The 288358-nt window shown below is 43.1% G+C and overlaps 1 protein-coding gene across 1 annotated transcript; it reads left to right on the top strand.

The window, feature by feature from the left end:
- The first annotated feature begins 141414 nt into the window (after window positions 1–141414).
- LOC144773901 (uncharacterized) lies at window positions 141415–287581 on the top strand. The gene is made up of 8 exons (XM_078658969.1): window positions 141415–142074; window positions 151661–151707; window positions 159755–159795; window positions 178660–178746; window positions 183271–183350; window positions 212384–212443; window positions 256444–256570; window positions 287133–287581. Exons 1-8 carry the CDS (start codon window positions 141415–141417, stop codon window positions 287579–287581), a joined length of 1551 nt encoding a protein of 516 aa, XP_078515095.1.
- Window positions 287582–288358: the final 777 nt, after the last annotated feature.

Raw genomic sequence — 288358 nt, 5'->3', positions numbered from 1 at the left:
ATTTGTAAACAGGAAAAAATCATACACCTGCCCATTCATAGGAGTACTTTTACGGGCACATTTAGGAGCCCCTTTGTGGACCGGGCCCAGAGTGTTCATAAAGAGCAGCAGTTCTTACAATTAAATATTATTTCTATCTGTTCTGCAAGCAGGTGTTAGTTGTGGTCTGCGAGAAAAAGAGACGGATGCAGGGTTACGGTATACCAGACAGGGAACAAATGATACACTTTGTGAAGCGCGTAGGAATGCACTGTCCCTTTTATCTAAGCAGTAACCAGTTTCGTCCGGGATGCCGGCCTCATTTAATAATGGCCTCTGAATCCAGTGGATTATTGCGGGGATTTCAGCTTGCTGTAATCTCCAGGCAGAAACATATAAACAGCTGGCAGACAGGAGGCGGCGCGCGCTCAACTCCCGGGACCCGCATTTCCTATGGCCGGGGACCGCGCTACACATCAAAATGAACCTTTTCTGTTTTTCTTTGGTGAGTGGCTTTATATTTTTATTTCTGGCATGAATCTGAGTGTGTTAAGTGTGTGTAAAGTTTATGGGCACCGAAATAGATCACTCGATATGAGCTTTAGAGTGAGGGACAGACTTCACCATTATATATGTAGTTTCAGATTGACTTGCACTGTGCATCAACGTGACAACTATCAAAGAATGTAATGCTTACATCTCTGTAAATGATGTGTATACAACGTGTTGTTTTAATATGTGGTAAACCAGTGTGTCTGTCAGGAGAAGTACATCCATAGATAATGTCACTTTGTAATAGCACTGCTCAGCCTCAAGTATTGTAAAACAGTAAAATCCACAATATGTGTGAAAACTGCAAGACAGTAGAAAACGTGATTTTGCCTTCTAGAGCTGCAAAATAGAGTTTCGCAAATTACTTAATACCCCAGTACCTCGTAAAAAAAATGTGTAACAATCTGGTGCACATCCAAAGCGCGCAAAGGCCATCCTTATGCCAGACTGGCACTATATAAAAACTATAAAAATCGTGAACAAGACTTTGTAGTCGAAACGCGTTGGTGATGGTGTGTTGTGTGGCAGTGGATGGTCACTAAATACACATTGCTGTATAATGAACTCCTGGAGTGCTGTATAAACTTTATGGTGAAAAATAATTGTTGTGCATGGTTCCGCCCTGAATGCGCCACCAACAGTGAAAGGAGCCGACTTGGTGGAACATATATATATTCGTTTTTAAATAGTATGGACAGTGCTTAAAGATACAGGACCATCCTGCCTCGTACTGATCAGACTTGGAATGGACTAGTAATGGCTAAGTTTGCCTGCCTTCCATGTGCTTCTGCAAGAGAGGCATTGCTAGTGTGCTGGAGCAATGATACAAGATACTGAGCATGGGTCCCTCCTTCCCAAAGAGAATAACTGGGGGAGAAAGTATAGGCGAATGTGAGGATAAGGGAGTGGCAAACAAAATAACTGATTGTTAAGGGTACATGCCAAAGGGCCAATGTCCGACTGCAAACTGGTTGTGTGTGGTACATGTACAGCTTGGCATGGAAATAATTAAGGTGTTCTACGAACTCTTTAGCCAATATAACAATCATGGGGGCTGAGAATGCATGTGTGGATACATGGTAGGGTCTAGACTAATTGAATAGGACATCTAGGGATGAGTGATAAGGTATGCTTGGAGTTTTCCTAATGTTCATTTTGATTTTTAATATGACTGATTACATTATTATAATAATTACAAGCATTCTGGCACATTCTAAATAACTGTATGTTGTAAAATGCCAGGTCTAGGTTTCAGGGTGGAGATCCATATGTAAATACAACCCCCACACACAGATGAGGGTTTCTGTGACAGTGTTGTCAGACTCCTAACACTCCTTATCTGAATGAGCAAAACTCAATGAGAATAACACATTGTTGAGAGGAGTGAGAGACACTTTCCATCTATCATTTACTCTGAAGAGGGAACAGTATGTATTATTCTTCCAAGGACTTAGGAAATCTACTACCCTGGTGTTCCCTGCAAGAAGCGGAGTTCTTGACAACATTTTACATAAGGTGTTTTTTTTTCTTTCTTCCATTTACATACGCTGCAAGCCACTTTGCAAGCGAAATGTGTTTGCTATAATCGTCTTGAAGAATACTTGCTGAAGTATTGGGGATTTGGCGGTTAAACCAGCGTAGAAAACACATCCATGGTATTTACGAGAGTGAAAAAGAATGTAAAGTATAAAAACAGTTGAAAAGGATACCTTTTCAAACTGTGTTTAGTGATGCTTAACGTATTGCAACACGCATAAGCATGCTTATCAATATACTGGCATGTACTGCTATCTTTTGCCAATTGTTTCCCCCCTCAAAGATACTTCCTTCCTGTTTATTAGCTCAAAAAAGTTTCTGACTTCCTGTTTATAAGCTCACTTGCCACGTCCAACTCCCTCACTTACTGCCAGCTCTAAAGACACCACAGGTCAAACTAGGTCACTCCAGCTCCAAAATATACAAACAAAGCTCCCTCACGTGTGTAGCTGAAATAAAAAAGTAATTGTCAATATTTGTAATATGTATAAAGATGACACAATCTCTGCACAAATACGCTATAACAGGAGATAACTATCAATGCCGGACTCCAAACCTGGCCTTACGCAGCCTGACTCATTTCGAGTCAGCAGCTATCTTACACTATTTTAATTGTTAAGAGTGTTATTCAGCTACTTAAAGTTGCCACATGAGGAGATAAGTGTCAGAGAATTGCCCCATAGCTTGGCATCATTAACATTGACAGACTCAGTGATTGATCCTCGTGCATTGCAATGCATAGCGGGAAGGCTGCCTCCCTCTCTTATTCGAAATTCCACTGAGTAATTGCAAGTAAGTGAACAAGATCTAGTGCGCTGTACATTACTCGTAGATGGAGACATGCATTTCATCACTAGGCATTACTCATTCCCTTGTATGAAAATCAAATTAACTTTCACACGTTGTCTGCTAGAAGTGAGAGTCTGTGAGCTAAAGAGGTTTTAGGAAGGTAGTGCATAAGCAAAAACATAATGGGCTGATTCACAAAAGTGTGGGAGGCGGCACAGAAATTCTCCTTAAGGAATCTTATAGGCCTTTGTGAATCTGCCACGACACACCACTCATTATTATTTAAAGTGCATAGGGGACACCTTCTTTCAATTTGCACTAACTGTACATGAATAATCCCTTTTAATTCCCATTTTATTTGTTTTGGGGACAATTCTCAAGGCATGCAAGAGAATGTAAAAGGGTTTACTATTTTACATAGTCCAAAATGCCTTTCTGAAGAGGCATTAAAACAATTAGCCACTTTGTTTTGTACAACGTCGGCACACATAAAAGTGATTAACAATTAAACAACTGTGTTTCAGCATGCAGTGATAGTATAAAGGAAAAAACCATGGCCACATTTGGAGTTTGCCAGAGATGGAATATTCCCTCTAAGCATGAGAGCTAACCTGTACACCGAATACTATCAATTATAATGCGCTAGTAGCACAGCCAATGAGATGTAAACTGTGTTTGTGATGGAGTATTCTATCAGCCAAACTATAAATAAACCCTGTGGTGTAGTCGGTGTAAAGTTATGATAGGATCTGGAAAATTTGAGTCTGATTTCAGGAAAAATGCAGGAGTGCTCCAGACTTACTTCTGTAACTTTAGAATACACGAGGAAGTCACAGTAAAATATTTGTGCATAGGGCCCTTTGTGCTATACAATTGTTTGGAAAGTTAAATCACAATTTCCACTTTAAAGTGCTTATGGCCAATCCAAGCGATGCTGTTTACTGCTGTGCATGAGTAAGCTTTTTAGTGATATCCTACCATCCTTGATCATATAATATATATAAATGCTAACAATCCAGTCACTTCATGAAGAACCGGAAACCAGCACTCCAAGGTTCACTATTCAGTACTTTTATTACAAGTTGCCCATGGCGCGTTTCAGCCTGTGACGGCCTTGATTACATCAGAGGATCCACCATTTTAGTTTCGGATTCATGTGCTTAGCGTGCCACATTACTCTATAGACATAATAAAAATACTTCACCTGTATATTGCCCGTTCGGCATTTCTAATGTCATCATAATCAACACACTTTTTATTATGAATTAATTCATTCAATTGAAGTGCAGAAATAAATAAAAGAAGATTTAGATGATAATGTAATCATTGCATATTCAATCACACGACCTTGATATAAAGTGCATGAGTGCCAATTCGCTCTCTGTTATTCATACACAATGTATGCATTCACACAGCTTGCGAGTAAAGTGCAGAGTGCCAGTTAGCTCCCTCAATGGGGAATTAGCCAAGCTTAAGTACCGCTTAAAACATTCTGGAACATAAATGCCCTGCCAGGTTTCATCATAAAGTGTAATTACTGATCAGATATTGGTTCTGTTGTGGTTGCCCTGATGTAATAAAGCTCAAGGGGGCATACACATTGTTGCACACAGATTACATTGTACTGTGTACACCAGGCTTGCTGGAAGCCACTCTACAAAGATATGTGTGACCATGTGAAAGCATGAATCTCCGCCACGGACAATCACTCTGGCCGCCTCCCAATCCATCGTTATTTTGCACATCATGCCACCTCAGTCTTGCACCTGGCTTGGCAGTTTGGGCTGGACTATATCTTTTGGAGCGGGGTCAAGACTGATTTGCATATAGCTGGGTCCAAACTGAGGTGACCTGGTGTGCAATATAGCGATGGATTGGAATGCGGCCCTAATAATTACCAGTTGCTGCGATTAATTCAAGCATTCTATCCATCAGCGTTTTGTATACTTATTGTGTCTCCCTAAGTGGAACGGGTATGCCCAAATGTGGGTCCTGTGTACACTGGGCTACTAGAATCAAGCAATCTCTGGATAATGATCACATAACAAGGGCAAGTATTCCATCCATCACTGTTTAGTATGCTCTAAATGATGGGTCTGTCATTTAATTAACAGAACAGATCTGATGTTTTGTAATTTATAAACCACACTTCACATACTAAATGTCTTCTATGAGCTTTCATCATAAGACAAAATATGACTCTACCAAAAGAGTCTACAGTAGATGAGTGAACTGCTCCATAGATCTACATAGTGGAATTTTGAATTTAGACAGGATAAATTCAACATTTCAAAATTTGGATGTGATTGCGATGAGCACCATTGAAGAGGGAGTGCATTGGTGTGATTCCGTTTGCTTTCATGACAGGATTGCACCTCTGTGGGTCTGTGGCAGTTGCATGTCAGAAAGGGATGTTGCAACCTTTCCTTCCTCTTTGGCTGCTAAAGCGAGCAACCTCTGAAGTGTGTAATGTAAAGGCCAAGCAGCCCAGATCAGTCTTTTTAACATTATTTACCCTGTAAACAGGAAACGAGCGAGGAATTATTCATATAAATGAAGTAAAGAACATAAGTGAGAAACAAAAAGCGTATACTGGGACCTATACAATCAGGAAAAATAGAAGACATTTAATGATACAGTCTCTAACTCGAGCTACAAGCAACCCAGAACCCTAACAACACCCATGAGAAAGAGTAAAGTGTTATAGCCTAGACATAGTACCTGGAGAATGACCACACCCTGTCTGACTAAGACTATCCCACCTCTTGGGCATAAGCGTCTAAAGTACATAAAAAAGCTTTATGGAATGGCATTGGCAAAATATGTAAAGTAATTCTTATAATGATTTGAAAGCGAAGCTAATATTTAAGTTGTGTTTTTTATTATTAAATTCAGAATTAATGGGATTTTTCTATGCATGTAGAGGAAAATAATACCTACATCGTTATACTGTTTAAATGTAAAAGTCAGTTTACATGTTAACTAAATAAAACCAAAGTAACAGTGGGTCTCTAACCCTTTCTGTAGTGAGAGCTATTTCTGATCAGTAAAAAATTACTGTGAGCTACTGAAGGCTAAGCAACTCACGCGTTGTTACCAGACACTCCCACACTTCATCAACTTTAAGTGTAATGTCCACAGAGCCAGATAGTATGATTTAAACAAAATATTTTGACTAGGGGCACTATGACAGGGCTGCCACGTGCGTGAGAGCGTGGTGTTTGGGTGATGTATGAACATGTGTGTGTATGAAAGTGATATATGCGTATGGGTGACTAAGAACCTGTGTGGTATGTACTTGCGACACAGGACATACCTTTCGCCATAAGTGGCACAGTTACATGTATAACACAAGCATGCAGCTATTGTTTTTTGAATGGGAGAAATTTAAAGGGCGGAAAATGTTCTGTAAAAATGTTCATAATATGAAAAACATTGTTCTGCACTCTAAATTTCCCCCACTAAAATAATAGCTGTATTTTTCAGTTATAAATATGGCACCCTGCACACCAGCCTCTGGGAGCAAGATGCCTACTGTGTGTGTAGGTGGCATTTTGAAATGGATGAAAATTAAACTGAAGAGTTAAGTTTGTTTATATGGATTCCCTTAAAACTCATGGTTTAAATTTTCTCTCATTTCCAAATGTCATTTACAAACAGCAGGTGTCATGTTCTAAGTGGCACGCAGGCATGATGCCATATGTATAACAGAAAAATACTTTTATATAGTACAAGGGATACCCAAAGGAGCAATAGGCGAGGGACCTTGGGTGCAAGTATTACTTCAAAAAACAGTGGTCCCTGACATTCAGAGAGTATTGAAAAAAATCCATATAGACCAAAATTGGAATCTATAGCGTCTGTCCAGCCGGACAGGGTTTAATTACACAATTTGTATAGATAGTCAGTATTTACAGTAAAATATCAAAGTGGAACACAGCCGTGTCCTACAACTGTACAAAGACATCTGTGACATACATAGACAAGTGAGGCAAGAGTAGGCTGTCTGCATCTATTCGGGATGTAACAGACAATATTTTCAAGAAATACACTGTTGTGATTTAGTAAGTAATAAAATCAAATCATCCAGTGTAAGGTGTCGACGGCGTTTCGATCCCTTAAAGTAATGGGATCATCATCAGGACATTTAAGTATTCATGCCTTTAAACACTATGAACCATAATCCAGCCCGAACACAAGAGTGACCAATTTGAACAAATCACATTATAACAAAAAACATTTAACAATAAACAATAATATACAGAATTGAAAAAAACGGGGTAGGTAATGGGAAGGAAAAAGACACAGGGATTAAGTTAAATAACCAATCCTGGTAGGTCTGACAATTACACTGGTCCTTACATGCAACAGTTAGCCAAACAAGCCCGCTATCGGGCGGAGGTGCATAACTATAAAGTGAAAGAGTGAAAGTGGCAGTGACTATGAAAAGCCATCCAAGCCATAAAAAGTGATTGAGTGATTAAGTGATTAAAATAATGGGCCCGAGTGTTCGAGTAACCACAAGGAGAGGAAGGGCCTGCTAAGTGATTTACAGATAATCGAGTAGTGTGAGCATGAGGAGTAGTGACACCGCTTACCACAGAATTACGTGGTTCTAATTTGAATCGATGGCTACTTGAAATTGGACCTAGAGAACCAGGAATGAGGATTTGTGAGACAGCTTATTGCGTGCATATAACCATATTAACACGTCCAAATTTGTGAGAAGTCGGGTTCGGGTACCCGAACGCTTACCAGGAATTGACGGTCATTTTAAAGTGGGGATTCCAATCATAGCCCCTGAAAAGTAAGGTAAGGAGAGTCTTAGATGCGACCAACAACTAATGGCCGGAAGGAGCTATACGGTGGGGCCGGTTGAAGGGGTGCTTACCGTGGAAGTCGCCGCAATGGGTTTCCACTTGCCAAGAAGCCGATGCTTGTTTGGTCGGTGAGGCGTTGCAGGGAGCGACGTTACGTAAAGTGCGCTGATCACATGACCAATACCATGTGACACGAGACTCTAGGGACGGCGTCTAGTCAAAAGTCCCGAAGTTAGAGCGGCCATATTGGAATGTGCAATTATATACAGTGAAAGTGGTCCTAAGCGTGACAGGGTGCCGGTCAAAAGTGAATTAATCGTGACTATAAGGTGAACAGTCTAAGCACTGTGCATATAAGTTAAAACCACCACTAGGCGACATTGTTTAAAACCATGAATTTTCATATTGGAATTTTAATAGGTAAAGCTCAGCGTTCATATTCAATAGAGTCTACTCCCAAAGGGATTATAGGAGAGAGGTCCAGTCCTCCAATCGATTCAATCCAGTGTGGATACTTTTAGTGCGAAGTATCCATTTCAGCTCTTCTTTATTCAAAAGTCCACTCAGATCACCTCCTCTCGGTGGGCTTTTCACCATGTCAATGATTGTCCATCTCAAGTCCATTTCAGTATGTTTTTTCTCCTCAAAGTGATCCACTAGTGGTGCGTTAGGTGTTTTGCAGCGGATACGGCTCTTATGCTGGCCTATCCGCAGGCGTGCCTTTTGGGTAGTTTGTCATATATATTTCAATTCACAAGGACAAAAAATGGCATAGATTATGTTTGCACTATTACAGTTGGTGAAATGTTGTCTTCGAAAAGAAATTGAACCAAACATAAATTCTTTTCCTTCAATTGTACACTCACAGACACTACAGGAACCACATTTCACATGCCCAGTTAATAGTGGGAGCCCCCACAATTCATTAATTGTACCCTTATTATTCTCTGATGGAATGGCAGCTCTCACTAGGTGTTCCTTTATATTCTTAGCTTTCTTGAATGCAAAGAGAGGGCGTTCCAGATTCAGGCACCCAGCATTAAGCGTGGGCCAATGGTTGGTAATACTCTTTTTTACAGCATTAGAAACTGGATTGAAGGTGGTAACACAGACTAACCTAGTCTGTGTTTTCATTTCCTTTGGTTCCAACAAAGTCTCCCTTGGGCAGTACCAGGCACATTTTAATGCACGACGCACAAGTTTCCTTGGGTAACCTATGGTCAGGAGCTTACTACTGAGAGTCTCTGCTTCTTTAAAATAATCTTTTTTGTGGTAGCAATTTCTTCGAATACGGAGAAACTGTGAGTACGGAAGGGAGTCTCTCAAGGCCCTAGGGTGATGGCTGTGGTAGCTCAGCAGCGGCCATTACAATTATTATTCAGCCAGTGCTGGAATTGTAGCAAATTGTCATGCAAGTTCACCTGCATCCGGACCTTCCCTGCACCCGCCAAGCCGAACTCCAGCAGCACCCACCTCAAGTGTATCCTGCTCAACACCCGCTCCGTCCACAGACACGCCGTAGAACTCTGGAACCTGCTCGACACCACCGCCCCCGACGTTGCCTTCATCACCGAGACCTGGATGAACGCCTCCTCAGCCCCAGACATCGCCATCGCCATCCCAGAGGGCTACAAGATCACCCGGAGGGACCGCGACAACCAGACCGGAGGAGGCATCGCCATCATCCACAGAGACACCATCCGCATCACGACCAACACCGACGACACCCTCACCACCGCTGAACACCTGCACTTCCAGATCCACACCAACCCGAAGACCACCCTCAGAGGCACCCTGATCTACCGACCCCCGGGACCACGCACACGATTCAGCGAGGACATCGCCGACTTCGTCAGCCCGCACGCTCTCCCCTCCGCCGACTACATCCTCCTGGGGGACCTCAACTTCCACCTGGAGAACAACAACGACCGCAACACCACCACCCTGCTCGACAACCTCGACAACCTCGGACTCAAGCAACTGGTGACCACCCCCACCCACCTCGCCGGACACACACTCGACGCCGTCTTCTCTTCCAGCAAAGACGTCACCTTCAGCCACGCAACAGGACTCCACTGGACGGACCACAGCTGCGTCCACTTCACCTTCAGAAGAACGACGATCCACCACCTCCAGCAACAGGTTGCTCGAAGAAGCTGGAACAAGATCACAGCCGACCAGCTCACCGCCTCCCTGAGCCAGCACCCTCCCGCCAACTCAGCGAACCCCAGCCAGGCCGCCGACAACCTCACGAAGTGGATCAGCAACTGCGCGGACGAACTCGCCCCTCTGAGGACCCCGCCCAGCAGATCCTGCAGCAGAAAAACACCATGGTTCACCGACGAACTCAAGTGCTCCAAGAAGAACTGTCGAGCCCTCGAGAAAGCCTGGAGAAGGGAACCAACGACGGACAACATGGCCACCCTCAAGCTCGCCACCCGGAAACACCACCAACTGATCCGCGCCACCAAGAAAAATGCATACAAGGACCGGCTGGACAACAACGCACACAACTGCAAGGAACTCTTCAACATCGTGAAAGAGCTCTCCAACCCCAACGCCGGAAACAACGACATCACCCCGTCGCAAGACCTCTGCAACTCCCTCGCGTCCTACTTCCACAACAAGATCGCGGACATACACAACAGCTTCAACAACCAACCAACGCAAGCCACAACCGCAACGACGCCACCATCCACCACCCTCCGCACCTGGACCCCGATCAGCACCGAAGACACCATCCGCACCATGAACTCCATCCATTCCGGATCTCCGACTGACCCCTGCCCTCACCACGTCTTCAACAAGGCCGACGCTGTCCTCGCACCCCACCTGCGGGACATCATCAACACCTCCTTCGACTCCGCCACCTTCCCTGAGAGCTGGAAGCACGCCGAAATCAGCGCTCTCCTCAAGAAACCCACAGCAGACCCCACCGACCTCAAGAACTACCGTCCCATCTCGCTCCTCCCGTTCCCGGCCAAAGTCATCGAGAAGACCGTCAACAAACAGCTGGCCGCCTTCCTCGAGACGAATGGATCCCTCGACCCCTCACAGTCCGGCTTCCGAGCGAACCACAGCACGGAGACCGCCCTCATCGCCGCCACCGACGACCTTCGAACTCTGATGGACAACGGAGAAACAGCGGCCCTCATCCTCCTGGACCTCTCCGCGGCTTTCGACACTGTCTGCCACCGCACCCTAGTACAGCGCCTCAGCAACATCGGAATCCAGGAGAAGGCACTGGAATGGATCACCTCCTTCCTCGACGGAAGAACACAAAGAGTCCGCCTACCACCGTACAAGTCAGAGGCCACCAAAGTCATCTGCGGCGTACCCCAAGGATCCTCGCTGAGCCCAACCCTCTTCAACGTCTACATGAGCCCCCTCGCGGCCATCGCACGCCAACACAACCTGAACATCATCTCCTACGCCGACGACACCCAGCTGATCCTCTCCCTGACCAACGACCCCGCCACCGCCAGAGCCAACCTGCACGAAGGGATGAGAGACGTAGCCGAATGGATGACGACCAGCCGCCTGAAACTGAACTCAGACAAGACGGAGGTCCTCATCCTGGGCTCCACGCCCTCCGCCTGGGACGACTCCTGGTGGCCCCCCGCCCTGGGCACCGCACCCAAACCGACGGACCACGCACGCAACCTGGGCTTCATCCTGGACTCCTCCCTCTCCATGACCAGACAAGTCAACGCCGTCTCCTCGTCATGCTTCAACATCCTGCGCATGCTACGTAAGATCTTCCGGTGGATCCCCACCGAGACGAGGAAGACGGTCACCCAAGCCCTCGTCACCAGCCGACTGGACTACGGCAACGCCCTCTACGCCGGAACCACGGCCAAACTCCAGAAGAGACTCCAGCGGATCCAGAACGCCTCGGCGAGACTCATCCTCGACATCCCCCGACGCAGCCACATCACCGGACACCTGAGAGATCTGCACTGGCTCCCGGTCAACAAGAGAATCACCTTCCGGCTCCTCACCCACGCGCACAAAGCACTACACGACCAAGGCCCGAGCTACCTCAACAACCGGATCAGCTTCTACACTCCCAAGCGCCTCCTCAGATCAACCAACCACGCCCTCGCCGCCGTCCCCCGCATCCGAAGAGCGACAACAGGAGGAAGATCCTTCTCCTACCTGGCCGCCAAGACCTGGAACTCACTTCCGACCAATCTGCGCCTGACCCAAGACCACCTCTCCTTCAGGAAGAAGCTCAAGACCTGGCTGTTCGAGCAGTAGCGGCACCCCCCCCCCTCCCAGCGCCTTGAGACCCTACGGGTGAGTAGTGCGCTCTACAAATGACCTGATTGATTGATTGATTGATTGATTGATTGATTGATTGAGTCACGCCAGATGAGAAAAATGTCATCTATGTATCTCTTCCACAGGGCAATGCCACTGTGGAAGGGATTCATAGAATACAGGATGCGATGACATTCGAGATGGTCCATGTAGAGGATCGCTAAGTTCGGGGCAAAAATAATCCCATTAGGCTTGCAAGTTCGCAATATACGGGGGGTCTTTACTGACAATCCCAAGTATACTACAGGATTTAGTTACATCAGTACTACGTGTTCCAGGCACTGGATGGTGCTTGGAATAGATATTGCAACTGATGAACTCAAACAAACCATAATCGAAATAAAAGATCTGGAAAAACAGATAGGAGAACAAGTCCCCCCAGTAGAAGGAAAGAAACTCCTAGAGGAGGTCCAAAAAACAGTTGACGAATGTAACCGTATTGAACAAAACAAAAAAACAACAAAAGTTAAAAAGGATATAAAAGCCTTTACCTTGGAAAGGGCTTATCCTTACCTTTCCAAGGATTTCTACAAAAATAGATCATACAGTGGCCCCCAAAACCAATGCCCCTGGGGTCGCTTTAACAGAAGACAGAATATTGTTGGTTTCTCTGATAGCTCGGCTGAGTCTACAGATAGTTCTGATCAGAGTGAGGGACAACATACTCCCTGCAGGCAGCCTTTTTTAGAACGGGGCCCAACAGAACAACCCAAAAAGGGAAGAGGCAAACAGCCCCAACGATGGCCCAATCAACCAGGGGAGCGGTCCACACGCCGCCAGCACTACCAGTGGTGACACCTATTGAAACCATTGAATCTATATCATCTGCCAACACCATAGAAAATCGTATTGGTGCCTTACAGGACAACACTATATCCACTATGTCTGACACCAATGTGCTGCCTATTTTCAATCTAAAAAAACATGGTCTATCCCCTTTTGAACTATCAATTCTAAATAAAGGACTTTCTTTTGTTCCTACTACTCGCCCCAATTTTCTGGAACTACAAACGGAACTTTTACGTTTTTTCAGAAAGATTAGATTACATAGTTTTTTCCTACAGAATCCACCTACTTCCTATCTTAGTTCTAACACCCCATTTAGACCTCCCTCCACTTTCTCCCCAACCGGGAATATGGTACCCAGTGAGGTTCTCACCTTCGAGAAACTGGTGTTGAAGGACTTGACCATACTAGAAAATAGTAGAGTTTTTATTCCGTATAACATTTCCTTAGCTGAGAAACAAGCATTAGCTGATCTGAAAAACAACAATGCAATAATCATCAAGCCTGCTGACAAGGGGGGTGGCATTGTTATACAAGAAAAAGGTAAATACCAGGATGAAATTCTGCGCCAATTAGGCAATGCTGCCCATTACTGTAAGCTCCCTAAAAATCCCACCAAGGAAATACAGGAACTTATAGTAAAAGTAACTCCTGATGGTCTGAATTCTGGATATCTTTCTAAAAAGGAATTTCAATATCTCAATATAAAAGCACCGAGAACACCAGTAATCTATACCTTACCTAAAGTACATAAAAACATCGAAAGCCCACCTGGTAGACCTATTGTCTCCGGGTGTGGATCTGTTCTAGAACCCCTTGGAGAATATGTCGATTATTTTATAAAGGAGTTTGTCCCCTGCACCAAATGCTATATACAGGATAGCAGGGCTATGATCAACATGATTGAGGAACATCCTTTTGACTCCACATCTGAGATGCTCTGCACCTTGGATGTGGAGTCTCTTCACACCAATATTCCCCAGCTGGACTCTCTGTTGATCATAGAAAAAATTCTGGACACACGCCCTCGTCCACATGCAGTCCCCACACTGTTTATTTTGCAATTGCTTGAGATCTGTCTCACCAAAAATTTCTTTGTGTTCAATGACCAGTACTACGGCCAAGTGAGAGGTACTGCGATGGGAGCTATTTTTGCCCCGAACTTAGCTATCCTCTACATGGCCATCTCGAATGTCATCGCATCCTGTCTTCTATGAATCCCTTCCACAGTGGCATTGCCCTGTGGAAGAGATACATAGATGACATTTTTCTCATCTGGCGTGACTCGCATGACAATTTGCTACAATTCCAGCACTGGCTGAATAATAATTGTAATGGCCTCCAGTTCACAGTCACTACTGATCAACATCAAATTCCCTTTCTCGATCTTAACATTAGTGACAATGAAGGTAAATTGGTTACCAGCCTTCACCGTAAACCAACGGAACGGAATACGCTGCTGAGCTACCACAGCCATCACCCTAGGGCCTTGAGAGACTCCCTTCCGTACTCACAGTTTCTCCGTATTCGAAGAAATTGCTACCACAAAAAAGATTATTTTAAAGAAGCAGAGACTCTCAGTAGTAAGCTCCTGACCAGAGGTTACCCTAGGAAACTTGTGCGTCGTGCATTAAAACGTGCCTGGTACTGCCCTAGGGAGACTTTGTTTGAACCAAAGGAAATGAAAACACAGACTAGGTTAGTCTGTGTTACCACCTTCAGTCCAGTTTCTAATGCTATAAAAAAGAGTATTACCAACCATTGGCCCACGCTTAATGCTGGGTGCCTGAATCTGGAACGCCCTCTCTTTGCATTCAAGAAAGCTAAGAATATAAAGGAACACCTAGTGAGAGCTGCCATTCCATCGAAGAATAATAAGGGCACAATTAATGAATTGTGGGGGCTCCCACCATTAACTGGGCATGTGAAATGTGGTTCCTGTAGTGTCTGTGAGTGTACAATTGAAGGAAAAGAATTTATGTTTGGTTCAATTTCTTTTCGAAGACAACATTTCACCAACTGTAATAGTGCAAACATAATCTATGCCATTTTTTGTCCTTGTGAATTGATATATATAGGACAAACTACCCAAAAGGCACGCCTGCAGATAGGCCAGCATAAGAGCCGTATCCGCTGCAAAACACCTAACGCACCACTAGTGGATCACTTTGAGGAGAAAAAACATACTGAAATGGACTTGAGATGGACAATCATTGACATGGTGAAAAGCCCACCGAGAGGAGGTGATCTGAGTGGACTTTTGAATAAAGAAGAGCTGAAATGGATACTTCGCACTAAAAGTATCCACACTGGATTGAATCGATTGGAGGACTGGACCTCTCTCCTATAATCCCTTTGGGAGTAGACTCTATTGAATATGAACGCTGAGCTTTACCTATTAAAATTCCAATATGAAAATTCATGGTTTTAAACAATGTCGCCTAGTGGTGGTTTTAACTTATATGCACAGTGCTTAGACTGTTCACCTTATAGTCACGATTAATTCACTTTTGACCGGCACCCTGTCACGCTTAGGACCACTTTCACTGTATATAATTGCACATTCCAATATGGCCGCTCTAACTTCGCGACTTTTGACTAGACGCCGTCCCTAGAGTCTCGTGTCACATGGTATTGGTCATGTGATCGGCGCACATTACGTAACGTCGCTCCCTGCAACGCCTCACCGACCAAACAAGCATCGGCTTCTTGGCAAGTGGAAACCCATTGCGGCGACTTCCACGGTAAGCACCCCTTCAACCGGCCCCACCGTATAGCTCCTTCCGGCCATTAGTTGTTGGTCGCATCTAAGACTCTCCTTACCTTACTTTTCAGGGGCTATGATTGGAATCCCCACTTTAAAATGACCGTCAATTCCTGGTAAGCGTTTGGGTACCCGAACCCGACTTCTCACAAATTTGAACGTGTTAATATGGTTATATGCACGCAATAAGCTGTCTCACAAATCCTCATTCCTGGTTCTCTAGGTCCAATTTCAAGTAGACATCGATTCAAATTAGAACCACGCAATTCTGTGGTAAGCGGTGTCACTACTCCTCATGCTCACACTACTCGATTATCTGTAAATCACTTAGTGGGCCCTTCCTCTCCTTGTGGTTACTCGAACACTCGGGCCCATTATTTTAATCACTTAATCACTCGATCACTTTTTATGGCTTGGATGGCTTTTCATAGTCACTGCCACTTTCACCCTTTCACTTTATAGTTATGCACCTCCGCCCGATAGCGGGCTTGTTTGGCTAACTGTTGCATGTAAGGACCAGTGTAATTGTCAGACCTACCAGGATTGGTTATTTAACTTAATCCCTGTGTCTTTTTCCTTCCCATTACCTACCCCGTTTTTTTCAATTCTGTATATTATTGTTTATTGTTAAATGTTTTTTGTTATAATGTGATTTGTTCAAATTGGTCACTCTTGTGTTCGGGCTGGATTATGGTTCATAGTGTTTAAAGGCATGAATACTTAAATGTCCTGATGATGATCCCATTACTTTAAGGGATTGAAACGCCGTCGACACCTTACACTGGATGATTTGATTTTATTACTTACTAAATCAAAACAGTGTATTTCTTGAAAATATTGTCTGTTACATCCCGAATAGATGCAGACAGCCTACTCTTGCCTCACTTGTCTATGTATGTCACAGATGTCTTTGTACAGTAGTAGGACACGGCTGTGTTCCACTTTGATATTTTACTGTAAATACTGACTATCTATACAAATTGTGTAATTAAACCCTGTCCGGCTGGACAGACGCTATAGATTCCAATTTTGGTCTATATGGATTTTTTTCAATACTCTCTGAATGTCAGGGACCACTGTTTTTTGAAGTAATAACAGAAAAATACAGCCTCTTGTTTAAATGGGGAGGAATTTAAAGTGAAGAAACACAATTCATAAAAATATGAGATGGAATTGGCTTAATTGAAAGTGGAGAAAAACATTAAGACTTTTTAATAAAAAAAGTCCACTTTAAATTACTCCCATTTAAAAAATAAATTAACATTTTTCAGTTATAAATATGGCTCAGTGTCTACTGGGAGCAAGAACCCTGCTGTTTCTAAACGTGACACTTTGAAATGGGAGAAAATCAGTAGCGGTCGGCAGTAGGTGTTTCTGTAGGGCGGTGATGTGGGCAGGGGGAGGGGCAGGGTGGGGGGTAGTAATGTATGGATTACAGAGTTTTACAGGTAAGTAAACATTTAAATAAATAAAACGAATTTCGTTTCGCTCACTGCATCACAAAAGACAGGAATGAGCCATTTTGGATAAATAAGGCGCATTCTTGCACTTTGCCTGTGACGCAGGGCAGTGCAGCAAAGTGACTTGCTGCGCTGCCCTGGGCCACAACATTTATAAATATGGCCGTTGGTTTAAAAATATTACCTAAAAAGATCTGAAGTTTAATAAAAACACATTTGGAACCATTTGGAGTGATAGAGCATATTATCAATAGTCCTTTGACAAAACCTATTAATAGTAAAGTAAACTGATAAAGCTAATTAAACAATATAGATGATAACACTCATGGTGTGTACAAGGGTAGACAGAATGGATATGTAATGACATTCCCTATGCCTGGTTTAAACTGAACACTAGTTATAGCGGGAAAGAGCTGGGTACTGTAAACAAATTGAAGGCACAGGTGTATCCCTACACCAGTTCGAGCATCACTTGTTAGGCAAATAAATGTTCAGTTGATATTAAGCTGACTGAGCTGCCGACTGATATCCCGCTACCTGAACATGTATCTCAAGTCAGATAACCACTGATGTATATGTGCGCTATTTTTAGTTGACCCCAAATGAGCAACCCTACTGGCTTTGAAAATTAATTGAGGGAAAAACTTCTTAAATATTTAGCACCATTCTGGGTTCGAAGACCAGAGTCCGCATTAAAGATGTGGTGCACTGTTCATACCTGCGCAATGTTGCTCTGCGTCTGGAATAAACTTCGTGTAGCATTCAGGCCTGGCCGGACGCAATCTTTCCCAAATCGTGCGCGGCGCCCCTGGCTCCTCATAATGGCGCACCAGGGAGCCGCGGCGCACAGTTTGGGAACCACTGGCTGTACACTTACGTCTATACACCGGACGTTGCATGGGACAGTGTACCATTTCACAGCAAATACACCATTTTCTGTGCAGCCCACACCTGTGCCAGCTCTAGGAATAGCGAAAGATAGACTTTCTATTTGAAGCTGATAGTCTACCTTTCATTATGCAGGTGTCAACCTGGCCTGTTCGCAGAGATCCCTTTGTAAGCGGGTGCAATGATTGACGGCACCTGCATAAAGGAAGATGGTTATGGTTCCTGAAACCCCCTTTGCTCCCTTTCAGGGGGCACCGTCAAGAGACGCACTGACTATGTACCACTTCTATGTGGTGAAAAGAAAGTGCGCCACCTAACAGCATCAGGGCGTGTGCACTCACATCTGCAATATGGTGCGGGAACAAAGGTAAAGAATTTCCTCAATTTCATAGGGCCACACCACCATGCAAATGAAGAAACGCCACCTTGAGACGAGTGCCAGTGCACATTTAACACACGCTCACTTCATAATACCGAAGGGCTTGCACAAATATATACAACTCCACCTGTAATACCAAAGTGTCTCAGAGTTGAAAAATGCGGGGTGAAATGCATGTTGTACTCGAGGTGCACTTTCTTTAATATGCCCCCAGGATTCTTGATGCAATAGCCTAGCATAGACTGCTTAAATATTGATTGCTTGAGTTTTACCCCAGATGTTGTATTTGCACTCTTATGCAGATTGCCATATATATCTTTCAGTGAGTACACTGTGGCAACAATAATCTGTCATTATTTTTACTTTATGAATTGCACTGACGAATCTAATAAAAATATAGAAATTACTTTGAACAAGCGATATTTCTTTTTTTAGTAACCCATTTGCACTTGATTATTTAATTTAACACATTTTACATAAGTCTGTGCTTCATGAAGAGAATGTGCGTCACAAAATGTCTGAAACAAATCATAGGCACCACAATGATTGCCTTCTGCAATAATTTCCACTTCATCATAACACATCAAAAATAAATTCGTTATCTTCTTATAAGCACCAAAATGTTTTAAATACCAGGGAAATTATAATGTTTAGATGGATGCAAGAGATAGTTCTTGTATCAAATGCACATAGGCTATTGATGTACTGCAACTTGGGATAAATAATCAAAGAAATAAATAAACAAACTGATCAAACTACAATGATTTAATTAAAAAATTATATATATATATATATATATATATATATATATATATATATATATATATATATATATTACCTACTGGCGGTCGCCAGTTGGTATATATAGTTAGGATTTTTTCTCTATGGGATTTTTGAAAATTCTATGTCTAATAACTTTGGCGTTTGTGGACGGAATTGGCTGAAATGTTCAGGAAAATGGAACATTTTGTTTCTGAGCAGCCACTGAAAATTTGGGGGGGGGTTTGTCAAGGGGGGCTGAGAAAAAAGGGGGGTCCCAAAACATGTTTTTAACATTGAGTTTTCTATAGGGCGGTTGGCCTCACTTTTAGCCCGAACGGCTGAATGGATTTGCACGAAACTTGGCAAAATTGTAGGGACTGGTAGCCCGATGTGCCTTTGCTAGGTCTCAATATATGTGCTGCAGTGGATTTTGAGAAATTAACGTTCAAAAAAAGATATATATCTGTAACAGCGGACCGGGCAGCGCTCCAGTTCGCGTACTTTTCGTGTTACGGAGCTTTGTGAAGCGAAGCTGATTGGTTCTCTGGCGTCTGTAAACATTCCAAACAGTCCGTAGCGGCCGCCATCTTGTCTCTCGGTAGGATCGAGAGACAAGAGGAGGCCAAAGCGAAGGGGCAAATGACCATAAGGGGGCATAGTAGATCCTCCCTGACCCCCTAGGTTTGATGTGGAGGTTTTAAAAGGGCCCCGCGGGGCAAAAAAAAAAAAAAATAATAATAATCGAACGGCTGAATGGATTTGCACGAAACTTGGCAAAATATTAGGGACTGGTAGCCCGATGTGCCTTTGCTAGGTCTCAATATATGTGCTCCAGTGGATTTTGAGAAATTAACGTTCAAAAAAAGATATATATCTGTAACAGCGCTCCGCTTCGCGTACTTTTCGCGTTACGGAGCTTTGCGAAGCTGATTGGTTCTCCGGCGTCTGTAAACATTCCAAACAGTCCGTAGCGGCCGCCATCTTGTCTCTCGGTAGGATCGAGAGACAAGAGGAGGCCAAAGCGAAGGGGCAAATGACCATAAGGGGGCATAGTAGATCCTCCCTGACCTCTTAGGTTTGATGTACCATTTTGCCAAGTTTGGTGTAATTCCGTTCAGCCATTCAGGCTGTAGACGTATCTAAATGTCCTATGGAAAATTGCATGGGGAAAACACATTTGAAAGTGTTGAAATTTAGAACCAATTAAAATGTTACTTTGGTTTTGTATTTGTGTGTGATGAAAGTTAATTGGTTATGTATATATCTAAAATGAGAGGAAACCACAGCCATTTTGTGATACTACTGTCTGAGGTATATTTGTGAGGAATTTTTGGTGCTCAATATCTGGTGTTTGATTTACACAGTACTAACACTTCTCCTACTTTTAAAAAGGTGAGTTGTTAATTTGTAAGGGGAACTATGTTGTACACTTTAAGATAATTTGAAAAATGTTTTCTGTTATTTATTTACAGTCCTTCTGTTATACTAAATACTTGATAAAGTTAGTTTTATATTATGTATTACTAAAAACGATAAATGAAAGTGATTATTTTTTTCTGCAATTTACAGCAAGCAATTTCAAAATAAAATGGCTCACAATGTAGAGACCGTGGCAATTTCTTTTGAATTATCCACTACATTTATTGAAATTGACAGCACCAATAATGAAATATTCTCACAAGGAGGAGATGACTTGATTGATTTTTTTGATCAATCTCTTGATGGCGAATTTATCGAATGTTTGGAGACCATAGAGTCACAAGAATCATCATTGCAGACTTTTCATGAGGAGATTCCTGATGAGATGATTGAAGAGGAAATTCCTGATGAGGACATGTTACTAGTTCTTTCAAATTATGAAAATTCAGAAGATGTTGCCTGGGTGCCGCACTGATTTGGGTATCCGGCGTGGGGCGTCCCGGGGGGTGGGTTGTCAGTAGCGGTCTGTTGTGCGAATAGTTCCAAGGCAGCAGAACGCGCTGAAATCTGGATGGCACGAAGGTGATGTCTAGTAAGTTGCCGCCCAGCAAATAACGGCGTGGGGCGCCGCGGGGGGGGGTGGGAGGCAGTCCAAAGTTCCGTTAAAAGGGCAAAGGAAACGATCGGTGGTTTGAACCATCAGTCAAAAAGGGGAGGGGGTGCAACAATTTTTCCTACCGGGTCACACTGTGCTTTCACCGGAACTGAGGTCTGCAGGTTTCTAGTCATTCAAACTGAGGCTGGCGCCAGCATGGGAGCGCCGACGTCCCGCGGCTACAGTTTCGTCACTCCACGGGCGATCATGGCAGTCATTCCCCATCGGGGGTGTCTGCGGGGGTCGGGGACTCCCGCGGCTCCTCTAGAATCTTCAAGGTCGTGGAGGACTACGGTGGTGGAGTCAACCAGTGACCGGGCCATTTCTTCATGCTGGGCCCGCTCTTGCCAGGTCGACCGCCATTTTGAGAGTTCGGTAGCTACTGGCGATCGCGGGGTCAAATGAGCGGACGGGCTCCACCCTGCCGGGCGAGACGTTGCAGCATCGCCACAGTGGAAGAACCCTTTTCCGGGCGCCTGGAGCGCTGAGGGTGCAGCTGGGAAGCCTCCACCTGGGGAGGCGGGAGAGGCCTGTTCGCACCGTCTCTCCCACCCAGTGCACCCCACGGCGTCTTGCTTGACATTTGTTATGGCCGGACCAGGTGATGAGGACGAAGGGGGGGGGGTCGGAGGCATGTGCAAGACATCCCCCCCCAGTGTTGTCGCAGCCATTATAAAAGAAAGAAGAAATGTCCCGTCCGTCTTTGGGCCGGACCTCCGGTGGATGGCGGCCGGACGCCCTTTGCTCTGGCCCCATGAACGGGTTCCTTGGCTCATCCGGTGGGGCAGGCCTTGGCGTGTGGTGTCTCTCCTGGGCCTTTCGTGCAGTGGCCTCTCCACTCCCAGGCCCTCCATGGATGCTGGCCCAGACTGGGAGAGAGAGGGTCTAACCTGCAATTCTCCAGGGTTACCGCCACCGCGGCCGGATCCCGTCGGCCTCGGCCTCTGGTTGATGGTGGCCGGACTGGGAGAGAGAGGGGAGGGTCGAGGACACGGACATTCCCCCCCCTGCAACTCTCCAGGGTGGTCGTAGCAATCCCCCTGGCCGGGTCCCGCTGGCCTCGGCCTCTCCTCCGGCTACACCCTACGTGATGATCTCCTGGCCGACGGTTGGCAGCAGGACCCGCCTTATATGTGTTGCTTCCGGCTGGGCGTAGCCGGAAACCTGTTTCTCAAACAAAGGATATTGAGGCAAATGTGGCTCATACTCTCTTCTTAACCTATTGTATTCCTTAACACAATCTAGATCCGCACAAATGTTTGTGACATCACACCCAATCAAGTACAATCCCGATAAAGTTTCCAGAATGGGGCGGATGTCTGCTGACTTGTATCTTTCCCAGTTTGCCGTTATTTGGGCGTGGCAGGCGGTGGGACAAACACGTTTTGGGGCAGTGAGGGGCGATGAAGCCTCGTTGCCTTGTGGCCGTTGCAATGTCACACTTGGTTTCTCTTACTGTTTTCAGGTTTCTTATTACGGGCTTACTTCTAACGTTTCTTGTTTCTAGGACAATAATAGGTTTTATCATTACGTATTGTTATCGTTTCTTTGTTTGTTATTTAATAAAAAGTTCATCAGTGGCCTACTGATTTTCGTTTTCCTATTCCTTTCTTTCCAGGTTGTTTCATGCTAAAGTTTCTGTTAACAGGATACAGTGATCACTTCGTTATTATTGCATATGTCCTTTTCACTAGGGGTGCTCTCTGGTCGGGCCAGATGACCTATCTCTAGTAAATGGTCCGGGTGAAACAGGTGCATCAATCAGTGGGGAGTAGATAGGCATGACAGATTACAACGGGGGACAAAGGTCCGCATTACCTACCCTTTCACTACTTGCAAAGATTTTCCTACGTTTATTTGCAAACAGGGAATACCTCCAAAAAGAACCAATTCCCAAACAGTCAATGTTCGGGCAAACAATCAATCAATGAGGAACGAAATAGGCACGACGTGTTAAAGGTTTGCGTTACCTACCTTTCACTATCTGCAAAGGGAGAGAGAATATTCCTATTCTTCCTCGTTTGCAGGCAGAGAAGATCCTTAAGAGAACCAACTTCGAACACTTCAATGCTCGATTCAAACAATCAACAAGGGGTACTGTGAACACAAATGAACGCCGCTTATGTACATACACATTGCTATTTTCAACAGGTTGTTCCTAATGTTTCTATTTTAGCCAGGTCAAAAAGAGATCCCATTAGTGGCCTACTGATTTTGCTCGATTCCTTTTGTTTTTTTACACGATTTTTCGCTATCTGCAAAGACTAAACAGAGTATTGCGACTCTGTGCTTGTTTGTAAATAGAGAATGAACCAAAGAGAACAATCAATGAAATGGAGAGAGAAGCAGGCACGACGGATTACAACGGGGGCAAAGGCCTGCGTTAACTACCCTTCACTATCTGCAAAGAGAGAGTACTCCTAATAGAAATGAGGGGGGGGGCAGCATTCAAAGCAGATCAGTGTGCATAAACACGAAAATGTTTTTACTTACCACGTACTTGACATTCGACAGCTTATGATATTTGCTATTAAAAAACCATTGAAATTCACTGAAAAAACCATAGGTTATAGACCATATATAGTTAGGAATTAACATTTACAAAACCCTGAAAATTCACTGAAAAAACCATAGGTTATAGACCATATATAGTTAGGAATTAGCATTTAAAAAACCTTATTTTACTCACACAAAACCATTGAAATTCCATATATAGTTAGTTGTACTAACTATATATCGCGCACCCGCAATCCACTGCTGATCATGTCACATATTACATCATTCATGACATGGTCAGTGACATCACTGATGACATCACTGATGACATATCAAATGACATCACTGATGACATCACTGATGGCATCTCAAATGACATCACTGATGACATCACGGATAACATCTCAAATGACATCACTGATGACATCACTGATGACATCTCATTTGACATTACTGATCACATCACTGATGACATCATTCATGTGATAATACGATGAACCTCTTCAGACTCTAATATAACCTTAGATACACTCAGTGTAAACACAGACTCACAGATTGTCATTCATCCATGAAGTTACACACACACCTAGTCAGTCATGCAAACAATCAATCACACCTCCATTTTCCCAACTATACAGTTATACACACCTTACTTATTCAAACATATACTAAAACATATTTACTCTCTTATACAATCCCGGATACAAGTTCACAATGATGCATACAGCCACTCACACATTCACTGGCTCTTATGCACAGTTATTTATATATGTCAAGTCTCACATGTACTGTGTTTTACATATGTACTTACTTTGACATGTAGCACTGAGATATCCATTCACTCACCAATACACTGATGCACACAGTCAACCGCCCATACAGCTGTTTCCACATGCACTTTTGAACCCATACATCTAGTGAATCAACTGCTCACACATCTATGCACAGAGTCATACACCTCCCAGCCACCCACACACACACTCAGTCTCCCATACAAATACTTGGGCAACCAATCAATAACCCATATAGTTACTCATATAGCTACTGAACAACACATGCAGCAGTTTTCAGAACAACAGACATAATGATGCACAAATTAAGACAGTTTAGTCACTAACCCATGCACTCAGTGAGACACATTTAATCACTCACTCATACAGTCAGTCATGCACCTACTAAATCCTTCATCCAGACACTTATACATCCACTCAAGACATATTTTAACTTTACAGAAAAATACAGTCACTGGATGTTGTCATCAGTGATGTCATCAGTGATGTCATTTGAGATGTCATCAGTGATGTCATCAGTGATGTCATTTGAGATGTCATCAGTGATGTCATCGACCATGTCATGAATGATGTAATATGTGACATGGTCAGCAGTGGATTGCGGGTGTGCGATATATAGTTAGTACAACTAACTATATATGGAATTTCAATGGTTTTGTGTGAGTAAAATAAGGTTTTTTAAATGCTAATTCCTAACTATATATGGTCTATAACCTATTGTTTTTTCAGTGAATATATATATATATATATATATATATATATATATATATATATATATATATATATATTCACTGAAAAAACCATAGGTTTCAGGCATTATATAGTTAGGAATTAGCATTTAAAAAACCTTTGAAATTCACTGAAAAAACCATAGGTTTCAGGAGTTATATAGTTAGGAATTAGCTTTTAAAAAAAACTTTGAAATTCACTCAAAAAACTATAAGTTTTAGTGGTGTTATAGTTAGCTGGACATTTTACTCATACAAAACCATTGAAATTGCTCCTATATAGTTAGTTGTACTAACTATATTTCACGCACCCGCAATCCACTGCTGATGATGTCACATATTCGATCATTCATGACATGGTCAGTGACATCACTGATGACATTTCAAATGACATCACTGATGACATCATCCAGTGAATGTGGTTTGCTTCGTTATTTAAATATGCATTATATATATAGCAATTTGCATTGAAGAATAAGTGGATATATATAAATAAATATTTGGATGGAGGATTTAGTAGCAGTGTAATTGACTGTTTACTTGACCAATTTATAATGTCTCACTAAATATAGTGGATAGTGACTAAACTGTGTGAATATTTGTATCACTTTGTCAGTTGTTGTGTAAACTGATTCTACAGTTGGTTACTAGCTATGTGAAAGTCTATATTAGTTATTGATTAGTTAACTGAGTATTTGTATGGGAGTGTGAAAGTGTGTGTGGTTCGGTGGGAGGTGTGTGACTGTCCAAAGATGTGTGAATAGTTGATTCAGTAGATATATGAAGTTAAAACTACATGTTCTAACAGTTGTTTGGGTGAGTGAATATCTTTATGGGTGTGGTGATGAGCAAATATATTTCTCAATGGTACAGGTCCAACAAACTAGACAAATAAAAGGCAGTGTATGTGTCAGTTGTTGTATATAAATAAGTATACATAGGACACAATGATTGTGTGAGTGACTGTATGGATAACTGTATACTTGTAATAATGATTTTATAATTCACTAAGTATGACTTACTATCTAAATGAATAGAAGAAGTGGTGTTTGTATAAGTGTTTTGCTAAGTAAATATGTAAGTATGATCCATTGTTTGCATAAGTGAGTAGGATGACTTCATATGTGAATAGGATGCGTGCTGTTGTTTAATGTCGATATAGATGTATAAGTATTTTTGATAGTGTTCTATTATTCATTGACAGCATGTATGAGTGAATCCATAGGTAAGTGATTAGATGTGTGTATACATCTATGAATCACTGAGTGGATTTTTAGATACTTGTATTGCTGTGACAATGGATTTAAATATGATACTCTGTATTTTACAAAGAGTGATGAAAAATTGTAATAGTGTATGAAAAGGTGTATGTGATTGTCACGTGGATGATGTCATCAGTGATGTCATTTGAGATGTCATCAGTGATGTCACTGACCATGTCATGAATGATCTAATATGTGACATCATCAGCAGTGGATTGCGGGTGCGCGAAATATAGTTAGTACAACTAACTATATAGGAGCAATTTCAATGGTTTTGTATGAGTAAAATGTCCAGCTAACTATAACACCACTAAAACTTATAGTTTTTTGAGTGAATTTCAAAGGTTTTTTAAAAGCTAATTCCTAACTATATAACTCCTGAAACCTATGGTTTTTTCAGTGAATTTCAAAGGTTTTTTAAATGCTAATTCCTAACTATATAATGCCTGAAACCTATGGTTTTTTCAGTGAATTTGCAAGGTTTTTTAAATGCTAATTCCTAACTATATAAGGCCTGAAACCTATGGTTTTTTCAGTGAATTTCAAAGGTTTTTTAAATGCTAATTCTATTAGCGGATAACGTTTTTATATATTAAAACGTTTTTGAAATCTCAAATGCCTGCTTTGCTAACAGAGTTTTTAAGCACAGGCTCTTTTGTCTCTGGTGGCCATCTACCTCTCTACCTCTACACCTCTACCTCTCTACCTCTCTCTACACGCACCCATATACACATATATATATATGCATATATATGCATATGCATTTATATATATGTATGTGTATATATATATATATATACATGCATATATAAACGTATAATCTGCATATCCATATAAATACAAATATAAATGTATGCATACATATACATATATGAATACATATGCATGTTATTTACATGAAAGTTTTAAAAACACTAATAAAAGCAAAGCTAAAAAGCCACCTCATTACAAACAGAATGGCTTTAACTTAAATGAGGGCGAGATCTATTGCATTTTCAATGCTTGTTTGGTTCCATCAAGAAGGCATTCAGATGTGTCACACATTTGCCATAAATTCTGAATGTTAGCACTCTAGTTGCTCATTAGATCACTGTAGTAAAGCTACTGCTCACCAGGGAAGTCTGCTGCTGGTATTCAAAGTGCATGTTTCAGTCTGCATGTCAGAATTTCTTTAATGAAATAGAAGAGGATTTGAGGAGTCACTCAAAATGTGCCCTAATTTTTCTTTCTTCAGCACTAATCATAATTTCTATGGCAAAATGAACCCCCTCATTTTGTTCATTTGCAAATTAAATGTTTTAAGTGTTAACACTTTATTCCAATCAAGATGACTTGAGGTGTGCCATACTTTTGTCATAAGTAAGACTGTTAGCGCTCTAGTTGTTCTTTAGAACACTCTGGGACATTCTGTCATTGGGCTATAGTTGGGCTACATCTGGCTGATATTTGGGCTACATTTGTTTTTTTTTGTCTCTGGTGGCCATCTTTGGGCTACATTGGGCTACATTGGGCTACATTTGGGCTCTAACATATATATAGCCCAATGTAGCCCAATATATATTTTTTCAAAGTTAATTTTCGTAAAAACCACTGGAGCACATATCTTGAGACATAGCAAAGGCACATCGGGCTACCAGTCCCTACAATTTTGCCAAGTTTGGTGGAAAACCATTCAGCCGTTCGGGCTAAAAGTGAGTCCAACCGCCCTATGGAAATTAACATGGGGAAAACACGTTTTGGGACCCCCCTTTTATCTCGGCCCCCGCTTGACGAATCCCCCCCAAACTTTCAGGGAAGGACCGGAGCGCTGCGAGGCAAAGTTAAGAAAAATTTCAGGAAGATTCCTCAACCGGCGCCAAAGTTATTCCTAATAGAATGTTGCGATTTCCCTATGGAAAACAATCCTAACTATATATACCTACTGGCTATCGCCAGTAGATAATATATATATCCAAACAAAAGGTTGCCCACAAAGGAAGGGCCCACACAGGTAAGTTTAGCACCAATTCTTTAACGGAGGTTGCAATGCGAGAGCAAGACACTGCAAACGCTGAAATTACAGTCTTAGCCTGACGCGTTTCGGGCTGCCAAGCACTTCCTCATGGGCTATGAACATCAGTACAATGGTAGGCAATGGCCATTTTCCAGCACCTGTATATCCTCTACATCCCGCCTTAGTGTGCGTGGCCACCCGCGTGGCCTGTTGGTTAATGTAGTGCTCTCTTTATTCTCAAGTGAGTCGCCATGCCATTCCTTTAATAAAAGTCTCAATGAATATCCCAAGTGGGTTGCGGTGCACAATCCAGCCACCTCTCATGCACCTTCATACCTCCATAAACAGCCTCCTGTCCCAAGCAATCACGCCGACTGGCTTCACAGTGGGGCTGCTCAGACGCAGCGGGGCTCCTTCCACGGCTTTAGACTTTAGGTAATGTACCCCTAGACATAAATAATAAATTCATCAATTCAATCATAGTAAATGAAAATGCACAACCAATTCCTGGCTAATTATACAACTATAGTGCAAGCATAATACACTTTGGGAAAAGACTGCTATCATACTTCTGGTTATATCCGATATTCCTGATTATATGTATGAGTGCATAGATTAATTATGGTATGATTCATTAGAGTTGAAGAGTCCTACAATTATCTCAGTTTCAATGTTAACATGGGTATAGGCCCGCTGCTGTTTGTGAATTTATTTAAAGTGGTGAATAAAGAAAAAAGAGAAGAAATACAGGGGTGGGGATAGGTCAACTAAATATTATTAAACCCTGACCATGACTGTATGATTCACTCACCTAAGCCTAGCAGTGTGTGGAGGAACATGCGCAGATTGCATGTGCAGAATATATTATTGTAATACTATCACTTCCCCCAATCATTCCTGGTTGATCATATCAATAACATCCCCCTATAAAAAGTGAATAATTAAAACAGTAATGCTGAACAACAATTAACAAGACTCTGAAGTATATTGATTTCCAACCATATAATTTGTAGCCTATGTGTGTGGCTAGCTCCTCACCATAATTCTCCCCATTTGGGATTTTGGTCTTAAGCTCGATGATATATTTGGATTTTGTAACCCACAACAATTTTTCTCGATCTCCACCCCAAGGGTGCAGCAACATTCTGTCAATGCCAAAGAATTTGATCAGATTGGCATTGCTGTGATGCTTTTCTTGAAAATGTCTGGTGACAGGATAATTGCAGTCAACAATATTTACTGACCTCATATGTTGCAATATGCCGGTTTCAAGCTGCAGTTTGGTACTGCCCACGTAGTTTAACCCACATGGGCATTTCAAGACATACATTGTATAGTCACTGGTGCATGTTATGAATTTGTTCATCTCTTTTTTTTTTTTTCTGTCCCGTCCCACAAAATAACTGTCATGACTGTTGCTATGTCTGCAAGCTTTAGAGGAATTGCATTTCCTGAATCCCTTTTCAGTTCCTAAGCATGTAGTAGTGGTTGGCGTATTATAACAGCTATGGACTAAATGGTCTTTGAGTGACCTGAACTTTCTGTAGGTTATTGATGGTGTTTTCCCTACACTTGATCCAATTATTGGGTCAGATTCTAGAAGCCCCCAATGTTGTCTCATAATATAGCTAAGATGATTCGACCTCGTATTAAAGGTTGTAATTAATCTTGGTGATCTGTGCTGATAGAGCGCGCAGGTCACCCGACTATAAATTTTGCCATATGCACATTTGGGCCCATAAATTCAATTCACCATATTTATTAATCGGGTAACCTTACACTCTACTACCAGCAACCCCGTTCCTTCCTATTTGTTACCAATGTACCCATCTTACCAATCCATGTTATGGGTACCTATGATCACAATGGATCAGGGAGCTAGCTGTAAAAGAAAGGCAGACACCAAAATACAAACACTATTTACTCTATTTGCACTCATATAATAACCACAGACTCAGGAAGTTTTAAAACCTTTATCTAGTTTTCATCAGATTCAGAAAGCATAAGGTTTACAGCAAGTAAACTGTCAATAACTAAGATAATAAAGAGCACATATCCATATAGGAAGTAAATAAGACCAACCATTTAGGAGTCAAAATGGAAGGTAAAGAAGGGTACATGCGAGTAAGAAATTTTTAGAGCTTAGACTCAGTATGATTTCTAAAGGACGGGAAAGATAAGGAACATGCTAGAATGTCACAGATGGTATACCCCTCAAGGTGGGCAAAGCAAAAGAACTTTTAATCAGTCTATCAAAAATCGAAGGTAACATGTAGCTATAGGGAAGGTAAAAAGTGGAACACGCTATATACTTCAGATGTACCAAAAAATAAATCAACTAAAGGAATGGGTAAAGAAAAGGAACATCTATATTTCATGAATTGTATGTAAGAATGTACTAATAGGATGGGTAAGAATGGAACATGCTAGTATAATAACTATAATGTAGGACTTTATCATTTGTCAGAAAAAGGAGGGTAAGAGAAAAAGGACAATGTGCAAGTACGATTTTATTAGAAGCAAGAAAAATAGAGAATGCGAAATGGGTTCCCTCAGATTTATATTTACCTAGACCGGTGTGGATATCAACCCTGGCCACGGGTCAGTTAAGGACAGGAATAAGAACCCCAAGGAAGGACAGTCACCAGTAGGACAACAGGTGCAGAATGGACACCCAGGACAGGTAAACCAGATAAGGATCAGGACAGGACCACCAAGGTAAGACCAGCACCTGCAGTTCAGTTGCAACGCCTGCGCTACACCCTCTCTGCAGCTATCAGTCAAAACCCCAATTGGGATATCGAATTCCCCAGCAAAGTGCTTCGCCAGCACTTAAAGCTCTCAAAACCCCCAATGGGTCTGGGAGACAGTCGGACAGAGTGCTCCGCAGCACCTCTGTTTCTGGATTAGCTATTGAGTGCGTTGGGTCAGTGACAGGTCAGCTATTCGGACAAGTCAGACAATTTCTCTAGCTAAACCTAGGCTAGTTATACTGTTTTCGGGTCAGTGTACCACCCCCCAAATGTTGCAAGTGTAAGAATCCCCAATTTCGATTGGTCCACAGGTAGGACAGGTCATCACACCAACCAGGATTTGACATTCTCAAGCCCTAATTTACATCTTTTGGGACCGCCTATTGATGTTGGGGTTCCCCTGACATGTGCTTTTCACCTAACAATGGCTAATACAAATTTCATATACAATTGTTACAAATGCAGTAGGGTTCAGCTTCGTCTTGCTGGGTCACATGTCGGTTCCCAGGAGCATCTTGGCTGTGGCTGCCAGCTGGCTGGGTTCCACTGGTACAAGGTTTTCTTCCCTCTGCCAGGGTGACATGCACAGTAGGGACTTCTAAGATGGAGTAATAAGCACCTCCCAGGCCCAGAAGATTCGCCACATGAAAAGTAAAGGAAGACAATTTAGAACACAGAAATAAAAGAGTACACTGTATACCAGGAATCCCTATATGACTCCCCTTACTTTATATTAACTATAGCATGAAGATTAGTGCAAGACGAACAGCATAACAAAAGCTGCAGGGCAAGCATCGGACATGTGAGAACACAGAGCGGCCATTTTAGAGCTAGTGCGCAAGTGCAAAGTTTTCCCACCAGAACTTCGAGTACGTCACGTCATGTGAGTGTGACTGACGCATGCGCAGAAGAAATTCCCGCGTAGCAGCAGCCATTTTAATCTGCGAGCTTATTACTATTAGTAAACACATATGCAAGCTTCGCTGGGACACCCCGTGTAATGTAAAATGTGCAATATTAGTAACACAATCAGGTTGATTATACTTATTAACATTATTTCAGGTTATTGATACGAGCAAGTTGCTGTACGTGCGAATCCTTGCTCCATCAGTGCCACCTCTGATTTTCTTTCTAGATGAGAAAAGTGCTTCATTTCGTGTAATGTCTTTGGCCTTTTTGCTAGCTGCTGCAATGACCTTGTACTTATAGCCTTGTTGTCTAAATCTCTTGGTCATGATTTGTTGCTCTTTAACAAAACTGCTTTCCACGCTGCAGTTCCTTCGTGCCCGAAGGAATTCGCCAAAGGGAATGCTATTACGCAGGGGAGCGGGTGATTGTTGTTTGAGTGAAGCAAGGTGTTTCTAGCCGTGTCCTTACAAAAGAGGCTAGTTGCTATTTTGCCTTCTTCTATCTGGATTGCAACATCAAGGAACACGCAATATGAGGGGCTGATAAAGTGGGTAAAGTGAGATTTAAATCATTCTTTCCCAGTTCTTTAATAAACTCCTGTGCTAGATCCATGGGACCATCCCATATCAGGAACAGGTCATCAATATACCTGATCCAGATAGGGATGTGCTCCGTGAACCTGTCATTTACTTCCACCCACACAATTTGTTCCTCCCACCAGCCTAGGAAAAGATTCGCCAGGCTGGGGTCAGAACATATGCCCATGGCTGTCCCTGATCTTTGGCGGTACAGGGTCCTGTCAAAAATAAAGATGTTTTCATTTAGACAATAAAGCATCATTGTCTTTAAGGTTTGTGGGTGATCCCAAAGGGAAATATGTATTTCCTAGAGAAAATACATGCACGCTTCCACACCCTTCTGTTGATTAATACAGGTATACAATGAGCACATGTCTAGTGCTATCATATGGTAATTAGCCTCCCAAGTGATGTCTTGTACATGACGTACAAAATCAGTGCTATCCCTGCAATAAGATCTTAATTTGGTCACAAAGGGTGAAAGGAATAAATCCAAGAAGCTGGAGGTATTTTCTAGTAATCCTCAATTAGAGAATACTATGGGCCTCCCTGGTGGTCTAGTAGGGTGTTTGTGAATTTTCAGGGTGTAGGTAAAAACAGGGAATGCAGGGATTCTCTGTCTTCAGAAATTAATATTCCGCTGTATCCAACATGCCCTTCTCCCACCAACCTCTCAGTAGATTGTGATATTGAGTAATAGATGTTCTGTACATGTCCCAACTAATCTCTTCATAACAGGAGGTATCTCTTAATTGTCTCAATGCCTCTTGATTGTACTGTGACACATCCATAATGATGACATTTCCGCCCTTATCTGAGGGTTTTTATAATGATGGTCTCATCATCCATTAAAAGGCTTCAGGGCGTTCCTTTGTGGCATAGTCGGATTATCTGAATGAGATCCTTGGTGCCGTTCTTTCAACTTGTTGATTTCTCTATCATGATGATCATATTGAATGCCTCAATGTTGTCATATGGGACATTAGGGTTACATGTACATTTGGATCTTAACTCTGTGTGATAGGTGGCATCTGATCGGAAACCTAAGTCAATCAACATCTTGCTTTTCTCTTTCGTGGAGAAATCTGCCATATCTTCCTCCATTTGATGTAAGTCTAAGATGACATTGGCATCCTCTATATTAAGGTCCGGGGCATCCTCTGCGATACAACGACCAATCCTTGATGTTTTAGATTTGGTAGCCATTTTGTATATTTTCACCAACTTTAATTTCCGTATATATAGAAACAGATCAATACGTGTGCTCACGAAGTCCATGTCATTGGTGGGGCAAAAAGACAGTCCCAATTGCAACAATGATTCCTCTTACGCTATGATGTTGATGATGATTTATTCGTAATAGGTGTTGAATCTACCAGTGTGGGTATTGAGGCAGTTCTGCCACCCCGTCTATTTCTTATTTTGCGTCTTTCTTTTTGTTCCTGCCCCTCTTCCTCTTTATGCACCTCTTCCTCTTCTCCTCTTTGCTTGTGGTTTCTCCTCCTGTCCTTCTTTTGTTTCAGGATTTGGAATTCGTGGAGAAAGGTGAGGGGACATGCGCCTAAAGTGACACTACAAGCCTCTGTATCCGAGCTTAGATCTGAGCTTGAGTCAGTTGATGCAATATCCTGTTGTCTTTGTTTTTGGAAGATGTGCAGATTCCTTTGCGCCCAATCAAATCTTTTCACATATGCCAAACTGGAACCTTCAGCATATCTTTTTTGTCCCTTAAGAATTTACATTGTTTTATTGCCTTAGTAGTATCCTCGTAATTTGTTAGTTTGGTTTCCAATTGTTTTTCAAAGTCTATTACTGATTTCTCACTTTTGGATTTGCTTAATTCTTGTCTTAATTCTGCCAGTTATTTTCTAGTAGTATCTAGGTCGATTAGTGCATATTTAACCAACATTTCTAACATGCCCTTGCATGTTTTCGCCATAAACAATGCCCACTCCTTCAATAGCTCCGGGTTAGGATTTTCATATGTGGGAATGATCTAAATTCTCAATCCTCGCAGAACTCTGTTAAATTCAATGTAATAGGTGAGCGAGGTGATTACCCACCACTTGTTTATCTCTCTTTTGGTCAGTCTTTCCAAAAGAAATAATTTCTGTTTCAGAGATGGCTCAGACACATTGCTGCCAGTGCTAGATGCGGATACAGTTTTTTTGGTTTCCAGACTTTCGTCAAAGCGCGAGAGGGCTTCTGCCTTCCTCGTAGTCTCCCATTCACTCATACTCTTTAAAATTATTGTTATATTAGAAACGTGTCCATAGACGCCGTGCTTGAATTACATCATAGGCGTTGCGTCTGCTCCAATCTGGCTTGTGATTTCGACAGCCTGCGCAACTGTGTGGGCAAGACAGGAGTCGTATCTGAAAAAAACCACCCTCCGGGGTGATCTTTCGATCAGCCCCCGCTAGCCCCACAGTGCCTGCTTACCCTTAATCAACCAATGAGGATCGCTGGAGCGGTGGGAGCAGCTTCAGTTACTGTCCAGAGAAACTTGTTGTGAACAGCCCCTCACCCTCCTATCGACGCCACTGCCAGCAGCGGTCACAACACCGCTAAATGTATTTCCCACGAGGAAGCATCATCCGAGACCTCCCAAATAACTTCCAGGGGCACACCAAAGGACGAGAACAATAAAGATTTATTGTGTCACAAAACAGAACAACGTGTTTCCGGGAAGCCTTTGTCAAGTTGGTGACCTGTGCCCAACTGCCCGTAGAGATAAAGGTCAGTGTTCATAGACGGAGGATAGATCTGTGGACTGGGTGTGAGTGCTTGATTGGTTCAGATGCTCCGTCCATCACCACCCCCTTTTGTACCGCTTTGTTCGCCATAAGTTGGCATGGTATGCCCAGACGTAAGTCCCTTACTCACTTTGTCACTGGATTCAAACAAGCCTGGCTGAAGACGGCTGAAATGCCAGAAACCGGTCCTAGGTAGCCTTTTTCCGGTCCCGGGAAGGCATGGCTTGGCAGTTCGGGCTGGACTGTTCCCATGAGGCACAGGGTCAGACTGATTTGCATATGGCCATGTCTGAACTGGGGTGGCAGAGTGGGCTAAAGAACAGTGATGGATTAAACCCAGATCTGTTGACTGGGTGTGAGTGTTTGATTGGTTCCGATGCTCCGTCCATCCCCACCCCCTTTTGTACCGCCTTGTTCGCCATAAGTTGGCAGGGTATGCTCAGACGTGAGTCCCTTGCTCACTTTGCCACTGGATTCAAGCAAGCCTGGCTGAAGACGGCTGAAATGCCAGAAACCGGTCCTAGGTAGCTTGTTTCCGGTCCAGGGAATGCATGGCTTGGCAGTTCGGGCTGGACTGTTCCCATGAGGCACAGGGTCAGACTGATTTGCATATGGCCATGTCTGAACTGGGGTGGCAGAGTGGTCTAAAGAACCGTGATGGATTAAACCCAGATCTCTTGACTGGGTGTGAGTGTTTGATTGGTTCAGATGCTCCATCCATCACCACCCCCTTTAGTACCGGACATACAATCAAAACATGGTCCAAAGTCTGTGTGCTCAGCGTACACAAATTACACATTTTCCCAGTATTCGGATTCTGAGGCCAGTTCGCTGTAAGGTCATTTAAGGGCAGAAGATTCATGCGAGCTAAAATAAGTAAGCGTTGAATGCCATGTTCTAAATTCCAAAATAAATATTTGTGTGCAGTTCTCAGAGACTTTGTCCTAATTATTAGTTTTAATCTTTCTTTAGAGTTACAGGATTGAATGTCTTTACCGAAACAAATTCTGCAACTCAGAGTTTTTAGGAGAGACTTAAATCCTAGTGATGGAAGGGTAAGCAAAGATTTCGTGGCACAGGACATCACTTAGTGAATCAGGCTCACTATGTTTTAGCTGATAACCCCAGCGTAAAACCCTGGATAAGCTTTGAGTATAAGAGCTAATCAAACCAAATTCCAATCTGATTGCATCCGTTGAAACTAAGGTGTTAAAATTACATATTTTTCGTAGTATCTGACCTTCAACCTTTTCCAAGAAACTCCAATCCTTAACAGGGATTAATTCTATCGCATAAAGCAGGGTTGGGGGAATTTTTGCCTTAAAAACCGTCAATAAGTGTAAAAAATGTCTTCTACACATGGCGCTGTAAAAAAATGCGCAAGTCATTGGCGTGCAAATTAGCTTTACTAGAGCAGTGTGAAATGTGAGGGTTTTTTTTCAGGCTGCTTGTTAAAAGTTTCCCTAAATAGATGTATGAATCTACTACCTCTAGCCTTTCAGGCCCGATTTGCCATTTAAAATTATAAGATTTTCTACTTTTAGAACTTTTCATAATTAAAATTTTACTTTTGGATACGTTTATTTTCAAAAAGTGGGCCACAGTATATTTTTGTAGGGAAGTCAACTTTCTATTCAACCTAATAGGGGTCAAGTCCAATACTACTATATCATCAGCATATAGTAGACATGCAAAAAGACAGTTACTAATCTTCGGGCATTTCCATCAACTTGAGCAAAACAGTCAGGTAAATCTGCTATATATAGGGAGAATAGCAGCGGAGCTAACAAGCAGCCCTGTTTGAGACCATTTTCAGTGGGGATTACTTTTGATAATCCTTGATTACCACCCATTAATATCTTGCACCAAGTTTGCGAGTGGAGTGCTGTAATCAAGGATAACAGGGAAGAAGGCAAACCCATTTTTTGCAATTTTCTCCATAATAAAGGTCGATCTACCTTATCGAAGGCTGTAGACAAGTCAATAAAAGCCATAAATACATTTGAATTATGATAGATTGTGTATTTTTCCTCTATTAGTTTCAACATAAAAATATTATCTAGCTTAGAGTGGTTTTTCCTAAAGCCTCCTTGCTCAATGGGGAGTACTTTCTTCTCTACCACCCATTCCGTAAGGTGATCGAGAATTCTACGTGTGAATATTTTCCCCGTCGCATCCAGTAAGGCTATTTGTCGATAGTTACCTGGATGCGATCTAAGGCCCTTTTTGTATAGAGGAATTAAAATACTCCCTCACCAAGATGGTGCCATTTTCCCATTAGAATAGCAAAAATTAAATAATGGAGCTAAATAGGTACCCCACAGAAGAGGCTCCTTTTTGATTAGCGTCATGGGAATTTCATCCGGGCCCATTGCTCCTGAGGATCTCATTTTTTTAATGGCCAGACCACTTCAACAATAGAATGGGCATAGTTGGGTACTGACATTAAAGACTGATCCAAAGCCCCAATATCAAATCTGCAAGAATCGAGATTCCTAGAATACAATTCCAGCAGATAATGTTTCCAATCCTCTTCTCTTATGGGTATCGGAAGTGATTTCACCCTAGTGCCGCAGCAGTCGGCGATTATTTCCCAGAACCTTTTTGAGTTATTTTTTGAAGCTGCCTCTTTTAACTGTGTCCATACAACATCTTCCTTTATTTGACTTAGGGAGCGTTTTTTCCTTTGTCTATTTCTCTTCAACAGATTTATTAAATTGCTTCGCTCATACGAAAAATAAAAAAACTGAGCCCTCACTAGTTTATTTATTTCCCTATTTAAAATGAGCAATGGGTTAAAGTATGGTCTCCGTTGTGCAGGAACATGCTTTGGTTTGCCTGATTCAGCCAAAAGGCCAATGTTGTGGGAAAAGACTTCAAGAAAATCAGGTTGAGTACGATCGCCCTCATTTGATTCTAAGTGCTGCTGATCTCTTAATAGTAATGATAGGTGCGCTTTTAGTTTAGTGGTCGCTTCGGTGTTCCGGTGGCTTCTACAATTTGTTACATTAAACCCTACAGAAGCACCTTTAAAATTCCAGGAGCCTACCTTATCACAGAAGAAGTCGATTTTAAAACAAATCAGCATGTGATCACTAAAAACATTTCTCAAGACGTACATATGTGTAAATTTGTGAAAAAAATCTGCAGAGACAATTAGATAATCAAGAATTGATCTCCCCGTAGGAGACTTATGGGTATAATTTGCTGAAATATCTTTCCCCAACCTCCCCTTAGCAATTATAAGATCTAAGCTTCTTAGACCTTCTAGAAGTAAAACTCCTCTTTTGTCTGTCCTGCTATTGTTCAGGAATTGAGCGAAGGGAATATTTAGGGCTTCATTTTTTTCGGTGTTAGAAAATACCCTTAGACTATGCGTAGAGACTTTGGAGTTCAGATCCCCCACTAATATTGTAGACCTACAGTCTTCAGGTACCAAGATAGAGGAGATAATGGAAAAAAGATCTTTTAATAAGTGTGAAGAGAATGTGTCAGGAGGTAAGTATACGTTTATTATCAACAACGAGTCCAGCAGAACCTGGCCGGCCTTATAATCTAACTTAACCGCCTGAATTAAGTTAGAGGCATGAGGGAATTCTTTATAAGACCAACTGAGGCTTGTACTTAACAAGATTGCAATACCTCCTTTAGCATGACCTCTGTTTACATGAAGCCCCGGTCGGCTTAGCACTATATAAGCTTCTGTGGACCAGCTCTTGGTTATCCAAGTCTCTTGGAGACAGATTATATCGGGTTTCTGCTCTTTCAAGAATATAAGTTTGTTTTTATTTGAGCTAAGGCTGACTATGTTCCAGGATATCACATTAATAACCTAGCTAGGAAGAATTCCCGCATTTTAGGCCTAAGGGTCTATTTGAATTATGAGCACCTGCAACCCAGCTCCATTTCTTATCCTCCTCCTCTGTGGGGAGCGCTTGTTGGATAATTTTTACGGTATAGAGCGAAACCCTCCTACCATTTTTCCCAAGAAAGACCTGCAAAGTACTTTCTTTCTCCGGAAATGATGTTCCTCGTCCGGAGGATTCTACAGCAATATTAGGCAGCTTAATCTGGGACACTTGTTTTTAAAGATAGCTCCACCTCAGGAATTATAACGTCAATGCCGCTACAGCGGAGTTTATCGCTATGTGCCAAAATCAGGTGGGAGATTGCTTTGGATGAGAATGTAACTCTTGTACTCCTGAGATTATTATATTTTTGTACCTCCACCAGAGCTAAGTCTTTACTTTCAATCATCCACAGGCCCTCTATTTCGGCAAAGCAACCCAACAAAAAAGATCTGTTCATATATAATTCATAATCAAAGATAAACTAAAAATCCAAGCTATATGGGGCAGGTTGAAAGTTATTGTCATGGCTGGATGCCTCAGAGATGGTGTTATTGGAGCTATAAATTACATTGGTACTTAGAGAGGAAGCAAACAGAGAAGCATTTGGGTTCAATGAACTCTGAACCATAGGAGAAACATTTGTATCTAATGATACCACATCTTTGGTCCATTTGATAGATTTAATAGGAACACATCAGTTCAGAGAGGGAGAGCAAGAACCCAAAGGATTGCGCTCTTCTGGACCATCTTCTGTCTTCGGGACATTTAAATCCAGCTTTGCGGATGTAATATGGATAAGTTTGGGATCAAAGCGTAACTGTTTGGATCTTTTTTTGTTTATCCTTCATCGTTTTTCCCTTTTTTCCTTCTTTTTTGACTGGCGTGTGATGCTACTTTTGTTCTTAAACACTTTTTCCTTACTCGGAGAGCATCCAACTTTAAAGTCTTCCGCTATAAGCTGCTTTGTGGAATTAGAACCAGGTTTTAGAAAGATATGGAAAATCTTTTGAATTATATTTGTAATTGTATTTTCCCTTGTAGTTTGCGGGCAGGACGAAGAGTTGGCAGCCATAGCTAAAGGTTCGAAGTCGAAAAGCTGCCGTAAGGAAGAAGAGAGTGACTTATCGAAAATATCACTGTTTTCTTTCATTTTAGAATTGGTGTTTCTACTAGAGAAAGGCTCACCGGCCTGAGTGCTGAAGTCCCGCCCTTTAACATGTGGAAAAGAGTCTGTTTTGGTGGAATGAGACTTGTCAGAGTCAACCTTCAAACAAAGGGGAATGGAAGATCCTTTCTCTAGGTTAGGTATACTAGGGGGAAATACACAAGCTTTTCCTGACAAATGATTATGTTCAGAGGCAATAGGCTAAGACGGCGTCCAAAATAACATCGGAATTATTCACTGATTTTTCCATTAGGGCTAAGATGGAAACCAACACTCTTTCTAAACAAAGCAGTGATTCCGACATTGGCCTTTGTGATTCTAGATTATGAATTTAAGGGAGAAAATCCTGGGAGAGATCAGGAGTGATAGAACCCTGTGAGTCTAATAAGCTTGTTCCGCTGGGTGTACTACTGAACAGTTGCAGTTTCACAGGATGATCCTTAGAGGACGGTAGGGTGGTGGGAGTGAAAACCCTAGATGATTCTTGATTATGTGCATGGAACATTTTTAATCGCTGATCTAAATTTATATCAGGTATAGTGGAATCGTCCATTATATATTCTCCCGCTTTTATTACAAGTTGCGAAACTCCTTCCATTTCAGAGACCCCATTCACAGAAGGGTGGATAGTTAGATTTGCCAGCAGAGAGTCAGCCGCCCCAGATTCTGAATATTGAAGATCGGAAGGCCTTGACCCCCTAATTGTAGACGGTAAAGTGGAGGGTACTACTGGTGGAGATACTACTGGGAATGGATTTCCAGGACTTACATTGATCTCTACTTGATCAGCATATTCTTTTTGGAGAAACTCCGTCATCCCTACAAACTTAGAACTTATTTCTTTTTTAGGAAAAAAGGAAGGGATCGTATTAAAGCACTTCAGGGAGTTTATTTGCAGTGAGTTATCCTTAAAGGGTTGGCTCTGGTTTTTGTCCAAGCTCTTGTATACACTAATCTACCAGAGCGTAATTTTTTTGCAGTCATAACTTTGTTTGGGAATAACTCCCAAGGCTTGATGCGCCGGAGCGCCGATGTACTGTGCGCCGCTTATGGTACACCGTGCACCAGGTTCTGTTTGGCGCTACTTAATTAGCGACCCCCAACTGGGAGGCCAAAATGAACAAAGTCTTGAGAGCCTTTAGAGAATAATTGAGGAGTTTGCGTCTCAACAGTACAAGCACAAGGAATGACAGACCAGATGCCCACACGCACGGTGGAACGCTATATCCATTACTGCTCTAGATACATGCTATGCTTCATCCAAATATGAGTATCCAACATACAGGATGGGGACGCAGGGCAGAGAATGGGTTTAAACTTTCTCCCACAGATCCAGGAATCCAGAAAGCACCACTCCGCTTTGCTCTGCTCTGCAGCGCTTAGATTACACGACCGCTGACCTGCGCGGGGGTCCTCCTTGTCCTGACGAGGAAACTCACTTGACAAGGCAGGCAGTTGAGTCCAATGTAAATCTGTGGTAAAATACACAACTACAAGTCCCAGAATACACCGGGACAAAAATCAGGATAGTGCTAAGAAAGGAGCTGCGACGTCCGCGGGGGCCACGGGTTGCAGGTCTCAGGTTGCTCCACACGAGGCTTCTCACGATGCCTCCGGAGCCCCAATGCCTCGGCTGTTATGCTGCGCCCTGCTCCGTCTGAGCAACTGAGCCCACAGCTCCAACACTCTTCTCAGCTTCTCTTCCGTATTGCCGCTTGCTGCTCTCTGAAATTGTCTTAGCAGCACAGGGAGGGGGGCCAAGACTCAACACTCTTAGCTCCACTTGGAAGTCCAGCTGCTTGCTGCCCGCAATCCACGGCTGGATCCCAACCTTCCAAGGCTCGGCGACTTCCCACCTGCTCCGCTCACTCAGCCCCATTTTGCTGCCCGCCACCACAGAAAAATAGGCAGCCGTAGTCACTGGTGTCAGCGGGGGAGCCGCGGCTCGATGGATTCAATGGAGCCGCGGTACAGCATCTTCCCGTCTTCCCGCTTACTCTGCTCTGGCTCTGATTGCTGCTCACTCGGTAATGAAATGTCATTTTTACGTATGTGCGCTCATGCTTTTATACTCTCGATTCCAGCCGAGTATGTACATTCAGGGTCTTTCTTTGCATGGAGTCATATTATGTGAAGTAGCTTGTTTATCAATCAATCAATCAATCATGTCATTTGTAAAGCACACTACTCACCCGGGAGGGTCTCAAGGCGCTGGGGGGAGGGGAAATTTACTGCTCGAACAGCCAGGTCTTGAGCTGCTTCCTGAAGGCGAGATGGTCTTGGGTTCGCCGGAGGTGGGTGGGGAGGGAGTTCCATGTCTTGGCTGCCATGTAGGAGAAGGATCTTCCTCCGGCGGTGGCTCTGCGGATACGTGGTACGGTGGCGAGTGTGTGGCCGGTCGATCTCAGCTGGCGGGTGGGCGTGTAGAAGGTCATGCGGTCATTGAGGTACTTGGGGCCCAGGTCGTGGAGAGCCTTGTGTGCGTGAGTGAGGAGTCTGAACGTGATTCTCTTGCTGACGGGGAGCCAGTCAGGTGTCCGGTGATGTGGCTGTGTCGGGGGATGTCGAGGATGAGTCGGGCGGAGGCGTTCTGGATGCATTGGAGTCTTTTTTGAAGTTTCGCTGTGGTTCCGGCGTAGAGGGTGTTCCCGTAGTCAAGTCGGCTGGTGACGAGTGCCTGGGTGACGGTCTTCCTGGTTTCCGTGGGGATCCATCTGAAGATCTTGCGGAGCATGCGCAGGGTGTTGAAGCACGCGGATGAGACGGCGTTGACTTGTCTGGTCATTGACAGGGAGGAGTCCAGGATGAAGCCCAGTTTGCGTCCGTGGTCCGTCGGTTTAGGAGCGGTGCCCAGGGCCGGGGGCCACCAGGAGTCGTCCCAGGCGGAGGGTGATGATCCCAGGATGTGGACTTCCGTCTTGTCCGAGTTCAGTTTAAGGCGGCTGTTCCTCATCCATTCGGTGACGTTTTTCATCCCTTCGTGTAGGTTTGCTCTGGCGGTGGTGGGGTCGCTGGTGAGGGAGAGGATGAGCTGGGTGTCGTCGGCGTATGAGATGATGTTGAGGTTGTGCTGGCGTGCGATGGCTGCGAGGGGGCTCATGTAGACGTTGAAGAGGGTTGGGCTGAGTGAAGATCCTTGTGGTACGCCGCAGGTGACTTCGGTGGCCTCGGATCTGAACGGAGGGAGGCGGACTCTCTGGGTTCATCCGGTGAGGAACGAGATGATCCATTCCAGCGCTTTTTCTCGGATTCCGATGTTGCTGAGGCGCTTCACTAGAGTTCGGTGGCAGACGGTGTCGAATGTCGCAGAGAGGTCCAGGAGGATGAGGGCCGCTGTTTCCCCGTTGTCGATCAGGGTTCTGATGTCGTCGGTGGCTGCGATCAGAGCGGTCTCGGTGCTGTGATTGGCTCGAAACCCGGACTGCGAGGGGTCGAGGGATCCGTTCGTCTCGAGGAAGGCGGCCAGCTGTTTGTTGACAGTCTTCTCGATGACTTTGGCCGGAAAAGGGAGGAGCGAGATGGGACGGTAGTTCTTGAGGTCGGTGGGGTCCGCGGTTGGTTTCTTCAGGAGGGCGGTCAGCTCGGCGTGCTTCCAGCCCTCCGGGAAGGTGGCGGTGTGGAAGGAGGAGTTGATGGTGTCTCGGAGGTGGAGTGCGATGGTGGCGTCGGCTTTGTTGAAGACGTGGTGTGGGAATGGGTCGGTTGGTGATCCGGAGTGGATGGAGTTCATCGTGCAGGTGGTGTCTTCGGTGCTGATCGGGGTCCAGTTGCAGAGGGTGGTGGTGGCGGGCGTTGGTTCGGTGGTAGGGTGCGTGGTCTGTGCGTCGAAGCTGTTGTGTATGTCGGCGATCTTGCGATGGAAGAACGAGGCGAGTCAGTTGCAGAGGTCTTGCGAGGGAGTGATGTCGTTGTTTCCGGCGCTGGGGTCGGAGAACTCTTTGACGATGCTGAAGAGTTCCTTGCTGTCGAGGGTGTTGTTGTCCAGTCGTTCTTTGAGTACCGTCTTCTTGGTGGCGCGGATCAGCTGATGGTGTTTGCGAGTGGCGTGCTTGAGGGCGGTCCTGTTGTCTGTGGTGTGGTTGAGCCGCCAGGCTTTCTCGAGGGTGCAGCAGTTCTTCTTGGATTCCTTGAGTTCATTGGTGTACCAGGGGGTTTTCTTGCTGCCATGTCTGCTTGGAGGGTTCTTTAGTGGTGCGAGGTCATCGGCGCAGGCGATCAGCCACTTGGTGAGGTTGTTGGCTGCTTCATTGGGGTCCGTCGTGCTGGTGGGAATGTTCTGGCTGAGGGAGGGGGTGAGCTGCTTGGCGGTGATCTTGCTCCAGCATCGGCGGGGGACCTGTTGCGGATGGTGGTGGGTTGTAGTTTTTTTGAAGCTGAAGTGGACGCAGCTGTGGTCGGTCCAGTGGAGTCCGGTGGTGTGGCTGAAGGAGATGTGCTTGCTGGATGAGAAGACTGGGTCAAGCGTGTGGCCGGTGTAGTGGGTGGGGGTGTTCACCAGTTGCTTGAGTATGAGGTTGGCGAGGTTGTCCAGCAGGGCTGTGGTGTTTCTGTCGTTGTTGTTCTCCAGGTGAAAGTTGAGGTCTCCTAGGAGGACGTAGTCGGCGGAGGGAAGGGCGTGCGGGCTGATGAAGTCTGCGATGTCATCGCTGAATTGTGTGCGTGGTCCCGGTGGTCTGTAGATGAGGGTGCCGCGGAGGGTGGTCTTGGGGTCAGTGAATATCTGGAAGTGCAGGTGAAGGATTCGTCGGAGTTAGTTGAGATGCGGATGGTGTTCTTGTGTACGATGGCGATGCCTCCTCCCGTCTGGTTGACGCAGTCCTTCCGGGTGATCTTGTATCCGTCCGGGATGGCTATGGCGATGTCGGGCGCTGAAGAGGCGTTCATCCAGGTTTCGGTGAGGAAGGCAACGTCCGGTGCTGACTTGTCGAGCAGGTCCCAGAGTTCCACGGCGTGCCTGTGGACGGAGCGGGTGTTGATCAGGATGCACTTCAAGTGGTTGCTGCTGGTGCAGGGTTTGGCGGGGGCCGTACAAGTCCGGTAGCAGGAGAAACGGCAGGCTTGGCAGGCGAAGGGTCCGTGGGTACGTCTCGGGGTGGCTTGGTAGCAGGCAGGGTTCCGGCCGGTGTTGAGTGCGTTGAGTGTTGCGGCGTCGTAGGTCCGTCGGGTCGTCTTGCTTCGGCGGGGGCCAGGGGTCCTGGCACTGGGCGCCGTCCAGACGCGGACGGGCGAAGACGGGCTTGCCTTTGGCGCGCCTTCGGTGCAGAATCGGCGCTCCCGCTGCGTGTGACCGCTGCGCGTTCGAGCGGTCGCCATTTAAGGGCAAGTGGGGAGGGCGGAGCAGCTGGGAGCGGGGAGGGCACAGAACACAAAGGAGGCGTGGCCTCGTGGGCGGCGGCAGGAAGCGGGGAGCGGGGCGGTACAATACTAACAACACAGGCAATCCAAAATCACAAGGCTATGACAAATCCTGAAAAGAAACCGGCGGAGCTGCATGGGCAACGTGCAGCGCGGCAGGCACACGGAGCAGCGAGGCTGCGAGCAGGGGACACACACACAGCTGGTGGCCGTGCGGCGCGGGGGTGTCCTGGGACAGGTCACACTCACCTGCGCCGCGCGGTCGCCATTTAAGGGCAAGTGGGGAGGGCGGAGCAGCTGGGAGCGGGGAGGGCACAGAACACAAAGGGGGCGTGGCCTCGTGGCCGGCAGCGGGAAGCGGGGAGCGGGGCGGGAAGGCACAGGGGGGAGAGAACAATCACGAGTACAGAAAGGTACACTACTAACAACACAGGCAATCCAAAATCACAAGGCTATGACAAATCCTGAAAAGAAACCGGCGGAGCTGCAGGGGGAACGTGCAGCGCGGCAGGCACACGGAGCAGCGAGGCTGCGAGCAGGGGACACACACACAGCTGGTGGCCGTGCGGCGCGGGGGTGTCCTGGGACAGGTCATATGTCTATCTATGTGCCGATCATGTGAACCGGAAGTGCTTTGGTGTTTATATTTCCCGGTTTTGTAATGTGTCTCCAAGTGAACAAGGACACTGTCTGTGTCCGAAACGCGTCTGGAGACTGCACCTTCGTTGATTAAAATAAAGCACTCAGCATTGGTAACAGCAACAATTGTGTCTGTGGTCCTGCTTGTGCACGCTCGCACTTGGGCATTGCTAGTTTATATATATATATATATATATATATATATATATATATATATATATATATATATATATATATATATATATATATATATATATATATATATATATATATATATATTCACTGAAAAAACCATAGGTTATAGACCATATATAGTTAGGAATTAGCATTTAAAAAACCTTATTTTACTCACACAAAACCATTGAAATTCCATATATAGTTAGTTGCACTAACTATATATCGCGCACCCGCAATCCACTGCTGATGATGTCACATATTACATCATTCATGACATGGTCAGTGACATCACTGATGACATCACTGATGACATCTCAAATGACATCACTGATGACATCACTGATGACATCTCAAATGACATCACTGATGACATCATGACACACCAATACCAGTTACTACATACGCACTCACTGATTCCTATGTCTACACACACATTCACTCATTCACCCATACAATCACTCATACATACAGTCACTCATTATTACAACACTATCATATGCACTCATACACCTATGCAGACAGTCACACACTGCCACTCATCCATGGAGTTACTCACACACCAAGTCAGTCCTGTAAAGAATCAATCACACTTCCATTTCCTCATCTATACAGTTAAACACAGAACACCATACTTCAGTGACATCACTGATGACATCACTAATGACATCTCAAATGACATCACTGATGACATCTCAAATGACATCACTGATGACATCATGACACACCAATACCAGTTACTACATACGCACTCACTGATTCCTACGTCTACACACACATTCACTCATTCACCCATACAATCACTCATACATACAGTCACTCATTATTACAACACTATAATATGCACTCATACACCTAGTCAGTCCTGTGAAGAATCAATCACACTTCGATTTCCTCATCTATAGTTAAACACAGAACACCATACTTTTCACACATATACTAACACATACCTACTCTCTTATACAATCACTGATACAAGTACACATTGATATGCACAGAGTCACACACATCCAAGCCAGCCACACACACACTCAGTCTTCCATACATCCACTCATTCTTCAATATGTAAAACGTATTTAAACTTTACAAAAACACACAGACACTAGATGATGTCATCAGTGATGTCATTTGAGATGTCATCAGTGATGTCATTTGAGATGTTATCAGTGATGTCATTTGAGATGTCATCAGTGATGTCATCAGTGATGTCACTGACCATGTCATGAATGATGTAATATGTGACATCATCAGCAGTGGATTGCGGGTGCGCGATATATAGTTAGTGCAACTAACTATATATGGAATTTCAATGGTTTTGTGTGAGTAAAATAAGGTTTTTTTAAATGCTAATTCCTAACTATATATGGTCTATAACCTATGGTTTTTTCAGTGAATTTTCAAGGTTTTGTAAATGCTAATTCCTAACTATATATGGTCTATAACCTATGGTTTTTTCAGTGAATTTCATTGGTTTTTTAACAGCTAATATCTGTAGCTGTAAAATGTATTCTTCTTTAAATCCAAAAATATATTTTATATGTTTATTAATAATTTTTTTTTTTAATATTTTTTTTTCTTCGTTCCCGCTTCGCGAATCGGGAAGCTTCCCGTTAGCTGACCTTGATGCCGCGAAATAGACCGCGAGCCGGTAAACGTTCCTTTACCGCAACTGCCGCGTTAGAAAACAACATCGTGACACCTCCCGTCCGCATGACGTTTCGCGTTGTCGCGTGATACGTCATATGACGTGCTACGTTAGCGAACTGGTACGCTTACCGAGGCGCAAAGCGCAGGTTTCTGGAAGCAAACCGGGAGGCCCTGCAAAGCGCGTAACGTAAACACAGCAGGTCATGTAACTTGGTAATAACACTTTTCATTGTTTCATTTCACTTTTGGTTTCCTAATGATGTAAGACTAGGTCATATAATCTAAAATGAACACTTTTCATTGGTTGAGAACTATTGTTTTTCCCAAATGATGAAAATCCCTCCTTCTTTCCTCACTCTGACTTTCATCATTGTGAGAGAAAGACCCTTTGTTACCAGTGAGCAATGGCTTCTTTAGTAGCTTCAGCTGGTGCTTCCCCACCACCTCCACCACATCCAAGGAAGAGTGGACCACCTGCTGAAGTTATAATTCAGCAAGAAGAGGAAGAAGAGGAACAGGAGGAAGAGCACGAAGAGAGGCACTTTTTGCCTGAGGAGCCCAGGACGTCTCACCAGAAAGAAAACTTCATTTGGCAATTTTTTTAAATTCCCAAAGGTCAGAAAAAAGTAAATGCAAGATACGTAACTTGCCTTATATGTCAAGATAGACTGTCCAGAGGGACGACAAAAAATACAGTTTCGGAAACTACACAATGCATCGCCATATGACTAGGTGGCATCCTAACAACTACAGTGCTGCACAGTTTCGTAACGACCTAGATAATCTCCCTATTATGGCCAGAAGATCTGTTGTACCGGAAGTAACGGGACCAGAGGGCAGGGAGATGGTGCCAAATATACAAACGAGATTTCGTGAAGTAAAACAAGTCTGCGTACATTGCAGTGGATTCATTTGCTACGGAGAAAGTAGCATCACTCTGATCAACAGAGCTATTGACTATCATATGCAAGTTTGTACGAAACGCCCCAAATAATAAATTCTTTTTTTTTGTTTTGTTGCTCCTGTTGAGCCCTTTACAATGAATCGTTTTCGTTGCCCCCTCCGAAAAAAAACCCCAAAAAATATAAAACTGTTCAGAAAAATTCAAAAAAAGTAAAAAAATGTTCAGAAAAATTATAAAAAAAATATAAAACAACAAAAACAATAAAAAAAAAGTTATTTTCAGAACTACCTCCCCGTTATTAAAAAATTGGTACAATATTTGGAACTGTGCCAACCTCTATTTCTCTTAGTTCGCTTCCCAGTTCGCGCCCCGGTACGCGAACCGGAAGCGAACCCCCAAAATTTTTTTTTTAAAAAGAACAGTAAGTATAAGGGAAGGAAACAGACAGTTATGTTAAAAGAAAGACAGCTATAGGGGAGTAAACTAGAGATACTATTACCCGTAATCCACTGCTGATGATGTCACATATTACATCATTCATGACATGCTCAGTGACATCATCAGCAGAGGATTGCGGGTAACAGTATCCCTAGTTTATTCCCTATAGCTGTCTTTCTTTTAACATAACTGTCTGTTTCCTTCCCTTATACTTACTGTTCTTTTTAAAAAAAATTTTTTAGATCAGTCGGAAACAGTGAAAGTAATGAAATATAAAAGACTACGTAGAATATGAGCACTGTATGCAACAACTTTGACACTTACAGAAGCCTCACCTTCTCCATGCCTCCTACACAGTTCTACATGTACATCATAAATGCAAACAGAACAGAATTAATTATACATGTTAAATGGTTTATTTTTGCTGTTCTCAGAATGTATCAAATTTCACTAAAACAGTGACTTGAAGGTATTCATCATATAACAGCGGGGAAAAAAAAACACAATCAAAATGATTGTGTTTAAAAAACCCATACAACATAACAAATCAGAATTCAGAACTCCTTAAAGTTAACTTACTTTCCATGACGGCCAAGGATGTCCTATGAACAGCTTACACTCTGTTGTGCTGTTATTACTTTCAACCCGCCACTTTCTGAAAGAAAACCTCCATCGTTTTCAAAAACATGTTACATACAATAAATGACTTCTCGCTCTCTACCACACGTTTCCACAAGGCCAAATCGTGTCTGAGCCATTTATAACTCTTAGAATTCTTTTAAGCCAATCCCGTCATGTTGTATTTCCGCAACTTTCACAATTAAAATGTTGAAGATCATTTTCACAATCCTGGACTACTAATATCTTCCCCTTCTTGCTCAATCATGTTCTACATTTCCTATCACACTGATACTGCTTACTATGAAGCAGACTTACACTACCTTTATGACTAGTACAATTATTTAATTCTCTACATCACTTTTAATCACAAAGCAATGTAAAACAGTAGACAGCATTGCAGACTTACATTCCCTCTACTCCATGTTTTGATTGGCTGCTTCAATTAGCTTATAAAAAGAAACAGTTTTTCTGAACTCATTCAAAGTGCACGTATTTCTCCATGACGTCCAGTGTTATGGTAAGAAGTTATGTCTCTGTACTACACTTATCCTCAAGGCCAAATCGTGTAGGAGCCATTAGAACTTCTTGAAATTCCTCAGAGCACATCCTGAGATTCTTTCCCTAAAATGTTGGTTTTAAAAACACCAGGTAAGAGTTTTTAACGTCATACGGCAATTTTTTTTTGAAAATTAAAACAGAATCATTGCAGAATGACCAGCCATTTCTACACTTTAAATAAGCTGTATAATGTCCTGATGTTATTGAAGGACCATCATGATATATAATTGCTACAGTTACAAAAGTCCTTCCTGATATTGACAACTGTGAAGCCACAAAATTTTTAATTAAAGTTGTCAATTTTGTTCAATCAGGCCTACATCGTTGGAACATTAAAATGACATACTGGCCATATGTTCGTATAAATAATGTGGACATCATTTCAGATTTACATTGGCTACACTCCATGTTGTGATCAGCTGCTTTTACTAGCTTATTAAAAGAGACTGATTTACTGTCTGGCAAAGTTAAATATATAAATCTTTCTGAGTCTACACTAGTACTACTTGATACCCTACAGTTCTCGCAGTCATGCTGCCATTGATAAGAAAGCCCAAACAGGTGATCTACATCTACACCTTCATCATGCAATACATCAAGCATATACATTAAAAACTCCTGACAATCTTGCTGACTATTTTGAGAGAATTGTGTTTGGCCTGAACATCTGTCTAACAAATTTCGAATTTCAGACACACTTTCTATGTTTCTTCTATCAGTGCTACATTTCTCTAACACAGAATTTAACAAACTGCAAAATCTTTGATCAGAATTGACCACAATCTCTTCTTTTACATTTTCTAGAGAAAACAAAACATTAACCACTACATTAGCATAGCAGTTGACACCAGAACTGTTTTCAAATTGAAAACCAACAACATCTTCAACAGAATCCTTTTTGTTTCTGCTTATAATTTCAGGTTCATCGACTTTTCGTCTTTTTGCTACAACCTCCCCAGTATTGGTCACATTTCTTCGTTTCCGGCCTACCACACGTTTCTCAAACAAAGGATACTGAGGCAAATGTGGAGCATACTCTCTTCTTAACCTATTGTATTCCTTAACACAATCTAGATCCGCACAAATGTTTGTGACATCACACTCAATCAAGTACAATCCCGATAAAGTTCTAACTCGTGACAATGCCACATATGCCATACCCTCCTTGAACACAGAACTGCCAATATTCACCAATGCACAGTCTACACTTAAACCTTGCGATTTATGGATTGCCACCGCATCTGCCAAGCAAACAGGAAACTGCTTACGACGAACATATAAGTCTTTTACAAGCAAAAATCTAGCAGAACAACGACCAATTAGCTGTACTTCCTCAATGCCATCAAATTTAATTTTTAAAAATTCAATTCCATCTCTATTTCTGTATTTCACAAAATCAACAACATTACCCATTGATCCATTTACCAGACCTCTTTCAACATGTAAATTCCTTCTTAAAATTATACGGCAGTTCAAGCACACATTCAGAGTCTTTTCAAAACCCGCAGTTTTAGATATACTCTTCTCTAATGAATCCAATTTTGTTTTCAGATTCTCAGACAAAATAATTGTTGATCCCATATGCTCTACTCTGTCAATAGCTTCCAGTTTCACAATCTCTTGCTTTTCTAAATGCAACATTTTGTTGTTGAATTTGGCACATTCTGCAAGAGTTGGCATCAAACATATTCCAGATTTTTTCTCAGTAACTTTCTGAAAAATATTCTCAGGCACAACATCTTCGTCTGGATATAAATTTGTCAGTAATCGTGCATGTAAAGCTTCTTTCCCATGCTCGGTCACTTTTCCAATTCTACCATCTTGTAGAATAGTCTTGTAAACTTCATCCTTTGCCTGACGCATATTTTCATGCAGTTCAGCATAATTGAAGTTTAACCATATATTGACGTTGCCAATGCTCCCTAAGCACTTCCTGGTATCTTCATGCGTGAGCATTTTGAACACAGGTTGCCCTTTCACTGGTGTCAGCTGCAGAAGATCTCCGAAAACAATGATGTGTTTGCCACCAAATAACACATCATACTCTGTTTTGAGAACTTCTTGCATTCTCAAATGCACAAAGGCAAGCATGACATTGGAAACCATGCTTACTTCGTCAATGATAAGAAGTTTCATTTTCCTCAAGACTCTTGAAACTTCAAAACAAGCATCTCCAGATAGCTTGTGATATTCTAATTTGTTGTCATGCTCCACTGGCAGCATCAGTAAATGATGTAAAGTAATCCCTTTAATGTTATGTGCTGCCAGTCCAGTTGGAGCGGTGACAACACAAGACAGCGATGACTCTGTCCTTTCCTGCAAATAACATGAAATTGCTTTAATAAGGAAACTTTTTCCAGTTCCCGCTTCTCCACTCACGTACAGTCGGACAGGCTTCAACGACGTACATGAGCACTCTTTCTTGTCATGACTTAATCCATGATCAATTTGCATGGTAAGTTCGTCATATATTTTCCTCTGCTCAACGTTGAGTTGTCTTTCCAACTCTTCTAAGTTAACCGCATCCTCCTGAGCATGTGCCATGGCTCTTTCCACTTCATTCATAGCAGTGGCAGCTTCATTTTCGATAAGAGGTCCTCCTAGTGGATCCTGACTCAATGAAGCAGAACTCTGACTGTCCTGAGAACTGTCTCTGGCAATCTCGGCTGCAATCGTTGCTTCCTGCTCGATTTCCACATTCAACATTTCTACATATTTGGGAAAAGCAGGACATTCTATGGTCTCCTTGGCAGCATTGAATGAGTCTTCGTAACAAAGGAAATCTCCAAGCAGTTCCTCTTCTGCACGCCAAGGCTTAAAAAGTTGCAAAAGTGCTAAATAGAAAAACTCCTTTTTTTCAGGAGATTCGCCACTCAATTTTCGATGGTTTATCAAGTGGCATTTTCTTTGCTTGACCAGACATCCCTCACTTCCTATTACAACATACACTCCTTTCTCAGTATCTTCTTTCATGTTCCTCTTGAATATGTAATTTTGCAGAACCTCATACAGACAAACATTCTCGAGGTGACTGCTTCGATTTGGATAATATGTATCCAACATGTTGCTCTTCAAAATGTCGGTACTGTTTGGCTCCTTTTCCGCCAAATACTCAATTTCCCGCACAGGTTTGAGAACTCGATTACGCGTTGCAGCAAGACCAACACTCGCCCAAACGATACTCCTGGACTTGGCATAGAGACTTGCTGAAGACAACCGGTCAGAACATTCGTAAGCTCCAATTTCTCGATGCGACAACATCTTCAGACTGAAACTGTACAACTTCTTGCTGAGGCTCTTTTCATGGGAAATGTCCTCCCACATATCCTTCAATTCTGTCTTCTCTTTTTTGGTGATGTAAGATGTCACATACCGAGCCACAGCCATACAGTTATCAGCCACAAACTGTATATCCATGTTAGCATTCCACATGGACAAAATCACCGGGTTGTAGTCGTTGATGTACTTAGACTCTTCGTTCCTCTTCAAATTGTATGTGTTTTTAGGTGATTTCTTCATCACATTATGTCGCAGCGAAGACATCAAACTGTTCACTCTTCCTTTAGAAATCACCGGTCGTGGAAAGCCGAAACGACATTTGGTGTAGAACTTGTCTTTGTTCCGGAATTTACGACGACAGTACTTTCCACATCGATGGCTTTGGAAACGTAGAACTTTTTCTCTTAGGCTTTTTTTCTCCTTTGCGTTTGGAACAGCACACGTAGAATACTGTTCTATGAAACTCATCACTGAGTCTTCTGCATCCGTTCCAAATTTAGGTGCATCCTTGATCCACAGCAACATATGTATATGAGGAGCACCTCTTGCTTGGTACTCCTTCCTCCAGAAAAAATCCAACACCTCTCCAAGAGGTGGATTCTTCTTATTCATGATGAAAGACATCATACCTTCAAATCTATGATTGAAGTACCTACATACATTGACTGGATCCAAAGAGCACAGTTCTCCGGGTGTCTTGAATTCGATGTTTTCTACGTTAGCATTTGCCTCTCGTAGAAATTCAAGTAAGTCTTCCCAGCCATACTCAGCACAGCTCAAAGTGAGGAACCATGTGGGAGTTCCTACGTTCCTCAGCATACATTTTAAATCACCATGACGACGGTACCAGTACTCATTAGTACCACGCTGACACGCCATGAGATTAATCAGGTGAGAATCCAAAATACTGTCTTGGACATTGACTTTATCCATAAAGTCACTTGCCGAGATGTTTTGCATGTGTATACCACTTTTCAAGATGTGGTTCACTGCATATGACAGTCCAGACAGATCGCTTTCAAACAGGAGATGAAACAAATAAGGAATGCATTGTCGAAACCTAGGATCTCCTGCATACAATCGCAAAGTCCGGTATTCAGAAGCAGGAATTTGATGAGGTCGCTCATCATATCTTCCTCCCTGACCTGTTGGAAAAAGCTGTGGGAAACACCGAGCTTCCAAACTTTCCTCCCAAACACTAATGGGACTCCCTTTCGCTTGTTTCATTTGAAACAACTCAATAGCATTCCCCATGACTTCCTTGGAATGCAAAGGATGAACACTATAATGTTCATATATTTCTTCACTAGTACAGGGTTCTACTTTCTCAATTTGACCAGCACACAAATCGCTATCCTCTTCCTCACTTACTTCCTCTTCTGCAACATATACATTTTTATAGTATTTATTATATTTTTTCAAATACAATGTTGCCCTTTTGACTTTCCTAACATCTACTAAATCTTGCCATATTTTCTTATTCTTTGTCGGAACCCCATTAACTAAGATAACAAGAGGTTCCTCTTCCACTTTTTCTACTCCAATTGTGTTAATGTTTTTCTTCAAATCTAGAGGCAAATAAACAACTCTTCCCTTTAATCCTCTCTGTAAATCTGATGGAGGCAATTTCCCTGTCTTTGGCTCCATTCTTACAATAGCCTGAAAGGGATGGATACTTTGAATCAAAATAGATTCATAAGTATTTAAATCCTTTAATTCAGAAGGAATCTCAACCAATTCCAGATTATTATGAACTGCTCTAGCAGGCATCTGGTTTTGATTTAATTTGTTACAACAATAAGTACACACACGTTGATCCAATCCCAAATCAAAACAATTTTCTACCATCAAGTATGTTGTAAAATCCTTCCATTCACTATTATTTTCCCTTTCACTTTTTCCATATAAATCCACTAACTTAGTCTGATTCTTATAATAAGTGCGTCGACAACACACACAAGTGAAATTTGGCCTCTCACTTGATTTCACCTCAAACGTCGCAATTTCCCTCTGGAAATTATCTGTACTGGAAACCTGTACACTATCTTCCACATTACTCTCTTCTTCTTGGTCAATTTCAACATTCTCCTCTTTACTTCCAAAGTAACAAAACTCAATTTCTTCACATATATTCTTCACATCTATTTCAGAACCATGCAAAAGAGCAGCGCATAATTGTTTAAGCATAATTGCTGGACTCTTAGCATAATACAACATTCTAACTAATTTCCTCACTTTTTTATGATGCACTGCTAGCATCCTGAAATGATGAAAAACACTCTGGCATACTCTCCTGGAAAGACAAGCCAGTGAATGACCATGCAAACCTATCACTTCTCTCACTCTGCAAGGATCTAATTCTTGCAACAACTTCATTTTCTGCTTCAAACTTTTCTTATTAAACGACCGTATAAAATCACAAAGCAAATTGATGGAATCCTGTCGTACACTGCAAATACTACTACACTTCCAGGTGTACACAGGACCCTTAGGACGTCTCCCTAAAACCTCATTACCTAACACCTCTTCTATCTCTGTTGTCACAAGTTTTTCTTTTTCAACTGGACAACCATCTTTCACTTCATAAGCTCGACCACTGGTGTCAACTGCATGCACCAAATCATTATCCTGGAAATAACTCTCCTCATTAAAAAATGCCTCAGAGCTTGAACTATGCATCCATTCTCCAGAAAAAACTTCACAAAAATTACTACGATTAACTATTCTCTTCCATCTACTATTTCTTTTGAAATCATAAATTGCCTTGTTTAGCTTCCTAATTCTATTGATTGTCAAAATAAATAACTTACGTTTAATTTCAAATGCCTGATCAATAACTTTCTCAACTATTTTTTTTCTCTTATAAAAAACCACTTTCTGTTGACCTTTCTTAATATTTTTTAACAAATTGCCAATTATCCTGTTACGGAACATTCGTTTACGAATGTCCCTAAACTGTTGTTTCCTTCTACTTTCATGCATAGAGTTATCTCTTACTCTAGCAGTAACATTTTTCATTGGCCTTTCCTTACCGTTTGAATTGCTTCTCCTTTTCTGGACTGAAACATTTTCTGTAGTAATATTTTTTTTACTACAGATATTTCTTATGAATGTTTTTGTACTCTTACCCGGTGCTTTCTTGGTGACTTGACAAATCTTTTTGTTAGAGGACTGCTGCTTTTTTTCATTCACCTGCTGTCTTTGACGTTTTGCAGCCTTTCTCACTCTTTCTTTGCTTGGCATCCTAAAATCTTGAAATAATCTGCAGTTGAATCTGTGGTAAAATATAATAAAAAATGTTATTAACCACTATTACCCAACAGTAAATTAATAACAGTCATCAAAAACTTAACACATTACTTAACATTTTTACATAGAACATTTTTTTGTACATGGCAAATTTAGAATACAGAAATAGCAGAAAAGAAATGGAATTTATATTCATTTTACCTGTGCTGTTTTATATATGAATCTGATCTAATTTTATGACCATATTTTAATATTTTATTGAAGACACTACACATAACCTGTTTTTGAAGGTGTCTTTATTTTTAAATTAAACGGTTTAAATATTTAGTTTTTATTTATTATAAATTTATAAAATAAATGTTTATAGTTCCATAGGCTCAAGCACGTCAGCTTCCCATCCTATGTCATACAATTCTGACAAATCTGCATCCTCATCACGTTCTTCTTCATCCTCAGGATTGAAATCATCCAAGGGATCAACAGCCACTGATGTTTCAATTACGAGTTCAATGATGAGGTCGAAATCAACTGATTGCTGATTGTCGCTCATGTTGATGTTGTCTTTATCTTTAAAGAAAGATAACAACAATGAGATGTTGCACAGTAAGAGACAAATCTCAGAGATTATAATAGTAAAATTGTTTAACAAGAGTAACATTTTGCAGCTATTATTTAACCATGTCCAACGATGCTGAGGAGGCAGCCGCGGGCCGTGGAGGGAGTTACGGTGGGGCAGGGAGGCGGGGAGGGGGAGGGGCAGGGTGGAGGGACCTAAAAACTGGCATATGAATAATTGCAGGTAAGTACACAATTTAATTATTCAAACGAATTTCGTAGCGCGCACAGCATCGCAAAATGCGATGCTGTGCGCGCTACGAATTTCGTTTAAATAATTAAATTGTGTACTTACCTGCAATTATCCATATGCCAGTTTTTAGGTCCCTCCACCCTGCCCCTCCCCCTCCCCGCCTCCCTGCCCCACCGTAACTCCCTCCACGGCCCGCGGCTGTGAGGAGGTGAAGCCTATCTCCAATTTTTCACTGAACAGGACTCATCTCTTCTTAACCTTGGATAAACCTCACCGACTCTGTGTCCCCTGCACATAATTAAATGTAAAGGGGCAGATTTATATTAACTAGCACATCCCCAGGGATGCACCAGTTAACGTGCACCGCTGCTCTGCCACCCACGGTGTGCCGCATTTACAATCAGATAGGACAAAGCTGCATCAAAACCCTGCGCCTGCTTGAAGCAGGCATAGATCTTGACGCAGGTAGGCTGAAAGCTAAAGCAACAACTAAGTGTCGTGTGCAGAAGTTGCAAAAAAGGAAAAATGGCGTTTAAACCAGTAATGAGCCCATGCTAACTTAACACAGTGTAAAGATATCCAGGATCTACATCAGTTTGGGGTTCACGAACCTGGCAGGTACAAGGCACTGAGGCTTTGCACCGTGCATGTCTCATCCCAAATCATATGTTGTTTGTGAATGAAACAATTTCCCAGACCAAATGCTTTGGATTGGCTACTTCTAAAAAATTAAACACCCCTACTATCCCGGAGTTAGAGGAATATGATGGTTGGAGTAATTTTACTCGGTTGTCCATTAAAGATTTACAGGCCCTACTCCGTAATTCTTCCTTTAACATTTCCAGTATAAATCCAAAAGGTTGGCTGCTTTGGCAACGTGCCTTATCCACGGTTTAATAACGCTGCCTTTTGCTTTATATAAGTTTTCAAATTGTATGAAATATATACCAATAGGTCGTTATGAACCTTTAGGTAGTGGTTTTCTTCATGAGGTCTGGTCGCTTCCATACACATACAGATTTTCAAAGATGATCAAGAAGTTTATCTGAATGGAGAGGAATGCACTGAGACGCCAGATCATTCACTAATGTGTAGGCACATACAGTTACACGGTTCATGCAACAAACACCGACCAAATATGGCTTGCGTGTTGCAAGGCACGCCAGTTCCTGCTATCATCCCCACGTTCAAGTTGTTGGAAAATGGTAGTTATTTGATGCTCAATAATGAAGATTGTTCTGGGTTAATTAAAAGTATTCCTTTTATCGTAACAGTAAGTGAACGGGTTATTTGCTGCAGAAATGTTCTATTTCCTCCCACACATGAACATAGGGAGTTTTCAATCTGGCCACAAATACCAACCTTGGGAGCACATTTCAACGGCATGGCAAGAATAAGAGCTCTTTTGTCTCAGAGAGAGGTGGCCTTGAGTTCGGCCCGTGAAACTTTCGTGCTTCACATAGCGAACACCCGTACAGAGGTGCAGACCCTTTTAAATACTGATTCGCCTTTGCATTTCAGCGACATGGTTCGGACTATCTTTAACGCGTCCTCCACAAAGGGCCTGGCGCACTTTTTTAAAGTTGTTACCAGTGGTCTCGTGACTTCATTTGAGAAAATCTTTGGAGTCATCCCTGCTTTCTTTCATTCTATTTTTTCCACTGTGCTTGGTGGATTCCCATTTTTACTTGCATTACCAATGGACGCTCTTGTGCTTTTTTACATTTTTAAATATGGATGTCCCTCCTGTGCAAGCTCCCGCCCTGCAGCTGCTGACGCTGTTCCGCAATCGCATGCTTGAATATTATGGCACAATGCCGTTGGCGATATTAAGCACGGCATATGGATTATCTTTTCGATTCTCCTACTTCACCTGTGTCCAGCCTGTATTTCACTGCCTGACCTGTGATTTCGATTGGGCCATTGATTTGTGTCTCTGCGGACCGGTTTCTCCTGACGTCGACTTTAATCAGCTGATGACTCCTATCATTACTCACGAGTTGGTTTGTCCTGGCGAAAGGATTATGGCTGTGGCATTGATGCATGGACTAATTGGTCCCTGGAATTTACTGGCGGCAACACAGTCTTTCTTGGAACAGAGCTTTCTTGAAAACCCACCGAGCTGTCCTCTGATGGTGATAGAGAATCCGGTGCTGGGAGAGCACGTATGTTCTTTTCCGCTTTTAAATTGGATGGCTGAACTCTTTTCGGATGAAGACGGTGACTTCCTATTAGAGGCTGTTGCAGCTTATTTTGCATACACAGTTATGTCATAGACCTTTTTCATGTTTGATATGCTGAGTACTAGCATTCCATTGACAATTCATTGACTTATTTGTCAAGTTTTTATTATTTAGCTTGCCTATTGGCTTAAGCCTCGATAAAGTAGTTGGCTGTTTTATTTTTCTTTAGCATTAAATTTTCCTAGTTTTTAATGTTTTACCTTGCGGACCGTCCACATATAAAGTTGCAATCTGCTCTCATGAGATGGCACTTCTATTATCTTATTCAGTTCGTTTCCGGATCATGGGGAGGTGTCATCTAGATCCTGGATATCTTTACACCGTGTTAAGTTAGCATGGGCTCATTACCGGTTTAAACGCCATTTTTCCTTTTTTGCAACTTCTGCACACGACACTTAGTTGTTGCTTTAGCTTTCAACCTAATAGTTCATCGTGATTTACATGAGAATAATATGTTATTGCTCTACTATCTGCTTTACTTGTTCAACTATATCTGTACAGCGAGTGCTGAAGTTTCAAGAACAACACGATACAGAATTGTTATGAGGTCTGATCTCCACGACTTCATACTCATAACATAAGTGCAGCTTCTGCCAATTCTGGGCATGAGGCGGGTTTTATATTGCTTTGCCGAACACACATACACAACACTTGATGCGGTTCACATGAAGAGAGAGCTGGTGTATGCTGATGTGATTCCTTCAAATCTAAGACACTAAAGTATGGGCACGCCCTAAACCAACACAAAGAGACCTTCTTAGCAAATAATATAATATGTGTATTAGGGAGGGTGAGATATAAGAAGCCGCGGGCCGTGGAGGGAGTTACGGTGGGGCAGGGAGGCGGGGAGGGGGAGGGGCAGGGTGGAGCCCTCTCCACCCTGCCCCTCCCCCTCCCCGCCTCCCTGCCCCACCGTAACTCCCTCCACGGCCCGCGGCTGCTTATAAGTGTTGCTAACTCTTATTCATTTACAGCATGTTAACATACTGTCACCATTCGCTTTTTATGTACTAGTAACTATGCTGGAAATTTTGCTACTGATAATATGTGTACTTGTATTATCTAAGATACTACGCCTGATAAGACGGCATTAGTAAATAAACATTTCAAATACACATGTGTTCTTCTTAACTCCATGTTCTGGTTTCTAAGAAATATATAACGACCGACTGTTCATGAGTTCCACGTATCCTGAGGTACTATAAGTTCATATTCTGGATTGTCTAAACATTGAGAGTTTGTTATATCCAATGTGACACTGTACCTAGCTTGCTAAGGGGTTTTTGATTACTAAGGTGAGTTTTGGGGCACCCTAATTCGCCGAGGTTCCAATCCTCTGTCCACAGTTCTGTGTGAGAACAGAAACCCTGCGACAGGGGCACCCCTGAGCCTTGCTGGAGCTTCATCACACTTGCGATACAACTCCAGCAATGCGCCACCTTTACGGCACAGATACGTCACGCATCTGTGCTGTTTTTGCCCCATGATGCGCCGCATTGTAAATGCAGCACACCATAGGTGACGGAACAGCGGCACAGAATGACTAACACATCCCTGGTGATGCGCCAGTCATCATAAATCTATCCCTATGCTTCTTATCTTGTTAGAGATGAACCGCCATATGTATAATCAAAGTTTTTTGCATTTCCTAAATAGCGAACTTTAAGGAATAAATAGCGATTCTTTACCATTCCTAGTTTGCGATGAGCTATTTGCTAATTACAAATTACCCATTCATTTCCATGCAGCAGGAGGCCCATAGGAATGAAGGTGCAATTTGCGATTAGCAATTACCTCATCGCAAATTACGAATTTTTCCGAGGGTGCAGGGGTGTCTCAAGAACACCCTGCTGCACCCCTGAAAAAGAAATTTGGGGGCATATGGCGCACATAAATTTTGAAAACATTCCTTTACCTCAAAAACGATTTTCAACTCATAATTTGAAAACACTGCACATGGGGAAATGACTTAAAATGTCCTTAAGACACATAAAAGCGTTTTTTGATTGCCTTTGCAGCATGTTTCAGTCACCTTTAACATGCCTATGTAACGCAAACATTCAAAATCTAAATTTGCCATGCACAGGTGGGAGCATATTTACAAGCAATTTGCTCCACAGACAAACTTCTTACATTGAAATGGGAAAAATAACATCAGAGACTCTCAATTACCTTATAAAGAAGCAGACACCATTATGTCCTTGTCATCAATATTAAAACCATTGCTTTTTCTCAAAAACGATTTACAAGTCATAATTTGAAAACACTCCACAGCTCCTATGCACATAAAAACCCTGTCAGTACTAATACTTCACATTTTCTCCAATTACAATTTCTCAAAGAAACAAAATCTATTTGTAAAACACTTGAGACAAAGCAACATTTGAAAAACACAACTTTCTTCATAATTTTCTCCTTAAAGCACACTATTTTCTATCTAAATTAAAGAAATCTTTTCTCACCTTAGCAAATACTTTGAGTTTCAAAACAGTCTCAGAAACACACCAATTTGTCTTCAGCAGAGCAAAAGGTATGCACTCCAGAGTCTGCAGCTATCAAAAGCACAGAAATGCTGTAATTCTTCACACATATCTCTCATGTCACCCAATCAAAACTCTTCCCTCACTTTTTTTCAAATCAAAACCCTTCCCCCCTCTGCCCCCTCTCTGCTTTTTCTGCATAGCAACCACCTCTTGCAAGACCTCTGGTGTTTCCAAGTTCACACAACAATGTTGCAATTGAACTCTGAACTCTCAGTGCACCTGCATATCCAGTGCAATCTTTCATTTAATGATTTTTTCTTCGCCACTCAAAATACATCTTTCAACGAACTCATCCATGCACCCTAACTTTCTGTTTTCAGCAATCAAAATCCACCAATCACTCTTACTGCTTCATTAACACAGAAACTCCTCAGTTTTTTTCATTTTACACTCTCATTTTTTCAACTGCCATTTCATTGCCACACTTCATCTGACTGCAGGAGAACCTTCTCTCGCCATGTTTTCTGTCTGGATTGTTGGACATAGTTACATCTATTGGGCTCAGAGGTACGCTGAAAACAGGAATTTACCTAACCTCAATTTACAAGATGTGGAAATTAAGTGGTTTGGCCACAGAGGATTAAAATGTCACCAATTGATACCATTGGTGAAAACCTTTATGCATTTGCCAAAACCTGACCTGTTAATTGTGCACTGTGGAGGTAATGATTTGGGCACTTTGACTGGGGTAGGTCTGGAAATGCTTTTAAAGGACACCTTTGAGCAATTGATGGCACTTTTTCCTCAGACTGCCTTGGTATATTCAAATATATGCCAAAGACAGAAATGGAGGTGGTCGAACCAATTTTGTCCACAAATTGAGAAATCGAGGAAGCATGTAAACAAATCTGTTTCAGCTTACATGAGAGACCATGGAATGGGCTCCCTGTACAACAATAACTTGCGTTACTACATGCAAGATATCTACAGAGGAGATGGAGTTCACTTCTCAGATGAGGGCAACAGAATTTTCACTCTGAATTTAAGACTGTGCATTGGTACCTACTTATAAGTACCTAAATGTACCATAAACCCAAAAGCTCTTCTCAGAGCTACCCTACATCTGATCACTCACAATTATTATTTTACTCTAACTTTTTTCACTAATTTTCAAGAAAGTACGCTCCCCAGAACGCTTCCCGGTTCGCGAACCGGGCGCACTCCACGCAAAAAAACTAAAAAAACGATATTTTTTTTTTTTGCCCTGCGAGACCCTTTTAAAGCCTCCACATCAAACCTAGGGGGTCAGGGAGGATCTACTATGCCCCCTTATGGTCATTTGCCCCTTCGCTTTGGCCTCCTCTTGTCTCTCGATCCTACCGAGAGACAAGATGGCGGCCGCTACGGACTGTTTGGAATGTTTACAGACGCCGAAGAACCAATCAGCTTCGCAAAGCTCCGTAACGCGAAAAGTACGCGAAGCGGAGCGCTGTTACAGATATATATCTTTTTTTGAACATTAATTTCTCAAAATCCACTGGAGCACATATATTGAGACCTAGCAAAGGCACATCGGGCTACCAGTCCCTACAATTTTGCCAATTTCGTGCAAATCCATTCAGCCGTTCCATTATTATAATTTTTTTTTTTGTTGCCCCGCGGGGCCCTTTTAAAACCTCCACATCAAACCTAGAGGGTCAGGGAGGATCTACTATGCCCCCTTATGGTCATTTGCCCCTTCGGTTTGGCCTCCGCTTGTCTCTCGAACCTACCGAGAGACAAGATGGCGGCCGCTACGGACTGTTTGGAATGTTGACAGACGCCGGAGAACCAATCAGCTTCGCTTCACAAAGCTCCGTTGCGCGAAAAGTACGCGAACTGGAGCGCTGCCCGGTCCGCTGTTACAGATATATATCTTTTTTTAAACGTTAATTTCTCAAAATCCACTGGAGCACATATATTGAGACCTACAAAAGGCACATCGGGCTACCAGTCCCTACAATTTTGCCAAGTTTCGTGCAAATCCATTCAGCCGTTCGGGCTAAAAGTGAGGCCAACCGCCCTATGGAAAACTCAATGTTAAAAACACGTTTTGGGACCCCCCTTTTTTCTCGACCCCCCCTGGACGAACCCCCCCCAATTTTCAGGGGCTGCTCAGAAACAAAATGTGCCATTTTCCAGAAAATTTCAGCCAATTCCGTCCACAAACGCCAAAGTTATTAGACATAGAATTTTCAAAAATCCCATAGAGAAAAAATCCTAACTATATATACCTACTGGCGACCGCCAGTAGGTAATATATATATATATATATATATATATATATATATATATATATATATGTATATATATATATATATATATATATATATATATATATATATATATATATATATATATATATTCCACTCCTTCCTGCTTCTCCAGGCACGGCACGCAGAACACAAAGACCACTACACAGCTCATCCAGTACAACAGGTCAGTTTATTATCGCCTTAGTTCTCCCTATGGCATGACGCGTTTCGGGTATGGACTACCCTTGAGCACATAACGGTACAATGGTTTAAGAGACCTTTAAGTACTCATTTTTTTCTTCCTCTTTGCTAAGCACACCACGTGGTTCATGAAAAGTGAAGATATACTTTAAACATATAAGTCGAGTGGCTCTTTCATTTTTGTGAAAACAGCACATATGGATAATTAAATTTTGTGATCAATATACACTGGTTATTTGCATACAATATAACTGCATAAATGCATATGCAGTAAACATGGACTGGATTTGTGCAAATTTGCAAGAATAAATTATTGTGGCATGTGTTCTTTCATTATATACAATTTAAATAATTTAAATAATATACAATAAATTATTCATTATCTACACATAACATAATTGTACAAAAATATCTATGTACATATATATATATATGTATAGACGCTCCAATTTCCTCTCATTTGAAGATAATACAGCACTCGCGGGTTTACTAGGCAGTCAGCCAAAGGTTTTATTGCAAGACAAACGCGTTTCGGGACCAAATCCCTTCGTCAGTGTTCATGTTTTGAAAGCGCGATGCAGCTCTTTTTACTACGTTTGTTGGGTCATTATAACAAACAAAGGACTAAAGCAAGTGTGAATTTTTTGCGCGCCATCTTTGAGTGTTTACAATGTTACATTTCGAAGCTATGAAGTAACAAAGAGGCTACTCAACAATTAAAGCCGTGTATCGGCACATGCATAGGAAAACAAAACGAAACGATATTTACAACTATAATTCATCTTGTGGTAACTATATCGCGTCGTACCTTTGCAAACTGGTTTCCTGAGACATAAGCGCTATGAAACCACAGCGCCACTGACCATATGTGTATCGTATATTCATCATTTCATACATAATCTTGCCGTGTATCGGCATAGGCAGCCACCGGCTGCCATACAGTCTCAGCGAATTTATGGACAAATAAGAGAAGCCTCAAACATATCTAATGCCCAACAAAATTACAGATATGTGCATCAACAAAATTAATTAAGACCTTTTAAACTCATGTTTACAATGGTCTGACATTATATTCACAGAACATATCAACATTATCAATACAGTCATTGCTCACATCAGCCCAAATGGGATGCCAATTCCTCTCCCATATTGAGGCCTCCTGGGGTTCTACTCTCCAAATCTATAATATATCTGGACTCTAACCTCCTAAGTGTCTGTAACTTATTTCCACCTCTAGGGTTGTCCACTACACAGTCCAAACAGAAGTATCTCAACAGGTCCCTGTTGCCGTTGTGTTTAATCGCAAAATGTCGGGCAACCGGATAAGAAAAGTCTTTCTCCAACACCTTCCATTGAACTGGATTCATGGTGCTGCCAATGTATCTCAATTGGCAAGGACACATTAAGCAATAGACCGCATGATCTGTATGGCAGGACATAAATTTGTTAATTCTCCTGCCACCCTTACATCCTGGCACGTCAAATGTCAATGTTCTCTTACTGGCTGGGCATGCTTTGCATTTCCCACAGGGGAAAAAACCCTTTGCCTCTTTCAGCGTGCCTTTCTGTTTTTCAATTGGCATCAGATGGCTGTATACCATCTGATCACGAAGCGATCTAGCTCTTCTGAAAGTGATCAGGGGAGTGACAGGTATATCAGATCCCACAATTTGATCTGCCCTCAAAAGATGCCAGTGCTTAGTCATGATGGATCTCAATTTGAAAGAGTTGGATGAATAGGGGGTTATCATACGGTACTTACCGTCCACACTCAGACGTTTTTTTTTTAGAAAAGAGTGTACTTTGTGGTCGTTTTTAAACTCTATTTAGGGCATCCTGTAGGAGATTAGGGTAGTAACCTCTGTTGGTGAATCTTTCCACACTTTCAGTGGCTGCATGTTCGAAGTCTACATTTAGGGTGCAATTGCGCTTTAGTCTCAGAAATTCCCCGTAGGGGATATTACTGATGAGTTTCCGGGGATGACTGCTGGAAGCGTGTAACACGCTGTTGCCAGCAGTGGGTTAACGGTAAAGTTGAGTGCAGATTTTGCCATCTCTTACTCTAACTTGAAGATCTAGGTAATTCACCTTTTCATCGTTAACCTCACCCGTAAATCTCAGATTACACTGGTTATCATTAAGCACTGTGATGTACTCATTAGCCTCAGCTATTGACCCATTCCACACTAGGAACAGGTCATCGATATACCTGCTCCATGCCACCACTTTGTTGTTCCATGTGGCGTTTCTGGGGGCCCAGGCTACCTGCTCCTCCCACCAGCCTACAAATAAATTTGCATAGCTGGGGGCGAAGCAGGAGCCCATCGCCGTCCCAGAGAGCTGTTTGTATATCTCATCCTGAAAGAGAAAGATGTTATTATACAAACAAAATCTAATTAGTTCTAATAGCATTTTGTTGTGCATTGCATATTTCAATTCTCTTTTGTTTAGAAAATATTCTATAGCCGAGAGACCTTGTTCATGCTCTATACATGTGTATAGGCTTGTTATGTCTAAGGTTATGAGTACATAAGATGATTGCCAAACAAGATTCTCCACTTTTTGAATAAAGTCCGATGTATCTCTTATGTATGACTTCAAAGCAGACACAAAGTTAAACAAGTGATGGTCTAGAAATTTGGATAAATTCTCAGTTAGGCCTCCCATGGAGGAGATAATCGGTCTCCCTGGGGGATTAGTAGTGTTCTTATGAACCTTGGGCAGATGGTAAAAACACGGTAAGATAGGATGTACAGTTTTTAAGAAAAGATACTCTTCAAGGTCCAACATTAGTTTTTCATGCCATTTTTTAAGCAGAGCATGTAAAATGTCAATACTTGCCAAGTAGTCTTTTTTCTTTATCACTGCATAGCAAGTTGTGTCTTGTAATTGACGTTGTGCTTCCTGAATGTATTGTTGTCGTGACATGATGACAATATTTCCTCCTTTGTCGGAGGGTTTGCAGACAATTGTTTGATCCTCCATCAAATTTTTCATGGCCATTTTTTGTTCTTTGGTCAAATTAAAGTGTTGTTTTTGGTGACCCTGTTCCGTCCTCATGGTCATCAGATCCCTGGTGACTGCATCAGCGAAGATATCAATTGAATCCACCGCCGTTTGGGGGACGAACTTAGATGCGAGTTTGAAACCACTCTTTGGTGCTTCCTGGTCGATATTGACATGGGCTAGTTTTTGTGTAAGGGCACTACTCGCCATGCTTGTTTCTATGTCTCCCTCTGATCTAAGATTTTCCAAGACTTCACAGGCCGTTAAATCATTAACAGTTAATAGATCAGTGTCCTTTTTATTGCCTCTCAAATATTTGGACTCTTTGGTAGTTGGTTTAATTTTGTAAAACTTGTGAAGTTTGATCTTACGAATGAATCTATACAAATCGATCCTTGTTTGGGTATATTCCAAGTTGTTATTGGGACAGAAGGTGAGTCCAAGTTTTAAAACGGACTCCTGCATTGTTGTCAATTCTCTTTGAGATAAATTTATGATGGTTAATTGATCTGAGCCAGTTACCATCTGCCAATTGTCTGCAAACCCTCCGACAAAGGAGGAAATATTGTCATCATGTCACGACAACAATACATTGCGGAAGCACAACGTCAATTACAAGACACAACTTGCTATGCAGTGATAAAGAAAAAAGACTACTTGGCAAGTATTGACATTTTACATGCTCTGCTTAAAAAATGGCATGAAAAACTAATGTTGGACCTTGAAGAGTATCTTTTCTTAAAAACTGTACATCCTATCTTACCGTGTTTTTACCATCTGCCTAAGGTTCATAAGAACACTACTAATCCCCCAGGGAGACCGATTATCTCCTCCATGGGAGGCCTAACTGAGAATTTATCAAAATTTCTAGACCATAACTTGTTTAACTTTGTGTCTGCTTTGAAGTCATACATAAGAGATACATCGGACTTTATTCAAAAAGTGGAGAATCTTGTTTGGCAATCATCTTATGTAACCTTAGACATAACAAGCCTATACACATGTATAGAGCATGAACAAGGTCTCTCGGCTATAGAATGTTTTCTAAACAAAAGAGAATTGAAATATGCAATGCACAACAAAATGCTATTAGAACTAATTAGATTTTGTTTGTACAATAACATCTTTCTCTTTCAGGATGAGATATACAAACAGCTCTCTGGGACGGCGATAGGCTCCTGCTTCGCCCCCAGCTATGCAAATTTATTCGTAGGCTGGTGGGAGGAGCAGGTTGCCTGGGCCCCCAGAAACGCCACATGGAACAACAAAGTGGTGGCATGGAGCAGGTATATCAATGACCTGTTCCTAGTGTGGAATGGGTCAATAGCTGAGGCTAATGAGTACATCACAGTGCTTAAGGATAACCAGTGTAATCTGAGATTTACGGGCGAGGTTAACGATGAAAAGGTGAATTACCTAGATCTTCAAGTTATAGTAAGATATGGCAAAATCTGCACTCAACTTTACCGTAAACCCACTGCTGGCAACAGCGTGTTACATGCTTCCAGCAGTCATCCCCGGAAACTCATCAGTAATATCCCCTATGGGGAATTTCTGAGACCTAAGTGCAATTGCACCCTAAATGTAGACTTCGAACATGCAGCCACTGAAAGTGTGGAAAGATTCACCAACAGAGGTTACCACCCTAATCTCCTACAGGATGCCCTAAATAGAGTTAGAAAACTACCACGAAGTACACTCTTTTCTAAAAAAAAACGTCCGAGTGTGGACGGTAAGTTCCGTATGATAACCCCCTATTCATCCAACTCTTTCAAATTGAGATCCATCATGACTAAGCACTGGCATCTTTTGAGGGCAGATCAAATTGTGGGATCTGATATACCTGTCACTCCCCTGATCACTTTCAGAAGAGCTAGATCGCTTCGTGATCAGATTGTATACAGCCATCTGATGCCAATTGAAAAACAGAAAGGCACGCTGAAAGAGGCAAAGGGTTTTTTCCCCTGTGGGAAATGCAAAGCATGCCCAGCCAGTAAGAGAACATTGACATTTGACGTGCCAGGATGTAAGGGTGGCAGGAGAATTAACAAATGTATGTCCTGCCATACAGATCATGCGGTCTATTGCTTAATGTGTCCTTGCCAATTGAGATACATTGGCAGCACCATAAATCCAGTTAAACTGAGGGTGTTGGAGCACATGCGGGCAATCGCGAATAAAGACTTTTCTTATCCGGTTGCCCGACATTTTGCGATTAAACACAACAGCAACAGGGACCTGTTGAGATACTTCTGTTTGGACTGTGTAGTGGACAACCCTAGAGGTGGAAATAAGTTACAGACACTTAGGAGGTTAGAGTCCAGATATATTATAGATTTGGAGAGTAGAACCCCAGGAGGCCTCAATATGGGAGAGGAATTGGCATCCCATTTGGGCTGATGTGAGCAATGACTGTATTGATAATGTTGATATGTTCTGTGAATATAATGTCAGACCATTGTAAACATGAGTTTAAAAGGTCTTAATTAATTTTGTTGATGCACATATCTGTAATTTTGTTGGGCATTAGATATGTTTGAGGCTTCTCTTATTTGTCCATAAATTTGCTGAGACTGTATGGCAGCCGGTGGCTGCCTATGCCGATACACGGCAAGATTATGTATGAAATGATGAATATACGATACACGTATGGTCAGTGGCGCTGTGGTTTCATAGCGCTTATGTCTCAGGAAACCAGTTTGCAAAGGTACGAAGCTATATAGTTACCACAAGATGAATTATAGTTGTAAATATCGTTTCGTTTTGTTTTCCTTTGCATGTGCCGATACACGGCTTTAATTGTTGAGTAGCCTCTTTGTTACTTCATAGCTTCGAATTGTAACGTTGTAAACACTCAAAGATGGCACGCAAAAAATTCACACTTGCTTTAGTCCTTTGTTTGTTATAATGACCCAACAAACGTAGTAAAAAGAGCTGCATCGCGCTTTCAAAACATGAACACTGACGAAGGGATTTGGTCCCGAAACGCGTTTGTCTTGCAATAAAACCTTTTGCTGACTGCCTAGTAAACCCGCGAGTGCTGTATTTTCTTCAAATGAGAGGAAATTGGAGCGTCTATTTATCACGCGGGACACCACCGTGTTACAGCACCCACTGCAAGGAGTGACCCGTTACATTGGTGTACAGGAGCTTGGATATATATATGTATATACATCTCCATCATCCATTATTTGCAATATATATTTACATATAGTACAAAATAGAGAATAAAAAACATGTTCTTGTAGCTTGAATGCTGCTCATATGTTCAAAACTATGCCACTATGTAAACTTGAATACTCTCTCTTTACCAGCTCCCATGTTATTAAATACTTAGTTAAAAGCCATTGTGCAAATTATCTGCCTGAATGGAGACGCCTATGTGCAACTACGCTTATTGTGAAAAATTGATCTATTATCATTAATCCAAGTGCAATAAACTTTACTGAATAGAATTCATATTTAACTTATGACAACTGAGCCCAGTTGTCACAAAGAGCTCACTCAAGATTTTATATACAAAAAAAGTGCTAAGTGCTGTATAAAAAAATGAGCAAATGCAAAAAATAATGTGATAATATTTACAGTGAAGCTATATGCAAAGTTGTCAATGTCATTATAAGTAATAATGATCTGTCAATAAAACGGTATAAGACAATGTTATGGGTGGATCAGTTACATTATTCGCAGGGAGTATATTTCTGCTGTTCAATTTGCTCTCATGTGGACAATCTCATCATTCTATGTTGATCCACCCAATGCACAAAATTGCCAAGTTTGTCCATCCAATTGCAGGGCGCTGTGTAGGAGCTGAAAACCTACCCAAGCAGCAACAACATTCCTTGGCAGGGTGACGCACACACCAACCCTAAATTAACCTGTGCTCAGTCCTCTGGTAGCTAAAGCACAGATACATTAGCCTTAACTTAGAGGTCATGTGTAAAGTATTTGGGAAACCTTTCAAACAGTAATAAAATGAAAACAGCACACAAAAAGGTTGCTGCACCAAGTTAGAAATAAAGGGCAATTTATAATAGATAAAACAAGACCAAGAATGACAAAAATCGATTCAGTACAACCGGAGCTATGTAATATTTAAGGTATAAGTGAAAAAAGAGCTGAAAGCACAAAACAACTGTAGGTATCTGAGAGCGCCAGATCAGGACAAAGTCATAAGTTCAGGCTGACCGAAATGGCATGTGGGCTGGCTAAGGGCCCACTTAGGTACCTTAAATCCTGGTGCATGGTCTGTGCAGGATTGCTTTGCTAGACTCGGTCGATGTCAGTTCTGAGGACCTGTGCAATGAGGCTTTGCGTCGGTTATGGTGAGGTGTGTGGCGTTGCTTGGCATGGCTTTGGATCAGTTCCCATGGAGCTGCCAGCTGTGTTGCAAGGCTTTGGAGGGGGCATTACGTTGCTTTGTGTCAGTTCCTTTGGGGACCAAAGCTGGCCTGGCTGAAGCACCTTGAGTCCCACTTCTAATGGGCCAGTTCTGGGGTGACACCGTTGGGAGGGCAGGACTCACAGATGACAGAGTTGAGGTGCTCGGCTTAAGGCTGTTGGAGCCTTCCGTCACAGAGGCTCTAATCAGGAGGCCAGCCATCTAGCTCCTGGAGTCACACTGGTGGTCCTGGGTTCAACAGATGCAAGTCCAGTCCTTTCAGCAGCACAGCACTGCTTTTTCCTGACAGAGTATCCACAGGTCCAGAGGTGTATTGAAGAGTTGGTGTCTAAGGTCCTATATTTATTCCCAGTTCTGCCTTTGAAATGGGAGAAATTTCTTGAGGTTTCCCTTTGAAGTTCACAGGTGTGCTGCCTTCCTTCCCTGATTCCAGCCTATTCAAGTGTAAGTCGGGCTGGGCCCAGCTTCTCCCTCCCAACCTGCCAGTGATGGCCCATCCAGGCACAACTAAACACCCTGACTGTCTAAGGGGAGAACACAAAGCCCACATGTCAACTACTCCCACTCATGTGACCCAGAGATAGGTTGCATGCACCAAAAGGCTAAGGCAGGAAAATACCAACTTTCTAAAAGTGCCAATTTCAAAATTGTAACTCAAAATCCTACTTTATTATAAGAGAGGATTTTTCAGTACAATTCCAAAGACACTAAACATGATCTAGTTACGTTTTCCAATTTGGAAAATACAGTTTCATTTAAATGTAATAAGGTAACTCCAATATTAACCTATGGGAGAGGTAGGTCTTGCAATAGTGAAAAACTAAATTAAAAGTACATTGCACCCTGCCCTCTGGGCTGTCAGGGGCGTACCGTAGGGATGACCTGTATGTATTAAAAAGGAGGGTTTGGGCCTGGCAAAGGGTTTATTTTGCCAAGTCCAAAATGCAGTTTAAAACTGCCCACACGGGCTGCAATGGCAGGCCTAAAAAATGTTTAACAGGCTGCTCAGTCAGTGCTGCAGGCCCACTAGTAATACTTAATGTACAGGCTCTAGGCACAGGTAGTGCCACTTTACTAGGCACATACAAGTAAATTAGACATGACAATTGGGTATAAGTCAATTATACCATGTTTTAAGAAGAGAACACAAGCACTTTAGCCCTGGTTAGCAGTAGTAAAGTGAACAGAGACCTAACAGACAACAAAAATGGGTTCAGAAAACAGAATGGTGAAGGCAAAAAGTATGGGAAAGATGCTGCAGACAGGCCATGTCCAACACACAGTAGACATGAGCAAATTGTGAGAATTATTTTTTTATGTGTCTTTAATTTACCCCATGAGCATGTTTGTATTGGTGCATAAGATACACAAAATTACAAATATTTTGAGAATAAGGGATTACAGGAGCTGAGGATCAAAAGACTTCCCTTCACTGAAAGACTCATGGTTAACCGGCTAAGTTGTGATAGAAGGGAATCAGAAGCCAAGCAGTTAAAGGGAATACGTTCAGTGGAGGCCTGCAGTCAAAACCCCATCTAGGCCCCTCTCAGGACCAAATATACTATCCATAACGTGTTGTGAGAAGCCATATAGGATGGTCAACGAGGGCGGTAAAGAGCCACCTTCTATCACTTTGGACACCTTCTCCTTTAGAGGCTACTCTGGGCTTATCAGAGTGATGGAATGCTGTTGCCGTACCTGGCCCTGGAGCAATTGAAAGCTAGGACGCACTCTAGTTAAACATGCCGCATTAGGTTTACAGCCTTAGTGGCTCATTTAGACACTTGTGGATGCCTACCATATGTGGAGGTCTCTGTGGGCCTGGTTTGGGTCATTTCACCAGAACTGTCTCCACCAACAACCAAAAGCATTTGGGTGGAAAAGGACAATGCTGGCCTCCCTACTGGGCCACAATGGGATTACAGACCAGCCTGCATTTTTTACATATTCCAAAATGCAACCACCTAAAAACGCGAACACATTAAATGAGTATCTCTGACACACTGGGGGTTTATTCACAGTGCCTGGGGGACGTTGTAGCTTTTTACTATTCAAAACAGCCATGCTGTGCGTGGCTGACTCAGGCATGAAAAGACACCTTTTTAAAAACATTTCAGCTATCTATTGGCGCTGGAATTAGGACATTGGGTGCGAGGTCGGGGCGTGCGGCTGCAAGTTTTAATATCAAAAAGGAAGATCAGAACAATGGGACAAAATGCTGTCTTTGAAAGCATTATTTTAATAAACATGGAAAAACTTCTAACAAACTTCTGCAAATTATTATGTTATTCAAATATTGGCTTGACAGTAAATGTAAACTCTTTGTAATTTGAACCTAATGACTGTCTGGGTCACAGGAAAGGGTGAAACAAGGAAGTTATGTGCAATGTTTCTTAAAACAAGAAGATGTACGATATTGTTGCTCTTCCATTAGGCAATGTAAACATATTTTAAAAACGTGCAACCCTTAGTAAAAGTGCAGATGAAGGATGTTGCTTCTTGTTGCTGACCTGTCACGGCAGCCAAGGTGCACGTCTTTTATGAGTGATGCACACAGGGTTAATTAAGCACGTTTGACTTTGCAGTTCTCTTTCTTACACATTTTCATTTGCAGTGGGAAGTGTGTATTTCACAGGGTTATGTTTTACTGGTGTACTATCAGGAATAATGCAATAATGGTATAGCATATGTCATTGTTTATTAGTTATGTTGTGCACTGGTATGATATTTCAGCTGTCTGTCACTATAGTTACTGGTGTTTTACCTCTGTCTAATGTATTTATTGGAAGTGCCTAGTAAGTTATTGACCCCCACTGAACTGCCTCTCCATTTAAAATATCAACTGGTGTTTACCCATTGGCTTGGAGAACCCTTGTAGCCCATCCATTCAAAATTTAGAAACTGAAGTACTCTGTCTCTCATAGTGATGAAACAAGGTGCCTCTTAACTTCAGAACACATATAAATGCTACGAAAATATAACACAACTGCTTCCAGAAAAGGAAGCCAGGTCACGCAAGGGCTAGGTGACTACCTGCTCTGCAGTGTACTGAAAAATAATAAGTGCAGGGCAATCAGCATACATTTTTTTTTTACAAATGACTGGTGTAGGACTTGGTCCTTTTTGGCTAAAGTTCCCTAAACGTTTTGCTTCCCCCTAGACCTTTTTTGGGACATGGTGTTGCTAACTTAGATGCTTCGGATACTATGCCAATGCTAAACAGTGTCAAAGTGCAAGTGCTCCCTGTATAAAGTGTAATGGTCATTGGTTGTCCATGATTGGTATGTTTGCCTTACTAGTAAGGTCCCTAGTAAAGTGCACTATGTGTGCACGAATAATTGTATCTCAATGTGTCACGTCTGTAGCTCCATATCAAGCTTGTCGCATCATGTATAATTATGAACAAGCTATCCTTCTGTTTCGCCTGACTGTTTCGAATTTTGTTTTGTTTTCTTTATGATTTATGTGTTTAAATTGTCACCCTGTCACCTTGTCACACCTTTTATGTATTGCTTTGGATACAGGACTGTATCGTACTGGATATTGCAACGGTCCTTGGACAGATAACGTATTCATTTATATTAAACTGTCTATCCGGCTGAGTAGATTATATAGAATCAATTGTGTTCTATATTTACTCTCTGCATCATTTGCTTTAACAAGTACCACTGTTTAATGCAATCCACTGTTTTCCTAGTCAACTAGTTTCAAGGACTACCCCAAGGCTTTTCTTCATGTCCATATGGGATTGTGCCCACTCCTAGAGTCACTTTATTTCTAACTAATAGCAAAATTAAGGATCGACACAATAAGGAATTAAATTAAGGGAAAAGATATACAGCACCAAATTAGTCTGTTCTCAGTTTGTCAAGTTAATGTAAAAGATCATAATCAGGCCTCATGAGTTCAAATCGGGGAATACGGGATGCCTGTAGTCATACCTTTCACAAGGCTACTCCCTCACTGGGGAAAGATACTGTTCACCCGAGACTCCTCCAACATAGCACTCTGATGCTTTTGTCACCAGTATGTATATTTTACTAAAGTCCCAAATAAAAAAAACTAAGCAAAATGCTGGTGGCATATCTAAAACATTAGCCCAATGAATCTATCAGTGAACCAGACCATGCGCTAAAGTAGTCCTGCAAAATAAAAGGCAGAATAAAAATCTCAATCCCACTCCACAGAATAGTTGCCCAAAGGAAGCCCAGAGTGAGGCTAGGCAGGCCTCATTAATCTGAGAATCATCAAGTAAAAGATACATGTGTGCACTTATTCATTATCAAGGGCAGATCTCTGATTTCTTATTGATATTTTCAAAAATAGAATGTTGAGTGACTAAATATGTGTGTTTTCATGTGCAAAGTAGAGCATGTGTTTTGGATATTTTGAAAAGCAACACTGACTATGTCTGCATGTTATTAGAAGTAGTGCTCCGAGTGAATTTAGACTTTATCAGGAATAGAGCTGAGTGGTATTTTTACGGTCAAAACTGTAAGTCACTATGAGAGAGGCTGTGTATTTTCAAGATATGAGTTTTGCATAATCCAAACAAATGTCTTGGTGATTTTTGATATTATAGGTCCTAACATAATATATATATATAATCAAGAATAGCCCTCTCTCTCTCTCTGTTATCAAGAAAAGTATAATATCAAGAGATGTACAAGTTCATCTTAATATGATGAATAAGAAAATACCTGATGAATGAATCTGGTTTGAAAGTTTGTGGGTGTTCTAGGTTGTGCAATGAATACCCAGACCCACACATATGTATAATTCACAAACCTTTTCCCTGCACAAATCCTGTACTGCCCATAATGCAGGCACGTTTGCACCAGGGCACAGGGGTACCTGCATTGGAACTAGACAGCCACAAGTGCACCATCACAGGGAGAGAGCTGAACAGCATCATATCTTTGTAAATATTGTGCAGTCCAGGTTTCTCCCGTTTACACAACACGGTGCAGCACCTTGCCTTGCTGTGCTGCATGAACTGTTAGTAAATCGAGGCCCACATTTTTATAAAGTGATTAAGATCTAAATTTGAAATCGAGAATAGCTTTGTGGTTGTTTCTGCTAATATCCCAATTCAATTAGGCCATTAAGATGAAGAAATTACTTTTTCTAGATGGGACATGAGAAGATGGTGGGCTGAAGCCGCAGATGGGAGTGCCTCCTCCCCGCTGCTTCACTGAGTGCTGCCTCTTATCTACTGTGCTGCCCAGCATTAAACTGCATTGAAGGGTCTTTTTGCAGCTGACTTACCGGCAAGCTGTGCTTCTTTCCTTGGGCCGCATCTGTGGCAGCTCTGCGTCTGGGGTCGGTGTGGCCGAACAACATTGCTATGCAGACTACGGCGGTCTGTCCCCAGCAGCACCACCTGCTGTTTGAGGACCCACACCGGCAGAATGGCTCCACTGAGCTCTTCCGTGTTACATGGAGGGTAGAGTGCCCGCAACCTGGTGAAAAGCCAGAGTAGCACTTGAGGCTTCAGAAATGCTAAAGGAAAACATGGAGGGTAGGCCCAATGCACAAGAGAATGGCTACAAATGTCAGGTTGAGCGCCCAATTTTGAATCTGTTGCAAGCAAGTACAGCGGCAAGCCTGCTTCAGGCACAGGCATAGACCAAGGTGATTTCTGCTTCACTAGAAAAGCCTGGATTGGTGGAAGTATTAATGGCCCATGCTACCACTACACCCACTGAATGCAACATTGTAACTTCGGATATTGAATACATGGGTATGCTACATTCTTTGAATACATGAATTTGCTACATTCTGTCAATCCTCCTTCACTTTCTACCTCTCCTAACCATCATTTCAGCAGGTTCACAGGAGTGAATTGGAACTATTACTGGTGGCACCTCCAGGAGCAGTCCGGATGGCTGACCCCGTGAGTACTCTGGTGCCCACTACTGCTGGCAATGTGGGTGGGGTCTGTGCTACAGTGGAGGGGGTAGCTTTGGGCATCTCCTTGGGTCTAACGGCAGTGCCTCCAACTCCTGAACCTGTTAAATCTATCTATGGCTCCAGATTCATTTTAAGCCCCCATCTATATGGGTGATGCCAATGGGGGAGATGGTACTACAGAGGTCAGCCAAGAAACAACTGAGGACACCCCTAGGTCATATCTATTAAAGAAAGCCAGATGACCTTCTTGGCCAGGTGAATGCCAAAAAACGTAATGTATCTCTCAAGTTCTCTCAATCCAAACCTTTGGCCCCACGAATCCATTGCCAGACAGCCAGTAGCGGCACTAAAGGCAGTCCATTATGGGACTAGGTGATGTCCAAAGGTGAGGTTAAATCTTTAAGCTCTCGTCTGTCCACTACTAACACAGAGGATCAATCTTTGTCCAAGAGGGAGAAGCAGCACTGGGGGAGGCCATTTATTCCAGCTTCCCTCAGCTCTGAGGCTATCTCTCCTCTTGGGTCTAGTTCCGATTCGCCAGGTGGCTGTCTTTCTATATCTCCCATTCGGGGTCTGGCGAAGACACTTTAGCAGTGATTTACACACCGTAGTCGACTTGTCAGCAATCATGCAGCTGTTACAGGTACAGGGGGTGGAGGCAAAACAGCATTACGCACATATTAGAGCAGATATTGCAACAGATAATGCAACAATTCAATAGTCTTTAGCTGAAGTCACTGGCTAAGTATCTGCTCTTTCTAATGAGGTGGTTGAATTACAGCAGTGAGTGGCTGACACAGAGGAAGTGGGCACAGCCATGGTAATATCTTTTGAGAACCATGAACGTCTCTTGGATCTGAACCAGACTAAGCTTAAAGAACTAGAGAATCATTAAAGGAGGAACAATCTGCAGATGTTCGGTATACCTGAAGGGAAAGAATGGGAAGACCCCCGGGAATTCATCATGCTGATTTTTCCAAGGCTTTTCCTGACCTCATGGACTGGGACTTGGACTCACAAATCCAGCAGGTGCACCTCTCTCTCCTTAAATCGAAACAGCAACACAGCTTTTTCAAACACCCCCCTACACATCCTCGCTTAGTATATGTAACCAGCTTTTTACTATGGCATGCAATCTTGCTGAAAGCTCATCCTGCTTCACCCATTGTGGTTGATTACATGCTTATCTTTGTTCAATCTGACCTGTACAAGTCTACAATGGGTAGGCGCTGGAGACTACACCAGTTGATTAATCCTCTGAAGTTGGTTGGGGCTCAAGTTTTTCTGCAGGAGCCAGCAGGCTCAAGATTGTTAAATATGGTTGGGATCAATTCTTTTTTACTGCACAGGATGCTGCACAGGCCCTCAGTAGATTGAAGGGGTCTTCACTATAGAATGGGCTGCTATTGTTATAGGGCACTCATGCTTTAATGCTTTTTTGCCTTTAAGTCTACTTCATGGTTGATAATACTGATTTTGCTGATGTAAATATATCTATAATATTGCTAAGCTAGGTTGTTCCTTGGCCCATGTATCACTATGTTTTCTTTATTTCCCCCCATTTTTTGGGATGGTGGGTGAGGTGGGGTGGTGCTCGGTGGGGCAAGGAGTGGTAGTCTCTCAGGGCTGTCTAGTTCATCTACAACCTCAGGGCGGAGGTGATTCCCTTTGTAGAATATGGGGGGTGCCTCAGCAGCAGGGTGCGGATAGGTTTGTGGTAAGGGGTAAGTCACAAGGTTTTGCAATTAAAACTGCTATGGCTCAGAAGGGATGTTGTGGGGTGAAATATGTCAGAACGATCAAGCAATGCATTATGAATTGAGGTTTTAGGGTTGTACATGGATTTTGGTATTGGGTGGCTCACACAAGGTTAGGAGTAGCGCTAAAATTATCACATTTAAGTATATGTGTTGGAATGTATTCGCCTTGATTCATCTAACAATGACAGCTAGTATGGGAAGAGATTAAGATGTACAGTCCGCACTTGCTATCTATAACAGAGACCCATCTAGCTTATAAAGATCCATATTTACTTAAACAACTGGACTATAACACCGTTATAAGTACTTCTCAGTCTGTCTCCATACAGGGCTGGGATTGCTAATATGCCAGCTAAGAATTTAATTTAGAGATTGAGGTACTGAAAATGACTGCTGATCCGAGGGGGAGATAGGTGATTGTCCAGTTGGTAATGCACGGTCAGAAATTTGTTGTCTGTGCTATTTTCAGGGAGAATGTGGATGATCCTTGGATCTTTGACATGCTTTGTCTTGAACTGCTGGATTGGTCCGGGGAGGTGCTACTAATGGGGGATCTCAACTGTGTGATGGGTTACACCAATGACTACCAATCATCACTCTACCCCTCAAATGGCTGGAATTAAGGCATCTATCCAGGAACTTGTTCATTTGCATGGGTTGACAGATATTTGGAAGGCACTGCATCCTGTTACCTAAGGATACCATTTTTTTCATCCCCACATAAGCATTACTAGAGGATTAGCATGGTATTTTCTAATGGGTAACTGACACAAGATACTGAAATAGTAGTGTGTTCTAGATTCACTTCTGACTGCAACCCCATACTATTGTCAATCAAACTTTCTTCAGCAAAGGTAGAACATCATCAGTTCTCGTTTCCTCTACACTTTCTTACTAATCCTGATTACTGTAAACTCGTAGCAGGTTCTCTCATGGAATTACCAGGAGTTAATACAGGTACAGGTTTGGGAGTTAATACAGGTACAGGTTCACCACTGGTGGTGTGGTATTCAATGAAAGCATATATCCAGGGTGTCACAGCGCCGCTTTTCTTTGCCAGAAACCAAAGTATGCTAAATACGACCAGACAGCTGGGCCATGCAGTTTTACAGCGGGAAGCTGTAGATGCTAGGGCTAAAAGTACTCTCTGACCTGATGAAAGAGCTCTCTATCTTCAATTGATTAATAAATGGTCCCTTAGTGGCAAAACTTGAGGGAGAAAGCAGCCACTTGTTATGTTAAAAATATGGCCCTCCACTATAAATAAGGGAAACAGGTGGGGTGGGTCCTGGCACGACAAATTTCAGATAAAAGGGCTAAATGCTCAATTCAGTATATTGTGGGTAACAATGGATCTGTCTATACTAACCTTCGGGCCATTGCTGAGCAGTTTTCCCTTTTCTATCAGGGACTGTCTAGCCAATATCAAACACTGAATATGTCTGGGCTAGAAGTGTATATTCAGAACAGGAGGCTTCAACGTATAGGAGAATCTCATATGATGCCCCTTCAGAAAGATATTACTGTTGGGGATATATAGGCCACTGTAATGGCTTTGCCATTAGGTAAGGCTGCTGGGGAGGACTGTACACCTTTAGAATTTTATGCAGTTTTGTTTAAAGATCTAATAGCTGACCCCCTTCTTAGTGGTATACAGAGCATAGATAAGGGTGGTGAAGTACCCAGCACTTGGAACTTGACCAACACTGTTATATTCTTGAAGAAGGACAAACCATTTGAAGAAATGGGATCATATGCTCCCATCTCTTTGATTAACGCTGATGCTAAAATGTTTGCTAAAGTTGTAGCGACTGGCTTGCTCCCCTCCTTGCCTGTTTAGTCTCACAACAACAACATGGCTTCATTCCTGGCAGGGACACCATTAGCCACATTAAAACATCAATTGCTTCCTTCAATGTGGCAGAAAGATCAGGGAAAAGGTGGGCAATATATTATTGAATACCGAGAAGGCTTTTGACTGTGTGGTTTGGTACTGTCTTTGGGTCACGATGGGGCTGGTGACTGGTTTTGCAGATGGGTGCAGTCTTTATATAAAACTCCATGCACTAAGCTTTTTTTCTGGGATTCCTTTATCACCTTGTCAAATTCAGTGGGGCCCGCTTACCCCCCTTTTCTTTGCTCTTTATCTTGAACCTTATCTGGAATCCTTGCTGAAAAAGGAAGGAATTTGGCATATTGTCTCTGGGGACTGCAAACTCAAAGTGCTTATGCTGACTATGTCAGTATATATTCGATCAATCCATTTGATGCTATGAAATGCGTGATTGAAAAAGCTGACTGGTTTGGAATATATGCTGGTTATAAACTCGATGTAGTTAAAACTCAGCAATTGTTGAATTTCAGCCGGGTGACCAAATTACTGGGGTAGTTTCCTCAGCTACCAATCTGGGTATTAAACTGAGTGCACAGGTTGATGAGATTTTTAAACTAAACTATGAACCCCTGTTGCAATCGTTTGTCTCTAAACTGAGGATTTGCAATAGACTTCCAAAAAGTATAATTGGCCGCTGCAACATGATAAAAATGAATATACTGTCTACATTTCTATATTTATTTCGGGCGACACCACTCCCAAATTCATTTTTTGAATGACTAGAAGGAGCCAGAAGAAGTTTCATTTGGGGATACAAGTGGGCTTGGCAAGCTCCTCGATCACTAAAGCTGCAGTCCAGGAAGGGGGGTGTTGCAGCTACCAGATATTAGGTTGTACTACTGGGCAGTGTTTGCAGGCTGGCTAAGTAATTTGCTTACATTAATCAAGCCAGACTTGTCAATAGAGAGATATAGACTGGCATTGGGGTCAGATTGTAGGCTTTTCTTCTATAGGTTAGAGGATCCCAATTAGTATAAACGGGTTAGATTCAAGTTCAATAAGGATATCATTGTTATCTGGTGGGAGATATTTGCTAAATTTTCTCTACTGTTAATAAATTGCAACACGTCGAAATGGTATAACCATGCATTTTCCGAGGTATTTTATGACTCTATCTGCAGAGCATGGTTACGATTAGGGGTAGAAAATGTGGGCAGCTGTATGATCTTGATGGATTTCACTCATTTACTGGGCTTCAAATGTCATACTTTGTTCCCCACATTTGGTTTTTAAATACCAGCAGGAATTTCTTTCGGTCCAGATGCAAGGCTCTCATCAATTTGGTAGGATCTAACATTATGACATGCCTGCATATAGCTAGCAGGAAATCCGTAATTGGTACAATTTATCTTGGGTTCTGCAAGCTCAGGATGGATGATGGCCCACTTCTTGCTGCTAAGTGGAGCAGCAAGATGCTCTCCTGTGAGATAGTACCATTAGAATTATACAGCACTTTAGAGACAGTGCACTCTGTTAAGCTCAAGTTACAACAAATTAAGACCATTTATATTTTGTATTATACACCAGAGAAAACTTTGAGGTGGGGTACAAATTTTCACGCTGATTAAACTAACTGCCCTAAGTGCGACTGTCTTGCTGCTGAAATCCTCCATATGTTTGTTACATATCCTGCTGTACAGGAGTTTTGGACAGGGGTGAGACAACTGACAACAGCATGCTGTGGTTTTGAAACACAATTTACACCCAAGGAGATTATGATGGGGTACAGAATGGAATATGAATTTGGTCTTAAGTGGCTGTTGTCTTTAATTATTGTCTCAGCCAGACTTTGTAGCTAGATCCTTGGAGTCTTCAGTCCGGCTAAGGGCAACGGAGTGGTGGCTAAAACTTGGCAGATGTACAAGTCTGAACTCGCTCTTGACAAAGTAAGGGGTATTCCCTCTCTTAGGAAGCTTGACAGAATCTGGCCAGGGTTCCATTGGGATTTATTGAATAATCTGCATATTTAACTGCAATTAACTTATGGCAGACTTTAAGGGCCTTATCAACCTCTGTCCTTCTTTATATCCTTCCTTTTTCCCCTGTTTCTTGTCTTTTTTTCTTTATTTCTTTCTGGTATCACTCTCTCTAAGGTACGGACATTGTTCCATCTCTAAAGGGGTAGATTGATTGCTGCATTTGCATGTGTCTACCTTATTTTTCCAACTGGGTTACCCCCTCAAAGTATTACTTTTCTTAATTCGTTCTGGTTTTTTTACACACATAAAGACCAATTCTGACAAATTTAATAATATTTTTAATAAAAAAGAAAGAAATTACTTTCTATAAATCAGCAAACCATGCTATGTAGCCTTCATGTTTTAGGGAACATGTACTTTAAAAGACATGACCATACAGCATTTTCCAAAAATATTTGGAAAGGGTTTGGGGCAGGTGGCAAAGAGATGACCTCTGGAAGTGTTGGTATTTTTAACATTCTCTTGTTTGGTACGCCATGATGATTACAAACTAGTATTTGAGTGCAATACTGCCACTGTACACCACATCCACTGTGAAAATATTTCCAACAACCACTACAGTGATCAACTTAAGTAATGGCATGTATGGGTAGCTGTTAGACCTGGCATGCCCTGAGTGGTTTTCTCTCTAACGGTTTGCCTTCAGACTTCATGTTTTTGCTGACTTCAAATTTGATGGCTTTAAGACTCTGCACACTTTACCACTGCCAACCAATGCTAATTGCTTGTGCTCTCTCCTTAAAGCATTTTAGATTGACGTATACCACATTTGCATATTTAATTGATTTGTAAGTGCCTAGTAAATTGGCACTAGCTTTGCCCAGGGCCTGTAAATAAATGCTACTAGTGGGCCTGCAGCACTGATTGCACCACCCAATTTAGTAGCACTTTAAACATGTTTCAGGCCTGCCACCGAAGTGTGTGCGGTTTTAAACTGCCATCTCGTCCTGGCAAAGTAAAGCTTTTGCCAGAGAAAACCCTCCTTTTGAATACATGTAAGTCATTCCTGGGATAGGCCCGGGACAGCCAAGAGGGCAGATGTGCAATGTATTTAAAAGGTTGGACATGTACTTTTAAGTTTTACATGTCCTGGTAGTGAAAAACTCTTAAATTTGTTTTTCACTACCGCAAGGTCTACCTCCACCACAGGATAACATTGAAGTCACCTTTTAACATTTGATAAGCGTAATTTCCAAATGGGAACAGGAAACCTCTTCATGTTTGGTGTCTCTGGAATTGCTATTTAAAGGCAGGACACCTGTACACTTCAAAGGCATGGCTCTAGGAGTTTCTTCCTACTGCAAAAAGGCACAACAGGATATAAATACTGGATGTCAGACACCCGCACTTACCAGCAGAGTTACTCCAAGGGCTAGTTGGCTGGCCTCCTGATCTGAAATCTCAGGGACACAACAAACTTCCAACAACCTTGCACCTGGATTCAGCCATCTGAGTCCATTCTGCCAAATGGAGCCACCACAGTCCTGGACATTTGGAGGTTGGCCAAAGGTGCTTGTGGATGCAGCAGAACTGACTCATCTCCTCTGCTGCGCGGCGCAACACCAAGCAGAACCGGGCCATCACCTCTGCTGCAAGGATTGGGCCTGTCACAAAGGCATGCATCACCTCCACAGTCTCTGACGACTTTGGAATCTGCACTGCACAACACATCCTGGGCACAGACCATCACATCCCTCATAGCCGGCAGCCTCGACGACGACGACGACGCCAGACCCTGCATCGCAGCCTCACCGCTCCTTGAAGCCAACTCATCCTCTACGCTAAACTTAGCATCACAAGCCCCATCAAGGAGAACCTCAACAATGATACAGGCCCTAGCCTTGCTGCCTTACTGCATCTTGATACTGATGCATTGCTTTGGATGCGCAATGCATCTTTGACGCGGATCCCTGCAATGCTCCACAAACCACGATTTAAGGTACTTTGTTCAACAGGTCTAGCTGGGTCCCTGTAACCGGACCACTCTCCATCGTGGTTGGCCCAAACTTGTGACTTTGTCCTGGTCCGTTACGACCAGATATCCACAGTTGCCGCTTTGTGCTTTTTGGCACTATGTGCACTAAAATCCTTAAAATGCCATATCTCTTATTGTACTGATGGGATTTTGTCATTTTGGTCTTGATTTATTAATTAAAATGTACTCTATTTCTCTAACTTAGTGTGAGATCCTTTTTGAGTTGTGCTTTTCATTTTTGTACTGTTCTGAAGTGTTGCACAAATACTTTACACATTACCTCTAAGTTAAGCCTGTCTGTGCCAAGCTACCAGAGGTTTGAGCACAGGTTAATTTAGGGTTGGCGTCTGCCTCACACTCACAAGGACTGTGGTTGCTGCTTGACCAGGGCTTACACCATAGTCAACCAGTAACCTAATTTCTCACAGTAGCTATTCCAGCAGCACAGTTTATGTAAATAGCATAAATTATAAACTAGATATTTTCAGGGAGTAGGAACCCATTTACCTTGGAGTATTAGTTGATTGTACAAGTGCACACTGGTACCGATTCCAGCTAATTTTTCCTGCACCAAATCATACAACGCAAAAAAGAGAAAATAATATTCCGTGGCGCAGAACTCTCAAATAGATTTTAATTCTTAGAACTTTTTGTACATGTTTTATAATATCCTTCTGTCAATTTACATAAGTTTATTTTTAGCTTGCAAATGTATGTCTTGACAAGCGCAAATACCACAGCTGCTGGAACGTGCGTGTTAATGTTTTCCTCAAAGTCACAAAATTGTCCTTACATTAAGGAGAGCGCCAACTGTCTTAAATATGTTTTTGGAGTACTTTGAAGTTTTGAGGAAAAGTTAAGTTTGTGACACAAGAAGTAGCTCTCTTATTCGTCGTTAGTTCTGTGATACAATTACATAGCTTTCCTAGTCCATTAGTCCACATAAAACGTATTCTTTTGCTTTTGTTTTTGCAGGAAGGCTCCATGGATAGCCTGTATGAACGTGTCCAAGAAGCTCAGGATCCTAAGGAAAGTCTTTGTAGAGATGCTAGAAGCCAATTTAACACACTGATGAAATTCGTTCCACCTGACAGATCGATATCATTTGTAAGTGAAAATGCGTTTAAAAACATTGTTGTGCTCATATGTTGCACTGATTTGAAAATGTGGGGAAAACTGTTCCTATATGGGTGTGAACTAAATTGAATATATTGTCATTTAAATAATTATGCAAACAACTGTGAAAACACCGTCAGTGCTTTCTGGGAGTTGAATAAAAACCTGTCCAACCATTTGAAGGAGATCTTCCTATAGAAACAATAACAATACAGATCAGTGTATAGTGAAATACATGGCTGCGAGCTACACAGCACTATCTTACACACCACAAACTTAATTTTTTTGATTTGGGGGAACGAAAATGTGGCTTAACGGCTAGAGCTGTCGACCTTGAAACTGGGGAACAGGTTCGAATCTGGCAGGTGGCTCAAACATCCTGTGATTCTGGGCAAATCACTTAATCTCCCTGCGCCTAAAAATTAATGTGTCCATCTCTAATGCAACTGTGGCTCATCCAAAGCGCTCTGATACCTTCAAGGCCAGCGCGCGCTATATCCAACTGCAACAACAACAAAAAAAACTGTAATTTTGGAATGGTATTAAAAAGGAGAATTTCCTAAGTATGTGAGAGGCTTATTAGTCTGAAATCACCAAGTTGATATTTACCTGAACAAAACCCCCACAAATTGCATAAGCGTGAAACATATGCACGGGCAAAGTGGGTGTAAAAAACTAGGCATGAAAATTGAAATGGAAACACACCATAAAGAACAAATCGGTCTGAAAACTTGGCAGATAATAAAGAAAATGGCCCAAATTTGCTCACACGTACACCTGCGACCAGTGATAGAATGCAAACACAGAATCAAAATAATTTTTATTCGGTAAAAATACCATAACAATTGCTCAATATAAAAACACCTGACAGTAAATCACAGTGTTTGGTCCAGTTAAAATGAGCAGCGAGTAATGCATAATATAAAATCATCATCACAATACATCACGGTATTGAGTGTTATTAAAATATCATATCCACATAAAATCTCAAAGATATAGAAAGCACCATCCTAAAAATCGAAGCATAAAAATGTCCAACTCAAATCAGCTGTTAGTGAATGTCCTTAGACCCAACTATCCCAGCCATATTCAGGCTCAAAAGTGCATTGTGCAAAAGTGCCTGAAAGAATGAGGAAAGAGCTCATCTTCCCATAATCTTTGAGGGATCATTCCCATCATCGCAACAAATCTTGTGCAGATGTATAGATTTAAAATAACCAGATTAATAAGTACATTGTGCAAAAGTGACTGAAGGGATAAAAAGAGGGCTCAGAAATACTATTTCCCCAGCAGTGTCCTCGTTACCACGGCAGCAGAAATACATTTATAGATCATCAGACATATATATATATATCTAATTTGTAAAAGCTGTAAGTAAAACAGGGCAGGTCTACATCTCCTAATAATAACAACACATTTTAACAATGGGATTAGAATGAGTTTCCTAGGCGCATCGTAAAGCTTACAAAAAAATAAAAGTGCAGCATAGACTGCTCTGAACATGAATCACAGGGGCACAATTCAAAGGTGGAGTCAGAGCGGGCATTACTGGGATAGGAGACTAAAAAGAGGGCTATGTTAAATCCAAACCTCATCAAGTAACATCTTTGGGGGTGTTGGAGTGGGAACAGGAGGTAGGGCTCCATAGAGTTCATGGTTACTAAAGGGAGATACCTAGACACCCTTTTCTTTCCCGTCACCACTACGTCTTTCCCTTAAGGCTAAATATTACTGTTTGAGCTTATGTTTGGGGACAGTGGAGATATTGTGCAGGTTGTAGAAACACTCAATTCTCCCTAGTACGGCTAGTTGATCTTTAATGTATACCAGCCATGGAATGATGTGTGCATGGTCAAGGGACAAACAATCATTTATCATTTCTTGATTAAGTAGGGTTTCATGTTTGGTCCAAATTGAGTGCCACAGCATGAACGAGGCTAGTTTGTTATGGTCTTCTAGGCTCCATAGGCCTAGTTCTGTAAGACAGAGAAATATAGGGAGGCTGTTTGGAAGAGCCAAACGCCTTCACAGGAACACATTTTCATTAATCTGTTAGTTTGAGGAGTCACAATATCCAAAGCTTTGGAGCCCAGCTTCTCCAGAAATCCAAAATGGGCCTCAATAGTTTGGTCGAACCGAGATTTCCCAACCTTTATTAGATGCGACCATGTGCCTTTACAGTCAAATTGAAAGCCTAAATATGTAAAGGTTGGGACATAAAAAAGTTTGTCATCATTAATGTAACATGATCTGAGGTTAGAACTTGTATTTCCAACTACCATCACGTAATTTGGCATGATTGGTCCTAAGATTAATTTCATCCATGACTAATGCAAATTTATTCAAATGCTTATCAATGTCCAAACCCATTCTTGCCATTAGGACACAATTGTCCGCATAAAGCAATACAGGAAGTTTCAAACACACACACAGTCTTGCCTCACACCACACCCCATTTTAAAGGGGGCAGTGCTTTCCCATTGACCCCATATCTTATACAACTGTTTACATCTTCATATAACTGAGCCAGAAAATGGGCTGGTGCCACATCCACACCAATTTCTAGCATGTTCTGTCATAGTTTCCCTCTATACACTCAGTCGAAGGCTGAGGTGAGGTTCATAAAGGCAAAATGGAGACATCGCTTTTTTGCCACAGTATATTTGCCAAAAACAAGTTGAATATTGAGGGATTGATCAACTGTGCCCAGAACATGTCTGAATACATACTGGACCTAGAAAAGCAACCCTTCTAGTGACCCAGGTTTCTAGTCAATTAAGCAAGATCCTACACATAACTTTACTTGTTGAGTCGATCAATGAGTTAGGGCAGTAGCAGCATAAAACTGCCCTGTCACTCCTTTTAAATATGGGAAATATAGTACAGTTCAGCCATGATTTAGGAGGACCAGCCACAATAGCACATCCCAGTACTTAAGTTAATATTGGTGCTCATAATTCATTGTTATCAACAAATTGATTAACAGGCACTTCATCTGGCTTTGTGTCTGTGCTCTTTTCCATGTTGTGTTTAATTTCTTCATTTGAAGTAGGGGGTGCTAGCTTTGCCCCATCCCCAGGATTTTCAAGATTCAAGATTCAAGATTTTATTTATTTATGATTTTGGAACTCAGATGAGATCCACATAAAAACATGACAAAGAGAATCTACATTTTCATACAATCACAGTAAAAAAATACAGAAAGAAGAAAACATTTTATAGACCACTAATATATTTCTAAAAAGATTTTAAAAAAGTTAAAAATTTTATGACAAAACATTTCATTGGGTGGATTATAAATGGCGTCTATGAATGCGGTGGCTGACAAGATACTTAATTTTAGACAAATAGGTCTCAACCACTTACGCCGATATAAAAGTAGAGCCGGACAGACAAAAAGCACATGAGTCATATCCTGAATTGAATTATTACAGAGATTACACATATCTGAAGAACCATACTATCTGGACAATAAATTGTTCAAAGGAAGACCATCCTGCCTCAATAAAAACCAGAAGCGGCGTACACCATGAGGGAGATTCCAAATAACATAAGGTTGTACTTTTCTTATTAGGCAGGAATCAATGGCCAGAGAAACACCTTTCTTTAAAATACGGGCTTCTCTATCAATCTTAAAACTTAAGTTCCAGGAAGCTAATTTCAAAGTGGACTTCAACTGGTATGCAGATAGTGTAAAAAGAGCTGATTCATCTAATTGTAAAAGATCAACTGCAATTCTAAACAAAATTTCAATTAGAGAGTGCTCTTTTAGAGTTCCTAGTAATTCTTTTTGAATAAGATGTCTTAGAGTACCAGGTTCTCCCTTTGCAAGGCTGAAAACCCATCGCACTGTCCCTGCGAGGCCCTGAACCCAACTACTACGCAGGCCAAATTCCAGCCTAAGAGCGGCCACAGTACAAGTGGTATTAACTGTAGATAAATACCGCAAGATTTTGCCTTCCATAGTATTTAAAAAAATACATTTTCCTAGATCAACTAATTCAATACCATAATGTAGGGAGGCTAGGATTTTTGCACGGAAGACCTCTAACAAAAAGGCAAAGTGTCTTCTGCCTGTGGCTCTATAAAGAGAGGATAAACTTTTGCCTTGGGCCGTTGCCTTCCGGATATTATTTGCTATATGGGCCTTATCACTTAGATTGTCAACTATTGTTTTTCCTAGGAAGACATAAGATTTTACCACTGCCAACTTTTGTCCACCTACAGACCAAGCGAAACTCCCATATTTCGGCTTTTTCTTTCCCGTCAGGCACATTACTTTACTTTTTTACACATTTATCTTCAGGTGGTGGGCCACTGCATATTCATGTAATGCCTGTAAACGATTATTTAAACCTCTTGGAGTTAAATCCAATATTAATATGTCGTCTGCATACAACAGACAGACAATCGGTTTACCCCCCAATATTGGGGCGATACCTTCACACAAAGACAGGGCATAGGGGAGGTCAGATATGTATAGGGAAAATAAACAGGGGCCAATAAACAGCCTTGTTTTAAACCATTAGCTGAAGAAATAGCTTGAGACAGGCCTCTTTCCCCTCCCAACAAGACTCTACACCAGGTATCAGAGTGGAGAGCCTGGACTAGCTCCAGGAGCGTGGTCGGCATGCCAAGGTCCGATAATTTCCTCCACAGCAAAGGATGGTCCACTTTATCAAATGCTGTGGAGAAGTCTATGAAGGCTGCATAGACTCTCCCTCCTCGGACCTTGATATATTTTTCAGATATAACTTGCAATGCTGTTAAATTATCCATGGTTCCAAGCCTTTGCCTGACCCAGTCTGCTCAAGGGGTAAAATTTCATCCTTTACCACCCAATCATTAATTAGTTTCAAAAGGCATTTTGCGAAAACTTTGCCTATGGCGTCCAAAAGGGCAATTTGTCGATAGTTCTTTGGAGCGTCACGATCTCCCTTCTTGAAAAAGGGGACTAATATGCTCCCCTTCCAAGATGGGAGAACGGTTTTATGTGAAAAACAGAAGCTAAACACCAGAAAAAGAATTTTGCTCCACATATCGCTGTTTTGTTTTAGGACCGAGATGGGAAGCTCGTCCGGACCCATAGCCCCAGAGGAACGCATGCCCTTAATAGCCAATTCAATGTCCTTTTCAGTAGGCGGACCATATGAAAAGCTATTCTAATTTGTTCTACTATAGTCAACCACCGTTCCGTTACTTGCATACAGGTTCTCGATGTAACCAACCCATATTTGCTCTTCAATGGGTACTGGGAGTGGTCTAGATCTTACTCCACATCCCTCCCCAATGAGCGACCAAAATGTTCTTGCTTGACCTTTGAATGCAGCTTCCCGCAGTTTGATCCATAAGGTATCTTCCCTCTCTTTTTTCAATTTGACCTTCACCCTACTCCTCCTTCTTCTTAATAAAACAATTCTATGGTATCTTTCGGGTGAATAAGTCAAATACTGTGCCCTTACCAATTTATGTATTTCAGTATTAAGTAAACGAAGGGGGAAGGGAGTTACTTTGGTATTTCCTTTTTGATTCGATTTTTTTGAAATGGAAATCACCGCACTCATAAAATCAGCAAAACATATTATTTCAGAACCTTTCCAGTTAACCAAATTGTATACAGCAGCCTCTAAAATACTATCCAAGCCCCTAATTGCCCTAATAGCCCAATAGCATCTCCCTGCTTTCTCTCCAAAGCTGACTAATTCACTGTTTAATGACCATGGGTCCGTCTTAAGCGGTTTTAAATTTGCAGTGATAGTTAATACTTTATGATCACTATGTAATGTATTGGAGACCGTGAGATCTTTCAGGAGGGAGAAAGAGGTACTTCCCACTATCACATAATCTAGAATGGATTCACTATTGTTTGATTTATGGGTGAAGTTCGCCGGTGTATCTGAGGTAAGCCTTCCATTTACTATGATTTCATCAACTTCTGTCAGTTCCTCAAGAAGCGATTTCCCTCTCTTGTTTGTCTTAATATTACCTGGAAAAAGATCTTGAGGAATATGAAAAGATTCCTCTTTATGCTTATTTCTAAACAACTCTAGGCTAAAGTTAGAGATTTTACAATTAAAATCCCCTAACAAAATTATATGGGGGCAAGGTTCTGTATCGGAAATTTTCTTTATAAAGGAAAAGACCTTCTTCAAAAGTGCATTGTGACTAGCCTCTGGGGGAATATAAACATTTATCACAACAATTGGTTTACAAATGTCCACATTGTCAAAATTAAACAATGTTACTGCCTGGAAAAGATTGCTAGGATCTAAATAGTGAGCAAAATTCCATTTTATCTTATTAGACAGCAAACAGGCCACTCCACCCCTTGCATGGCCTCTCCTAGAGGGGGTAGCTCTGCCATCTAACGAAAAATAATCCTTTCCCGCAAATAATGTCTCCACACACCAAGTCTCTTGGAGGCAGATCACATTCGCATCTAATGTGTGCAAGAATTGTAATTTTTCTGGGCTATTCTTTATTCCGGCGACATTCCACGATATTATTTTTAAGTCGTTGCTAAAAATGGGGATATTGTTTGGGAGTATTATTAGATTTGCTCGACAGGACGCCGGGCAACCAATTCCATTGAAAAGTCTCTTCTGCAACATTACGTTGGGAAGGGAAGGTGAGGGGGTTTATGTATGTCACATGATGTACATTTTTTGAAATACAGATTTTTAGATCTTTAATTTCAGCTGGACAATCTGTGCTACCCGAGCCTGTCTGAGGTAGCAAGGACTTATTAACAAGTCGTCCATTTCGTGGTTTCTCAAAAAATGGAATAACATCAATCCCCCTACTTTGTAACCTTTCTGACCATTGAAGAATATGATTTACAATAAGTTTAGAGTAAAACCGTACCCTCGTTAAATTCCCAACCTCTGTTTTTAAAATAGTAACTACATCTATGTTATTAGTTTGAATAAGTTTCAGACTTTCGATCTCCCAAAAACATTTGAGGAGCGAAGATCTATTTAGGATAAGATTCATGTCAAACAGAGGGGAAAAATCTAGATGGAGAGTATCTACACTTTCCTTTTCAGGGACATCATTTGGCCTTATAGGAGCTTTTTCTCTTCCAATCGTGTCAGGGAACGACTTAGCTAGGAGATTGAGGGCTTTTGTTGCAAGACTAGCAGATTTCATCTGCTCCACAGAGGAAATGATATTGGAAGGCCTCCCTGTTATGATATTATAGGCAACTGATATAGGGGGTATAGAATTAAGAGGTAGATCGTTATGAATCGATACTAGATCAGCCTCCTGATCCATAGGATTCAGAATCTCTTGGTCTAATTTAACTTGCTGTATCACATCTTGGGAGGCATTAAGCATAGAACCTTGAAAAAGGTCTTTTCCAATAGAGGTTTCCAGATGTTCTTCAAAATTAATTTTCCTCTGCCTCTTTTTTGCAAATCTACTGGTTGGTTTCCTCTTTTTTCCTTTGTTCTTTTTAAATTTCCCTGTTTTTTCCTTATTCCCCTCAAATGATAAGTCTAAAACACCCTCTTTCCCTTCAATTATCTGAGGTTTAAAAATTGGGAATAGCTCCTTATCTGTTCTTTTTTCAGAGTCGGTAATGGGGTCTATTTCTTGATGAAGCTCAATAACACAGTTAGCTACAGGGGCTTTTGATGGGGTTATGAGGGCATTCCCCGACATTACTACTGTTTTCTTTCTATCAGTAGATATGTAGTTCTCATCATATCCAATTAAGACTGAATCTTGGGGGGCATTCTCAAGCTTATTCTCTGCCGTCTCATCTTTAGTCACTTTCGGCCCTGCTGAAATAGACTCATATTTTAAGCTAGATTCCTTCCCCTGTTTACTATCTAGTAGTACCTTAAGTATTTGAGTTACAGTTTCCAGCACACAATCAGAGCCACCAACACATTTTTCCAGTAACAATAAAATAGAAGAAAGCAGATGTTGTAAAGCTGACAGAGAATCAGAAACTGGTTTATCATGCATAATGGGTTGGTTAAGATGGTTATCTGTGATGTTAAGATCAGGGCTCGTAGAAATGTTTGATTGTGATATGAAAAATTGGGATTTATTAGAGGGGGTACTACTATATAATTGTAGCCCTGTAGGGGCTATTGTTGCTGGAGTGTTTGCTAGGTCTATAATCTTACTAGAATCATAAGAGATATATCTTTTGCAGTGCTCTATATCTAAATCTGGAAGGGTAAAATCATTGCTTCGAGCTTCCGCAGACTGAGATGGATCAAGGGATTTTTTTAATGATTTACCGGGGGAAGGTAGGGGATTATGCACTGTCACCTCCACTGTTTTAAAAATAGAGCCAGATGGTTCATGGGGGGTCAAAGAACTATTTATTTTTTTTCATTTTTTTCCCCCGGGAATTTGCGTTGAAAGCACCGAGGATTTCAGAGGGTCTAAGGGCCCACCCACCCCTGTAATGAGAAGGTCAGCAACCTCTACCTTGTTTACCAAATCAGTTGGAACAACATGATTGCTGTACCCCCTCATGATAGTTTGGCCCTCTATTTCTCCTTTTTCATTATCTTTAGACTTTGACCCCTCTATAGGGACCTTGTCCTTTCCCCTTTCCCATAAACTATATTATTGATATTTTCCTTTTAACTGCGTAACAGAGGCGTCCTTATTTCTCAGGGGATTTGATTTAGTCTTGAGCAAGTCCTGCCCACCAATAGTTTGCCAGACCTCAATTTTTTAGCAGTCATTACAAGTATCAGTTTATCAGTACAAGGCTACGAAAACCAATTAAGTCAAATATTAGATATTCCCTAACTTATGCAAACAAAAAGAAGTTATAATGGTTACGAGCAAACACAGCTAGCCCCAAAGCTCAAAGCAACATTTACCATAAATGAGCCGGAAACATATAATAATTACAAACAAGATTATGTAGGTAAGCTTCTAATGGCACTAAAGAGGTTGGCCCCAGCCCAGCCTTCTCCAGCCTCGGAGGGCCTCAGAGGGCCCGCCCTTTGCCCGAGCTTAGCCCCGTGCTCCGTCCCGCGCGCGTCCCGTGGGAAGAGGGCGTAGTTAAATAGGGGAGCAGGGGGCGGGAAGAGACACCAGCTGCACTGAGTTGATCAATGCGCGATGCTCGCTGGGTCTCGCAGTCCCGGCCCCTGCAGGCAGAGTACTTATGCCCCAAATCGGCGTTTATTGCTGTCACCAAAGTCCGTGGTAAATGGATGTTGCTCCGTGGAAGGAACGATCAATATCCCAGTAAAACACAAAATCAGGAAGAACGGCTTGCGAGCGGCTCCCGTGGAGCGGGTGCCACGAGCCGTAAATAGCAGCAGGGGAGCAGGGGGTGGGAAGAGACATGTCAGAGCCCCACAAGTCCTACCTTTGCTTGTGATGCGATTCCGCAGAGACAACAGGAGCCACCGTCCCAGCACCCACCTGACCCGCACGGGCAGTACAACCCTGTATGGATGAGATAGGGTCAGGGAAGGAAGCCAGAAAGGAACAAAACAGCCCGGCCTGTGTGGAGCTTGGGTAGGGTCTTGGCGCCAACTGGAAGATAAAGAGGACTATATTAGGGAAAGTCCACCCCTCCCGCTTTTGTTGCTGACCACCAACACATACAGAAAAGCTTGTTCACCCACGGACTCACCAGAGTATTGCAGAACGTCGTACCCAGGAACTCTTGGATGCTCCAAGAACAGGTAACCAAAGAATAGCGCTCCTGCGCGTTTAGGTAGAAAGTTCAGAACAAAGCGCTCCTGTGCGTTATCACAAAGTAAATAAGAGAACACCAGGAAGTGGTATTCCTCTCTGGCTGTAAGGAAACTAAACAGCGCTCCTGCCCGATTGGTGTTCAAAGAGCAAGATCGTGAAGTTCTGGAGTGCAACTATTAGAAGGTATTCATACCGCACTCTCAGCCTTGGAAACGTGGATATGAAACAATTGCGCCCCCAGCGCGACGAGGGTCCAAAGAACAACAGCGCTCCCAGCGCGGCTGCAGGAAACAAGGAATAAAATAACCAAACAAGCGCTCCAGCGTGGTGAGGGTTCAAAAGGCACAACAGGGCTCCCAGCGCGATGAGGGTTCAAAGGCACAACGGCGCTCCCAGCGCGGGTGCGGGAAACAAGGAAAATAACCAAACAAGCGCTCCAGCGCAGTGAAGGTTCAAAGGCACAACAGCGCTCCCAGCGCGATGAGGGTTCAAAGGCACAACAGCGCTCCCAGCGCGATGAGGGTTCAAAGGCACAACAGTGCTCCCGGCGTGGCTGTACAGAAACGAAGACTAGCAGTGCTCCTGCGCTCAACTGCATACACCGAGGATCCAACTCGAATCCGAAGCACAGACCCGGCAGGAAAACGAGGTGATATGCGTTTTCCCCCGGAAGTGCTTCGTCACTGCCAGTGCGGCAAGAATAGACTGGGACTCAACTTCCGCCGGAAGTGAGTATGCCGGTCTCCTGTATGTGTGTGGCGGCCCCAAGGATAAGGCAATCGCCGCAACACGACAAGACACCAGCTGCGCTGAGTTGATCAATGCGCGATGCTCGCTGGGTCTCGCAGTCCCGGCCCCTGCAGGCGGAGTGCTTATGCCCCAAATCGGCGTTTATCGCTGTCACCAAAGTCCGTGGTAAATGGATGTTGCTCTGTGGAAGGAACGATCAATATCCCAGTAAAACACAACATCAGCAAGAACGGCTTGCGAGCGGCTCCCGCGGAGCGGGGGCCGCGAGCCATAAATAGCAGCAGGGAAGCAGGGGGCGGGAAGAGACACCAGCTGTGCTGAATTGATCAATGCGCGATGCTCGCTGGGTCTCGCAGTCCCGGCCCCTGCAGGCGGAGTACTTATGCCCCAAATCGGCGATTATCGCTGTCACCAAAGTCCGTGGTAAATGGATGTTGCTCCGTGGAAGGAACGATCAATATCCCAGTAAAACACAAAATCAGCAAGAACGGCTTGCGAGCGGCACCTTCCCCAGGAGGTTTAAAAGGCATAGTATCAAGGATACTCTCAGACTCAACGTCATTACCATATACATGAGAGAAGTGCTCAACCCATTTTGATGGTAAAATGATGACGTAGATGGGGGGATTGTGAGTATCTCCAAAATAGGGGGCATACGCCATCTTCCTAAAAGACAAAAGTAATTCATAACACTGGCTTTGTGCAGTCGACTCCGAGCTCTTCATGGCAACCAGGTCACCTCAGTGGTTAGTACTTGCACAGGTCTTATGCAGTAGTTGCGGAAACTTGTCCCCCTTCTTTCTACTCCCTCACTACAGATGATAGTGTCAGCCACTATTGTCTCGAGGTTGGACTATGGCAATGCCTTATATATTGGCCTTCCGCAGAAACTTATTAACAGACTTCATGTGGTATTGAACGACGCGGCCAGGCTGATTTTCAGGTCTCCAAGAATGTCTCATGGCACCCCGCTGTTGTGCAAGTTGCACTGGCTCCCCATTAGGCAGAGAACAAAATGCAATGGCCTCTGCATTGCCCACAAAGCAATCTATGGCCAAGCTCCAACCTACAATAAAGCACGCCTCAAGACCTATGTCCCAGTCCGTACATTGAGGTCCTCTGAGGCCTGCCGTCTGTCCCTCCCACGGTACAATACCACATCAAAAGGGGGCAGAGCCTTCTCCGTCCTGGTCCCACAGCTATGGAACCAGTTACCTGAACACCTCCGAAAGAAACCAGCGCTCCTCTTGTTCAGGAAGCAGCTCAAAACGCTTCTGTTCAGACAGGCCCTGAATACGGTCTAGTTCCCTATCCATTCACTGTTCATGACATCATTTAGTAGTTTCTGTCCACTCTCCTCCAAATGCTAAGAGACCTGCCGGTGATTAGGCACAATATAAATACCAGTTATCATTAACAGTTAACATTAACTAGCCCATTATGGGCATCCTAAGGGCAATTGCATGTTTATAATGCTGTCTAAAGGCCCTCACCACCCCCATATCTCATGGGGACAGCTTTAGAATAGTGATAAGTTTGGTGTGTGCCTTAGAACATTGCCCATCAAACCACCTTTGTGGCTTGGGCTTCCTTACCTTACACTCAGTAGTCCCGATGTCAGCAACAGAGTTACTGATTCCAGCAAAGGGCTGTAGCACATAAAGAGGATCTTGTTCATTATACAAGCACACCATGACCTGCTCCCTGCATCTCTCTATTAGGCCTTTCAACCTGCCTCTGTGTCCACCAAAGCCATTTATGTAAAATGCCCTTTTTTCTTTTAAAAGCTATTGGCATAATAGCAAGTGTGTCACGCTGCTTCTCATTACCCACATCAAAAGAGACTGCTAGAGGGGAAAGATCACTCAGGCAATTATGCAATATTGAAAAATTGGTGGCCTGGAACTTGTGTTGCAGGGAAAGTGCAAGAAAGTCGATTAAACTCTCCGTGCCTCTTCCCATGTAAGTAACATAACCAATTACGGAGTGAACTGCAAGATTTATAGCGAGAAAATAGGAATACTTGGTTAAGATGTAGTTAAAAATATCTCTGCATAGGCTGCTTTCAAAATGACAATGATTCTCAGTATCACATACTTGCCCCCACACAGGATGCTCAGAAACTGGACACAACCTACAGCTGAAGTTCCCTCCCCAGATCACATTACAGTCCATACTAGGCTTGGACATAATCTTACTGAAAGACTGCTAAATACAGACCAATAAATCTGTATTGCCAGAATTAAAATTGTAATCGTAAAAATCAACAATAAAAAGCATTTCCTGGAGTTTGTTTTAGGAGAATAACAATTTGAAAATGGGAGGAACCGAGATACCTTATATGAATCCTCTTGTCCCTTGTGGTGGAAATCAGAGTGAACAAGCCACCTCTACAATGGCGTAGCTACACTTTGCTGCACGTGGCCATTCCTATCTTTGTTGCCCTGTCTTTCCGGCAAACGCATGTAAGAGCAGGGGGGGGAGGGAGGCACTGCCCCAAAACTCGTGCAGCTTGGGATTGACCGCCCCCACCCTCACCTTGCTTCGCGACTGCACCTCTATGGTGCCCCCCCTAGAATTTGCGGCTCGTGTGTGAATGGAAAGAAACCCATCTACTTGAACTATGTCACAAACCCAAGTCTCTTGTAGGCAAACAATGTCAAAGGTCTTCATTGTTTCAAACCATTCAGTATTCTTCACCTCACTGTAGAGGCCAGCCACATTTCAGAACATGCCTTTAAAAGCAGATTTAGGTTCCTTAAATTGCACAGGAATGGCTGTAAGTAGGCCAGAGTTAGTAGCTGTGACATGTTTAGTATAATGAACAGGCAGCTGTGTTAGTTTAACCACCAAAGAAGCTGGACTCTGCATTCTTTGGCCCAGTGCTAAGTCATCTCTCTTGTGTTAAAGCAGAGGATCAGAGGGGCTGTTACCAAACTCTCATGCTTAGGCATAGGCCATCCTTCAATTTTACAGTGAAGGCTCAAACTTCTGGATGTGCTTAAGCAGTGGTTCGGGGGGTTGTTACCAAACACTCAGGCTCAGGCATAGTCCACCCTTCAATATCACAGTGAGGGTTCAAGCTTCCGGATAGAGCGTGGGCCACTGGTGACCCTGCATTTAACAGTCAACCGACTTGATCCAGAGTTGTAAACCGGTTATGTGTTGGTATAGTAAAATACTTTGAACAGTTGCATCGTAAATTGGAAATTTAGGTGAGCTTATGCTATTAGTTCCATAAACGTATCCCAGTGGTACTGCCATGATGCATCTATGGAAGGGACATGCTATGGTAAGCCTTTCCACCAGAATCCCTATAATATGTTTGCTCCTAAAGTTGATAACCACAAAGTTGCCCGGCTCCTCTTTGGGACTGTGTCCGACTCAATGGACCTGTTGCACATTATTTAGATTACTGAACAAGGTTTTGCAGCTATATATCTCTGATGATTTAGTCAACCAATAAACATCTTTGTTCTCTAACTGGTGGTTGTCTTTTCCCCATTGAGATTTAGAGCTTGCACTTTTTAGGACTATCACCAATGGGGTAGCTTTGGCGGAAGCTGGTGAATCCTGTTAGTTACTCTCAGGACTGAGCTCAGCTTTTGAATTAGATAAACAACTCTGTCTGACCTGGAATGACCAACTTCTGCTGAATGAGGAACATTTCCTCATCAGTCAGCCAGCAGGAGGGTGCTTGCTGATGTGGGATTGTTTCACAATATATTAATGGCATCAAGATGTGATTGTGGCCCCGATGTCCATTCTCTTGAGCCACATTTGACCCTATACTGGATGTGACGGCATGCAGAGGTCTTTGCGCTTATATAACATCAGCTGATCCTCAGCCTATACCAGCTGCCTTGGAGTTCCCTTATTTGGCTAACATTTTCAATGAAGAGTCTATGCACTTAAAGACAGCAAGCATTGGCTCAAGAATTTTGGTTAGAGCAGCCTCAAGGAGTTAATAAGCAGGGTACATGTTGGTTCCTCGCTCTGACAGTTTGTCTGTTGTTATTCTTCGCATTTTTAGGTGGGTTTGTGCTTCCAATACAGTCATTCTGTGAGTTGTTAATGTCAATTGCAAGACTGCCATTAAAGACGCAAGAATTTGGAAGATCAGAAATTATGTCATTACTAGCATTGGTACAGGCAATATGAGAAGCTGCCATAGTATCCACAGTACTCTCTTACTCTTACTGAGGGATGAACTTTCTAACCAAACGACAATGCATACTGTCCTGTTTTGCAAGTTTTTCACAGAGCAAAGAAAGCGTTGGATAATTCCCATCCTAAAAACGATGAGTTTACGAAGATGCCGTCCATCCTTTCTCCATCTCCAATTTTTAGAGGAAGAATATACTGCGAATCAGGTAGCCAGATTTCTGAAGTCCATACTAAGATACAGGACAAACCTAGATTATACTATGAATTTTATACTCTGATTATGGTTACCTATCTGTCTAATTCATGTTCTATATTCCGATTTTAAATGTGACGATTGTTTTTTCAAATTTTTAAAACATGTAAAGATTGTATCAATTTTATGTTGTACATAGAAATATTTTAAGTATTTTGACGGTAAATTTACTGTTTTGTATATGTACTTTTATGGTTTTAAATACATGAAAACCGAATAAAGGACTTGAATTGAATTGATACTGGGGTTTTAAAAGTTTTTTTTTGGTAGTTCTCAGACTCTCTTCAACACATTCAATTTCAGAGCTAATGAACCCAATGACATTCATGAGGTGGTTAGTAATGGTGGCAGTTAATGGACGATCATTTGAAGACAGCATTGCAGACTTTCTTTTCCCCATCAGATCTTACCTTTGCAAACAGTGATGGAAATAAAGATAGTTGGCAGCCAAAAAGGGATGGCCATCCCAGTCTTGGCCAGGCCACTGGCCTGTGCCGATGGGCCCGCTCTTGGCCAGGGATTCTGCGCTCCACTCTGCAGGGGTTGTAGAGCACTTTTAAGTGCTGTTTTGAAGTGTGAGCTGGAGACGGCCTCACCTCAAACAGAGGGCCAAGGTGATGCTGGGGGATATAGTCCCACCCCAGCCACGAGTCCGGTGAAATCCAGCAAAGGAAGCATCTCCAATATGCATACCTTCCCTCACGGACGTCATTTAGGGGTCGCCAGAGGTCTCAGCTCACCTGACCTCAGAGGGCAGCAGCTAACTTGGAAAAAAACATTTATTGTTGCAAGTGGTGTAGATCGTCTCCATGTCTCCTGCTGCCCCTGACCTTGTGGAGGGAGTAAGAAAGAAATGCATGGGAAAGAAGGAGAGTGAACGAGAGAGAGGGGTTAAAGGCTATGAGGCGAAATGAGGGTAGAATAACGAAAGGAAGAACACCCAACAGAAAGAAGGGTGAGAGATGAGGGGGCAAAGACAGAAGGATGTGTGTTTGAGAGAGACAAAGAGGGATAAGAGACACCAATAATACTGTGACAGAAACAGGTGAAAATGAACAAATAGGAGAGTAGGAGGGGTGGGAGCAAGGTGAAATAGACTGAAAAAAGACAGGACAGATGAGAAAGTCAGATGAGAGAGGAGAAAACATGTATTATAAAGAGATCTGTGAAAAAACATAGTTAAGATAGACAAGAGGGGTGAGAAAACGTCAGCAACAGGTAAGAAAGATGTGAAAGATTATATAAAAGTTTTACAGTTCACAAACAGCTGAGAGGAGGATGACAGTGTGTCAAAAGTCATATGACATTGTTAGAACTGGGGTCTCTAGTTGGCAGAGGGAGGTACCACTGTCCAAATAGCGACCATTGCTTCTAGTCAGGGTAAGGAGGATACACTCTTTAGATAGCCCCTGCTCACCCCCTTGGTAGCTTGGCACGAGCAGTCAGGATTATCAAAGGCAATGTGTAAAGTATTTGTACCAACACTCACATTAACTCAGTGAAAACACCACAAATGGACTCCACAACAGTTTAGAAAAATAAAGGTATTTAATCTAAACTAGACAAGACCAAAATGACAAAACTCCAACATACACAGTTCAAGAATATAGTTTCAAAAGTGTTTTTAAGGATGCGTTAAAATAATCCACAGTTGCGTCACGTTGTAGCCAACAGTACCTTTAGATGCGACAAAAGTTCCAAGTGAAAGCTGTAGCAGTGAAAAGCAAGCGATGCGTCACTCCTGAGACACTAGGGACGCGATGCGACAACCCCGTTGGATGCAGCGGGCGTGTTGCGATGACTACAGTCTGTATGGGGAGGGATGCGATACCTTGCGTAGATTCCGATGCACAGGTTTCGGTGGAAGCGGCTCGCAAAAGGTACGATGCGACGATCTTCGGGGCGGCGACGGTGCGCGGCTCCGCGGGGATCTTCTCCTCTCGCAGTCATTCGATGCGATAGCTCTGCGACGATTCTCGCAGCGACGTGATGCAGTCCGCAAGCAAGCGGTGCGACGATCTCACCCAGTGATGACAGGCTCTGTGACGATACACGCAGTGATAGTAATCTTCTTGCACCGTCACGCAAACGAAGGGTGCGATGACTCTGGCAGCGGCAACAGGCGCTGAAACGATCTCGGCCTTCGTAGCAGCGGGAATTTCCTCGCACTGACGGGGATGCGCTCTGCCAGCGAGCGATGCGTTAAGACTTGCAGAAAGTCTTCAAAATCTTGGTTTCCAGCTTTCCAACACAGGTACAACTTCCAGAGGCACCACAACTGGCCCAAGCACTCTAGGGAAGACAGAACTCTCTCAGCAGAGTTCAGGGAAGCTGGAGGTGAAGCCCTTTTGTTCCTGGGACTTCTTAACAGGGAGCTAGCTCTTCTCAGGCCCGTGGAGATTCCTTCAAGCAAGGGGACACAGCACAAAGCAAAGTCCTTCCCCTCTCCTTGGCAGCAAAGCAACAGCAGGTCAGTCCAGCAGAGCAACAGCAGGTCAGTCTTCCTTCTTCAGTTTCAGCTTTCTCCTTGGCAGAGGTTCCTTCTTGATTCCAGGATGATCTAATTTTCAGTAGTCTGGGGTCCTATACTTATACCCCTAAAAGTCTTTGTTCCCTTTGTGCAGCAGGGCTCTGAGCCCGGTCTGAACCAGTTCTGGGTGTTCCTTGAGCACTTTGTTTTCCTGGCCTCTCCTTTCCTTTCAGAGAGAGGGACAGGGTCGTCAGCCGCCCAGCAGGAGGTGGAGCCAGCATTGTGGAAGGCAGGCACAGCCCTATTCAGGCCCCGGTCCTATCCCCTCTCATCACTCTAGATGCAGATGGAGCTATTCAGCCCAGGGATGGCCCACTCAGCCTCTGGGAGCCACCCAGCCCCTGTCACTCACAAACCAGACAGTCAATTCACAAACAGGCCAAGGCACACAGAAAGGTCGGACAAGAGAACAGCCACTTTCTAAAAGTGCTGTTCTCAAACACAGAATTTTAAAACCACCTTTCCTAAAAGATGTGATATTAAATTCTGAGTTCAGAGATACCAGACTTTTATGTCCTATCTTGTTCCTATGGGAAGATGTGCTGGTAGCCACTGTAGCCAGCATTCCCCATGATAGCCTATGGGGCAAGATAACCTTACAATAGTGAAAAACGAAAATGGCTGTAATTCACTACCAGAGCATGTCACTTCCACAAGTACATGCTCTACCTTTCACATACACTGCACCCTGCCCAAGGGAGTAGCTTGGGCCTTCCATAGGGGTGACCAATGTGCACAGAAAGGGAAGGGCTAGGCCTGGTCAGTGGGGACACTGACCAGGAGAACATGGCAGTTCACAGACTGCACACAGGCACTGCGGTGGCAGGCCTAAGACACCACTTTAGGGCTACTCATGTGGGTGTCACATTCAGTGCTGCAGGCCCACTAGTAGCATTTTTATCACCAGCCCTGGCACACTTAGTGCACTTTACTAGGGACTTCTTGGTGAGACAAATATGCCAATCATGGATAACCAATTACCATCATAATTTACACAGGGAGCACTTGCACTTTGACACTGATCAGCAGTGGCAAAGTGCCCAAAGCATATATACCAGCAAAAACGAAATCCAGCACAGCGTCAAAAATACAGGAGGCAGAGGCAAAAAGACAGGGGAAACCACGCCAAAGATGCCAGGTCTAACAGACATCATTTACTGTGATGTAATTGGGATCAAATAAGAATGTGATGCCAGTGGGTCACTGGGACCATCCCCGTGGGAACACTATTCACTCCTCCTAATGACAGAGGATTCCACACAGTTCGTTCAGTTTCTACTTTCTTTTATTTATCACTGTTCATATTTTGTAGATATTCATCAAGATATATTTTGTGTCATATAACTTCATATCATTCATCATTTAGGACATCATCATGATACATAACATCCTCGTTTGGGGCATCATTATGGTATATAGCATCCAATGCATTTCGGGCTACTTATAGAGCCCTTCATCAGGGAATAACGCTGTAAAGATGAAAATAAAATAAAATATTGCTACAATATGCGTTATGACGTGTGTTGTTAATACATTCCAATAGCATTTCACTACAGTTCAAGGTATCACATATAACATTTCCCAGAAACGTGACCGATAACTTACATGCCTGTCTGTGTCTTTTGCGGGTTTTTGAAGTTTCTATTGACTGGTAGGTTTCTAAAAGAAAATAGCGCAAATCAAATGGTGACCAAAAAATTAAAACTGGTGCACCCATTTCTACAAACTAAATAAAGCTGTTGTGGCATAGACTAACCTGTTTTTTGTCAAAGATTCAAGACGCCATGAACGCGGCTTCTGTGTTGCATAATCGTCTTGGATTGCAAGTTTGTAACCGTTACGGTGATCAGACCTGCTAGCGGTCATGTGACCTGATGAAACTGAAAAAAGACTATAGGCCGGCCGGTCTAAAGAGATTTTCATGTTATATTTAAAGCGTTTCTAAGTTCGATATACTTAGTAAGTACTTAGACCCATCTAATAAAGATGGGTAGTGTGGTAAGAAATATTTTGGGAAATGTTTTGAAAACTAGCGCTGCTTATATCAGTATCGAACCGAAATGCTTAAAAAGATCATTATTGGTTTAGACAGCGCTGAAGGCGATGCGCTAGGTGTCAACTGAGTTGGAATGTGTAATAAAACGCATTCAGTATGAGAGATGCTGTATAAAGACAATGTAAACAAAAAATATAAAAACAACACAGGGGTTACCAATCTAAAGCACTGAAGCAAATTTACATGTCGTATTTTACAGATAACATGAAAATTCGATTCTTTCGTTGAGTCCAAAAGGTTTTTGGGTACATAGTCTATAAATCCATGAGTTCTCTCTTTGGAGTAGATATTTCGTGTTGTCTCTGCCTTCTATTTTATTGATATTTTCCAAGATCAAGAATTTCAGTTGTGCAATACTATGTTTGGATTCCATAAAGTGTGTCGCAACTGTGGATTTCACATTTTTCAGGCGTATGTTCGATTTATGTTCTGTAATTCTTGTTTTGATTCGACGCTCCGTCTTTCCAATGTATAATTTGCCGCACGGGCATTTAAGGGCATATATGACATTTGTTGAGTCACATGTAGCATTCACTCTTAATTTTATTTCCTGGCCTTTCATGGGATGGTTTATTTTGTTGCCTCTGATGACGTTATTACAATGGCCACAGTTGTGGCAAGGTTTAGTACCATTGTAGATTTCTGTTGGGGAAATTTGTGGTTGGAGCATTTCACCTATATTTTTTGTTCTGGTGAACGCAAATAAAGGGGGATCTTTGAAACAGTTGTTAAAGTCAGGTTCCAGAGTGAGCATTGGCCAATGTTTCAATATGATGTTTTTGAATTTCTGACTTGATGTTGAATATTTCGATATTGCAACTATCCTGGTTTGCTCCTTTGAATGACTGGGTTGTAGTAATGAGTTTCTGTCTCTTAGTGCCAATTTATGTTTCGATTCCTCCAGAATGTGTTCGGGATAACCTCTTTGTTTAAATTTCTTTTCCATCTCAGATATCCTTTTTTGCAACGTGGTGGGTTCAGATGTGATTCTTTTGATTCTTGCCATCTGGGAGAAAGGTAGAAATCTTTTAAGGTTATGTTCATGAAAGCTGCCATAATGGAGCATGTTGTTACGATCCGTGCTTTTGATATGCAGGTCAGTTTCCAATCCTTTAGGTGTACGGTTTACTTTGACATCTAGGAAGGTAATAGTGGTATTAGACATTTCCCAAGTTAGCTGAATTCTTTCATCAATTTGATTGAATTTTGTTAACACTTCATGTAATTGTTCTTTTGAACTTGACCAGATAATGAAAATATCATCGATGTAGCGAATAAAGAGTTTAAGATTATCGCTCCATTCTTTTTTGGACAAAATATGTTTTTCCTCATAGAACTTCATAAAAAGGTTCGCATAGACCGGCGCTGCAGAATTGCCCATGGCAGTGCCAACTAGTTGTAGGTACCAGCTATCCTTGTATCTAAAATAACTTTGATATAAGGAAAAGAGCATTAGCTCCATTAGAAAAGTTTGAAAGTTCACATCCAAGTTGGTATTCAGGAGAGCGTCTTCTATTGCTTCTATCCCCATGGAGTGGGGTATGCTCGTGTACAGTGATCTTATATCCGCTGTGCATAGTATTATTTGTTCCTCTGGTTCAAATTTGATTGTATCCAATTTAACAATGAATTCCGTCGTATCCTTTATATATGTGGTCATTTTTCTCACTGAGGACTGAAGATATTTATCAAGTAGTTGACCTACGGGCTCATGTAAGCTATGCCTAGTTGATACGATTGGTCTTAGTGGTGGATCCATTAAATTTTTGTGAATTTTGGGCACCATATTCAAGGTTGGACTTTTTGGGTTCTCTTTTAGTAAGAATTTTTTTGTTCTAGGATTTATTACACCCATTTCATGTGCTTTGTCTACAATAGTTTTGAGGTTATTTGCAAACTCCATAGTTGGATTCTGTTGGAGTCTCATGTACGTATTTGTGTCATTCACGTGCTCTAGTACCTTCTGTTCATATTTGTCTCGATCCATTATAACAATTGCACCGCCCTTGTCCGCTTTAGTGCAGATGATTTTTTCGTTGTTTGATAATTTCCTGAGGGTATCCATATCTTTCTGTGTGATATTCCTCTGTGTATGTCGTCGATGTTTAATTTTAGTTAAATCCTGTTTAACCATCTTCTCAAATATATCAATGGTTTTGTGACTGGTGGGTGCTTGGAAAGAACTGCTAGGGCGTAATCCTTGTAATTGGTCTGTTTCTTGTGAAGTTGATTTTGGTAATATGTTGTCAAAGAAATGTCTCAAACGTAACTTCCGTGTTAGTTTAAAAAAACTAACTTCCAATTCCAGGTCATCTGTGGTATGAGTTGGAACATAAGATGTACCCTTTTGTAACAACTGTTCTTCATGTTGGCTTAATGAATGCCTACTTATGTTGATAACTAAGTTGTCTTCAAAGTTTTGCTCCTTGTTACTGGTGCTTCTTTTTCCTTCTCCTTTTCTTGTTCCTTTGTTTTGTCCCCACCTGGGATCAAAACATGTGATGTTACTTCCACTGCCCCAGGCATTTTGGTGAATCGATGCCCATGTCTTCTCCTAACATCTTAACAGGAGGCAGAAAAGACAAGATGTTTTCTCCAATGAGCAATAGAGAGTGATACACATAGAAAATGTTACACCAAGGGTATAATTGAGCTAGTAGGAGTGGATCTTCACCTATACACACATTGTTATTTCATGAATTCATCTCTGTGTGCCGGCACGTGAAATGAATTTTCTGGCGCAGAGCAGCATGTCGCTTTGCTGCACTGCTCTGCGTCAAAAGGAAAGGGCAGGAATGTGCTGTATTAATGACATATCACACATTCCTGTCCTTTACCACTGTGCTGGTGCCATTTTCACTGCCTTGCGCCAACCACAGCACCCTTGCACCATGGTGCAATGGGTTTGCATATTGTTGGCATGATTGTTTCTGTTCAGGAAGGGTCACCTTCCTGCTCAAAAACAATCACGAGAGGCAATTTGCTGTTCTATGTGTGCTGCAGAATGCAGCACACATGGAAAAAGAAAAAAACAAGGAGAAGTGAAAATGTTTCTCCTTGTTACGGCTGCTCTGGGGAGGTTTAAGGTTTTGGCACCGCCCCAGGTTTACATGATTTTATAAACCGGGGCAGCGTCAAAATCCATAGGTGCGGCGTGGAAAGACCGACCGCAACGCCCATGGAACGCCTCTGCAGTTCTGGTGAAGCCTTCCAGTTCCTAAAGTATAGGTGCAAACTAAATATTACAGAGAAAGATGGATGGCACATTTGAGCACTTGATGTAGTCAATTATCATAATTATTTCTGATGTTTTCCACACCTTCCAACCTCACATGATTTATTTCATACTACATAACTTCCTGCAGCAGTGACACATACGAGTGGTAAACCTTCTGAGGAGAGTGAAGTGTTGTGATACAGGTTAGAGCTGAAGGAATGGGGGATATCTTCCAGAGCATTTTCATAAGGAAAGTTGACAACTGATTAGTATTCACTCAGCAAGGATAATGAGGTTACATTATTCATTCAAAGATATGAAACAAATTTAATATGAAGAAAACGTTCTGTTTAAAAGAGAGTGACCATAATAAGATATTTTAATCTCCCAATTAAGCAGCTTCTTGGATTAAAAAAAGAGTCATTCTGACCCTAGGGTCACAAAACAGTGGCCAATATAAAAGTGCCTTATTTACACGCATGCATTGCCAAACTCGATAGGCCTCATCTTTAAATAGCCAAGTAATTGGCTCTGCCAATGTGAATGCATGAATCGCCATGTGCATGCATGTCTAGATATCTTGTATTGGATCACTTTTGAAGGAACCTCTTTTCAAGATGACCATCGCCTGATACAAAGTGTTGTCCTCTTAATGATGGAGTACATTTACCGACTACATTTTTGGGAATGCCATTAAAAATAGGGGAAAGAGAAGAGGAGATAAAAGAAAACCCATTTTCAGTTGCAATTCAAGAAGAGCATCTTCTGCCACCCATAAGAATCTTACTTCAAGTTGCAATATGCAGTTCAATCACCAGGGTTAGAATAGCTTTGGGAATATCAAAGGCTGGAAATTTCGGCCTCAGGGTATGCCTGTCTGCCTACTTACATGCAGAGGAAAAATCAATGAGAGCCTCAAAGGCAGCCTGACATCTCATCTGAACTTATTTTTCTAGCATTCCATTGTGTAAGGCAGTATTAACTATTTTCTTATTTCTAAGTATTAATTCAATTGGTGTTTGTGTTTCATGTAAAGCAACCCCGTTTCAATTTGGTCCAGGCTGTGCAAATAATAAATCAAAAATATCAGGATGTCACACGCAACAATAATTGAAGTTTAAAATATTTGGCCAGTAAGTTAGTAAGTTGTTTGTGGACAAGACCCTTCAACAAGTTAAGCTTCACAGATGTATTTGCCAAATTAAAATCAAATTAGATGTGCAAGTAACTTGATTTATTACTCCAAACTTCACTTTCACCTTTGGAATCCAAAAATATCAATTTGTGCTCTAAATCCATTTATTCCCACACATAATATTTAATCAGTATGGTGTTATATTATGTTGCAGTAAATCTGCTTCAATCAGCGAACAATGGGCATTCCTTGTTGGGAATTCTTAGAAATTTGGTGGAAACCGATGCATGCGTTTGTGGGGCTACACAAACCTCTCCATGGCACATTTGCTGCCTTGATTGGGTCGCAAATTTACTCCTGACAGTCCCCATCCACATTGGGTGAAAGGTATGAGGCTGTAAATAATGCTGGTGAGGAAACCATAGTAGAAACCCAGGAGGAGAATGCTGTGGATTATGGCACTCAGACACTTAGCACAGATCTAGCCCGACACATCCCAGTGTGTCCCCTAAGGCATTTCTAGAAGTTCACTAAGACACTCAACACCTTTAGTTTCTAGAATATCTCGGGTGTGTACACCACCTCGAATTTCTAGGGTACGACTGATACCTCTTCAAGGAGTATATCCCTTGGGTGGGTTGAGTCTAGCAGTGACGCTGAGCTTGTAGTTGGCATATTAGAAAGCTAAGGCTAGGGAATATGAGAAAACCAGAGAGTTTGAGAGGGATAAGCTAATAATAACTCACGGGAACAAGAGGAGAGGGACTAGAAATTGCGAGAGGGAGAGAAAGGGGAAATAGAGAGAACAGGAGGAGAAATTGAGAGAGTGGCATGAGAAACAGAAGAAAAAGAAAAGAGGGTTTGAAAGGGAAAATATTGCCCTTTAGAAAGAGAAATTTAGGATGGCAGCAATGACAATTTTATCTGGGATAAGTGACTCTAAATCCAGTTCAGGCGAGGTTGTGGCCAAAAGAACATGTGCATGTGTATGTGGAAGGTCAGGATACTTTGGAATGGGTTGTGAGCTTTGAAGTCACTTGTAAGGTGCAGGCCTCAAATGAGGTGTGTAAAGCAGCTACCATAATGGGATGCATGCCATTGGAAGAGACAGCCATCATTGGGAAAATATCTGTGGCAGACCAGGTAGTCTATAGGGGAATTTAGCAAGCTCTCGTTAGGCAGTTTGGGCTGAAATTAGCTCAATACCTGGAGAGATTCAATAACAGGGCAATAGATGGTGCTCCGTTTGAGACCTGGATTCATGGTTTATTGCATTATTACACTGAGTGGGTAAAAGGGATGGAGGCCAAGGATTTCCAGTCCATAACCAGATGATGGTGACAGAGTGACTTAAGGACGAGTGATCTATCCACTTAGGCAATACCTGTTTGATCTTACAGAATATGGATCCAACAAAACTTGCAGTGTTGGCTGACAAGTGGTTCATTAACAGAGTTCACACACGGCTGGAGCAACACAGTTCTAAGCCAAAGAAGGAGATGTCCACAGACTGGTTCCAAACTAGAGAGTAAGGGCCAGTGTAATTTTCATAGGTCTAGAGCAGGGCCTAGAACGCATGGGAATGGTAATGTATTCGGAAAGGAGCATCTGGAGAAGGGAATGCTAGGAAGTCCTTCCATGTCCAAGGCGGTGACGCGCTTCATGTGCTCCCATACATCCACCCATGTATTCTGAAGCATTCCCAGATTTGCCAACACTGGTAGACCTGGGAGTGCAATGGAATTGTTTACCTTCTCATCAAAGGTTCAAAGTGGGAAATATCTTTCTTTCTCCTTGTTGTTTTCCCTTTCTAAGTGTGAATGCCTCTAAGAATTGTTTTGGTGTAGGAAGTTGTCCCTTCCTGCATAAAAATAATCCTACCTGTAATGCAAACACCCTTGTACCATGGCACAAGGGTGCCTGCTTTGGCGCTAAGCAGCAGATTGTGCGGCAGTGCAGGAAAAGGACAGGAATGTGCTATAAATAGATATGGTGCATTCCTGCCTTCTCCCTTTCACCCAGGGCAGCAAGTTGTCTTGCTGCATTGTGTTGTGTGAAAGAATGTTAACTCTGGCCCTGTGTGTTTGCAACCCCAGCCATGATACAGCTGTCCTGAGAAATAATACACATGTTTCTATGTGGTACGGGAGCTGATTCTTGGATTTTTACTTACAACAAGTTGGATACCTGAGGGTAAAAGGAAATGATACAACTTTTATCAGAAGTTGACTTTAGACTAATACATTTGTATTAATGGTGGGAGACAGTCGCGGCTACTGCCACCATAGAGTGGCAAATGCAAAACCAACACTAATTACTTCGTGAGAGCAGAGAGCAGAGGAGCAGAGCAGAGAGCAGAGAGCAGAGAGCGGAGAGCCACGGCTACAGCAGAGGAGCCACGGTGCCACGGTGTCGAGGAGCAGCAGTAAGGGGAGTAAGGGGAGAAGCCAGCGTCTTTGGCTTTCTACAAGTTTCTACAAGTCTCCTCTGTCTCTCCCATTTCTCCCGTGGCTCCTCCGGCTCAGGGAGGCGAGAAGAAAGAGCAGGTCGGCTCCAGCTCCAGCTCCAGCTTCAGCTCCCAGGTTCCCGCTCCTTGGCGATAGGAGCAGCCCAGCCCAATTCAGCTCAGTTCAGCTCTACCCCACGCGGGAGGTAAGTGGTGAAGGCGAGCGCGGCCGCCGATAGAGGCGAGCGCGGCCGCCGATAGAGGCGGCTGCGAAGTAAGAGCCCGGGGAGCGGACCGAGGGGCTGCCTGACCAGGTCTTCCAGCTGGCGGTCCCCCTGAGTGCTCCGCTTGCCCCCCCCTCCCCCTCTCCAAGACGAGCGGACTCGGAAAAGACTGGCTTAAATCTTAGATCTCTTGCATAGATCAGCTCAGATATTCCCCGATATTCCCAAGGCTCATCATCAGCGCCTCGTCTGACACCCCCTCTTATTTTTATAGACGCTCTAAAAAGCGGCCAAGTCCCGCGGTCGGCTAACCATCTTACCGATTCCTGTACCGCTTGTCGAGGGAACCAGTAGGTGTTGAATCCAAATCTCAAAAACCCAAGTCCACGCAACCACACCACGATACCCGTCCTCAGACTCGGGTAGACACGGGAAACTACGTGCTGACACAAAGGATTCTGGGTGCTGTCCTCCACTTTGTCCACTTTGATGCTGGCGTGCCTGCGGAGCCGGTAGCACAAGTAGTACAAGTCAAACTTAGGTGACATAGTTCAACAAGGAGGTTCCAAAGCACTAAATCACATCGTACAGTGTGATGTATTCCTATAGGTTCTGTATTGATTCCCCTATTCCCGGCCCTGTTCTGGTTAATACTTAACTAGCAGCCGACCCACGGTGCAAAACCGTTATCTGATTAAGCCACACCACGGCACAGAAACGTGTTATCTGATTAGGTAATAACGCATGCCATCTAATTAGACATGCACTATTCCTCCAGCCCCTGATAAGGCATACGGAGTTCTCAAAACAAATCAAACCTATGACAACCTGGGAAAATCTCTGCGGCCATTGTTTTGATTTCACCGAGAACTTCAGCAAAAGAATGTGCGAACAAGCCCGTTCGTATGACATCCTTATTGACGTATCCATGTCCATCCTTACGTCAATCTCGACACCTTACAGGTATAAATATTACTGACATTGCCTTAAGCAAACACACGCGGTGGTGACGAGATCGGAGCAGCGATACGCGCTGAGGAGCCCAGCAGAGAGCGAAGCCCACACGCGCTGCCCCGCCTTCCTGACGCGCTGAGAACGAGAAGCTGTTTTTTCTCCTGCCGAGAAATCCAGCTCCGGCGCTTCCAAGCAGCCCTCGCAGGCAGCTGGAATATCAAGACCAGAGACGAGAGATACCAGCCCTCAACCATTCTAGATCTCAGGTACAGAACTGAACAACCCCTTGCAGAGAATTCTTGAGTCAGTCACTTGGCAAAACAAACTTAACTTAAACTGCTACTTATCTACTCCCGCCCACGTATTAGGCTTAGGTCAGGTACACTGGGGTAGGCGTGGTTAGAAGCACCAGTTGAGTACGGTTAGTCAAATGTATATATGTATGTATCTATTTTATCAATTTTAACTATCATATGGCTTAGAAACCATATCAATGCTTCTGCAGTATTATTTTATACTTCTGCTTTTATTGTATGCACTTTACTTAACCATAAGTATCGCAATAATATCGATTCATTTCTCTTGTACGAGAAAAGAGACTGATCAATAAATAACATCTTTTATTGAACACGCCCGTCTCTTCCTTTTCTCTACAAACTGGTGAAACTAAGAATGCACGTACTGACTGAGTAAAATAAGTTGTCTTTTGTTTTCACACGACTCTAGAGATACACTCTTGATTGGGAGAGAGCAAAGTTGTCATGTTCTATGGTTGTCAGAAACTAAATCCCTTCTTGTCTTTCCAGGGAAGTTAAACTCCTCCTTGTCTATTCGAGAAAGTTTCTAGTGAACTCTGAGCTAGCTGGCAAAACCAAAAACTTTAAGTCTAATATCGTCAGTAGAAGACCTAGTTAACCTATGCCCTAGATCTATACTATTGAAGATATTATTCCAATGCGCAGAGCCTATTGGGATAATAGGAACTACACTACATGGCGCCCAACGTTTGGATAGGCGATAAAACTAACGCAAGACATTAGAGTAACTCAGTCGTGCTTTTTCACACAGGACCCCTTTTTTTCCCATAATACTCCAAAGACGTCTGGAGTGGGTAAAAGGTCATATCCGCCAAACCTCGCAGGAGGACACTCCTATTGAAGGTTCTTGGTTTATTCAACGTTGAAGGATACACTGTTCCAAAATATTGTGCATCTAATCTTTGTTTCCATAGAAACCTGATCTGCAAACAAACAGAATAACCTTCCTGTCGGTAAAATGGTAGACAGTGATGATGAAAGGGAGACAGTTAGACTAGCAGCTGAACTCCTAGCAGCTGATAATACTTTGCTACAAAATGACCCGGATATAAAACTCATCCCGGTCAACATAAGAAAATCTATAACTTTAAAACTTATAGAAAATGGACTGACATCGAGAGGTGGCACAGTCATATTCGTAATTGAGGCACACGAATATCGGCAGACAGAGGTATTCTATTCATGGAAGAACTTTCCAGCAGCAAACGCTGTAACAAAAGAGTTCCACTATTATAAAATAGAGGAACCACCGGATACCTACACTCCTTTCGAGGAGGTGGAAGTACCACTCAAATTCCAAGAGCACCTGCTCTTGTTTAATGGCGCCCTAAAACATAATAATCACATCACCAGGCTCGGTCCACTAGGTAGACCAGGAGCAACGTGGCCGGTCCTAGCCGGATATACACCACATCCAGACATTGAAGAAATGTCTGCACCAGATCTTTTAGCACAGCTAAAACAACGAATCAAAATACATAGACAATTAGTCCAATATGTAATGCGGACTTCAACAATCCAACCAGCAAATAAAATTCCACAGCTGACCCCTCATCAGGGTAACACAAATAAAATTACACCACAGAACATACAGTCCTGTCTGGGTAAAGTACCCGCAAAACGGGAACAAATACCCTTCTGGCTAGCACAAAAAATCACTCAAATAGAGGCGGTGTTTCCAGACACCACCCCGGTAGAAAAACACAGGATTCTGACTATCTGTCTTCCAATGGGAATCGCACCACACGTGGAGGACTGTGACACCTGGGGTACAGTCTTTGCTTCCATATACACAAAAACACATGGTGTACCATCCATGTCAGTAATACCAGATGTGCTAAAACAAATTCAAGATGAATATGGTCCAGAACCCGCTTTAACTCTCGGTATGAAATTACTGAAGGACTTTAAGCAGGTCTCGGCTATATTATTAGCCAACATAAAGGGAGAAGCAGCAAACGTGGCGATCCGCCAAAGGTTAAAAGAGACAGATATAGCAGACCAACCAACTGAAATTGCCAGAATCATAGAGAAATCCTATGAAGAACTAGGAAGAGATAGTCTGGGTGGAATACCGGTAAAACCTCAACTGATTGAAAGTCCTGAAAAGATATTTATTAAAAATAATTTAAACACTCAAAAAAAGAGCTGGGATGGAAACAAACAATCCAATCCTAAAGAAAAAAGATTCCAGTCCAGAGGAAGGTCTCCTCGGCGGAGAGAAAGATCTCCGAACCAAGGACGCAGGTCTCCCCAAAGTGAGCCCTCTGGGAAAAAATACAACCTTAGAAATAGGGATAATATAAAGAAACCTGATAGATATCAAGATAATGATACACGTCCCTCTCAATCTTTTCAGACTTCCTCGCAGAAATCGGAAAGAAGAGGACGATCAGAACACAGGGAAGAGCACGTCAAGTCCAAAAACAAGGAACCTGCTCATCCGAATAAAAAGTTACAATTTCCAAAAAAGAAGGTAGCCAGTATTAAAGTAATCAAAGATGCCGAGAATATTGAGGACACAGCTGAAAAACGGAGAATGGGCTCAGACAATGCTAGACAGCGCAGCAGAAGTGAGCATAGCTCGCAAAGCCCTTATGAATCATCTGGAGACAGTGGACACGAATGAATATATTCAAGTGGAAACTGCCGACACCAGAGTTAGCAAACCTCACAAAATATATGAAATTACATTGCGTATAGAGGGGGATAAGACTAGAAAAATAAGGGGACTATTTTGGGATTATCTCTCCCAGGGCTATGACATCCTTCTAGCTGAAAAAGACTGGCCACCCGAGTTCGTCAGAGAGTGCCCTCATGGCGAAGAAATAATTATGCCTGCCTTCTCAAATCACATTCCAATTCATAAAAAATATACACTTGCTAGAAAGTGGGCAGTAGCTCAAGCTCCTGCTTTATATAAAAATCATGTAGGATGGGATGAGGACTCTCCTCCTCACAAAATCCAGTTAAAATCACAACCTACTGCACAGAGGCAGTACCCAATTAAGCAAGAAGCTAAAAAACAGGTAAAAGAGATCCTAGATCAACTTGAATACCAGGGGGTGATTGAAACTTGCACCTCACAAATGAACAATCCTTTGTTTCCTGTCTCCAAACCAGACAACTCATATCGTCTAGTTTTGGATTACAGACACCTTAACTCATGTTGCAAAACTTTTGCAGTGCAAAACTCACATAGTGCTGCACTAATGAATAACATAGTACGCAAAAAATACAAAACAACATTAGACATCTCTAATGGATTCTTTTGTCAAAATATAGTACCAGAAAGCAGATATTTGACTGCGTTCTCGGTAAATGGCTCACAAAAAAGTTTCTGCCGTTTACCCCGGGGGCACAAGAATAGCCCAGGATTATTCTCAAAGAGAGTAACAGAATTACTACAAACATACGATGACGAGGCATTATCATATGTCGACGACATTTACCTAACAGATGATGACTTGGATACTCACTTGAAGAGAGTGAACACCATAATACTTGGGTTTGCAGCAGAGGGTTACAAATTCAACTTTAAAAAATCAAGAATCTCCCATCTAACAGTCCTGTTTTTAGGATATGAATTATCAAGTGAAGGCAAAAGCCTGGCTGACAATTTCCTAGAGAAATGTGCAGTACTCCAAGCTCCTAGAACACTAAAAAACTTACAATCAATTCTAGGCTTCCTAAATTTCGGAAGAACATACATTGCAAATTACGCAGAAAGGATCAAACCCCTTTATGATCTAATAAAACCAGATTTTAAAAGAATCAATTGGACTCAAAAACACACAGAAATTTTGAGATCTTTACAAACAGACATGCTAATTAAAACAAAATTAGAAACACGTGATAACTCACGCAATCTTGTGATTCGAGTCATCCCAGGAAGATGCGGATTCACATACCTGACCTCTAATGAGGGAGAAAAGGTACCAATTGCATACAAATCACACTTGTACACAGAAGCTGAAAAGAAGTTCAGTATTAAAGACAACATTGTTCATGCAGTTCAAACGGCTATAGCAAGAGAAAAAGACAACGCCGACGGTAGACATATCACAGTCAGAACAGCGGAGTCAGCCTTTGAGGCATTAACAACCCCATGTAATTTACCAAAAACAGCGTTGAATCCAGAATGGATACAATGGGTGAATTCAATTGCAACGGACAAAGTAAAATACTACTTTGATCCAGAATTAAAGGAATTAAAATATCTAGAATATGAAATAAAATACCCTCTGCCAATCGACATTCTGCCTTTACGACAGTACGCCTGTGTAATACATACAGACGGGCATGCTCAACCCTCAGTTTGGGGAGAGCTGGCTTACGAGGCCACATGCGAAATTGTAAAAGAAGTGTGGCGCGGAGATAAATTAAGACCTCTACTTACAAAAACACACTCAGTGGAAAATAATTCAGAACAACAAACTGAAATAATAGCGTTAAAAATGGCGCTAGATAATGCCGATCGCGAATTCCCGACACTTATTGTGTGCGATTCGTATTACTGCGTCAAATCATACAATAACAATTTACAGAAATGGATTCAAAACGGTTACAAAGATGACACAGGTGCAACAATAAAGCAAAAAGTGCTTTGGGAACAAGTAGCTCTTTTACAGAAAGAACTACCAAAAACTCACGTGATACATTCAGTGAGTCATCAGCGTGATGGCATTCACGTTGGAGGGAATTCATTGGCTGAGAAAGCCACAACGGCAGCAACTGAATCGGCTTCCGTAGTCAAGAAAAAGCGTACAGTAAAACACATTGACGGTGAAACTATGCTGGCGGTGAAAACGTCATCAAAAGGCGACTGCTCAGCACTACCGATCAACTATCCACTCAATTATACATACATAATCGATGCAAACTCCGTTCCTTTTGCTCGAATCCCTGGAGTGGGGGACAGAGTGATTCCAAACATGGACAGGAGAGGTTTGTTAATAGCAGAAGCACATATGGGTGAGGGTCTCACACACTTTAAACAAAAAGATTCTCTGGAAGAATTACAATCAGTGTACTGGTGGCCAGGTATGAGCCTGCATCATCACATCTTTGTAAAGAACTGCCCAGACTGCAATAGAGATCGCAGTGGCGAGAGAAACGGTATATTAGCATGGCGTTTCACTCCAGAATTGATCAACAATAAAAACTAAAAGCGTCCAATTAACATATAAAGACTAGTTTCCACTTGTGATGTAGACCCCAGCACTCGGCTGACGTCTGGACTGTTAGAAAAAGATTTGCGAGTCTATAATGGCATATACGCTAGAAGCATACTACGTTTGGCTGAATGTTTTTTCTTCTTGCCCTAAAGCGTATGAAAAACATTGCCAAATGAGCATAGCATAGCGGGACTCTTCTCACTTCCTACCTGAGGGAACGGGATGGTGTAAAGAAAAAACCAAAGGCATAAAGCAATCTATAACAGCGAAGGTATTAGGTTCGGGAGCTGGGTGGGTCAAACATCTAATAAGTGTCCAACGTAGTCTAAATAACCTGCCAAGAAATTCTCTGAGGGGATTCAGTCCGTACGAACTATTGTTTGGAACTAGAATGATGGTCTTAGATCTTGACAGTCAGACTTCAGTGGTTAAAGAAAAAAGCTTTGATATCAAAGATCGTTTGGCTATTTTACAGGACTTAAACAAAACAAGGAAAGACCTGAGCAACATAAAGTTGAAACAACAGCCAACGACCACTGAAGAAAAACCACCTGACCCAGCAAGACCTGTCTGGATTCCAAAAGTCGGGGATCTAGTCAGAGAAAAGATCGCGGTAAAGAAGGAATTTGGGCCTTCTTACAGAAAAGCAGTTCCTGTCTTGTCTATCAACGGGACAAGATCAGTAGTACTACCGCCCCTTGCTGGTAAAAAGGAGAACCGAGTTGTATCCATCGACCTGGTTAAACCACAATCATGTGGCCGATAACAAACAGTAGGCCAAGTGGACTCCCGATAAGTAGTAGAACACCAAGGTTTGCTACAAACACAGAGGTTCAATCTAAGAGGCTACTCACGTTTGAAATGCCAAAAGAACAACAACAAGGTCTATGCAACAATGCTATGGAACTTAAACCTCTACAAACCCAAATAAAAACATTTAGCAGAGACACACCAATCTACAATGAAGTAATAAATGACTATGCTGCTGCAACAAAACACACGGATAAAGCAAATATCAATCCTGAAACTATTGGAACAATAGACAGAACGGCTTCCGGTTACTTCGTCAACTTCAGCGATTCATCTGAAAACCTGAGTGAATCAAAGGAACAAACATCAACAAAAACCTTTAAAGACAAAGCTAAGGAACTTTTTCAACAACTGAAAGAAACCTATCTGATTTCTCCATGGATTGAATTCTGGGTGGCCTTAGGTGCACTTATCCTCATACTTTGGCTCATCATGGTACTATGTTTGGGACACTTCATTGAGGGAAAATATGCTAAAATGGACACAGCAAGCCAGAAAATCAACTTGGTCCTCAAACCACACACATCTTCACACATCGAGAAAAGGGAACTTTCTTCAGTCAACTTCACAGCCAATCCTATACCCGGTGGGGTAGCATGGGACAATACTGATTATGAAATCTATGGTCCGGTTGAAATCCTGAAATATCCACACCAAATCAAGATCTCATTGAGTGACTTTGTAAAACCAAGCTCAGTTGCTGATGATTGGGACGTGGAAAGCATTAATAATATGATGTCTGACCTAGTGATGTCTGCTAAATTTACAAAACATGATTATTTGCAGGGTTCGTCTAATTATGATAAAATGTTCTGCTATAATCACTATAGTAATCATTATCTGCATAAATCTGCACAACCTAGAAATGTTTTAAATTATAATCAATGGGAACACTGTGCAACCCCTCCAAAAGGTAGCTCAAAAACCTTTTATGACAAATATTCATATTTTTCAGGGTTCAACACAAGTAATGCAGAAACGTTTTATTTCAAATTATCAAACAAGACAGGTACAAAAACCATGCTTACAAACACTAAATTGATATATTCAGACTCGTTTTTTGAACAAATGAGTACGTTTGGTTTTGAATACTGGGACAAAAATGTTGAAGTAAAAAGTGTTTGGGGTACAAAGGAATGGCAAGTACAAGGTATAGAATCATTGTTTAGAGCCTGCATGATCCCAGAACAAATGATATTTTTGAATGACACTATTCAACAAACTACCTGTCTTGGCCTAGCCAAAATCAAAGATTTAAACAAACCGTCTATTCCAAAGCCAACGATAAACAGTAATAGCTCGACAGATGAGGAGATAGACGTAAACCATATATTAAGCCAAAACAGAACACATCCAGATTGGAAAAAGTGGTTGATCTGGCCCACAGATACTAATAACTGTCAAGACAGATTCCTGAACAAAATCCAGGGGTTCAAATTGACCAGGCCAGACCCTAGATATTCCCAAAGACAACACCCAGGGATAATTACCACGTACAGTGTGGGCAAGCTCTGCCTTCAATGGCTACAAACATCCACATTGGCAGAAATTAAGCAACACCTAACTTTACTTACTGATGGTGCTGACTTGCGTGATTTCATTATGGGACCACGCAAACAGCGTCAAAAACGCTTCATAGCAGCCTCTGTATATGCAGCTTATAACGAAGCTTGGAAAATAACTCAAATTGAAACATCAGAGAGAATACGGGAAATTGACCGTATTAATTTGGAAAAATCACTTTCTGTAGTGGACAATGGGTTAATGACTCTGTCCTCCAGAATATACTCTTTGGACAGCATTGTGTCTTCAGCAATCGACATAATATCGCAAGACTTACTGTTGTTACAACACGGTCAGTCCCAATTGTGTTTTATTGTACAACTTGGCTGGACGTTACAAAATCTGCGTTCAGGCTATGTGCCTTGGCGTTTAATCAACACAACGTCACTGTTCAATATCTTTAACCTTACTGATAAACAAATCAGTATGGCACAGAAGGGTGCTGATTATACAATCCTGAGCATTGAGAAACTCGAGAGATTACCATTGACAATGTCAGAACGACCTGTCAGTGAGTGGATAATACATGGAATAATTAATATTCCAATATCTACTTTCAGGTTTCAATACTGCCTATAATATATACAGGCTGGCATGTACGAAAAATTGGGTAAAGGGTACATTAAGTCAACATGGAACTTGCCCTATTCACATGCTTGTGTCAGTAATAAAGGCCGGAAAGAGTTTCTTAGTGGCAATAATTGTGCCATGTCACTAAGCGGTACACTTCTGTGTAATGGTATTAGTTTACACGGAGCCTGTGAAGGGTCCTCAAATAACCTTTCATGTCACCAGCTAGGCACACCTGCGACACAAATAGAACCATTCTTTAGGAGACTATCGAACGGGAGTTACATTATAATCGTAGACCGCAGATGTTGTAGCTTGGTGCCCGGAGTAGCTTATCTCATAAGTACGACTGCGAAGGTCATGTGCTGTGAACGAGTATTGTTCCCCAGCGCAATGCCAGACAGGGAGGCAAGGTTATGGCCGAATTTGAAAATTTCTTCCATTAGAGTTGATACTTTAAGCAGAATGAAAACAGTGCTCCTTCAGCCGCCAACCAGGCTCACGTCATCAAAAGAAACGTATGATCTCCAAGTTGCAAGGACAACGGCAGAGATTCATTCATTGTTATCAAATAATTCCCCCATACATTTCGCAGAAATCCTGAACGAAATCTTAAATATTTCTGATACCAGTGGAGTCTCAAATGTATTTAAGACAGTGTTTTCAGGGGCTCTAACACCATTTAAAGCCATTCTGGGTATTTTTCCAGACTTTGTCCATTCCGTCTTTGGTGGACTTCCTCTCCTTTTGGGACTAGTGGCAGGAATCCTATTTTTGATCCTGTTATTTCGCTATGGCAAACCGTGTCACAGACAAGACACCTGCGACAAGTGAAGAAACAATCCTAGCCATTGGATACCGGGACCAGATATCTAGAATCCTTGGACTGTCCCGGCTTAGAGACCTGAACATGACTTGGTTTCTTTCGTTTAGACCTATGTGGCAAAGCTGTGTTTTACCTGTACTAAGGTGCTTGCTATGCGGAGAAGAATGCGTGTTAGACACCTGTCTGACACTACAATCGGATGCGCCAATGGATGCAGAAACTTTGTTGGGTCCGGTCACGGCTCATGCATTGTGCTGTCCCCAGCGGCTACCAATCCTGATGACGGCATTCGTGGAGACTTCACCACTACGATTAAGGGGTAGTGAGGTTCAAGATGAAAGCAGCATCGATCAGGTACGACCTTCTGTCAGCTATGCTGATCCAAACATAAATGAAGGCAATCATGCTCACGAATGCATGGTAACATCTTTTTCCGAGTTAATGGAACTTTCACAGGAAGCTGTTGACAGCTTTTTCGAGATTCTAAATGATATGATGTTCTCACCAGAGCAGAAATAATGACCTTTGTACAAGCTAGCACAAGGCGTTCCCAACACCCTGAATTTGGCCTTCAACTTTGATAATAAGGTATTGTGAACAATTTTTCTCCAGTTTACGGACAGCGGAACATTATTTTTCAGCGGCCCCAAAAATTATTTACAATTTTTCGGGACACTTATCTTCTGCTTAAAGTAGAAACTATTCTTAGAGAACTATATTTCTATTTTAGGAACTTTAGAATCATTAGCTGCCCTCTAGCCTGTTCATAAATATTTTATTTTGTGATGAAATGGTCTCGCATTTTTTTTCTTCTGTCTTAAGAGCCATTTCATGTGTAATTTTCATATTTTATTAGTTATGATATATGAATATGCGTGATATTTAGCATTAATATACTGCTTGAGTGCATATAATGTATATATATATCGTTTCGTATATTTCATGTTTCAAAATGTATATGGATGTATTTTGGGGTGGTACGGTATACACATGCTCTACTAGTGTATTTGCTATGCCTAGATCTTGTAAATATGGACATAGTCAGCGAGTCAGCGTGGAGTGGGTGTGATGTATTCCTATAGGTTCTGTATCGATTCCCCTATTCCCGGCCCTGTTCTGGTTAATACTTAACTAGCAGCCGACCCACGGTGCAAAACCGTTATCTGATTAAGCCACACCACGGCACAGAAACGTGTTATCTGATTAGGTAATAACGCATGCCATCTAATTAGACAAGCACTATTCCTCCAGCCCCTGATAAGGCATACGGAGTTCTCAAAACAAATCAAACCTATGACAACCTGGGAAAATCCCTGCGGCCATTGTTTTGATTTCACCGAGAACTTCAGCAAAAGAATGTGCGAACAAGCCCGTTCGTATGACATCCTTATTGACGTATCCATGTCCATCCTTACGTCAATCTCGACACCTTACAGGTATAAATATTACCGACATTGCCTTAAGCAAACACACACGGTGGTGACGAGATCGGAGCAGCGAGACGCGCTGAGGAGCCCAGCAGAGAGCGAAGCCCACACGCGCTGCCCCGCCTTCCTGACGCGCTGAGAACGAGAAGCTGTTTTTTCTCCTGCCGAGAAATCCAGCTCCGGCGCTTCCAAGCAGCCCTCGCAGGCAGCTGGAATATCAAGACCAGAGACGAGAGATACCAGCCCTCAACCATTCTAGATCTCAGGTACAGAACTGAACAACCCCTTGCAGAGAATTCTTGAGTCAGTCACTTGGCAAAACGAACTTAACTTAAACTGCTACTTATCTACTCCCGCCCACGTATTAGGCTTAGGTCAGGTACACTGGGGTAGGCGTGGTTAGAAGCACCAGTTGAGTACGGTTAGTCAAATGTATATATGTATGTATCTATTTTATCAATTTTAACTATCATATGGCTTAGAAACCATATCAATGCTTCTGCAGTATTATTTTATACTTCTGCTTTTATTGTATGCACTTTACTTAACCATAAGTATCGCAATAATATCGATTCATTTCTCTTGTACGAGAAAAGAGACTGATCAATAAATAACATCTTTTATTGAACACGCCCGTCTCTTCCTTTTCTCTACAAACTGGTGAAACTAAGAATGCACGTACTGACTGAGTAAAATAAGTTGTCTTTTGTTTTCACACGACTCTAGAGATACACTCTTGATTGGGGGAGAGCAAAGTTGTCATGTTCTATGGTTGTCAGAAACTAAATCCCTTCTTGTCTATCCAGGGAAGTTAAACTCCTCCTTGTCTATTCGAGAAAGTTTCTAGTGAACTCTGAGCTAGCTGGCAAAACCAAAAACTTTAAGTCTAATATCGTCAGTAGAAGACCTAGTTAACCTATGCCCTAGATCTATACTATTGAAGATATTATTCCAATGCGCAGAGCCTATTGGGATAATAGGAACTACACTACAACAGAGCCCCAGATACTGTCACCTAAGAATGACGCTCAAAAAGACCCAGCCAAGCACGGAGGTGGAGGTGGACCCTGAAAGTACAGCACAAAGAAGGATAACAAGGAGCATAAGCTCCCAAAAACCCCAGGATCCAGTCAATGGCAATATCCTCCCCCAAGGTCTCATCACTCAATTCTTCCAGGCGTCCAGTGGTCCAATAACCTCAGCCGAGGGGCAAGTAGGGTCAGAGACAATAAAGGATCTGAGGGACCGCCATACTTGTGAGTTCGCTACCACCCAGAGAATTAGGAGTCCCGAGGTACGTCCCAGCCCGTTGCCAGGGCTAATAGCCCGTTAAGGATCACAGCTGACATACATGAGAGACCTACAGCGGGGAAGAATGAGGAGAAAGGGAAGGAGGAGCATAAGGAGGCAGTCGCAGCTTTTTCTCCAAAAAGCTCAAGTAAGCGTTTGACTTCATCTGAGACACCCCGGGTAAATCAGAAGATAATCTCCCCGGGAATGGATGCACTAACAACCTCATTCCTGCAAAAATTAGAACAGTCCATCGAACGAACTCTGGAAGCAACACCAATAAACCCAGGAAGAACTACTGTCCTGAGAACGCCACAAACAGAGGGTTGGAGCCCGCTGGGCCTAGCACAACAGCAGGACGGAACGGAAGAAGTCACCGTCAAAGAGTTAAACCTGTCAGCAATAAGAGAAGTACAGGATACAATGGCCAGGGCTTTGCTATGGCAGTCCACAAAAATGGAAGTACAAATTGATCTGCTGTACTCCTGGCGTGCCAAGATGAGAAGTTGGCAAAACTAGAGGTCTTATTCGAAGCTCAAAACGCCAATGCGGCCAACACCGACTCCTGTGCCGCCATTATAGAAAAATGGGCAAGTCTACCAGAAGTACTAAAGGACATGTTGGCATTAGCCAAGGGACAAAGAGAGATATTCCCTTTTGATCAAGCTACCCAAAAGTCATCAGCCTTGAAGACGGTGCACCCTGAAATAACTAAATTTTGCAGTGCGGCAAGCAGCCCTCCAAAGGAGATACTGGCTGGGCCAAGCAATAATATTACCATGGAAGTACAAGGGAACGGGGACCCCTTTGGCGGCGATGGCTGAAGTTGCTTCGGCAGGTGCTTCAGCAGGAGCAAAAGCGCTGCTGTCTAGGAAGGCCAAAAAAAGACTAAAGAAACAACTGAAGAAATCTAAAACCAAAAGCAGACAAATACTACCGGTAATACAAAAACACTGGTGCCATAGACAACAAAAACAGCCCAAAGCCACTTTTTCCCATTTTTAACTTCAAACAGGAAACCAAGGCCACGAAGTCAAGTGATGTACCCCCCATCCTAGGAGATGCCCAAAGACATCAGAACACCCATCGGGAGGGTCTACCCGACGAGGAGGCTCAGCCGAGGAGATTACAGGAGGATGCCAGTACTCAACCCAACGCCCTAAGCCCCTCAGGCTGGGCGCATCTACACCGGATGGAAGCAAACCCCAAATCAATCCAGGCAGAGCCACATGGAGTGCGAAGCGAGGAAGGTCTACCAAACGAGGCGCCAGGCAGACAGCTGCCAGGAGACACCTACATAAATCCTCTAAACTCAAATTGCCAGAGGCATATCATCGTGGGAGAACGGCAGACACTCTGCCACCTTCAATATAAAAATGAACCAGCAACTTATGAGGTACTGCTCACTCCCAGATACACAGCCAAAGGCTCCTTTGATATTTTAAATAGGTCTAACATTGTCCGCCTTTTTGGTCATATTGATTCCCTGGCACAAATCACCTCAGACAAGATTGAGTGGGTACATTTCAAAAGTCTAGGGACGGACACCCATGGCGACTCCACCTTAGTTGGATTCACTCTGCAGCAGGTCCAACAGGCTGTCCTTAAGGAAGCAACACAACTTGCAGAATGGGGCATTGAAGTTACCACCCTTAGCGTACCAAAATACCCACACATTCTTATGCCCAAGCATGGTCAGCAAGAATCTACTTCAGTCCTCAAAGGGACAAGGCCAACAAGCCTAGACGGGGGGACGAAAACATGGAGGACAAGAACCCCGCTAAAAATTAACGGCCTGCTTAAAGACACGCAGCGGAGAGTGCAGCGGCCTCGGCAAGGACTGGTCCATATGGAGGACACCAGGAGACAGGGCCCCTAACCAAAAATATACCCATGGAATCAGAGCACGCTTAAATTCATTTAGAGGTAAAGATCGTAAGTTAACCATCATCTCATAGAACATAGCAGGGCTAAATAACATTTTCAGAGACACGGCTACACTTGACTACCTCGCACAGGCAGGCATACTGTGCATTCAGGAGACCTGGGCGAGGTCAACTACTCCAATTGGCGGCTTTTACGAATATTTTAAATCAGCAACAAAAAGGACGATCTTCGGACGCCCATCAGGGGGCCTTTCCATCTTTGTAAGTTACGCTTGCAAACTTAAGATCACAGAACTAAAAGTGGTGTCACCTGACCTTCAAGCAATCATAATAGAGGGGTTGAAAATGGGGCAAGTGTCCCACCCCCTTTTATTAATTAATTGCTACATCAATCCAACCAAATATCAAACGCATCAGGGTATGGAATCACTTACCAGCACGTTGGAGGATCTACTTATAAGTCTGGGCCACCATGACGTGATAATTGCGGGAGACTTCAACAAAAGAGGCTTGGACTTGATCCCTGTTGCACTCCAAAGCAAGAAGTCAGCTCCACTGATTTCGGTCCTCACAAATTTTAACCTGCAATCTACCCACGGGACACAAATAATGAGTTACCCCGCATGGTCTGCCAAACCAACCTTCAGGAATGTCTCTACCATAGACTACATTTTCACTAATGAAGGGCTGGCCCATAAACTTTGCGACTTCACTGTGGACGATAGGGATGAAAGCGACCACAGGCCCCTCCGCGCCACATTAAACTTGGCGCGGGAACAGGTGGAAGCACAGGAAATAATAGGAGCAACTGCAGGCGACGAACAACATCTGGTCCTCAAAAGACTAAAATGGACGACACTTCTTAGCCGCAGCTTGTCAGAGTTTGTAGCCAGTAGGGAGGCAGCACTAAAGTCTCAAGATATTAAGAACATCATACACTTCTGGGAATCACTGACCATGGATTTATTGAAGAGCAGGGGTAATACCAACCAACCAAGAAGCTGTCAAAGTTACAACAGGCCAAAATGCAAAAAAACCCGGAGTCTGATACAAAGCAAACAAGCGCTAAACAAGGCAATCAAGGCAAAAAAGAAAGGCATTCATCTGCCACAGAAGTCTACCATCACTGCCCTGCGAGCCACTCACAAAAAGAAAGTTTGGGAGCTGAAAAGGCAGCGGTCAGAAAAGAACTGGCTCAAAGTGTTTTCTCTAATCAAAGAAAAAGACAACAGCAAGCTATGGCGATACATTAACAGCCTGACGCCCAGAGCCGAGCGCAAGGAAAACAGTGTCGCAGGGAATGTGTGGGAACAATACGCAAAGGGGCTGTACACCTGCGGGGTAAATGAGACTAACGCTGGCAGTTTAGCGTGGTCGAAGGCGGCAGCGGAAAACATCAAAACTCAAATCGCTCCGAATGTCGCTTTAGGGCTAAGTCAACCGGCCAAGTACACAGAGGAGGAGACTCTGAAATATATTAGAGCTATAAGAACAGACTGGGCTCCTGGTCCAAATGGAGTACCAGCCCAGGTTTTTAAAACTGCCTCAGCCTTTTTTGCAACGATACTCACCCCACTATTCAATTATTCATTCGCCACAGCAATCCTGCCAACATCTTGGAAAGGCTCGATCCTAGTTCCTATACACAAGAAGGGTGACCACTCGAACCCGGCTAATTACAGGCTCATAGCCCTTCTTGATATAGAAGCCAAGGTATACGCCCGCCTACTACTAAGGGACCTGGAGGCCTGGGTGGATAAGAATGGCATTCTCCCGCCTACACAGACTGGATTTAGGGCCAATAGTAGCACCTTGGATAATATTACAGCGCTCTCCTATCTTGCGAAGCAAGCCAACAAGAGGAACAAGTTGCCCCTGTTTTGTTGTTTCATAGACTATTCCACCGCTTTCGATCGAGTAAACAGAAGTCGGTTATGGGCAAAACTCGAAACTTGGGGGCTCCCTCAAGCCTTGCTAAAAGCCATAAAAGCACTCTACGAGGAGACATGGGTCCAGGTGAAACTAAGTCCAACAATCACAACAGCAAGAATTGACACCAATTCTGGACTAAAGCAGGGGTGTGTACTGCCCCCCCTACTGTTCAACCTGTATACAGCAGACATGGGGCAAGCCTTGAAAGACGCTAATTTAGTACCTCCAAGATTGGGAAAGCTGGTTCTGGGAACCCTGCAGTATGCAGACGACACGGTGGTAATGGACCACACCAGGGTGGGGCTCCAAAGAGGTTTGAACAGTCTTGCAACATACAACAAGGAAAATAGTCTTCAGATCAACGAGAGCAAGACAAAGATTGTAATCTTCGGTAAATACCAACAGAAAAAACGAGCAACATGGTCCATGGGGGTGCACCGAATTAGAAAAGCCTCATCATACAATTACCTGGGGGTCTGGGTGTCAGAGAGAGCCACCGCAGTCAAACATCTAAAGGAGCTAAAACCAAGAATTGATAAAATAATTCTGTCCCTTAGACGTCTAAGCCATCGCCTAGCCAGTCCCACAGTAGAACCGATGTTGACTGTACTTAGGGCAAAACTGATCCCCTCTATTACGTATGGTCACATTGCCTATCCAGGTGCATTTGAGAAAGCGATCAAAGCGGCCCAGGTGAAAGCGTATAAGCTTGTGCTACAGGCCCCAAGCCAGGCAAGGAACAACAGGCTAAGGCTAGAAATAGGCTTGAAACGCCTGGAGCTGGTACTACAGGGGGACCTGTTAAAATACTACATCAGAGTACTGAAAGCACCTGAAAACAATTTAAAACACTTTCTAAAAGTTATTTTTAGAGAAGCGGGTTCCCCATGGCACACTAAGGTGGCACAAGGCATTGACCTACTGAAAATCGAGGGAAACAGCTTGCCCCTTCAAGAAATCTCACATTCTGCCTGGGCCTTAGCTATCAAGCGCCAAGTCCAGACCATCTCGTACGAGCTCGACCGCTCATCACTCCGATATAATCCACTAACCCTGGCCCTGGACAAGTCTTACATTCCTGGCAAACCCCAACCGTATCTGCAAGATCCACTATCACCCCAAGCGAGAAAGAAAATTTTGTATCTGCGCCTCTTGGCCCTTGGGATCGCAGATTTTAACCCAAAATGGGCACGAATGGATTGTGCCATTGCCTGCCGGCTATGCAACTACCGCAGAGAATCCTGGTTACACCTTTTGTGCTGCTGTACAAAGTTGGTCAGCGATCGCCATCGTCTGCTGCGCCCTGCCCTACGGAACCTAGGCTATAGAACCTGCAGAGAGGCCTCGGACTGGTGCTTTACGGAAACAACGACCTGTCTACTAGCAAGGGCCGGCAAGTTCACTCATCAAGTCAGAACTGCACTTGACACCCACCAAAAGGCTACTGACCCGAAGGTTCCTGTTATTGAGCCATGAACTCCATCAGGTGCCCTAATCATACAAGCTGTCAGTCCATTAGGAGCTATAGCTAAGTAATTGGGATTACTAGACCCAGAAACCAAACCAGGGGCGGATAAGGGGGCAGTGAAGTACTCTCCCATTTATATATGGCATCGAGTTGAGATTAACCTTGCTGAATTCTGATTTAACTGTCCAGTCTCTCGAAGGCGTAAAGACAAGGAACAAACAAAAGAAGTTTTAACGGACATAATGTAGTAAAAACAGTCATTATGAAATCCTAATGTTGTATATAGGGTTTTATTGCGGGAAGGGCATTCTGGAGGGGGGGGGTGTCCAGGGGGGACGCTCATGTGTTTTATACTGTAAAGATTTTAAGTAATCGCACAGTCAAAAAAGTTTTTTTTTTTTTTACTGGTACTTGATGGACGGAATGTTGCACAATGGCAAAACATTCACCCCTGTCACAGATCTGGGTTTTATCCATCGTTATTTTGCTCACCACGCCACCCCAGTTCAGACATGGCCAAATGCAAATCAGTCTTGGCCCTGTGCCTCTTGTGAACAGTCAAGCCCGAACTGCCAAACCATGTCTTCCCTGGACCGGAATCAAACATCCTAGGACTGGTTTCTGGCTATCAGCCGTCATCAGCCAGGATAGCTTGATCCAAGTGGCATGGAGAGCACGGGACTCATGTCGGAGCATGCCCGTCCCACTCGGGGTGACAAATGCAAAACCAACACTTGATGGACGGAATGTTGCACAATAGCAAAACATTCACCCCCAGTCACAGATCTGGGTTTAATCCATCATTATTTTGCTCACCACGCCACCCCAGTTCAGACATGGCCATATGCAAATCAGTCTTGGCCCTGTGCCTCATGGGAACAGTCCAGCCCGAACTGCCAAGCCATGTTTTCCCTGGACCTGAATCAAGCATCCTAGGACCGGTTTCTGGCTATCAGCCGTCATCAGCCAGAATAGCTTGATTCCAGTGGCATGGAGGTAAATGTATGACATTGTTCTGCATTCTGTCCATCAACTGTTGTTTTTGCACCATGGAGTGGCAGGCAGCAGGGAAGCTGGAGTGCCGGACGGGGAGCAGGAAGAGTGATTGAATAAAAAAACAATTTAAAAACGTACCTGTTCCAGCGGCAGCCTCGCGCTTCAGGTGCTCCTTCTTTCTGCTGCTCCCGGTTTTCCCTGAGACAACAGACTCCCCATCCAACCCAGACGCTACTCTCTCATACTATGAGAGCAGCATGGGTATTGGCCTGAGTGGATTGGTTTTATGCTCTGCCCTGGCACAGGGAGTCTGTGCCTTTCTCTAACCTGGCTGTACAGTACAGCCGTGTTAGAGAAACCTATGTGTGCATGTCTGATTGGCCGGCCTAGGATGGCTAGCTAAACACACATGCGCACTTAGAAGTGCACAACACTCCTCCCCCCCTCTCATGGCCCGGTTCCGCCCCTCCCTACACACGCTGGCTCAGAGCCAGCAGCTGAAAAATGAAACAATAGTAAAATATTGTTTTGTTTTTCGGCTGCTAGCTCTGAGCCAGGAGGGTTACACTCCTCCGTCATTGCGGAGGAGATTCAGCTGGTGGGAGAGAGTACCAGTGCAAGAAAGACATTGATTTGATCTGAAAAGATGCTGACTCTTCAAACCGCTGACCTTTACAAGAGAGCAAGTGTTAATTTCACAAACACTGCTTAGCAGTATCCTATTCACTTATTAAGCATATTTCATCACCCAGGTTGTTGACATTTTTCATTTTGTATTATGTCCAACCATCCCAACTGCAACACCTACAAGCACTCCTTCAAAGGCCTAAATATAGTTGGAGGTGACCACTAGTCAGCTAAAGCCTTGTACCCGTTCAAAAGATGTATCTATTTTCACTAGTTACATAATCATTGTACAACATGAAGTCGGAATAGCAAAATAGTACACGATGAGTGTGTTATTGTTTTCTAACAAGTAATAAGTTGCCAAGGCAAACCTGAGGCATCACATGTATGTTGCATCGTCCTTTGTGTCAACCATTTGCATACTTCTAGTATAGACAGACTGTAGGCAGTTAGAGCAAATTCAGTTGTATTAAAAAAAAATGACTCCAGGGAATTGCACATGTGCAATTTGGGGAATAGCTCCTACAGTACTCCAATGTACCACAGATATATTCCTGATACTCTTACATCTTACTCTTAAATGGCGTAATCACTGCTTAATTAGGCATAATCCCGCCTCCTACTGCTACACATATAATTCAAGCGCAAATTCAGATATTGGTCCATTAAGAATGTTTCTTAAATCTCTGCGTTCGCCATTTTGGAAAAGAACACTGTAGCACCAGACCATAAACATGCTGCAAAGATAGGCTCCTGGGTGCACAAGAAGGCCCCAGAAGGAGAAAACTCCAGAAATGGGGCAAGAGACTATTTACCTGCCTCAAACTGTAGGACTAAAGCAATTGGTAATAGTACTGCATATGTTCCCTAAGTGGGTAAGGAGAATGGGGGACAAGCTGTTACATGCCCAGTCAGTGCATCGTGGGATTCAAGAAGTAGCCTCCTTGCTAATGCCCCTTGAATCTGCATGACTGGACAAAGTGGCAGCCCCGCTTGATTGCTCGCAGGCTGGGGCAGGAGCAATAGCACTTAAGTGTGTGCCTTGACACTAGAGGACCTGGGCAAAAGACAGCAGCACTGAGTGTGTGCCCCGACTTTGTACTACTTAGACAAAAGGCAGCATTGGTTCCTGAAAAACGCAGAATAAAAGTAGAGGTAGCAGCGCAGTAGTGGGTAAGGGGCAGAAAGACCAACTGTAAGTCGTGAGACTGCTGGACATCTAGTGAGATGGCAGTACTACTCAATCCTGCATTATGATAGCAGAACATTGGTGTGGACAGTATGTCTCTGGTCTTTGAGAGAGCAGGTGCAGCTGTATACAAGCCACAATTGTGGAACCCGACAAGGTTGTATTTGTCCATTACTTTGAAAAAGATTACTTTGAATTTCATCGAGGAACTATTAAGATATACCAAAATAACTGGCTCCAAAAATAGTGTGTTCCCTTTTTAGATGGGTGTTGTAAGTATGGAAGCAGGCTCCTGTGTGCTTTAAGATTAAGGACGTGGGAATGGGCCATGAGGATTCTATTTTTCATGCATGAGCATGTGTAATAGAAGGAAGTTCACTAGACCCTCAGGAGTCCTTAGACTGCAGAGCATGTAGCGGAGATCCAACAATTGTGGTGAGAATTTCTAGCTTAAAAGCATCTGGATGATTGCGTGAGTTAAAAATGGGAGGTTTGATGACAAATCTGCACAGCCACACGATGAGGAAAAGACTGCTACGTTTAGGACATCATTACGAGTTGGTCTACGTCACCTGGGATGATCATTCCAAGTGAAATCCACCAAATTCAAAATAAGAGTCCCTGGAATTGGATTTAGCTGGTCCAAAAACTCTAGACCAAATAATCCCATGCCTGGAAACACAGTGCCTGCTACTTTAGCAGCAGTGGTAAGGTCTGGGGCAGCAGTATTTTCAGGCCCTTGCCTGCTGCTTGTAGCTGTCCATCAGGAGCAGACAATGTTACCCCTGTAGAAGCCTAAGTGCCTGATTATGTACGACAGCTGCGTTCGCACTGGTGGTGGTCCGTTTGCCGCATTAAGACTTTAAAAGTCATTGAGGCGGAGGACCACTGGCTGCACCAGGGTACAGTCATTCCCTGGTGGTGGCAGAACTGCGCCACGATGTAAGATGGTCAGCGGGACTGGCACAGTACCTTTAAAGCCAAGGTAATATCTGGGGGAACCTTGGAAGCCAATGATCCCATAATAAAGGAGGATGAGGTAGAGGCATATTTAGGTCTGTAATGACAGTGAGCCATCTACAAACGGTTTTGCATTACTCTCCTAAACCTTCTAAAAATATAAAAATGTACAAATATACGTACAATGGGCTTCAGACGAGCAGATAAGTTAACATCTCTCAGACTATGCCATTAGCTCATTGGCGTATCTTTCCACTGCTATGAATGAGGGACAATTTTCTATTTTTCATCTAAAAAAAATCTATCTATCTATTTATACATATCATCATCATCATCACTGATATAATTTAACGTCATGAATGAAGTAATATATGACGTCGTAAGCAGGGCATTGCTGAGGCACAAGTTATAATAATCTCACAGGACTGTAACTTGTGAATTTCAGTTTTGTTTGGAGTTAGCTTTTAACTAACTGACTATCCCGTTTCTTTAACCTTTTTTCCGTGAATTTAAAATGTTTTTTAATGCAAGCTAAGATCTTATTACCATTCTGATCTAAACTTCAATTTAACCTTTGTTAACCCTTGCTTTAATTTTGGATTAATATATCTAAATCACATCCCCATGTGATGTTTTATGAGGAGGGAGGCATGGAGCCTTTTTCCCTGAGCCATTATTAGGCCCCAGGGAGCCCATACTCCAGAACCACAACACTGAAATTGCATGGTTGCCCGAATGCCTACATAGGACACTCACAGCAATTTGAGCCAATGGGGCCTGCACCCATCGCAGTGCAGCAGGAGTCAGCTACAGTGTTTTTTTCATGCCTGGCAGGAGCAACTTTTCTCTGCGTCCGGCAAACAGGTGCAAATATGTGATCCTTGCATGCAAGAGTGCAGGCAGGGACTTGACATTCTCCCTGCCCTTGGAGGCAGGGAACTGCAGTGCCTGAGGGGATGGGGTCCACTATCGGGCCCGGGTCTCAAGGACAGCCCCTTATCTGCCAGGGGATTGGAAAACCACACCCCCTCCCCACAAAGGAAACATTGGGCCTGGGGTATGTGGGCCACGGGGCCCTTATGTGGCCCGGGGAAGTGAGCTCACACCCCCTTTCCAAATAAAGCCCAAAAAGTGGACAAGGAATGGGGTCCTCGGGTGCCCTTACGTGGTTGGGGGAATACATGCCTCCCTCCTCAAATTAAAAAAAACATGAATGTAAAATGAACAGAGTAGCTGCCCATTTCATATTCACTGCTTCAGATGCGAGGGCTTTTTTGAAAATATTTTTGGGATCCTGGTCCTGCCGCTAGAAGGAGCAGGAGCACCACCAAGCATTTTTTTTAAAAAAATTGCAGAGGGCTGCAGAAAGTGAAGCAGCCTCCCAGCAACATTAAAAAAATACAGTAAGCCTTCCCGATTAAAGCATCCATGACGCTAGGAGATTTTACCATATTATTAAGCACTGTGAGCTGGAGCTGTATGCTTTTCAGCTGGAGTGTGGGGACCTTTTCAGGTTGGTTTTCTGGCTACATTTTTTGGCCTGAAAAATGATTAAAAAAAGACTCAAAGACATGCGAATATTTTTTTAAAGACTTTCTTGAAAATATTATATGATAATCACTTTCATTAAACATTGCTACGTGAGAATTTATCAAATACACTTTTAATTATAGTTATTTGTGACTATTCGACACACACAAGCGATCTCCTTTGTTTATGTTGATGTGCTGCCCTTTGATGAAACGAGCAGGTTTGCATTTTACATTTTGGTGTTCTGACCCTTTGACATATTCAGTAGGTCTACCTTACTTAAAATGACACCCTTTATATTCTTTTATCACCTAGTCAGCGGTGCACGCCCATGGGGGTCCTGCAATCAACATCAAGCCGCGCATGGAGGGGTTTGGGCACCCTACCCCATGCCGCACTTGGTGAAGGACATTTTACTTTACATTAAAAAAAATCACTGAAAAAATTTCAGTTAATTTATACCATTTTAAACTAACAAAACCATTGAAATTCACCACTCATAGTTATCTCAGGTAAGTGTAACTCCTGCCGTAAATTAATTAGAGCTTGCACACTCGCTATTCTTCGCTACATACCACATATATTACATGACGCATGACATGTTCTATGACATCACTGATGATATTATTGCATCATCGGAAATGACTTCTTTGATGATCACACTGTGCATGGTGGTGCGGATGACATCGGGACTCAAGAAGGCGGGGGTGCTATCAACAACTGTCTACTTAGCATGGATTAGCATTCTGGGACTGGCCAAGGATCAGTAGGAAGAACAAAGGTCAGCTTCCACACTACCTATTTTGACTTGTAGATCTCAAAGGAGGCTGAAAGGACCTGTCCCTAATCTTTCCCAGAGCCCTCCTGAGCCATCCTGCACCTTTCCCAGCAGATGAAAACATCATTCTATTCCCTGAGAGAGGGTGAAGGCCTCATCAAAATAGGTGAGTGATTAAGGGAGAATGAGACCCCCCTGTGGTGTTAGAAGGGGTGCACATCTTCGATTGTGGAATTTTAGGAATTCTTACAGTTAGGAAAGGAGGTCATGCTGAAAAAAGGAGGTGGGTATAGGGCAGGAAAGTAAACAAGATTGGGTAGCAACAAATCCCTAATTACTGGCCAGTGGACAGAATAAAGATGGTAACTCACCAACACTTCCTCAGAATGCAGGAACGGAAACCGCGCCCGCACTTAACATGCAATCACGGAAGGCGGAGGCGCTGGGCGCCGATGGCGCCGACGGGCGCGATGGAGCTGATGGCAGAGACAGTGAGGTGCGGCCGGCGAAGAGTGGCGAGCAGAAGGAAGCGCCAACCGAGGGACAACCAGCGAACAATGGCGTTCTCCCAGCCGGCTGCAGTACGAAGTAGACTCACCTCACGGAAGGAAGCGTCAGGGTTGCTGAGCAACCAGAGGAGCATGCGGAGGTGCGCACGCCCAGTGCAGAGTTGGAAGGTACGCCGGGGGAATCAGACCTAGCAGTAGAGGCACCGGGGGCAGCAGATGCAATACTCCAGAGCATAGCTCTCTGCTTGGAGGAGAGCAAAACCCATGGAGGCAAAGGTAATGGTAGCGGCAGGCCCTCACTAAGGGAGACTGAAGGTTTAAACAACGCCTCGATGCTGGATGCGCTATCACAAGTGGAGGCTGAGCTCGGTAATAATGTAAGAGCAAATGCAAATGCAAACTGGGGGAGCATGGTGAGCCTAGACTCGCAGAGAGAGCGAGAAGGAGACAAATTTTACACGGTGGATGAAGGTTCTACCTCAACAAGTGAGGGAGAAGAGATAGTGTCCACTGACTTAACATCTGAGGAAGAAGGAAGCTCAGAATCGGAAACATCAGGTGCAAAAAAACAGAAGAAGAAAAAGTCAGCCATAAAACGCAGTCGGAATGCAAAAATAAATAAAAAACGTATGTGGGACTATTCTGCCACCGCGGGTCTCTCCCAAGAAGGACTGCAGGAGACACAAGGGGGACAAGAAAAGGACAGGGAAAGTGGAGAAGATCACGCCACCCTGAATTTACTAGTGGATATGTTGAAGCAAATCCAGGGAGAGGCAAGGATAGAGAGCCGCAGAGCTAGGCACGACACAAAAAAAATTCAAGCCTCTATCAGGAAGATGAATAAAAAATATGAGGAGGTGGAGGGGAGAGTGGTGTTAGTAGAGGAAAGAACAGGAAACTTGGAGGACGAAGTCACTGATTGGCATAAATTCAAAAAGGAACAGATTAAGATAGTGGAAGACTTGCAATGGAAGGTCGAGGATTTCGAAAACCGTCAGAGACGGAATAACGTAAGACTTTTGGGACTGGAGGAAGGAGTGGAAGGTCAAGACGCCAGGGGCTATGTAATCAGGCTACTACAGGGCGCCTTCCCAGAGGCTAGGTGGCGATGGGAGGACGAGGTTCAAAGAGCCCACAGATTCCCATTTACAATTAAGAAAAGACAAGGAGGGGCTCAGGACAATATGCCTAGAGCAATGCTAGTATTTTTTGGCAATTTTCTGGCAAGGCAGGAGGTGATAGAAAAGGCAAGGCCAGACTCCAAAAGAAAAGCAGAAGGGGCCACCTTCTTTGCAAGACCAGACTTTTGCCACGTTACGGTTGAGAGGAGATGGCGATTAAGACAACTGATAACCCCACTACAGCAGCAAGGAGCGGAAGTGTATCTGATGTATCCGGCTAAGCTTAAGGTCATTATGGGCGGTCGTACTAGGATGTTTTTTTCAGAGATAAAAGCAGGGGAGTACCTCGCAGAGTTAACAGAGCAACGCAAGGGGAAATGAGGAACAATAGTATGGACACTGCCTAGGGTTTATATATCTTGGTCAATGGATTAAGCTTTTGGCGTAGATGGAAGGGAGAGGGAGAGCGACGCTACAATGCTAGCAGTCAGCACATAGGTCAGGATTGACCTATTTGCCTGTGTAAGGGGGGGGGCAGCTCGGGGAGGGAAAGGGGGGGAGCGAGGGGGGTGGGAAAAGATATGACAAAAATGGAAAAACGACACAAAAGAGCGAACTTTAATGAGATAAAACTTGCAACAGAAGGGACTATATTAAATAAAATATGGCATTAAGAATTGCGACAGTGAATATATGTGGTTTAAATGACGGAGGGAAAAGGCAAAAGGCGGCATCGATGTTTAGGTTATTAAAACTAGATGTGGTTTGCTTACAGGAGACACACATAATGGGAAGGGAAAAATACAGACTGGAACAGATGGGCTATGAGGTACTGGCTAACACAAACCAAGATACAAGGACAAAGGGGGTAGCTATACTGGCAAGGAAAGGAGTTACAAAACTTAGAAGGAAGAAAGAAGACTCTGAGGGGAGATGGGTTATAATCGAAGTAGAAACCACAGCTGGGAATCTAACAATTGTAGCTGTATATGGCCCTAATGACGACAATCCCGAGATAATTGAATTGCTAGATCAGGAGTTAGCACTATGGTCAGAGACTGTCATTTTTTGCGGTGATTTTAATATTAACGGTTTATTCGGGTTGGGGGGACCAAGCGGAGGGAGGTATGGAGGTCGGAAAAAGAAAACTTGTCATGCCTTAAACAATTTAATGCAGAATAATGCTTTATGGGATCTGTGGTCTTATCATAATCCATTTGGCTCAGGGGGCACCTTTTACTCGGCCCCTCATAAAATAATCACTAGGCTGGACTACATTCTGCTGTCTAACGACAAAATAAGTGAGGCTCAGATAGAACGGATGCCCAGAATGATTTCGGACCATAATATATTGATAGTAACCATGCCAAGGGCAGATAGAGGGAGTAGCAGACCATACACATGGACTTTTGAAAGAAGACTGTTAAAAGATGAAAGCTATATTAGTAGGATGAATGAGTGGATAGAACAGTTCTGGGAGATTAATAGGGGAACGGCCTCACCAAAAATAGTCTGGCATACATTTAAGGCTGGGATAAGGGGGGAAACCCTGAGTCACACGCTCAAGAGGGGTAAGATGGAGAGACTAAGGATGGATAGGTGGGTAAAAGAAATGAGTAGGTTAGAAGAGCGACTAAATAGAGCAGTCTCTAGACAAAATACAACAGAGATAGAGGATATACTACTAGAAATGGTAATTAGGAAAGCAGAGACAGGAGAAGTCCTAATGGAAAAGACGGATGGGAACTACCTCGCCAAAAAAGAAAAGTGTTATGAGTACAGCGAGAAGGTAGGAAAGTTACTGGCTATCAGAATCAGGCAAAATTTAGCTGCGGGGGAGATCAAAGAAATTAGAAATACCGATGGGGTAGTCGTAAATAAAATGGAAGATATTCAGGAGGTATTCAGGGAATTCTATGAGAAGTTGTATGATCAGAAGGCAGAGGATACAGGAAAAGGGTGTAGGGACTTCCTGGCAGGGATACCAAATGAGAGACTGGATAGAGAAGAAAGAAAGAAATTGGACTTACCGCTTACACTGCAGGAGCTGAAAACGGCAGTGTATAACCTACCAGGGGGAAAGGCTACGGGGCCAGATCAAATACCCGCCGAGTTTTATAAAACATTCTGGGATAGGCTTGGGGTGGATATGCTGGAGACTTTTCGCCAGGCACAGATGCAAAAATCTGCGCCACAGTCCTGGGATGATGCAAATATAATAGTGATACTTAAAAAAGACAAACCTCCATTAGACCCCGGGTCATATCGACCTATTATCCTCCTAAACGCGGATGCCAAAATGTATGCCAAAGCACTTGCGCAAAGGCTGAGTAGAGTAATAGAGAAGTTGGTAAGTAAGACACAACATGGCTTTATCCCTGGGAAGGGGACTACTCAGCATACCAGACAGCTAATCACAATACTAGATGCGGCTGAGGTAGCAGGAGACCCTGTCGCGGCTATATTTCTGGATGCTGAAAAAGCCTTCGACAGGGTCTCCTGGCAATTTCTGTGGAAGGTAATGGAGTGGTTCAATATAGGTAAAGGATATATCGGTGCTATACAGGTTTTGTATATGCAACCAAAGGTCAGGGTGAAAATAAACAAGCTTTACACAAAAACGGTAAAGATCACACGCGGCACCAGACAGGGCTGCTCGGCATCACCCTTACTTTTCGCCTTATATTTAGACCCATTACTTAGGAGATTGATAGGCAATACTAACATCCCGCCAGTTGTGATACAGGAGGTAGAGTACAAAGTATTTGCATACGCAGACGATGTGGCGCTGGTAACTACGGAACCAGAAAGGGCTATAAGGGAAATTGAGCAGGAGGCAACAGCTTTTGGAGTTTTAGCAGGATACTCAATTAACAAGGGGAAAACTCAGATCATCACGAATGAATTTATATGCTATTCAGACCCCAGAGTGGTTAAGGAGGCAGTGTACTTAGGAGTAAGGGTGTCAGCAGACCTAGAGGGGTTGGTGAAATTAAACATGGAACCACTATTAGCTAAGGTTAAAAGAAACACGGAACGGATACACAATCTTCACCTGACACTAATGGGACGTATAAATGTAATTAAAATGGTTACACTCCCGAAACTACTTTATTTGTTTAGGGCCATACCCCTACTTTTTGAACAATTTTGGTTTTTTAAGATAGAAACAATTCTGAATAGGTTAGTGTGGGCACAGGGGAAAACCAGAAGAGCCTATAGGTATATGACACTCACACGTGAGAAAGGGGGTTGGGGAGCGCCGGATTTTAAATTATATTACTGGGCTGCAGCTCTGCAGTATGCTCAAGGATTATTAGGGGGAGGGCACGAATATAAAAATGTGTATAGAACTGTATTGGGGGCAGGAGCGGTGGATGGACTTCTGAATACAATAGACTACGGAATCTTTAAGAACACTAGGTATAAAACTTTAAAAGCAGTGTATACAATCTGGAAAGGGGTGGGGAAAAAACTAGGTATAGGTAGATTTAGTAGATATACCAGATTGACGGCTAATGAAACCCTTCCGGGGGGGATATTTAGAGATGGAATAATGAGGATTTGGAATGATAGGGGTATTAAGAAAATAGGAGATATCATGGATACTAATGGCGGGATAATACAATTTGCAGAGCTCCAAAAAAAATTCGATATACCCTCTAATACTTTTTTTAAATATCTACAGGTTAGGAGTTATCTCTGGGACAAAAGGGGTGGACGGCTTGGATTTAAGCATTGCAGGCTAATGGACTATATAGAACAGAGTAGACAGTGTAAGATACGACAGTTACATGCGGAACTGCACGCATATAAAATAGACGATAGAGAGAAATTTTCTAAAAAATGGATAGAAAAGGTGGAGACCTCTCCGGAAGGGTTTCAGAAGTCTTTAGATTTAGGTAGTTCAGTCCTGTATTCAGCAACATTACAGTCACAGCACTATAAAACATGATATAGTCTTTATCATACGCCAGCAAAAATTGCACAGTGGGGTGGGACGGAAGGCATAACCTGCCCTAGATGCAATGCAGTAGAAGCCGATATAGTACACATGTTTGCACAATGCCCCCAACTGTATACCCTGAAAAGATCTATGGAAGATTTTATGGAGAAATCACTAAATATTAAGATTATATTAAATGATGAATTATTACTACTGGGGGTGAAGAGTGAGCAGGAAAACGACCACACAGGGTTTTTGTTTATGATGACGGCTGTTTATCGAATCAATATAGCAAGGGCATGGCTAGACAAGGCACCACCAACATTTCAAACTTGGCTAGCAGGTTTGCTTGCTGCATACAACCTGGAGAAAGCTATCTATGAGACGAAGGGGAGAAGGAAAAAGGAATTGGGAGAGGAGATATGGAAACCTATTACGGAGTGGAAGACTAGACAAAATAGGACGGGAGTCGGGTAATAGGCTCACACTAGTATTTACTTTTGTATTAGATCTGAAATTTGGTTACCACTGTTGTATAAATGATGTAGAGGACTGATGTTGCAAGATATGTAATATATCTATTTACTATTTAGTTATTTTGGCAAATACAATGTATATATGCTCAGTGTTGTAAAGTTGTGAATTGTAATAATGAGAGGGGTAAAATTGTTGCGGAAAAAAAAATTATAATAAAAATATAAAAAAAAAAAAACACTTCCTCAGAATGTTATTGGAACTCAGAGGACTACACGTGAAGAAGATGTTTCTGATGGAACGACATCTGGCGCCTATTGGCAAACAGGGATTAGAACTTCTTTTAAAGGGTAATGTGGATCTGCTCTTATTTGCCTGCTCCAGGGAGACAAAAAGCATAAGGACTTCGGAGTTCAAGAGGGCTTTGCTGATTGCAACTGCAGGAGCCCTTGTTGGAGAAAGACCTTGTGTCCAGAAGCGTGCCCTGAGCACCTAAGTGCTGCAAGAGTTACCAGAAATAACTTATACAGCAATTAGAGAAACATGTGAATTAATAATTTTCCATACCTCCAGAAGACAGAAAACAGGCTCTGAGACTTGTCCAGGCAGTTCACACCCTAGAGAGGCAAAATAAAAATGAGTTTGTCCAGCTCAGAGCATTCCCAGTCCAAACCCACTGGGAGATTTTGAAAATCCGAAAACTGAATACGTCTAAAGGTAAAACCTTGGACTGGGGCCTGACAGAAAATCTGGCACAGCAGTGACACAACCTTTGTGGCTACAAAATACACCTTTATCAGTCAGTCAAATACACTTTATTCGATTGTTAAAATCATAAAAGGTATAGAAATTTTGTATACATACATTTAAAATACAAGATAACACATGATAAAACAATTTTAGCAGCAAAGATTATAAAAATTAATAAGTACATTTAAATGTAACAATTTCATATCAAAGGGTAAAAACAGACCAGCTCAATGTTAAAAATAATCATGTTCGTGTTATGCGAAATTTCGATCTAGTTGCGGCTACCAAAAAGTTCGCAACGCTAAATTTAATGTTAGTGCTGCCTAGAAGCTGGAGATAAATTACAGCAGGCTTTACCTGGGTAAAGCCTTCCTTTCTTAAAATAGGTAACAGAAATGTAGCCCTTTCCACAGTGAAGAACCTACAAAACATAGTAAAATGCATTGTGTTTTGTACGGATCTATTATCACATTTACAAAATGGGGCTGCCTCAGGTTTCACCCATTTAGGATAGCTGCCCAACTGGTAGTGGATTCGGTTAAAACGGAACTTGGTCAGCAGGAACCTATGGAACGGTTTGGTGACAATGGCAAGATATGGTTCCATTGAAGGGAATGCAGAAGCAAATAATGCGATCTAACAGTTGGCTTCTTCAATTCCCCTTCCTCCCGTGCCAATCTGGCCCCCTCCATGTATTGCTTTTTGATCATACCAATATCCTCGCTCCTAATGCAGGAAGGTGAATAAAAAAGTTCCGGGCGACCCAGCTCTACTAAGGATCTTTTTATATATTCCAGCCAGGGCACCCTATTGGAATGATCTAAGGACATGACATCAGCCATAATAGAGTGGTACAAAGATAATTCGCTGTTCAGCCAAGTCCTAAGCCAAAAAATTATTGGGGCCAGCCTCAACCTATCGGTAACATAATCCAAACCCACCTCCACGTGTGTCGAAAAGGTTGGGGTGGACTGAGGAACCGACAGCAGTGATCGTAAAAACCTATTTTCCACCTTCTGAATGGTATCTTCTTTTATGTAACCCCATAATGGTGAGCCATATGCTGCAATTGCTACACATTTGGAGTTATAGATCTTTAACATTGCCTGCATCGGCCTAGCCCCCAACCTTTTAGAAAACCCCATGAGTGAGGCAGTTGACCTTGCCACGGCTAGTCCTCTGGCTCTGACCTGTGGCCTCCATGAGCCTCTCTCGTCAAAGAGTACTCCTAGGTAGGGAAAGACAGCCACTCTTAAAACCACCTCCTCCTTGCATTTAAAAATCATCTTTTTTACCTTTCTGCAATGGAGGCCTACAACCATAGTATGGGATTTGTTGGCATTTATTTTTAGATCGAGTTGGTCCATGAAAACCCCGAAAGCATCCAACAACCGTTGCAGTCTGACACCTGTACGGGCTATAAGTACTGCATCGTCCGCGTAAAGGAGGGCAGGTATTTTAGCCTCTCCAATACGCGGAAAATCGCCCTGTACTGCCTCTAGATGGCTACTTAGGCCGTTAATATACATTGTGAAGAGGAGGGGGGCCAGGATACACCCCTGGCGCACCCCTCGCATGGACCTGAAGGAGGTCGTACATCTACCCTCCTTGGTGACTCTGACCTTGGCAAACAATTCCTGATGTAGTGATGCCATAAAGTTTACCGGGGCCCCATCTATTCCCATCTTCAAGAGGATGTCCCACAGTTTAGTTTTATTTACCAGGTCGAAGGCCAAGGAGAGGTCCATAAAGGCCAGAAATAACGACCCCTCCTTGGCTACAGTGTATTTTGCAAGCAAAAGATGTAAGTTTGAACACTGCTCGACCGTACCTCTCTTCTCCCTAAACCCATACTGGGCATTAGCTATGCCCCCACAACTTTCCACACTATCCCTTAATTTCGTCAGAAGGACTCTTCCCAATATTTTAATGGCAGAATCTAAAAGGGATATGGGTCTATAACACCCTGGATCCTCCCTCTGGCCTTTTTTAAAAATTGGTACTATAACTGAGGTGGCCCAGGAAATAGGAATTACATTACCATTAGCGGCTGTAAAGACTTTAGATAGCACTCCTGCCCATAACTTTGGAGAGTGCCGGTAAAAGTCTGCGGGCACTCCGTCTGGGCCTGGTGCTTTGTTTTTCGAGGTTTCTAAAATGGCTCTCTCAACCTCATCGGTGGTGAAAACTAGCGGGGCATACTCTAAGGTTGTCGCTAGGGGGCCATGTGACCCAGACGATGAGTCTCCGTACACAGTTTTAAAATGGGCGAGCCACCTGTCGTCAGGAATAACACAATCCGTAAGCATGTTATCCTGACCAGAGAACAGGGGCTGGTTTATCACTTGACAAAATTGACTGCTATCCCGCATAACATCAACTGAGAGTAGCTTCTCCCATGCGACTTGCTTAATACCCTCCTTACGCTCTCTAATGGCCTGCTTATACTCCCTCCTTAGAATAGATACAGCCTCCCTATTTCTAGGCTTATGGTTTAAGGCTGCTAAGAGGGCGCTATGTGTTTTAGAGCATTTAGAGTCGAACCAGCGGTGTTGTTTTTGCCACTCTTCCCCAGTCTTACTGTCAGCTGGTTCAAAATTTGTAAACAAATTTCTTCATAGGCCCCCAGAATTTCGCATTTTTCTGCACTAAGATTTTGACAAATTGCCACAGCACTTTCAATTTTGGGGAACAATACCTCATAGAAGTTATCTGGCACCACGTTAGCCCATTTAAGCCGTCTACCCTGGTCCATCACTTTTAGGGTTCCCACCCTAGGATTAACAGAGGGCGGCATAGGGCCCATGAAATCACCCCAATAAACTTCCAATAGAACAGGATTGTGATCACTGAAAGGGGAAATCAGGGTTCTATATGAAGCAACACTGTGTAAAATCGCAGGTGACACAAATATATAATCGATAATGGACCCTGGGTCCGACCCTTTAAAAGTGTTGAGCCTCGGTCCGTCTGAGCCACTGGCAGGTTCCAACAAATTGGAATTAGCCAATAACTCCTCTAATGCCTCTCCCCCTTTAGAATGTTCAAAGTGCGTAATGTCTGGGCCACTCTGTCCCAAATAATCGATTGTGCAGCATAACAAAGTACATGGATGGATATTAAAATCGCCCATAAGGACGAATTCGATATTAGTATGTGTATCTAGACTGACCTCTGACAAAAATTGGTCCAGGATAACGAGATTATCATTAATATTATCCTGGGTTCCTACATTATAAAAGTTGATAAAAATAGTTTTCTGGGTTGGGGAAATCACCCTTTCCACTAACAAAAGATTTGGCAAAGCTTGGTTAATTACTTTCAAAGCCCCCTTGAGTTTTAGGGAAAAAAGCAGAATAAGGCCACCTTTGGCTCTGCCCGCAGCACTGGGGGCAGCTGGCACCACAAAGCTCGAAAAACCATCTAGGCAAAAGTTAGGTGATATGTCCCAGGATTCCTGAAGGGCTACAATATCATGCAAAGAAATAAAAGCGAGCCATGCCTCATCGACTCTCTTAGTTCTAACACCCGCCACATTTCAACTCAATAGCCTGCATACTTCCACTGAGTCAGAAGTGGGACTAGGTTCTTCTGCTAAATGTGCTAATGGTGGTGCAGGTAGTCAATCTGTGTCCTCTAGCCCCGAAAGTGAAGAAAAAGGTTGCTAAGAACCAGCCCACACCCATCTGTTGTTCCAGATATGTGTTGACCAGGGGGTGCGTGCTGCCGTGACTCAGAGGGCTTGGGTCCAGTGTGGGTCATTGGGCCCGCACCTACTGATACTTGATGGCAAGGGTTTTGCATTCCTAGCCTCACCTCCCTTACCGGATGCGGCCCTCTCCTATCCCTCATGGGAGCACAATAGGGGCCGTGTGGACTTACTATGGGAGGGTAAAAGAAGCCTAAAGGCAACGGTCTTAGGTGATTGTTGCTCAAGACTCCCGATCCGTCCCAGAATAACCTTTCAGCCACACCGGCCCTGTCAAAATTGACTATCACGCAATCCCCCTGCACCATTTTCGGTACCCTCCCAATCCACCACACCCTATTGGCTGAAATGATCCTATTGGAGATACTGGTCCCACTACATGAGTCCGTACACCAGGCTCGTGCTTTAGCTATAAGGTCTCTTGCACACTCACGCTCTCCTATATTCAATAGGGGGGTACCCACGAAAATTGACACTAACGGGGCTGCTTCTGGTGGTAAATCTAGATGAATATTACTGCCCTTAGTCCTAATCTCTACGGGCGACCTTTGTGGCACCCTAGGGTTTTCCAATTGGATGGGAGGTAATGGAACTACCAAAGGATCAACAGGTGACCCGCTAGCCCTGGGCTCCCTTTTTGAACTTCCTGACCCTGGCCCAAGAAGGCCCTCATTGTGTCTATCCAAAAGCAAATTGTGACGATTAACCATTTTATCAATGATAGCACATTTGTTAAGGAGTCCCTCCAAACAAGTGTTTAGGGTATCCACAATGTCCTTAGCGATGGCCACGAGAAGTGGTTCGATCCGGGCAACAAAGAGTGCCTCCAACTGGTCCCCTAGAATATTGGTAGGTGTACTTGTGGGCCCTGGCAAGTGCTTAGCTGTCCCCCTTTTTTTCTTAATCGATGGGTGGCTAGGCTGTGGACAGGTGTTAAGTTTTGGTGACTGCGGGGCACCAGATGAGTTACCCGCTCTCGTGGTAGGTGCGGCTGCTGGCTTTGTGATGATTACCAAAGGTTCCAGCGGGATAGTGGGGGTAATAAGTACATCGCCACAGTCTACTGAGTCAGCAGATTCCGCTGGTGTTAGAGTAATAAGTGTATTGGGTAGAGGGACGGCTTGTACCAGGCCCAATTCGTGTTCGGCATTAGCAATTTCTTTGTTGATAGCCCCCACAGCCGAAGAAAGAAATGTTAAGATAGATTGTGAATGTCTTGGCACCTTGGCTTTCGTGCTATCCTCTTCACCATTGCTTGTATTCTTTCGATTACCCATATCAAGATGTTAAGGGCCTGGCCCAGCCCTGCCTCCTTCTCCCAACGACTGCCTCAGACTGCCCGCCCTTTGCCCGGGCTTCGCCCTGCGCCGTCCTCGCGCATCCGCGACGCAGAGGAAGCTGCTCGACTTTATGCGCCTCCGTGCGCGGTGAATTGCAGGAAGTGGGTGTGTCCGCCGAGGAGTCTGGGAGCTGTAGTCTTCCCCCACTGCGACCCCGCGATGGTGGTTGCGGTGGCGGCAGTGAAGACCAGCAGCGTCAGGGCCCCAGACAGATGTACACAGCGAGCGGCTAAAGCAACCCTCCAGCAAGTTAGTAGCAGCAGCGCTGTCCCCCGCTCCTCAGTGGGAGCTGCTCGACTTTATGCGCCTCCGTGCGCGGTGAATTGCAGGAAGTGGGTGTGTCCGCCGAGGAGTCTGGGAGCTGTAGTCTTCCCCCACTGCGGCCCCGCGATGGTGGTTGCGGTGGCGGCAAGGAAGACCAGCAGCGTCAGGGCCCCAGACAGATGTACACAGCGAGCGGCTAAAGCAACCCTCCAGCAAGTTAGTAGCAGCAGCGTAGTCCCCTTTATCCTTCTTAGAGCTTTTGGTGACAAATCCAACCGCGTCACCAGAGCTTAACGACAACCTATCTGACTTCGAGGGACCCTTATTGGCTTCATCCTCAGACCTTTCCCCACTGGAGGGCTTTGACCTCGAGAGAAAAAACTTTAAGTATAAAGGTCAAATGTTTAGCCCTGATGAGTCACTTACTGTATTCAACCTTCACTCCGATCAACCTGAAATTGTGCTTTGGTCCAAGTTAATGGCATGGCGATAATTTTCAATAGCATATTAATTTTTGTACTCTTTTTTGCCTCAACATTTTAAATATTCATATATCTGGTTCTCCGTATGTACTAGTATTAACTTTAGTGGCTTTTTGCTTACTGAGGTTTTATCTCTTTTTCTAATATAGTTTGGGAATTCTATTGTGTTGCTTTCTTTTTTTTGGTACTGTTTGAACTTAACACATACTTCTCAGGCGATTGGGTGATACTTGTTCCATAGCTACCGGGTTGTGAGCAGAGATTGTTTAGGATCTGAGCTTTTTTCTAACCACATTGTATTTCTTAAACTGGTGAAGGCTCCCCTTTCTCAAATTGATAACATAATTTCTGACATTAATGCCTTTGCACAATGCACCTTACTTATATGCATGGCGCAAACATGATGAGTATGATATGTTAACTTTCGAAGAGACCCAGATTTGAGTTGTTGATTTTGTGACCTTCCTAAGAGGTCTTGCTAGCTCCATTCCACTGGATTTCTTATGCCACAATCCCTTTAAAAAAAATGCACAATACGATTTTAAACCCCCACCCATATACAATGCTGTCTCATCTTTTCGGCTTTCGAAATTGATGTGTGAATAGCTCATAGGTCTTTGTTTTTTCTCGGTATTCTGGGGCTTGTAGTCATGCTCATACCATTATACATGTAGAACTGCAACTCCCACAATTCCCAAAATTCAAAGAAAAAAACGTTTACTTGGTGCGCTGTTCATGCATGGAATCGTGAAAAGTAAGAATTCTGCACTCTAGGTCGACAACAAAAATGTTTCCTTTTCTCACTGCCCCATGAAAATGAAAATACAAAGAGGTTAAAACTCTCCTCAATAATGTCTGCCTCACAGACCTAAGCTTCACCCACCCAAGGCCAACGTTAGACATCTAATTTGACCCATTTGAAACTGATATAAACATGTTAGTAATATTGTTCTTTTATTTTATTTTCAAAGGAACTTTCTGAAATTGACCACACGGATGTGAAAAAGAGATGGAAAAAGTAAGTGCTATTTGTAGTCATCATACTAATGCATTTATTTTTATCTTAAGATTACCTGAAGTACCTGGTAGTATTATGTGCTATATGTACGTATATCAGGTAAGGCATGTAATGTAATGAACCTCTAGTATGAGATAATAAATTCAGCACTTGGGGCCAGATATACTAACATTGGGGAAAGCAATATACAAATTGTGATGTTCAGCATATCACTTTTTTTTAAATTAGCTATTCCTAATGGGTGACAAATTGACCTATCTCGTGAACATTAATAGGGCAGGTCGCAGTTTGCGACCTATTCGGAATGATAGTCACCACAGTGATGGTGGCATGCTGGGATCAGCAGACCATCATATCCGTGATTGCTTTTAAATAAAGCAAGCTTTCTTTTATAAAAGCAGCTCGTTTTTCATGGAGGAAAATGGAATGTGTTTGACAAAAAATAAGTAAATGTTTAACCTTCATTATTTAATAGTAGGCAGTGATCCTTGGGACGACTGCCTGCTCTTAGAAAATATTTTAAACATTGTTAAAGGAGAAAGGTTCCAACCTGCGAGGGGTCACTAAAATATTGTTTTGCGACCGCATTTTGGTTGCAAAACATTAATACCATTAAAATTCAGTATTTGGAAGGGACGTACTAAATATGCCCTTTCCAAATACCGAATTGGCATTAAGGGCCATATGTAGGAAGCCTAATTGCGCTCGCAAATGCTGAAATTCGCGATCGCATTTAGGGCAGTGTGTATGTAGCACACGAAAACCCACATGCAAAATAAGGAATCGCAAAATTTGAGATTCCTTATTTTGCAATTGCATTTAAGGAATCGCAAATTGCGATTCCTTAAATCAATGTAGGAAGCACCCAAGTTGTGCAAATTTTGGCTTAAGGAATCGAAAAATACCACCAACTTCAGGTTGGTGGTAATTTGCGATTTCTTTGAAAAATGCACTTTTTGGCATTTTTCAAAGTGCTATGTGGGTGGGCCACATGTGCACACATGTTAATTTCAGGGGTGCAAAAGGGTGTCCTATTGACACCCTTGCAACCCTGAAATTGCATTCTCAATTTGCGATTCTCGATTCTAGAGAATCGCAAATTGAGAATGTCTTCCCATTCATTCCTATGGGCCTACTAGCCCATAGGAATGAATGAAATGAGAAGGTATTCCTCATTTGCGAATCTCAATTTGCGATTCGCAAATAAGGAATAAGTGGGATTCGCAAAAATGTTTGCTAATCCTACCTACATTGCGTTTTGCGATTCTCTAATTTCGATTCCCTAAAAAGCGCAATTTGAGAATCGCAAAACACAAATTACCTACATATTGCCCTAAGTCACACTCCCAAATTGCGATTCAGTTACGAATCACAACTTGGGTTCGATGCATTAGAAAAAGACTTTTTTCATTAATAGAATCAGGCCATTTACAACTGAAAAAAGACTTTGTCCATCTAGCCGTTGGTGGTAGGCAGTTTATTTGCAAGTTGCGTTTGCCATAAACCCTACAATGTACAATAAAAATGCATGTAAAGTCAAAAGTGATTTCTACTTGATACAACATCTTGTTTTCTGTTTGCAAACCACTCTCTGGTGGAAGTAGGAAGCCTGGCAAATACAGAAGCACTGCTGAAGCCAAAGGAAGAGTTGAAACAGCGTTTAGCACGATTGTTTCTTTAGATATCCCAGTTGGTTGTAATACACTTGTTCTTAACGGAAATTTTCTGCACTGCCATTTTGGTAGCTCAGGTCATACTTAACAAACACCTTATTCAGTCAGTCAGTTTAATCTTTATTGCGGTCATAGACCATAAACGTCAAGGATCATAAAGAAGAGTGCAGTACATGAGCCCACTAAGGGCGCAATTAATAACAAAGCACAACGTTTTTTTGTTTTTTAGGTCTCGGCAACGAGAACTATTGTCGCTGAGTAAGCTCGCAAGGGAGTACAGAGCGGTGCACGAGCCGACCAGGGTCTGTGGACGCGCACACACAAAGGCAGGCAGGCAGGCACACACCAGACACACACAGACAGACACACGCACACAGACAGACACACGCACGCACACACACACACACACACACCCTCCCTCTCTGCCCACTCCCTCTCTGCCGCCCCCCCCCCCTCTTTACCCCCACTCACCGGGCTCTTTCCCTCTGCAGCGGGTCAGTCACGGCAGCAGGCAGGCTCGGTGTCTTCTCCGGCGATCTTCAGCTGATGTGCACGCTCACGCTGCGTCTCCTGCGCGCCCACCACGCTGTTTCGTGCCCGTTGATCCTCAGCTTGTGATTACTACTCCTTCTAACCCGGATTCTAAATTACTATTTCTTGGTTCTCTAACTCCACTCTGTTGATTCGTAACAAACTGATATTCAGCACATTTCACAGTCTCGCTTTTGCTTCTCATAAATACAATAGGATTATTTTAAGCAATGTCTACCCTTCTTTTGGTTCTGTGCCTATTATGCTTCGGACTATAGAGTTTTAGAAAGTGTGGTGGAAGATTCCATGATATCAGTGGTGTGCACAGTGCAGAGTGAGTGTGCAGAGTGCAGAGTAGTGAGTGCAGAGTAGTGAGTGCAGAGTAGTGAGTGCAGAGTGTGAGTGCAGTGTGAGTGCAGAGTAGTGAGTGCAGAGTAGTGAGTGCAGAGTGCAGAGTGTGAGTGCAGAGTAGTGAGTGCAGAGTAGTGAGTGCAGAGTAGTGAGTGCAGAGTGTGAGTGCAGAGTGTGAGTGCAGAGTGAGTGGGCAGAGAGAGTGTGCAGAGAGTGTGCAGAGTAGTGAGTGCAGAGTGAGTGTGCAGAGTAGTGAGTGCAGAGGAGTGAGTGCAGAGGAGTGAGTGCAGAGGAGTGAGTGCGCAGAGTAGTGAGTGCGCAGAGTAGTGAGTGCGCAGAGTAGTGAGTGCAGAGTAGTGAGTGCAGAGTAGTGAGTGCAGAGTAGTGAGTGCTGAGTAGTGAGTAGTGAGTGCAGAGTAGTGAGTGCAGAGTAGTGAGTAGTGAGTGCAGAGTAGTGAGTGCAGAGTAGTGAGTGCAGAGTAGTGAGTAGTGAGTGCAGAGTAGTGAGTAGTGAGTGCAGAGTAGTGAGTAGTGAGTGCAGAGTAGTGAGTGCAGAGTAGTGAGTGCAGAGTAGTGAGTGCAGAGTAGTGAGTGCAGAGTAGTGAGTAGTGAGTGCAGAGTAGTGAGTAGTGAGTGCAGAGTAGTGAGTAGTGAGTGCAGAGTAGTGAGTGCAGAGTAGTGAGTGCAGAGTAGTGAGTGCAGAGTACAGAGTAGTGAGTGCAGAGTAGTGAGTGCAGAATGCAGAGTAGTGAGTGCAGAGTAGTGAGTGCAGAGTAGTGAGTAGTGAGTGTAGAGTAGTGAGTGCAGAGTAGTGAGTGCAGAGTAGTGAGTGCAGAGTAGTGAGTAGTGAGTGCAGAGTAGTGAGTAGTGAGTGCAGAGTAGTGAGTGCAGAGTGCAGAGTAGTGAGTAGTGAGTGCAGAGTAGTGAGTAGTGAGTGCAGATTAGTGAGTAGTGAGTGCAGAGTAGTGAGTGCAGAGTAGTGAGTAGTGAGTGCAGAGTAGTGAGTGCAGAGTAGTGAGTGCAGAGTGCAGAGTAGTGAGTGCAGAGTAGTGAGTAGTGAGTGCAGAGTAGTGAGTAGTGAGTGCAGAGTAGTGAGTAGTGAGTGCAGAGTAGTGAGTGCAGAGTAGTGAGTAGTGAGTAGTGAGTGCAGAGTAGTGAGTAGTGAGTGCAGAGTAGTGAGTGCAGAGTAGTGAGTAGTGAGTGCAGAGTGCAGAGTAGTGAGTGCAGAGTGCAGAGTGCAGAGTAGTGAGTGCAGAGTAGTGAGTGCAGAGTGCAGAGTAGTGAGTGCAGAGTGCAGAGTAGTGAGTGCAGAGTAGTGAGTACAGAGTAGTGAGTGCAGAGTAGTGAGTGCAGAGTGCAGAGTAGTGAGTGCAGAGTAGTGAGTGCAGAGTAGTGAGTGCAGAGTAGTGAGTGCAGAGTAGTGAGTGCAGAGTGCAGTGCAGTGCAGGTATGTGCAGTGCAGTGCAGGTATGTGCAGTGCAGTGCAGGTGAGTGCAGTGCAGTGCAGGTGAGTGCAGTGCAGTGCAGGTGAGTGCAGTGCAGTGCAGGTGAGTGCAGTGCAGGTGAGTGCAGTGCAGTGCAGGTGAGTGCAGTGGAGTGCAGGTGAGTGCAGTGCAGGTGAGTGCAGTGTAGTGCAGGTGAGTGCAGTGGAGTGCAGTGGAGTGCAGGTGAGTGCAGTGGAGTGCAGTGCAGTGCAGTGCAGGTGAGTGCAGTGCAGTGCAGTGCAGGTGAGTGCAGTGCAGTGCAGTGCAGGTCAGAGCAGTGCAGTGCAGTGCAGGTGAGTGCAGTGCAGTGCAGGTGAGTGCAGTGCAGGTGAGTGCAGTGCAGTGCAGGTGAGTGCAGTGCAGTGCAGGTGAGTGCAGTGCAGTGCAGGTGAGTGCAGTGCGGTGCAGTGGAGTGCAGGCGAGTGCAGTGCAGTGCAGTGCAGTGGAGTGCATGCGAGTGCAGTGCAGTGCAGGTGAGTGCAGTGCAGTGCAGGTGAGTGCAGTGCAGTGCAGGTGAGTGCAGTGCAGTGCAGGTGAGTGCAGTGCGGTGCAGTGGAGTGCAGGCGAGTGCAGTGCAGTGTAGTGCAGTGGAGTGCAGTGCAGTGCAGTGCAGGTGAGTGCAGTGCAGTGCAGTGCAGGTGAGTGCAGTGCAGTGCAGTGCAGGTCAGAGCAGTGCAGTGCAGTGCAGGTGAGTGCAGTGCAGTGCAGGTGAGTGCAGTGCAGGTGAGTGCAGTGCAGTGCAGGTGAGTGCAGTGCAGTGCAGGTGAGTGCAGTGCAGTGCAGGTGAGTGCAGTGCAGTGCAGGTGAGTGCAGTGCAGTGCAGGTGAGTGCAGTGCGGTGCAGTGGAGTGCAGGCGAGTGCAGTGCAGTGCAGTGCAGTGGAGTGCATGCGAGTGCAGTGCAGTGCAGGTGAGTGCAGTGCAGGTGAGTGCAGTGCAGTGGAGTGCAGTGCATGCGAGTGCAGTGGAGTGCAGGTGAGTGCAGTGCAGGTGAGTGCAGTGCAGGTGAGTGCAGTGCAGGTGAGTGCAGTGCAGGTGAGTGCAGTGCAGTGCAGGTGAGTGCAGTGCAGTGCAGGTGAGTGCAGTGCAGGTGAGTGCAGTGCAGTGCAGGTGAGTGCAGTGCAGTGCAGTGCAGGTGAGTGCAGTGCAGTGCAGGTGAGTGCAGTGCAGTGCAGGTGAGTGCAGTGCAGTGCAGGTGAGTGCAGTGCAGGTGAGTGCAGTGCAGGTGAGTGCAGTGCAGGTGTGTGCAGTGCAGGTGTGTGCAGTGCAGGTGAGTGCAGTGCAATGCAGGTGAGTGCAGTGCAGGTGAGTGCAGTGCAGTGCAGTGCAGTGCAGTGCAGGTGAGTGCAGGTTTGTGCAGTGCAGGTGAGTGCAGTGCAGGTGAGTGCAGTGCAGTGCAGGTGAGTGCAGTGCAGTGCAGGTGAGTGCAGTGCAGTGCAGGTGAGTGCAGTGCAGGTGAGTGCAGTGCGTGCAGTGCAGGTGAGTGCAGTGCAGTGCAGGTGAGTGCAGTGCAGTGCCGGTGAGTGCAGTGCAGTGAAGTGCAGGTGAGTGCAGTGCAGGTGAGTGCAGTGCAGTGCAGGTGAGTGCAGTGCAGGTGAGTGCAGTGCAGGTGAGTGCAGTGCAGGTGAGTGCAGTGCAGGCGAGTGCAGTGCAGGTGAGTGCAGTGCAGGTGAGTGCAGTGCAGTGCAGGTGAGTGCAGTGCAGTGCAGGTGAGTGCAGTGCGTGCAGTGCAGGTGAGTGCAGTGCAGGTGAGTGCAGTGCAGGTGAGTGCAGTGCAGTGCAGGTCAGTGCAGGTGAGTGCAGTGCAGGTGAGTGCAGTGCAGTGCAGGTGAGTGCAGTGCAGTGCAGGTGAGTGAAGTGCAGTGCAGTACAGGTGAGTGCAGTGCAGTGCAGGTGAGTGCAGTGCAGTGCAGGTGAGTGCAGTGCAGGTGAGTGCAGTGCAGTGCAGGTGAGTGCAGTGCAGGTGAGTGCAGTGCAGTGCAGGTGAGTGCAGTGCAGGTGAGTGCAGTGCAGTGCAGGTGAGTGCAGTGCAGTGCAGGTGAGTGCAGTGCAGTGCAGGTGAGTGCAGTGCAGGTGAGTGCAGTGCAGGTGAGTGCAGTGCAGGTGAGTGCAGTGCAGGTGAGTGCAGGTGAGTGCAGTGCAGTGCAGGTGAGTGCAGTGCAGGTGAGTGCAGTGCAGGTGAGTGCAGGTGAGTGCAGTGCAGTGCAGGTGAGTGCAGGTGAGTGCAGTGCAGGTGAGTGCAGTGCAGGTGAGTGCAGTGCAGTGCAGGTGAGTGCAGTGCAGGTGAGTGCAGATGAGTGCAGTGCAGGTGAGTGCAGTGCAGTGCAGGTGAGTGCAGTGCAGGTGAGTGCAGTGCAGGTGAGTGCAGTTGAGTGCAGTGCAGTGCAGGTGAGTGCAGTTCAGTGCAGTGCAGGTGAGTGCAGTTGAGTGCAGTGCAGGTGAGTGCAGTGCAGTGCTGGTGAGTGCAGTTGAGTGCAGTGCAGGTGAGTGCAGTTGAGTGCAGAGTGGTGTGTATTGACAATGTAAATGACAATGCCATTTATTTATGATTTAAAGAAAAAAAAATGTCATGAGCAATGCCAATAGCTCTACCTTTAATGATGCCGAGACCATTGCATTGTAAATGCTTGTTTTAAAGGGAGATAAGAAAATTATATGGCTCACTTAACTGACAACAGAACAAATATCTAAAATGTTAAACCCATAATGAAAATAGTAATAAAAACCATAAAAGAGAAGATTTTACTTTATTTTACAATCACAGATAAAATTAGCACATAAACTACAATTAAAACATTCTACATAAAAGCGGAATGGTTCAATTCGGCATAGTTGTGTAGCAAAAAATGTATCTCAGCCCTGGTGATTAGTGTGAGGTGACTTTATGCCTGATCGGTCAAACACTCTCTAAAATGTGGTGATCGAAAACACGATAATGGGCCTGGTGTCAGTTCTACAGATTCTTAGGGCGACCCTATACTGATGGACTCCTAGCGAACGTAGAAGGGAACAATCCAGCATTACACTACTTCAAATAAAAGGGGCAGAAGAACAACAGATGTTCGTCAGTTTCCTCACATCCATTGTATGCTAGGCAGAGGGTAATTCCCCCAAACCGCAATTCGATTTAGAGGTAAATGAAGCGAGGGGGAGAGGGCCAAATCTAAACCTTATATAAAGTGCCTTTGTGGGGGTATGGTCAATCTGGTAAATATTCCTCATGTGAGTGTTTAAATCACTTATGTAGATGAGTGTGCCAGCGGGTATCTAGAGTCTGGGCGGTAAGCATATGCACGAGGGCACAGGTAAATAAACTAAGTTGGAAGATATACAGGATATCTAAGAAGTTACCCAGAATGGGATCCACTTTAGGAGAAAAGTAGAGATGGGAGGGGAAAATAGAGTCATAGAGCAAAATTAGCTACACATAGAAACATATTCGATAACGTGACGATGTCGCTGTAGTAGCATTTCATGATAAGCATTTCTTAATATCAGATTACCAACTAGGGGGCATATTATCAAGGACGGCGTTAAACATTATCGCCGGTTTAGCGGCAGAAAACTGCAGCTAAAGCGGCGTTAATGGGCTTGATAATACGCCCTTGAGAATTCCAATAGAAGTCCATGTTCTGGTGTTAACATGGGCTTCTATTGGAATTCTCCAGGGCATATTATCAAGCCCATTATTGTTGCTTTAGGGTCGGTTTTCTGCCACTAAACCAGCGATAATTTTAACGTCGTCCTTGATATTATGCCCCTACATTTCATATTCATAAAGTGCGCTTGATAAGATTCCACTGAACAGTTGTGAGGATAGTGATGAAGCACATTGGTCTACCATTCTATTTCTTCTCCTCCACATTTGCTTGTTTCCTACCTGTTCACTTGTATCGATTTCATGTGGAGATTAATTAGACATTCATACAAATCAAAAAGATATGTTGAATTTGTATTGCTTACATGATCAGTAGAATCTATAATCAGTGTTCTTTATGGCTTTCATTTAGGTCAATGATACAGAAGTCAATGTCTGAAAATGGAGCTTTTGGTAAGTACCTCTGGAAAGCATTAACAGGAGTAAATATAGTTTTTATGGTCGTATTATTTGTATAATTCGTATTTTAATTGTATGTATATGGCATTTTTATGGCTATATTTGCCAAATAAAAATATATATTACAACAACAACACAGTAAATATTACATTTAGTTATTTTGTGAAGCGTTTTCTAATGCTGAAAGCCACCAGTTGGAAGAAAATCATTACCTGGAACGAAGTACAGGACTCTTGTGGCTTCAGTTGTTGATGATGGTCATGCAGTGGTAACACCATCCAACAGCTGCGGGCAAATAATTATTTCAAAGTGTGGTGCAGTGCTTGTTGTGTTGTAGTCGTTGGGTAACTACGAGAACAAGTAGATTAAAATAAAATAAAATTACAGATGTTATAGAAAAAACAAGCAAACATATTACCTCCACAGTATGTTTGTTGGTTTTGGAAAAAAGGAAAGGTGGAAAAGTGCATCTTGTTGAAAGGATTTTCTTTAAATTGTTCTTTATTTATATTTTATATTTTCAACGTTACAAGTATTCGGTTTTGGCTTCTGGACATTTGTTACATTGATTGATTCAGGCATAATCTGTGAGTCCATATCTGTTCTCAACTAAGGATTTTATGATGCTTATTAATAATCTATTACTTTGGGCCCACTCACAGACTGAAGCAATGAGCATAACTGAAAATAACTTTTTAAGACAACTCCTGGCTCTTCCTAACAACACCCCTCTAATCCCTTTACGGATGGACCTAGGTATTCTCCCCATTGTCGAAGTGATTACCTCTTGTCCACTACTTTACTTGCGACGGCTATGGAGCACTCCCGAGCTGGCCAACTATAGAGAGGAATTAAAATCAGTAATGTTCACTTTAGTGGAGGGGAAAATCCCTTGGTTATCCTTTATTCGGAACACCTTCCATCAAATCGGACGGAGCGAAATGTGATCTTCACCTGAGGAGTCTTGTCCTGCCATCTCCAAACAGTCGCCAAACTCTGCTATCAAAGAATTCCATCTTATGTCCATCTATAGGGTGACACAGTCATCAAGTTTAACTTCTAGGTTCCTGGATGCAAAGTCACTCTATAAAATGGAGCCGGCCTTAGACCTTATTCAACCATCCCTAGCAAAGAAATGTATCCTCCAACTTTGACACGGGACGCTCCCGCTGTATGCATTTTCTAATAACTGGTATGGAGCTAAAAAATTATTATGTCCCGGGTGCAATGAGTCCGAAGAAACAGAGGCCCACGTGATCTTCTTTTGCCCTGCCTACAAGGCTGCAAGATCAAAGTGGGTTCTCCAACTCTGCAGGAACTTTGGAATCAGGAACTTTAGAGATGTTCTTAGGCTATTCAAGTATGATACACACCCAGTTTTTGTTGCTGCTATAACAAAGTTTCTTTTGGCAATGTGGTGTAAGCGCAGATGTTTAGTGAAAAGCTAAGGCTGTGTAAGGTAATGACTCTCCCTATTTTAATGTTCCCCCTCCAGATCTCAATTGTTATTAATTGACGCCTGTCTTTTAAGTATGTTTTTTGATCATGTTTTTTGGCTTTCCTATTTATACTTTTAAATGAAATGGCCCACATGATGTATTCCCCCCTTAAGATGCAATTTGTTCCCTTAAACTACTCCCTGTCTCCTAGCCCACTATACCATAAGTTTTTTAAGAAACATTTACTACCACTCTGTTTTTAACTCAAACAGTGAATTTTATTGTGTGTTGCTACTTATGAAATTGTGCTTTTATAGCAGCAATTGCCGAAATAAAGTTTACATTGATTGATTGAATAATCTAATATAATAGCAATTTAATTCTGCAATTATGACATTACACATGAACAACAGAGTTATAAAAGTGTTCCTCTTCATGGTTTAACACAAAAGCAAGGTTGTTACACGTTACATATACTTTTTTCCTTATGATTTGGTATTAACACCCCCCTGCAGCTCAACTTTCTTATTTAATGCCCACCCACAATTTGGTCTGGACCAGCCACAAATTGATTGCTTGGCAAGGTTTTCAGAGGGAGAACTCAGCCAATGAAGTTCTCGTCTTCACCATCATTCACAGCCGATACTACCATTTATACCCAAACCCATCAAACACTCTTTCAATGCAGTCGCATGTCAGACTTGGGCTCCACCTCCAACAGAAATGTGTCCCAGACCATACCTACTTGTACCCTCCCTTTCGACATTTGCAGGTGTGTGAGAGTTACAACCTCGCCTGCGGCCCAACTCCTCAGGTCCTCAAGCCCTACTTCCAGTTTTGGGCTATTAGGATACTTCCAAGTCATTATTATACGGTGTTTGATCAGAACCCAAGCCAAGTCTATGCATTTGGCTGTGTATACTTTTTGGTCCAATCCATAAGGTCTAGCAAGCATAATCATTTCCATCTTACCTCAGTCACCACCTCTAGAGCTTTTACGTAGAACTGTGTTATAACTGGACATTGCCAAACCATGTGATATAGGTCTGCATCAGTACATTAACCATGGGGACAGCGTGTGCTAGCTCCCTCAAAATGTGTGCAACGCATTTAGGAGTGAGGAATGTCGGATGAAAGTAGTTGTAATAAATGTATTTCAGTCTGGGATTCTGTGACACCCTGTGTACAAACTCCAAGATAAGAGTCCAATTCTTGTTTGCTATGTGCTGTCCCAAGTCTTTCACCCACTTGCCTCTTATAGCCACTGCTTTCCCCCTCGGCCATGAAAAGCTGCAATGTGGTCGATACAATGCCACAACATCTATCTACAGTTTCAGTTCTGTTTTTCAAGTCTAGAATAGCTTGTAGAATTTCGTCAAACTTTAAAGAGCCCATTTGCACCATAGAGTATGCCAAGTTGGATGATTGGTTCCTAATTTATAGGGATCCCTCGGACAGCAGAGGTTTGACACTCTTGGGTTTCACTAATGTGTACATTTGATACTAACCTCACAGCAACTGTTGTTCAGTAGTTACTGTCACTACACTGGTACAATGTCAAGCTTAGGGCTCTGGTCTCCCCCTCCTGGTTCAGCTATCCATCAGATATTTTACCCCTGAGTGCTCTTCCTGGGCATCTTCCAACACCCAGTGCACACTACAGGATAAGGTCCTGCCCGGGTACCAGCTCCCACTCCAACAACAGGGCCAGGCACCCCAGTACAAATGTCAGACCCAGAGGTCACTGCAGTCATCTTCTTCCTAAGAGAAGAATCCTCCATACCCAGCTGGAGTGTCCCACACAGCGTTCCAGAATGCTTGATTCCAGTCCAGAGAGGTCATGGCCTGGCAGTTCGGGCTGGACTGTTCCCATGAGGAGCAGGGTCAAGACTGATTTGCATATGGCTGGGTCCAAACTGGAATGGCATGGCAAGCAAAAAAACAATGGATTTAGACCAAGATCTCTATACTGAGGGTGAATGTTTGACATTGTTCAGCATTCCGTCCATCAATTGTTCTTTTTACATTTGTCTCAAGACAGGGCTCGTGCAAACCAAAGGAGATCAAGACACGTTGCGGGGGCCAGCCTCCACCTCACCGGGGATAACGATGCTGGTTAATGGACCACATAACTTTCAGGCACAGAGCACCACTCAGAATTCTGAGAAAGTGCGACCTACCTTGATGCCATCTTGGAGATGTCCCCGATCTTATTGGAAGGATACTCCATATTTTGTCAAACACTATATCTCACTCTTATGACTGAGCCCTACCTCTCAGGCCTAAGCCCCATCTACCTGTCTGGAATTCAGCCTTACATTGTTTGCATTCACCTTTATACAGCGCACCTGAATATAGTTCATGGCCCAAAAGGGCACCTGGAGGGAGTTGAGGAAGTGTAAGATATTATGAGTTGAGAGTTTATACTCAATGCTGGCCTTTTCACATGGTTCAGTGTATGTGGGTTATTTATTTATTTGACTTTTTTACAGTTTTTAAAGCACGAACAAAAGCCAATAGCTATTTTAGCCAAAGACACCATGTGCATACAGGGCAGCGAGCAGGAATTCTCTCTTTACCAAGGTCTGGAATTTGTAGACTTATAGATATTAGAAGTTGGAAACTAGAACTAAAACTGGCTGTCATTGTAATATTGTATGTCCGTAGGGGACAAATAGGTAATTGTTCATGCAAATCCATTCAATCTGCACCTTGATTATCTCAATCCATGCTCAATTTGTTATTTTTGCTGTTGCTCTAGTCTCAGGTGTTCTGGTAATATGTGCTACAACTCAACCCTGAGGTTAAAGATATTTCAGCCACCTATTACGAAGGGAACATAGGTCAGTGGGAAAGGGTGCCCATTTATCATAGACTTTATAAAAGAAGTGATCTGACTTAACTAATTAATTATTTTAGATAGGTGGACTCACTGTTGTAATGTATAAAAGTATGATATAAAACAATTAAATTCAATACATCTTTTCTACAGCAATCACGGGAACTCGTTACGAGTATCAGGAACTTTGGCGTCCTTTAGTCGTGAAATTTCCTTCGACCGTGCCACCATATTTTTCAGGGAGCAATAATTCAGGTGAATTTACATCCATAAAGGAGATAGTGAACAGTGAATGCTGCTCTCCACCTTTCCCAAATAAGGAGTAAGAGAAAGGAGCTATTCTAGAAAATCACATCCTCTCTTGGCCATATGTGCAGGGCTGTTGTGCTGCCACAAATGATGATATGATATCACCCAAAAGGGATTGACTTGCATCAGAGTACCTCAGTCATATTTTTAAGCAGCAGCAGCTAGCTAGGGAGTCTCCATGTGCCAATATCTATTAAGCAGCTCCTAAGGGCAATTAACTTTCTAGAGTATACATCAAGGACCACTGAAAACTGTGTATCATAAGCATAGTTTTGATATATTTCTCCCCAAATTTGAATAATGTACAAGCAAGGGAAACTAAAGTATGTACTGGTACAGGTAGTAGATGCTTACGATGCATGAGGAGAGTTTATAGACTTAGTGATGAAGTTTGATAAAAGTCTTTCAGAGTAAAAGAAGGCAGAACTGAAAATATTGGAATTACATCTAACATATGAAGAAAACACAAACTCAGAACTTTCTAAACCTATGCAATTAGGTGTGTTAAATGACCTATTTCAAAAGATACATGTACTGGGGTGGCCTGGTTATTTTGTTAAAGTGTGTTGTCATTAGAATCTGCTCCTAATATATCTAAGGAATGTTTCCACTTCGTAACAGTTACCAGATCCTCAGGCCCAAAATTCTAGTATCATTCAATAAAATCAAATCTAAGAGGATAGCGCCTGCATTTTTACAGATAAAAGCCCCCTGATTGGGGGAACTATCGTGAAGGATGCCATTGCCAAACCAGATATACTTCTTAATCTGCCTCAGCCCCACAATTCCTTCCCTAGTATGACAACTTTGTTCTTATAGCCAAAGAAGGAGTAGCAGACATAATAAATATTGTCCATCTACTGACATATGTTGAGTCAACATGATGAAATGTGTCTTCAAGGACAACCTACATTTTATTCTCAACTTCATCAATAGTTCACTTTCTCAGGCTATCTTTCCTAATCTCTGCAAAGCCGCTGTTAGCAATCTGCTAACAATTTTCATTCTATTTTCTTGCCTCCTTATTTTGTTAAGGTTCTGGAGAAGTACACAAGTGAAAGAAGAATGCTGATTTTGTTGGACCTGTGGGCTTTGTTTGATTCCATTGATCACAAAACTCTGCTTAGAACCTTAAAAGGAGCGGGCTTCAGAGGCTCAGCCTTTGAAAGACTCAAAGTCTTTCTCCCAGATGATTGTGCTACCTCCATTCTAATCAAAAACTCTACCATGCTGCATTTCACAAGGGTCTAACATGCCCTTCCATTTTTGGGTTGAGCCTATGCCGCATGCATGCACTGTCTGGAAGACTTGTTGTATTGAATAAAGGACTTTGCTCCCTCCTGCTGCTTACCATTGGTTCAGTACAGTGTCTTTGCTTCCTTTAAGTGGTTCACAGAGCGATTCCTCGCTTTTGTTTTTTGCAGAGAAGCACAGCCCAACTCCTGTTTCCATCCTCTTGCATCCTTCATCTGTTGTTGTGAAACACTCTTTTTGTAATTGTTGCATTGTGACATGCCATGCTTTATCTTTAAGTATGGCTGCTGTACCTTTCTTTTGTTCTGTACGGTGCGGCTCACCCACCTCTATTTTTAGGTCGAGCGTAGCGATAGCGTAGCGATGGACCTGTTGCCGGTGTGTTTGGGGGAATGTGAGACAGCTTTGGCGCACGAGCCTCGCTGTCTCAGATTTCCCATCGAGGGCGCGCACGCGCCGTGCACATCCCTGGGCCCTGCCTCGCCATGCAGTCGCGCGCGCACACAGCCACAGCCACACTCACACACACACGCACGCACGCAGGCAGGCACGCACGCACACACACACACACACACACGCAGGCAGGCACGCACGCACACACACACACACACACACACACACACACACACACTGCATACACACACGCTCCCCCCCCCTTACCTCACCGGGCTCTTTTCTTGCTGGAATCCCTGTTTTCTTGTGGGTTCTGATGGGCAGGGGCGACGCGGCCAGGGGCTCCAGTACTGCTACGGCAGTCCCTGCGGTGCACGAGCTGGTCAAGACGGCGGCTGCGCAGGATTCGGCTGGATGACGTCAGCTTCCTTCAGCCCATCCTCCTTATTCATTGGCAACTTCAAAGAGTCGGAAGTCAAGTCTTGTACTCCAAAGGCGCAGAAACCACACAACGATGACAAAAGCAGCTGGAGGCTTTTTTTCGAGTATATCTGTCTTAGGCCGCCGCGGAGCAATAATTCGCGTTTGATCAGAATGGAAAACGATGACGCAGCCCTGGCCGGCTCGCTAAAAGCTGTAATTGACATATTTCGGTGTATTTTTGTTGGTTTCCGAAATTACTGCGTGTGCGCGAGATGAATGAATGTGCCTGTCTGTGCAAGTACTTTACTACAGACTGCGGTTCTTTGATGTTTGTGTAGCCCACGTGCCATCGTAGGCTTCAGGGCGGGTCTCGAACTCGTTCAGAGCGACTAATGATTCAGGAATACATTTTTTTTTTAATTCGGTGGATTTTTAAGCATATGTTATTTATTTTATTTTAACTTCTTTTCATTATTTTAGTAGAGGGAATGTTCCTTTTTACTATTAATACAGCTTTACTGCTGTTATGCGGTCCGGTCTAAGGATTTTGCAATGGGATTCACGGTTAACAGTTCAGACTTTGTCATTGTCTTGCTATTACCATAACAGGTATTTTTGAACCAGACTAAAACGTATTTATGAAATCAAGCATTTCGGTCTGAAGGACTGTAGACTATTACCTGGTGGTACAACATGTTATTGGTGCTAGACGACTGTGTACATTTCTGCCCATCCCTCTTCTAAATCAATGCTTTTAAAGCATGCCCTTTTAAACTGGTCGGTGGTATCTTTAAATATTCAGCTATTTTTTTTTAGGTCTTATTTATTTCTGTCTCTACAGTGCATTTTTTTGTTGTCAAGGATGTTGGAGAGTGAAATGGTTAATAATATACACCAGAAATCAGATTACGATTCAATGCATTTGTGTCAGTCAATTAAAACCATTACAAAAGGATAACAAGCATTTCCAATGCAATAGGTCTCGCATTTACGCGAGTTTGAGGTATTTACATTGGAAATAACAATGCAGTTTATTTTCGTTTTCGTTTTAAAAACATAAATAAAAGGCATTGTCATTTACAATGCCAATAGCTTAAACTTGTGTAAATGCGAGACCTATTGCATTGCAAATGCTTGTTAGTAATTGTGACCATACTTTAACCAATGCCTGCTACTAGAAGGCAAAGTCAGTGCATGGTGCAGCTTGCGGGTGCCTTATTTGCATTTCATTCTTTCTTCCGCTTCGCATTATGAGCCCTTCCCACAACCTGGGAGCACAAACTAACACAGCATATCAGAAGCCAACGCTTCCTCCTGGTTGGAGGCTGAGCGAAGCCTCTGCCAGTTGTTCCCATTGCCTCCCCTCATTTTCTCCATGGTTCTTTCACTCCCCACAGGCCCTGTCCGTGTTGCTTTCATATTCACCTCCCCACCCAATCCCATGTTGCTGCAAAGCAGCCGACACGTAAGCGCTTTCAGGTAAGTGAAACTGGATTGTATTAGACAATGCTTTTTTTACCAGTTGCCATTTTCAGGAAGTGACAAGCTGGATTTATTTACTATACATCACCCATTCGCCTACAAGCGACATTGACAAAACCAAAGGATTTCAGAGCTACGGAAAATATACACAGAGTACCTACCAAGCACCATTTTAATCTGTTTACATGTATTTTTTTCTGTCGGTTTTTCACACAACCCCTTTCTTCTCCAATTACATTTTGAGAGAGCTGCAGCCTGTCAATCTTCATTTCCTACATTGTCCAGTGTGTATATATGTGTATGTTTTGTGGTGGTAGCTATGAATAATTAGAGGTGGTCTGTGGCAGCTGTGCTCTGCCATATATATTGGTTTCGTTAAGGGGAATTCCTGCCCTGGTTGCCACTGGCACTGTTTATTTGTAATTGTGCTATATTTTGTTATTCAACATAGGCAATAAAAAATACCATCAGTAGTACGTGTGGAGTTGCTACTTACTCCCAATGTCCAGCAGCCGATTCATTGTGGCCTTTGATAGGATCAGATCGACTGCATAGAGTGAATTCAGGTGTTTGCATAGAAGTCACTAAACTTTAAATTATATCCTCCCTTCCCATATATGCACATATAATTAATTTAAGACTGTAAAAGTGGGTGCTTTTGTGATTATTGTGACTAAGTTTCACACCCTCGTGTTTGAGTGGAAGTGGAGTTGCTATGTTTCCATCACCTGACTACAAAATATTTTCTTGTTTACATGGAGCTTCATACCACAGATCTGCCCTTTCTAAGCGCTGTAAACAAGGGGTGTATCATTACACAGTTTTTGGGCTGCACAAGTGCAGAAGCTATTTTGCACTCCTTTTGGCGTTCTGAACACATACTTAAATTTAAAATATTTATGTGTTTCGCTGATAGCAGAGCTTAGAAATCCAGACAAATAACTGCCTCTATGTGTTGCCGGACTCTTGTGTCAGAAAAATATGCATTAACTCAAAGTGTCATTATCATCTTTTAGTCATTCTGATTTAATTTGGTCAGTGTAAAAATGCTTTGATTGCTTTCAGCCCACTATAAATAAGTCATGATTCAAATCATAAAGGCTTAAACACAGCATTTTTAAATAGATCAAATGACAGAACAAATAAATGATTTTGGACGGAACTTGTTGACTATGTTTGAGGAATACTTTCAAGAATTAGTTTGTTTCTGTGAAGTACATGATTTCTTGTTGCACAATTTTATTCTCCCATTATTTCCCAGTATTGTGCTTTTCCTATCCTGATATATACTGCCAGTCTCCAACTTTAAAGTGCCATGTGCACAAATATACCCCTTTATGTTTTTCTCCTATAGACATGCAGTCTCATTACCTCATCGAGGGCCGCTAAAAAGCATAGTACTCTTAAATGAAGAATTGTTTAATGCTGTGTCAGACTGATGATTATATGAATGTTAGGTTATTTGGAGGAGGTGATGGAGTTCAAGGGGAGGAAAATCAGGGGCATCGTTTGCGTAGCTGTCAAGGGCCTCAACTTCCGGGTTGGTTTCACCAAGGTTTGTCTGGTCTGATACTAAGACCTGGGGCCAAAGAACAACTCTTGTTGGGTGTCTGTGAGGATATAGATCAAATGTGGATGGAGGAATTCCCACCTGTTTTTAGTGATAATTTGGGCAATATTCGAGGTTTTAAACACCAAATCAAAATAAAGGATGGTGCTGGCCCTATTAAACATAAACTCAAGGGATTGCCATTCAGTGTGAGAGAAGATCTGGAAAAAGAACTTAAGAGTCTGTGTGGCAAAGGTATAATTGAGTTAATTCAATCTACATTATTGCTATCTCCCTTGATGGTTGCTCGCAAGAGGTGTGGTCAACTTTGTGTATTTGTGGACCTCAGGTCATTGAACAAAGACATTTGGGTTGACTCTCGCCCTTTTGCTTAAGATCAATGACTTATTTGCAAGCATAAGGGGAGCAAATCTGTTTTCAAAACTCAATTTGGCCAGTGCATATCACCAGGTGGATCTTCATCCTGATTCAGGGCACTTGACTGCGTACTTATTATTGGGACTTTTTAATAATGTTGCATGTTTGGCCTGTGCAGCATCTGTGTTCCAGAGAGTAATGTACAATCTTCCCAAGGGGGTGGAAGGGGTGTTAGTGTTTCAGGATGATGTCTTAATTTTTGCTGAAGATGCCAAATCTCATGATCAAATTTGGCAGGTCATGCCAAGCTCGTGGAGAGAGTAGACGATGTATAGTCCTCCCTGACTTCTATGTGACCATCCTTGGTGGCCTTACAAGATCAACTAAAGCTCCTGCAGATTAAAGTGGGTGGCCTGAAGCTGAGAGTGGAGGATATGGAGGGGTGCTCAAGACGCAATAACATCCACTTCCTGGGCCTCCCCGAGAGGGTGGTGGCCCCAACAAGGAATTCTTTCTAGAAGGCTTGGTGTCACAAATGGTTCTGGCCAACCGTATCCCTAAGTTTTGCTTTTGGAAAATAGCACACCATATTCCTGGCCATCCCCCTGATGTGGGGGACCTTCCATGCCCAGTGATAACGCATCTGCTCAATTACAGGGACAGAGACTTACACTTGCAGCTGTTCCGAGTGGAGGGCCCCTAGACTCATAATGAGAACATCATCATGACGTATCTCAACTACAAAGCAGGGATCTAAAAGCATCACAATACATGTGGAGCAGTAAAAGTGCAACTGTGGAACTCAGGACTCACGTACGACCTGCTCTTCCCTGCGATGTTCAGGGTGGTAGATGCCAACACAACTCACTTCTTTTCATCCCCAGATGAGGCCAGGACGTGGCTGCACACGAAGTCAGGAGCGGAAGGTGAAGACCTGCGAGGATGGTCCAATGGGAGACCCAAACGCCGCCCCCTCCTGCGCAAACCAAGAGCACATCCATCTGACTAACAAGTTGCAAAAGAACGAGCGCAGGTAGTGGCAGAGGTCTTGCTTCATGGTGCTAATTGATTTCAAGCACTGGCACCCGACCCCAACTAGGGATCCATGCTGGGTGCTCCCGGTCCGATAACCTCAGATGGGGGCTCTACCATTGATTCGGTAAGGTCATCTTGAAGAGAGATTCTGGAATAGTGACTTTTGCGGTGCTGGTTAGTAAAATGATTTGAGCTTGTGCTGGGGGTGCTGGATGGTAGGGCCATCATTTGGGGGCAACCTAGAGGTCATGTTTGAATGTCAGAAAACTCTGGGGCGTGTATGCTCCGTATGGGGGCCTGGGATGTTCAGGACCACATTAGACCTTACTCCATACGCCCCTTGGCCCAACCCTCAAGGACTTCTGCAAGGACTGTTCCGCATTAAAGTCACATTTTAGTTACTAGATACTCTCTCTGGGAAATTCAATCAATCAATCAATCATCGCATTTATATAGCGCACTACTCACCCAGAGGGTCTCAAGGTGCTGGGGGAGGGGGGTCCGCTACTGCTCGAACAGCCAGGTCTTGAGTTGCTTCCTGAAGGCGAGGTGGTCCTGGGTCAGGCGGAGGTGGGTGGGGAGGGAGTTCCATGTCTTGGCGGCGAGGTAGGAGAAGGACCGTCCCCCTGTGGTGGCTCTTCGGATGCGGGGGACGGCGGCGAGGGCGTGGCCGGTCGATCGAAGCTGGCGTTTGGGAGCGTAGAAGTTGAGGCGGCTGTTGAGGTATCCTGGGCCTTGGTTGTGTGATGCCAGTTTGCGCCGAAGCCAGAGGAGTGGGTGTTAATGTTATGCTTTGTTTGTTGATATTTGCTAGGCATTCACTATTGATCCTTTCACTATACACACCCAACATGCTCCTGGGCGAATTCCTGTGCACACTGTCTCCAGCTCTACTTACAGAGCCACAGGTTTCTAATCTCTAAGGAGGGACCTACAGTTGTGTACATTGCACTGCTATGGATGGACTGGTTCCCCCAAACCCGGGATGCAGGGCCTTGAGGCAACCAAATACTTCAGGCAATGGACATCCATGACACATCTTCATGATATCTGGTGAATGGGCCACTCAGGAGATGCAAAATACATCTATTATGCTCCAGGGCACCAGATATACACTATGCTGGATTATATTTTTTACCATGTAGAGTTCTAGCCCCCTGTGCAGAGCTCGGAGTAGTTAGGCTGGACAACATCAGATCATAGCCTCCTTAAGGTGACCTTTCACTGGGGGAGGACAGGGTGTCGATACTGACCTGGCATTTGCTGATGGAGGCCCTCCTTTATGCGCTATACAGGGACACCATCAGTGCCCACCTGTTCCATTACTTTGAGGAGAATGAAGGCTCATCCGAGTCCAAGGGCGTAGGGTGGGATGCCATGAAGGTGGCTATGAGAGGATATTGTATTAGGACTTCATGAGGGGAACGGGCAACCCTCATTCAAAGTGTGCTGGCATTAGAGGGCACACCTGTGCACACTGAATTAGAGGCAGTAACAGTGGTTGAGGCTTGTGCACGGCTACGTGATCCTGGCTTGGTAACACACAGATGAGGGTAAACAAGGCTGCATGTTGGCATGGCTCCTGCACTCTGCAGTCCCAAGGACTATTATTGGGGGGATTCACAGTCCCACTGGCAATGTTGTGAACTCCGAGGCACCTATATGTGAAGTCTTCCTCCAGTACTACAAGACTTACTATTCTCCCCGGACTGCCTCTGGAACTATGGCACTGGGGGTGCCCTCCCCCACCTTTACCCCCTGCAGTTCCAGAAACTTGATCAACCCCTACAACTCGAGAAATTACAGGGAGCAATATGCTTGATGGCCCGCAATAAAGACCCGGGAACGAATGGGTTCCCAGTGGAATATTATGCAATGTTTAGGGCTACCCTTACACACAAGTTGCTTGTAATGTAACAAGAGGCACACCAGCAGGGTCGGCTGCCTTACTCTCTATGTGAGGTCCTTATAGTGCTTTTACCCATATCTGGCAGAAAACCCTTGCAGTAAGCTGCTATCGCCTTTCAATATTGACTATAAAATCTTGAACAAAGTACTGGTGAACCGATTGCTCCTGATGCCCAAGGCGCTGGTCCACCCCAACCAAAGCGGTTTCATCCTCCATAACACGTGTAAGCTGTGCCACATTATGGGTGCAGTCGAAGGGTCTGTGGAACTTCTAGTGGTAGTCTCCTCAGACTTCAAAAAAGCTTTGACACCTTTGGGTGGTCATATTTGTTGCTAGTCCTGGAGGCCCTAGGGATGGGTCCTGAGTTTCTGAGATGGGTTGTTACTTTACACGGCATCACAGTCCAGACTGGGGTTGAGACATCACATATCTCATCAGTTCAACATTGGTAGGGGTACACATCAGGGTTGCACCCTACCCCCTGTAATCTTCACACTGGCTGCCCTGCTGCAGGCAAGAGGCCATGACTGGGGTGTGGCAGTGGGGCCCCACTGGCACACCATTTCACTGTATGCGGACGGTGTCCTGGTCTACCTAAGTAACCCTGGACAGAAGCTACCAGCTCTTTTTGCTGTTTTATATCTTTTCGGAGACATGGCGGGTCTAAATTGGGGGAAGTCCTGCTGTATCTTACCCCTGAGGAAGGTGAAACACACAGACGAGCCGGAATTTGACCATCTACCATGGTATTTCAAGATGTTTCGTTATCTCGGGGTGAACATATACCGCACTGACAGGGACCTCATTGATGGGAACCATGGCAGAACTCTGACGTCACTGAGGCAGCCCTTGGCTTTTAGACGCACCTACCACAATCACCCATGAGCCGGGCATCCATAGCAAAAATGTTAATACTCCTGCGGTTCCTCTATTTCTTCGTGATGGTACCTTTGATGCCCACCAGGGCCTTTTTTGGGGACTTATGGAGATTAGTCTCTGACCTAATATGGGGCGGATAGCTGATCTATACAAACACTCCAGCGATCATTAATGGAAGGTGGTCTGGGAGCACCCGCCCTCGAGTTCTATTTCACAGCTGCGCAGCTACAAAGGTATATGCACTGGCTAGTGGGGGACACAATGAGTGAGGGTAGATTGGTCAGAGAGGAACTTGGTGGTTTAGGAATACTGTAGTGGCTGTTATCACCTGGTGGCCCACCCTGAGAAATGAGTAGATTGACAAGCATCCCGAAACACTGTTGGGCCAGATGCATTCAGCCACAACACAGTGCGCCGCCTTACACACCACAATTACCACTTTGGAGTATGCCATGGAGGGCTCTACTGGATGCTCATGACCCGGTACCTTCGCAAGAGTTGGGGGAGTCCTGACTGGGAGACATATACAACGATGGGTACCTGCGATCCTTTCAGGATCTGCAAAATGTCATTGACATGGGAGCTGGCCCATTCATGGCCTACAATGCTCCAGTTCTGGAGAATGGGTATACCTGGATGGTAGGTCAGGAGGCCCCACACCTACACCATGGGTTGCAGTGAATCCTGATCACAGACTGGAGCGTAGGACTGTCACTGTGCCATATGCAAGACTACCAGCCGCGGACGTGGATCTTGCTTTGCGTTGTCTGGTGACAGTTCTGACTGCTAAGAAGTGGGGGGTGGTGCTCAAACAGGTAAATTAGGTGTCCCGCAATGCTCGTCTGAAGATCCCCTAATTCAACTTTCTTCATCACACTTACCTTATGCCATATCATCTAGATAAGATGTTTCAGAGGGGGCCCCAATGGGCTTCTGATGTGGTCATCACAACTCCACCTTCCTTCACATAGTGTGGGAATGCCCCCAATTGGCAAAGATATGGGTGCAAGTTATGGAACAGGTGTCAGAGGTGATTGATGTGCAACTACCGCATAACCCCCTTCTCTGCCTGCTTGCTTGGTATTGCCAAGCATACAAAACGCACAAAACATTATTTAAAACTAGCTGATCTTTCTATGGCCTTCCTTAAGCGACTAATAGCTATGTCATGGAAGGCAGTGCAGCCACCCCCGATCTACTACTGACTCTGGGTTCGGCTTAGATGGGTGACTGCCGAGGCTGACTTTATGGAACACGACTCACATGTGCTGAGAGAGGGGGTGCCACCACCCTATGGGACACATATGTGGTTAAGCTGCAAGATGAATTAGATGCCCCTGCTTGATCAGTAGCACAGTCCAAAACACTCCTGATCTCTATGACACTTGTGATGGTTTCCATTCTGTCAATTATGGGGGGGGGGGCTGAAATGCGATTCCACTGTCCCCAGCACATGGGGAAGGACCTCACCCTTAGACGCCATGGAAGAGGACAGAGCAAAGAGCGTTAGCTTATACATAGCAGTCATAGATGTCCAAGACGCTTCCCACTATGTATCTTATCTTTTTGTTGTCATATGGTTAGTAACATTGAGTTTCTATGGCCACCTCAGTTTCCCAGATTGTTTAAATGTTTTAGATTGTATAAATTAGACCATTGTTGTAGAATGGATATATATTAATGGGATTAACCTCAGGAATAGATTGACCTAGCGAACTGCCCTCATATGGGAGCTAAAACCGAACAATAGACATTTGATCTACATATGCAGTACATGTTTCTCCATATTGCTTATAGTTCATGTTACATTACTGTGATTTTTGCTGTTCTATATACTGATATAACTGCTATTATTTGCCAGTGTCTTGATCACTGTTGTACCAACTTGAAAAAGCCAATAAAGAAATATTTATTAAAAAACAAATTAGTAAGCCAGTGGTCAGATTTGCTCAACCAATGCTTGTCATAGTTGTCCATTCAGGTTTCCAAGAAAACATAAGTTGCTTGGCTGATTTGTTGGTCATTCGTGCTCTTCTAAGGACTTGCCACAGTAGGGGTACTGAGGTATTTCGGATCAGCCATGTAATCACAACTTTAAAAAAGACTTGGTGGTCAGTGAGTTTCCTGATTCCGAAAAGGAGGTAATACTAGTTGTGCTAAATAAACAGGGAATGACAAGCAATTCACAGCTGGGAAACTGAACTGATGTGATCGATGGCTGAATTGGCAACACTTTCCTTGATGTTCTGTATCCACTGGAGTCTGCAAAACAGATATTTAAGGGAAGTCAATCAGATGACATCAACATAGTCCGATCGTAAAATCAAATGGACAATGGGCACCTCTATCCAATAAGAGAAGCCTAGAAAGTGAAAGCCTTTTCTGTGTACTCAGATGATGGAAGGAGGTTAAGACAACTGTGCTGATTTTGGCTCAGAGGGTTAGTCCAGAGTCTGAGATGACTCCAGGGCGTATCGGTGCTGGTGTTGATGTAGGCGAGCTACCCATCTGGTCAGACCACAGAATTGTCGTCATTATATGTGTCAGTGGCACACAGGTGATGATATCTGTTATGCTGGCATTCTGTTTCTTTTGGTTGCTGTACACTGTGTCATGGGTGGTAACAAGGAAGCATCTGAGAATATTGCAGCCAGTGTCTGAAAGTGGCTACAGGTTTTGGGGCCACCCTGATGTACATGTTAAGCAGGACAGGAGTAATGACAGAGTCTTGTGGCACTCCATGCTAAGTGGATATGAATATGCAGCAAACTGTGGGTAGAAATTATCTTTATTGAGAAATAGGAAGTGTTATCTTGAATTCTCATGCAAAGAGATGATGAGGGAGTGAGTGTCAGGTTTTACAGGAATGCAGGGTGGTGCGGGAAAGAACAATGAAGATGCAATCCTGATTTAATAAAGGGTTTCCATGCACCCTTTAAAGGCAGTAGATGGCAGTAATAGAGAAGAAGAAAGACTTTGCTAGGCTGAGCTAAACTTACTGAGACTCACCTCTGGGTTCCAAGACAGGACTTTTAGGGCAGATGTAGAAATGGCAGTATGCAACCTGCATTTCGTAGATGCATGGCAACCATACGCATTGTTTTGGCTACTTCGCCTAATTTGTCACCTGCTTCATCCCTATGCTTTGGTTGTATTGTTCTTTTTGGTTCCCCTCCCTGATCCTTCTGAACTTATCTTGACTTTCCATTCACATGCACTTGCTTGCTGAACTTTAAAGTTACCTTATTTTGTGGATTTGTTGGAACTTGGCACTTAGCATTCTGGAGCTTCAGTCTAGAATCCTGGTCACACACAGAGCTCATCAATGCGTACCCTCTCGGAGAAAAGGGTAAGGTTAATACTGAATGCAAAATATCACCCACAGTGTATTCTTGTGATCAGTATACTGATTATTCTGTGCTGTTTTTTTTTTAAAAGCATCCAGAATAATGGATCTGTGAAGGTCCTGAGCCGACATATAGTGTCAGTCCTTAAACAGTGTCTCTGATGTCTCCCCCTGCCCCCATTTTTCCCCTGATCCCTTATTGAAGTATGTTCATTTCAACTGGAATGGGTGGGCGATTGGGATTCTCTGTGGGCCACTTTTGGTTAGCTTACACTATCTCCAAAAACCTGACAGTGAAGTATAATAGACCATGCCTAAGGCATGAGGTCAAGAAGTATCTGTCGTTTGCATGTTTAATTTTCATTTATTCATTGTGGTGAACCGTTGTCCAACTCATACAATCTGTGCTAATAGGGACGGGAAAGCCTGGTTTAAGTCTAATGCAAATAAGACTAAAATATTCATTGATCAGGTATATTTATTGGGATTCCCAAGCACTCTTTCCATCATTGGAATATGATTTGATTGAATTTTTATATGTGGTCTCAGGGCACTTTTATTATTAGTAGTGTATGCATTCTGTATTTCAATTCTTCATTCAAGTTTTACAATTACAGACAAAAAATGGAGCAAGTATCTCCTGCTAGTTACAACACTCTTATGTGTTGCAAGAACAAGACTGGCAAAGAGCATAAAGGAAGAGGAATAAACGATGGATATACCTCCATCAGGAAGGTATAGAAAGAATTTGACAAGGATGAATCTAAATAAGGAAATCCAAGGAGAGCAAGAGCATGTCCTCCAACCAGCAACAATCCCATCACCTCTTCTACCGCCAGTTTCCTCGATGTGACTGTGCAATGACTTCCCCTACAACCCAGAGGTCTAATATGGACAGGATCCCTCTCCAATTGTACGGGAGGGGCGGGAGGGGTGGGGGGGCGAGAGCCATTACAGTTCACATCAAAAAGCCTCCCGACCCCTCTTCAAATTGCACCATCTTATCTTGTAGGGTATATACCAATCTTTCAAAGGCTGCCCAATTTCACTCAAATCATCCAACAAGCTCGGGTCGGGACCTTAATTGTTGCTTTCCATAAATGTAGAAATACCCATTTTTACGCCACCTGTTTGTGTGTGTAGTAAGCGGAAGTTGCGGAACTAGCTCAGAGGTGTCGTGCAGGTGAGCCAACCTGGTGATAGATGCAGCGTATGCATTTTGATCTCTGTCTGAGATTGTAATCACCAGTTAAAGCCTTGCACCCTTGCACCTTAAATCAGAGGTCACTGCTCGTGTGTACATATGCATTTTCCATATGAACATAGGACATGCAGAACAGAACAATAATTGTACTATGACTAATGGCTTGCTTGGCACCTATTAACACATTATTTTATCTGAGGGAAGTGGAATTTCTGAATACTTACAAATGAATGTCAATTTGTTAGCAGATTGCTTCAGACTGACCTTTTCAGTTGGCTTTTCCTTGACCCACTCTTCACAAACAACATTTAAAAAAATGTACGCTCTTTTTTTGTTGTGCAGTTATACTCTTAGCAATGGATAAACTAATAAGACGCCATTTGTTGTTTAGATCATATTTGTTATGTTTTCGTTTTCAGAAAGGAAGAACGCTAACACCACGTTTGTGCAGAACTCTAAAAAGAGTGAGAAAGACACGTATAACAGAAGGCATTGTCACCTTGAAGGTAATCCCCTTTTTTCAAACCGATTTCTATTCCCTTTTCCACTGGAACATAATTACCAAAACGATTATCATAAAATAATACATTTTAGTACTTGACCCTCATCCTTCTGGAGTTTCAGTCCAGATCCCAGGTAACACACTTAGCTCATCAATTGAATTATTTTATAAATGTATTGTTTAAGATGACATAGTTTCTTATAGCACATTTATTTCCACTTCTTTTAACTTTCCAGATATTATGACCTAAATTCACAACAAGGATTGACAATGCCAATAGGTGTAGTTCTAAAAGAAAGTGTCTCTTCTGTCAATGATAGTTTTAGTCACTTAGTAAGCCATTATACATGCAGTCTGTCACTCATTTTTGCACTTAAGCACTCTTTCATCCACCCACAGACATGATTGTGTTGCATTTACATCCTGTGGCTGGATCTGCAAAACTGTTAGCAAGCAAACTCTGAAAAGCTTACTTAACACCACGACTGTCTTCGCCCACAAGAAGTAATTCTCGGTCTATGTTATGAAGATTTGCAGAGTGCGTAATCATCCTAGAAGGTATCCTGGCACCGAGCATTTGTGAGTCTCCCCACACCTAAGGTCTAGTGGGACTACTCAAAAAAGCAAGGTCTCCAGCTTCTTGTGGATATCAAGCTTCTGGTGGAACTCAATAAGTGAGGAGGAAGATCTTATGTGCAGGTCATTCCATGGTGTAGGAGTGATCTAGGCTCAAGGTTGAACAATCTCACAGTGACAAATAAAGCCTGCCTGCACCAGGCCACACTCCTCACACTATACCCCTGCACTAACATGTCCTAACACCACCCAAATATTTGTATTTCATTTTAATGAGTGCCCAGGAGCCAGATAAACACATTTCATTGTATCTTGTAGCATACTCTTTCACAAATAGCACATAGTTACTGAATCCACATTAAACACTCTGGTGACATGTGGCCATCAGGATCACATTCACATTGAAGACTATGGACAGGGCTTTAAGTGGGTCGGGTCTCACCAGGTCTGAGCACCGGCAGTTTTTTTAAGGGGGCCTCGAAACTGGTCTCTATCGGGCTCTGTTTTGTGCCCTTGCACAGGCGGTCCTGTTTTTTTTTTTCCGGACTGCAGACAGTGATGTGCGCATGGTCAGCGTTGTAGGGTCAGGGAAATCCTTTAAAGAGAGTCATTTTCTCTCTGGATTTCCCTTCTCTTTTTGAATCTCAGGAGCAGCCACATTGTCGTGGTGTCACCACCAGGACTTTAAGTGGAAGTGTTTTCAATATTATATACAAGTCATAGTTGCTGCTTATTTATCTTATGCAACTAGCAACCATTGACAAAACCAATAGTCCTGACTTGTAGGTATGATGTGACTTGTTGTATCACATATCTAGACGCAATGACAGGAACAGCAAAATGCAAGTCGGGCGGCACACTGTGCTAAACACAGATTTTTAGCTTACGTGTTTTTTAAGCCACACCCTTAATTACATTGACCATGCCCCTTTGAGAGACTCCCCAGTTTTTTCATCCCACTTAAAGCCCTGACTCTGGGGATCCTTGTGAGTCCCTTCATTCAAACCACAGTTGAGGATTCAGAAATGTTCACATCTATACCTGCTGTTCCAACTCTAAAAGGAAACATTGGAAAGATTCCAATGGCAACACAGACTCCTAGTTGAGAGACTCCACGCGGTTCAACATTTAGTTATGGTTTGCCAGACAGATATTGAAGGATAAAAAGGGAGCAGGACCCTTCATTCTACTCCCTGCTTGATGACATTCTCATAGACCATTTTCTTGATCTATATTGCTGTTCAGACACCACTTATTTTAGACTATTTAAGATGATAGTCAAACTATGTAATGAAGGTTCAGTCCAATTCTCATGCAGGATCTTCTAAACATCTTAGGAAGATTCTGTAGAAATGGTTTGTTGATCCACTCTACATGGGAATGGGTTCCACTGCCATACAGATTCATAAACCTGCCCTAACTTAGAACAATAGGGGTCATGGCTCTTTACTAAGTAAGTAATGTTGTAGGTACCAAAATGATGAAGACAAAAAACTATGGTCTGATGACAGGGTTAACTTGTCTTCAAGTCCTTTTTACTGAAGACAATGAAGTAGCATTTTGTCCTCCAAAAATCTGTGAGCACTGAGGTGGAAGTGTGCAATGAGGATTCATGGCATTTATATGATTACATTACTTGTTGAGTGTAAATCCCATTGGCTTTCTAGGTGTAATTTACTGCTTTCTATGCCTTTTATGCTCCTAAAATGGCAAATATTGTGTGCAAGGAGTCTATTTGTTAAGCTCAAAGTAATAACGACTGAACATACTCATGAGAATAATATTGGTCCTACCAGAATTACATCTGCCCTATGTCTCTCTTACATTTTTTATTTTATTGGTATCACACTTGATAGAGTGTGTGTGAGAATAACCTTACTTTTTGTATAATAACAAAGGAGCAATACTAATCAAATATCAGAAGATGGCAGCTTTACAAATGTACAATGAGGCACTGTGGCACCAGTTTATTTCCATCAATAGCATTGTACTTAAAGTATTACCTGTCTTTTGTGCTCAAAGTTCTTTTGTTTTAGGGAAAGATTAGACCTCCTAAAACTAGAGTGTCTTCCTAGTGTTCAAATTCAACCTCACCCCCACACCCTGTTGCGTGTGTTTAATATGCATGGTCAATATCAACCATTTGAGTCTGTTTGAATTCTTGCTGGGACATTTAACCAGAATGATCCTGCTACTTGCCCCTTTTCAGTCCCTTTGGTTTCCCATCAGTGGGGAACAAATACTATCACTTCTTGAACATCACCTTCCCTGTTCCAAGCATGAGGTAATTTGTAACTCATACAGGAAGGAGTGAGAGTTTTTCTGAGCTGACACTACTTTTTTATGCAAGACATTCAGCAGTTTCACTTCTCTGGATTAGAGGATCAGTTTTTGCGTTTCACCAGGCCACTTCATTATAGTAAATAATGCCTTGGGGCACAAACTCTTCTGACTACTGTGCACCTAGTTACTAAAGGTGGTTAGAAGAGTGCTTCCCTTGCTAGAGTGTGGTGTCACGGAAGCAGGTCTAATACTAACTAGCTCCTTCCGCTACTTAGAATTGTGCTGCATATTTAACTCATAGTCAAGCCCTGATGCACTTTGGAAATTACCCCTCTCTCATGACGCTCTATGGAAAAGGCTGCTGATTGTGGGAGTTGCATGACCATCTTTTCCTAGAATGCCTTACCATATGTTGACCAGAGCTGTTTCTACCTACATCATTGTCCAGAAACCTAAATACTCAAGAGTCTGAGAAGTTTTCAATTGACAAATCTTGAGATCTGTGTTGGACTGCTTCAGAAGGGGTTGATTGGGGTGTGTTCCTGAGGTCAGGGGACAGTGTTCATAGAGTTAGATGCTGTCATTAGTGCCTGGTGTTGGGAGAGGAGGTATGTGGAGCACTTTACCAGTTAGCCTGGCCTAGTGTGACAATTAGAGACTTTAGTCCTGAAGAAAAGACAGGGGACTTCTTGTTCTTCAGTGGGATTTTGTAGCGGTACCATTACCTGCAGATTCTGATGATTTTCATAATGTTTTACCTTCTTTTGTTATTTATATACTTGAATATGTCCTTACGGTATTGCTGGGGTGTGTATTAGGAAACCAAAATGAGCCCTAACAAAAATGTTCAAGGCAGCACACAGTTCATGAGGCTATTGCTAGAAGGAGCCAATGGGCATGCCTGCGCCGTGGCAGCACATCCTGCTCTGGAAGCAGCCCCTTAGCCTGTAGTCTACTGGGAAAATGTCAGTGTCACAATGGCAAATTCAGCACTGGCCACATATGCAGGGTTAGAAAATGCAATATGTTTTTAAAAATAAACAAAATAAGCGTGTACGCTTTTCCACACTTAATACATCACTTTATTTTGGACCATTCAGTTGTATGTTTGGAAATGCAAATACAGGTGGGGAACGCATTGCCAATGTTTGTGAATGCTCACAGATTTAAGTTGGTGCAAGGTTTCATATTGTTTTCATTAGATTTTCCTAATCCTTGTCCTAGGGAAGCTGGCAACCTTTCTACTAGTTGTTACTGAGAACGTGGAAAAGCTTTGCATGCTTTAGTGACATTTATACAATCAAAACAGACTTTGTGATACAACACATTTAGCAGGCAGACTGAAGTCATTTCCGATTGGTAAGCCTGACTTGAACATGGAACATGTTTCTATTTAAATCAGGCCCAAGGGGTAGAGAAGAATGCCCATGAGCACACGTTTTCAAACTTGCTTGCTAGTTTGTATAATATAATTCAAGGTATTTGATACAAAAACATCTATATTTTGAGGTTTATTTGAGGCGCCTTTCCAGAATTCATTTGGACATGTGGCTGGTGGTGTCAGTAGTATTAACTTTACCTATATGAGTGTGCATCGTTAATAGCCATAAACACCTAAATGTTAAATACCATTTAAAATAATGCATTTTTATAATTTTTCTTTAATCAGACCTGACTGAATATGAATTTCCGAATGGAGATACGACTCATTTATTTTCAGGGAAGACCACAGCTGAAACTCCAGGCCAGGTAATTAAATTGTATAGAGGCTATTATATATTATAATAAGGATTGTATCGGGTAAATGTATGCAGCACATTTAACCCTCCAAACAATGGGTTATATGCGATTTCATAGAAAATCGATTTCATGGAATTGCATTACTGAGAAGCCATTTCATTTAAACTGTTTAATGGACATTTTCAGAATGAATGGCATTTACCTTTTTATAGAAACAAATTCATAGAATGTCTTTTTGGTCAAAATTGGCCCTTGAATGCTTATTTGTTAAGTGTAAATACAATGGTTGCTAGTTTTACTTTCAGAAACAGTTTTGTCGGAGAAATGTATTTCAGTGTTTTACTTCAGTGGACATTATTTCATATTAATGTCATTTACATTGTCAAACAATTACTTCAGATGCTTTTAATTTGCTGGCCCATCACCACTTGTAAACACCATCCAATGCTGATCTCTCCTAATCCATCCCTGAGCAATAAAACCCCAGCACACCTAAACTACTTTCATCCCTAAGGCCTGAAAGACCTTTTTAACCCACAAATCCACAATACCTGAATAATAAAACCACTCCCTACCCCTACCTCCATCCATTCCTGAACCCTAAAACACCCTTTCTACGCCTAAACCCCACTCATCACATACTCCTTAAAGCACCTTAGCACACCGAAACTCCACCCCTCTCTGAACCCCACAAAACCCTCACCACCCTAAAACACCAGCCATCCATGGCTCATAAGAATTTCTTATCACCCTAAACTACTCATCTCTGAATCCTAAATACCCCTTTTTACATCTAAACTCCACTCACCCCTGAATCCTTAAAACCCATCAACACTCTAAACTACATCCCATCCAGAACCCTAAAAAACTCTTCACCACACCAGCCACTACCCATAGTTAAATCCTAAAAACCCTCACCAGCCCTAAACTCTGCCCTTCTATGAACGCTAAAGCACCTTAAAACCCTTACACTCCACCCAAATGTACAATCACCTAACACAACTAAACGCCAATCATCCATTAACCCTAAAAACCTCTCACCACCCCTATACAAGTATTCCTAATGCCTAAAAACTCCTCATCTGCCTAAACATTACCCATCCATGAACTCAAAAACCTCAACGTAGCGCTAAACTCTGGCCAAGTTCAATATCATTTTGGATTTTTCCTTAAAAGAGTCTTTCATGAAAAATGTTTTTTTTGTATTCCTGTACAATTATCTTTTCTTAAAATTAGTTTTCTAATATTTAGTTTTCTCCAATGGTGTTTCTCACTTTTTGTTTTCCATGAATTCACACAATCACAGAAAATGCAGCTTACATGATCAATCAATCAATATACATTTATCGAGCGTGCAGCTACCTCAACAGAGCTGTCCCGGTGCTAAAGCAGACTGACAAAAAAAAAATATATAAGATCGGCCCGGGTGACTATACATGAGTAAAGTGCTCCTGTTTTGTCTTGATGAGGCAAAAGTCGGCAGGCAGAGTATTCCAGAGTTTAGCTGTCCTTACCGAAAATGACCTTCCTCCTTGTGGTGCTTTGAAATATCGGGGAATACGAAGAAGAAACAAGTGATTGGATCTCAGTGTTCATGCCTGATGATAAAGGCTAAGCCTCTGCTTAAGATAGCATGGGCAACGGCCTTTTGTCGGTCTAAAGGCCAAAGTCAGAGCCTTCAACTCTATCCTCCTGGCCACCAGGAGCCAGTGTAACTGTCTCATGTGAGTGGAAATGTGATGCCAAAAGTGTACCCAAAGGATCAACCTCGCCAGTGCATTCTGTATTATCTGTAATCTGTGAATCAAGCAGGCCAGAAGCCCAAGGTAGAGGCTGTTAGCATAATCCAACTGAAAGGTCAGCAGAGTGTGGACAGTGATCTTACAGCTCACTTTGGCAGAACTCTTATGAATTTCCTAATAGATTCAAAAAAGTGGAGGAGGAGATCAGGCAGATTTGTGCCGTAAAAGAGAAATCGGTACAAAAGGGGGTGGTGATGGACGGAGCATCTGAACCAATCAAACACTCACACCCAGTCAAAAGATCTGGGTTTAATCCATCACCGTTCTTTAGCCCACTCTGCCACCTCAGTTCAGACATGGCCATATCCAAATCACTCTGACCCTGTGCCTCATGGGAACAGTCCAGCCCGAACTGCCAAGCCATGCCTTCCCTGGACCGGAAACAAGCTTCCTAGGACCGGTTTCTGGCATTTCAGCCGTCTTCAGCCAGGCTTGCTTGAATCCAGTGGCTAAGTGAGCAAGGGACTCACGTCTGAGCATACCCTGCCAATTTATGGCGAACAAAGCGGTACAAAAGGGGGTGGTGATGGGCGGAGCATCTGAAACCAATCAAACACTCACACCCAGTCAAAAGATCTGGGTTTAATCCATCACCGTTCTTTAGCCCACTCTGCCACCCCAGTTCAGACATGGCCATATGCAAATCAGTCTGACCCTGTGCCTCATGGGAACAGTCCAGCCCGAACTGCCAAGCCAAGCCTTCCCTGGACCGATAACAAGCTTCCTAGGACCAGTTTCTGGCATTCCAGCCGTCTTCAGCCAGGCTTGCTTGAATCCAATGGCAAAGTGAGCAAGGGACTCACGTCCGAGCATACCCTACAAACTTATGGCGAACAAATTGGTACAAAAGGGGGTGGTGATGGACGGAGCATCTGAACCAATCAAACACTCACACCCAGTCAAAAGATCTGGGTTTAATCCATCACCGTTCTTTAGCCCACTCTGCCACCCCAGTTCAGACATGGCCAAATGCAAATCAGTTTGACCCTGTGCCTCATGGGAAAAGTCCAGCCCGAACTGCCAAGCCATGCCTTCCCTGGACCGGAAACAAGCTTCCTAGGACCGGTTTCTGACATTCCAGCCGTCTTCAGCCCGGCATGCTTGAATCTGTAGTGTAGTTCCTATAGTCCCAATAGGCTCTGCGCATTGGAATAATATATTCAGCAGTGTAGACGTAGGACTGAGGTTAACTAGGTCTCTACTGACTATATTAGACTTAAGTTTTTGCCAGCTAGCTCAGAGGTCACTAGAAACTTTCTCGAATAAGCGAGGAGGAGTTTAACCTCCCTGGATAGACAAGAAGGGATTTAGTTTCTGACAACCATAAAACATGACAACTTTGCTCTCCCTGTTTAAGAGTATATCTCTAGAGTTGTGTGAAAATAAAAGACAGCTATTTCACTCAGTCAAAGGTGCGTACTTAGTTTCACCAGATTGCAGAGAAAAGAGAGACGGGCGTTTTCAATAAAAGGTATTATTTATTGAGCAGTCTCCTTCCTCATGCAAGAGAAATGAATTGCTACAATTGCAATACTTATAGTAAAGTAAAGTGCGTACAGTAAAAGCAGGATTATAAAATAATACTGTAAAAGCATTGATATGGTTTCTTAGCCATATGATACTTTAAAATAGATAAAATATATACATACATATATACATTGACTAATCGTACTCGACTGGTGCTTCTAAATACGCCTACCCCGGTGTACCTGACCTAAGCCTAATACGTGGGAAGGAGTAAGTAAGTAGCAGTTTAAGTTAAGTTTGTTTTGCCAAGAATCTGATCTCTGTAAGGGTTTAGTCAGCTTAGTACCTGGGAAATAGAAGGCAGGAGGTCTGGTATCTCTCTCTCAGGACTCAATATCCCAGTCACCCGTGAGGGTGGGCTGGAAACGCCGGAGCTGGATTTTCTCGGCAGGAGAAAAGACAGCGTCTTTCTCAGCGCGCGTCAAAAGGGAGGGGCAGCGTCCGTGGGCTCTCGCATCAGCTGGGCTCTTCGGAAGTAGATAGCTGCTCTGCTCCAGGATTACCACCGTGTGTTTGCTTAAGGCAGCGTTGGTATATTTATACCTGAAAGGTGCCTGGGTTTGACGTAAGGTTGGACATAAGACGTCAATAAAGATGTCACTAAGAACTGGCCGTTCTTACAGTGCTTTACTGGAGTTCTAGGACGAAATCAAAACAATAGCAAGGGGGATTTCCCAGGTTGCTGGAGGCTTGGTTTTGTTTAGAGAACTCGGTGTGCTTACTAGGGGACCGGAGAAGTAGCCTTGCTTAATGTGACAGCATGTGCTACGACTGAATTATGGATATGATTATTATGCCGTTGTATGGATATTATTGATTAAAGCCGGACAAGGGCATAAAATAGGAATATCGATTCAGGTTTCCTAGATAACACACTACACCCACTCCACGAATTAATGTCCATCATTACTAAACTTAAGCAATAGTAAACATAAAAGGTGCACGTGTATACCAACCCACCCCAAAATACATTTTTGCATTTGAAATGGTGTATGCGAAATACATGAAAATGATTATAGGTACTGTACGCGTTTCAAGCAGTGTAATCATTCATTAAAAAGGATGCATATATATATCGGCATGAATGATTTGCGAAATTTACACATTAAATGGCTCTTAATACAGAAAAAAGGTGCGAGACCATTCCATCACATATAAATACAGTCATTTGTAAATATGCTAGAGGCTGAGGTAATATATTGTCTAGAATTCCTAAAATAGAAGCTCTGTTCTCTAAGAATAGTTCTACCTCAAGCAGAGTACTTGTGCCAAAAAAAAGGTAAATATTTTGGAGTCGGGAAAAAATAATTTAGCTTTCAGGGGAGAGAGAAAAAAAATATAGTTCCAAACATGTTTAGTAGCTTTTGTTTTTCAAAGCTGAAGGCCGAATTCAGAGTTCATGGAACGCTGTGTGCTTGTTTGCTTTAAAGTTATTCTTTTTGTTCGGGGAAAGCATCATTTCAGACAGACTTTCAAAAAAGCAGTTTACCGCTTCAGGTGAAAGTTCGACCAAGTTGGAAAATGCCGCAACTGTGCAGTCATGAGCATGATTGCTATCATCGATGACAGGATCAGCAGTGCTCACAGAAGGTCGTACCTGGGTGATGTTGCTCTCATCTCGTACGTCACTACCCTTTAATCGCAATGGTGAAGTCTCAACGAATGCCGTCATCAGGATGGGTAACCGCTGGGGACAACACGATGCATGAGCCGTTACAGGACTTAGCAAAGTATCTGTATCCAATGGTACTTCTGATTGTAGTGTAAGACAGACGTCCAACACGCATTCTTCTCCGCATAGCATACATCGTAGCACAGGTAAGATACAATTCTGCTAGATGGGTCTGAATGAAAGAAACCAGGTCATATTCAGATCTCTTAGCCGGGCTAATCCAAGGACTTTAGTTATGCGGTCCCGATAGCGTATAGCTAGGATCGTTTCTTCCATTGTTGCTGGAGTCTTGTCTGTGTTGTGGCTTGCCATAACGAAGCAGGAGAATCAAAAATAAAATGCCTGCTACGAGTCCCAACAGGAGTGGTAGGCCACCAAATACAGAATGGACAAAATTAGGAAAAATGCCCAGAACTGTTGTGAAGGGTGTTAACAGTCCCGAAAAAATTGTCTTAAATACATGTGGGATACCTCCAGTATCGGACATATTTAGGATTTGGCTTAACATTTCTGCGAAATGTAGGGGGCAATTTGCTGATAAAAGGCTATGTATCTCTGCCGTTGTCCTTGCGACTTGCAGATCATACGTTTCTTTTGATGACGTCAAGGGCACAGTTGTCTGCAAAAGGACAGACTTTATTCTGCTTAAAGTATCAATTCGAATAGAAGAGATATTCAAAAATGGCCAAATGTTTTCCTCCCTGTCTGGAGTGCTGTTTGGAAACAATACTTGCATACAGCAAGTGACCATGGAAGTAACGCTAACTAGATAAGATTTTCCTGGCACCATGCCACAACATCTGTGGTCCACTATTAGAATGTAGCTCCCATTAGAAAGCCGTCTAAAGAATGGCTCTATCCGAGTTGCAGGTGTGCCATGCTGGTGACATGAAAGGTTATTTGAAGTCCCCTCACAGGCCCCATGCAGATTAATACCTTGACACAGAAGTATACCACTTAGTGATCTTTTGCAATTATTACCACTAAGAAATACATTCTGTTCCTTTTCACTATAACATGTGTGTGTGTAAGGTAATTTCCATGATGACTTAATGTACCCTTTACCCAACCTTTCATACTGGCCTGCTGGTATATATTCTTGACAGAATTTAAATGTGAAAGTTGTTATCGGAATAGTTATTATTCCGTGTATTATCCATACAATGACAGGTCGTTCTGACATTGTCAATGGTAATCTCTCAAGTTTTTCAATGCTCAGAATTGTATATTCTGCTCCTTTTTGTGCCAAGCTGATTTGTGTATCAGTAAGGTTAAAGATAGAGAATAATGACGTTGTGTTGATTAACCGCCAAGGCACGTAGCCTGAACGCAGATTTTGTAACGTCCAGCCAAGCTGTACAATAGAACGTAATTGGGACTGACCATGTTGTAGCATTCATAAGTCCTGTTCGATTATATCTATAGCAGATGATACAATACTGTCCAGTGAATATATTCTGGAAGACAGAGTCATTAACCCATTGTCCACAACAGAAAGTGATTTTTCCAAATTAAAACGGTCAATTTCCCGTATTTTCTCTGCTGTTTCAATTTGCATTATTTTCCAAGCTTCGTTGTAAGCTGCATATATACCGGCCGCTATGAAACGTTTTTGACGCTGTTTGCGTGGTCCCATTATGAAATCACGCAAGTCAGCACCATCTTTAAGTAAAGTCAAGTGTTGCTTAATGTCTGCCAGTGTGGATGTCTGTAGCCATTCGAGGCAGAGTTTTCCTACACTGTATGTTGTAACTATCCCTGGATGTTGTCTCTGGGAGTGTCTAGGGTCTGGCCTGGTCAATTTGAACCCCTGTATTTTGTTCAGGAATCTATCTTGACAGCTATTTGTGTCTGTGGGCCAGATCAACCATTTTTTCCAATCATGATGTGTTCTGTTTTGGTTTAAAATATGTGATACGTCTATCTCAACATCTGTAGTGCCATTACTGTCAGGTGTTGGCTTTCGAATAGACGGTTTGTTTAAGTCTTTAATTTTGGCTAGGCCAAGACAGGTTGTCTGTTGAATGGTATCATTCAAGAATATAATTTGTTCTGGGATCATGCAGGCTCTAAATAATGATTCTATACCTTGGACCTGCCAATCTTTGGTACCCCAGATGGTTTTCGTTTCAATGTTATTTTTCCAAAAATCAAAACCAAATGTATTCATTTTTTCAAAAAAAAATTCTGAATAGATTAATTTAGTGTTTGTCAGCATGGTTTTCATTCCTGTCTTATTTCACAGTTTGAAATAAAACGTTTCTGCATCACTTGTGTTAAACCCTGAGAAGTATGGGAATTTATCAAAAAATGTTTTTGAACTGCCTTTTGGTGGAGTCGCACAATGTTCCCATTGATTATAATTAAAAACATTTCTAGGTTGAGCAGATTTATGCAAATAATGGTTAGCATAGTGATTGTAGCAGTACATCTGTTCATAATTTGATGAACCCTGTAAATAATCATGTTCTGTAAATTTTGCTGACATAACTAAATCTGACATCATATCATTAATACTTTCAAAGTCCCAATCATCAGAGAATGTGCTCGGTTTTACAAAGTCACTTAATGAAACCTTGAATTGATGAGGATACTTCAAGAGCTCGACCGGGCCATAAATTTCATAATCTGTTTTGTCCCAAGCTACCCCACCGGGTATTGGATTGGCTGTGAAATTTACTGATGATAGTTCTCTTTTCTCGATGTGGGATGACTTGTGTGGCTTTAGGACCAAGTTGATGTTCTGACTTACTGTGTCCCTTGTACTATATTTTCCCTCAATGAAATGTCCCAAGCACAGTACCATAATGAGCCAAAGCAGGAGGAAAAGTATACCTAGCACAAACCAAAATTCAATCCATGGAGAAATCAGATAGGTTTCTTTGAGTTGATGAAAGAGTTCTTTTGCTTTGTCTTTAAAAGTCTTTGTTGTTGGCTGTTCTTCAGGTTCGCTCGGATCCTCAGAAAAGCCATCGAAATTGATGAAGTAGCCTGATGCAGTTCTGTCAATTGTTGGAATTGCTTCCGGATTTTTATTTGCTTTTGGAATTTTCTTTGTTTCATTAGCATAGTCTGTGGCTACATCGTTGTAGACAGGTGTTTCTTGACGAACTGTTGCAATTTGGGTTTCAAGAGGCACAAGTTCCATGGCATTATTGCATAGTCCTTTTTTAATCACTGTAGGCTTATCAAATGTGATTAGTCTCTCAGTTTGAACCTCTTGTATTGTAGCAAACTTCGGTGTTCTGCTATTTCTTGGGAGTCCACTGGGCCTACTACTTATTATTGGCCACATGATTGTGGTTTTACCAGGTCGATTGATACAACTCGGTTCTCCTTTTTACCAGCAAGGGGCGGTAGTACAACTGATCTTGTTCCGTTGACAGCTAAGACAGGTACTGCTTTTCTGTAAGAAGGCGCAAATTGCTTCTTCACCGCGATCTTCTCTCTGACCAGATCCCCAATCTTTGGAATCCAGACAGGCCTTGCTGGGACAGGTGGTTTCTCTTCAGTGGCTGTTGGCTGTTGTTTTAGCTTTATGTTGCTCAGGTCTTTTCTTGTTTCATTTAAGTCCTGTAAAATAGCCAAACGATCTTTGATATCAAAGCATTTTTTTTCTACCACTGAAGTCTGACTATCAAGGTCCTGAATATGCATTCTAGTCCCGAACAATAGTTCGTACGGACTGAAACCTTTTAGAGAATTTCTTGGCAGATTATTAAGACTACGTTGGACACTTGTTAAATGTTTGACCCACCCATCACCCGTACCTAATACCCTCGCCGTTATAGATTGCTTTATGTCTCGGTTTTTTCTTTCCACAATCCCGTTTCCCTCAGGATGGAAGGGACAAGAATACCGCAATGCAATGCCCATGCTGGTCATGGCCTCCTTATAAGCTCGAGAGCTAAAAGCAGGACCCTGGTCAGAATGTAGCATGCCAATTGCGAATGGGCCGATATAGACTCGCAAATCTTTTATAACAGTTCTGGCGACAGCCGAGCGCTGGTGTCTACATTTTAAGTGAATCTGGTCTTGAATAATATACATTGGGACGCATGTTTCCTATTTAATCATGCGTATAGATCGCCTTATGCTTTCTATTAGTTGTTCTGGCACTACGTCGGCCGGTTCGCCACTGCGATCTCTGTTGCAGTTTTCACAATTTTTTGCAAATTTGTGATTATCCACGCTCATTCCTGGCCACCAGTATTCTGATTGTAATTCTGTCAGAGATTCTTTGATCATCTGATGCCTTAGACCTAAACCCATGTGTGCTTCTTATATTAAGAAGATTCTCCTGTTCGTGTTTGGAATCACTCTATCCCCCACTCCAGGGATTCGAGCAAAATGAACGGAGTTTGCATCGATTATGTATGTATAATTGAGTGGATAGTTCACAGGTAGTGCTGCACAGTCGCCTTTTGAAGACATTTTTACCGCCAGCATGGTTTCCCCGTCTATGTATTTTTCTGAACGCTTTTTTGTGGCTACGGAAGCCGGATTAGTTGCTTCCGCTGTGGCTGTCTCAGCCAATGAATTCCCTACAGCGTGAACGCCATCACGCTGATGACTCAGTGTATGTATCACGTGAGTCTTTTGTAGTTCTTTCTTTACAAGAACTACTTGTTCCCAAAGCGATTTTTGCTTGATTGTGGCACCTGTGTCATCTTTGTAACCGTTTTGAACCCATTTCTGCAAGTCATTATTGTAAGATTTGACGCAGGAATGCGAATCGCACACTATAAGTGTCGGGAATTCGCGATCGGCAATGTCGAGCGCCATTTTTAAAGCTATTAATTCAGTTTGTTGACCTGAATTGTCTTTTACAGATTGTGATATTGTTACCAGTGGCATCAATTTACGTCCGCGCCACCGGCATTTAACAACCTCGCACGTAGCGTTATAAGCTTGTTTTCCCCAAACTGAGGGTTGTGCATATCCGTCTGTATATATTACACAGGCGTACTGTTGTAGCGGCAGAATGTCGATTGGCAGAGGATATTCTCTTTCATATGTTAGATATTTCAATTTTTTCATTTCCGGGTCAAAATAGTATTTCACTTTGTCTGTAGCAAGAGAATTTTCCCATTGTATCCATTTTGGATCTAATGCCACGGTAGTTAAATTACATGGGCTTGTTAATGCCTCGAAGGCTGATTCTGCTGTTAAAACAGTAATCCGTCTGCCTTGGGCCTGGGCTCTTTCTTTTGCTACAGCTGTTTGAACCGCATTTATAATGTTTTCTGCAAGACTGAATGTTTTTTCAGCTTGTGTGTACAAGTGTGATTTGTATGCTATTGGTACCTTTTCTCCCTCATTAGAGGTCAGGTACGTGAATCCGCATCTTCCTGGGATGACTCGGATTACAAGGTTGCGTGTATTATTGCGAGTTTGCAATTTTGTTTTTGCTATCATGTCTGTTTGCAATGATCTCAAAATTTCTGTGTGTTTTTGAGTCCAATTGATTGGTTTAAAATCAGGTTTTATTAATTCATAGAGAGGTTTAACCCTCTCAGCATAATTTAGAATGTAAGTTCTTCCGAAATTCAGGAAACCTAGTATTGATTGTAAGTTCCTCAGCGTTTTTGGTGCTTGGAGTACAGCACACTTCTCTAAGAAATTGTCTGCCAGGCTTTTGCCTTCACTTGATAATTCATATCCTAAAAACAGGACTGTTAGATGGGCAATTCGGGATTTTTTAAAGTTGAATTTGTAACCCTCTGCTGCGAACCCAAGTATTATGGTGTTCACTCTTTTCAAGTGAGTATCAAAGTCATCATCTGTTAGATAGATGTCATCGACATAAGATAATGCCTCATCATCATACATTTGTAGTAACTCTGTTACTCTTGCTGAGAATAATCCTGGACTGTTCTTGAACCCCTGTGGGAGTCGACAGAAATTTGCTGCGAGACCATTATTGAGAAAGCGGTCAAATACCTGCTTTCAGGTGCAATGTTTTGACAAAAGAATCCATTAGAGATGTCTAATGTTGTTTTGTATTTTTTGCGCACGATGTTATTCATTAGTGCTGCACTATGTGAGTTTTGTACTTCGAAAGTTTTGCAACATGAGTTTAGGTGTCTGTAGTCCAAAACTAGACGATATGACTCGTCTGGTTTGAAGACAGGAAACAAAGGATTGTTCATTTGTGAGGTGCATGTTTCAATCACCCCCTGGTATTCAAGTTGATCTAAGATCTCCCTGACCTGTTTTGTAGCTTCTTGCTTAATTGGGTACTGCCTTTGTGCAGTTGGTTGACATTTTAATTGGATTTTGTGAGGAGGAGAGTCCTCATCCCATCCAACATGGTTTTTATATAATGCAGGAGCTTGGGCTGCTGCCCACTTTCTTGCAAGTGTATATTTTTTATGAATTGGAATGTGATTTGAGAAGGCAGGCATAATCATTTCTTCGCCATGAGGGCACTCCCTGACAAACTCTGGTGGCCAGTCTTTTTCAGCTAAAAGGATATCATAGCCTTTGGAAAGGTTATCCCAAAATAGACCCCTTATTTTCCTAGTCTTATCTCCCTCTATACGTAATGGTATTTCGTATATTTTATGAGGTTTGCTAACTCTGGTATCTGCAGTTTCCACCTGAATGTATTCATTCGTGTCCACTGTCTCCAGATGATTCATCAGGATCTTGCGAGCTATGGTCACTTCTGCTGCGCTGTCTAGCGCTGTCTGTGCCCAATCTCCGCTTTTCAGCTGTGTCCTCAGTATCCTCGGCATGTTTGACTATTTTAATGCTGGCTACCTTCTTTCTTGGAAATTGTAATTTTTTACTTTGATGAGCAGGTTCCTTGTCTTTGGACTTGACGTGCTCTTCCCTTTGTTCTGACCGTCCTCTTCTTTCCGATTTCTGCGAGGAAGTCTGAAAAGATCGAGAGGGATGTGTATCAATATCTTGATATCTATCAGGTTTTTTCAGATTATCCCTATTTCTAAGGTTGTATCTTTTCTCAGAGGGCTCCCTCTGGGGAGACTTGTGTCCTTGGTCCGGAGATCTTTCTCTCCGCCGAGGAGACCTTCCTCTGGACTGGAATCTTTTTTCTTTGGGAGTGGATTGTTTATTTCCATCCCAGCTCTTTTTTGGAGTGTTTAGATTATTTTTAATAAATATTTTTTCAGGATTTTCAGTTAGTTGGGGTTTTACGGGTTTCCCACCCAAACTATCTCTTCCTAGTTCTTCATAGGATTTTTCTATGATTCTGGAAAGTTCAAATGGTTCTTCTGCTATATCTGTTTCTTTCAATTTCTGGCGGATCGCCACAGATGCTGCTTCTCCTTTTATGTTGGATAATAATAAAGCTGAGACCTGCTTGAAGTCTTTCAGTAATTTCATACCCAGAGTTAAAGCAGGTTCTGGACCGTATTCATTTTGAATCTGTCTTAACACATCTGGTATAACCGCTATGGACGGAACACCATGTGTTTTTGTGTAAATGGAAGCAAAGACTGTGCCCCAAGTGTCACAGTCCTCCATATGTGGTGCGATCCCCATTGGAAGACAGATAGTCAGAATTCTGTGTTTCTCAGTAGGGGTAGTATCCAGAAATACTGTCTCAATTTGAGTGATTTTTTGTGCTAACCAGAATGGAATTTGTACCCGTTTTATGGGTACCTTACCCAGACATGACTGTATGTTCTGTGGTGTAATTTTGTTTGTGTTCCCCTGTTGAGGGGTCAGCTGTGGAATGTTAACAGTTGGTTGGACTGTTGAAGTCCGCATTACATATTGGACTAATTGTCTATGTATTTTAATTAGTACTTTTAGGTGGACTAAAAGTTCTAGTATTGACATTTTTTCGATGTCTGGATGTGGTGTGTAGCTGGCTAGAACCGGCCACGTTGCTCCTGGTCTACCTAGTGGACCGAGCCTGGTGATGTGATTATTATGTTTTAGGGCGCCTTTAAACCAGAGCAGGTGCTCTTGGTATTTGATGGGATTTCCACCTCCTCGAAAGGAGTGTACTCATCCGGAGGTTCCTCTATTTTGTAATAGTGGAATTCATGTGTGACAGCGTTGGCTGCTGGAAAGTTTATCCATGAATAGAATACCTCTGTCTGCCGATATTCATGTGCCTCAATTACGAATATGACTGTACCACCTCTCGATGTCAGTCCATTTTCTATAAGTTTAAGAGTTATAGTTTTTCTTATGTTGACCGGAATGAGTATTGCATCCGGGTCACTCTGTAGGAGACTTGTGTCATCCTCTAGGAGTCGAGCTGCTATTCTAGCTGTCTCCATTTCTTCTTCACTTTCCCCCATTTTACTGGCAGAAAGGTTTTTGTTTGCAGATCAAGTTTCAAGGAAACAAAAGATTAGGTGCACAATATTTTGGAACACTGTATCCTTCAACGTTGAATAATCCAAAGACCATACATAGGAATCTCTTCCTACTAAGTTCCGGCGGATTTTAACCTTTGACCCACTCCAGACGTCTTTTGGAGTATTTACTGGAAAAAGGGTCTGTGTGAAAAAGCACGACTGAGTTACTCTAACGTCTTGCGTTAGATTTATCGCCTTACCAAACGTTGGGCGCCATGAAGTGTAGTTCCTATAGTCCCAATACGCTCTGCGCATTGGAATAATATATTCAGCAGTGTAGACGTAGGACTAAGGTTAACTAGGTCTCTACTGACTATATTAGACTTAAGTTTTTGCCAGCTAGCTCAGAGGTCACTAGAAACTTTATCGAATAAGAGAGGAGGAGTTTAACCTCCCTGGATAGACAAGAAGGGATTTAGTTTCTGACAACCATAAAACATGACAACTTTGCTCTCCCTGATTAAGAGTATATCTCTAGAGTCGTGTGAAAACAAAAGACAGCTATTTCACTCAGTCAAAGGTGCGTACTTAGTTTCACCAGATTGCAGAGAAAATAGAGACGGGCGTTTTCAATAAAAGGTATTATTTATTGAGCAGTCTCCTTCCTCATGCAAGAGAAATGAATTGCTACAATTACAATACTTATAGTAAAGTAAAGTGCGTACAGTAAAAGCAGGATTATAAAATAATACTGTAAAAGCATTGATATGGTTTCTTAGCCATATGATACTTTAAAATAGATAAAATATATACATACATATATACATTGACTAATCGTACTCAACTGGTGCTTCTAAATACGCCTACCCCGGTGTACCTGACCTAAGCCTAATACGTGGGAAGGAGTAAGTAAGTAGCAGTTTAAGTTAAGTTTCTTTTGCCAAGAATCTAACTCAAGAATTCTCTGTAAGGGTTTAGTCAGCTTAGTTCCTGGGAAATAGAAGGCAGGAGGTCTGGTATCTCTCTCTCAGGACTCGATATCCCAGTCACCCGCGAGGGTGGGCTGGAAACGCCGGAGCTGAATTTTCTCGGCAGGAGAAAAGACAGCGTCTTTCTCAGCGTGTCAAAAGGGAGGGGCAGCGTCCGTGGGCTCTCGCATCAGCTGGGCTCTTCGGAAGTAGATAGCTGCTCTGCTCCAGGATTACCACCGTGTGTTTGCTTAAGGCAGCGTTGGTATATGTATACCTGAAAGGTGCCTGGGTTTGACGTAAGGTTGGACATAAGACGTCAATAAAGATGTCACTAAGAACTGGCCGTTCTTACAGTGCTTTACTGGAGTTCTAGGACGAAATCAAAACAATAGAAAGGGGGATTTCCCAGGTTGCTGGAGGCTTGGTTTTGTTTAGAGAACTCGGTGTGCTTACTAGGGGGCCGGAGAAGTAGCCTTGCTTAATGTGACAGCACGTGCTACGACTGAATTATGGATATGATTATTATGCCGTTGTATGGATATTATTGATTATAGCCGGACAAGGGCATAAAATAGGAATATCGATTCAGGTTTCCTAGATAACACACTACAAATCCAGTAGCAAAGTGAGCAAGGGACTCACGTCTGAGCATACCCTGCCAACTTATGGCGAACAAAGCGGTACGAAAGGGGGTGGTGATGGACGGAGCATCTGAACCAATCAAACACTCACGCCCAGTCAAAAGATCTGGGTTTAATCCATCACCGTCTTTCGCCCACTCTGCCACCCCAGTTCAGACATGGCTTAGCAGTTCGGGCTGGACTGTTCCCATGAGGCACAGGGTCAGACTGATTTGCATATGGCCATGCCTGAACTGGGATGGCAGAGTGGGCTAAAGAACGGTGATGGATTAAACCCAGATCTGTTGACTGGGTGTGAGTGTTTGATTGGTTCAGATGCTCCGTCCATCACCACCCCCTTTTGTACCGCTTTGTTCGCCATAAGTTGGCAGCGTATGCTCAGACGTGAGTCCCTTGCTCACTTTGCCACTGGATTCAAGCAAGCCGGGCTGAAGACGGCTGAAATGCCAGTAACCGGTCCTCGGAAGCTTGTTTCCGGTCCAGGGAAGGCATGGCTTGGCAGTTCGGGCTGGACTGTTCCCATGAGGCACAGGGTCAGACTGATTTGCATATGGCCATGTCTGAACTGGGGTGGCAGAGTGGGCTAAAGAACATGATGGATTAAACCCAGATCTGTTGACTGGGTGTGAGTGTTTGATTGGTTCAGATGCTCCGTCCATCACCACCCCCTTTTGTACCGTGAAAGAGAAATCAGTATCGAACCTGATTCTTAGATTTCTTATGGAATGAGCCAGAATTGGGAGAGGGTTCAGATCCGCGGGCCACCAGAGATTAGATGGTGGAGGTGAAGCATGATTAAAAAACAAGACCTCTGTCTTATCAGCATTCAGTTTTAAACAATTATCATACATCCACATTGAGATATTCTTCAGACATTCCTTGAATATATTGAAAATCACTGCTAAGTGTTCCTTTTAGAAAAATACCAGCTGCATATCATCCGCACAGGAGACTACCTTCACACTCCAGGATAAAATAAGGGTGGCTAATGGGGCCAGGTAGAGATTGAAAAGCAGCAGGCTCAGGGCAGAGCCCTGTGGCACCCCTCACACCAGTGACTTCGGTGAAGATGAAAATAGTGGAAGAAAAACCTGTTGAGAGCAGTCTTCAATATAGGACCGAATCCATGAAAGCGCCGTCCCTTACATGCCTAGGTGGCTTAATCACTTCAGCAGGATCGGATGTGCAGCCGTATCGAATGCTGCAGACAGGTCTAAAAGTACTATCATGGCTGCAGCACCACCATCCACGCTCGGTCTCACTGATCCGGAGACTTCTAAAAGAACAGTCTCAGTGATGTACCCTGCTCAGAAGCCCAATTGAGAATGATGAAGTCAGTAAGCTGTCTCTGAATCACATTCTCTAGGATTTTGGGAGATGGCAGCAGGGAAATAGGTCTAAAATGACTGAGCACTCCCGGGTCAGCATTGTTTTTTTTTAACAAAAGCAGCAAGCACTTCAAGAGTTCCGCCAATGAGTCTACCTGTCAAATAGGGAGAAATTCCGAAAAGTAGATGGACAAATCAGTGGTCAATGGTTGCTGGTTAGCCACTAGCTCCACATCCAATGGGAATAAGGAATAGAGTTTCTGAATTTTTTCCTCAAAGAAATCCAACAGACTCAAGCAGAGGGTATGAGAGGGATGAAAGGTGCTATCTATTACTGCCTGAGTGTTAAAGGATTTAACAACATAAAAAATGTCTTTAAATGAATTTTCTGAGTTCTCAATGCGACTTGCAAATTATTCCCTCATCTTACTCCGCATTAATTTGCAGAATTCTCGGGGGAGGAGCCACGCTAGCAAGCAAGATGGCCGCGTAGGCTCCCGGCGCTGCCGACCTCGTACTCCCGACGGAATATCCTGTCATTTATCCTGTCCTTTCGCCCAGCCACCGTGTGTATGAACCTACCGTGAGATTAATGGTGCTATCCCGAAATCTCTACCTGTTCGGCTGACGAAGATATGTCGAGTGGAAGTTTGCGGCCTAGATTTGCCCGGAAGCCGGGGTCTCGAGTACTGACCCATCCGGGTTTCAGTTAAACAACATCGGCTGCAGTGGTGTGATTGGGTCCGGTCTACCGGAGTGGAAAGGAAAATCTTTTGCTTTTTCGGATTGATGTAGATAACGTTTGGCTGCCTTGGTGAAAGTCAGAGGAGGGGTGACAGCCCAACGCTTGCGGCTGTGGACGGGGGTTCCTGCCCTGGGACCCAGTAACAGGCCCGCTGGTGTTCGCTGGGTTGGGGTCTCCGCCTGCGGCTGCGGACCTAGGATATCATTGGAACAACTGATAAGTCTCCCTCTGCAGTCGACCGTTCCCTATTCGCCCGTTCCCCTCTGAGAGATCGAGCTCGCTGGGTGAAGCAATCATGACCGACACCGGTCGAAGAGTGGTGGAACGGACCGAGAGTGACCCGTCGCTACGCACTGTGTTGGCAGCCATTGGGTCACTTCATGTGTACGTTGAGGGCCACATTCAGACGATGGTGGCGCGCTTGGCTGAGATGGTACGAATTGGACCGGACCGTACTCCACTACAAGAAACGGTGACAACCGAGATATCCAAGATGGCCACTCCGACGAAGGAAGTAGACCCCGTACTGTGTGAGGTATCGGAGCCTTTGACCAGTGTTCTGGATGATGAGAACAAGCTCGATGCCACCAATGGATTGTTAAACCTGCGATCGTTGCCGACTATGGAAGGACTATTTGATGCTCCCACTCCAGAGACTTTTGATGAGAACTGTTATCGGAATGAAACTGCGTCACTTCCCTATACATCGGAGCCGCTAAGATGGCGGACGAATCAACGCTGGGAGCTCACAACGGGGAAGGGAGTCTCTGGTCCTGATGATGTTCACGGCACTTTCGTTCTTCTGCTTTGTCTAGCATTGAGATCTATTACAGTTTCTTTGTACTCGAACAGTCCTGTGGAAGAGATGGTTTGTCCGGAGGGGACTCATGCGTCTGATCGGCAGGGGCAAGGACGAGACTGAAAGACTGGGTTTGACTCAACTATCGATGGGCACGGGATCTGTTAAACTTATGCTTTAGGATGGCTGGGCTGTGTTTGAAGTTTCCCTTGTTGAGATACATATTTGTTGTATGATCGTTTTTTGACTTCAATCTGGGGATTCTTGGTTCTGGCGGGGGGGAGGGGTGACCGGGAGCCCGTACGAATATGCCCTCCTCCACATCTCTTCTCTACTTCGGTAGACTTCTTCTTTTAGAACCTAGTTAGTTGGGGCAACAGGCACGCTGCTACTGGGGGTTAGGCGATATCCGTTTGCAGGGGTGCAGGGTGGGGGTATGGGTTTATTGTTTTCTTTTTGTTATCGCCCATATGGTTTTTCTCTTTTTTCAATTTTTTCTTAGTCTTTCCTTTACTCGTAATATTGGCGGAATATCCTGACTTTGATCCTCAACCTCTAGTATCTGGTTGCCATGATTCTCCTGCTGTTTTGATTTTATGGGTGGGAGGGTTTTGAGGGTCCGCACCTAAACTCTTTATCGATTATTCTGATGCAATTTTTATTCTGTGCTTAATAGTGCGGGCCTCTCGAAGATCTTAGCTGCTCTACGTCTATCCTGTTTTTGTACCAATTCAGCCTGTTATCATCGGATGTATATATGGCACCGGATATGTCTGTTTATTTTTTGATTTAAAATAATAAAAAGATTTACAAAACAAACAATTTGCCGAATTCTTTCAGAGCCTCCTTCTATGCATTTTTATCCTCAATATTGTAAGACTTTCTCCAACAGCACCCTAACTATTTACAGAGGCTCTTCACCAACCTAAGTTCGGCTGAGGACCAAGGGGCCGATAGTTTAGATCTGTTATAAGTAACTGGCCTTATTGGGGCAACTGTATCTAAGACGTTTGTGACCCACAGCTTGAAACAAGATGAGTCACTATTAGTGCTGCCTGACAGCTGTGGCACAGATTCCTGAAGCACCAGACCCAAGATCTCTCTATTAACTTTTCTGCAATTCCTCCTTATTTCCACAGTTTTCTTGTTTATTACTGGCTTAGCCTAGAAGCCAAAAGTGAATGGGACCAAAAAATGGTCCGTCCATACCAGATAAAGATGGTCTTCCACTCTAACATTTTGATTATTTGTAAAAATTAGGTCCAGCGTATGGCCTGCTCTGTGGGTTGGTGAGGTTACCCGCTGAGTAAGACGTTAAAGTTAGCTGGGAAGCCTGGGGCAATACAGATCATGAATGTGTAGTTTGAAGTCTCCCAGGACTGTAACATTGGCATATTCTGATACAAACTGAGCAATAGTATCTCAGAATTCTAGGGTACAACTATGATGGTAATCAGGTGGCCTATAAAGCAGTAGTCCCGCAAAGGAAAAGGATGGTGAGAGCTTGACACAAAAGTTCCGGCCCTCAGCATTGCGGATTTGACCAAGCCTAGTTGTGGAGATCTCACAGCTGTCTTTTAGAATGATGACAATGCCACCCGAAACCTATCTCCACCTCAGTTAGTGCACACAGTCCGAAATCCAGGGGGGGGGCAGTCAAAGGTAAGTCAGAGTTTGAGCCCTCCTTCAGCCAGGTTTCTGTTAGAAACATTAGGTCCCAGGTGTTATCGGCTAAGGAAAGTCAGATGTCATCAACATGTTTTGGAAGAGACCTGCAGTTAATAAGGCAGGCTCAAACCCTTGAGCATCTTTCACAGAGGGAGCTTAAGGGAGGTACAAATCCCACCTCTGGCCTTAAAGGCACATCCAGCTTAAAATTGCAAGCCTTGCGGCAATACTCGGCACTCCCTGCCCGAGGTCCAAACAGGTCATGGGGGTGCAGGGATCACCATTCAAGGCAAGGAGTGATTATCTGTACCATTTGATGGCCTGGACGTTCAGAATTTGGGTAGTGTGGCTGGCTCTGGCTGCAGTCGAGACGCGGATGGGCGCAGAAGGGCTGCCCCTTGGTGCGCATTCAGCGATCCAGCTGCGTGCCCGCTGGGCACGTCTGCATTGAGGCTGTCATTAAATAGGCACAGGGAAGCCAGTCTACCAACTAGGCTGCTAACCCTGCAAGATGGCGCCAGGAAATGGCCCCGCCGAGTGGATGAAAGATGGCGCTCCACTCGGAACCAAACAGACTGAAACAAGACCCACTCCCTCCCAACTGAGGTAAGTGGAAATCGCAACAGTGCAATAAAAACAATTTAAAAGCAAAAAGCACTTCAGCAGATTACTATCAATGTACCCTGCAAAATGCAGAAGTGCCCTGGATACGATAAAATGTAAAATTAAGTCTCTTTCAGGTAACACAAGTAATTATAAAATAATCTCTTTGCAGCAAGCACAGGGCTTGATTCACAGAACTAACTTAAGACAAAATCCTAAACTTACTACCATTTTGGTATTCACAGAAGGCACTTACTCATTTTGGTATTCACAGAAGGCACTTACTCATTTCAGTATTCACAGAAGTTAGGAGTCCTAACTTTAGGACTCCTAAATTCCTTCTGTGAATACCGAAAGTCTTATAGTTAGGATTTTTCTCCGTTTAGGAGTAGTAAAGTTAGGACTCCTAGTCAGTATTTTGGATCTCGGTTTTCTTCAGCTGGTCTGTTGCGGGAATTCTGCAAATACACAGAACTATGGGCAGGAAAACAGGACCTCGGTGTGTAGGGGCTGAGCCTTCCTACCTCTTCAGTACCCAAAATCCCAAAACCCTACCAGCTATAGTGTTTCATTCGTTCTCCTACATAATCACGAAGCTACAAATGATTAGACAACCCAGAACACAACACTCCCGACTCTCTCAGGAATCGCAGTAGCAAGACTTACCCTTTCCCTCACTCACTTGTACTTGTCTACAATAAGAATTGACAGAGTCACAGTTTTTTTTGTTTGTTTTTAAAAAAAAAAGTTTAATATAGCGCTGGCTAGAGCCGGAGGTATCAGAGCGCTTTACATCAGTTACAGCGAGTTACAGGTTACATAGCTACATCACTTGAATCAAAGAGTCACAGGGGGAGGAGGAGAGGAGAGGGGGGAATACACAATGGGAAAAACAAGGAAAATAATGTCAGATGTCCGGCTGGGTAGGTGACGGCCGAGGGGGTTAAACCAGGGCCAGGCTCCTCTTTAGCTGCATATGACAGCTCCACTGGGCATCCGCCAAGGTTGCTCGTGCATCGAGGTGAGTACAAACAGTTTTGGAAACTGCCCAGGGGGCATCATCAGAGGTCCATCAGAAGTGCAGAGGAACGTTATTATGAGTTATATATAGTGCTGGCTAGACCCGTAGGTATGAGAACACTTTACATTAGGCTACAAGTCCATAGACTATGAAGGGGGATGTCATTGGATGCAGAGAGTGGAGAAAGAACTATAAGGCCTAACCACCCTCCCCTTGGGAAAAAGAAGTTTTATTATAGAAAGGAAGATCTCTGTTCTTTGTCAGCAGACCCCATACCTTAGTGCCTAGACAGTAGTTTTACATGATAGGAACAGCATAGCTCTTCTCCCTGGAAATGTCCCTCTCCAAGTGCGTTTTAAACCAGCATGCATCCCCATAATATCAAATCAGCACGAGTTTCCAGCAGCCACAGCTGTTTAGCATGTTTTGTCTAAGTGCTAGGGACTGACCAGAACAGAATAACAAGGGGCATTGTTTATCGACCTTGCACTCCGTGTTCAGACTAAACTCCAGGAACAGGCAGAGAACGCAGAAAGCAGACGGTTGTCATGTGAAAGGCACAAACAGAGTAAAGCAAAATAAAGTCAAGTAGTAACGTGCGCAAAAGCAGCATCATGGCAGCAGAGCTCATGCTAACTTAGCAATGTCGACAATGACCCCAACGGCCATATGACAGGTCAAGGCTTGAGGCTGTAGCCGAAGAGTACCCCACGAGACCCAATACCTTTTCTGTGATATCCTGCTGAATTGGATTAGCTGCTGCAAAAATTCTTTGAGTGAGAGAAACTTGAGTCTTCAGCAAGCAGAATTGCACCTTTGTCGGATTGGCTTGGTAGGTTTGTACCTGTCCGCTGGAGGTCTTTGGAACCAAACAGTGTCTAAGTCCCAGGTTTTCAGTGAGGTATGAGAAGTCCAGCCATACACAGTCAAGGGTTCCAGGCACTCAGGAACAGCACTTGGTGGGTCAGGACTCACTCCAGCAGAGGCCAACTGCAGGGTCCAATGAAGTTGCAGGAGAGGCCTCTTGTAATTTGTTGTGTGCCTGTAGCTTTGACAGGAGGTCAGCCTTATTACCCTTATTGTCCACTCCTGGTTATAAGCTACAGTCCTTATGAGCTCTCAGACAGCATATTCTAGTCTTCTTCTGATCTTCTTTAGGTCCAGTAATGTTCTTAGGAGGGAGCTGCGGTTGCCACATTTACACCTGGAACCGCTCTGTGGGTGTAGGTGACTCCTGGCTCCTCCCTACTCAATGAGGTAAAAGTTCCAAGGGGTTATCCTACCCAATTTGGCTGGATTTTCTATGTGCCCTACTGCAAACAACCCCACAGTCCCCCCCGCCTAAATCCAAGATATCGAAACCCTTCTCCACTTGTGCAGAGCATGCTTGTCCACTCCATAAGCGTGGCTAGGGAATTAAGCATTCCCACCTCTGTGGTCACTTCAGCAACTTCTGAGGGCAGCTCCCTTCCAAATGGGATTGGAGCCTTCCTAAGTGGAGAAGAAAAATAAGGGGCCAGTCCAGGTGTCATTTGACATCTAACTGTGACAGGGGAAGACCCTTTTTTTTATTTTTTTTTATTTTTGGCATTTGTATAGCGCTCTGTTACCCGTGGGTGTCCTGGCGCTAAGTGTTACTCCTGAGATAGAGGCAGGTTAGGGAATCAGATGGTAAACAACCATGTCTTTAATGCTTTTCTAAAGGCCATGAGGTCCGTCCGTTTTCTGAGGGCGTGGGGCAAGGTATTCCAAGCTTTGGCTGCGCCCAGCACAAAGCTTCTGCCTCCCCACCGTGCCCTCTTTAAACGAGGCATCACGATCAACCCCATGTCAGCCGATCTAAGATTTCTCGCCGGACGGTACCAATGAAAGTGTAGCCGAAAGAATAAAGGTCCCTTGCCTTGTAAGGACTTGAATACTAGGCATAGGGCTTTAAAAAGAATTCTCTTTCGCATTGGAAGCCAGTGCAGCTTGACCAGCTCCTTAGACACGGAAACAAATTTAGGGATCCCCAGAATGAGCCTTGCAGCCGCATTTTGAAGTACCTGCAATTTGTTAGGTACCCCCTGTTGGGCACCAAGAAATAAACCATTGCAATAATCCAACTTTGCCATGACCAGCGTTGTGACCACTGTTTTCCTGTCACTGTCATGGATGAATGGAAGTATCTTGCGAATCGATTTAAGCAGGTAAGCCACCGAAGAATATAGGGCACTGACCTGGGGACGGAAGGTAAGTTGATCATCGATCAACACCCCCAGATTTTTCACCTTCGCTACTGGGGTGGGGGCATTGCCCATCTGGTCTGGCCACCAGCTTGGGCTCCAGAAGTTGGTGTTTGAGCCAAACACTATAACTTCGGTTTTAGCCGAGTTCAATTTAAGGCAGTTAACTGCCATCCAGTTCCCAACTGCCAGCATACACTCCTGGAAATTCCTAGCTACTTCTTGTTCCCTCCCTGGTAATACCGACACCACAATCGTCTGTATAAGATGTGAGATCAAACCCTTGTGCCCGGATTACTGGCGCCAATGAGCTCACGTAAACGTTAAACAACGTTGGGCTCAAGGACGAGCCCTGAGGAACTCCGCAGGGCAGGATGAAAGGTTATGACTCATAATCTCCCAGGGCCACCTTCTGGACTCTGCGGGACAGGAAGGCTTTAAGTGTGTCGAGCGCTTTCCCTTGAACTCCGCGGGTCTTCAAACGGTCCAGTAGAATCCCATGGTGAACCGTATCGAAGGCCGCGGAGAGGTCCAGCAGCACCAGTGCTGCCCTCCCTCCCGCATCGGTCACCGCTCTGATCTCCTCAGTTGTTTTAATGAGGGCGGATTCCGTGCTATGGTAAGGTCTAAAACCATGTTGAGAGGGGTCCAAGGATTGAGTGGCAGCCAGGAAGGAGCTTAATTGGGCGTTCAGCGCCTCTTCTATTAATTTAGCTGGTAATGGTAGCCTGCAATTGGGCGATAGCTATTTGGGTCCCTAATATCCAGGTTAGGTTTCTTTAGTAGAGGCAAAATTGATGCCTGTTGCCAACACGCTGGAAAACCTCCTGTCCCAAGCATTATGTTGAAAACGGACACCAGCGATGAAACTATCAGATCTGGGGCCATTTTCATCACAGCCACCGGACAGGGGTCTGACGGAGCACCTGATTTTGCTGCTAACAATAGCAGCCTAATTTCTTCGCCATTTACTGGCGAAAAGCTATCCAGATTATGTCCTAAGGATGACTACATAACAATTTCTGAGGAGGCAGCCTGGCTGTTCAACCTCTCCTGACTAGAGAAAGCTTGGGAAATCGTCTCCACCTTACTTTGAAATAATCTGGCCAGATCTTCACATAATTCAGAACTTGCGGGAATGGCCGCGGGAGCCGGGTCAGCCAAAGCTGCCACCGTCGCAAACAGTTCCTTCGCCGAGTTCTTAGCCAAGTTTATGCGGTTGGTATAGAATTCTTGTTTTGCCTTCCCCACCGTTTTTTTATAAGTTAGGAGACTTTGTTTCAGACGACTTCTATCACTTTCCCTATATTCCTTCCGCCAGACCCTTTCCAATATTTTACATTCCAGCTTGTGATTTCTTAATTCCTCCGAGAACCACGGCGCTGAAGGCCGTGCTCTGGCAAGGAGGCGTAGTTTGGGTGGGGCAAGGAAGTTGCACGCTTTATCAATCCAACTAGTGTGGGCAAGCGCCGCCGCTTCCATCTCTGATGGAAGGGGCTCCTTTGAGGAGAGCAAATAATCTTCCAATGCGCTACCCTCAATTTTATTCCAGGCCCTGCATACCCTGGCTGTTTTAGGTGGGCACCCCCCACCTTGGGATTTAGGCACCGAGATGGCAAATAGCAGCGCCCTGTGATTGGACCAGGTGAGTGGTAAAGATTTAGTAAAGCCCGGAGTGGGGTGGTTCGAGAAAATCCCGTCTAGGGTATGGCCGGCGTTATGCGTGGGGCCACTAACCAGTTGTTTAAGGTCACCCCCCTCCATCAGGTCAATAAGTGCGTAGGTGTCTGCATCCATGGGGTTTTCTAGATGGAAGTTAAAATCTCCCAAGACCGTAAAGTCCTTGGAGCATAGTCCCTCCTCCAGAATACTTCCAACAGAGCTCAGGAAGATGGTTTTAGAGCCAGGGGGTCTATAAACTAAACATCCATTAAATGACTGATGGTTGCCTAAGGTAAAGTTAAAAGCTACCGCTTCACAGGCGTCCACAGTTAACGGGTGAAAGAGAGCGTTAAGAGAGTCATGATAGACCACTGCCAAACCTCCACCTTTCCTCAGTGGCCGGTCCCTCGTAAAAGTAAGGTAACCAGGGGGAGTGGCTTTAACTAAGTCCGGGCCGGAAGCAGCGTCCGTCCACGATTCAGTCACAAAAGCGATTTTAATATTTTCTTCCTGTATTAACAGCGCACACTCCAAGCTGTGCTTTACCAACGATCTAGCATTCACCAGGAGGCACTCAAAGGTACATTCCACCACTTTATACTTTCCTCGATCTACTCTGAATGAGGCCTTAATGGGGGACATTAATACCGCAGGGATCGCTCTCGTACAGCCTAAGCAGGCACGTGGGCTTGATGGTTGGTCCTTATTCATATTTAGAACAACACAGCTAGGTTTCCTCCCAGGTCCCATCAAGTCTCGCAATGTTTCTGAGCTATATGTCACCCTCTGTGGATCTCCCCTCGTGCAACCGGCAGCGTGCGTGGCCCTAGGCCCGGGCCAGGCTCGGACGGGCGCAGACGGGCTTGCCTTTGGCGCGCCACCGGCGCGCCACCGGCGCGCCCGCTGCGCGCGTCCGCTGTGCGGTCGCGTCACCGCGACCTTTATGCACCAGGGGAACAGGGTAGGAGAAAGACTAGACTGCTCGACCTTGGCCCACCACAAGATGGCGGCCGTCCGGCGAGCGTCCGGTCGCAGTTCCCCTCCCTGTCTCCACCCTTGAGCTAAGCTAGGGGCTAGGAGCTCGCAAATCAGCCTGCCCCTCCTGCCAGGAAATCGGTATTTACAACAAGGGGTAAATTGATAAAAACTGCACTTTTTTAAAAACGGGGTAAAATGATACAAATATCTCCGTTATTTAGGAGCTGCGCACCGGACCTAATATTGCACAATATTGCACAATAACAACCTGATAAAACTAACAACCAGATTAAAATTGACTAATACCTCCCTAGCTCCCGACTCACGCCTCAGGAGCAATACAGGACGCGCGGTCGCGTCATCGCGACCTTTATGCACCAGGGGAACAGGGTAGGAGAAAGACTAGACTGCTCGACCTTGGCCCACCACAAGATGGCGGCCGTCCGGCAAGCGTCCGGTCGCAGTTCTCCTCCCTGTCTCCACCCTTGAGCTAAGCTAGGGGCTAGGAGCTCGCATATCAGCCTGCCCCTCCTGCCAGGAAATCGGTATTTACAACAAGGGGGTAAATTGATAAAAACTGCACTTTTTTAAAAACGGGGTACAATGATACAAATATCTCCGTTATTTAGGAGCTGCGCACCGGACCTAATATTGCACAATATTGCACAATAACAACCTGATAAAACTAACAACCAGATTAAAATTGACTGATACCTCCCTAGCTCCCGGCTCACGCCTCAGGAGCAATACAGGACGCGCGGTCGCGTCATCGCGACCTTTATGCACCAGGGGAACAGGGTAGGAGAAAGACTAGACTGCTTGACCTTGGCCCACCACAAGATGGCGGCCGTCCGGCGAGCGTCCGGTCGCAGTTCCCCTCCCTGTCCCCACCCTTGAGCTAAGCTAGGGGCTAGGAGCTCGCATATCAGCCTGCCCTTCCTGCCAGGAAATCGGTATTTACAACAAGGGGGTAAATTGATAAAAACTGCACTTTTTTAAAAACGGGGTAAAATGATACAAATATCTCCGTTATTTAGGAGCTGCGCACCGGACCTAATATTGCACAATATTGCACAATAACAACCTGATAAAACTAACAACCAGATTAAAATTGACTGATACCTCCCTAGCTCCCGGCTCACGCCTCAGGAGCAATACAGGACCCTTTGAAGTTAATCAAGTTCCTGGGCACTGCCCAAATGGTAATCTTGCCAAAGGGAGCAGTTTTGCAAATCATAAAGAGCTTGAGCACTCAGAGATCTGTACCTGTAGGTTATGCAAATTAGCCGCCAGATGCTTTAGGCTGGGGAAAGGTAACTTTCTAAAAGTACTGTTTGCTTAATATTTGATAAACATCTGACTTCACCAGTGAATTGTGCTTTTAGTCAATATTACAGAGAGTTCATAAACTAAATGTATTGCTTGTTTCTAGCCTAAGATAGCAATATTAACTTCAATAGTGCATCACAGTGTATCTCTGTGGATCAGCCAACTTTGCTACAGTGAAAATAGCTTTTTGGTGCTAGCCACTGTAAGGACATGTTTAATATCACATTTCTACATGTCCTTCTTTTAAATACCCTGCTCCCTACGTTATGGAAGGTAAAGTGTGCTTAAGGGTGGCTTTATAATATTTAAAAGGAAGGTTTACACCTGACAAAATGTTTTATTTTGAAAGGTGGATTTGCAGTTTTTAACCAGCACCACTTGGGCTACAATGGTAGTCCTGAAGCCATGTTTGTGCTGCCACTGTTCTTGGATCGCAAAATAGATGCTGCTGTCTACTAATTCCATTTAACGTACCTGCCCTGGGTACAGTTTGTACCATTATCTACCGACTTATATGTTTGTTAAATATGCCAGTTGGGGTTATGCGAATTATGATAAAAAGGAGAGAACAGCTATTTTACTACAGATTAGCAGGGGTAAAGTGATCAGAGTTAAGCTTCCATAAAAAACAGATAGGGCAAAAATCTGGGTTTACCATGCAAAAGATGGTCGTTTTCTACATCTACATCTGCAGTAAAGAAAATGCCCCTTTATCAGCAAAAAGAAAGGTTTTCAGAACAACGTGACCATTACATTTTGTACAAAAAGGTCTTTTATCATTAAAAATCAGGTCATCAAAGAGATGTAATGTGTTGGTTCTGCAGAAAACAAAATACAAATGTATATCTCTTAGCCCATCAGGATCTACAGTACATTGAAGATATCAGCATAATTTAAAAGTGAGTTGTAATAATTTAATTAGGTTTCGACTGGGAAATAAATGTATCCTGGAATATGTTTTAGGGAGCTTCACACTACACACACAACATAATAGAAGTTAATATAAGCAAGCCTACACATCTCCACTGGGCACTGTGAGAAGGAATCTTCTACGAATATGTTATTTTTAATGTGTCCAAATGTTTAAGTTCAAGGTAAGAAAAAGTCCACATATGCCTTTTCATGCGTTTCTAAGGAAACCTAGGCAATACTTCTACAGTCTAGTGTATGAGTCAATAACAAGAAGGTGTATTTTTCAGTCGCTAAACCTCGTCATGTATGTGTCTATACAGAAAGCCCATTTTCAGGACAGAATAAGCTGGGAATCAATGAGACATATTTAGTCTCTACATTGCACTGCTTCCCCTGCCTAGCTGGGGTTCCTTGTGAATACTGTGGCAGGTCCAGGCCTAGAATTTGTCTTCAATACAGTAATCATATAGTACAATGTGGATAGAAATGATAGGCAAAGTTTTGGGTTTTAACTAGATGTCTCATTCCAAGTAAAATCTGATACTTTTGAGCTACAAACATTGATTTATAAATATGCAGGTTAAGCTATAGATAAAATGAACTTCTAGAATTGAGTGTAATATACTGAGGCCACAGGTCACACATTTTCAGTTGCACTATTAACTACAATTAATTAATTTAGCTGAAGGCACATGATAAAGATCCATTTGATGCAATCGGCTATACAAAGATAAACGCACATCTGAAAAACTCTAAATTAAATAAATAAAGGCATACTTTTAGCATGCTTGAAACAAAACATTACTTCCCATTCTTAAAAAGATTGCCATTGTTTGGAATATGTCTTTTTAATTTTCATTTGCCTTTGCTTTTGCAGATACCATCCTATGAACAATGGATTCCACCACGAGTCCAGAGTCCAGTCAACAATGACCTGGTAGGATCAAAAGAAAAAGATAACAGCGGAAGTCTTTTTGACATGCTCATTTATTATTTTTGGGATAGTTATATACTCCGTGATACATGTTCTAAACGTGCCAAATATGGACTCTTGGGCCCAGATTTACTAACACTTTGTGCTGGGTTTGCATCATACAAGTGACACAAACTGGTGCAATGTCTTGAATTGGAATTGACTTTCTAGCACAAAACTTGTTTTGCTCTGGAAGAGGCCCTAAAGTAACGCAAAGTACCAATATGCATTACTTTGTGTCATGGGAGTGTACCATTTGTGGCACTGGTAATCCCATGCAACCACCCATGTGTTTTGTAAGCAAATCCATATCTGCTAAGGTAGACAGAGATTTTCTCAAAACATTTGTTTAAGTTTACAAGTCGGATGTAATGTACAGCATGCATACATAACTAGAAAACGTTCTATGTCTGAGCATAGCATATTATACTGGAAGGCTGTGCTTCTGGTACCAAACCTATGCTAGATATCATGCAGACACCCTTGCAGCATAATGCATTATGCACTACAACCTTTCAGTTCCTGCCTCATGCATGTAATGGAAAATTGCTTTCTCCGTGACTGCTCAGCTGACAATACCGGATTTTCAAAAAGCATTGATAGTGAAGTGAATGAAGAATTATTGCGATCAAGTGGTATTGCTGCTGAGGTCTAATTCATTCAGATGCACTTTTTTTCAAATGGTGAATCTTGATAGCTCTTTACTCTGGAGTACAATAGTTCTGTCATGAAATATGTTCCCCAGGGACAATCTTCTTGTCTGACAGCAAATGGTCTACATGGTTAAAATGACTGATTCCAGATTTGACATGTTTCTTATTAATTATTGCTGATGTCTTACTCATGCTGCAGCTATGGAGATTATTTACTGAGTGGCTTACGATTTCTTCTTTCAAGTCTTGTCATTGGCTTATGTATCAAACAAATGCTACTAGCTGATCCGCTTGTAGGGTCTATCACATAAATTCTTCCTATAGCATGCTTCTGACACACATAAGATATATACAAGTCACTTCCCCATAAATGTTCACAATACAAGAATAATTGTTTTATGTTGTCTGTGACTGAATTTTATAGTTCAGCTCATTATAACTTCAGGATAATATCTCAAAATAACAGGTAGCAAAACATATTTTTTATTTGTATTTGTTGTACATAAGACAGTTTGCAAGGCTATTTCTTACTCATTTGATTGACCTTGAACATTATATCAAATTCAAAAACAGAAGCAGAAAGTATAATCTGTCAGGCAGATATGCACATTATGCTCTGTTCCATACAATGTTTCCTGTACAATTAAATGAAATTACTATTTGATGAACCTGAAACTAATCATACTTGCTTAAAATGACCCTGAAGTGCTGCCTTGCTCGATTCACAAATTTAGGACATGTAGCAGACACTGCAGTGTCTGTGAGTACAGTTTTAAACTGCCATGTGGACCTAGCAAGTGAACCCACTTGGCAGGCCCAAACCTTCCCATTTTCAACAGGTAAGGCAACCCTAAGGTAGGCCCAAGGTAGCCCCATGGGCAGGATGTAGTGTATTTAAAAGGAATGTACTGTTGTGTTTTACATGCCTTGATAGTGAAATACTGCTAATTTCATTTTTCACTATTACAGGGACCATCTCTCCCATAGGTTATCATTGGAGCTACCTTGTAACCTCTTACAAGTGTAACTTTCAATTGAGAATAGATGAAGATTTGGAGTTTGGGGTCCCTGAACAATTTAAAAATACATATTTTAGTGAAGTTGGTCTTTGAATGGCACATTTGAAAATACAACTTTTAGAAAGTGGGAATTTTCTTGCTTTACCATTCTGTAACTCTGCTTGCCTGTGGAATCCACGTCTAGTTTAGACTGACAGTTGGCCCACACAAAGGAAGCTGATGGGTCTTCCTGAGTTAGAGTGGTGGGAGGAGTTGTCACGGACACCTAAATAGGGCTGTGCATGTCTACACACAAAGCTATCACACCCCCGTGTAGTGTGTCTGGAGCCAGGTCAGGGAAAGGCAAAGTCTTGTGCACTACAAAGACTTTCTTTGATGTTTGCCTACTTCAAAGGAAGAACCTGGTATAAGCACTGGAGCTGAGACACCATAAGTTTAGAACACTACTGGATTAAGTGGAGATTTTGCCAAAGCGAAGTCCTGGAGACGCTTTAGGAGGGGAACTGCCGCTCTGCTTGTTGCCATGCTGTGCTGGCCCACTGCTTGCTTTTCTGTCTTGGAAAGTGAAAGGACTGGACTTTGTGTTCATCATCCTGCTTGCCAACGTTCTCCAAGGGCTTTTGTGTGCTTGCCTCCTGTTAAGAAGTCTCCGGGCCATCAGCGTATCACCTAGAGCCCCTGAACACCTCTGCTGGGAGTTCTGCCCTGCCAAATAGTACCAATTCCAGTTCTGGGCCCTTGGACATGGCTTCTGTCACAAGAAGAGAAGAAAACCGACCATCAACCTTTATCGAATGTTTTTCCAGCCGCAATCTTGCAATGCTGTTGAGCAACCAACACATCGCCGTGGTGCGGCAAAAGAATTGTCAAAGTGCCTGCAGTGTGGCCCAAAGATTGCCAAAGCCTGAGTCCTGAGCAGCGTATTTCTGGTGTCCGTGACACCCGTTCCAGCTTCGGTGCAAATCCTGCCGTGTGGCTGAAGAAATCGATGCATCACCTGCTCACAGCTGGTAAATCGACGTAGGGCCTGTTTCGCCACTGCAACACCAACCCAGCACATCTGGATTTGTGATGCATCGCACCTGTGTGTCAAGTTCTTCATAAACTTTGTCTAACCGTAAGGACTCAAAGCCGCTTTTCTGGAGATCGACGCAACACCTCCCCTCACAGTAAAGAACCGACGCAACACTTCCCCTGAGCTGCAGTAAGGAACCAACGCATCACCTCTCCTGGCAGTAAGGAACCGACACATCATCTCCCCTTGGAGAAAGGAATCAATGCATTGCTTTGCTTTTCTGGTGCCTCACCTCCCCTGTGCTTGTTTTTGTTTTTGATTTTACCGCATCTCAGATTCTTTGTGATAAAATGTGCGCATCCGTAGTTTTTGATGCCTGAACTATTTTGAACCTTTTGAAAGTGATATCTTGTATCTTGGCTTATGGAAGTGGGATTTTTGTTGTTTTATTCAGATAAATATTGGTTATTTTTCTAAACTGGTGTGGTGTCCTTCTGTAGTATTTTCACTATGTTACTGTGTGTTTATGTGCAAATACATTACACATTGCCTCTGAGATAAGCCTGACTGCTTGTGCCAAGCTACCAAGGGGGTGAGCAGGGGTTATCTTGATTGTGTAATCCCCTTGGTCTGACTAGAAGGAAGGGTTCCTACTTGGACAGGGTGCGAGCCACTGCCAACTAGAGACCCCCCATTTCTAACTCTGCAATTTTAATGTGCATCCAAATCATATCAATTGTTTGCCTGCCCGTCTATTGACTCTGAACCTATCCCAGTTGGTCACTTCCCTTTCAAATCAGCTGGCCATATTTAATTTGCTCAAACATTCTCTCTCTAATGGTAGATTCATTTTGACCCAGGACCTGGTCTGACTATCATAATTATGCCTTTCTCTTCCATGTATCGATCAGAATGACTGCCTACTTCAATACAACTTAAACATTTACAATCCTGGGTTATGATTGACAAGCAAAATATTTTATGTCAATTTGTGTCCTCTAAGCTAAACTATGTAGGATATATGCCGGAAGCTGTCAAACCCTCCAGTCAATGGCTTTAGCAGCAATTAATCAAATTGCTCCTCTGAGAAGTATAGCATTCCCAAACACTACCCATTAGCTTGATGGTTTTCAGGCGATTTCATGACAGAAAAAAAAGAATTGGAAAAGATTAGCAAGAATTGGATGAGAACATTTGATTTGGTGGATAAAAACATTATTAAAACAGCCATTAAAAATATCATGATGCTATTTGGAAAACCCAAGCCCAATGCTCTTATCAAATTCTCTCAGCTATTAAATCTTCACAATAGTACAATCTTTTCTTGCTCCCATTGCTTGGAATTGGATGATTACTGAATCAGCTGAATTGTCTGAAAGTGTGTCTCTAAACATAGAATTGAGCCGATTTCTGCTGAATTTGAGACCTTTACAGTTAATTCTGAATCTATGAAGGCTCCTTTCAACAGTTTCCCCAACTTTCTACCTCTGCAGCACTTTTCCCCTTAGCAAAGATGAATTCGATCACACTGGGAGAATTTGTACAGGAAATACTTTAACTGTGGTATTGGTTCACCTTTATATCCTTTCCCTCCAAACACCTTAGTCAAAGCATTGTCAGCAGTTAACCCACTTTTGAACTACTTGTTCAAACAATCTTTCAATTATGCAGTTGATCCGAAAAAGCTAGAAACAAGCCCATGTGGTTCCTTCCTAAAAAGCAGACGTGGATCCCATGGATATGGCAAACTTAAGGCCTATATCATTACTTATAGCTGCTTCTAAAGTGCTGGATAAATTGGTAAATGGTCAACTCTCTCACTACCTTGACACACAGGACCTGCTTCTTATCACCCAATCTTGTTTCACACCAAGATTTAGAACAGAATCAGCACTTGCTGAGGTGTTTAATGAGATTAGTTTACATCAAGGTAAATCTTCTGCATTTGTGTTGCTAGATATTTCGGCTAGGGGTCAGTGGAACTCACAGAGTTTCATAAAAATGTGTTGAAAGTGTGCATGTTGCATTGCTTGCACTGCAATTTAGTGCCAGTAGCTTGAGAAGCGCTGACAAATCAGTGCGAACTGCACCATGTGGTGTGCTAGAGAACACCAACATTCATGTTGATTTTGCTGCCCCTTGAGTAGAAAATTCGTTTGAGCTGCATCAAATCTACTCGAGAAGCAGCCCTCTGACCATGACTGAACGCTCACATTTCTGGAGCCTTGCATTAAATAATGCCGCTATGTGGTGACTTGCGGAATTTGTCTGGAACTCCGCATTATAATGTGGAGTTACCGAAATCCACCAATTCCGTGGGCGGAATGAAATATTCCACTTGCCCCTAATTTCAGCAGCCTTTGATACTGTGTCTCTCTCCGTTCTACTGCAACACTCAGTTAACATTCAAGTTTGCGATTTAGCACTGAAGCCTGACAGTCCACCTCCCTCTTTTTCTCCTTCTACTGAGCCATTGAGACACAGAGTCCCGCAGAGCTCTTCTTGGAGCCCAATGATGTTTAAAGTTTATATGGCCATTCTCGCTCCATCATCCAGTCTTTCAGCATCAAAGTGGTGTCATAGGCGGATGATACACAACTCATGTTTTTCTACCAAAAAACCTTATGATGAGCTTCAGAAAACCTTCTAACCACCCACGTCAATTCCACACCAAACCTAGGTCTCAAATTTTATAGTGGTGTCTTCTTTCTTCCGAAAGTTGTGATAGTGCTTACTACTTGCTCCTCATGCTTGTAGTCTTTAAAAATCATTAACATTGTCTCTAATAACATCTGTAATACTGTTCTCCATTCACTAATCATTGGAAGGTTAGATAATGTAAATGCTGTATATCAGGATGTGCCTCTCTACCTGGGTTGGCCATTTCATGTAGAACAAAATGCAACAGCCAGTCTCCTACCTAATATTCTCAGACGTGAGTCCCTTGCTCACTTTTCCACTGGATTCGACCCTTTGTACCACTAATATTCTCTGGCAGCAATTAATCACACCACATTTGATGAGGTTACATTGGCTTCCGGTACACAAGTGGATCCACTTTAAATGCCTGATGTTGACTTCTAGAGTTCCCATAAAAAAAGGCACCAAACATCTGCTAAACAGACCCTGTCGCGATCAACCTAATAGACTGCATAGGTACTTCCGTTAATGATTATGGAAGTCTGTAGGACTCAAAAAGGACGCTCTTGTTCCTTGCTGGCCTCCAATCTGTGGAATGAACCACCATTGTGCCTCCAAACCTTCTGAACTTGGGCGCATATTTTCAAACAAATGTTGGAGCGCTGTGTTACGCCAAATTTGGCAAGGCCACGCTACAACATTTTTATAACGCAGGGGTGCACCATATTCACAAGAATACAGCGCGCCCTTGTGTTTCCCCTAGCGTTAATGCTAAAAAAGCTGCCTAATGCCAGTGCAGGCCGCCTGCCGCCATGTTGCAAGGGCGCCTGCACTGCCAGGGTGATTGTTTATGTGCAGGAAGGGACACCTTCCTGCACATAAACAATCAATAATGGCAGTTTGCACTTTCTATGTGTGCTGCTGGAAGGAGCAAAGAAATTAATATTTCTCCTCATATTGCCATTCTAATACCAGTTTTTTCCTGATCTTAGTTTTTGATGCTGCCCCAGCCTTGTAAATATGGGGCAGCATCAAAAAGCAATGGGTTTTGCTGTGGAACTGTGCTCAGAGGACTGTGGCAGAGAGGGGCACATTTACAAGGTAGCGTTAAGCCATGTAAAGTGGCCTAGCGCCACCTTGTAAATATGGGGAATGCCGCTCGGCCACTGGAGCGTCATAAAAAGTGACCCTCCAGTGTTGTTAAGGGCTTGTAGATATGCACCTTGGTTTTTAAAAAACTTGGATATTTCATACCCTTCAAATGTATTCTTACTTTTTCCGATTTACTTACTTAGCACAAATACACTCTTTTGGGCAGCTGTTGTGCCATGTAAATTTTCATTCCTTCATTCAATCAAAACATTCAAAACCAAATCCAAATCCAATCTATGAAACTCTTGTTTATTCTAAAGAAGCCATATGTTTGCTATATTTGACCATGTAACATTACAACAAAATAAGTTCATGGGGCTGATTCATAAAATAATTCATGAACATGGTGAGTAGAACTATAAGAGTATTCTTACAAGCCTTTGTGAATAGGCCCTGAAACGTTCAACGCCCTATTAGTAAAATTGAAAAGGGGGCACAGAACTTTCTATTTCTACTATATGCAAATGAATATACCTTACATGTCCCATTTATTTCCCATTAAGATGGTTTAAAACCAATTCACAAATGCATCTAATGGTTACTAAAAGAGAACTGTCGGAGTGATACTTTACATACTCCAATATGCCTTTCTGAATAGGCTCCATTGTGTTTCAGATCACCATTTAGATTCTCCACAGTGCACACGCCTTCCCAGCAGATAATTCCATACACACAGGCATTCTTACCTAAACAACACCAAAAATAAGCTTTGCACAAACTTTGGGGGATATTCTCCAGAACGTGTGATAATTCTCACAAAATTAGCTTAACGCAACTGTGCACATTGAAGTCTATCACGACAAAATACCACTGTGTTAACGTTGTATTCCCAACCCGGTGGCACCATGCGATATGTTAGAAATGGGATTTCTGGTTGGCTAAGGCTTGCGCCAAAGCCAGGCAGAAACCACCACTCTAGTCAGGGCAAGGGAGTTACACGCCAAGATAACCCCTGCTTACCCCCCTTGGTAGCTTGGCACAGCAGTCAGGCTTATCCCAGAGGCAATGTGTAAAGCGTTTGCACAACACACACACACAGCAGCAACACACTAGACACACCACAAAAAGGAACTCCACACAAGGGTATATATAAAAAAGAGCCTTTGTATTACCATAAACACATTAGATCATAATCACGCAGATACACTGTGCCAACTGGCACTGGGCAGTATTTACAGGGGATTATATACACATGACAGGGCCACGTGGGCCACTGTCAGAATCAGCACTTAGTAGAACTAGCACTTCTAGAACATAGAATACTTGTAGCACAAAATAACAATTGTTGAACACAACCAGTAACCACTGGTAAAAGGTAGGTACACACTACTCAATACTAATCACCATAGGCATAGATCACGCAGGGACACATAACCTCCCTAGTATAAACTATACTAGGCAAAACAACCTCCTAAGCATGAAAACACAGTTAGAGGTATCACAGGCATAAAGGCATTGTACATTACGCATAAATCATATTAAGCAATTATCAACACAAATCACCAATCACCTTGTGCAAGAATCACATTAGATCCTGGCCCCTGGCACACTGGCCTTCCCTGGGGCTCAAATGCCCGATGTCAAGTATGTCCCGGCTGGCTGCGCACGCAGCCAAAAGAAGGGTGCGCAAAATAACAGGCCTAAACATGGCAGCTGCCACTACTTGCTGGGCAGGTGTGAGGTAGGGAAAAAATGCGGCAAGGGCTCTCAGTAGCCCTTTAAACAAATGGCGCCAAACGTTGGAGCCACGGAGCTCAGGAAAACAATCAGCCACACGTTGGAGCCCTGCACCGGCTCTGGAGATAATTCGGGCCCTCAACCACAGGGGGGGCAACACGGGGAGAGCACATGGGCCCCTTTGGCCCTTTTAGAAATTATGGCCACGTAGGAGCTCCGGCCTCTGTCTCCTGGGACCTCTCTGTGTGTGTGCTCCTCTTGCTGTGGGGGCGGGCGCCAGAAATGTGCCTCGGGCCCCCCTTTCCTGTAAGCACCTCTTAACGCGGCTGGCAGTGGGGCTCTCCCTCACGCGGGGGAGCTCCGCTCTTTCCCGGACACGGCCTCCGCTGGGGCGCTTCTTGCGGCCAGTGAAGGATGTTCCCGGTGAGCCTCAGGTTCTAGTTGCCGGCACACGCGTGGCTCCTCCTGACACACAGGAGCCCTGTCACCGCCTGCAGCCCTCTTCCGCCTAACTCGGCTCCACGGGGCACCAGCGGGCAGTCTGGGGCTTTCCCTCTCTCCTTGGTAGCCCCAGGGGATGACGCAGCAATCTTCTTCCAGGCACAGGAGTGCGGGGTGGGCTCCCATCCGCTTCCTGTTGTAACTTGCCTGCACTTCCGGGTCGCCGCAGGCAGAGTGGCGGCCCTTAGTATTTTCACCTCACGACGGCTGTAGTTCGGGGTAGGCTCCCGATTAAAGCACAAAGTCCTTGGCGGGGTGGGCACCCGCTAGGGATATAAACCGGCGAATATGCGGGGTGACACTCGGATTCCCCCAAATGTGGCAGGAAATGCGGGGTGGGCACCCGCCCCGCCAATAAGCACAATTGCGGGGGGGGGGGAAGACTCCACACTGGGGGTCCCCACACCAGAAAAGGATCGCAGCACACCACAGAAATGATCGCAGCCTCGTGCTGCCGTGCAAATCAGAGGCGCTGCTCCTCGTAGCACCAAAGTGAAGCGCTCCTCAAAGAATGGAGATCCAGCGCTTCTCTAGAAATGGAAATAAAGCACTCCCAGGTGCTACAGGCAAAGTCCAGTAAAGTCTTGGAATGAAGGGGGGGCAAAGACTGGGTCCAGGGGCCAGCTCACATGGCCCTCCAGCAGGGAGGCAGTCCCCAGTTGTGGTTCCTCCTGGCACCCAGCAGCAGCAGGCCCCCCTCAAGTCAGGAACAAGAATGAACACCTTTCATGGGGTCACAGCCCATTTTTATACACATATTTCCTTTGCCTGGCAGCACAGGGTTAAGGAAAAACCAGATGCAACTGGTTTTGGAGCACTTTGTTGTGCTCAGCCCCTCTCCCCATTCACAGGACAGGCTAGGGACATCAGACACACCACAGGGGGCAGAGCCAGCATTGTGGAGGGAAGGCCCAGCCCTATTCAGGTCCCAGGTGCACTCCTCCCTCTCATCAACATGCAGATCTCTCCATTCACCACCGGGGCAGACCCATGCTGACTCCTGGAGCCAGGCACACCAGCCAGCTCCAGCCAATCACAAGCCAGACAGTTAATTCACATTTACTACACAGACATGCCAACTGCTAGAAGTGGCACTTCTACACTAGACACATTAAATCTGCGCACACTGTCGCGCAGCATTTAATCTCACGAGTTTGCACATACCAAACTCGCCCCTGCACTCCCCACACATCAGGAACTACCATGAACATACATATTCCCCATGCATTCCTATGGGAGGGCAGTCCAATCTCACCACACGCACTCATACTGCACACGCACTTTACACTGGGACACAGTGTTAAAGTGCGCAGAAGCCAAAAACAACTAGTATCAGGTCACAATTAAAAGCAAAAAGTTTAGGGGTAAACCTGCCAAAAGGGCCAAGTCCAACACAATAGTATCAGGATAACGTGTCAAATGACCGCAGAAAAATCAACCTGACGCCGAAATAATGCGAAACACAAAAGTGAAAAAAGTTGTGATGCTCCAAATCTCGATACAAAAATCAGCGACAACCAGCGACAGGCATGCAATACCCACGCGTCATGCGGGAAAATGCATTATAAAAGCAACAAAAAAAACACACCAAAACTAAATCAAATTGCGTAGCATCATGGATGTACCCGGGCCGAGTGTAGAGGACAAGCTGAACCCCACAAACCCCACGGAGGACCAGCCAGGAACCCCGTTCCAGTTCGGGGAAGGGCAAAGAGAAGAGGAAGAGGAAGACGGGGTTCAGTCCGCAGGATGACCGGATCATCGTCACGGAGGTGATAGGACACTACCAACAACTGTTCGTCACCTCCACTGCGACATTGGAAACAAAAATGGAAATATGGCAGTCCATCGTAAACAAAGTGAATGCAGTCGGAGTGTTGAGGAGGTCAATGGAGGAGGTCAAGAGGCGCTGGCATGATGTGCAAAGCCAAACCAACAGAAACTCACTGAAGAGGAAGGCAGCAAAGGCGACTGGAGGTGGGAGTCCTGCCCCACAGGAGGAGCTGGATGAGCTGAAGGAAATGGTGGCCACAGTCATCAGTGTGGAGACGGTGCAAGGAGTTGGGAGCCCAGACACAGCTCAGCATTACCTGAGCCAACAGTGACAGGGTGAGTAATGGCCAGTGACTGGGGGGATGGAGAGAGATGGGCACAATGGCACACATGCACAATCATGTGTAGCACACTGCACACGCACAATGATTGTGGAACATGTCCTTGATACCCTTGGCACACTGCAGCACACATAGAAACAGCAAGTAGGCCCCCGTCCACTATGTGCACATAGGGGCCCCACTCCCTATCACCAATCCCACAACCTACCCATGCACACGTGCTGAATCCAGCAAAGCAGTGGCTCTGTGAGCCACACTGACAATGCAGGTGACACCGCATGACCGATAGCATGGCTGCAGCCAAAATACATGAGATGTACAATGCATCAACATACATGGAACACACTGTTAACCTGTATCTCCCCTTTACATTGCAGAGGGACAATCAACAACTCCTGCAGAGCAGAGCAGACATCTCTTCAGTGATGATGAAGAGGACCCCCTGGCCATCTGCTCCGACACCTCACAACGGGTCGTAGGCAGCCTCTACACCCCACCTCCAGGAACAGGTCAGCCAAGCCGCATCGAGGTGACCCCACCCCCTGCACAGACCACACAGCAGGAAGCACACACCACCACGGCTGGCTCACAGGATCCCCCCGACCAACACATAGCATTCCAACGCCGTGTGTTAGGGTGCCAGAAAAAGATGGCTGATCAGCTGTGGGTGAGGCAAGAACTGTCTAGTCAGACAGGCTCCAGCGATGACAGCACAGAGTTGCATAGATTTGGAGGACAATGGAAACCATGGAGCTGATGCAGGCTGGAAGTATGGCTGCCATGGCTGAACACCAGTGAGATGTAGCTGGGGTCTTCCATGCCCTGCAGATCCTCATCTTGCCATTGCTGCCACAGAGCCTGTCCCAGATGACTGCTGCTGGAAGTTCAGCACACACATCTCCTCCCCCTGATGTGTCATTGGCACACAGTGATGCAGCACTACCACCTTCGGCCCATGATGTGTCAGTGGCACACAGTGATGCAGCCATAACACCACCACACACACCTGAAACACCAGACACAGAAGACATGTCAGAAGAGTAAGATGTGAATGGTAATGACTATGTGAGGAAGGAGGAAGTAGCATCCATCCCCGCCATATGGCCTGTACTTGCCTGGTTCAGCCCTATGCATCATGCCCTGGAACAACACCTCCCACTGTCCCCCGAAACACTCTGCGACATTCACCTGGACCCCCACATGGACTGCCATATCTGCTCTGGTTACCAATGACACAGCTATCTGGCTGCAGACTGAACTCTTCCTCTTTCAATTGACTTTTCATTCCCCAAAGGACTCTGGTTGGCCCTCCACTGGGCAACCATGTAATGTGGGGTTGGCATGGCCATGTACTGCTCCAGTTCCGACACTTCACAGAATTTGAATAAATCATTACAAATCACACAGATGTGTCATGTCTATGTTCAATCAAGTACAAAAGTATGGATGAATGTAGGGACAGTGCTTGCACTAAAAGGTACACCCTGGGAAATGACATCAATGAGCATGTTTGACCCTGGCCCACATGGCCAATTAGATGAATGTGAAGGTGTGAACTATATGTGGCCTCATTGCACATGAACAACAATATCGCAACCCCCACAACGTAGCGACACGTCCATGAAATAGGACTTAAATAGGGCTGTGTGTAAAAATGTCAAATTCTGTAGAAGCCCTAAAGCAGTGTCTCCATCACATGTGACAACAGAACATCTCTTTGCATACCTACTCACACACATCTGTGTGGACACAGCCTGTTTTGATGGATCACATTGATCCACATGGCAAGAAGTTGGACACCATACTTACATTGCCGAAGACTCGTAAGAGCACAGGTTTATAAGCAACTATCCCAACCACAATGTCTGGCTCACAGAGGTGGAGCTGGCAATAGGGACTCACCACCAATGGAAATGTGTCAGTCAGTCCCTTCCTGTGTACGGCAATGCTCATTGAGGCACACGATTTGTCATTCTAATCAACACTCATCACAGTTGAACACAAGTGAAGTTGCGTAGACTTTATCAGCATGTGCTTGTCAGTACAGGAAAGACAAGGGCCACAACATGCAGCCCAATGCTTAAGACACTTACTGGCAGCATAGGAACATGTCAAGGTGCAAGAAATCAGGAGGCAAAAATGAACACCTATCATTGCGGATGGCATTGGTCTCAGCCCCCCTTGCCTTGCTGGACGGGTCATGTGTTGTTTGGCGTCTGCTCATTGCCCCGTGTCAGGGGACACGACTTACACCCCATGGGATCTGCATAGCGCTGTACCACTGGACTGCGTTGACTGTCTGCTCTGCTTACAGTGAACAGGTGAAAGGGTCCAACAAGGTCACATGTCGTACTACATTGCCATGTGTGTACTCTCCCTCCAGCAGTATGTCAGATTAAGGAACTTTGCCAAACGACGCTGTGCAGCTCCGCCCATGGGACTACATTACCTTGCACAGGTGTGTGTCAACACGCGTAGGTTGACGCACATGCATTCTGAGTCCAGGCGAATGCAGACATGCCCACTGTTGTGGTGGGACATGTGACCATTCCTCCGAGATGCAACAAGGTGTTGGGACCTGTGCTCTGGGTTACAATCAGTTGTGGCTGCAGGAAGGTAGTTACTCGTCCAACAGTATGTCGTTGTCGAGTTCAAGGAACAAGAGGGAGAGCCAATCCATTAACTGGTCCAGACAGCTGTGCTTCGTCCACACCGTTTCACCAATCGCAACACAGCCCAATAGGGGAGCGCCTCGATGTGGTCACTGCACACGAGGAATTGTGCAATCTCCCATCCCCAACTGCCAGCACATATGCCATATACCAAGGGATCCCATGCACGGATATTACGGTTGCACTCCTGGTCGGGGGCAAACAGGGGGCGCATACACAAGTCATAATCCAGTTCAACTACCATTGTGTTGGGGAAACTTCACTTACAACGCAACTTTTACCACGCAGTGCCTTTACATCGCAACTTTTACAACGCAAACCATTACAACGCATTGCGCTGGGGGGCGCTCTAGGATAGGGAATAGGTTAATTTACTATCCAATAACCTTCCCTAGTGTCCACGGGGACTGGAGTTGGAATAGTAAATTAAACTATACACTATCCAGCGCCCAAAAGCACTATGCGTTGTAATGGTATGCGTTGTAAAAACGCGTTGTAAAAGCATGCGATGTAAAAGCATGCGTTGTAATGTCGTACATCCATTGTGTTGGATAGGCAGACATCCATGGGCCACTCGAATGTGCATGATCGACAGTGGAACCAGGGCTGGACGCAGATGACGTATGCAAGACGGAAGCTCAGACTGTAACTGATGTGCAACACTGCCAGTGGCAGTGATCCCAACAGATGCAGCATACTTGCATGGTACAGTTCCACATGACAGGGGTTGCGCGTGTGCCCGGGATGGCCTTTCATTGCGTTTGTTGGTCTTGTAGAACCGGCACTCTTCTGAACTGCAGCAGTTTTGTGGATGATATGCCACAGCTCGGAGCAATGAGTCGTATGTGGGTGCAACGTTTGGACGTATGGGTTGTTTTTTACTTATGTGTCAAGGGCATCCAATGCTTGTGTACCTCCAGCGGGGACAGCTGTTTGTGGTGTGGGGACACGTTGGTCTTTCATTAGCGCAGTTCGTGGTGTGTGAGTGCCAGCCGCATTCAAGACCAAGGTCGGAGGTTCAGATGTCCTTCCGCCTTATGTTTTGAGACAAAGGAGCTTTCATACCTAATGTTAGTCTGACTACTGCTTGCATTTTTTAAATGTGATGTGGCCTTCACGCTGCAATTGATGCCAGGCCTTAGACTTATGGTGCACCAATAGTGATACACACACAACAGTTGGCATTTATGAGCCAAGAGCCCGATTGGCCTTGCGCTCCTTGTACAATCTCTCTCTTTCTTTCTCTCTTTCCCTCTCTTTCTCTCTCTCCCTCTCTCTCCCTCTGTTTCTCCCCTCTCTCTCCCTCTCTCTCTTTCTCTCTCTCCCTTTCTCTCGCCCTCTCTCTCTTTCTCCCCCTTCCTCTCTCTCTTTCTCTCTCTTTCTCTCCCCCTGTCTTTCTCTCTCTTTCTCTCTTTCTCTCTCTCCCTCTCCCTCTCTCTCCCTCTCTTTCTCTCTCTTTCTCTCTCTCCCTCTCTCTCTTTCTCTCTCTCACAGTCCTTTGATGGGTGCATGACACACCTTCTTATCTTGAATTTTGTCTTGCAGGCTGTGACTTACAGATTGTCCAGGGATGACCCACCATGACTCTTCCAAATAGTCAAAATCGATTGTGATATTTAGTTTGGACTTTCAATGGTGAATGAATGATTCTCCTTTTTCTGACCACATATGAATGTTAATTGTTGTAAATGTGCAACATAAGGTGAATGATTTTATTCATGATTTCGTGAATTAGATGTGCAATATCTTGGTCCGGGGTATGTGGGTGGTGCCCGGGGTAGGACCCCAGGGATCCTACCCCCACCAGTGGGGAGGGGAGTGGTGGGGGTCCTGGGGGTGGTGGCGATGGGTGTTGTGGCCCTCTTGGGTGTCCGAGTTTCAAGATCAGTGGTTCCATGGAATCTGCTGTTCTTTAGTAGTGGCTCTGGGCTGGGCTCCCTTTTATGGTGCAGGTTGTCGTCCGACTTTACACCAGGTAAGAGCAGGTGTTAAATTCCTGTGGCTAATGCGGCTTATCGCATGTTTTGTGATCTTATCTCCGATCTGGCTGGTCGTTGAGAATGTTGTGACGTGGTGTTGTGGCGGCTTCTTGCATGGGAACGCTTACTCTGCATATCATTAGCGTTAGTTGCCGGGGTCATCTGTGGCGATGTATTTTGCGGCTGCTTTCGCAGGGGAACTGGTGATATCGGCTGTTAGCACCAGCTTGTTAATGAGGCGCTAAGTTTATCACCACTTTGGCTGAGATAAAGTGCCGATAACTCGGCGATAAGTCGTGTGAATATGCCCCATACTCTCTTAGGGTGAAATTCTTACAAGCCAATTCACGTCTCCCACTTCCATATATTGCTTCTCACATTAGCAGCTTTAAAGCAGAAATATTTCTTGTTTGTTTAAATATAACATACTGCAAAAATGCAACCATAATAAACATTAATTGTTTTATTTAAAGGATTTTATCAGCTGGATTCCATATAATTGGAGCCTACATTATAACCCTTTTAGAAAAACCCAATTAACACAAACTCTATGTTTCACCTGTATCACAAAGGAAATCACTGACTACCTCGTTTAAGTAACAGCTTTTCTGTTTTTAATCAGAAATGTGTTATCCCTGAAAGAATCTTCAGCTGTTATTTACATACGCCTAGTGTAAAATTAGTTTGCTGCTTTCACTCCCCCTTTCATACAGCAGATAGATTGTTCTGAAAGTTGGAAAAATTACTGCAAAATATACTTTTTTCCATTGAATATCAGCCCGTAATCAGGGAGAGAAAAAATTAAGGTAAGAGACAGTTTTCCTGTTTAGAGACATCTATTTCTTTAGAAGGGTGTAGCTGATTTCCTTCTTCAGGTATTCTTAGGAACTCCACAGGCAGTAGTCCACAAGGAATAAATGTCTCAACAGATCCTTGTAGCAGAACACAATCTGGAGCTTTTCCCACCGTCAATAAATAGCCCCATTTGTCAGTCAAATGTGCCAGATGTGGATTAAATACATGGAAAATATCCACTTGTGGCATAGATTTTGGTCCTAACATGCATTTTTGTATTTCTCCTCTCCCAAGTAACTTTCCTCCTGTGGGAAATTCCAGAGCACGTCTGCAATAAACTGACCTTAAATGTCTGTTCTTCAGGGTGTTGACATGCACCTCTGAATAATGTTTGAGAGCTGAAACAGGGAAGCATAGTTTATGTGCAGACATGATTCAAACTTGCTTCGATAAAAGGTTATACTGTTACACATTATTAGGACTGCTGCATATATTCTTCGTCTCCTATGAGACCATAATGCTGTTGTTGCCAGTATTTTAGCTCTCCTGGAGAAAAATATGCAGCCTAAACATACGTAATCATAAATTACAGGACTTTAACTTTCCACTGGATTAGGGTCTTCTGCGGTTTTGTTAGCACAGTGCCGCACGTGAAAAAAAGATATTGAATACAAATGTCAGCTTTGCTTTACATCTTTACTGTAAGTTCTAGCACACTATACATGAAGATTCTTTGTTCTGAAAAGCGGGCTTTAGAGAAGCCAGTAGTTCTGACTTGCATTTTGAGACCTGAGTAAACTTTGTTAACGAAACAAAAAATGATTACTTTCTGTATGCAATACTTGTTTACGATAAATAATTTAATGTAGAGATTCAGGGCCAGATTTACTAGAGTTTAGCGTGACATTTTGTGTGACGCAAAGAGGTGCAAAGTCCTGTAGACCATTTCAATGTGGATGTGACGCAAAACCTGTTTTGCGTCACATCCACATAGCTGCGTGACGCAAAATAGCGCTGGTGTTGTTTTGCGCGGAAAACATGCAAATCCATGCACATTGGACATAATTGGGTGTTTCCCACGCAAAAATTATGTTCAAACCAGCTGTAATCATATTTACTAAAGTAACGCAAATCTCCGTGAGGTAGCGCATGAGGGATTTGCGCAAAAATATGGCGCAAGTATAAAGCAGGGGCAAAAGAAGCCTGAGCAAAACAAGCAGAGACTGTGAAAGGAGTAACACTGGAGAAATTGACCAGAGGGTACCAAAATGGAGATTGTGATAGTCAGACACAGGCACTGCCTCATTACAGAAGGAGGAAAGAGAGTGAGACAGCGAAAGGAGAGAATAGTTAAGCAAAGGGTAATCTTGTTTGATCTGCGTGAGGAGGACATACAAAAATAAATATAGATTAAGCAAAGATATGATTGTTTCTCTGCTCCCAAAAATTGCACCAGCACTTGAAGATGCAACTACAACATCACATGCCATACCAGCACAAGTGAAACTGATGTCTGTGCTACACCTTTTAGACTCTGGGTCCTTCCAGCATACAGTAGGTGCTGTGGCTTGTGTGTCACAGGGAGTCTTGTTAGCCTTCCTACCCAAAGTCTTGGAAGCAATATTGAGCCTGACACCGCAACATATCAGCCTCCCCAAACCTGGTGCAGAAATCCTGAAAGTGCAGCATGGCTTTTACCAAATAGCCAACTTCCCACATGTTGTTGGTGCAATAGACTGTATCCATGTCAACCTTCTCCCACCATTTGGAACTGCACATCTGTATCGAAATCGGAAGCATACATACTCAATACATGTGCAGGTAATTTGCGATGACAAATACTACTTCATCAACAATGTGTCAAAATATCCAGGATCAGCACATGAATCATACAGATAAGGGTGCACTTGATTAAACAACATAACATATTCATTTGTATTCAGAAACAGACAGCCATAATCTACAACCGTAGAGTGCAAGTGAGATGAATGCAAGGGTGCACTTCGGTGCACTTAACACATTACAAACCATATGGGGTGATAATAAAAGTACTTACCGATGTTGGGGGAGGCTTACTTTTCCTCTCAGGCACTCACAAAAGGCAATGCTAGTTAAAGGAAGGCAGCCACAGTAAGCAGCAGGAGGTGTTAAGACACTAAACATTGCACACAGTGATAGGTGCTGGTGACTGCACAACGAAGAGAAGCAACTTCCACTGCAACTGTTCTCAGAATCCACCATGGCTAGAGCAATTGAACAAAAACAATCCTGGAGCTGCTCTCATGTATGAAAGCAGCTCCAGGATGTGTCGGAGAAGCTTAAGGCAGTGCTCCTTTTCAGGCTAGGAGCCTGTGTCTGCATTCCCCAGGGCTGCTATACAGCTCACAGATTGCTGCAGTCTGAAGTATGCATATCGGGCCGGCCGTGGCAGGATAGCCGGCCAATCCAACATGCGCACTTTAGGCAACTGTCTGCAAGTTGGAATATCCCTGCCCCATCCTCATACGCAAGGTGCACTAGAATGGTAACCACTATTACCATTGTATTTCATTTTTGTTTCATGCAGCTGCTGAATTTCGTCGGCGTAGGAGATTATGTTGAGGTCGTGCTATCAGGCAACATGTACAAGCGGGGCCATGTAGATGTTGAACAGTGTCGGGCTGAGGGAAGATCCCTGGGGTTTGCGGCAGATGATCTCGGAGGCTTCGGATCAGAATGGGGAGGCGGACACTCTGGGTTCTGCCAGAGAGGAAGGAGGTGGTCCATTCCAGAGCCTTGTCTCGGATCCCTACGGCGTAGAGGCGTGCGCGTAGTGTGCGGTGGCAGACGGTGTCGAAGGCGGTGGAGAGGTCCAGGAGGATGAGGGCCGCGGTCTCACCGTTGTCCAGCAGGGTCCTGATGTCGTCAGTGGTGGAGATGTGGGCAGTCTCGGTGCTGTGGTTGCTGCGGAACCCTGACTGGGATGGGTCTAGGATTCAGTTTTCTTTGAGGTATCGGGTTAGCTGTCTGTTGATGATCTTCTCGATGACCTTGGCCGGGAACGGAAGCAGAAAGATGGGCCGGAAGTTCTTGAGGTCTCTTGGGTCCGCCATGGGTTTTTTGAGTAGGGCGTTAGTCTCTGCGTGTTTCCAGCTCTCTGGGAAGGTCGCGGTCTCAAGGGAGAGATTGATGATGTTACGCAGATGGGGTGTGATGGAGCTGCTGGCTTTGTTGAAGATGTGGTGCAGGAATGGGTCTGACTGGGAGCCGGAGTGGATTGTGCTAATGGTCTTGATGGTGTCATTGATGCTCACGTTGGCCCAGGCTAGCAGTGTAGTGTAGTTCCTATATTCCCATTAGGCTCTACGTATTGGAATAATATATCCTGTAGTTTAGACGTAGGACTAAGGTCGACTAGGTCTCTACCGAATATATTAAACTTAATTGTGAGTGTCAGCTAGCTCAGAGGTCACTAGAAACTTTCTCGAATTCACAAGAAGGGATTAATTTCTGACAACCGCATAAACATGACAACTTTGTTTCCCAAGAATAAGAAGTAAATCTCTAGAGTCGCGGAAACAATAGATAACTATTTTACTCAGTCAATTGTGCGTGCTTCGTTTCACCAGAGGTGCAGAGAAATAGAGAGACAGGCGTTTTCAATAAAAGTATTTATTGAACAGTCTTCTTTCTCAAGCATAAGAAATGTACTGCTACAATCGTAATACTGGTTATAAAGTACAAGGCATATAATACGAGAAGTATTATAAAGTAGTACTGTAAAAGCATGGTATGGTTTCTAAGCCATATAAAATAACATATCATACATACAGTGATAAAATAATGACTGAAAGTACTCAACTAGTGCTTCTAAGATACGCCTACCCCGGTGTACCTAACCTGAGTCTAGTACAAGGGAAGAAGTAAGTGAGGTGTAGCTTAAGTTTAGTATTCTTTGCCAGGAATCTATTCCAAGAATTCTCTGAAGGGTCTAATCAGCTCCATTCCCTGGTTTTAGAATGAAGGAGGTCTTGTATCCTGGAAACACTGGAGCTGGATTTCTCGGCAGGAGAAAAAACAGCGTCTCTCAGTGCGTCAGCTGGAGGGTCGGCTTCCTTCGGCACTTGCTGCTGCAGGGCGCGTCGGGCAAGTAGATATTCAAACTGCTCCAAACCACCGTGTGTTTGTCTGGGCAAATGTAGGCATATTTATACCTTGAAGGTGCCGAGTTTGACGTATGATTGGACATAATAACGTCATCAAAGACTCAATTCTTTGAAAACTCCATGATTTCCTAGATAAATTAGTATTCAGGCAAGGGGAAGTCCCTAGCTGCTGAAGGCGGGTTTTTCTAAGAAATCGTTGTGGATTCTCGGAACTTAGTGGAAGTAGCCATGCCGTATTTGGGCTGCATAGGCTCAGCCTAAATATGGTAATGATTTCTATGCCTATATAAGGAGTGGGTAATTTATACCTATATATGGGCATGAATCTGGAAAATTACACTAGGGTCCTAGATTCCTACACAACAGCAGGGGGTCATGGTCGATGGTGTGCGGAGAGTCTGTTGTGTTGATGTCTGTTGGGGCGATGTCTGTTGGGGCTGTCTGGGTTTTGAAGCTGTCGTAGATGTCTGCTATCTTGCGATGGAAAAAATTGGCGAGGGAGTCACACAGGTCTTGAGACGGCGGGATGTCATTGGTGGAGCTGGGGTTTGAGAGTTCCTTCACAATGTTGAAGAGCTACTTGCTATTGTGTGCGTTGTTGTCGAGGCAGTCTTTGGAGGAAGTCCTCTTGGCAGTCCTGATGAGGTGATGGTGGTTGTGGATGGCGTCCTTGTGGGCTGCGTGGCTGTCCGGAGTCTGTTCACTGTGCCATTTCTTCTTTAGTTTCCGGCATGCTCGCTTGGAGGCTAGGAGTTCTGGGGTGAACCAGCTGGCCTTCTTGCTGGTGTCTCTGTAGGAGGGTTTCTTCAGCGTCGAAGGTGTTGGTGCAGTCATCGATCCAGCGTCTGAGACTGTGGGCAGCGTCATCAGTGTTGGAGGGTTTGGTGGGTGGGCTGAGAGCGAGGTTTGCGTGTAGTTGGTCTTCGGTGATTTTGCTCCAGCAGTGGCGGGGGATCTTTTGGGTGCGGTGGTGTCTGGTGGGTTTCTGGAAGGAGAAGTGGATGCAATGGTGGTCGGTCCAGAGGAGTTCGGTGGAGTGGCTGAAGGAGACGTGGGAGCTTGAGGAGAAGACGGGGTCAAGCGTGTGGCCGGTGGAGTGGGTAGGCGTTGTGACGAGTTGCCTCAGTCTGAGGTTGGCGAGGTTATCAATCAAGGTGGTAGAGTTGTGGTCGTTGTTGTTCTCAAGGTGAAAGTTCAGGTCTCCGAAGAGGATGTAGTCAGTAGAGGCCAGGGTGTGCGTGCTGATGAAGTCAGCGATGGAGTAGCTGAACTGGGGTCGGGGTCCAGGGGGTCTGTAGACAAGGGTGCCTCTGAGGGTGGAGTTGGGGTCTGTGTGGATCTGGAAATGCATGTGTTTGGCAGTGCTGAGAGTATCGTCGGTGCTGGTTGAGACGCTGAAGCTGTTCTTGTGGTCGATGGCGATTCCTCCTCCTACGCCGTTGGTGCGGTCTCTGTGGATGATCTTGTAGCTGTCTGGGATGGCAATGGCGATGTCGGGTGCAGAGGAGTTGTTCATCCAGGTCTCTGTGAGGAAGGCGATGTCTGGGGATGAAGTGTCAAGCAGGTCCCAGAGCTCGACGGTATGTTTGCGTGCGGAGCGGGTGTTCAGTAGGATGCACCGGAGGTGATTGTGGCCTTTCTTGGCGGGTGGTTCGGCGGCTCTGAGGCTGGTGTAGCTGCAGTTCCAGCAGGTGAAGGGACCCTGTGTGCGTTTCGGGGCGGCTTTGAAGCAGGTGTGGGTCCATTCGGATTTGAGAGTGTGGAGTGTGCTGGCATCATATCGGGGGCAGGAGCGGGGACCAGAGGTTCTGGCGCTGGGCACGGTCCAGACGCGGACGGGCGCAGACGGGCTTGCCTTAGACGCGCCTTCGGTGCACCAGCAGCGGGCCGCGCAGCCGCTGCCATATATGGGGAGGTGGGAGGGAGGAGCAGCTGGGAGGCGGGAGGCAGGGCAGGGGCAGCAAATGGGCATTCAGGGGGACAGGGCCACAGGGGACGCAGCGACGGGAGCGGTGAGGGGCGACGGAGGCAGAAGGGCACCAAATTACGGGGGCAACAAGGGAACAGAAGGCAAAAATGGGCACAGAATTATTGGGGCAACAAGGGAACATAAGGCAAAAACGGACAGAGAAACACGGGGGCAACGAAGGGAACAGAAGGCAAAAATGGGCAGAGAAACACGGGGGCAACGAAGGGAACAGAAGGCAAAAACGGGCAGAGAAACACAGGGACAGCGAGGGGAACAGAAGGAAGAGAGGGCCCAGACCAAATACAGGCACCGGGGGAAAACAGACAACAGCAGTCACAGATACCAAAATAACAATAAGGCAATACAGATGATGATACAAACCTACGGCCTACTACTGACCACCAGGTGGTAGCCTGCGGGTGAAGGAGGGCCTCGAACTTCCTCAGCAGCGGCAGCTGGGGCAAGGACACACAGGCGGTGCTGTGCCGAGGGGGAGCAATCTCCTGCCAGGAAGCTGAACAGAGAAGACAGAACTGGTTTTGGCTGGGCAAAGAGCTTCTCTGCCAAAGAGAACAACAGATTTTGTATTATAAAAAGAGGGGCCCAGACCCCAGACTTTTAGATCACTTCTGGGAAATCAAGAGGAACCTTTGCCAAGGAGAGGAGCTGGAGAAACTGAGGAGGAATACTGCCTCTGTGCTGTTAGCTGTCTCTGGTTGGCCTGCAGTGGCTACTTTTTGCCAAGGAAAGGGAAAAGGACTTTGCTGTGTGCTGTGTCCCCTGCTTGAGGAAGATCTCCAAGGAGTTGAAGAAGAGCTTGCCTCCTGTTGTGAAGTCTCAGGGACACAACAACTTCACCCCCAGCTCCCCAGAACTTCCTTTCTGGGAGTTCTGACCTGTAAAGAAGTGCCTGTAGCTGGTGTCGGCCTCTGGAGGTTGTTCTGGCTGTGGGAGCTGGAAAAGCAACACAGCGACGAGAAGAGCGATACATCGGTACCTGTTTCCAACGCATCGTCATTGTGCCGCTGAAGAAACCGACGCAGCGCCTGCACGCAGCTCAAGAAATCGCCATGCCGCATCGGGTGCACCGATCTCCGAAGTCCGAGATCACAGCATCGATTCCAGCGCAAGCCCTGCTGTGCAGCTGCAAGAACCCATGCATCGTCCCTGATCATCGCATTGAGGTGTCAGGTCTGTCGCATCGTTGGGGGATACAGTAAGAAACTGATGCATCACCTCCTTTCCGGTAAGGGACCGATGCATCACCTCCCCTGCGCAGCAGTAAGGAACCAACGCATAACCTCCCCTGAAACAAGGAAAGGACACATCACCTTCACTGCATATAAGGAACCGACACGTCACCTTCCCTCCGGCCCTTTTTGTTTGTGTGCACAACACATCTAAGGTATTTTTTGTGAAAAGTGTTGCATCTGCAATTTGCTTTGAACAAAACTATTTCTACCTGTTAAAAGTCATCATTATATTACTGTATTGTGAATTTTTGTCATTTTTAGTCTTGTTTTGGTTTAGATAAAGATTACTTATTTTTTCTAAACTGGCGTGGTGTCTATTTGTAGTGTTTTCACTGTAATACTGTATGTGTTCACAGATGCTTTACACATTGCCTCTGAAATAAGCCTATCTGCTCGTGCCAAGCTACCAAGGAGGTGAGCAGGGGTTATTTTAGAAGTGTATCCACCTTGCCCTGACTAGGACAAAGTTCCTACTTGGACAAAGTTACCTACCTCTGCCAACTAGAGACCCCCATTTCTAACACATTCGCTGCCTGTGTAAGTATTTTTTACTATTTGATGTATATAAATACATGTTGCACCTTCACTTACTGGTACTCGTAATGTCCAAAATCATGGCTTTATGTGGCCCTTTTACTCTTTCAACCAGTTCCAGTCCTATTACGGCAGCAACTTGCTTCTTAGTGGGATGTAAGTGTCCGGACCCCCAACTGTTGCCATTGCGCTACGACTTTTGTGTGCCATTTTCTCTTTTGTGTGCCTCTTGCAATCACGTCACCTTTTTTTACCTCATCAACAGTTCACACTGTTGTGGCCACTACATTGATTTCATTTTTAATTGCACTCCATAAAGCTGTTTTTTTTTAGCTTGGGGTAGCTTGGAATTGACTTAAAAAGTTGGTGCTGTTGCTTTGTCCATACTGCTATTAGGATCTCGACCTCTTCTGGGGTGAGTTTTAATTTCCTTTTCCGCCCTCCTTTCTGTGAGGATACTTGTCATGATCCTGCTGCTGTTTCTGACATGTCTTCATTGTTTATTAGGAGATCTTGTTGGCTTTGCCCTCTTTGTTTCATTTTGCGTTGCTTGCTCTGCTTCACATTTGCTCGACCTCATGTTTTTATTTTCATAGTTTACGTGAAGCAGTGCCATTTTGCGATGCGTCGTGACGTTATTTTTTGTGCTGGGGTGCCTTTGCGAGCGTTTGAGTTGTATATTTGGCGCAGCCATTACGTGGAACACTGGTGCTTACGCAGAAAAATTATTTTTCATGCCAAACATCGCCAGGTGAAACTTTAGTAAATCTGGCCCTCGGAATCCTTTTGGCATAGTAAAACAATTTCTTATGCCCTCCAAAGCAAGAACTTCACTGTGGGTGGAATGATACACACCTGCCATTATCATGGAGTGAGAGAGAAATACTGCCTTGGACAGAATCAAAGCCTTCTCTATGCATACTTTAAAGAAGTGGCAATGATATGTCTCGCTATCTGCTGGGCTGTGAAGGCAGGATATGCAAAATAGCTGGTTTTAGCAGGGTCTGGTAAAATGCATTCCATAGATTCTGAGGACACGACATTTCCAGTTCTGGACTTTCCTTAACAAATCATTATTTTCTGTGTTTTATGCCAAGAGGTTGACAGAACCAGAGACTACAATTGCCACAATATACAAAGGATAGATATAGGCATATGACTGGAAATGAGATGACATGAACTCCCACGCACACTCAAATATGTGTACACTTGCATACCTATGCTCACTGATTCACCTACATGCGCTGTTTATGCACACACAATCAGAGAGATTCCCTTGCACCCACAGTTGCATGTGTGCAGCTGCATACACATAGAATTGACATGATGTCCACAGGCTCACTCACACAACCACACAGGCTCGGTAATAGGAGATAAATTAAGATGACTGAACAGGAGATGGAGTGCTTAATTTGTGAAAAAATAAATAAATGCCAGGAATCTTATCAGAAGCCCCCATTGCACCCAGCAGTGCAGCCAGTGGAATTAACAACACACCTATTAACCATCACGCTACTACAGGTGTGAAAATTCAGACTATTCCAGGACTCCAAAGCTATCCATATGACTTGGCGGCATGTCTTTAGTAATTTTTTATGTATATTGAACCAATAAACAACTGTTATTGTTCTCATTTCTAAATTACACAAACAGTGGAACCAAATGGCAGTTTGTCATAAGTGCTGGTGTCGACAATTAAGTGCCGGTGCTGAGCACAGAAAACCAGCGGCTCAAATTAAGCACTGAAGAAGTAATAGTATCAGGGGAATGTCGCTTTCCACATGATAGCATATAAACAGCATATTAAAAATTAAAGTATTTCAGTTTATTAACATGTCACATTCATGTTTCTTTCAAAACATTACAACTTTGTTCAACTTCGGTATCACTAATCTGAAAAGAGCGAAGAATGATTGCAGATTACTAGTAATTATGAATTGTGTGAAATGTTTTGGAATCAACCAAGGACAGATAAAAAAAGATTAATTAGCAACTTATTTTTTTGTAATAACATTTTATCAACCAATACTGTTTCACATGAACCATGTTTGATCTGGAAATGAATACAGAAAAATGCGCAGAGATGTCATTCATGCTTGTCCTTCCATAAATAGAAAGAGCTTTCCTGTCAATTTGCTCTCCACTGAAGCATAGAGGGGAAAATGACCTTGCTCCATACTTGTTCCATGCCCCTTGGCGAACTGCAGATCACGTAAAAACAAATATCGTTCTTGTCTTTACTCCCCAATGTCATCGCTTCCATACTTCGCTATTTTACGGAAGAGTAGAATTAAACATTAGAGACAGCCCAAATCATGTATTCACTCATTCCCTTTTTCCTTTCACTCCCTCCATCCTTCCTTCTTCCTTTTATACTCATTCTAACCCTCTCTGTTTCTGTACGGTGCTAAGGTGCTACTTGGTATTACTTTCAATACATTTGTGCAGTAATTAGGATCTATGCACATAAAAGTATCTTTCTAATGCCTACAGAGATTCGGGGATAGCACACACACGTAAAGACTGAATAACAGGAGTTGTTAATGGTGTGACTGACATTCACCAGTCGTCATCTGTTTACAAAATACCAAAACGCTGCCATCAAAGGATTCCTGCCCCCTAACAACAAAGTATAGTATTACTGCCATAGGAACGTGGTCACTGGCTGAGACCAGTGCTCTAAGGGTTGTCGTACCAAATATCTACTACAAAAATATGTATTTACCAAAATAACTGTCACAATATTGTCTACATTAATATCGATGTTTTAATTACGTATAATTAAAGAAAACAAAAATAGCAAACACCATTTGGAAAGTAAAAAATATAAATTGTATACAAATATCTACTACCAAAATATCTGCTACGATAGTATAGTATTGTTGAAATAAAATGAGAATTAACAAAAATACAAAAATATAGCATTGCAAAATACTGTTAAGTAATTGAAAAATAATATGGGGCTACGTCACAAAAGCATTTATGAGTACGGTAACAGGTGTATTATTTTAAATACTCTAACATTGCTTGATGAATCAGACCTAAAACATTCAGCATCCTATTACTAAGTGCAGAAGGACAAAGTTCTTTCTAATAACACTAATTGTATATGAATATTCCCATTTATTCATGTTACGTATTGGTGCCAAGAAAAGGTAGTCAAGAAATATAGGAGCATAGAGGGATAACGGAGCGGGTCGCCCTCCACTCAAAATCTACACAACAACAGAAAGACCCACTCCAACGGCGTACATCTGTATCAGTGACTCAAGGGGGGGTGTTCAAAAAGTCCCACTCCCCACCAATCTCTTATCTGTTTTATAAGAGAAACAATGCACTGTTCTCCGCCAACGTATAAAAACCTGTTCTCCCGGGCAACACACAAGAACCCACACGTACGGTGCACCAGAATATCAATGGTCACCCATAAATCCACACCCTGCGTTGGACACTGCTCCTAATAGAGCAAAAAATGTGAAAGACGCAAATGACACCTCACGGGAACACCACCATCGGGGTAACTGGTATATAATTTCCAGACAAGCCCCTGTCTCATCATCGGTTGTCACTTGCGTCTTAAAGAAAAATAAATGGAAAGGAAAGAGGTGTCCAAAACAAACAACATATACAGTGACAAACTAGTGAAGGCGCAGAAATATCTGCTAGTGACCAACACATACACAAAAAATAATAATAATAACAGAGTGCATAAAAACACACAAGGATACCGTCCCTTACCCAATTTTATTCATAGGCCCGTGATTGTGTGCTGTTTAAAAAGGCTGGTAGTTAATCATGCCTACCACAACCTGCTGCCAGTGCCGACATGTTTCACTGCTATGTTGCATTAAAGCAGTTTCCTCAGGACTGCACTCGGGAGCTGTCACTTCACTATTTTGGACACTAGTTCTATAGCGTGCTGCCAAGAGAGAACAGGTGAAAGAACCTATTAAAAACATGTAGACCTAAGCCAGGCAAGAAACGCATACTGGATGCACTGAATGAGGTAAACTGTGAGGTGTAAAGTATTACCAGGGGGCAGCCAAGCCACTCATACCGGCCGCTCCTGTTTCTTCAAAGGTAACAAGCACTTCCCACGTAAGTGTGTTCCTTATTGCTCCAGTATAGAATCTGTAAAAAGCGATTAAGTACATGGATTTGTATCATGTGCAGTCTGGGATATTGTTTTGCTGTCTAATGGCTTGCACCAACCCACACCGCTAGTTGCTGTACTGGTGCCCTATTCACGGCAAGTCTTTGTCTGATGTTATAACCGCTGCCATTGCACATATATCAAATCCCTCTTGTGGCGGTCTGAAAACGCTATCGTCCATACAGGTAAAAGTGCCCTTACAACGCAGACACCACTGCACCAACGTTAAATGCAGTGCCCACCGCTTCGAAATAATATGCTACTTCACAGCGTTAGCGTCATCTACGACCCACACACCACACACTCCTCATAGCCATATTACTTCCCTGTCCGGATCTCTCAAGGGCCTCCTCTCACCGTGACGTGCCAGGAAGACGCCTTTCCTCAGCCGTCCGGAAGATACAACCATCTAGTCTACAAGTACACGGTGCCGGCGGGACCACGCCCCTCAGGGCGTACCACGTGATAACAGTACTACGTGGCGGCCATCTTAGCCTAGTCAACAGTAGCGAACATACCTATGTGCCTGCATATGTAGAGATAAGCTGCGTCCTCACAGGAATTTCAAAGGGTCCAAACATTGATGGTTAAATATACGAATAACCCACCGGAAAATGGATGTAGTGGAATATACTGTATAAAAACCCAATACACAATTTCTTGTAAAGCAGGATTCTAAATCAGTGAGTTCAAAAGAAATAATGTTAAGTGAATGCAAGAAAAATGTGTTTCAGGGGAAAGATCTCGCTGCTCAGACATGCCTAGACGCATGTACCACCCTCCGTGCCTCAACACTGTCAGTTGAGGAATGGCATTCACATCTCACCATATAACTAATGACTCCCATGCGTCCTACAGGGAATGTATGGCAGGGCCATCCGATGTCACTCCACCCCCACACTCATCCCCACCGGGTAACATTAGTTATAATCGATATTGTGTTATACAGGTCAAACAAACTCTGAAAATTCAGGTCAAATTTAAAGTTTGATGCGGTTCCATTCTATAATCTCGTTGAGGCCCGTCCTGTCTGTTTTCTCATTATAAATCCAGCGCGCTTCCTTGGCTAATAAGATCTCCTCAATATTTTGAGGGGAACCTCGGATCTTCTCAAGGATAGTCCACTGGAAGGTGTGTTTCATAGAAAAACAGTGTTGGACCAATCTCGTTGTTAATTTACCAGCCCTGATGGTACTCAAATGTTCTTGTATGCGTACTTTTATTTTTCGACTGGTCAGACCAATATATTGTAAACCGCACTGGCATGTTAACCTATATACAACTTGTGTGGAGTTACAATTGCTGAACTGATTGTGGAACCACTCCTTGCCAGATGTAAGTGTCACACTTTTGCTCTTTCTAGTCAATGGGCAGACCGAGCATGTTCCACAAGGGTAGTGGCCTTTAGGTATAGTGGAATTATGATCAATTTGTGTAGAGGGGGCCCTCGAATGTACGAGTTTGTCTTTAAGATTGCTCGCCCTCTTAAAAGCAAATCTAGGAGGAGGCATATTGAAGTTGCTATCAGACAAAATCGACCAGTGCTTACGGATGGACTGCCGGATTCTTGTAGCCATGGGGTCGAACGTCATAACCACAGGTACACATTCATCCCTCTGTTTGACTGTTTTTTCTAAAAGGGCACTCCTTGGTGTATTAAGTGCTCTCTTTTTCGCTTGTTTCACCGTCCTAGTCGGATAATTCCTACTGGTTAGTTTAGCCATCAATGTTTCGGATTGTTCAAGGAAAGTGTTGGTACTTGAACAATTACGTCTGTATCTCAGAAATTGCCCCACGGGCAAATTGTCCCTCAAAGCCCTGGGGTGGAAAGAATCGTACAACAACAAGGAGTTCCTATCTGTGGGTTTTTGATGTACACAGGTGTTGATGGTGCCCATATTATGCTCGATATCCAAGTCCAAGTACACTGCCTTGTGTCTATCATATGTCCAAGTAAACTTGAGGTTGCCATCTTAGACATTTAGCCAGTTGAGGAATTCTAAGAGACGTTCCTCTGTTCCGGTCCAAATGCAGAGCACGTCATCTATATATCGTTTCCAGAGCCTAAGCTGGCTCTGGAACGGTTTGTTATTATGATAGATGACGTGCTCCTCGAACTGTCCAACATAGATGCAAGCTATGCTGGGTGCCATGGTCGCCCCCATTGACGTCCCAGACACCTGGAGATACAGCTGATCTTTGTAGCTAAAGTAGTTTCTGGTAAGAGCTAACTCTATACACTGCAGCACAAATGCCTGAGTGGTGTCATAGAACCATTCCTGATTCCCCAGGGCGCGCGCTGCTGCCACCAGCGCTGCGTCCTGGGGTATACAGGTGTACAGTGATTCAATGTCAATGGTGACAAAGAATTCATTAGCTGGGTCATATTGAATGTCCTCAAGTATGTTTAAAATGTCAGTGGTATCTTTGACAAATGATTTCTGGGTAACGACAGACTCTCTGAGGAAGTAATCTGCATACTGGGAAAGTGGTTCCAGGATAGATTGAATCCCTGCGACGATAGGGCGCCCCGGGGGAGGGCGTTGGGGCTTATGGATTTTAGGTAAAATGTAAAAAGACGGAGTCCTGGGGTTGGTATTCACAAGGAACTCCGCCTCTTTAACTGTGATCCATTTCCTTTCCCTGGCTACTCCGACCATGTCGCGGATGATCTGCGACAGTTCCTCCACAGGATCCCTATTAAGTGGTTGATAATTGGTCCTTACATTGAGGAGGCGTAAAACCTCAGCCTCATAGTCGGTTGTATTTAGAAGGACAATCGCCCCGCCCTTGTCAGCTGATTTTATGGTTATCTCAACGTTGTTTTGTAGGCTTTTAATGGCTTCCCAATCTTCTTTTGTCATGTTCTTACGATTATACTGGCCCTGGGACTGTTCAATTTTGTCTATATCTTGTAGAACCAGGGATTCAAACACCAACACTTCCGGGCCTACCGCTGAGGTTGGTGGACAAAATGTGGAAGGTTTTCTGAGATTAGAAGTATAGGTGATGTTTTCAGGTTGTCTGTTGTCCTTGAAAAACTTTTTAAGCTTAATTCTCCTCATTGTCTCATAAAATTCGATCCTGCATTTAAATGCGTCGTGATTTGGCGTGGGGACGAACCCCAGGCCTTTGTTGAGTACTCTTCTTTCACTATTGGTGAGGACATGATCCGAGAGATTGACTACTATGTCCCCCCTCATTTCTGAGTCCTCCCTCTGCTGCGAGTCAGCCTCGGTGAGAACGTCTGCCATTGTTGGCGTTGTTGGTTCGGCTGGTTGTTTTGATTTCCTCTGCCTCTTCCGCCACTTTGACCGCCGCCACGGTTGGTGGGTCGCTGGCCCTGGGCTAAAAAAGACCTAAGAAGGGCACCAAGATCTTCACTACTCTGATTTTGTTGCTGAAACCTTACTCGGTTGCCTTGAGGTGTGTCTTCTTCCTCTTCACTCGATGTATTATCGAACGTCCACTGTTTGGGCGTCCGTCTAGATTGTTGCCTGCCCCCTCGGCCTCTCTGTCTTCCTCCAAAGGCTTGTGGCTCTTGCGGTGTTGTATAATACTCGTCCTGCACGTAAGGAAATGCCCATTCGTGCGAATATCTCTCTAGGTTGCGAGTGAGGCCCTTCAGCTTTTGAGTGACCATATAGTTTCTGTATTCAGAAAGGTCGTCCTGGATTCTTTGGAGTTGTTCCTTCGTATCTACTAAGGTGGTATCTCTCTGTATAGATTCTTCCAATTCCAGGATCTCTTTAAGCAACTCCTCACTGAGCCGCTTCGCAGTGCTGATAATCAAAATCAACCAATCTCTCGTGCACTTATTAGCGATGAAACTCCAGTCACGCCTGAATCTACTATCGTCTAGAAAGATACGGGGCTCTATTCTCACCAAAAGACTGGCTGGTGCTGCGCCTGTCATGTAGTATTCAGTCATAAGCGCCCCATGAAGCGCAATTCTAACCTGCTTCTTTTTAAGAGTGCCGAGCTTTTCCCATTCTTCCCTCGCTTTAGTTGTACTCAACAACTGATTGTCAGGTAACAATGAAGGTCCTGCAAGGATCGCAGCTATTTGTTCCTCTGTAAAGGCTAAGCAATTCCTATCCATTGAAATGTAATGGCATGCGTTATCTACAACACAATAGGGGGAACCCAGAGTACAGATGACCAATAATCTAGGGATCCTCAACCCCACACTCATTTGTCCCAGTAATCCAGCTCCTAGCCAGTCACAATGTCTACATGTAAAGATTATAAAAACAGGGGTTTAATAATCCTCCCAGTTTGAGGAAACCACACTCTCACGGCTGAGCCGCCGTACTAAGTATTCAAGAAATATAGGAGCATAGAGGGATAACGGAGCGGGTCGCCCTCCACTCAAAATCTACACAACAACAGGTTTCCTCAATCTGGGAGGATTATTAAACCCCTGTTTTTATAATCTTTACATGTAGACATTGTGACTGGCTAGGAGCTGGATTACTGGGACAAGTGAGTGTGGGGTTGAGGATCCCTAGATTATTGGTCATCTGTACTCTGGGTTCCCCCTATTGTGTTGTAGATAACGCATGCCATTACATTTCAATGGATAAGAATTGCTTAGCCTTTACAGAGGAACAAATAGCTGCGATCCTTGCAGGACCTTCATTGTTACCTGACAATCAGTTGTTGAGTACAACTAAAGCGAGGGAAGAATGGGAAAAGCTCAGCACTCTTAAAAAGAAGCAGGTTAGAATTGCGCTTCATGGGGCGCTTATGACTGAATACTACACGGCAGGCGCAGCACCAGCCAGTCTTTTGGTGAGAATAGAGCCCCGTATCTTTCTAGACGATAGTAGATTCAGGCGTGACTGGAGTTTCATCGCTAATAAGTGCACGAGAGACTGGTTGATTTTGATTATCAGCACTGCGAAGCGGCTCAGTGAGGAGTTGCTTAAAGAGATCCTGGAATTGGAAGAATCTATACAGAGAGATACCACCTTAGTAGATACGAAGGAACAACTCCAAAGAATCCAGGACGACCTTTCTGAATACAGAAACTATATGGTCACTCAAAAGCTGATGGGCCTCACTCGCAACCTAGAGAGATATTCGCACGAATGGGCATTTCCTTACGTGCAGGACGAGTATTATACAACACCGCAAGAGCCACAAGCCTTTGGAGGAAGACAGAGAGGCCGAGGGGGCAGGCAACAATCTAGATGGACGCCCAAACAGTGGACGTTCGATAATACATCGAGTGAAGAGGAAGAAGACACACCTCAAGGCAACCGAGTGAGGTTTCAGCAACAAAAACAGAGTAGTGAAGATCTTGGTGCCCTTCTTAGGTCTTTTTTAGCCCAGGGCCAGCGACCCACCAACCGTGGGGGCGGTCAAAGTGGCGGAAGAGGCAGAGGAAATCAAAACAACCAGCCGAACCAACAACGCCAACAATGGCAGACGTTCTCACCGAGGCTGACTCACAGCAGAGGGAGGACTCAGAAATGAGGGGGGACATAGTAGTCAATCTCTCGGATCATGTCCTCACCAATAGTGAAAGAAGAGTACTCAACAAAGGCCTGGGGTTCGTCCCCACGCCAAATCACGACGCATTTAAATGCAGGATCGAATTTTATGAGACAATGAGGAGAATTAAGCTTAAAAAGTTTTTCAAGGACAACAGACAACCTGAAAACATCACCTATACTTCTAATCTCAGAAAACCTTCCACATTTTGTCCACCAACCTCAGCGGTAGGCCCGGAAGTGTTGGTGTTTGAATCCCTGGTTCTACAAGATATAGACAAAATTGAACAGTCCCAGGGCCAGTATAATCGTAAGAACATGACAAAAGAAGATTGGGAAGCCATTAAAAGCCTACAAAACAACGTTGAGATAACCATAAAATCAGCTGATAAGGGCGGGGCGATTGTCCTTCTAAATACAACCGACTATGAGGCTGAGGTTTTACGCCTCCTCAATGAAAGGACCAATTATCGACCACTTAATAGGGATCCTGTGGAGGAATTGTCGCAGATCATCCGCGACATGGTCGGAGTAGCCAGGGAAAGGAAATGGATCACAGTTAAAGAGGCGGAGTTCCTTGTGAATACCAACCCCAGGACTCCGTCTTTTTACATTTTACCTAAAATCCATAAGCCCCAACGCCCTCCCCCGGGGCGCCCTATCATCGCAGGGATTCAATCTATCCTGGAACCACTTTCCCAGTATGCAGATTACTTCCTCAGAGAGTCTGTCGTTACCCAGAAATCATTTGTCAAAGATACCACTGACATTTTAAACATACTTGAGGACATTCAATATGACCCAGCTAATGAATTCTTTGTCACCATTGACATTGAATCACTGTACACCTGTATACCCCAGGACGCAGCGCTGGTGGCAGCAGCGCGCGCCCTGGGGAATCAGGAATGGTTCTATGACACCACTCAGGCATTTGTGCTGCAGTGTATAGAGTTAGCTCTTACCAGAAACTACTTTAGCTACAAAGATCAGCTGTATCTCCAGGTGTCTGGGACCTCAATGGGGGCGACCATGGCACCCAGCATAGCTTGCATCTACGTTGGACAGTTCGAGGAGCACGTCATCTATCATAATAACAACCCGTTCCAGAGCCAGCTTAGGCTCTGGAAACGATATATAGATGACGTGCTCTGCATTTGGACCGGAACAGAGGAACGTCTCTTAGAATTCCTCAACTGGCTAAATGTCCAAGATGGCAACCTCAAGTTTACTTGGACATATGATAGACACAAGGCAGTGTACTTGGACTTGGATATCGAGCATAATATGGGCACCATCAACACCTGTGTACATCAAAAACCCACAGATAGGAACTCCTTGTTGTTGTACAATTCTTTCCACCCCAGGGCTTTGAGGGACAATTTGCCCGTGGGGCAATTTCTGAGATACAGACGTAATTGTTCAAGTACCAACACTTTCCTTGAACAATCCGAAACACTGATGGCTAAACTAACCAGTAGGAATTATCCGACTAGGACGGTGAAACAAGCGAAAAAGAGAGCACTTAATACACCAAGGAGTGCCCTTTTAGAAAAAACAGTCAAACAGAGGGATGAATGTGTACCTGTGGTTATGACGTTCGACCCCATGGCTACAAGAATCCGGCAGTCCATCCGTAAGCACTGGTCGATTTTGTCTGATAGCAACTTCAATATGCCTCCTCCTAGATTTGCTTTTAAGAGGGCGAGCAATCTTAAAGACAAACTCGTACATTCGAGGGCCCCCTCTACACAAATTGATCATAATTCCACTATACCTAAAGGCCACTACCCTTGTGGAACATGCTCGGTCTGCCCATTGACTAGAAAGAGCAAAAGTGTGACACTTACATCTGGCAAGGAGTGGTTCCACAATCAGTTCAGCAATTGTAACTCCACACAAGTTGTATATAGGTTAACATGCCAGTGCGGTTTACAATATATTGGTCTGACCAGTCGAAAAATAAAAGTACGCATACAAGAACATTTGAGTACCATCAGGGCTGGTAAATTAACAACGAGATTGGTCCAACACTGTTTTTCTATGAAACACACCTTCCACTGGACTATCCTTGAGAAGATCCGAGGTTCCCCTCAAAATATTGAGGAGATCTTATTAGCCAAGGAAGCGCGCTGGATTTATAATGAGAAAACAGACAGGACGGGCCTCAACGAGATTATAGAATGGAACCGCATCAAACTGTAAATTTGACCTGAATTTTCAGAGTTTGTTTGACCTGTATAACACAATATCGATTATAACTAATGTTACCCGGTGGGGATGAGTGTGGGGGTGGAGTGACATCGGATGGCCCTGCCATACATTCCCTATAGGACGCATGGGAGTCATTAGTTATATGGTGAGATGTGAATGCCATTCCTCAACTGACAGTGTTGAGGCATGGAGGGTGGTACATGCGTCTAGGCATGTCTGAGCAGCGAGATCTTTCCCCTGAAACACATTTTTCTTGCATTCACTTAACATTATTTCTTTTGAACTCACTGATTTAGAATCCTGCTTTACAAGAAATTGTGTATTGGGTTTTTATACAGTATATTCCACTACATCCATTTTCCGGTGGGTTATTCGTATATTTAACCATCAATGTTTGGACCCTTTGAAATTCCTGTGAGGACGCAGCTTATCTCTACATATGCAGGCACATAGGTATGTTCGCTACTGTTGACTAGGCTAAGATGGCCGCCACGTAGTACTGTTATCACGTGGTACGCCCTGAGGGGCGTGGTCCCGCCGGCACCGTGTACTTGTAGACTCGATGGTTGTATCTTCCGGACGGCTGAGGAAAGGCGTCTTCCTGGCACGTCACGGTGAGAGGAGGCCCTTGAGAGATCCGGACAGGGAAGTAATATGGCTATGAGGAGTGTGTGGTGTGTGGGTCGTAGATGACGCTAACGCTGTGGAGTAGCATATTATTTCGAAGCGGTGGGCACTGCATTTAACGTTGGTGCAGTGGTGTCTGCGTTGTAAGGGCACTTTTACCTGTATGGACGATAGCGTTTTCAGACCGCCACAAGAGGGATTTGATATATGTGCAATGGCAGCGGTTATAACATCAGACAAAGACTTGCCGTGAATAGGGCACCAGTACAGCAACTAGCGGTGTGGGTTGGTGCAAGCCATTAGACAGCAAAACAATATCCCAGACTGCACATGATACAAATCCATGTACTTAATCGCTTTTTACAGATTCTATACTGGAGCAATAAGGAACACACTTACGTGGGAAGTGCTTGTTACCTTTGAAGAAACAGGAGCGGCCGGTATGAGTGGCTTGGCTGCCCCCTGGTAATACTTTACACCTCACAGTTTACCTCATTCAGTGCATCCAGTATGCGTTTCTTGCCTGGCTTAGGTCTACATGTTTTTAATAGGTTCTTTCACCTGTTCTCTCTTGGCAGCACGCTATAGAACTAGTGTCCAAAATAGTGAAGTGACAGCTCCCGAGTGCAGTCCTGAGGAAACTGCTTTAATGCAACATAGCAGTGAAACATGTCGGCACTGGCAGCAGGTTGTGGTAGGCATGATTAACTACCAGCCTTTTTAAACAGCACACAATCACTGCCCTATGAATAAAATTGGGTAAGGGACGGTATCCTTGTGTGTTTTTATGCACTCTGTTATTATTATTATTTTTTGTGTATGTGTTGGTCACTAGCAGATATTTCTGCGCCTTCACTAGTTTGTCACTGTATATGTTGTTTGTTTTGGACACCTCTTTCCTTTCCATTTATTTTTCTTTAAGACGCAAGTGACAACCGATGATGAGACAGGGGCTTGTCTGGAAATTATATACCAGTTACCCTGATGGTGGTGTTTCCGTGAGGTGTCATTTGCGTCTTTCACATTTTTTGCTCTATTAGGAGCAGTGTCCAACGCAGGGTGTGGATTTATGGGTGACCATTGATATTCTGGTGCACCGTACGTGTGGGTTCTTGTGTGTTGCCCGGGAGAACAGGTTTTTATACGTTGGCGGAGAACAGTGCATTGTTTCTCTTATAAAACAGATAAGAGATTGGTGGGGAGTGGGACTTTTTGAACACCCCCCCTTGAGTCACTGATACAGATGTACGCCGTTTGAGTGGGTCTTTCTGTTGTTGTGTAGGCCCAGAAAAGGTATGTAAAATAGTACTTCAGGAATACTGTTTTACATAATCACAAATGCCTTTGTCAATAGGCCCCCATATTTTTACTTAATAATAATTAAAGTCATTGTTTTTAATTATTTCATCCACACACACATATATATATATATATTATTTAAAGTAGTTTTCTACGCAAACATTAGCAAATTAACTATATTAGTGATTTTTTAAAATATATAAATGTAAATTATATGTATCAAATTCATTACAAAAATATGAATATGTTTAAGATGTAAAATGAACTATACTTTACTATATTTAACACAAATTTCTTTGGATGTACCACTTACTAGTTACAATTCTAACTCTGCTCCGACAAACACTTGGCAAAGTGCATATAGTTGGGAGTGATAAGATTTACTCTATAAACTCCAGTCCTAATAACACTGGGGACAGGAATATATTGAGATAAGGCTGGAGGTTGGAAGGGTCACAATTACTAATATATTGCCAGTCTGACTAACATTAAGAAAAGTTGATATATTAGAGGGTTTTGATTTACTATTCCATCTCCAGTACTACAAATACTGGGGAGGTGGAGAGGGGCAGATTTACTATTGTAATGCTATCTATCTAATCTATCCAACAATATGTAAATTGCATCTATTTGGCAGGATCAGATTTAATAGCCTCACTCCAATCCTGCAAACATTGGAAAAAGGGCATATTTCTTTTGAGGGGGGTGTGGGGGGGAGGGGGGGAGGGTCAGATAATTTATTTTAACTACTATCCTAGAAACACTGTGGAAAGTACATATACTTGGGGGTGGGGGTGTCAGAATTTCTGTTCCAACTAAACTAAGACTAAAGATGGAGAAAGTGCATAAAAATAGGCAGTCATTTATATTTTAACTTCCGTTCCACTAACAGTGTTGAAAGAGTATGTATTGAGGAGGGTGTGCCACTTATACTCTTTTAACTCCAGTCCTGCAAACATTGGGGGGTATATCTTTGGGTTGGGGGGTTTTTCGATTTTCCGTGCTAACCTCAGTCCAACAAACATTGTGGAACATGAATATAATTGGAAGGAAGGTTGAGTTTACACTTTTTAAAAAAAATAATCCTATTAAAAAGTAGGAAAAGTTTATTGTTTAGTTAATTAAAACCATAACAATTTAAGGCTAATAACACATGTGAGAAAGACCAATGTTGTAGCAAAAAACATTAAAAAACAATTAAACATACAATCTCTTCATCTCTTCATGATATTTCTAAAAATCATTATTAATAAAAGTTCTGTGCAAAGTGGTAGTCCATTTTTTGTTCCTCGTTGCCGTATTTAGCACAGCTTTTTAAATGCTGTGAGAAATGTAATCAGTCTACCGTTCAATGGTGGATCTGAGGGATTTAGGCACGCCATTGTTGCGGCTCTTCAGGATCTAATGCCTCTGTCATTAAAGCTTGATTTTAGGATCCTAACTCGTTCTTTATACAGATTCTTGCATATGCAAATTACATGGATAAAATCTTCTTTGTGAAAGTTGCACAGCCGACAGGATTTAGAGCCTGTATGCACCCACGCAGGCTGGTCAGCCAAGGATGGTAGTGACCCAAAGCGTAATGCCAGAAGTTGTTTTTTTACATTAATTGAAAATGTTTCGCTCAGATATACCGCCGGTGCAAGGGACTTATAGTTGTTTATCACCATCCAAGCGTGCGACCTTGATCTAAAAATATTTTTATCCAATGTTGACGAATGGATTTTTGAAACTTTGTTTATAGCTTGTTTGAAGGATTGGCACGGCAGATTTTTATTCCATAATTCTGTTGTACCTGTAGTTAAAAGGGATTTGCATAGGTACTGACAAAAAGGGGAAGTTTTGTCCTCGTTTAATTCGGACCACAGAGCTTCATTTATTTCTGATGTAGCTACATTTTGCTTCAGGCGATATCAGGTTTTCACTGTTGCATATATTCTGCCTATGTCTTCATTTATTAGGCCGAATTCAAGGCGAACCTGGGCTGGAGAGGCAGATCTTTGAATCTGGAATACTTTTTTTATAGATGGAAACTATTAGTTTATTTAAGACCTCTCCATCTTCGCCATGGAAGGCAACACTAGCATATGTTAGTGTTGGCAGGATTTTTGCCTTCATAACAGCTAGCAGGGGTTTATATGAAGGGCCCTTCAGACTTTTAGCCAGTAACCTCAAAGCAAATATGAGCGCGCTTGTTCTCTGAGACATTTACCTTTTTTGCTCCATGAGGTTTTTTGAATTATCAATATAGAGACCTAGGTACTTGTACTTGTTTACCTCCTCAAGTTTGTTACTGTTATTAATATTGAGGAAAGTACATATATTTCAGGGGAGCTGTGAAGATAAATACAAATTAAAAAGATATTTTATATTAAAAACATAAATATGACAATGAATGAACCTCAATATCATTTTTCATTATATGTAAATGGTTTCTGATGTATTTAATTAAATGTAATACTACCAATTTTACTCAATAATATTTTGAAATTAAATAACTTTCAAAAACACTACCTGTCCAATCCCTCAATATACCTGCAGCCTATAAAAAAACACAGAGATTTATAACATGATGAATAAATAATTAAACATATTATTAAAAAGCAATGTGTATACATTTAAAACAAAAATGACAACAATATTACACAAGTTACAATTATAGTAATTACCATTATATGTTAGTTAACAGTATCCTAAAGCATTGATATATGTGACAAAATGTAAAATGTATACGTACCCTTGTATATAAAATCTTGATATTTTGTACTTCAGATATTTTGACCACAATATAATGGTCAAAGGATATTCTGAAGTCACTATTCAAGAGCTATACTGCTCCAAGGAGAAGAATGAAATAAAGGGTGGGTTTCATTGCTGGCAGACAGTAAGAATTGTATCAGAAATAAATGTCTACAGCTGTATCAGGAGCATGGCAGAATATGTTTCTGGTACAAAACAAGGCATGCTCACAAATCTCACTAAAAGGAGTTTATTGGTGGGCCAGTGCCCTATGAACATCAGTTACAGAAGATCTTTCACAAAACTAAAGTCATGCACCCAGTGCTCCTTCACAGCATGATCGTTCTACATGGAAACACAGGCCGACAGTGAAGCCGTGGCTAAGAACACAGCACACTCACCTTATAATCCATCTGTCCCACCACCACTTCATTCTTACTTTTCCACTTTTAAAGGTGTTTATAAGAGGAATAGTTAATTCTGGACAAAAAACTCAAAGCCTCCGTCCTTCCTGTGGAACCCTGGCCAGCTGCATTGATGAAGTTAATTCTGCCTTCCATCAACAGATGCCAAAAACCTAATCAAGCCTCCTCTTTTTACTATCACACATTGTAATTATCTGAAACACACAGTCATCACTCCTCTTCTTAAGACACATATCAATATCAAGCGTATTTTGACCAATATTTCTGAATAATCAACAATCTAGCTTCAGACTAACTCAGGGCTCAGATCATGTAGAGAAGACCTATTCATTGCTTTTGACAAAAGTTGGATCCTCCTTTGCCGCATAGTGGTATATGATGCGGTGTGCTGTAATTTCTTGTTGAGCAGCCTCAGGGAAGGGCAGAGGTAGTTGGAGCAACCCTTGATTTCTCTAAAACCACACCCTGTTTATAAAGAAAGGATCAGCTTTTACATCCTTTCTTGTGGGAGGATGTCACTCAGGAGTGATCTCAGTTCCCCCTACATATACAGAACAGAAAGAGGTAAAGTTACTACAAGAGTAGCTCAGACAAATGGCTAAGATTTTTACTTAAAGGTCCGTCGGCATAAACGCCCAACACTGGTGCCGGAAACCAGGGTTCGAGCCTCAAGGTTGCGTCCACATCCTGTGATTCTGGGCAAATCACTTATTCTCCCCGTGCCTGAATGTGTAATGTAAATATGGTGCTCATGTAGCGCTCCAATACCTTTGTGTCGAGTTCGCGCTATATATATAAAAAAAAGTAACCCACTTTCACATACTGGGGAAGTGAGTCCTGCAATTCTTTAGGCATATATGTGGAGCAATATTAAACTGGTGGTGGATTTAGAAGATGCATTTTGGAAGGGTGAGTGAGGAACGTTTTAAGCCTTGTGGATAGTTTGAGAACTTGTCATAGAGTGAGCATAGTGATTATTACGATTTGTCTTTACATTTACACTACCCAAAAAGTGAAAATGTACATATTGTGGCGTGGCTGAGGTTCACGGTTGTCACTTCTCCTGGAGCCACTACCCACTTTTATCAGCTTAAATACCCAGTAAAATCCAGAACAGGAATAACAGCCTGCAGGTAAAGACCTACTGCCAGAGGAAATGCTGTAAAGCAACCACTCCATAGTGCCTACAATTTTGAAGGAATGGCATATGTGAAGTGGAAACTGCAGTTTTTCCCATTATAGAACATTACTGGCATGGACATTTCGGAAATATTTTTAATCACCATATGGGTATAGGGTGTACTCAACAGTGGACTCAAAAACTGTGAAAAATTCATTTTAATTTAAGAAATTGCATATAGGACATGCTTAAAACATATGGGCACTATGCTAACCCACTGAAATATAGCCCATGATTAATGGATTGAAGTTTATCAGAGATTCCCACTGGTTGTGGTCAGGAAAATAAGTTAGGTTGAGCCCTCAAATAATCCTTTTAAATGATCGTCATTTTCAAAGGGACATTGAATTCAAACATAGTTGCTGTTAATAGGTGTGATTTAGTCAACATGTTCTTCTTTAAAAATGCACCCTTTACCTTACCAGAGCGGCACAGAATAGACAAGGCTGAAGCTTGAAAGCCTAGCGTATTCAGGAGTGTAGGTACACTACTGGAAACACAAGAAAGGACAAAGAGTTTGAGCAGGGAACTCATCGAATCAAAGGGGCAACCTGGTGAATCTGAGATGCAATAAACCATGAATCTTCACTAGTTTATATACTTTTGTAAAAGGAACACCTGTGTAAAGCTCCTTGGAGCCCTCTTACCACTTTCTGAAGATTTGTGGCTCAGTTACTAAAGCTGTATTCTTGGTGTGTCTTCAGGTTCTCAGAAAATGTAGTGGGAAAGCAGTTTGATTAGCTGGAAGGCATTTCCCTTCTAGTTTGGAGTCTTTTCCTTTGTTGTAATGGCAGAGGCACCTTCGTTCCTGGAGGATCAGGGTGGGTTTCTTAACTTGACTAAACTCAGCTTGTATCACAGTACCCTCGCAGAGAGGATATTACCATGCCCATGCGTGAATAGCGTCTCTATTCTTAATCCAGATCATAATATACATTAATGGTATTTTCCAGGTTTTTGACTGGGTTAGCATACTTTTCTGTTTTTCAGGAAGTCATCTTCCCCAAAGAATGATAGTTGAATGGTGGCTGCTATTTTCACAAATTTTATTTTCAGTCATTTTTAGAGACCCTAAACAAAGCAGACCAGGAAGACTGATTGTCGCCTCGTATCATCGCTTATTTACTCCTTGCCCGCTTTGACATTTTTCCTGTCTGATCCAATTTCTTTCCTGGATATTTATTGATTGTCATCTGCCTATTGCTGTTCTTAAACATTCCAGAGCGCCTCCTTTCTCAGCGTTAGAATGAGGAAAAACACCAGTTTCAGTGTGTTTTAGGTTATTAAGCAGTAAGCAGCAAAAATGCTCTTATTTTCTAAGGAAGGGACAGTATACAAAGTGCCCAGCAGCTAGCATCACAGCAACTCAGCACTGGTCTCTAACAAGCAAAGGTTCCTGGTAAAAGTGCTGCCACGTGGAGTCGATTGACAGCTCCTGTCATATGTTTACGACTACTGCATGTTGCCTTCGTTCATGAAATAAAAAAATGTATGGAGGGGCCACTATACATATAATGGTACATATCTCGTCGGTGTAAAGCATGGCAAGCTTAAAGATTTCCTGTGTATCAATGATCAATGACATTCATTAAAATGAAAATTCTACACACAACAGACCTTGACGTTCAATAACATATCTACCTGTTTCTTTTAATTTTTCTTTATGTATTCAGTATTTCATATTTACATTTACTGGTGTGTTTACTAATCACAGGTGACAGAATCCGAAGATGGTAAATCAGAATCAATGGGAACATTAAAAAGATTAAAGAAGCTGGTTCAAGCCAAAAAAGCCAATGGGACTAGCATGGATGATGCCAAAAATATTTTGATATCCACGAGTAAGTGACAGCACATTATTTACCAGACTGATTATTCAACAAATTTTAAATGCACTGTATTGGAGCTAAGAACCTTATGATAGCTAACTGTAAACCAAGGGAATAGACATTGAAAAAAATGTGTTCATCAAATATACCTTCGCTGATGTCAAACCACCAGACCACATGAGCACTAGAGAACTGCGTCTCATAAAAAATAGGGAACAAACATCTGCAATGCAATAGGTCTCGTATTTACGCAGGTTTGAGCTATTAGCGTTGTAAATGACAATGCCTTTTATTTATGTTTTGGGTTTTAAATCATCAATAAAAGACATTGTCATTTACAATGCCAATAGCTTAAACTTTCGCAAATGCGAGACCTATTGCATTCCAAATGCTTTAAGGCATCGCTGAGTTCCCCCCTTCAGGGCCGGACTGGCTACCGGGCGTTTTGGAATGCTGCTGAGCTGGGGGCTGATTTTGTTGATGGAGACCCTGTGCTGAACGAGATTCGTTTTGCTTTGTTTATTTCAAAGCACACGCAGGTCTCCATCAATGAAATCAGCCCCCACCGTAGTGGAATCAGCCCCCAGCTCAGCAGCATTCCAAAACACCCGGTAGTCAGTCCGGCCCTCCCCCTTCTGTCTCACATGGCCACTGAAGAGCTCCCCGTTTGCTACAAGTTAAATAAACAAGACGGTGGTCACAACTGTGCACGAGAGACCCTCCTGCCCTCCTGCAGTAAGAGAAACTCATTAAAGAAAACAGCGCTTAAAGACTAAAGAAGACGTACTGTGTAACAACTGAAGTTAAAGGGCCAGTCCTCATGAAAGGTCACAAAGACAAGGCAGTACTAAGGAGGGACAAACAAGCCTAATAAAAATCAGAAGTCAGTATTTAAGAAGGAAAATGACACAAGCCAATGACAAATATGAACGGAGAGTGGGCGGGGCTTCAAGTACAGGTTCGCAGGCAAAGTCAATAGGCTAGATTTGGATGAGTAGATTTGTATTTTTTTTAATGCTGCAAAAAAAAAATAGGAAAATAATACAATCATATATTTGCAATAATTTGTTTTTTAAAAAGAACCATCACATATAATTTTAGCACAACAATAGGAGTATCTCCTAGCTGGCATGCGTATTTAGACCAAGTTTAGAAACCCTTTTAAGTTTTAATGCACAAGACAGGAATATATATAACCAGAAGACAAAAGTTAAGCACAAGAGGGTGATACTCAGATATATAAATAAGCACAGACTTATAAATAATTATAAATATGTAATTAAATGGCAAACAGCCTTTACAACTCAGTTGGACCCCCGCATGCCTTTACCAGGCAGGCGACATTACCGTGCAAGTCTTTACCACAGAATAATTTATAACGAATTTGCCTTTACCACGCCTGCCATTACAATGAATTCCATTGTAAAGGCATGATTAGCAAAGGAATATCAGTTGTTAAAGTTTTAAAGGTAAGTATATGTAAGTATTAACGGTTTTATGTTTAAGTGTTTTATCTATCTATCTCTCCCTCTCTCTCTCTCTATCTATATATATATATATATATATATGTATATATATATATATATATATATATATATATATATATATATATATATATATATATATGTATATATATATATATATTCTTTACCATACCAAACTTCTGATGAAAGAAGGCGCTGACTCCGTGAGTTTCAATTCAAACGTATTTATTCCTTATTTCAGTTTCTGCTCATATATATATATTCACTGAAAAAACCATAGGTTTCAGGTCATATATAGTTAGGAATTAGCATTTAAAAAACCATTGAAATTGCTCCTATATAGTTAGTTGTACTAACTATATTTCGCGCACCCGCAATCCACTGCTGATGATGTCACATATTACATCATTCATGACATGGTCAGTGACATCACTGATGACATCACTGATGACATCTCAAATGACATCACTGATGACATCACTGATGACATCATCCAGTGACTGTGTGTTTCTGTAAAGTTTAAATATGTTTTACATATTGAAGAATGACTGGATGTATAAGTGTCTGGATGAAAGATTTAGTAGGTACATGACTGAATGTATGAGTGAGTGATTAAATGTGTCTTACTGAATGCATGGGTTAGTGACCAAACTGTCTGAATGTGTGCATCAGTATGTTTGTTGTTGTGTAAGCAACTGCATGTGTTGATCAGTAGCTATATGAGTGGCTATATGTGTTATTGATTGGTTGCCCGAGAATTTGTATGGGAGACTGAGTGTGTGTGTGGGTAGCTGGCATATATAAATGACTATACATAAGAGCCACTGATTGTGCGAGTGGCTGTATGGATCATTGTGTACTTGTATCAGTAATTGAATAACAAAGTAAGTATGTGTTAGTATATGTTTGAATAAGTAAGGTGTTGTGTGTATAACTGTATAGTTGAGGGAATAAAATTGTGATTGATTCTTTGCATGAATGACTAGATGTGTGAGTAACTCCAAGGATGAGTGGCAGAGTGTGAGTGTCTGTATAGGTGTTTGAGTGCAGAGGATAGTGTTGTATTGATGAGTGACTGTATGTATGAGTGATTGTATGGGTAAATGATTGGATGTGTGTATAGACCAAGCAATCAGTGTGTGCGTATGTAGTAACTGGTATTGGTGTGTCAATGGTTTCAAGAATGGTAGTCTGTGTTTAACACTGGGTGTATCAAAGGTTTTATTAGAGTGTGAAGAAGTGCATCGTATTATCACATGAATGATATCATCAGTGATCTGATCAGTGATGTCAATTGAGATGTCATCAGTGATGTCATTTGAGATGTCATCAGTGATGTCATCAGTGATGTCACTGACCATGTCATGAATGATGTAATATGTGACATCATCAGCAGTGGATTGCGGGTGCGTGAAATATAGTTAGTACAACTAACTATATAGGAGCAATTTCAATGGTTTTTTAAATGCTAATTCCTAACTATATATGACCTGAAACCTATGTTTTTTTCAGTGAATTTGCACGGTTTTTTAAATGCTAATACCTAACTATATATGACCTGAAACCTATGGTTTTTTTCAGTGAATTTGCAAGGTTTTTTAAATGCTAATTCCTAACTATATATGACCTGAAACCTATGGTTTTTTAAGTGAATTTGCAAGGTTTTTTAATTGCTAATACCTAACTATATATGACCTGAAACCTATGTTTTTTTCAGTGAATTTACAAGGTTTTTTAATTGCTAATACCTAACTATGTAAGGCTTGAAACCTATGGTTTTTTCAGTGAATATATATATTTAATATAATATATATATATCATTTTTATTTTCAAGTATTTTTTTTATATGATTACAGGGTCCGCGCTCCGTGAGCGCTCCGTAAGCACACCAAAAACGCTCCGAGCTCTTACCCCGACAAATTTTTTACATTTCTAAAACATAATATCTATATTTTTAACGTACATTTTAAAGGTAGACCATATCTGCTTTAATGTAGAAAATGTTTTTTTACACTTTTAACAACAGTATATTGTTTTTTGAAGTGGTAATACATCTCGCGAGGGTACGTCGCACGTGCACGCAACGTAAGAGCTCCGTCCGCGCAACGTAAAAGCTTCGAGCTCTTACCCCCGAAAGTTTTATAAACTTTAAATCGTTATATCTACGTATTCATTGCACAATGTAAAGGTACACATTATCTGGGATAATAAAGAACATGTTAATTTAAACTTTTACAGACCATATATAACTTAATTAAAGCAATTATAAATCTCGCGAGGGTGCGTACTACATAAGCGCATCGTAAGAAGACGTAAGTGCTCCGTAAATAATACGTAAACGCAATGTAAGCTTAAGTAAGCGCTCCGTAAACGCTCCGTAAACGCTTCCTAAGCTTACGTCCAACCATGTGACCTCAGAACAAAAGATTCTATTGGTTTATAATACTTCCTACTCCAATTCTTGAAAGACCCCTCCCATCTTCATTGTTCTTCTTTGGCTTTCGAGGAAGAAACACCTTTTTTCATCAGCACTTTGCTCCTAAAAAATCTATTGAAATGTTTGAACAGCAGCAACCTGAGCATTCAGAACATGAGGAACCTGAGCATTCTGAACACCAGGAACTTGAGAATTCTTCCAGTTCATCCTCAGAAGAGTTTGTTCCTGAAACCCCTAGATCACCGAAAGAGTCCATAGTTTGGAATTTTTTTTAATTCCCAGATGGACAGAAAAAGGTAAATGCGCCTTTTGTCACATGTAAAATCTGTGACACGGTACTTTCCAGAGGGGATCCACAGAAGAAGTACAGCTTTGGAACTTTTAGCATGGAACGCCATGTCAAGAATATACACCCAAACAATTGGTGTAAAGCTGTAATGAAAAGATCATCAGAGGAGCAGGCTCTGCTCCCAGCACTTCTTCTCAATCAACAGCACCACCAATGCAAGCATCAACGATTGCAATTATCCATCCAGAACTTAAGAATTTGATGATGCAATGCATTCGTTGCCAGAAACTAATAGCCTTTGGACAAGAGTCCATTCAAGTTATCCTGCGAAAAAACAGGAAGCACAGGTGCATCCCATAATTTTTTTCTTTATTTTTCATAGTTTGTTCCGGTTGAACAATTATCTGCCTTAAAAAGTTTATTTGTTTACATCGTTTTTCAAGCAAAACAAAAACAACAAAAAAAACCAGTTCTTTTTAGAACTACCTCTACTGGTTAAAGAAAGAACTACATTTCTATGTTTGTATGTAAAAGTTTGTCATAGTGAATGTCAAAGTGCAAAACTATAAGAATGTGGTACAGCATAAACCTATAAGGTGTTTACCTATAGTATACTGTACTACTTCCAAAGCACTGAAATGTAACATATGTATATAAATAGGTTACCACTCAATGGGCCAGATGTACGTAATCTCGATTTACCTACTCATATATACCAAGGGCCCGATGTAGGTAATCCCAAAACACCACTTCTTAAATACGGAATCATACCGATTCGGTATTTAAGAACTGGCAATGGGGATGTAGGTATTTTTACCGAATTATTTACCGATTCAGTAAAATTCGGTAATTACAGATTCGATAATTACCGAATCTGTATTTGCCATTGATTCCTATGGGCCTTGAAGCCCATAGGAATCAATAGCAAATACCGATTCGGTAATTACCGAATCGGTAAATACCGAATCCTGCCAGGGGGAACAGGGTGTCACTTTGACACCCTGTAGCACCCCTGTTTTTGGCTTGTGTGCAATGTGACACACATACATGCCCTTAAGGAATGTATGTGTGCCACATGGCCCAGGTGTATATGCACAGATGTGCATGTACACAGGAATTCCTTATTTACCACCCAATTGTATTGAGTGGTAAATAACGAATTCTTAGACGCCTCTAGCACGATCAACAGTGCTACCTACATTAGAATTTACAGATTTGGTATTTTTACCAAGTCTGTATTTACCGATTCGGTAATTTTACCGATTCGGTAAATACAGAATCGGTAAAAATACCAAATCTGTAAATAAATGCCTCCTACATAGGAAAAGGCATTTACCAGTCGGTAACGGCCAAATTCAGCCGTTACCGACCAGTAAATGCCTACCTACATCGCGTCCCAAATCATACCACTTCAATATTTAAGAGTAGGTAAATGGGATGTAGGTAATTTCTCTTTTGAAATTACTGAATCTGTTTAATTCAGTCATTTTACCGAATCGGTATTTACCGATTCGGTAATTGCCATTGATTCCTATGGGCCTTGAGGCCCATAGGAATTAATGGCAATTACTGAATCAGTAAATACCGATTCGGTAAAATTACCGAATTGTCAAGGGGGACAGGTTGTCACTTTGACAGCCTGTTGCACCCCTGATTCTGACTTGTGTGCCATGTCACACACATACATGGTCTTACGACATGTATGTGTGCCACATGGCACAAATGTACATGCACAGATGTGCATGTACACAGCAATTCATTATTTACCCCCGAAAGTGTTATCGTTATATCTACATATTCATTGTACAATATAAAAGTACACATTATCTGGGACAATAAAGAACATGTTCATTTTAATTTTTAAACAACATATATAACTTTAGTTAAGCAACTTTTAAACAACATATATAACTTTATTTAAGCAACTTTTAAAAAACCTATATAACTTTATTTAAGCAATTACAAATCTTGTAAGGGTGCGTACCAAACAGTTTTTTTTACAACTACCTCTACCGGTTAAAAAAAGAACTACATTTCTATGTTTGTATGTAAAAGTTTGTCATACTGAATGTCAAAGTGCAAAACTATAAGGTTGTGGTACAGCATAAACCTATAAGGTGTTTACCTATAGTATATTGTACTACTTCTAAAGCACTGAAATGTAACATATGTATATAAATATGTTATAACTCAATAGGCCAAATGTACGTAATCTCGATTTACTTACTCATAAATACCAAATCATACCACTTCAATATTTAAGAGTAGGTAATTTGGATGTAGGTAATTTCTCTTTTGAACTTACCGAATCTGTATAATTCAGTCATTTTACCGAATCGGTATTTATCGATTCGGTAATTGCCATTGATTCCTATAAGTCTTGAGGCCAATAGGAATCAATGGCAATTACCGAATCAGTAAATACCGAATCGGTAAAATTACCGAATTGACAAGGGGGACAGGTTGTCACTTTGACAGCCTGTTGCACCCCTGATTCTGACTTGTGTGCCATGTCACACACATACATGGTCTTACGACATGTATGTGTGCCACATGGCACAAATGTACATGCACAGATATGCATGTACACAGGAATTCATTATTTACCTCCGAAAGTTTTATAAACTTTAAATCGTTATATCTACGTATTCATTGAACAATATAAAGGAACACATTACCTGGGATAATAAAGAACATGTTTATTTTAAACTTTTAAACAACATATATAACTTTATTTAAACAAATATAAATATCACGAGGGTGCTAAATCATTATATCTACATATTCATTATACAATATAAAGGAACATATTAACTGAGAAAGTAAAGAACATGTTTATTTTAAACTTTTAAACAACATATATAACTTTATTTAAACAATTATAAATGTCACAAGGGTGCGTACCACGTAAGCACATCATAAGATGACGTAAGCGCTCCGTAAATAAAACGTAAACGCAACATAAGCTTACGTGGGCACTCCGTAAACGCTCCGTAAACACTCCTTAACCTTACGTCCAACCATGTGACCTTATAACAAAAGATTTTATTGGTTTATAATACTTCCTACTCTAATTCTTGAAAGACCCCTCCCATCTTCATCATTCTTCTTTGGCTTTCGAGGAAGCAACACCTTTTTTCATCAGCACTTTGCTTTTGAAAAATCTACTGAAATGGCTGAACAGCAGGAACCTGAGAAACCCCTAGAACAGAGAGAGAGTCCATAGTACAGAAATTTTTTAAATACCCAGAAAAATAGATAAAGGTAAATCTGCCTTTTGTCAATGTAAAATCTGTGACATAGTACTTTCAAGAGGGGATCCACAGAAGAAGTACAGCTTTGGAACTTATAGCATGGAACGCCATGTCCGGAATATACACCCAAACAATTGGAGTAAAGCTGTAATGAAAAGATCAGAGGAGCAGGGCTCTGCTCCCAGCACTTCTTCTGAAGCAACAGCACCACCAATGCAAGCATCAATAGTTGCAAATATCCAACCTGAACTTAAGAATTTGATGATGCAATGCATTCCTTGCCAGAAACTAGTAACCTTTGCACAAGAGTCCATTCAAGTTATCCTGCAAAAAAACAGGAAGCACAGGTGCATTACCAGGAGCATTTTTTCTTTTCTCTGAAGATTGTCTTCTGGATGAATCTTCTAATTGAGTCCTCTTGATTGATAAAGCTTGCTTATAAAGTCTTTGTTTGCGGTTCTTGGTAGGCATAATCTATTATGACTCTGTAGATATTTACAATCTGTTGAAAAGAAAAATATGACATATTATAGACCACTACCAACATAGCACATAGCAATTACATTAACTAAACAATATAAACACTAGTTCACATCTCTCTTTGTGTGTCTCATATCACTCTCTGCCTGCACCATCTTCCTCTTTGCATGCCTCATCTCACTCTCTCCCTCCACCATCTCTCTGTATGTGTGTGTCATCTCAATCTCTGCCTACACCATCCGTCTGTTTGTGTGTGTGTCTCATCTCACTTTCTGTGTCTAAAACGATTTACCATACTAAATGTTTTTTGTTGAAATGTCTGGCTTTCAGTTTTTTGACAAGAAACACACTGAGTGTGTATGTGAATTGAGGAATAATATTTTCATCTTTTTCCATAATGTTAGCTGTGTGTGCTCACAATTTGAATCTTTTAGCTTACAGGGTAGACTTCTTTTTAAAGTGTTTCTCATGCTTGAATTCAATGCTGGTACAGAGATAGTGCTAATGGTTTAATTTGGCTTGTAAATATGCTCCTTTTTTTACAAGCGCCTTGCGCAACCGTTAACATGGGTGCAAGCAGTGAATATATGGAGAGGGATAGGAATAGCAGATAGAAAACTATATGAAATGGTGTGGAAGATGCATAAAGGATTTCACTAATGGCATCAATTGAGATGGAATAGAAGATAAAGAGGGGCATATTTACAAGCCCCTTGCGCAAAGTTTGACATGGGTGAAAGCAGAAAATGCATGCAGAGTGAAAAAGTTGGCACACAGACAAGAATATGAAATGCCGAGAGAGATGGTTAAAGGGTTTTTCTAATGGCATAAATTGAGATAGAATATACAAAAAAAGAGAGGCATATTTACAAGCCCCTTGCGCAATGTTTGACATTAATGCTGGTATAGAGATAGTGTAATGGTTTCATTGACTTGACAAATATTTTTGTTAGAGGACTGCTGCTTTTTTTCATTGACCTGCTGTCTTTGACGTTTTGCAGCCTTTCTCAGTCTTTCTTTGGTTGGCATGCTGAAATCTTCAAATGATCTGCAGTTGAATCTGTGGTAAAATATAATAAAAAATGTTATTAACCACTATTACCCAACAGTAAATCAATAACAGTCATCAAAAACTTAACACACTACTTAACATTTTTACATAGAAGATTTTTTAGTGCTTGGCAAATTTAGATTACAGAAATAGCAGAAAAGAAATGGAATTTATATTCATTTTACCTGTGCTGTTTTATATGTGAATCTGATCTAATTTTATGAGCATATTTTAATATTTTATTGAAGACACTACACATAACCTGTTTTTGAAGGTGTCTTTATTTTTAAATTAAACGGTTTACATTTTTACTTTTTATTTGTTATACATTTTTTAAATAAATGTTTATAGTTCCATAGGCTCAAGCACGTCAGCTTCCCATCCTATGTCATACAATTCTGACAAATCTGCATCCTCATCACGTTCTTCTTCATCCTCAGGATTTAAATCATCCAAGGGATCAACATCCACTGATGTTTCAATTACGAGTTCTATGATGAGGTCGAAATCAACTGATTGCTGATTGTCGCTCATGTTGATGTTGTCTTTATCTTTAAAGAAAGATAACAACAATGAGATGTTGCAGAGTAAGAGACAAATCTCAGAGATTATAATAGTAAAATTGTTTAACAAGAGTAACATTTTGCAGCTATTATTTAGCCATGTCCAGCGATGCTGAGGAGGTGAAGCCTATGTCCAATTTTTCAGTGAACAGGACTCATCTCTTCCTAACCTTGGATAAGCCTCACCGACTCTGTGTCCCCTGCACATACTTAAATGTAAAGGGGCAGATTGATGTTAACTAGCACATCCCCAGGAATGCACCAGTTAACGTGCACCGCTGCTCTGCCACCCATGGTGTGCCGCATTTACAATCAGATAGGACAAAGCTGCGTCAAAACCCTGCGCCTGGTTGGAGCAGGCATACGTCTTGACGCACGTAGGCTGAAAGCTAAAGCAACAACTAAGTGTCGTGTGCAGAAGTTGCAAAAAAGGAAAAATGGCGTTTAAACCGGTAATGAGCCCATGCTAACTTAACACGGTGTAAAGATATCCAGAATCTACATCAGTTTGGGGTTCACAAACCTGGCAGGTACAAGGCACTGAGGCTTTGCACCGTGCATGTCTCATCCCGAATCATATGTTGTTTCTGAATGAAACAATTTCCCAGACCACATGCTTTGGATTGGCTACTTCTAAAAAATTAAACACCCCTACTATCCCGGAGTTAGAGGAATATGATGGTTGGAGTAATTTTACTCGGTTGTCCATTAGTGATTTACAGGCCCTACTCCGTAATTCTTCCTTTAACATTTCCAGTATAAATCCAAAAGGTTGGCTGCTTTGGCAACGTAGTTCAGATTCTTGCAATTTGCTTGGACCCTTCAAACTCTGAAAAATGGTAAAGTTCCCTGGGGATACATGAACGTTTCTTCTTTATTTGCCCCATTCAATTTGACTAACAAACAACGCTTGCTGTCAATGCGTGATGCTTCCTTTTCAATGTTACATATTGAAAGGTTAGAATCTTTGCCTTTTTCAGTGGCAGAGGCCAATGCTGCAACGTGCCTTATCCACGGTTTAATAACGCTGCGTTTTGCTTTATATAAGTTTTCAAATTGTATGAAATATGTACCAATAGGTCGTTATGAACCTTTAGGTAGTGGTTTTCTTCATGAGGTCTGGTCGCTTCCATACACATACAGATGTTTCAAAGATGACCAAGAAGTTTATCTGAATGGAGAGGAATGCACTGAGACGCCAGATCATTCACTAATGTGTAGGCACATACAGTTACACGGTTCACACAACAAAGACCGACCAAATATGGCTTGCGTGTTGCAAGGAACGCCAGTTCCTGCTATCATCCCCACGTTCAAGTTGTTGGAAAATGGTAGTTATTTGATGCTCAATAATGAAGATTGTTGTGGGTTAATTACAAGTATTCCTTTTATCGTAACAGTAAGTGAACGGGTTATTTGCTGCAGAAATGTTCTATTTCCTCCCACACATGAACATAGGGAGTTTTCAATCTGGCCACAAATACCAACCTTGGGTGCAGATTTCAACGGCATGGCAAGAATAAGGGCTCTTTTGTCTCAGAGAGAGGTGGCCTTGAGTTCGGCCCGTGAAACTTTCGTGCTTCACATAGCGAACACCCGTACAGAGGTGCAGGCCCTTTTAAATACTGATTCGCCTTTGCATTTCACCGAGATGGTTCGGACTATCTTTAACGCGTCCTCCACAAAGGACCTGGCACATTTTTTTAAAGTTGTTAGCAGTGGTCTCGTGACTTCATTTGAGAAAATCTTTGGAGTCATCCCTGCTTTCTTTCATTCTATTTTTTCCACTTTGTTTGGTGGATTCCCAGTTTTACTTGCATTAGCAGCGGACGCTCTTGTGCTTTTTTACATTTTTAAATATGGATGTCCTTCCTGTGCAAGGTCCCGCCCTGCAGCTGCTGACGCTGTTCCGCAATCGCATGCTTGAATATTATGGCACAATGCCGTTGGCGATATTAAGCACGGCATATGGATTATCTTTTCGATTCTCCTACTTCACCTGTGTCCAGCCTGTATTTCACTGCCTGACCTGTGATTTCGATTGGGCCATTGATTTGTGTCTCTGCGGACCGGTTTCTCCTGACGTCGACTTTAATCAGCTGATGAGTCCTATCATTACTCACAAGTTGGTTTGTCCTGGCGAAAGGATTATGGCTGTGGCATTGATGCATGGACTAATTGGTCCCTGGAATTTACTGGCGGCAACACAGTCTTTCTTGGAACAGAGCTTTCTTGAAAACCCACCGAGCTGTCGTCTGATGGTGATAGAGGATCCGGTGCTGGGAGAGCACGTATGTTCTTTTCCGCTTTTAAGTTGGATGGATGAACTGTTTTCGGATGAAGACGGTGACTTCCTATTGGAGGCTGTTGCAGCTTATTTTGCATACACAGTTATGTCATAGACCTTTTTCATGTTTGATATGCTGAGTACTAGCATTTCATTGACAATTCATTGACTTATTTGTCAAGTTTTTATTATTTAGCTTGCCTATTGGCTTAAGCCTCGATAAAGTAGTTGGCTGTTTTATTTTTTTTTAGCATTAAATTTTGCTAGTTTTTAATGTTTTACCTTGTGGACCGTGCACATATAAAGTTGCAATCTGCTCTCATGAGATGGCACTTCTATTATCTTATTCTGTTCGTTTCCGGATCATGGGGGGGTGTCATGTAGATCCTGGATATCTTTACACCGTGTTAAGTTAGCATGGGCTCATTACCGGTTTAAACGCCCTTTTTCCTTTTTTGCAACTTCTGCACACAAAACTTAGTTGTTGCTTTAGCTTTCAACCTAGTAGTTCATCGTGGTTTACATGAGAATAATATGTTATTGCTCTACTATCTGCTTTGCTTGTTAAACTATATCTGTACAGCGAGTGCTGAAGTTTCAAGAACAACACGATACAGAATTGTTATGAGGTCTGATCTCCACGACTTCATAGTCATAACATAAGTGCAGCTTCTGCCAATTCTGGGCATGAGGCGCGTTTTATATTGCTTTGCCGAACACACATACACAACACGATACAGAATTGTTATGAGGTCTGATCTCCACGACTTCATAGTCATAACATAAGTGCAGCTTCTGCCAATTCTGGGCATGAGGCGCGTTTTATATTGCTTTGCCGAACACACATACACAACACTTGATGCGGTTCACATGAAGAGAGAGCTGGTGTATGCTGATGTGATTCCTTCAAATCTAGGACACTAAGGTATGGGCCCGCCCTAAACCAACCCAAAGAGACCTTCTTAACAAATAATATAATATGTGTATTAGGGAGGGTGAAATATAAGTGTTGCTAACTCTTATTCATTTACAGCATGTTAACATACTGTCACCATTCGCTTTTTATGTACTAGTAACTATGCTGGTAATTTTGCTACTGATAATATGTGTACTTGTATTATCTAAGATACTACGCCTGAGAAGACGGCATTAGTAAATAAACATTTCAAATGCACATGTGTTCTTCTTAACTCCATGTTCTCGTTTGTAATGAATATATAACGACCGAGTGTTCATGAGTTCCACGTATCCTGAGGTACTGTAAGTTCATGTTCTGAATTGTCTAAAGATTGGGAGTTTGTTATATCCAATGTGACACTGTACCTAGCTTGTTAGGGGGTTTTTGGGTACTAAGGTCAGTTTTGGGGCACCCTAATTCGCCGAGGTTCCAATCCTCTGTGCTTAGTTCTGTGTGAGAACAGAAACCCTACGACAGGGGCACCCCTGAGCCTTGCTGGAGCTTCATCACACTTGCGATACAACTCCAGCAATGCGCCACCTTTACGGCACAGATGCGTCACGCATCTGTGGTGTTTTTGCCCCATGGTGCGCCGCATTGTAAATGCAGCACACCATGGGTGTCGGAACAGCGACGCAGGATGACTGGCACATCCCTGGTGATGCGCCAGTCATCATAAATCCATCCCTAAGCTTCTTATCTTGTTAGAGATGAACCGCCATATGTATCATCAAAGTTTTTTGCATTTCCTAAATAGCGAACTTTAAGGAATAAATAGCGATTCTTTACCATTCCTAATTTGCGATGAGCAAATTGCTAATTGCAAATTACCCATTCATTTCCATGGAGCAGGAGACCCATAGGAATGAAGGTGCAATTTGCGATTAGCAATTAGCTCATCGCAAATTTGGAATTTTTTCGAGGGTGCAGGGGTCTCTCAAGAACACCCTGCTGCACCCCTGAAAAAAAAATTTGGAGGCATATGGCGCACATAAATTTTAAAAACATTCCTTTACCTCAAAAACGATTTTCAACTCATAATTTGAAAACACTGCCCACGGGGAAATGACTTAAAATGTCCTCAAGACACATGAAAGTGTTTTTTTAAAGCCTTTGCAACTTTTTTGGGTCACTTTTAACATGGCTATGTAACTCAAACAGTCAAAATTTAAATTTACCATGCACAGGTGGGAGCATATTTACAAGGAATTTGCTCCACGGGGAAAGGTCTTTTAATTTAATATTGGAAAAATAACTTCAGAGACACTGAAATGCCTTATAAAGAAGCATACACCATTATGTCCTTGTCATAAATTTTAAAAGCATTCCTTTTCCCCCAAAACGATTTTCAAGTCATAATTTAAAAACACTCCACATGGGGAAATGACTTAAAATGTCCTTAAGACACATGAAAGCGTTTTTTGATTGCCTTTGCAGCATGCTTGGGTCACTTTTAACACAGCTATGTAACGCAAACATTCCAAATCTAAATTTGCCATGCACAGGTGGGAGCATATTTACAAGCAATTTGCTCCACAGGGAAAGGTCTTACATTAAAATGGAAAAAATAACATCAGAGACACTCAATTGCCTTATAAAGAAGCATACACCATTATGTCCTTGTCATAAATATTAAAACCATTCCTTTTCCTCAAAAACGTTTTACAAGTCATAATTTGAAAACACTCCACAGCTCCTATGCACATAAAAACCCTGTCAGTACTAATACTTCACATTTTCTCCAATTACAATTTCTCAAAGAAACAAAATCTATTTGTAAAACACTTGACACAAAGCAACATTGGAAAAACACAACTTTCTTCATAATTTTCTCCTTAAAGCACACTATTCTGTATCTAAATTAAAGAAATCTTTTCTCACCTAAGCAAATACTTTGAGTTTCAAAACAGTCTCAGAAACACACCAATTTGTCTTCAGCAGAGCAAAAGGTATGCACTCCAGAGTCTGCAGCTATCAAAAGCACAGAAATGCTGTAATTCTTCACACATATCTCTCATGTCACCCAATCAAAACTCTTCCCTCACTTTTTTTCAAATTAAAACCCTTCCCCCCCTCTGCCCTCTCTGCTTTTTTTGCATAGCAACCACCTCTTGGAAGACCTCTGGTGTTTGCAAGTTCACACAACAAGTTGCAATTGAACTCTGAACTCTCAGTGCACCTGCATATCCAGTGCATTCTTTCATTTAATGATTTTTTCTTCACCACTCAAAATACATCTTTCAAAGAACTCATCCATGAACCCTAACTTTCTGTTTTCAGTAATCAAAATCCACCAATCACTCTTACTGCTTCATTAACACAGAAACTCCACAGTTTTTTTCATTTTACACTCTTATTTTTTCAACTGCCAATTCATTGCCACACTTCATCTGACTGCAGGAGAACCTTCTCTCACCATGTTTTCTGTCTGGATTGTTGGACATTGTTACATCTATTGGGCTCAGAGGTATGCTGAGAACAGGAATTTACCTAACCTCAATTTACAAGATGTGGAAATTAAGTGGTTTGGCCACAGAGGATTAAAATGTCACCAATTGATACCATTGGTGAAAACCTTTATGCATTTGCCAAAACCTGACCTGTTAATTGTGCACTGTGGAGGTAATGATTTGGGCACTTTGACTGGGGTAGGTCTGGAAATGCTTTTAAAGGACACCTTTGAGCAATTGATGGCACTTTTTCCTCAGACTGCCTTGGTATATTCAAATATATGCCAAAGACAGAAATGGAGGTGGTCGAACCAATTTTGTCCACAAATTGAGAAGTCGAGGAAGCATGTAAACAAATCTGTTTCAGCTTACATGAGAGACCATGGAATGGGCTCCTTGTACAACAATAACTTGCGTTACTACATGCAAGATATCTACAGAGGAGATGGAGTTCACTTCTCAGATGAGGGCAACAGAATGTTCATTCTGAATTTAAAAATGTGCATTGGTACCTACTTATAAGTACCTAAATGTACCATAAACCCAAAAGCTCTTCTCAGAGCTACCCTACATCTGATCACTCACAATTATTATTTTACTCTAACTTTTTTCACTAATTTTCAACAAAGTACGCTCCCCAGAACGCTTCCCGGTTCGCGAACCGGACGCTCCCCACGCAAAAAAACGTAAAAATTGTTGGTTTTTTTTTGCCCTGCGGGGCCCTTTTAAAGCCTCCACATCAAACCTAGGGGGTCAGGGAGGATCTACTATGCCCCCTTATGGTCATTTGCCCCTTCGCTTTGGCCTCCTCTTGTCTCTCGATCCTACCGAGAGACAAGATGGCGGCCGCTACGGACTGTTTGGAATGTTTACAGACGCCGGAGAACCAATCAGCTTCGCAAAGCTCCGTAACGCGAAAAGTACGCGAAGCGGAGCGCTGTTACAGATATATATCTTTTTTTGAACGTTAATTTCTCAAAATCCACTGGAGCACATATATTGAGACGTAGCAAAGGCACATCGGGCTACCAGTCCCTACAATTTTGCCAAGTTTCGTGCAAATCCATTCAGCCGTTCGATTATTATTATTTTTTATTTTTTTGCCCCGCGGGGCCCTTTTAAAACCTCCACATCACACCTAGGGGGTCAGGGAGGATCTACTATGCCCCCTTATGGTCATTTGCCCCTTCGCTTTCGCCTCCTCTTGTCTCTCGATCCTACCGAGAGACAAGATGGCAGCCGCTACGGACTGTTTGGAATGTTTACAGACGCCGGAGAACCAATCAGCTTCGCTTCACAAAGCTCCATAACGCGAAAAGTACGCGAACTGGAGCGCTGCCCGGTCCGCTGTTACAGATATATATCTTTTTTTGAACGTTAATTTCTCAAAATCCACTGGAGCACATATATTGAGACCTAGCAAAGGCACATCGGGCTACCAGTCCCTACAATTTTGCCAAGTTTCGTGCAAATCCATTCAGCCGTTCGGGCTAAAAGTGAGGCCAACCGCCCTATGGAAAACTCAATGTTAAAAACATGTTTTGGGACCCCCCTTTTTTCTCGGCCCCCCTTTGACGAAACCCCCCCAAATTTTTAGGGGCTGCTCAGAAACAAAATGTTCCATTTTCCTGAAAATTTCAGCCAATTCCGTCCACAAACGCCAAAGTTATTAGACATAGAATTTTCAAAAATCCCATAGAGAAAAAATCCTAACTATATATACCTACTGGCGACCGCCATTAGGTAATATAGATAGATATATTACCTACTGGCGGTCGCCAGTAGGTATATATAGTTAGGATTTTTTCTCTATGGGATTTTTGAAAATTCTATGTCTAATAACTTTGGCGTTTGTGGACGGAATTGGCTGAAATTTTCAGGAAAATGGCACATTTTGTTTCTGAGCAGCCACTGGAAATTTGGGGCGGGTTCGTCAAGGGGGGGCCGAGAAAAAAGGGGGGTCCCAAAACGCGTTTTTCCAATGTTAATTTCCATAGGGCGGTTGGCCTCACTTTTAGCCCGAACGGCTGAATGGATTTGCACGAAACTTGGCAAAATTGTAGGGACTGGTAGCCCGATGTGCCTTTGCTAGGTCTCAATATATGTGTTCCAGTGGATTTTGAGAAATTAACGTTCAAAAAAAGATATATATCTGTAACAGCGGACCGGGCAGCGCTCCAGTTCGCGTACTTTTCGCGTTACGGAGCTTTGTGAAGCGAAGCTGATTGGTTCTCCGGCGTCTGTAAACATTCCAAACAGTCCGTAGCGGCCGCCATCTTGTCTCTCGGTAGGATCGAGAGACAAGAGGAGGCCAAAGCGAAGGGGCAAATGACCATAAGGGGGCATAGTAGATCCTCCCTGACCCCCTAGGTTTGATGTGGAGGTTTTAAAAGGGCCCCGCGGGGCAAAAAAAAAAAATAATAATAATAATCGAACGGCTGAATGGATTTGCACGAAACTTGGCAAAATTGTAGGGACTGGTAGCCCGATGTGCCTTTGCTAGGTCTCAATATATGTGCTCCAGTGGATTTTGAGAAATTAACGTTCAAAAAAAGATATATATCTGTAACAGCGCTCCGGGCAGCGCTCCACTTCGCGTACTTTTCGCGTTACGGAGCTTTGTGAAGCGAAGCTGATTGGTTATCCGGCGTCTGTAAACATTCCAAACAGTCCGTAGCGGCCGCCATCTTGTCTCTCGTAGGATCGAGAGACAAGAGGAGGCCAAAGCGAAGGGGCAAATGACCATAAGGGGGCATAGTAGATCCTCCCTGACCCCTTAGGTTTGATGTACCATTTTGCCAAGTTTGGTGTAATTCCGTTCAGCCATTCAGGCTGTAGACGTATCTAAATGTCCTATGGAAAATTGCATGGGGAAAACACATTTGAAAGTGTTGAAATTTAGAACCAATTAAAATGTTGCTTTGGTTTTGTATTTGTGTGTGATGAAAGTTAATTGGTTATGTATATATCTAAAATGAGAGGAAACCACAGTCATTTTGTGATACTACTGTCTGAGGTACATTTGTGAGGAATTTTTGGTGCTCAATTTCTGGTGTTTGATTTACACAGTACTAACGCTTCTCCTACTTTCAAAAATGTGAGTTTTTAATTTGTAAGGGGAACTATGTTGTACACTTTAAGATAATTTGAAAAATGTTTTCTGTTATTTATTTACAGTCCTTCTGTTATACTAAATACTTGATAAAGTTAGTTTTATATTATGTATTACTAAAAACGATAAATGAAAGTGATTATTTTTTTCTGCAATTTACAGCAAGAAATTTCAAAATAAAATGGATCACAATGAAGAGACCGTGGCAATTTCTTTTGAATTATCCACTACATTTATTGAAATTGACAGCACCAATAATGAAATATTCTCACAAGGAGGAGATGACTTGAATGATTTTTTTGATCAATCTCTTGACGGCGAATTTATCGAATGTTTGGAGACCATAGAGTTACAAGAATCATCATTGCAGACTTTTCATGAGGAGATTCCTGATGAGATGATTGAAGAGGAAATTCCTGATGAGGACATGTTACTAGTTCTTTCAAATTATGAAAATTCAGAAGAATAAATTTATATTTAGAAATCAAAAATTGTTTGAGACATTATTCATTTTTATTTTTAATTTATGAGGTTGTAGCGAAGTGATTGTAGTATAAAATTAGACTTATAGTATAGAGTGCAACATTTTTATGTTACATAGTAAGTTTACTCATATTTACTTCCCTTCTCCCACTATATTATCTCCAATGTGTATTTGACATCTCTTCTTCATCTCCGGCCTCCTTTCTCTCACTGTCTGTCTCTGATGCATCCTATCGCTGCCATTTTGTGTAATTACAGAAGAGAGTAAAATAAAATAGTTCAGATCGTGAAAAGGGGGCAAAGTAGAGTACCCCTCACCCCCTAGGCCTTCTCAGGCGGTCCCAAAAGGGTCAGTTCCTGCTTTCCTGAGAGATTATGGTAAGAGTTCCATATACCACAATAACTTGCATTACAACATGCAAGATATCTATCTCCTATTACCAACTTTTGGAGATATTCGCGCTAAGCGCGAATATCTCCAAAAACTAACACCTGCCCTGAGCAGTTCTTAGCCATGTTATCCAATGGGAGGTGGATAACATGGCTAAGAGCATTAGCTCGGTAATGCATGAATATCGCTGACTTTTCAGCGATATTCATGCATTGCGGCCGTTTTTTATCGCATTTGCGATAAACCTTGATAATAGCAAGGTTTATCTGCGATAATTTCTGACGATGCTTAGCGGTAAAAAATTCGTTGCTAAGCATCGTTAGCGAGAAATATCGCTTAACTTTGGTAATATGCCCCAACGTCTGTTAACGTTCGATTAGAAGGAAATCAGGAAGTGTTGAAAAACATTGTCTGCGCCATCTTGCCTTTTTTCAAATGCCACACTTTTGTCGTGCACGGCAGCCATTTTAGATGCCTTGACCAGACCCACTCTCTGCACGCTGTCGATCCTTAGCATGGCTCCCCACCCTCGCAAGCATCTCCCCCAGGCACTGGTCACCCCCGCTCTCTGTCTTATGCATGGGCAATAAACCTCCCCCCATCTGCGCTGCTCTTCCCTGAGAATCACACCCTGTGCCCGCCCGACACCTCCCTTTCGCCCTATTCACTACCGCACCCTCTGACACTCCTCTTCCTCTGTGTCCGATTGTCCAGGCCGGTCCCAGGCTATCAGCTAGCCCTGCAGATGTAGTTTATGGCCCCAGCTGTAAAGAATCACCCCTCTTCAAAGGAGTTATAGTAGATCAAGGCCCACACCCGATGAGATCCGTCACACCACACGCGTTCCTACTATCTGAAAACCATCCTGTATTGTGATTGGGGAGGGGACCGAGCCTGAAGTGGAAGATTGCAGGGATGACTCTTTGTACATCAAAGTTTTTACAATTATGTGTCACATTAAAAATATATAGCACTCCAACAAAGTAGTAGGAATATAAAACTTTAATAACTTATAAATATATACAACAAAACAAAAACAGTAAAAACATTTAAACATTTTTAGGGAAAAAGAAGGAACAATGGTCAGTAGCGGTCGGTTGTGCGAATAGTCCCAAGGCAGCACAACGTCCAGATTTCTGGACGGCACCCAGGTGATGTTGCCTGGGTGCCGCACTGATTTGGGTATCCGGCGTGGGGCGTCCCGGGGGGTGGGTCGTCAGTAGCGGTCTGTTGTGCGAATAGTTCCAAGGCAGCAGAACGATGGCACCAAGGTGATGTCCAGTAAGTTGCCGCCCTCCGAATAACGGCGTGGGGCGCCCCGGGGGGGGGGGGGGTGAGGCAGTCCAAAGTTCCGTTAAAAGGGCAAAGGAAAGGATCGGTGGTTTGAACCATCAGTCAAAAAGGGGAGGGGGTGCAACAATTTTTCCTACCGGGTCACACTGTGCTTTCACCGGAACTGATCCGAACTGTGGTCTGCAGGATTCTAGTCATTCAAACTGAGGCTGGCGCCAGCATGGGAGCGCCGACGTCCCGCGGCTACAGTTTCGTCACTCCACGGGCAATCATGGCAGTCATTCCCCATCGGGGGTGTCTGCGGGGGTCGGGGACTCCCGCGGCTCCTCTAGAATCTTCAAGGTCGTGGAGGACTACGGTGGTGGAGTCAACCAGTGACCGGGCCATTTCTTTATGTTGGGCCCGCTCTTGCCAGGTCGACCGCCATTTTGAGAGTTCGGTAGCTACCGGCGATCGCGGGGTCAAATGAGCGGACGGGCTCCACCCTGCCGGGCGAGACGTTGCAGCATCGCCACAGTGGAAGAACCTTTTTCCGGGCGCCTGGAGCGCTGAGGGTGCAGCTGGGAAGCTTCCACCTGGGGAGGCGGGAGAGGCCTGTTCGCACCGTCTCTCCCATCCAGTGCACCCCACGGCGTCTCGCTTGACATTTGTTATGGCCGGACCAGGCGATGAGGACGAGGGGGGGGGGGGTCGGAGGCATGTGCAAGACATCCCCCCCCAGTGTTGTCGCAGCCATTATAAAAGAAAGAAGAAATGTCCCGTCCGTCTTTGGGCCGGACCTCCGGTGGATGGCGGCCGGACGCCCTTTGCTCTGGCCCCATGAACGGGTTCCTTGGCTCATCCGGTGGGGCAGGCCTTGCGTGTGGTGCCTCTCCTGGGCCTTTCGTGCAGTGGCCTCTCCACTCCCAGGCCCTCCATGGATGCTGGCCCAGACTGGGAGAGAGAGGGTCTAACCTGCAATTCTCCAGGGTTACCGCCACCGCGGCCGGATCCCGTCGGCCTCGGCCTCTGGTTGATGGTGGCCGGACTGGGAGAGAGAGGGGAGGGTCGAGGACACAGACATTCCCCCCCTTGCAACTCTCCAGGGTTGTCGTAGCAATCCCCTTGGCCGGGTCCCATTGGCCTCGGCCTTTCCTCCGGCTACACCCTACATGATGATCTTCTGCCGACGGTTGGCAGCAGGACCCGCCTTATATGTGTTGCTTCCGGGTGGGCGTAGCCGCAAACCTGTTGCACTTTGGAAGTTTCCAGAATGGGGCGGATGTCTGCTGACTTGTATCTTTCCCAGTTTGCCGTTATTTGGCCGTGGCAGGCGGTGGGACAGACACGTTTTGGGGCAGTGAGGGGCGATGAAGCCTCGTTGCCTTGTGGCCGTTGCAATGTCACACTTGGTTTCTCTTACTGTTTTCAGGTTTCTTATTACGGGCTTACTTCTAACGTTTCTTGTTTCTAGGACAATAATAGGTTTTATCATTACGTATTGTTATCGTTTCTTTGTTTGTTATTTAATAAAAAGTTCATCAGTGGCCTACTGATTTTCGTTTTCCTATTCCTTTCTTTCCAGGTTGTTTCATGCTAAAGTTTCTGTTAACAGGATACAGTGATCACTTCGTTATTATTGCATATGTCCTTTTCACTAGGGGTGCTCTCTGGTCGGGCCAGATGACCTATCTCTAGTAAATGGTCCGGGTGAAACAGGTGCATCAATCAGTGGGGAGTAGATAGGCATGACAGATTACAACGGGGGAGAAAGGTCCGCATTACCTACCCTTTCACTACTTGCAAAGATTTTCCTACGTTTATTTGCAAACAGGGAATACCTCCAAAAAGAACCAATTCCCAAACAGTCAATGTTCGGGCAAACAATCAATCAATGAGGAACGAAATAGGCACGACGTGTTAAAGGTTTGCGTTACCTACCCTTCACTATCTGCAAAGGGAGAGAGAATATTCCTATTCTTCCCCGTTTGCAGGCAGAGAAGATCCTTAAGAGAACCAACTTCGAACAATTCAATGCTCGATTCAAACAATCAACAAGGGGTACTGTGAACACAAATGAACGCCGCTTATGTACATACACATTGCTATTTTCAACAGGTTGTTCCTAATGTTTCTATTTTAGCGAGGTAAAAAAGAGATCCCATTAGTGGCCTACTGATTTTGCTCGATTCCTTTTGTTTTTTTACACGATTTTTCGCTATCTGCAAAGACTAAACAGAGTATTGCGACTCTGTGGTTGTTTGTAAATAGAGAATGAACCAAAGAGAACCAATTCTAAAACAGTAAATGCTTGGATAACAATCAATCAAATGGAGAGAGAAGCAGGCACGACGGATTACAACGGGGGCAAAGGCCTGCGTTAACTACCCTTCACTATCTGCAAAGAGAGAGTACTCCTAATAGAAATGAGGGGGGGGGGGCAGCATTGAAAGCAGATCAGTGTGCATAAACACGAAAATGTTTTTTCTTACCACGTACTTGACAATCAACAGCTTATGATATTTGCTATTAAAAAACCATTGAAATTCACTGAAAAAACCATAGGTTATAGACCATATATAGTTAGGAATTAGCATTTACAAAACCTTGAAAATTCACTGAAAAAACCATAGGTTATAGACCATATATAGTTAGGAATTAGCATTTAAAAAACCTTATTTTACTCACACAAAACCATTGAAATTCCATATATAGTTAGTTGTACTAACTATATATCGCGCACCCGCAATCCACTGCTGATGATGTCACATATTACATCATTCATGACATGGTCAGTGACATCACTGATGACATCACTGATGACATCTCAAATGACATCACTGATGACATCACTGATGACATCTCATTTGACATCATTCTTGTGCTAATACGATAAACCTCTTCAGACTCTAATATAACCTTAGATACACTCAGTGTATACAGACACTCACACACTGTCACTCATCCATGGAGTTACTCACACACCTAGTCAGTCATGCAAAGAAACAATCTCACCTCCATTTCCTCAACTATACAGTTATACACACCTTACTTATTCAAACATATACTAACACATATTTACTCTCTTATACAATCCCTGATACAAGTTCACAATGATCCATACAGCCACTCACACATTCAGTGGCTCTCATGCACAGTTATTTATATATGCCAACTCTCACATGTACTGTGTATTACATATGTACTTACTATGACATGTAGCATTGAGATATCCATTCACTCATCAATACACTCATGCACACAGTCAACCGACCATGTAGCTGTTTCCACATGCACTCTTGAACTCATACACCTAGTGAATCAACTGCTCACACATCTATGCACAGAGTCACACACCTCCCAGCCACCCCCACACAAACTCAATCTCACATACAAATACTTGGGCAACCAATCAATAACACATATAACCTCTCGTATAGCTAATGATCAACACATGCAGCAGTTTACATCACAACAGACACACTGATGCACATATTCAGACAGTTTAGTCACTAACCTATGCATTTAGTACGACACATTTATTCACTCACTCATACAGTCAGTCACGCACCTACTAAATCCTTCATCCAGACACTTATACATCCACTCATTCTTCAATAAATCAAACATATTTAAACTTTACAGAAACACACAGTCACTGGATGATGTCATCCGTGATGTCATCAGTGATGTCATTTGAGATGTCATCAGTGATGTCATCAGTGATGTCATTTGAGATGTTATCAGTGATGTCATTTGAGATGTCATCAGTGATGTCATCAGTGATGTCATTTGAGATGTCAGTGTGTGAGTGTCTGTATACACTGAGTGTATCTAAGGTTATATTAGAGTCTGAAGAGATTTATCGTATTAGCACAATAATGATGTCAAATGAGATGTCATCAGTGATGTCATCAGTGATGTCATTTGAGATGTCATCAGTGATGTCATCAGTGATGTCACTGACCATGTCATGAATGATGTAATATGTGACATCATCAGCAGTGGATTGCGGGTGCGCGATATATAGTTAGTACAACTAACTATATATGGAATTGCAATGGTTTTGTGTGAGTAAAATAAGGTTTTTTAAATGCTAATTCCTAACTATATATGGTCTATAACCTATGGTTTTTTCAGTGAATTTTCAAGGTTTTGTAAATGCTAATTCCTAACTATATATGGTCTATAACCTATGGTTTTTTCAGTGAATATATAGATAGATAGATAGATACACACTCACATGGCGTTGCAGCACGCACAATGTAATTTGTTTTATTTATTTATTTCTTTACTTAACTCCCTTCGGCTGTATGTCGGAGTTTACTACCCTCCACCCTGCTCCTCCCCTGCCCCAGCACTCCCTCGAGGAGCCGCAACTGCAGTAGTGTCCCAATGGTGCCCAAATGGCCAGTTCATTAATATATATGTATATTATGGTGAAAAATGTAAGGTTTAGATTGGGCAAGAGAGGATAGGTTTTTGGGTTGTATGAATTTTTAGGGTTTGGGGTGGGTTTGGATTGTGGATGGTAAGTGAATTTTTACGTTTTAGGGTGGGTTCGGGATTTTGGGTGGCAGAGGTAAATTTAGGGTTTAGGGTGGGTATGGGTTTTTGAGTGATAAGGTTATTTTTAGGGTTCAGGGTTGGTATGGATTTTTGTGTGGCAAGGGAATTTTAGGATTTAGGGTTTTTCAGGTGGGTATGGGTTTTTGGGTGATAGGGGTATTTTGAGGGTTTATGGTAGGTATGGGGTTTTGGGTGCTAAGGGTCTTTAGTTTAGAGTGGATATGGGTTTTTCAATGGAAAGGTTATTTTTAGTGTTCAGGGTGGGTATGTGTTTTTGGGTGGTAAGTATTTTTAGGGTTCAGAGTGGGAATGCGCTTTTGGGTGTCAAGGGAAATTTTGAGATTTTGGGTTTAGGGTGGGTATGCGTTTTTGGGTGATAAGGGTATTTTTAGGGTTTCGTGTAGGTATGGTTTTCTGAGTGGCAAGGGAAATTTTGGGATTTAGGGTGTTGGGGTGGATATGTGTTTTTGGGTGGTAAGGTGTGTTTAGGAGTTATGATCGGTATGGAGTTTTGGGAAGTAAGGGGTTTTTAGGGTTTAGGGTGGGTTTGGGTTTTTGGGTGCTAAGGACTTTTAGGATTTATGGTTTAGGGAGGGTATGGGTTTTTTGGTGTTATGGTTTTTTTTGTATGCAGGGTGGGTATGGATTTTCGGATGGGAAGTGCCTTTGCATGTGTGTGTGTGTGCATATATTTAGATTTGGTTATTTATATATATATTTATTTATTTTAAAGATAGATAGATAGATAGATAGATAGATAGATAGATAGATAGATAGATAGATAGATAGATAGATAGATAGATAGATAGATAGATAGATAGATAGATAGATAATTTAATTTGGGGTCATACTTACCTAGTAAGTTTTTGCCACGCATATGCCTTTACTTTACATGCCTTAACATCACAAATGTCGTTGTAAAGTCATGAGTGGTAAAGGCATATGCATGGTAAAGACTTGCGAACTAAAGAGTTGCGGAGTATGTTGTGGTCATTGTAATGACCATGTTGTAAAACATGCGTGGTAATGGCATGAGTGGTTTCGTCATATATCCAAATAAGACAGATAAATAACAGACATGTAAATAAGACATATAAAAAGCACAGGGATCTCACTAAGAGAACTTAAAAAATCCAGAGATCTGCTTTAACAAATTAGAGCCATCTCTGGTAAAACCCTCACACCCTAACAGTGAAAACGGCAATTAGTTTCTCCTTTTTATGTGTTGCAGTTTTGTCTTTTTTTCTGAGTGGCCTGACTAGTCAGGAAACATAAACTCCCTTTTATCATCCATCTCTTTATAACTCTATCTTACCTAGTGCATTTCTCAGTTCAGCAATAACTATGCCCATACGTGGGCTATGGGCTTCCAATTCCTGGTGTGGAATGTGATACACCTTGCACATGTGACACCAGGACCAGATTCAGGAGGAAACACCTCCATATCTACAAATCACTGCATTACATCATGTAAGTGGTCCTGATCTGAAAGTTGTTGCGGAATGCTCAGTAGTTGCGCGCGCAAAGCATCTTCTTGAATACTCAAGCATAGGTTCAAATTGTATCACTGCAGAGATGGCGCTTCTCTTAAATTTAACAAATAGAGTAGATACCAATGACTCCATCCTTGCGATCTTTTGCACATTCCCTTGACCTCCTTCTTTGTGTTAGGCAAATGTATGTCCAGGGCGTTTACAGTGACCTCAATGGCTAGCATATTTGTTTTGATATTTGAAGTGGTAGACTAGAGATCACATAGTTTTGTCAAGTACATGGACTCATCTTGCCATATACCTCCATATTAACCACCTTCATGGTTCCCTGATGTAGTATCCCTTACTCCAGACATTGAAGCCGGTGTAGAGAGAGACGACATCTATCTTGTATTTTCTCTCCCACCCATTCAACTTTTTTTGAGGCATAATTACAGCTCTCAAGGTCCAGGTCAGTGTAATCTTGAAGAAAATAGGGTATATCTTAGAATGCTAGTCTCCAGCACAGCCACCCATTAGCAAGTTCTATGTGCTTATATTACAGGCTCTCACTTGCTCTGTCATTCATTTTCTGACTCTCACAACCTGTTTGGGAGCCATGGAGCAGACAGGGGCTATTGGACCCTAGCCGTGGTAGATGAGGTTGTTTGCCACTGGTGTCTTGGGGTCTGTCCTACTACAGCTCTACAAACAGGGCCAAGTAAACACGTTTTGCACTTGACTCCTAGGGTAGTATGGGTGAGTAGTCAAGGTCTTCCCAGGAAAGTAGTGTGTGAGTAGAGACTCATAACTCAACAACCAATCAACAGACAAAATACATCTCTGTATATCCCAGTACCTTTCTTTATAGAAGATAAAGCACTTTCAATATCACTGTGGTATGAAATACTACACATTTAGATACATATGACAAACAATGTTAAACGATCTCACCCCCCCTACACTGGGAAAAAATGAAAGGCTGCACCAGCCCCTCAGACACTAGTTTGGAAGATGGAACTTGTGAGGGCTGGCCGTTTTGGAGATTCGGTCTCTAATCTGGGTGGCCATGGCAGGTGGATCCTCGGGATGGGCATTCCTGGCAGGTGCAGTCTCTGGGCCTTGCTAGATTTTCCATGTCAGTAGCGACTATTCCCTCATGGTTGAACTTCCTTCTGACAGCATCAGCATCAGACTGTAGAAATAGCATATGGCACAGGGTTATCAAGTTGATTTTCACACAGTTCATCTCTAGATCCATGCTTCCAGAGAGTGGACGATCTCTCGAAGCACATATTAATTTTGGCGATGCTCCCACTAGACAGTCTCCTTCTTCTCGGTGTCCCCACACCTCGGACACAACTCGGTTTTTGCTCCTGGACAGTCTCTCCTCCTGCAGGTCCGGACACTATTCTACCCCTTCTGACCAGGCAGGCAGCTTCTAGGAGCTAGACAGCAAGTTATAGACTGCTAAGAATGTTATCTCATCTCCGGGAGACAAGCTGTCATACAGAAACCAGCATTGATCTCACAGCAACTCTTTGAATACCTTGTGGAGCACTCCCTTCCTTGGTCAAGAAGAACTTTGAATTTTTATACTCATTTTCCAGACAGCAAATGTGTATTCTTTGTCTGAGCTTTCAGAACAGATTTGGTCGGTTCTCTTTCAAATGAGTTTCCAAAAAGTGGGTAATATGTAATGTAAAGACTCTGCACTTGACTCATCAGCCTTCCTGAAGTAACAATAAGGGACAGACAAAAGGGCAGGCTCTGCCTAGGAATTTGCCTAATTTGAAAAACAGAACCTGACTCCCCTTCTCTTCCCCACCATTTACCAACTGGCATCACTGAGGAAAATCTGATCCCAAGGCCCTTACTAAAAGGTCCTCATTGAAATTCTAAGGGTAGTCCCTCCTCCTCCCTTCAGTGCCTGCTTTTCCACGCTCTGGCTTTAGTAATACAAGCAATGCACTTCCACTGTCTGCGGGATGCTGTTTTCTTCCTATGAACAGATTTGAGGGTGGAGGGGTGTGTTTCCTGTATTAGTGTTGCCTCTGCTGTCGTTGCGCACACATTTTTCCATTTGTCATTTCCTTTATGTTTAAGGTGATTATATTCTTTGTTTTGCTTGTTGGGTTCATCTTAGGTTTGTGTTCTTAATTTATAAGATTATAATTTGTGAGTTTTGTGGACTTTCACATACTGGTAACTCTAGTGTTATTCAAATGTTAGATTTAAAGCTCAGAGTACAAATAAGTCAGAGTGTAATTTGGAGAACTTTAAAGAGAAGTAGAGTGACAACCTGAGCAATGTATAAGGAGGTAATTAGTAACACATAGCACAATAAATTCACAACAATTGGCCTGTTACTGTCACTGATTCATGTCAGCATTCCAGAACATGAACAGTAGCGCCATATCATTAAATACAGAGCAGACTTTGTGTGCACTCCAGGTCACAGAACCATTTCTGAACCTTGGCATTAGCACGGTCAGACCCAGGCCTCAGTCCATATGCTAGATTAACACAATAAACGAGCTGGTAACAGGATACCAGATTCATATGCAGTTAGGTCACTTAGGGTAAATACAGGGATCATTCCTGCCCCAACACTGTTAGATGCATTGTACATACTTACACAAACACAAACTTAGGCAGGGTTAGACACAGCTTTATTTACACACATGCATATTAATACTGGCACTCATATTTTTACCCTTGTCTATTTGTTTACTCACGCTTTATCACATTCTACATCTATCTCTCTCTCTATCTATCTATCTATCTATCTGACAATCTCACTCAAACACACACACATATTCACATTTGCACTGTTACACTGTCTCACACACACTGTAGGGAAAGGAGGGAGAAGCAAGCTGGCCAAAAGGATGATGAATTTCTAAGAGGTTGGAGACTACAGATCACAGCTTGCATGCCCACTGAAGAGGACCCAGAGAGCAGGTTAGGCTGTGCCAGTGTGCAAGGGAATGGAATGGTACATAATTGACTTAAAGAATCACATTTTACGAAAAGTAAGACAGATCAAATAATTTGCAATATTTTTTGTGGTTTTTAGTAAAGATTATTTTTGTAGCATCTGTCTCTGACAAACAATAAGAGAGAGACATCGTACAACTAGGCAGCAAATGCAAACAATAAATGTAAAATTGACACACAATTTTAATAAAAACATGAGCACCTGGTGAGAAATGTAGATGCACACTTCTCCTGTCTCCTGTCACTGGCTCTGTTCCATCACCTTAAAACTTTACAACAGAGAATTTAAAAACTCTCCAAAAGGCACTAAAGGATACCTCTGCCAAGGATGAATGTGCCAATCCAACTCTGTAAAACATACCAGCCGTGCATGTGAATAAAATATGCTTATATAAATGAGTACTGTGTGACTTTTACAGGTGTTTGAAATGGGAGAAAGAAGTTTCAGTCTTCACCATGGTAATGAGTGAAAACGTCTGTGTATAAGGAGGAAACAATGGTTCCACCACACTCCTGCGTTAAGAAGGCCAGAACTTTCTGGCAGTTTTGAAAATAATAACCCCCATCAGAAATATCTCCCTCATTATGTTTAGTCACCAGATATTAGCCCATCATGTACAGTAGTCACCCCCAACAGTGGCCTTAAACCCACCGGGGAAGGCCACTCACTCTATTTAGAGTCATCACATCAAGCAAAGATCCCCACTAGCCTCGTGCACATCCAAAACGGTCAGTCCCATTCACCACTCACAGTCACATGCATCCCCAAATACAGTCAGTTGTCATTTTCTTACCCACTGAGATACTGGAAAGATACACACAGTGAAATATTTACTGATAATCTGGGTTAATTATGATAGTTCAGGGTTGGATAATGGTTAAACGTTGCTCTTGTGGATTATGCTATTAGAGGGAGACCTCATAGGTACCTTTGAAAACTGTCTATTTGTTATTCTTTTTGTACTGAAAAACTGAAAAATTGCATTTAAAAATAACTGCATGTCTTGTAAAAATATTTTTAGACTATCCAAGTCAAGCACAAGAGGAGGAAGAGGAGGAGGAGGAAACATTAACAACATGCATGAAATTAACAAAGTCCCAAGAAAAAAGGCCCTTGAAAGAAATTACAGTGAGAAAACCAGAACCTGGTCGTAGTGTGGAATACAGTTCGGCATCCTTGGACCGATTGCGGCATTCCAGATGGAGCAGTCCTGTTGAGGTTTCTCTGCACTCTGATCCCAGACTGTGGAGTGACTGGAAGCCCTTTCCAGACACTGACCTTTTTCCATTTGATGTTGCTTTGCCAAAAATGGGAGCATGGGAAAATTGTACCTGCTGCAACCACCATCCATGGCTTCCTTATTCTTTTACTGACATCGATCTCGCCTACGCTTGGGTGAGTGATTTCCATTTCTACTCAAACATCAAGTGTACGTTTGATTTGTTCAACACAGCTAAGTTCAAGTTATAGAGCGAAGAAAAATATTATTTACACTGAGATTGTCAGTGGCAAGGGTTTGTTTCCCAGTTTTGAGCAAAGAGGTGTCGGGTAAACCATCAATGTTGAGGACGGTTGTGAGTACTTCCCCTGAGAGGGTAAACCAGTACTTGAGTTGGGATGTCATCCTCATATCGAATGGTTTGAAAGATTTCAGGATGTTGGTGTGGTTTGTGCTGGAAAGAGGTTTGAACATGTGGTATTTTCTAAAAAGAGTTCTAAACACTCCACAGTGTTGTTGTTTGATGGTATGCCTGAGGAGAGCTGCTTTTAATGCTGTTGAAATGATCTTGCTTACCATTTCCGTGAAGAAACGCTTGATTTCAATGCATTTTTGTGAGATGGGGTGGATTGTGGATAAGATTCATGCTGAATTTGGCTAATTTGAAAAGGACCTTTTATTTCTTTACTACCTCCATGATTGCATATCTAAACAAGATTTCTTTGTTTGGTTTGAAGAAAAGTCGGAATTCTATTTTATCATATAGGAATATTTTTTATTCATTTTCTTCGGTCTTGTGGGTGGAGTATGTGCTATTAGTGAGTTGCTGGCAGTGCCAGAGCGCAAAGGCTTTATGTTTGAATGAAAGGGTTTTGAGTATTTTGCTTTTTAGAGCTGAATCTCAGGTTACGAGGAGTGCTGTGGATTTGATTACATGGTAGAACTAGTTTGGTAGGGAAATAAGGTCTGGCAGGAAAAGTTCTTGAATGACCAACAGTCATATCTCTTTACCTTGGGTTGGCTTGGAT

This window comes from Lissotriton helveticus, chromosome 8 (assembly GCF_964261635.1).
Source record: "Lissotriton helveticus chromosome 8, aLisHel1.1, whole genome shotgun sequence".
NCBI lineage: Eukaryota > Metazoa > Chordata > Amphibia > Caudata > Salamandridae > Lissotriton > Lissotriton helveticus.
This window is presented reverse-complemented; position numbering and strand designations above follow the sequence as displayed.

Excerpts from the sequence above, each read along its gene's own strand:
- LOC144773901 (XM_078658969.1), top strand. The coding sequence starts at position 141,415 with ATGGTAATTAGGAAAGCAGAGACAGGAGAAGTCCTAATGGAAAAGACG. Across the intron at positions 159,796-178,659 it reads GTCTGAAAATGGAGCTTTTG|AAAGGAAGAACGCTAACACC; the intron begins GTAAGTACCTCT and ends TTTCGTTTTCAG. Across the intron at positions 178,747-183,270 it reads AAGGCATTGTCACCTTGAAG|ACCTGACTGAATATGAATTT; the intron begins GTAATCCCCTTT and ends TTCTTTAATCAG.